The sequence below is a fragment of the Puma concolor genome, chromosome A1, assembly GCF_028749965.1.
Source record: "Puma concolor isolate L17-30 chromosome A1, mPumCon1.1.hap2, whole genome shotgun sequence".
Taxonomy (NCBI): domain Eukaryota; kingdom Metazoa; phylum Chordata; class Mammalia; order Carnivora; family Felidae; genus Puma; species Puma concolor.
Window position 1 is genome coordinate 41,205,608 of NC_141667.1, and position 288,358 is coordinate 41,493,965.

Sequence of the window (288,358 nt, forward strand, 5' to 3'; positions counted from 1 at the left end):
CATGTGCAGATCTTGGAGTCTGAATATGAAATGGCCCACTTACAAGCTGTCTTAGGTTGGGTTCCCTGGAAGCTGTGGCTCAGAGGAAGAGTTTTATAAAAGTGACTTATCAAAGATGTTCTCTTCGGTGGAATCTGGAGGAATGAAGGAAGCAGGCTAAGACAAGGGGGAGAATCTAGGCAAAGACAAGGTTTCAGGTGAAGCCTCACCTCAACTTGACTTTATGCGAAGATCTGGAGCAAACATACCACGGAATCTTCTGGCCTTAAAGCAAGCAGTCCGGGCCTTTGTATCTCCACTGCATCAGTTGGTCATTGTTTGCAGGCCATCCAGGCATTTGGGACAGGCTGAGGACAATTTTCCAGAGAAGGGTGCAACTCTGAATTGTTAGCCACCAAAGATCATGGCAGCCAAAAAATGAACGCACTAGGTGGGCAGGGGATTGAGGGATAGCATGAGTAGCATCTTGTAAAATAACTAAGTCATTCTGGTTAAGTTACTTAACTCTCTCATTAGAAACTCATTTATAATGAAAACATATCTTTGATGCCATAGGGACTGTAGAGATATGGTAAGGAATAGTATATGTCAGGAAATAGTCTAACAAAAACACTCAAACATTAGCATTCAGAGAGTTTTACAACTCTAAACATTCACTAATTGCAAAATAGGAAAATTACAAAGACTGTAATTTTGTCTGCAAAATGCAAGTACAATGAATAAGTGAAGAAATAGAATTGTCCAAAACATGGAAATATTTTCTCTCTCACTGTAACTATAGAAGTATGAGCTTAAAGCAAATTACTGTTTATTTCTTATCAAAGAGCCAAAATCAAAGATAATACTCAGTATTGGCAAGGTGTCTGTGTGGGAATAGAGGAAACTCTTGCATTCCTATTAAGAGTATAAAATGACTGATTGTGTTCTGGGGGGCATATGGGAAATCTATCTGAAGCTTTTAAATCATGTATACCTTCCATAATGGGCATTCTCATTTCCAAGAATTTATCTGCAGAAAATTTGGCCAAATACTTGAAAATACAAAGGTATATAATATTATTTTGGTATTGGAAAATTGGCATGAGCTAATAAAACAGAAAGGGATAATAATGACAAAGCAGTTACTATAATGAATAATGGTATAAAAATATACTTACTGAAAGGAAATTAAGTCCAAACTTTAGTCAAAAACACAAATTAAAAAACTGTTTTCAGACAAGATGATATAATTTTTAAAAACATTTGGAATTATATACACTAGTGGTGATTATTTTTGTGAGAGGAGGTATTTTTATCTTCTTTGTGCTCATTTGTATTGCTCTGATCTTTCTACAGTGAACAAGTAACACAACAATAACTCATAAGTCTCAGTTTTCTCCTTAGGAACTCAAGCCTGAGGTACAAGCCTGTAGGTACAAAACTTATTTGAGGATGGCCATTAACCACAATTTCTAGTTATTTTTGATTTCTTGCTATTTATGCCAAGCATAAATTTGTAAGCAAGTTCTTGGAACATATTTCAAGAAAGAATCAAGACCATCAGTTTCAAGCAAACAGATTTGTTAAACATATAGACACAAATCACTAGGAACAATGAATGCACATCTTTACCCAAAGAAGAGAAAGAGAATCTTTTTTTTTTTAAGTTTATTTATTTATTTTTAGAGAGAGAGAGAGGAGAGGAGCAGAGAGAGAGGGAGAAAGATAATTCCAAGCAGACATGGAGCCCGATATAGGGCTTGAACCCATGAACTGTGAGATCATGACCTGAACCAAAACCAAGAGCCAGACGCTCAACCAACTGAGCCACCCAGGTGCCCCCAAAGAGAATCTGTTGTGTAAGTGTGATTGGTGAGAAAACTATCGTAGACTATTGCTTTAAAACTTGATTTACACTCATTCAAGGGATTACTTCTTCAGGATACTCATTTTATCCTGTCTTTCTTTTTTTTAAATTTTTAATGTTTATTTTTGAAAGAGACAGAGACACAGAACATGAGTGGAGGTGGAGCAGAGAAAGAGGGAGACACAGAATCGGAAGCAGGCTGTCAGCACAGAGCCCGACTCGAGACTTAAACTCACGAGCTGTGAGATCATGACCTGAGCCAAAGCTGGATGCTTAACAGACTGAGTCACCCAGCTGCCCTTCATTTTATTCTGTCTTTAGGCTCATTTCACATTTGGTCAATATAGCAAACTGTATCAATCAGAATCACAACAGAAAACAGATGGCACAAATGGGGTAACTGAAGGGAGGTTCAAAAGGGGCAGTTTACAAAGAAGTAGGCAAGGCTCAGGGCTAGCAATATCAGAGAGGGGTTGAAAGAGTAGGGAGGAGGAGCTGTTATCGGAACCTTGAGAAGGTCGGTTGAGAGACGCAGGGACAGAGTGGAACAAAAGTCACCATACCTCTCATGTAGGACAGCTGTGCCCCCTCCAAGTGTTGGCTCAGCATTTCAGGCAGCTTCAACCTCTGGGCACCTCCATACCAGCACAAGTGTCCACAGTCCCCAGGCCAGGATAAGAGAGAGCGCAGAAAAGCCCACGCCAGCTCTTCAGTGCAGCTCACTGGAGGTGATGGGTCATGTCTGCTCGCATCTCGTTGGCCAAAGCAAGTCATGTGGCCTTGCCCAGCTACGAGGGGCTGGGGAAGAATCCTCATATGCACCTAAAAGGCAAGGAGAACTAGAAACATTGGTGAAACACACAGAGAGTAGTCCCTGCTCTTTTATATTATGCTTCATTCCTTTGTATGAGAGACAGGCTCTTACCCAACCTTGGGACATACTCTAAGCTGTGCGGTCTCACGGTAGCCACTAGTCACATGCCAGTGACTGAGCACGTGAATGTGACTTGAGATGTGCTGTACTTGTAAAATATACCTCAGATTTCAAAGATGCAGCACCAAAAGAAGAATGTAAGATAGCTTATTAATGACTTCTAATATTTATTATAGGTGGAAGGATAATACTTTTGAAATACTGGGTTAAATAAAAATACATTATTCTTTATTAATTTTATCTATTTTTACTTTAAAAAAAATTTTTTTAAGTTTATTTATTTCAAGAAAGAAAGTGTGAGTGGTGGGGTGGGGAAGAGGGAGAGGGAGAGACAGAGAATCCCAAGCAGGCTCCCCACTGCCAGCACAGAGCCCCACATGGGTTTCAAACTCACAAAACTGAGATCACGACCAGAGCCAAAAATCAAAAGTTGGACACTTAACCGACTGAGCCACAGAGGTGCCCCATCTATTTTTATTTTCTAAAATGTGGTTTCTAGATAACTTTGTATGCAGCTTCTGTTTGTGGTTTGCATTATTTTGCTATTGAACTGTGCTGTTCTAGAGAGTTCTCTTGGTTCCCAGGAGGGTTTCTAATAGAGAGAAAGAATTACCAGCTTCTGCTAGAATTCTCCATAGGATGAATCATTGCTTTAATTACTCCTGTAGCTAAGTAGCTACCCAAGTGATAAGGTTTTCTTCTTTTATTTTAATGTCTAATTTAAATTTCTTTATAAAAATTCAGGATCAGTTTTTTTTTCTCTCCTCCATAAAGGCAAAGCACAGGTGGTTCATAGAGACTATTATTCCATGTAGAGTCTTTTTTATAAAACATATTTAAATGTCACTCAGTTTCATTAAAACAAAGGAGCCATTCAGCAAATGTGCTGCTTTTTTAGTTTCTTACTTTTTCATGGAAACTCATTTTGAAGACTTTGTCTACTTTTTTATTTGGAAAGAGAGTACAGAGAAAGTTGTTACCTTTACCTTTTCCTACATATCGAGAGCTGAAGTTGTTAGTTCTCAAATTTTCTTGGAAATATGGTCACACAGTAACTATTCTACAACCTGTGCCAGAGATGCCCCCTCTGTCCCTTCGGTCCCCTCCCTTCCCCTAGACCCAGCTCTCTGCCCCGGAGGCTGACCTGCTGGTCTACACTAAGTGGTCTGCAAGGGAGAGTTCTGGTAGAGACTAGAAGGGAGTGGAGCAGGGTCAGGGTATTTACTCACCTGCGAGGTAGCCTCTGGCTGTATATTTAGGGTTGAGTCAGGCAAAGGGCATCACTCTAAATAGAAGAGTTTAATACAGAAATTAGAGTACTGACTGAGTGCCACTGCTCCCTTTCATGACTGCAGGTTCTACTGCTCACTCTGCTCAGCCTTGTGGGTCTAGGAGTGGTGACAGCTTTGCTGTTCCTACTCTCAGGTGACTGCCCTATCCCTTGTGACTCCCTAATAGTCCCCTGAGTGCCCTTGAAGTGAGCATGCCATCTGCATTCTACAGCAACCGCAACACCAGGTGCTCGGGCATCCTGTGGGAGGGCTACATCCAAACAAGAGGTCGTTGAGTGTCAGGACCCAGAGGGGCACCATTTTGAAGATATTTGCTCAAGTCTAGGAACATAAGATAGCTTTTCATATATTTCTGGCTGATATTTTTAAAAGCCTTTACAATGTCTTGTTGGAACAACAAACTCTAATATGACTAAGGTAAGAAAGAAAGTTATCAGGATGCATTTTTATATGTTGTAGTTTTTTTCTTTGGCAAAGAAATGTCAATATTTGAACCACACATTAAGTTCTATACTCATCAGTTCTTGGTCTTCCAAGTATATCCTGTACTTCTTAAAAAAAATTTTTTTAATGTTTATTTATTTTTGACAGAGAGAGAGAGAGACAGAGTGCGAGGCGGGGAGACACAGAATCTGAAGCAGGATCCAGGCTCTGAGCTGTCGGCACAGAGGCCGATGCAGGGCTCCAACTCACAAACCACGGGATCATGACCTGAGCCGAAGTCAGATGCTTAATTGACTAATCCACCCAGGCACCCCTACTTGAACTTATTTTAGATGGGAGGTTGAAAAATTTACTTTGTTTCCCCACCTGTACAATGAGGAGTTTAAGACTAGATGATCTTAAATATCCCTGTGCACTAACATTCTATAAGTCTATGATATTTCTGTCAAATTTGTGAAAGAGTTGTTTGGCTCAGGTGAGGTGAAGGTGCAACTGTTTTCAGTTGTCCTGCATCTGGGCTCACCCAACACCAGCCACCTCTACCATGCCTAAGTTTGACCCCAACGAGATCAAAGTTGTATACCGGAAGTGCACCAGTGGGGAAGTTGGTGCCATATCATTTGCCCTGGCCCAGTAGACTCGCTCCCAGGATCTGTCTCCAACAAACGTTGGTGATGACTTTGCCAAGGCACCAATGATTGAAAGGGTCTGAGGATTACAATGAAAATGACCGTTCAGAACGTACAGGCCCAGATTGAAGTGGTCCTTTCTGCCTCTGCCCTGATTATCAAAGCCCTCAAGGAACCGCCAAGAGACAGAAAGCAGCACAAAAACATTAAGCACAGTGAAAATACCTCTTTTGATGAGCTTGTCAACATTGCCCGACAGATGCAGCACCGATCTTTAGCCAGAGAACTCTCTAGAACCATGAAAGAGATTCTGGGAACTGCTCAATCAGTGGGCTGCAATGTTGATGGCTGCCACCCTTATGACATCATAGATGACATCAACAGTGGTGCAGTATAATACCCAGCTAGTTAAGAACTACAAAGGAAAACATTTCAATAAAGGATCATTTGACAACCAAAGAAAAAGTTGTGGGATATATTGGTGAGGTGAATGTGCAGACGTCTCTGGAGTATTGGGATGACTATTTTGTGAAACAATTTCACTTTCCCACTTGACCAAGAAAATCAGAGAGAATTATTTTTACCAATGCCCTTGAAAGCAGGACATAAAAGAATGCATGGTACTAAGAGCACCAAGCTTGGATCAGAGGTCAACAAATAATGGCCCATGAGCCAAAGGAAACATGCCACCTGTTTTTGTAAAGTTTTATTGAAACACAAGCCATGCTGAGTTGTTTATGTATGGTCTATGGCTGCTTTCTCACTACCATGCAGAATTGAACTGTTGTAACAGAAATTATATCAGCCCATAAATCTTAAAATGGTTATTATCTGGCCCTTTGCAGAAAAAGTTTGCCAATCCCTGTCTTAAAATATGTAAGCAGCTCTCTTTAAGCAAAATTCCCCACCTGGGTTTTTTAGAAGTGACGTACCCGAGACCCTAATAGTGGGTGATTAAAGGTACAAATAAATGTCTATTTTGAAAGCACCTAAATTTTAACACTTGGTATGACACTTGAGAGGCAGCCTGGTAATCCTAGGATCTGATCCCAATTACATTCTTTACAAGCTTAACAATCTAATGAGAGTTACCTAATTTTTCTTAATTCTAAAATCCCATGAGATAATACATGGAACACCTTAAATTTCTATCCGAAAGTCAAGAGTTATTAAATAGCAAGTTGACACTGCAGAAAAGGAAAATCTAGATCTATGAAGTCAGAAGGTTGGAAAATGCTTCATATGGGCACAGAGCTGAACATGCGATGTTCAGTAAATTATTGAATAACCATCTCCCTCCCAGTGGCCCTCATAAAGCCACTCTTCCAGCAAAAAAAAACTTGAATCTCTCAGGCAGGTGACATGCTAGGAACGATGCATGGGAATGAGAAGCCAACAGTAGAATTTGGAGTGACTGCTGCCCGGCAACTGTGCGGACTAGGACCCTGGCCAGGAAGATACGGGGGTATCACAGCTCTCAAGCTACAAATGCGTCTGTAGTTGGCTCCATGAAGTTGCTCTGCAATGGAAGCTTCCAACTATGCATTCACAGGGGATTGATTTCCAAATGAGGAACAGACAACCTGCCGAGGAATACCTGTGTTCCTCAAATGTCAAAGCTGGAACTAGAAGGATTTAGAGATACACTGAAGGGGAAATCTTCAGGAACAGACTGAGGGTTAAAAGGATCATCCTTATGTATTTGTTTTCAGAACAAAAGGGTTTTTGCTTTGTTTTGTTTTGTTTTGTTTTGTTTTAAAGATCATTACAAAGAAATCTAATTCTTCTCTTCTGGCTGGGCAGAGTTTAAAGTCCAACAACTCACTCCTATTTCTCTCCCTGAGCTGGAATTCAACAGATAAGAAGAGAGTCTTAATGATTAATCAGCTCAAGTGCAGCTCTAAAACAAGAAAGGGACTTTATTTTCATTTTAAAGATGAACAAACTGAGGCCCTGAGGTATCAAAACGCTTATTCGAGGTCATATAGTTCTTTTGTGCATAGTGAAAATGAATCCCTGGGGCTCTGATTTCTGCTGTACTCTTCTCCAAAGCATCCTGCTTCTCCAGAACTGAGAACTTAGGTAGACCACACTGGTCCCGCCACTGACCTACTGCATGATGTTGATATATTGGAGGATCTCTCTGTGGCTCTGTTTTCTCCTCCGTAAAATGGTCAGAACACCTACTTACCCCTCCTCATCAAGATGGTGAAGCTCAGCTGCGAACACAGACATGAAATTGTGATTCAGCGGACATGGCAGACACTTATTTTTCTGTATGAAACCCATTCCCTTCTTCCTCATTAACCTGATTTTACCCCAGCAGCCATATGTCCCAGAGAATAAATCATGCTTAAACCATGGCAGCCAATGGTGGTCCCATCTCCTTTCCAGTGACTGGACTACAGATTGTCATGTGACCCAGAACTAGTCAAGAAGATAGAGAGGAAAGCCTGGAGAGGGGTGTGGAAAACTTGAAGGAAGTTCTGTTCTACCTGGTAAAAGGCACAAATGGTGGGACACCTGGGTGACTCAGTCGGTTGAGAATCTGGCTCTTGGTTTTGGCTCAGGTCATGATCTCATGGTTTATGAATTCAAGCCCTGTGTCAGGCTTTGTGCTGACAGAGCCTGTTCAGAATTCTTTCTCTCTGCCCCTCCCCCCACTCTCTCTCAAAATAAATAAATAAAAACTTCTTTTAAAAAAGGCACAAGTGGTAACATGAAGAAAAGTTTAAGTGTCTGGAAAGGATGCTCTTATGTGTGATGGTGAACATCATGGGTGGAAAAAAGCAGGTATCAGTGACAAGCTTGTTCACTTTTTTGACAAATACTTATGGTGTGCTCACCATATGTGAGGCACTGGGAATACAGCAGAGAGCAAGCAGACCCAAATCCCTGGCCCCATGGAGATTACATTCTAGTGATGGGGAGACAAACAAGATAAATAAGCACAATATGTAGGATATTGGGGAGAAGTGTGGAAGAAAGAGATGAAGGCATGAATAGGAACATGAGTGATTGGGGGCTGAAGGTTTAGGCAGGATGGGAAGGATGTCTTCATGGAGAAGAAAAGCCTGAAGGAAGTGAGGGAGTAAGCCATGGTGGAATCTGCCATTAGAGTAACCTATCAGAGGGCACAGCAAGGTGGCTTGTGTGGCTAGAGTGGAGCAAGCAACATGGGGAGGGATAGAAAGTGTGGTCAGTGGTATCGACCGCAAGTCATGTGGAGCCTTGAAGCCAGTGTGGGTCTTTGTTTCTTACTCTGAGTCACACTGGAGTCCACTGGAAGGTTTTGAACAGAGAGATGGCTTGATCAGACCTTCATTTTAGCAGGGTCATTCTGGCAACTTTGTGCAAATAGGCTGAAGAGGTACAAGGGCAGACATGAACTACTCAGGGGGATATTTAATTAACTACTCCAGCCAGAGTGGTAGTGTGGAAATGTAAGAGGCAGTCCAGATTCTGCATATATTTTGAACACGGAGTTGGCAGTACTTGTTAAAGATCACATTGGGGGTTGAGGGAGTTGAGGACAACTGAGGTTTGGGGTTTCAGCACCTGGGATGGTGGAGTTGTCATTTACTAAGTGGGGAAGAGTGTGGGAAGGGTGTGCTTTGAGAGCAATGTCAGAAACTTGCTTTTCATCCTGTCTGAGATGCCAAAAATTAGTCATCAAGATGGATATGTCATGTAGGCAGTTGGATAACAAGTACAACAAATTAGGCATTAATCAAATGGAAGAAACACCAGGAATGAGTCATAGGGAAGCATCTGGCTTACTGCAGGATGATTTCTATTTACTAACACTGATTCTAAAAAGTGAACATTTCCCCTCCATGTTTAACAAATCATTTTGGGGAAGATGTTCTCAAGATGTTTTTAGAGAACACAGGTCTAGAGGGAGAAATTTTTACCTATGCTAGCAACCTTTGTAGCAAGTATGGATGTTTTATAATGAATGATGGTAACCCCCTGGGTCTACACCTACTGAATACATATCTACCTGAAAAATTCTTTAGTGATTATGTGACATTTCCAATCTTCAGTGGATCTATAGTGAGAGTAATACAGTTTTTAGCAAGTTGCTTGTTGACCAAAAAAATATACCAAACTGTGATTTAATCTTTTGGTGTCAGGATCCCAGCCCTAGGATAAATTTAATGGAAGGACAGTGTTACCACAATGTTTGGATTTCAGTTTAATCCTGAGTCAGTCCTGAGGTCCAGAGGACTCTTGGAGCTGACAGTCGTTACCTGGATTAGGAAGTGGTTGTTGAGCCATGAGGGCTAAATTGTGACAATGAAGATGACAGTTGTGATTGGGTCCATACGTGGATCTATTCACTTGGGCTGAATTACAAAGCAGGCACAGAATATGGTGTTCTCTCTTTCCCTCCACCCCTGCCCCTGTGTCCATCTCTGAATCTTCCACAAATCTGCTTTACAGAGTGACCTTTACTCTGTGAATGTTTAAAACTCCAATCCATTATTAGTAAAATCAAACAGAACTAAGGAATCTGGAAGACTTTAACAAAGGAGAGTTAACGTCCTCAGTGGGCTATTCATCCATGCCTACCAGGAACAACGAAATCCCAAAAGATGAACAGGCACAAAGGACATGAGCCAACAATTCACAGAAATAATGCAAGCCTCAGGAGGTGACTCACTAGTAACCAACCCCAGAGACTTCAACTGAAGAAACAATATCACTTTTCACCTATCAAATTAGCCAAGGTTTAAAAATAGTGTTCCATGTCCCTGTGGGATGAAATCAGGATTCCTTACGGTGTCAGTCACAGTATAAATGGCAAAAACTTTCTGAGAAGTGATTTGGCAACAAGCTACAGTAGCACTAACCATGTATCTGTGCTCAGATCCTGTGATTCTATTTATTTGTGGGGTTTCTTATAAGTTTTATTCAAATTCTGTTAGTTAACATACAGTGTAATGTTAGTTTCAGGTGTACAAGGTAGTGATTCAACACTTCATACAACTCTCTGTGCTCATCACAAAGTGCCCTCTTTAATCCCCGTCACCTATTTAACACATCCCCCCACCCATCTCCCCTCTGGCTACCATAAGTTTGTTCTCTATAGCTAAGAGTCTGTTTCTTTCTTGGTTTGCCTCTTTCTCTCTCTCTCTCTCTCTCTCTCTCTCTCTCTCTCTTTTCCACCTTTGCTCTTTTGTTTCTTAAATTCCACCTATAAGTGAAATCATATGGTATTTGTCTTTCTCTGACTTATTTCACTTAGTATTATATTCTCTAGCTTCATATCATTGCAAATGGCAAGATTTCATTCTTTTTATGGCTGAGTAATATTCCATTGTGTGTGTGTGTGTGTGTGTGTGTGTGTGTGTGTGTGTGTGTGTGTATGTGTGTGTGTGAATACATACCACATCTTCTTCACTCATTCATCCGTCAATGGACACTTAGGCTGTTTCCACAGTTTGGCTATTGTAGATAATGCCGCTATAAATGCCAGGGTGCATGTATCCCTTTGAATTTGTATTTTTGTATTCTCTGGGTAAATACCTAATAGTCCTATTTTTAACTTTTTGAGGGTCCTCCATACTATCTTCGACAGTGGCTGTACCGGTTTGCATTCCCACCAACCGTGCAAGAGAGTTCTTCTTTCTCCACATCCTCACCAACACCTGTTGTTTCCTGCTGTTGATTTTAGCCATTCTGACAAGTATGAGGTGATCTCTCATTGTAGTTTTGATTTGCATTTCCCTGATGATAAGTGATGTTGAGCATGTTTTCACGTGTCTGGTGGTCATCTGTATGCCTTCGTTGGAAAAATGTCTGCTCATATCTTCTGCCCATTTTTAATTGGATTATCACTTTGGGGTGTTGAGTTTTATAAATTATTTCTAGATTTTGGATATTTTCTTTATCAGATGTGTCATTTGCAAATATCTTCTCCCATTCTGTAGGTTCCCTTTTAGTTTTGTTGTCTCCTTCCCTATGGAAAAGCCTTTTTTTGATGAAGTCCCAATAGTTTATTTCTGCTTTTGTTTCTCTTGCCTCAGGCAACATTATTTAGAAAGAAGTTGCTAGGCTGATGTCAAAGAGGTTATTGCCTGTGTTCTCCTCTAGGATTTTTATGGCTTCAGGTCTCCATTTAGGTCTTTAATCTATTTTGAATTTATTTTTGTGTATGGTATGAGAAAGTGGTCCAGTTTCATTCTTTTGCATGTTGTTGTCCAGTTTTCCCAGCACCATTTGTTGAAGAGACTTTTTCCCATTGAATCTTCTTTCCTGCTGTGTGATTGACCATATAATTGTGGGTTCATTTCTGGGTTTTCTATTCTGTTCCATTGATCTATATGTCTATTTTTGTGCCAGTACCATACTGTTTTTGTCACTTCAGCTTTGTAATATAACTTGAAGTCCAAAATGTGATGCCTCCAGCTTTTTTTCTTTTTCATGGTTGCTTTGGCTAGTGGGGGTTTGTGGTTCTATACAAATTTTAGGATTGTCTGTTCTAGCTCTGTGAAAAATGCTGTTAGTATTTTGGTAGGGATTGCATTAAATGTGTAGATTGCTTTGGGTAGTATCGACATTTTAACAATATTTGTTCTTGTAATCCATGAGCATGGAATATCTTTCCATTTCTTTGTGACATCTTCAATTTCTTTCATCAGCGTTTTATAGTTTTCAGAGTACAGGTCTTTTACCTCTTTGGGTAGGTTTATTCCTAGGTATCTTGTTGCTTTTGGTACAATTATAAATGGGATTGATTTCTTAATTTCTCTTTCTGCTGCTTCATTATTGGTGTATAGAAATGCAATATTGCATTTGTATCCTGTGACTTTACTGAATTTATTACTTCTGTGAGTATGTTTAGAAATAAATAAAAAGATGGGGTGCCTGGGTGGGTCAGTCGGTTAAGTGTCTGACTTTGGCTCAGGTCATGATCTCGTGATTTGTGGGTTCGGCCCGACATCGGGCTCTGTGCTGACAGCTCAGAGCCTGGAGCCTGTTTTGAATTCTGTGTCTCCTTCTCTTGCTGCCCCTCCCCTGCTCGCACTCTGTTTCTCTCTCTCTTTCTCTCTCTCTCTCTTTCAAAAATAAATAAACATTAAAAGAAAGAATTAAAGAAAAAGAAATGCAAACTGGTATAGCCACTCTGGAAAACAGTATGGAGTTTCCTCAAAAATTAAAAATAGAACTACTCTATCACCCAGTAATTGCACTACTAGGTATTTATCCAAGGGATACAGATATGCTGTTTCGAAGGGACACATGCACCCCCATGTTTATAGCAGCACTATCAACAATAGCCAAAGTATGGAAAGAGCCCAAATGTCCATCAACAAATGAATGGATAAAAAAAGATATGGTTTATATATACAATGGAGTATTACTTGGCGATCAAAAAGAATGAAATCTTGCCATTTGCAACTACGTGGATGGAACTGGAGGGTATTATGCTAAGCAAAATTAGTCAGAGAAAGACAAATATCATATGACTTCACTCATATGTGGAATTTAAGATACAAAACATGAACATAAGGGAAGGGAAGCAAAAATAATATAAAAACAAGGAGGGGGACAAAACATAAGAGAATCTTAAATACAGAGAACTAAGGGTCACTGGAGGGGTTGTGGGTGGGGAGATGGGCTAAATGGGTGAGGGGCATTAAGGAAGATATTTGTGATGGGCCTTGGGTGTTATACATAGGGGATGAGTCACTGGAATCTACTCCTGAAATCATCATTGCACTATATGCTAACTAACTTGGATATGAATTTAAAAATAAATAAATAAATAAATAAATAAATAAATAAATAAATAAAATGGAAAGAAAAGAAAAAGATGTTCAACAAAGTTATTTACAAAGCAGGCTTTAAAAAACTAATATTCATCAGTAAATGTTTAAATTATGTTTAGCCATATGGTATACTCCAAGTCATCATGGGATGCCTAAGAAAAGCTAATAAATGGTGTCAAGACAAGAAATAGGACTCATACAAGACTGCCTGACTTACATGAAAAATACACTTTGGGGCACCTGGGTGGCTCAGTCAGCTAAGCATCTGTCCAACTCTTGATTTCGGCTCAGGTCTTGATCTCAGGGTTGGTTGTGAGATCCGGCCCTGCCTCGGGCTCTGTTCTGGGTGTGGAGCCTGCTTAAGATTCTCTCCCTCTCTCCCCCTCTGTCCCTCTCCTGCCTATGTGCGTGCATACTCTCTCTCTCAAAAAATAAATTAAAAAAAAAGAAAAATACATTTTATCATATTTCCTTTAACTGTTTACAGTTACTGATATTTAGCTGTTATAATACCAGGCAACTGCTCAAGTGTCTACATGTGCCAGACCCGGCACTGAGCGCTCTACAGATATCTTCTTTTAAACAGTAAACATAAGATGAGATTTTATCTTTCTTTCCCTAACCCTTACCACTCACGCTTTTACTTTTTAGTGCAGACTATTACAAGTGGGATGACTAGCTCCCATCCTTAAAAAAAAAGGCTTATTGAAGTACATTTTACACATCATAGAATTTATCCATTTCAAGTGCACAATTCAGTGATTTCTAGTAACTTTACTGAGTGGTGCAATCATCACCATAATCCAGTTTTAGAACATATTTATTCCCACAGTAAGATTCCTCATGCCCATTTATAGTTAGTCCCCATTTACATTTCTGGTCCCAGGCAACTACTAATCCCCTTTCTGTCTCTATAAATGTGCCTTTTCTGGACATTTCATATGAATGGAATCATATAACATGTAGTCCTTTGGCCTTTTGTATCTGACTTCTTTCACTTAGCATAACATTTTGGAGTTCCATCGATGCCATAACACGTCGATAGTTTTTGCTGAATAAATCTTCCATTGTATGGATACAGCACCTCTCGTCTATCCGTTCACCAGATAACGGACATTTAGTTTGTTTCCAGTTTGGGGATATTATGAATGTATACGCGTTTTTCAGATGAAGAAACTGACTCCTAGATGCTCTGAACGCCCCCGACATTGCATAGCCAATCAGTGTCAGAGCCAGAGTTCGCTTCCAAGCTTACCCAACTCCAAAGCCCAACCACTCTATTTATTGCTAGTTACCAGAATCAGGTGATTAATTTTTCGCTTCATACTTTTGTTTGTATACATTCTACAATGCATGTTTTGTAATTTAAAACTTTGAAAGAAGTCTTTAAATATCTTTAAATTGTGAGCAATAAAATGGTGATATGTTACCTCTTCCAGAGATAGGTACATTTTATAGACAAAACATTAGTCCTATTCCTTTAGTAATACTGTCCAATTTCAGTCCTCAACAAAGGATCAACTGAAGATGGAAACCATGGCAGCAGGCTACTCCAGAAATGCTTTGAAGGTTTATCTCCAGCGCCCACTGGAGCCTCCTGGATTCTGTGTGCTCACCACTGCTGTGGAATTGTTGTGGGACCTCCAGGATCATCAGATATCTGGGGCTTCTGCTTCAAGCTGAACACTGAAGACAGAGCAAAACCCAGCTAAGTGACGGTAGTAAAACGTCCCTCAACGAAAACATTTTCTAACCAGTCTGCCCTTTCTGAAGTCAGACAGTAGTTGAATAAATCCTGATATTTTTACCGGTCCTTTTGTCTTTTATTGCTTGGGCATGTTTTATAGGCTATAGGCATTTTCCTGTATGTCTTTTATGTCACAAAGATATGAATTTTAATTAAGGTTGAAAATACATGAAAAGGTTCTTGACATTACTAATCAGCCAGGAAATGCAAATCAAAACCACAATGAGATATCACCTCATACCTGTCAGAATGGCTATCATCAAAAAAAGACAAAAAGTGACAAGTGTTGGCGAGGATGTGGAGAAAAGGGAACACTGGAAATGCACATTGTTGGAGCCACTATGGAGGTTCCTCAAAATATTAAAACTAAACTATTATATGATCTAGCAATCTCATTTCTGGGTGATGAAGATCACTATTGTTGAAGAGATATTTGCACTCCCATGTTCGTTGCCGCATTATTCACGATAGCTAAGATAATGGACACAACCTAAGTGTCTGTAACAGATAAATGGATAAAGACGGTTTATTTATATTTAAGCACACAGTGGAATATTATTCAGCCATGAGAAAGAAGGAAATTCTGCCATTGACAGCAACTTGGATGAACCTTGAGGGCATTAGGTTAAGTGAAGTAAGAGAAAGACAAAAACTGTATGATATCACTCACACGTGGAAACTAAAAAGGCAGAACTCAGAGAAAGAAAGTAAATGGTTGTTATCAGGGACCAGGCAGGTAAAGGACAGGGGGAGATATTGGTCAAAGGGTAATAATTTCTAGTTAAAAGATTAAATAAATTCTGGGGATCTAATGTCCAACATGGTAATTTTAACTATAATACTGTTTCATATACTTAAATGTTGCTAAGAGAGGATCTTAAATGTCCTCACCACAATAAAAAATAGTAATTATGGGACAAGATGGACGTGTTAGTTCCTGCTTTGTATGGCATTTTTGCAATACGTAAATGTATCAAATCAACATGTTGTATACCGTAAGCCCATACAACATTATATGTCAACTATAATCTCAATAAAGTTGGGGTAGAGGAAGAAAATACAGATCATTGGGATATGGTGGCCAGCAAGAAGGCCGCACCTCCAGATATTCACACTCTTCTTTTTTTAATTTATTTATTTTAAGAGAAAGAGAGAGCACGTGCATGTGTGTGCGCGTTCACGTGCACAAGCAGGGGAGAGGCAGAGAGAGGGAGAGAGAATCCCAAGCAGGCTCCACACTGTCAGCACTGAGTCCAACGCAGGACTTGAACTCACAAACCACGAGATCATGACCTGAGCCAAAGTTGGATGCTCAACCTGCTGAGCTAACCAGGCACCTCTCTCATCACTGGTTCTGGGGGAAGCCATGTCACAATCAGTTTTATGGAGAAGCTTGTGTAGCGAAGAGCCAGAGCCTCTTGCCAACAGCCATAGGTAGGAGTGAGACTTGGAAGAGAATCCCCAAGCCCCAGTCCAGTTTTCAGAGACTGCAGCCCTCGCTGCCACCTTCACCATGACATCCCTGGAGATCCTGAGTGAGATCCAACCAGCTCAGCCCCTCCTGATTCCTGGCCTTCATAAATTGAAAAAGATAATCAATGTTTATAGTTTCTAGAGCTAAGTTTTAGGAAAATTTGTTATTTATCAATACATAAGTAATACTTAGGGGAAATTAATCCATAATTTCACAACCCAGAAATCACTGCTAACATTTTGGTATGTAATCTTTGTCTCTCTTTTTCTGTGATTTACAAATAGTTATACAACGTGAATATAGAAGTGGCTATGGAAAACAGTATGGCATTTCCTCAAAAAATTAAATAGAATTACCCTATGATCCAACAATTCCTCTTCTAGGGTTATAACCATAGGAATTAAAGGCAGGGACTCAAATGGATTTGTATAACCAAGTTCAAAGCTGCATTATTTACAATAGCTAAAAAGTGGAAACAACCCAAGTGTCCACTGATGTATGAATGGATGAGCAAAATGTGGACTATACATACAATGGAAAATTACTCGGACTTAAAAAGGAATTGAGATTCTGATAATGCAATAACACAGATGAAACTTGAAGACATTACACTAAGTGAAATAATCCAAATGCAAAAAAACAAATATTGTATGATTCCACTCATACAAGGTACCTATAATAGTCAAATTCATAGGGACAGAAAGTGGAATAATGGTAACCAGAGACTGGGGAAGGGGTGTCATTGTTTAAATGGGTATAGAATTTGGAATGACGAAAAATTTCTGGAGATGGATAATGGTGATGGTTGCACAAAAATATGAATTTATTTAATGTCACTGACTTGCACACTTAAAAATGGCTCAAATGACCCTCCCCCGTTCATGCTCTGTCTCTCTCTGTCCCAAAAATAAATAAACGTTGAAAAAAAAATTTTTTTTTAAATAAAAAAAATAAAAATAAAAATGGCTCAAATGTTAAATTTTATGCTATGGATATTTTACCACAATAAAATATATTAATATAGAATGATACCAATTTATAACCTACCTTTATGGAGTTTCCTCAAAAAGCTAAAAATAGAACTACCTGATGACCCAGCACTTGTGCTAGTAGGTATTTATCCAAAGAATACAAAAATACTAATTCAGGGGTGCCTGACAGGCTCAGCTGGTACAGTGTGCAACTGTTGACCTTGGGGTTGTGAGTTCGAGCCCCACATTCCAAGTAGAGATTACATAAAAATAAAATCTTATGGCGCCTGGGTGGCTCAGTCGGTTAAGCATCCAACTTCAGTTCAGGTCATGATCTCACAGCACATGAGTTCAAGCCCTGCATTGGGCTCTGTGCTCACAGCTCAGAGCCTGGAGCCTGCTTCAGATTCTGTGTCTCCCTCTCTGTCTCTGCCCCTCCCCCTCTCATGCTCTATCTCCCCTCTCTCTTTCAAAAATAAACACAATTTTTTTTAAATAATAAAATAAAATCTTTAAAAATGCTAATTTGGGGCACCTGGGTGGATCAGTCAGTTAGGCGTCAGACTCTTGATTTCAGTTCAGGTCATGATCTCATGGTGCGTGTGTCTGAGCCCCACATTGGGATTCTCTCTCTCTCTCCTTCTGTCTATGCCCTTCTCCTGTTTTCTCTCTCTCTCTCAAAATAAATAAATTTTAAAAAACTAATTCAAAAGGATACATGCACCCCAATGTGTATAAAAGCATTATCTGCAATAACCAAATTATGGAAGTGGCCAAAGTGTATGTGGACTGATGAATGGATAAAGAAGAAGTGATATTAGCCATAGAAAGGAATGAAATCTTTCCATTTGCAATGACATAGATGGAGCTAGAGACTATTATGCTAAATGAAATAAGTCAGTCAGGGAAAGACAAATACTACCTGATTTCAGTCATATGTGGAATTTAAGAAACACAGCAAATGAGCAAAGGGAGAGAGAGAGAGAGAGAGAGAGAGAGAGAAACCAAGAAACAAACTCTTAATTACAGAGAACAAACTGATGGTTACCAGAAGGGAGGTGGCTGGGGGATGGGTTAAATAGGTGATGGGGATGAAGGAGGGCACTTGTGATGAACACCGGGTGTTGTATGAAAGTGTTGAATTACCATATCGTACACCTGAAACTAATATAACGCTGTATGTTAACTGGAATTAAAATAAAAACTTAAAAAATGTATAACCACCCTTTTTACTCAATATCATGAACATCCTTCCATGTCAAATAGAATGTACGTTATTCTTAACGCCTGGGTAGTAATGTATTTGATAGACCTCTTCTGACGTGGGTTTGAGGAAGACATAGAACTTGGAGTTATAGACCTGCTGACGTCTCCAACCAGGTCTCTTAGTATGGTTGCGTGTCCCTGTTTCTTTCTCTGTCTCTGTCTCTCATGTTTTTGTTGTTGTTGTTGTTGTTTTGTCTTTTGTTTTGCTGCAGAATTTGAGTCTCCCTCTCTAAAAGGTCAGGTGTTACTAAACAAACAAACAAACAAACAAACAAAGTGGGGGATGGGAGGACTCATTTAAAACCCTCTTTCTGACAGATTTGTTCTTTCTTGCCTTGCTTCCTGCATCCCTAGTCCATCAAGTATTGTGGGACAGAAGTCCATAAACAATGAAAAGGCATTAAATAAATCTATCTGTTATCTGGTTGTTTCATTAGTCTTCCTTTTATTACAAGTCTGTTGCCTAAATTTATCCATATTTGCAATTTCCCTTATTGACTATTCTATCTCCTTCTCTGGCTAATTGAGAAGCTTTCGTTTATTTCTCTCCAATTAGCTTGGGATTTTCTTGCCAATAAAGTGCCACTTGGTGCTGCTCAGAATCTTAGCACACTTGTAGGCTCACTCTGAGCACATTCTTACCGTGCTGACATGCAATTATGGGTTAGAAGGAAGAAATGCTAATGGAGTCCTGAGAAACCTGCTCTCCGTTCCAGTTGTTACCTGGATGACAGATGTGCCCTGGCAGGATGACCCTCAGTGAACTCTGCTGAGAAGCAGGATAGGAATAAGTTCGGGACGGCCCTTCGAAAGCTGCTCCTATGAATAGAGAAGAGGTTTCAAAGAGATCTTTCTGAAGTTGCCTTTTGGGGTTTGTGAATGTGCTTACACAGGTACGGGTGACCATGTGTTTGGGGCTGTGCCACACAGGAAGGATGTGTCCTGGCAGGGTCATCACAGGGCAAGGTAATCATTCTTTCCTTCACACCTCATTTTGCAGGTTCAGAAATCTGATTTTATCAGAGGTTTGTAACATGATTTGCTCAGTTACCAACAAGAGCCTTATTTGTTGTAAGAGCCTTATTTGTGGGGGGTGGGGGGGAGGAAAGAAGAGAAAGAAAGAAAAAAGAAAGGGAAAAAAAAGAATAAAGGAAAGGAAAAAAAAAAGTGGTCAGCCTGAGAATTTCCACTGAGCAGCACTTATCAGGTAGGTCAGGTCAATACTTTTCCTTCTCAATAGGGAATTTTTTTTCCCTCTTGAGTTCAGATTTTGGGTTTTTGGGGTCAGACCACCAAAAGCACAATAGTTTGTGATGTTGGGGAAGCTACCTGAACCTCAATTTCCACCCTCATGAAATGGAAAAAAATAACTATATTGTAAGATTGTGAGGAATAGGTGTAAGTACATAAAACACCTTGCACCGTTACTAGTGATGCTCACAGTAAGCTCTTCTTCCTTTTTCCTCCTCCTAGGTGGCATTAAGAAGTTTATAATCAAGGGGCACCTGGGTGGCTCAGTCAGTTAAGCGTCGACTCTTCAGCTCAGGTCATGATCTCACAGTTCATGAATTTGAGCCCCACATCAGGCTCTGTACTGGCAGTGGGGAGCCTGCTTGGGATTGTCTCCCTCTCTCTCTGCCCCTCCCTTGCCTGGCTCTCTATCTCTCTCTCTCTGAAAATAAATAAAAATAAACTTCAACAAAAATAAAAGGAGTTTATAATCAAGTCAAAAATACCCAGGGCACCCACTCTCACAGGAATGCACTTGACAAGCCGGCATGGTGTCAGGTCCGGCTAGGCCTGGGACGCTGTGGCCTGGCCAGCTCAGCAGATGTGGGGGGCTTGTACCGTGCTAAGCACAGAGGAGGACACACGATGGCCCAGCATCATTCCTGCCTTCTGCAGACGCATGTGCATATGCATAAACTCACAGAATCTGTGTTCGGGGGGACTGAAGTCTCACCAAAGTGTGAATCCTGGGCCTCTGGCCATCTGACATGTGAATGCCCTTTCAGGGACCCTGTGCAGGCATTGTAGGTAGCTGGAAAAATCTCTCGCATATATGTGCAAGGTCTTATTTATTCATGTGTAAGTGTGAACATACAGCATCTAGTTTCAGGAAAAAAGAATAAAACTCAAATAGAAGCTTCTTAATTTGTACTTTTGGTCTTAATAAATGATGATGAAGAAGCTATCATGGTGGGAAATAAGTTTATTGATAAAAATGATGGGGGATCTCATCCTTGGGGTGCTTGGGGTGGGAACACTGGCCCCCTGCATATGATGCATAAGGGGTGTTTCATGATTACAAACAAGAGGTTTTCCTTTCTGGGATTCTATTTTTTTTTCTTAAGTTTTTATTTACTTATTTTAGTAATCTCTACACCCAATGTGCGGCTCGAACTCACAACTCCAAGATCAAGAACCACCTGCTCCCCCAACTGAGCCCGCCAGGTGCTGCACTTTATAAAATCTTAAAGTAGTTGAGCTTTTGGTCATCTAGCTGCCTCCCAGTTTCAGCATCAGCCATGTTTGCTGTCTAAATGACATCCACTATTCACGTGTGTTCTTGTTAGCTTAGAGATGGTATCTCTTACTGACTGATCTGTATCCTAAAAATGGGGTTTCCATTTCTCCTGAGGCCTGTACCCTCATGTGAACAGCCAAGGAAGCAAACTTTACTGTCTACCAAGGTACTTTGATTGAGTGGATTGGTGTGCTTAGATCTAAATTCATTGCTCTTAAGCAGTACTCATGTTTGCTATGTGTTATACAATATCACCACTTTATTTTCTGCCTGATTTGAAGGCATTTGAGTTGTTCCTCCTAATTGTAGAGCATTCAAAGCCTTTCCAGTTTAGCTGAATCTTACCTCTCTAGCCCAATCAATAACAAAATTCCTACCCTAGTAATAGCTTGATAGCTGATATTCCCTAAGGATATCCCAAAGGCTCCGTGACTCTGCCAGGTCTGTTCCTTTTGGGTAGAATGCCCTTATTTTCAACCTGGCCAATCTCTACTGTTCCTTCAGATCTCAGCTTGAATATTGTCTCTGTGAGGCTTTCCCCTGCCCCTTCCCCAGAGTTAGTCAAACCTCCCTCCTAAGAGCTAGTTGTCTTGGGGCGCCTGGGTGGCGCAGTCGGTTAAGCGTCCGACTTCAGCCAGGTCACGATCTCGCGCTCTGTGAGTTCGAGCCCCGCGTCGGGCTCTGGGCTGATGGTTCAGAGCCTGGAGCCTGTTTCCGATTCTGTGTCTCCCTCTCTCTCTGCCCCTCCCCCGTTCATGCTCTGTCTCTCTCTGTCCCCAAAATAAATAAACGTTGAAAAAAAAATTTTTTTTAAAAAAATAAAAAAAAAAAAAAAAAAAAGAGCTAGTTGTCTGTACTCCAAGCATGGTGTGTTGGTTGGAAGACAAATATGCCACAACCATTTTGGAAGCTTCTTAAAGGCAAAAACCAGGTTTTCTCTGTTCTTTCCCCGATGGAGGATCCTTCATGGCCCTGAATCCTTTCTCGAGCATCTATTGTGTATGGAATCTCAAAAGATAACAGATAACAAGATTCCTTATCTCAGACCAGGATGGGGGATGTGAGGCCAGTAAGCAGATCTCTCTGGGCACTTAACCTGTTCCAACACAGCCCTTTGTCGCTGCCAAGGGGGCACTTCTGATGATATTCCTCACAGTGCCAGGGCCCCTGACATCCTCTGCTAGGGGAAGGGAGGAAAAGCATAAATCTGCTCTGTAGTCTTTATGCTTTGCTTCCCTTTATACCAAAGGATTGGCAGGAGCAGGTCTGACCTCCCGATATGGATGTTAGACTTGGGGGAGCCTCTTGGATCTACTTAGTACCAAACACTCTTTTTTGACTGGCTGTTGCCCAAACTGTTCTTGCCCAGGTGCATATAACCACTTGGGTGGGTGGCCACCTCTAGTGATTTTTAAGTTACAGGAGAGTAGAAATACATGAATCTTGTTGTTTCAGGAAATCCAGTTATCCTTCCAGTTCTAAAATAAAATCTGGCGGATGTTTGTTAAAGACTACATAATTCGTTCTTCAAAGGAAGGAAGAAAGATTAAGTATTATTTACATACCTACAACTGGGATAGGCAGACATTTGGGCTTTGGAATAAGCAATGGTCTGGGGAATTTTGAAGGAAAGACAATTAAGGAAATTGCAACTCTTTGAGCTCAAACGGAAGCATCAATTAGAGAAGAAACCAGAAACGGAGAGAATGTCTATTGCCTAATTCAAGGCTGATGGACTTCCTAAGTGTTTTAGACTAGAACAAGCCCACATTTGGAAAGTGCTCTGAGCTCTTTAAATAGTAGTTCAGATATATTAGACATAATCAAATATGTAGTCACTTACAGTTATTAAACTTTTTTTCTCTTTCAAAATTCTCTGTGTTAGGGTCTAAAAATACAAGTGATGTCAGAGTCACTGCAAAGTGATTGCCACTGCTTTCTATCCGTAATGGTCTACAAAAGTTGCTGCATCTAAAATAAAGTTATGTGCAAGCCTGACTTTGCCCAGCTTATATTCTGGCTATGTTGGACTATTTGAACCTGATACCCAGTATGAGATGCGTGCAGGCCTCCTGTTCACTTCCTACTGTGGATATTTCCCCCTCTGTTTTGAAATCAGAAAAAGGAAATCCAATCCTGAGGGTTCCATTCCTGGCATATTTATGCCCCAGGCAGATTGAGAGTGTAAAATAGACTTTTCACAAATGAAGAGGCATCCCGCTTTTCAGCCCAGGACAGGAATCTTCAGCTGTTGCCAAGACAACTGCAGGATTCTGGCTCGTGGACTGGCTGCCTGAGGAGTACCTCAGAGCCCCAGCCTTCTCTGCTGTCACTCACTGTCAGACCAAATGCAAAAAGCCTTGGTAGTGAATTCACAGTGAGGATCGAGAATCACTCTACCAGCCTTCCAGAAACAATACGACCATCTCTGAATTATCAAAAAAAAGCAGGTTGGGCCCCTCAGGAACAAGGAAGATACATAATATACTTTAAAAATAAATAATAGAATGAGACTATTGCGGCAGATACATGTCATGGTACATTTGTCAAAACTCATCCAGGAATGTACCAAACCCAAGAGTGAACCCTAATGTAATCTAGGGCCTTTGGGTCATTATGATGTATCAGCTCAGGTTCATTCGTTGTAACAAATGCACCTCTCTGGTGGGGGACATGGGTAATGAGGCAGGCTGTGTGTGCTGTCGGGGCAGAGCGAGGGGTATATGCCAACTCTGTATTTTCTGCTCAGTTGTGTTCTGAACCTAAAACTATTCTACATAATAACATTATACATAAGCAAACAAACAAACAAATCAGTAAGTGGAATCATTTGAGGTGTGGGTGGGACAACTCGGAAGGGCTCAAAGCAAGGCTGTGCAGGAAAGCTGCACTAGCTGGGGTACAATGAGCACAGAAGCCTAGTGGGTATGAAAGACCCAAGGAACACTCTGCTGCCTGTAAGAACACCATGCTGCTCTCTGGGTGAGAAAACAATTTGGTTCACTCAGGCTGGGAGACTAGTCCCCCTGGGATTGACTTGTGTTTCTTGTTTATATTCATGGACGCAATGTGCAAACATGCTGGGATTTGTAAAGGTTACAAAGGAGAGAGTGTGGCCTTAAGAAAGGTGGTGTTTTATATAATGGTCTAATTAATGCTGCTATCTATCCATCTCGGCCCCCTGCCTTGAGCCAGGAAACCTTACTCCCCCGTGTCTATCCAGGGCCTAGACACTAGGGACTATTGTGTAACCTCTCAAGGTGAGGTGTGTCTGCAGCTACTGCTGTTGTTCTGGGCCCCTCCCTTCTCTTTCCTAGTCTCTGGTAATAGTTTTTGTTGCAGCCACTGCGGTTGCCCTTTGCAAAGCGAGTGGGGTGTGTAGTGCCAGGGAGTAGAGGAGATTGAGTGTCAAAGGGAGGGTGAGGGGTTCCCCCCCCCAAAGAAAACAATCTGGGGAAACTTGGGGTCAAGGTGCCATGTGCTCAACCCACACCTTGCCACCCTGGGGTCCTTTCCCCACTCAAGTGGACCCATCCAATCCAATGTCTGTGATCTTGACCTTGACAGGCCTAAAATATGACATTGGTATGAAGTATTTACATTGTTGAAAACAGAAGAGCAATTAAGAGACTGGGCTTTGGAGTCAGACTGCCAAGGGGTAGAAGTTCAATTCTATCACTTATAGCTATGTGGCCCTGGGCAAATTCCTTACCATCTCGTCTCTCAGGTTCTTCATCCGTAGAATGAGGATAATAATAGCACTCACCTCACTGTGAGTGGTTGTGAGAAATAGGTGACATCATCCATGTAAAACACTCAGAGCAGCACTAGCACCCCATAATCACCCAAGTCGTCTTATGGGTGTACTATTCCTTTTCTGGCTTCCTCTTGTTTAGAACCAGGCTTGACCATCCCACTGCTTGATATAATGCACTTGGGAACACAAAGCCTAAGCCCCAAGACAAGGAACAATGTATTCTGGTACAGTGGTATTAAGTTTCAGTTTCATAACACAACTGAAAAAATAAACTTCATAAAATGTTGATACTTTTCTAGATGCCGGCAGTGACTGAAGGACAACCAACACAAATTGATTTGAATCCCTTTAGCACCAAGGCCACTTGATGAGATCTATTTCACGGCATGTTTACTATAAGAGGCGAAGAAGTTTTAGGTGATAAAATCTGTCCTATAATTTAAAAAAAGACTGTGATCATAAGAAATACTATTCTAGAGGTTGGGAAAACCTACTTTAGCTTAATTCTTATACTAGGTCTTGTTTTGAATCCATAACGAGGAGGAGGGTGTCCTCTTGTCAACTTCCTTTCTGCTCTCTGTGGGCCAAGATTGTGTCTAAACATGCTTGTGAGTTGGCTCTGAGCCTGATGGACCAGACACCGGGCAAGTATAGTTCTTCTCTCCTTCTTCCTCCATGTGGTCTCCTCACCAGTCAAGAAAAAAACTGGCCTCCTGGATCACTATCCATTGAAGTGGGGGGTAGATACAGAGTGGGGGTGTCTCTTGGATTTGAGTCACAACTATATTTTGCCCAGGAGGCTACTGCTTTTATTGTAGTATTAGGTGTTTACAGACATACATGCTGAGTTGCCACTTGGTTAATTTTTTAAATTATATTAATCATTCTGTGATAATAATTTAAAATGCTTCTGAAGTTACCAAACAACTAGATAAAAATTAAATCCGACGCATAGCAAGATACAAGTTGGTCTTCTGCCATGTTTCAAAGAAAAATTTTTTAAAAATACATGTGGGATTTTTTTTTGTTACCGCAATGACCAAAAGAATTCCCTGTGATGGTGGGAATTTCTGTTTGCCATGCTGCCCAATATGGTAGCTACTAGCCATATGTGGGTATTGAGTCCTTGAAAAGTGACTAGTGCAATCAAGGAACTCAATTTTTAATTTTGTTTAATGCTAATAAGTTTAAATTTAAAGGTGGCCAAGCCTACCAATTGGACAATGTAAGTTTAGAACATGGATTTAACCACTCCAAATTTAATTTTATTAATGTGCTAAAGGTTTGAACTAAGCCAGTGGTTCTCACCATTGGCTGTAGAATGAAATCACTCAAACAGCTTTAAAAAATACTGATGTTTGGTCTCCCTTCCCAGTGCTACTTAGTGTGAAGCCTGGACATTGAGATTTTTAAAAGCCACTCTGGTAATTCTAAAGTATAATCAAGATTGGGAACCAGCACGGAAGTACATTTTCTTTAAGTTCCTTTCCAGTTCTAGATTTAGCTGCAAATTACACTGACTCCAGAATTCTATAAGGCAAATAGAGTACTTGTTACTTTAGTGTTTTGGTTGGAAATTACATATGGATATAAGCTTTTTGCAAAAGCTGTTTGTCCTAAAACTTATCTGAAACTTAATTATTTGAAAACATTAAGCCAGGCTGACCTGATGTACTCCTCTTTGGAGTTTTTCTTAATTGATACAGACCATGAGTTCAAGCTATAGATAGGAGGCTATGTGTATGTACTTGTTTGGGGATCTGACTGCAGCCTTGTGTCAAGGTTTGGCCATCTGCCTGTGAACCTGCAGGGGGTGACCTCACTGAGTTATCCAAGCTGCAAGTTCATGGAGATCTCAGTGGGAGGTCCTTGGGCAAATCACTTGGAGCAGGATACAACAACTGCTGAGTTTGTATCTTCCCTGGGATTAGAAAAACAAGGTTTTTGGCCAAGACATTCTCTCTAAAGCTACCATAGACATGGTTCCAGAAAGTGTCAGGACATTTGTTCCCAGGAATTTTAGGGCCTCAAACAAACGTACAATTCTTCTAGCTAATAAATGCCTCAAAAGTTAGTGAAATAGGTATGAGTATTTAGTTTTTTAAAAATCTCTTCAGTTTTAAAATACAGTTTGACTCATAACTGGGATTTTTTTTTTTTTTTGGAAGGCCTTGACTAATTGGTATTATATTTTCATTAAAGAGTAATGTACTACATCTAGCCAAATTTTAGAGATCACCCAGAAAGCAGGGAGGGAGGATCACTTTACTAGATTGCTTTATTTGCCATCATTTTAAAATAAGAGAACAGACAATGGACAATGGAACAGAACAGAGCCTGGTACCAGACTCCAAGTATCTCCACACATTTGGTGCAACAGACATGGAACTGCAGAACACTGAGGACAAGACTGTTGAATAAATCTCACTGGGAAAATGCAATGTATACATAAAAATAAAATAAAACTAGATCCATATCTCACACCAATAAACTAGTCGGTTCCAAGAAGATTAAAGATCTATGTGAAAAGTGAAACTTTTAGGAAAACTGTAAGATGTAAATTAGTCTCCACTCCTTCCATCATAAAGATAAGACAAAAATGCCAATGGAAACACTGAAATTTGCACAAAATTTATAACTTCTATATATTAAGATAGCAGAAAACAAAATAGAAAGAAAAAAGTCCGGACTGGGATGATATATTTGCAACACACAGTTGACAAAATTGAAGGTTCTTACAAGGCAAGAAGACCAAAAGAAAAATGGGCAAATAATCCCAACAAACTATTCACAGAAAAAGGCATCCTATTTTCCAATAAACGTGCCTCTCTACTAATTAGGTAAATCCAATTTTATTTTATTTTTATTTTTATTTCTAAATTTTATTGTAAGTAGCCTCCACATCCGATGTGGGGCTTGAACTCATGACCCCGAGACCAGGAGTCACATGCTCTACTGACTGAGCCAGTCAGATACCGCAAGGTACATCCAATGTTAAAGTAATATATCATTTCATACCCATCAAATTGGCAAAATGTATAAAGACTGACAATATCAGGGGCTGATAAGGAAGTGGAACAGGGAATCCTCAAACACTGTTATGAGGGTCAAATGGGCTTAACTGCTTTAGAAAGGAACTTGACAACACCTAGAAAAGAGAAGGGGGTACACATCCTCTAGCCCTGGAGCGTGTATCCCAGAGAAATGTTTGCACATGTGTGAAAGGAGACATTAAAGAAATATCCATTCAGTAGTTTTTATAAAAGCAAATAATTAAACAAAATTGCTACCAATCAGAAAAATGATAAGTTGTGGTACAGTTCTGTAAATGACTTACTTAGAATTGTGGTTGTCAATATGGAAATGTGTCAAATAATACTGAGTAAAAACTACTTGCAGAAGGATATTCAATATGCCAATATTGAAGGATATTCAATATAGAAAGCTTAAAACAAACAAAATAATTTATTATTTTTACATAAAATATCTACATATATGTGGTTAGTTGGCCTACATATGCAAATAGTTATAAAAAACATACATGGCTTCATTTACTTTATGGAAGTAGGAGGAGATCCAGGAGAAAAACACATAGGGTTTTAAATATATTTTTTAAATGTTTTTATTTTTCAAGCAGAATGGTGGATTTGCAGATGTTCATTATACATAGTTAGGATCCCGAAAATTCTTCATCTAGAAATAAAGGGCAGTAGGTTGATGATCTTCCAAAGAATACTTAATGATAAGATTTTTGTGATACGGAAAAAACAACAACCAGGTTGCAACTTAAGGAACTCTCTGCTATCCAACAACGTAACTGATGGTTATAAAGTTTGTATGTGTGATGGGTGTGTAGATGGATTCCAAACTCAGGAATGCAGGAAATAACTCTTAACTTTAATAAAGATCAACATCTTTTCTATTTCAAGCTACTATCTTGGGGTCTTATCATTTGTGAAAAAGAGGAAGATGTTTGGTTTGGGGTATAATCTATTCTGGAGTCCTTGTCTGGCTTCACTGCCCTGATTGGCCTTCTGTCACTGACTGTTGCAAAATGTGCCCCTCCCCCATCGCTCTCTATGCTCTTCCCCAGACAAACTCTGGGAGCAGAAATCCTTCCATGAGAATGTCTGTCCTGACCTTGACTGCATAGGCAGAGATGGAGTGGGAAGCATTATTTGCTATTTCAGAAATAATACTCTACTATATACTTACATTTTTTAAGGGAGCTTGCAGTCTAGAAAGTGAATGGGATTAGAATATGCCACCCCAAAATATGCCACTTCGCCATAAGGATTATTTTGAGTTGTAAGAAATTGAGAAACAGCAGACACAGGAAAAGCTACCTTCTCATTTCTGTATAAAGTAGAGCATAAATTCCCTTTTGTGAAGCTGCCCCCTTCCTCTTTCCTGTCCCAGGAAGAGAAGGTGATTCTTGCTACTGGAGACATCGCCAACTTGAATCTTCATATACAAACCTTACTGACATAATCCTTATCGTCTGTTGTTTTCTCCCATATATACACCTTCCCCAAATTTACTGCTCCTAGAAATCCAAACCCCTTTTCCTTTCTCTTGTTACATCTCCACAATTTATTCCTCTCTGTTATATAAGTTCTCAGGTCTGATTGTTTCTTGGGATTTGACTTCCTTTCTATGTAGCCCCCTACCCCATGCCACATAAAAGTATTGACATCAAATAAAACTTATATGACTTTTCTTCTGTCAATCTGTCTTTGTTTTTCATTTGTAGGGCCTCAGTTATTGAACCTAAGAGGGGAGAGGAAAAAAGATTTTCCTTTTCTACAAAAGGAAAATGACACATGGTGGGGGGGTGGGTGGGAGGGAAAAGGCAGCTGCTTAGGTAAATAGGGCAAGAGTTAAAGACTTATCTGATCAGGAATTTTTTTTTTTTTGATGTTTATTTTTTGAGAGAGAGAGAGAGAAAGAGAGACAGAGTGCGAGTGGGGGAGGGGCAGAGAGAGAGGGAGACAGAATCAATCTTAAGCAGGCTCCAGGCTCTGAGCTGTCCACGCAGAGCCCGACACAGGGCTCAAACCCACAAGCTGGGAGATCATGACCTGAGCCGAAGTCAGATGCTCCACTGGCTGAGCCACCTAGGTGCCCCTGATCAGTAATTTTAAAGAGCTACATTTCAACTCCACATCTTGTCAGAAACATTGTTCATACTAGGTAATAGGTAATAAATGCTAACAATTACATGCTTAGTATAAACTAAATAATAAATAATAAAAATAATAAATAAAAATAAATGTTTTGGAAAATAGATTTCCATAGACTGCTGTGTGTCCCACCCCACCAATTTCACATATTAAATCCTAACGCCCAGTATGATGGTATCAGGAATTGGGATCCTTGGGAGGGCTCTGCCCTCATGAATGGGATTAGTGCCTTTATGAAAGAAGTTCCAGAGAGCTCCCTTATCCCTTCTGTCATGTGAAGTTACAGAGAAAAGATGGCCATCTATGAACCAGGAAGCTGGCTCACCAGATCCCAAACCTGCTGACACCTTGATCTTGGACTCAGTGCTGGGAGAAATACATTTCTGTTGTTTATAAGCCACCCAGCCTATGGTACTGTGTTAGAACAGCTCAAACAGATTAAGATGCAGATACTTTAGAATACTTTCAGATTCAGCTAAGGCTGTTAGAATTGTGAGGTCCTCATTCAGTTCAAGCAGTTAAGAGGTCGGCGTGGTTGTGTGGGCAGACTTACAGAGAGATGACGGAGGCCTCAGATCCTAGAAAGTTTTACTGGAACACCGTCCTCTGCCTCGCCAGGTCTCAGCGTGGCTGCTTCAAGGGAAGTGGTCTCCAGATTCTCTTTTTCCTCCTTTCAGGCTTACCCCAAAGGTCAGAACCAGATTTATCTTAAGGAGTCTGGAATATATTCAGGAGCCTGTTGGTACCCTATATTCTCTCTACCTACTTCCTGATGTCTATATAACTCTTTTACAACTAAAGACACTTTTTTTAAAATTCAAAACTGGAGACATGTTTGAGATCTGTTGCTGGGAGAACAGTGGCTGAAACTTTTTGTTCAGCCAGTGATCCTCAAAGGATGGTCTCCAGATCTCAGCACCAGCAGCACCTAGGGACATGTTAGCAATGCCAATTCTTGCCCTCCATCTAGACCTCCTGGATTAGAAACTCTGAAGTGGCGGAGCATGCTGAACTGAACAAACAAATGACTAACAATGGAGTTTTCCACACCTCCTAGTTACAACTTAATTGGAAGTGAAGTTGAAAGACAACACAGAAGAGCCTTAGGGCCTGGAGGAGCAGGTGTAGAAAGTACAGACGCTGCATCAGTCGGTGGTCAATGGGAATGAGGCTTGAAGATTCATCCTGTTCTTGGCTGCCTAGTGCCCTGGTATAGAAGCCAACACTGACATTTGGCAGTTTGTTAAGTACTTAATTACCTTGTTGGATGACTGGCTAAGCACTGATGACCTACTATGTGTGGGGTGTGAGGGACAATAGTGGATAAGCTTCGATCACTGCCCACACAGAACTTGCAGTCTAGTGGGAAAAGCAAATAAGTGATCAGCAGTTGCCCTTGTTATGACCCCTGGGACAGTGTGGTAGATGCTATGGAAGCTGATGAAGGGTGCCTACGCCAGACTTGGGGTGTAAGGAAATGTGTTGAAACTTAGAGCATGAATGAATAGAAGTATGACAGGCAAAGGGAGTGGGGCCTAGGATACAGTGTTCATTGAGTTTTCTTTCTTAATAAAGGAGGCTCTGCTTCTAGATGATTGATCTCTACCATCTGACATAGGACATAAAAAAAAACTGCCCAAGATGTTTCCTGACTTGTTAAGAAGTAAAATATAATGTACATTCAGCATTTTCTCTTTTTTTAATGTTTATTTTTAAGAGAGAGAAAGAGAGTACAAGCAGGGGAGGGGCAGACAGAGAGAGAGAAAGAGAGAGAGAGAGACAGACAGACAGAATCTGAGGCAGGCTCCAGGCTCTGAGCTGTTAGTACAGAGCCCAATGTGGAGCTTGAACCCACGAACCATGAGATCATGACCTGAGCCAAAGGCATATCCTTAACCGACTGAGCTACCCAGGCACCCCTGAAATATAATGTGCATAATAAATAAGACAGCTTCTGATTTTTTTGGGCCCTTGAGTCCCCCAGTTTGGTCAGATAACCCTGCCACTAGGCTACTCACCCTACAAATTTAGATTTGAAGTTATTCAGAAAGTGATACCCATCAAAATTAGAAAATGTGATAAAAAAATATTACAGGATCTTTTTGCATGGAACTTACAAATCATCATTGCTTGTTTGATCAGTGTTTCAGAAATAAATGGTAGAATCCTTAATTTATCGAAGGAGATTTTTGTTGAGTGATTTTTTTTGACATTCACTGAGTATCGACTACATGCTAGGCAACAGAGGGAGATGAAAGAGGTTAAAAAGAGCATTATCAATAAGGCATAAAGCCCAGTGTGATCCTTCTAGTTTACTCCACCTAGCTCCTTTGAGGGCAATTTACTCCCAAGAGGGGTTTCCTTCAGTGTACATCCTCCACAGCAGGACCCTCAGTCATCAGAAGACCTTGCTCTAGTTCTGTCCAGATCTGTGGGTCTCAAATCTGTCAGACCCAACATCTATTTCTATAGTAAGTACTTTGCTATATACTTTGACTATCCCTAAAAGAAACATCTGCAATATAACTACTTTCTTTGTATCTATCTTTTATATTTCCACTAGTATATCACACTGTATTGATTTTTATAATTGCATGTAGGGAGATTTTTGATTTTTTAATAATTGCATGTAGGGAGATTTTCTCCATAAATGTCAGTATTGCAGTAGGGCTAAATTGCACTAGAAGACATAATGAAATCATCTGTAAGAATATTTTTGTAGAATCACCTCGAATGCTACAGATATGAATGCAGATTGGTAAGTTATGGTATTTTTTTCTAATTATGACCAACTTAGTGAAATCCAAACAAAACAATGCATACCAGTTCCTTGATTTATGTGGTAGTTGCATTCTTGGAAATTTTATCCATATTAAAACATACACAAATTCCCTTCCTTCCTTCCTTCCTTCCTTCCTTCCTTCCTTCCCTCCCTCCCTCCCTCCCTCCCTTTTTCTTTCATGTAAAAGAAAACCTAAGTCCTTTGCCTAGATAATTATAAACAGGTTTTTAAGCAAGGTGAATGTTCTTGGCACATTAAAGTTCCTGCAGATTTATTCTCTGTTGTGTGAGATCACCCCTTTCACTACAGGCAAGCTAGCATCCGTGGACGATGGCCCATAATCAAAGACTCCCCTCAATTTCCAAAATGCCTTCCAGGAGATAATATACACTTTCCTCCCCACACACTTTGGGAACCATTATTCTAGCATCCATGATCTAGATGAATTTCATCCATCCCTTACTCAAAGCAGGCTTGCAACTACCTGCCAAAATAGAAAACATCTGAAACTCAACACAAATGTCTTTGCCAACTTTACCTCTGTCTTTCTTCCAGGGATAATTTACATTTGGTTGGAATAAGTGCCTCATCTAAGGGAGAAAACTGGAGTTCTGAAATGTAGCAGCAGTTTTGGTGATAGGAATTTTGCCAGCAGATCCTTCCAAGTTGCCTCTTGCCATTTGGTATGCCCGCAGAGCAGGACATATGAGGGCCAGAAGGTGGTGTTTTGCACCTTTAAACCAAAGTAGAGGTGTGAGCCTGACCATCTGGACAGCAGCAAGAATTCCAAAAGGTTACTGGTTTTTAGGAGGATGATAGGAGCCTCAGGCAAAGTCACCTGGGCCAGCTCTGGGAAAGCAAACCTGTAAACTGTGCCTGAATACGTGTGTACTCGTGGTCCCAGCAGGAAGTGGTATGCTCATGTTGGGATAATTCAAGGAGGTAGGACTAAGGGATTGTTTACAAATGTGTGCACAGGGAGAAGGAAACCAAATGGATAGTGCAGGACTCTGAGGGCTGTTACTGCCCTTAGGCCTTGAAAGGACAAAGGAGGGAAGAATTCCTAAAAGCTGGAGGGAAAAATTTCCACAGAGCAGCTGCTTGGGAGGATCAGCACTTTTGGTGAAAGAATGCAGTCAGTCCAGGTGACCCTACTGGAAGGGAGGTGGGGAAATTGCCTTCCTCCTCTGCTTGCTGTGGGGGGAGGATGAACCCAGTGGGAAGCCCAAGGGCCAGGGAGCCTCTTGTAGTTCATGAAGGTCCACTTCCTGGACAGCGAGAGGGTGAGGGATGGACCTGAAGGGCCAACAGCCACATAGTTGTTGAGATGAATATTTTCTAACTTCTTAAATGGAATGCTTAGAATGCTAGTACATTACAATTTGACAGTCTTACTCTTTCTCCTTAAGGGTAAACATATTAATCTGTTTCTAAGATGCATGTACACGGACATGAGGCCAAGTTGAATATGGTACCTAGTGTGCAATTAAAAAATGGAGAAAATCATGCTTGAGACCACAGTTCAAGAAGATGAGTGTGGAGTGAGTGGAAAGCAATTCCAGGAAATTGCTGTTTAGTTTCAGGCTACACCCTGGGTCCTACCAATATTCAGTCCTTAGTAACTGATTGCAGTCTTGTGTAGAGGAAAGGCCGCAGGCTTTGGACTCGATCTGGGTTTAAACATTGGTTTTTGGGTGACTAGCAGGATGTGAGGTTGGCCAAACAATGTCACTTCTGAACCTTCGTCTCTTTGTCTAATGCAAGGAAAAGATTAATGAAATCGACCTTACACTGTCCTGATGACTAATAAAACTGTGAATGAAAAATGAGATACAGGGGCGCCCAGCGTCCGACTTCAGCTCAGCTCATGATCCCACAGCTCATGAGTTTGAGCCTTGCATCAGGCTCTGTGCTGACAGCTTGGAGCCTGAAGCCTGCTTTGGATTCTGTGTCTCCCTGTCTCTCTGCCCCTAACCCACTCACATTCTGTCTCTTTCTCTCTCAAAAATAAATAAACATTAAAAAAAATGAGATACATAGGGGTGGGCTCAGTCAGAAGAGCAGGTGATTCTTAATCTTGGAGTCATGAGTTTGAGCCCCAAGTTGGGGGTAGACTTTACCTAAAAAAAAAAATTTTTTTTTTTAATGAGATACATATAAAGCACCTGTACATCTTAGGTACTTGGCCAGTGTTAGGTCAATGATTCTCAAAGTGTGTTTTCAACTCAGCTGCATCAGCACTATCTAGGAACTTGTAAAGAGAAAAGCAAATTCTCCAGGGATGGGAGAATCTGCATGCTCGAGTTTGAGAGCAATTGTGTTAGACCCTCCTGTGCAGACGAATAAGAGGCAGCACAGATTTGGGGAGATGTGTTGCATAAGGGACACCTGAGAGTATTCCCTGAGCCCCCAGAGAAATCCATGGTGGGTACCCCATTTCCTGTTCTTGTCTGTGTGGAAGAACTACAGTTAGAGGAAGCTTGGTTGTCCTTTTCCCACACCTCTCTTGGATTAAGAGTGCTTCTCCCTGCACTTTTGTTTTGCTGTTTATGTGGTAAGCTGATCTGGGGAGGGTGAGATGTCCCGTTCTTTCTGTGATTGGGCGGGTTGGTCTAATTCTGAGGTCAAGTATCAAACCTCATTGTGGCCATATAGTTAAGCCACTTCCTCTGACTTAGCTTCTATCACTAATAAAGTTCATATTTTGAACTCTGCTTAATTCTTGCATAGCAAGAATTCAGAACTTTTCAATTAGTTCTGGGAAGGGTAAATAAAAGAGTGTGTTTTTCACATTATACCCTGTGATAGTTAGCCTCCAAAATCCTCCTCAGTGATCCCAACTTCAAGTATTCTCACCTTACCACACAGTTCCAGAGTTGGTCTCTGTGACCAATATAATATGGCAGAAGTGATGGTATTTTGCGTCCATGATTAGATTATAAGAGATTCTGTGACTTCCGTCTCTCTTTTTTTTCTCTCTTTCTCATCTCTCTTTCTCTCTCATAGATCATTTACTCTGGGGGTCACCAGTTGCCATGTAACAAGCAGTCCTATTGAGAAGCCTACATGACAAACCATGTGAGAGAGAGTGTAAGCGGAAACTTCAGCTCCAACCAAGTCTTCAAGGAGACTGCCACCCTGGCTGACACTTTGACCACAACATTGTGAGAGAAAAGAATTGAGCTACAATAACTCAGTTAGGCTGCTTCTGGATTCTAGTCCTCAGAAATTATGAGATGATGCATATTTGTTGCTTTAAGCTGCTAAATTCGGGGACTAATTTGTTACATGGTAATGGATAACTAGTATAGATTGTAGTACCTGGAAGTGGGGCACTACCACAAATAGCTAACATTTAAGGGTGGTTTGGGAACTGGGCAGTGGATGGTGGCCGGAAGGATTTTAAATAGTGCCTTAGTGAAAACCTAAACAGCTTTGAACAGACTGTTAGTTGAGTTTTGGACTTTGAGCAGGCTGCTGGTTGGGGTTTAAAAGAAAGTAAGAAAAATCTTATTGAAAAAGGAGGACAGAGAACCCTTCTTAATGTAGGGGCAGAAAGTTTAGCAACACTGTCATCTTCAGTAACGTGGAAGATGGAAAATGTACCTGAAGAACTGGGTGATCTAACTAAGGAGATTTCCAGCCAGAGTGTGGAGGGTGCCACTGGTTTCTTCTAGCTCTTTCTAACAACACACAAGAAGAGAGTGATATGCTTAAGGAGGAAATGGTAAGCTAAAAGAGCCAGGACTTATTAGTTATAAAGATGTCAACCCCTGCCGATGGCAAAACAATGCTGAAATTAAGAAATGTCTTTAGAGCAAAGGTTAAACCTAGGGCACCATCAGGGGAACATGGTCTAAAGGTGAAGCTAAGGGTGTGACTATAAAACCCTTTGCTATGATCTCAGAAAGATCAAAAGTGGTGCCTCTGAGTACCAATTTAGTCACATAAAAGGTCCTCCAAAAATTTTAAGGGTGTAGCTCACAGATCCTCTCAAGCAAACGATAGGGCTTCTGGGAAGCTTCATTGCACTGCTCCTCAGCAGAATCACTAGACAGAGAAGGGGTTACCTTAAAGAGATTTGTGGGTGTGACTTTTGTCTAATAGAATGGATCTGATGAAATTTATAAGAGACTCACAAGATTTTTTAAAAGAATTATATCAGCAGAAACATTACCTATTAGAACTGAAAGGGACAGAAAAAGTATAAAATGAAAGAAGCCTTCATACCTCCCTGCTCCCAATCTCCACCACACACATTCTGCAAGTTTGGAGAATTCTTCACCTGTTTACAGGTATTACTTTTCATGAAAAATAAAGGATGGCTCAGGAGGTGTAGCCAAGAGCCCTGGAGAACAACTCTTGGGTAGGAAGAGTGCTGAGTCCTCAAGAATTTCCAACATACACCTGGCTGGATTGTCAGAGCTGCTATGAGGACTCCTGTGCGCTTCCAATCTCCTCCCTTTTGGAATAGGGATGCCTGGGCTGTTTACACTGTGCCTGTTTCACTTCTGTGGAGGGCTGTGTGGAGGGCAGCAAAGGTATCTCTTTAGTTCACAGGTTTTTAGAGTAGAGAGGAACCGCACTCAAGGAACTGTACCCGAGGAGCCTTGTGTGAATCTGGACCTGACTTAGATGACATGATTCTGGATTTTGAGTTGATGCTGTAGTGGGATGAGAATTTTAGAAGCCTTGGGATGGGTTGAGTGTACTTCATAAGTGGAGGGGGACATGAATCACTGGGGCCCAGAAGGCAGACTGTGATAGCCAGTCTCCCAGGCAGTCTCCTCCTGGTATCCACATCTTTGCCGAGTGTCCTTCCGCACTGTGCCCGGATTCACCTGCAATATACCTCTACTTCCAAGATTAGGATATAAAAGACACCGCAGCGTCTCTTTGTCCCTCTCTCCTAATTATTCTGATGGAAGCCAGCCACTGTGTAGTGAACATTAGCCCATGTGATTAACATTCCAAGCGATGAGGAACCGAGGACTGTCAACAACCACATGAATAAGCCTGGAAGCAGATTCTCCAGCCCCAGTCAAGCCTTCAGAAGTCTTTAGCCCTCGCTGCCAGCTTGCCTATAATCTCATGACTCAGAACTATCCAACTAAGCCACTCCTGGATTCTTGACCCTAGAAACTGTGTAAGATAATAAACGTGAAGTTCTTACATTTGGGGGCAATTTAAAATACAACAATAGGGGCGCCTGGGTGGCTCAGTAGGTTAAGCGTCCGACTTCAGCTCAGGTCATGATCTCATGGTCCGTGAGTTCGAGCCCCGCGTCGGGCTCTGTGCTGACAGCTCAGAGCCTGGAGCCTGTTTCGGATTCTGTGTCTCCCTCTCTCTCTGACCCTCACCCATTCATGCTCTGTCTCTCTGTGTCTCAAAAATAAATAAACGTTTAAAAAAATGCGACAATACATAATTAATATGTACCTCCAATGCATTCATTATACTTATACCACATCCAATAAGATCTTACAGAAGAGCAATTTTTAAATTTGTTTGGATAGATGGTTTATATTTTGAGAACAAGTCTTTCAAGCATGAAGGAGCAAAGAGGGCTCTTCTGTTTCCTTCAGTATAATCCTTTTGATAGCAAAAACTTGAATCTGGCAGAAGTCTTAATAGGTATCGTTCACACTTCTTTATTTTAGGCGACTCTAAATAGATGAAATCAACCTGAGAATTTTCTTGGACTTAATTTAGAATCAATTCCAGTCAAGTTTTCATGCAACTTTTTAAAATTTTTAAAAATTATTTATTTATTTATTTTTTGAGAGAGAGAAAAAGAGTGTGAGCAGGGGAGGGGCAGAGAGAGAGGGAGACACAGAATCCAAAGCAGGCTCCAGGTTCTGAGCTGTCAGCACAGAGTCTGAAGCGGGGCCTGGAACCCACAGACCGTAAAATCATGACCTGAGCTGAAGATGCCTAACCGACTGAACCACCCAGTTGCCCCTTATGCAACTTTTAAATTGGACTGGTTTTATTGTTAGGAATATGGACATATTGTGGAATTCATCCAAATCTCTACCCAATAATCTTACTCAATTTCTTTTAGTTTCTTGAAAGAAGAGTCTAGTAAGTTGTTGGAAATTCTATTAGGTTTAGTTTTTGTGGAGGTATCTTTAAAATATCCAAATGGGCTCTAGACAGTCAGGATAGGGAAATGTCACTCATAACTTCTATTTGTCTATGTTTTGTCTATTTTTCTAAGTTATTGTGTGAATTTTGATATTGAATTTTGTTCCTTACTCTTGTAGGGTGTAGTGGTGAAAGCAGTGTTTAATTTTAGAGACAGAGAGAGAACACAAGTGGGGGAGAGGGGCAGAGGGAGAAAGAGAAAGAATCTTAAGTAGACTCCATGCTCAGCATGAAGTCTGACTCGGGGCTCGATCCCTTGACCCTGGGATCATGACCTGAGCTGAAATCAAGAGCTGGATGCTGGACTGAGCCACTCAGGCGCCCCGGCAATGAATTTTTAAATGACCTAGCTCTAACATTTGCATGCTCTTTCCACAAAGCCCATACACAGTGATCAAAACCCACCTTCCTCATGGCATGACTGATGTCACCCTCAAGTTCCTACACATTTCACATTCTTCTTCTACCTAGAACTAGTTTCTCTAATCAACTGGACATCTGCTTTTCTTCTCCCTTTTTGGAAAACAGGCTGCCCCCATGTTTTCAAATCCTCCTTTCTGGAACATGTGAAAGCTTGTTCTCAGACTCCTTGCAAGAAGACACTCTCTCTGAGGATCCAAGTCTGGAAGCGTTTTATGAGAAACAATTGGAGATCTGTCTGTTAGTGCATTCCATGGGAATGTTACACTGTCTGGAAAGAAAAGCTCTGTGCAGGGCATAGCTGCTACTACATGGGCAACATGAATGGTATTGAATGTCACTTCATTTATTGACATTAAATGCCCGATGACCACTGCACTTGGAAAAATGAGGACAGAGTGAGGAAGGTTGATTTAAAACCTAAATACTCCTAAGGATCTCTTAGTTGGTTAAAAACTTCCCTCCTTCATAGTTCATGCATTTTTATGGGAAACACAAGCCCCTAGAGGCTACACTTCTACAACAAAACTGTTAATCCTTTCAGGATATAATCCTGCAAATTCTTTTCTCTTAGCAACTTCCAAATATATAACATTGTCAGCTATCGTCACTATGCTGGACCTAACATCTCCAGGACTTACTTATCTTAGTAACAGGAAGTTTGTACCTTTTGACCTCCTTTACCCATTGCCCCTATTCCCTACTGCAAGAAATCCCTTGCAGTTCTTTATTATTTTTAGATTTCTTTAAAAATTAAAATATAAGAAATACATGATGCTAATGTCAATATGTGACACTCCCAGGCATGAATAAGTCCTCTTCCACTTCTTAGTATTTGAGTATCATTCCTGCCTTTCTTGTTCCTACTTTCTTCACTCTACTCTGCTTTTTCTCCTTTCTCTTCCAGACGAGGCCACCATCCTGGAAGGGACCCTCAGTGAGATCTGGTGCTGGGTGCAGTCTGGGGACGCCTGGAGTCAAAAGGGGCTGAGGCATCATTAAAGAGGCTGCTTAGTTCTCAGGCACCAGTGGGGACAGACAGGGTGTGAATCTGAGGCAGTCTCACAGAGGAAACCTTAGGGCCTTGTTCCCAGCAGCCTGCTCTTGAGTCTTAGGGGAGCTTCTGTGAGCTCCATGAGGGAAGATCCAGGACCTTACTGTCAGTTCAGCCCTGTGCTTTTTATTTTTAAAAAAAAAATTTTTTTTTCAACATTTATTTATTTTTGGGACAGAGAGAGACAGAGCATGAACGGGGGAGGGGCAGAGAGAGAGGGAGACACAGAATCGGAAACAGGCTCCAGGCTCTGAGCCATCAGCCCAGAGCCTGACGCGGGGCTCGAACTCACGGACCGCGAGATCGTGACCTGACTGAAGTCGGACGCTTAACCGACTGCGCCACCCAGGCGCCCCAGCCCTGTGCTTTTTAAAACCCTCCTCAAGTCTGACTAAATGCATATGAAATAGCCGCATTGACTATAGTTTCTGACCGGGTTCTCTCCATACCTGTTTCCTTTGACAGAAGAATTTGCTGTGTGAACCCCTTTGGGGTTCCCCTTGACCAAGCTTTGGCAACCAGAAGCAATGAGGAGGGCACGGGGTTGACGGCATGGAGACTGAGGCCCTGGCACTGGACTCTGAGAAGAGATGTCAGGCACTGGCTTATCACAGACTGGCAGTGGGATGCCTGGAAAGGCCACTGGTGGGCCCCAGGACTACTTCTCAACATACCAGATACTAACCCGAGTTACCATCACAAGAAGCAGGAACTTACAATCTCCTGAACTTAGCACGGTTTGTCTGTAACAGTCAAGACAATGGGACAGGGTGTGGCTTCATTTGGGGTTTGGAGCTGCAGACCAGAGGAAGGAACAATGAAAGACTGCTTGTGTTTCTGTGGTTTGGCTCAGCTGGAGATGAGACTGTGGGATAATCACTGAGTGTTCATGTCAGGATCTCTGCAACTGGCCTCGTTACTTCTAAAGCTGCCTGGCTGAGTGGTGGTAGGTAGACAATCAACCTGTCCTTGGACAATAATCGCCACTATTTATTCAGTGGCCCTCGTGTGCTAGACGACATTAGGCGCTTTATACACACAGTCTTAACAATCTGTAGAGTCGGCTGGTATTCCCATTTGTGACATAAAAAGTCAGGCGGTCCAGAGAAATTTAGTGGTTTGTTCAACATCAGGTTTCTACTAAATGGTCAACGTGGCAATTCTAGTATATAGTTATTTTTCCTATAATCTCATATGCATCCCTAAAAAACCTTGCAGTTGATAAAACAGTAAGCCAAAAATAACAGGGGTTATGGAAGAAATGGGGTTGGTGCTAGAAAACTTTATCATTAGAAACTAAAATCCTAATAACAAGACAGACGGAAATACGAGCACACCTGAATGCCCATCAGTGTTTGCAACTAGCATCACAGTGGTCCTTCTACAGCCTTACATCCTGGGGCTCAGACTTCTTCCTAGCGATGCTCGACCTCAGGGCATTCGCCACCAGTAGAGGATGTCTGAGTCAACATTAGAGATCTGATCCAGGGTTTGAATACAGAGGGGCGCATCTCGGACACATTTTCATCTGCACCTGCCATTCAACACGGCAGGTTTACTATGATGAAAATTTTAGTGGCGGGTTAGGGCTTCAAGAATCACTACTTCACCAAAGGTCTCACTGTGTAGACATACAAGTTTTTCCCTAAAGTCTTCATATATTTCTAAGACTTTCTCCCTAAATGTAAGAAAGCTTACCTTCATCACAAAAATCATGTATTCAGAAACATAACTACTGAATCACGTTTTTCATTCCCCCAAATTCCTGGTTACTTATGAGGTGCACTGCATCAAAGGGAACGAGAGCTGTTTGGGATCAGAAAATCCCATTTCAAAGCCCATGCAATCCCCCCCCCCCACCCCCGTCTCCTGTTCTAGAAAGGCCTCATTGGACTTGAGGAAAGTTTACCCTGGCTGGAGCATTTCTAACTGATAAGGGCTGTTTTTTCTTATATAATCACCACGTCATGATCAGACCTAACAAAATTAACAGTGGTTTCTTAATTTCACCTAATGTCCCACCCACATTAAAATTTTTTGATAGTCTCAAGTGCTATTTATAGCTGGTTTGTTCAAATTAGGATCCAGACAAGGCCCATTTATTGCATTTCATTGTTATATCTACTCTATCTTTTGTTCTATACCCTCCTGCTCCTCTTAAATATACTTCACGTGTTGGAGAAACCACTCCTTTGTATTATGGAGCATTCTACTATTTGAATTTGGTGGATTGCTTTCTTATGGTGTTTGGGTAATTCCTCTATTTTCCATTTTTATTACCTATAAACTGGTAGTTAGATCTGGAAGCATGATTTAGGTTTGGGTTCCATTTTATTGGTAAAAATATTTCAAAAATGGGGCTTTATAGTTCCTATTGCCCTGTATCTTGCAGGACAATGCTGAGGGCTAATCTTAGTGATGCTAAGCTAGACCAGTTTATTAGGAGGTGGCAGCTGGATCCCTCCATTATAAAGTTCCCAGCAACTTAGAACTTAATGATTTATCATCCATGGATCATTTCTCAGATCTGCTGTTTCACTAAGATTGAAAAATGACGATTTTCTAGGTCTTTATTCCTTCTGTATGAATTAGCTGGAATTCTTTTTGTGAAGAATTTGACCTCATCAGCTCTTTGGTAAACTAAAACAGCTCGTTCAGGGAAGGTGGAGCCTTGATTCTTTTTTTTTTTTTTTTTTTTTGTATCAATTTTGAGAATAAAGAGGTGGTACCCTGGAACACTCAGATGGTGACTGGTGTTTCCCTGAAAAAGTACTGAATTTTTATATATTGATGTTTTAAGCATTCCTTTTTAGCTCAAATTGCCCAAACTTTGCCAGAAGTCTTTTCAGTTTAGTTGTGTGCTCGTGATGTGACCTCCTCACAGTCTGATTGTTTCCTTGTTTTCTGGCACACAAACGTGTCTGACTCATTTTTTAAATGTCCTGATGTGGACCTGAAATCAACTTTTTCTCAAAAGGAGCAACTTTTAGCAGAAAATAGTATTTGAAGATATTAATTTGGTCGTCAAAGAGAATTTACTCTTGAACAGAGCTGGATGCAATCAGATAATAGGTTTTCTAGTTATGCACTAGCATTTATGAAACTTTGTATTGCAATTTCTTCAAGGGAAAATATCCTTCTCGCAAATTGAAACTTCGTAGTTTGACTCTGTTTGCATGGTGAAAAAATTGTGTTCTGCTCTTTAATAACATGAGTCTTAGGAATACGATTCAGTTTAGCCAAGTAGATAAAGAAGTGAACTGGTAGCAAGTACTAGGAAACTACCCCTAAGTATTTCAAAATGTCCCATTATGAAGTTTTGGACTCAGAAGTTATGCTTCAAAATTTAGTTTTCTTTTTGAATATTAAAACTCCCCCCCCCCAGTTTTTTTCATGCTCACTTATTTTCGAGAGACGGAGTGCAAGTGGGGGAGGGGCAGTGAGAGAGGGAGACATAGAATCCGAGGCAGGCTCCAGGCTCTGAGCTGTCAGCACAGAGCCCGACACGGGGCTCGAACCCACAAACTGTGAGATCATGACCTGACCCTCAGTCCAATGCTTAACCAGCTGAGCCACCCAGGCGCCCATTGAATATTAACACATTTAAAAGAATAAGCCTTAACACGCTTTGCTCATTTTTTTGGTTGGGACATTAATATATTTTCCGTTTTATAGATTATGATAGCTTTATGGATATTTTGTTTTTGTCCTTGGTTGAGAAATCTGTTCATTTTATTTGTGGTAGTCATTTGCAATTCTTCAAATTAGCACATGAAAAAAAAAATCCAACTCCAACTTTATTAGTAACCAAATGAGATGCAAATTAAAACAAAAGCATTTTTGTTACAACAAATTAACAAAGACTTAAAAAATGATATTCTGTTCCAGGGAGATTTATTTATTTATTTATTTAAAAAAAATTTTTTTTTCAATGTTTATTTATTTTTGGGACAGAGAGAGACAGAGCATGAACGGGGGAGGGGCAGAGAGAGAGGGAGACACAGAATCGGAAACAGGCTCCAGGCTCTGAGCCATCAGCCCAGAGCCCGACGCGGTGCTCGAACTCACGGACCGCGAGATCGTGACCTGACTGAAGTCAGGACGCTTAACCGACTGCGCCACCCAGGGGCCCCTGTTCCAGGGAGATTTAAATGACAGTCTCATTTTATAGGCCTGCTTTGCTATCATGATTCCAAGATTTTGTTCTTTTCTACTTGGGGTGTCTCCTATCTCCTCCCTTCCCCCAGTATCAGAGCTCTGTCCTCCCTGACACCTCTTCTTCTGACCAAGCCCTTTCTTCTAACCTGCCAGACTTGAAGAGACATCAAATATACTCTGCACAGAATTCATGCCTCCACTAATTCTTTTTGGCGAGATAGTAGGGCAAGATAGCAAATAGTTTAGCGTTTGTAGGCTAAGCAGCAAAGTAATCAGTATGTTATGAAGTTACTTACCTAATCATTTGAAATGTAACCATTAAAACTATAAAAAAAAAACATTTTTAGCTTGTAGGACTCTACAAAAAACAGGTGATAATCCCGGCTTGGCCTGTGGCCACATTGTGTCACCCCCTGGCTAGATCCTCCTGTAAGGAAGAACTCGCTGTCCAGCTGTGGGAGTATTCCTTAATGGCCTTGAGTGGTTAGCTTCACCACAGTCCACCTCAGCCCTGAGCCCAGGCTGTGCTATCCTTGGGTATCCCCCAGTCAATGACCGAGCAAGGTCTAGCCTCCCACTGGCAGCCAGCAAGGAAAAGGGACCTAGCTGGAAAGAATCAAAGTCTGACAGCACCCTGAATGGGTTGCAGAGTGGATCCTTCCTGAGGGCCTGCAAATTAAGAGCCCGGCTGCCACCGTGAGGGGGCCTTAAGAGATCCTAAGCAGAGAACCAGCTGAACTCACCCAGACTTCTGAATTACAGAACTATGCGATAATAATTGGGTGTTATTTTAAGCCACTTTGTTTGTTGTAATTTTGTTATCCAGCAACACAAAATGAATGCACTGGGAATTCTTGTTCTCAAGGGACAGCCTGTGTGACACAGAACAGATGAGAAAGAGAGAATGGATCTGAGAGCAAAGAAGCCAGTGACCAGATGAACCATATCACAGTTTTCTTGAGTACCTCCTCTACCTTAGATGCTTTTGGCTGGCAAATACAGATGATTCTGTTTTCTCAATGACTATAAAGATATCATCAACTATTGGATGAGGCTTTATTTGTGATAACAATAGGAGTGTTAGAAATTTCAGTTGATTATTGTTAGTTTTATTGGAGAAGGACTTAACTAATTGACGATGGCCATGTAAGCCTTTTTTCTACCCCCAGACTGGTTCTCTCCATTTGCTTTGATGTTTATAATTGAGGAACAGCTACTAAGAGGTAAGGGATGCAGAGAAAAGTCCAGGGCCATGCAGATGAATAGCACTGAGTATTCCCTACAGGAAGGTTGGTAACCAGCTGCTGCTACCCATAGCAAGTATCTGTGACAGCACACAGGGAGACTGAGACAACCAGAGATGCGTTTAAGTATAACAAAGGCCAGCCCCCAAATGATTGCTCATAAAAATCCAAACAGAACCTAGAAGTCTCACCCTAGCTTTTAAAAATCCATTATTTCTCCCAGACAGAAGCACTTAAAGGGGAAAAATGGCTTATTTCAGTATACATGTAGAGAAAGCAATGTAACAATAGAGCAAAGCTTCAAGATCTTCTGATCGAAGACTTGTGAAACTAATAGCTAACACAGAAAAGAGATAATAGCCCTTTTGAATGCATTTTGAGTGCTTCTATGAGACGTACAATCTAATTGGGGTATAATTGCCAGCTACTGATAATGTTTTTTTCCCTATGGCTTGTGCTACCTGAGGTCTGCATATAGGGCTAGGACTATATGGATGACCAGGGATAGCCAGGATACCTTTGTAGCAATAACTGGAGCTGAATGTAGCGTGTATCGGAAGGCGTAGTGCTCAGTTTCCCTGATAACCAATTCAAGCTTAACTATACAGAATTCTGAGGCCTCATTAATGAAGCACAATGTAGAGAATTTATACTAGCAATAGTATTACACTGATCGCCTGATTTCAGAATAAGGAATTGAAGGGCGGGGGAACTTACGGTGTATTCTGCTTTTATTGTAGCAACCACAGTCAGAAAAAAGAAATAGCCCTTGTCATCAAAGTAAAGCTTTTAAAGAAGAACATTAGCAATAAATGTAGAAGTAGAGATAGAAAAAGAAAATAAGTTTATGAGACATAATGAAATAATTAATCCAGACAAGGACCAATAATGAATGTTAAAGTTGCTGGCAGAATGGTGGACAGAGCCCTAGATACTTACTAGAATATCACCCCCACAGCTTACTTGCTAATAGTAAGTGGGGGAAAGAAAACGTTTTAAAATAGAGAAATAGAGCTATCATCACTTGGTAATCAAACTATCCAATTTTCTGGCTACTAATGATGCTATGCAACTCCTAAGATAATGCCTAATAAATTATACAGTGTTTACAATGGAAGTTGGATCTGAAGGCTTGATTAGATTCAAGTTAAAGAACATACAAGGCAGAGAAGAACAAATTAAGTAACACAATGAGGAAACAATTGGATACATTCAGAATGTGGGACTTCTATGGCAACTGGTCTCCTAAAAAAGTCAGTGGCAAGAAAAAAGAGGAGTCAATAGATTAAAAGACTAATGATGCAGAACCAAGTCTAACTCAGGATCGTTGATTGGATTTTAGTTAAAAAAAAAAAAAAAACACAAAACTTTTGGGGCACGTGGGGGGTTCAGTTGGTTAAGCATCCGACTTCGGCTTAGGTCATGATCTCACGGTTTGCGGGTTTGAGCCCCACGTCGGGCTCTGTGCTGACAGCTCAGAGCCTGGAGCCTGCTTCGGATCCTGTGCCTCCCTCTCTCTCTGCCCCTCCCCCACTTTCACTTTGTCTCACTCTGTCTCTCAAAAATAAATAAATGCAAAAAAAAAGTTAAAAAAAAAATAAATGAAACTTAAAAAAATACCTTGGGCCAATGGTGAACATTCAAATATGGGTCATTCAAATATCAGGCAGGATCTTCACAGGAAACAGATGAGAAACTCCAAAGAACTTAATCATGAAGTATTTAATGGTGATTAAATACTATTGGAAGATGTGGTCAGGGCCAGAGAAACCAACAAGGGATGCTTTTTTAAATGTTTATTTATTTATTTTGAGAGAGAGGGTAGGGGAGGGGCAGAGAAACAGGGAGAGAAAATCCCAAACAGGCTCTGCACTGACAGCACAGATGTGGGGCTTCAACCAGATGTGGGATCATGACCTGAGCCAAAATCGAGTCTCGGAAGCTTAATTCATTGAGCCACCCAGGTGCCCCTGTACCCGGGATTAATAGGGAAGCCTGATGTGATGCAGCCAATGCCAGACCAGCAACCTGGCAGGGAGGAGCAGAGTAAAAGTGTCCCAGCCACCTCCGCCCTTCTCATCTCTTCCTGGTGCTTCCTGTTGGCCTTTGGGCCTGTGGGTGCCTACTGTTGGCTGAACCCAACTGGGAGCCTGCTGTGACAGTCCCTCTCTGGGCTCAGAGCCCAGCAGAGAAGGTGGATCATACCTCTGCAGGTGGGGAGCAAACGGACAAGCACAGTTGGCTAGTAGATTAGATTAGAGAATTCTTGTTACTTGTTAGGTATGATAATGGTGCTGTGGTTATATAAGAGAATGTCCTCAGGATTCTTTTTTGTTTTTTGAAATGCATGTTAAAGTATTAAGGGATGGAATGTCATGTTTTTTTCCCCCATAATGTCTTATTTATTTTGAAATGGTTCAGCCACATAGATAGATAGAAGGAAAGAAAGGATAGATACCTGAAGCAAACACATGCTTGTAGGATTTTCTACTTTATTGCTACATGCTTTGTGCTCCCAGGCGCCAATTGTGTCACTCTTGAAGAAACAGTCTTTTTCCCTTTTCCTAAACGCAGAATCTGTCGCATGAGGTATGCCAAAAATTGAATTCTGACCCATACATCCCTTTCTCAGTGATAATTATATTTGCTGACTATCCTATACAAACCACTACAAATGAATTTATGACGTTGTTATAGTTTGTCTCTCTTGCAAACTTTGAATCCCCTGGTAGTAAGGGCTTTGTCTTATTTATCTTTAAGCACTACTGTGTGCCTCATACTACCTATAAATATATCATGACTCAGTTCTATTGCTCCCAAAAGAAATGCTGTAAGAGGTGACAAGATTGAGAGACTAGAAAAAGTAGGAACAAAAGTTATATCAGGTGGTAGCGCTTTTTTATGGACCCAATATTGTGTCCTCCCCAAATTCACATGTTAAAGCCCCAGTACCCAGTATGATCCTTTGTGAAGGTGGGGCCTTTTGGAGGTGATTAGACCATGAGGGTAGAGCCTCATGATGGGATTAGTGCCCTGATGGGGAGAAACATAAGAAATGACCTCTCTCTTGGCTATATAAGGAAACAGCAAGAAGACAGCCATCTGAAAAACATAAAAAGATACGAAATCGGCCAACACCTTGATCTTGGACTTCCCAGCCTCCAGAACAGTGAGAAGTACACGTCTGTTGTTTAAGTCTATGGCATTTTGTTACAGCAGCCTGAACTTAAGACAACCTCGTTGAAGGGTCATACATGACCTCAGAAAGGAGAAGGGAAGGTAAAGGACAGGGCTTTAGAGGAGGATGGAATGGCAGACCTCAGTCCAGGGTGAATGGAGGTTCTAGGGTATGGTGACACCAACAGCAGTAAGGGGCCTGGGAGAAGTGAAGGTCGTTGGGAGTTCTGGGATGACCACAAGTAAGGAGGAGCCAGGTGATGCTTAGTCATTCAGACCAGCTAGCTCATAGGCAGAAGTGAGGTCCAGATGTGGAAAGGCCTTGGGATCCAGGGATCAAAAAAGCAGACAGAAAAGCAGAGTATAAAATCCAGATAGGGAAGCTGACAACATGATCTGAAATTCTGTAGAGGCAGATTTGAGAGGGGGCAAACTATGGATTGATGTAGATGATTATTTCTGGAAGTTCTAGTCAGTGACTCACTCTGAACTTGCATAGCATGGTATCACTTGAAAGGCACATGTGCCATAATTATATGCACATACAGTTAGGGTTAATACTTATTGAGCACTTTGCATGCACTATTCTTTCATGTATACTGCATGTAACCCAAGTGAACCCACATCAACACCACCGAGGGTAGATACAATTATTATGCCTATGTTACAGATGAGGAAAGTGAGAGAAAGTCCACCTCTGTGCACCCCTCTTCTTATCAGGGAGGGACTGGTACATTCCCAGCCATCGATGTTAAGGTGATGGATTCTTCCACAGGCTTGTACCCCAGTTGCCTGATTTTGCAGACAGAAGGGCTGGTGTGACCTTCAACTACCACTGCTGAATTAGAAGAATAGGGCTAGAGGCAAGCCCTACCCCACCACATTGCTACTGCATTGCAGCCTCTCATGACACTAGAGAGAAGCCTGATCTTTCCTAATCATTCAGCTTAAAAGCTCCATAATCCAAGGGTAGAGGGCCCCTCTCCTGAAATCTGATGTCCAGATCTATCAGATTGCCGTGTGCTGTCCTAGAATGAGTAACTGGAGACTCGCACACCTAGTTGTTTTCCTATGTCCATTAGTGTTTCCCAGCGATGCTGCTTCAGATTTTGGCCATTTGCCTTTATTTGCATGATTACCTGAAGCATGAGGGATTTTCAAAGGTCACATAATCCGTAAGTGGTAGAACTGAGATTTTTAACCCAGGTAGCCCAGACCCTAGCATCTCTTGTGCATGATTTCTAGTGGGTAGGTGTGTCACTGCATTTCCCCATGATGTGTAGAATAGAGGCTTGCACATACATTCTAAGTATTTGAATGACTGTAACAAGTGATCTGAAATAACAAGGAAGACAACACTGAATCAGAAATCTTTTATAAACCCGGCCTAGTAAATTCTCTTACACACAGTATACAAATGCTTTGTATTTAATTGCTAAAGTGTGTTGAAGTTGAACTGAAATTAATGAATACTATTGCATCTGTAGTTAAGTGAAAGAGCCAATAAACAGCCAATGCTATTTTCCAATCAAGAGGGAATGGTCCTCTAAGGAATACAGAGAGCTTAAGAGAACATATGATCAGTGTTAACTTGTGCGACAGGCTTTAAGAGTCTAAGGGATGAAGCAAGAGATAAAGATGGAAATGGAGTAGTTGGCATAAGACTTCTCACAAATGGGTCTCTAAGTGGATTTAGGAGGAGGGACATGATCTGAAGAGCAAAAGAAGAGGAAAGTTGCCTACAGGTAGAATAAAAAGCACAGAGGCAGAAGCACACACAGACGATATTGCAGGTCATTGGAGAAGGTCATGATTTAGATTTGGGGAGCATATAATTTTTGGCAACAGTGAGGGAAGGCTGGAAAAATATGATAGGACATATTGTATGTTTTCAAACATTATCAGTGGACACTTGAGCTAGAAAGTAATACAGTGTTCACAGGTGGTAGCAAGGTGTAATGAAAGGAAGCTGTGCTTTGCAAAAATAATACTGATAGTGGGGCTTAGAGAGATTTGAAGGAAGACCCATTAGAAGGTTCTTTGCAGACTTTCAGCAGCATAATAAACTGAGCTGATGCAGACAGATGCTCCTTCCACTGCTCAGAAATGTGGGATCAAATATTAATGGGTGATGGACAATGATGGTAAAAAGGAACAATATGATAGAAGACATGAAGAATGGGAACTGAGAGGATCAGATTTAGGAGTCTAAGGACTTTAAATGTGATGTGTACCTGGGCTTGAAAATGTAGTACTAAAATAGTGAGAAGAAACATATCTTCCAATCTAGTAGCAGGAATAAAGAAAACAAAGAAGGAATAGTTCCCACTGGAGCACAACAATACATTATAATATAAACGGTGCATCTTTATATGTGATATAAGCATTAAACATATGGTGGAACAGCTCCTATCAATGATAGAATAGTGGTTCATTCCGGAATTGTTAAACACAGGGAGGGAAGCAAATGGAGCTGGGAGAGCATTCAAAATGGCTTCCACTCTATCTGTACTGCTTTTAGTTTCTTGAAAATATCTGAGGCAAGTACCTTTATCTCCTTACTAAACCTTGGGATGAGTACATAGCTGTGTATGTTCTTTCATTTGATGTTGTATAATAAAAAATTTGAAAAGTTATTGGAGTAAATAGAGCCTGAGGGGAAGGGTCAAACTAGACGTTAGACAAGAGGAACCTTGCAATATTACGTTAGGCACCTCTGCCCTGGCAGGAATCCCCTAAATAATAACCATGAAGTTGGTATGGCAATGAGACATGAGAGTGCAAATTCACCAAGTCTCAGAGAGATACACCTTCTCACTTTTATTACTAACAGTGTAAGATTCTGTAAGGCAAACAAATGCTGCGGTCAGCTCTGTAAGGGACGACAGGTGCTTGGGATTTGTTCCATACTCTGTTTTTAGTGCCCTCTAGTGGTGGCTCAGCACAATTCTCTAACACAGGGCCCGCTTTTTCATGTATAGGTTAACTTTGTATATATTTTCCCACATACTAATGAAAACACACATAGTGGTTCTTTATCTGATGTTGTAAGTCAACAGCACAATAGGGTTATCAGTCATAATTTCATTTATTATTTAAAACTTGGCCACAACCTGACTTTAAATTTGAACCTAGCATCTTCTTGGCCAGTGGTTTTTAGTTGGTGATGTATGTTAGACTTGCCTCTGAAATTTTATTAAAATGTAGTCTTTAAGGCTTGCTCCAGACTTACTGACTCTCTTATTCTATATTCTTGGTATATACCACAGCAATTTCTGATAAATATAGGAAATCTCATCAGAGCTATTTCATATTATTTCTGTGCTTTCCCCGTGCTTCACACGTTATTGAAAAATTAGCATATTGACATATCTTCTGGGGCTTCCCATGAAGTATGAAATTGCTAAAGTATTATATTGATAACGTTTTACCTATACAAATTTAACAGACTTAACCTACGGTTAAAAAGAAAAGCATGATCCTGTCACTATAGGGGACGATGAACAATACAAGTAAATACGTGAATATTCTGGAATTTCTCATATTTGCTTAATAGTAAAAACAATACCTGCCCCAGAACGCCATAGAAAGTAAAATTAAAGTACTTTCTAGGTACTTTAAACTAATGATACTTCAAAGAATAGACTCTTGGGTCCATGCTCCTCTGGGTTTTGCTTATGCAAATTTTAGTCTATCCCTAAAGACTGAATCAGGACCTTCAGAATTCTATAGTTGAGAAGCAGATGGCTTCTGAAAGCTGCGAACCCAAGATATGACAGAACGAGAATTGGTCACATTGTACTGAATCAACTGATGAGGCATGATTGTAGTTGTATGTTCAGAATATTGTTGATGTTGTTTTAATGCTGTATTTTCTGCATATACAAGGAAGACTCTTCCTCTTATGCTTATCTGTACCCCATAACAATTTAGTTGACTTTATAAACTGAAATAAAACATTTTTAAATGATATGTTTTTCTCATTGACCTCACTTCCTATCTCTCGAATTCAGAAACTATTGTTGAGTATTCTTACTTTTCACAACAATAGGGTTATTTGCAAAGGTTCAATAAAAACCTGTTCTTTTACCAAGCTATCACTGGGAAAATTGATTGAACAATCATAGCCTTGCCTAGAATGTCATCTTTGGGAAAGATGCCCATTTAATCAGATATGACCAGACGCTTTTGAGGGAATAGGTAGCTTCCCAGAAAAACTGTTCTGGTACCTGGCTTGCAGGGTCTAGTCGCACAAGGGAGCAAGGAAGATCACTTCTGGGCAGGCCAACAAGCTTGGGGTATTTGGGGGACCTCAAGAACAGAGAAACTGAGAATTTGTTCACATTTATAGGTACTGCCAGTAAAATCTGGAGGAGAGAAACTTTTCAGTTTGGCTAAGAGGTTAACCTCAGGATAGCAAATAATAAAGTCCATCTTAGATTGCTTACAATAACAGGCAACGAAACCTGAGAAGGTCCATATCATAAATTAATATCTTTGTTACTCCTATGTAAATAATCAGGCAAACCTATGTGGCTTTTCTTACTGGTCTAGATGTCCTCTATATTTGCTGGGTGTTAATGTTCTAATTAAGATTTATGGCTAGGGGTGCCTGGGTGACTCAGAGGGTTAAACTACTGGCTCTTGATTTCAGCTCACATCATGATCTCACGGTTCATGAGTTCGAGCCCCACATTGGGCTCTGCACTGACAGCACAGAGCCTGCTTGGGATTCTCTCTCTCCTTCTCCCTCTGCCCCTCCCCTGCTAACATTCTTTATCTCAAAATAACTGAACTTAAAAAAAAACTATAAAAAAGATTTATGGTTAAATATGCTATTAATGTGGCTCTAGTTATTTATTTAGGTTATAAACTGATGCTTTATTACATTGGGTCTGGTTCTTTCTTAATAAATCAGTTCCTTGGTTCACTATTTAACACAAATAGGGTGGAAAGAAGAATGCAATCTTTCAATGTTCATGAATTCATGGCTCCCTTCTGGTGGGGGGAAGGGTGTAGAAGGAAAGAGAGGATAGTTAGGGGGACGGAGTCCAGGAGATTACAGAATGAAGAGAAGTTAGGGTTAGGTTTCAGAAATAGGACGCAGGACTCTTGGCAGAAAGCCGCTCACCTTTTTCTCTTCTGTCACAATTGGGAGAAAGGAGTATTTCCAACTTTGCCCTTAATTCTGAGAAAACAGTACTGTTGCCCTAAAGGTGTGTTTGATTGCTAATAATGATTTGAGGTACATTCAGATGTTTATGTACACAAAATACCTGGTATTAATTTCTTACTCTTTTTACTATTTTCTTTCAAATTCAACAAAGGAGAATTGGAGAAAACCTGGCTTAAACTCAGCTTTTTTTTTTAATTTTTTTTTCAACGTTTATTTATTTTTGGGACAGAGAGAGACAGAGCATGAACGGGGGAGGGGCAGAGAGAGAAGGAGACACAGAATCGGAAACAGGCTCCAGGCTCCGAGCCATCAGCCCAGAGCCTGACGTGGGGCTCGAACTCATGGACCGCGAGATCGTGACCTGGCTGAAGTCGGACGCTTAACCGACTGCGCCATCCAGGCGCCCCAGCTCAGCTTTGATTTTGCTCACTATGCCTCACATCACGCTTCTGGCCACAGCACAGGTGGAAGTATTTTCTCGTGCTTTCGTGTGGCTCCCCACCACATACTTCATTGATCACCAGTGATTTCAATTACTCGTTTAGTAGTTCATATTGTGCACTAAACGGTGTAAATCCATTGTGTTCAAGACAAGACGAACAAAAGGACATTTAGAACGGAACTGAGAAATTCTAGATGGCGTTGGCTCTAGTGGGCTTTTCCTCCCCTGGGTTGCCTGTGCTATTGTGGAACTGTGAGTGCAGAGGTCATGATGAGGGTTCTTTCAGAAGATTTCAAACCAACCCTTACTAGATTAAAATTGGTTTGATGAGTGCATTTTCAACATACATTCTCCTTATTTTACTTCTGAAAGTTTCTACGAAATGCACATACCAGTTGCCAGCCATCCCTTCCCACTCCTTGTCCCCTTTATCAAAGACCTTTCTCATCTCATATGAAGTGTATAGGGTATAGAAAGCAAACAGCCGCCTCCAGGGTGTAGCCCAATGGTTAAGAACTTGGTCTTTAAGGTGCTGATCCTCACACCCCATCTCCCTACCTAAAGCAAGCTATTTCTATTCCCTCTTCTCAAATCTGGAAAATGGGCTTGGTCATAGTTCTTAGGTCATGGGGTTGTTGTGCAGATTAAAGACCAGAGCTGCATATAAAGAGCTTCATATATGGCTAGCACATATAAAGCTCTCTGAAGTTAGCGGCTACTATTATTACCACAGTGTTATTTTTAGCCACTCAGAAGACATCATTCTCCCACAGAGCTCCAACAAAAGTATAACCGCAACAGAAAACCACCACACAATAAAAAATGGCGGGTAAACTTCTGATTTGGAGGTCATTCTTTCTGTGTATTTGATAGAAGTTGGTGGTGACGTTTTAGAAAAATTAACTTTTGTTTACAGCAATTACCAGATGGCAAGTAATTGCATCACTTACTTGCTACTCTTCAGTATTAGCAGAGGCCCAGTGCCTGGAAGCTGGAGCCAGGATATCTGAGGCTCCTGAGGACTTCTCTTCATGAGAATCAGACTGAGGAAGTCTGATGCCTTCTGGGAAACCTGTTAAAGGGGCTTTCCCCTAGGCCTCCACTCACTTCAGACACCATTAGAAAAGACTGAGTTCTTAACTATGTATTTCTTTTCCATCATGCCTTTCTCCCTAGTTATTTTCTTCCACGCCAATGTGTTGGAGAAGCTAGAACCCCTTTCTCATATGGCACTTCTATGTAGCGTCAGCCAATGGGAACAGGTTTTGTTCAATATTTGTTGGCTCATTACTCTTAGTGATCATTTAGGGGGACACTTCAATCCCCCTACAGAGGATCTTCTCTACAAACCTTTCTAAGGAACCCTAGGCAGTGTCTCATTTGTACTCAGATCAGCCTGTGCCTGCTGGGCCTCCTTGGGTAGGTCATGTTTTTCCTGTTTGTCACGGTTCACCTCCTGGAGCCTGCTGCCCTGCCTGGGGTGCTGAGTCTTGGGCTGCAAGAGCTTCCAGATGCCGAGTGGAAAACCATGCCCATCAGTCTTTGTTGGACCAGAAGTGGTCCAATCCCTGCTCCGTCCGTGTTCAGAGCTCCTCTGTGAACCTGAGTTGGGCACCTGCTGCCAGACTGAGCCTGCCACTGTCCTGCCTCTCCCCCATGGCAACTCTCTCAGCACCTCCCTCCCCTCTGCCTCATTCATGCAAACTATCCTCCTGGGGAGGTGATCCACAGCCTCTTGGCCAGACTCAGCTTAGCCTTCCATCCCCTGCTGTGTTGTGTCACCAGTCAGTCCTTATTCTCCCTATGATATTTTCAGCCCTTTTGGGTCTCTTGTCTGACAAATAGATGAATAGCCCATAACCAGGGCATGGTGCTGCTTCTGGGCGAGAGATGGTCAGCAGCTGGTAGACTCTTGAAGATTCTAAAACTGACCCAAATGAGTTTGGCTTCTGAGGAGAGTTCAAACCTTGCCCAGTGAGAAGCTGACCCCCATGTAGCACCTCTTCCATTCCTGCACTGAGCCCTTCATAGGTGCTCCTGATCCTGGGGAAGCTCCTGGGCTGTGTGTGTGTGTGTGTGTGTGTAAGAGGTAGGTGTGGCAAGACAAGGATGAGTCTACTGTCTCAAATGCACAGCATATTGGAGCTGACTACTGGCCACATGGCTGGGTTCATTTCTTCTATTCTCATCTCCAGACTCACCCTGTTCATCCTCAGGTTTGGGCGTTACTCTCTTTGTTCCCAAGAGCAGCTGTAGAGACATACGAGAGCTTCTGCTTGGAACCTTGTTCCAGGGTCTTGCTTTGGACCTGACATGAATTGTCTGTCTGCTCTTTCTAAGGTCTATGAAGAGCCTGGTGTTGACAAGGTGACACTTCTCTCTACCCTGCTCCTCCTGCTGTTCATCCCCTCCCCGCCATTGCTGCCATGCGGCAGCCAGGGCCCCAACAGGAAACAGATGGTATATCGGAATTGGGCTAATTCAAACAGGGATTATTTACAAAAGGACCAGATATAAAGGAGTAGGTGGGATATAGAGGAGCCACAGCGGTGACACTGAAATGCAGGGCTGGCAGCAATAGAATTATTACGTGACAAGGTAAGGACTGGTAAGACAAGGAAGGGAGAGGTGATTCAAACTTGGAATGAGGGAGTCCTGTCGAGCAGGTGCCCTTGAGAGGAGTAGTAATCTCCAGTGAGATACACAGCCAGCCTGGGGGGACCTTGCAGAGAGAGAGTCAGGGACTCCCCCCTCCCCCAACCCAGCCTTCTTCTCTGCTCTCTCTCTGATCTCCTGCCAGGGACTCCCACAGGCTGAACCCAAATGGGCTCTCTGGAAGCCAGGTGATATAATCCCTATTGCTCATCCCCCAGGAGCAGGATGGAGGGGCTTGCTGAAGACACTTGGCACATTCAAGGGTCTCACAGCTCATGAGAAAGAAAAAAAACCCAGGTATCTATTTTAGAAACTTATTTAACATTTAGTTGGTGGCTGTGTATTGGCTCCACCTGGTATTCTTTACTCCTAAGAAGCCTTTAGCTTCTGAATCGCTGGTGGCATGGTCATTCATTTTCCCACTTAATAGTCTTTCTCCCCGTGATGTTAAAAAATAACTGTGGCCGGGTGTACTGCACCGAATCTTGGAGCTTTCCCCTTCTAGGACTGGATATGTCCCTTCTAGACTCTCAGGCCCCCAGGCCCAGAGCAGGGCCCATGCTGTGTCTTCTGACTCCCTTGCAAGTGCAGTTCACACTGTCCACTGGAGCTCTGGGCTCTTTTCCAGATGTGCCCCATTTCCACCCTGGTGCCTTGAACACCCGAAAGTGGTTCACCTAGAGGCTAGAGCTGACGTTCTTAGGCCCATCTTCACAGTTCTGGTGGCAGAATAGTGAACCTTAGGTCTCCTTCTAGAAGGACCTTTCTCTCTTGGTTCCACTGCATAGTGACAATTTGCAGTCTGATCTCCCAGGCAGAGTGAGATCCCACGGTGCCTGGAAGGAGCACCTTAAAGTTTGCTCCCGCATGGCCTGGTTTCTCAGACCCCATTCTATTGCTCCCTCCTGTGCTGCCTTCCACAACAGGCTTGTGAAACCTTGATCCCTCTCCTTTTCACGTGTGCTTCATATTTTCCCATGTCTTCCAGTGATGTGAAGCAATTGTCCATGAACTTTAAGACGTTAGCCCAGTTGGAGTCGTCCATAAGGACTAGGAGAAGGCCCAGTCTCCCGCCCTGGCCAGCCCCCTCCAGGATTCTGATGCCTAATAGAAGTGCATTCAACCTCATCCCTCTCTTCGAGGCAGTTTCTAAGCCTTACTATCTTGTTCTACTATCAACCCACTCTTTCTCCCAAGGGCAATGGAAATGACTCCTTTGAGTCTTTGGAAAGAAAAAAAGTTGGATTTTTCTTCCCATTGAAAAGAATTTTTTTTTTTAATAAAATAGAGGGGCACCTGGGTGGCTCAGTCGGTTGAGCATCTGACTTCGGCTCAGGTCACAATCTCACAGTTCATGAATTCGAGCCCCACATCAGGCTCTCTGCCGTCAGTGCAGAGCCTGCTTTTTGTCCCCTGTCCTCCCCTCTCTCTGCCCTTTCCCCACTCTCTCTCTCTCTCAAAAATAAGTAAACAGTAAAAATTGTATATATTTAAGGTGTACAGTGTGATGATTTGATATACATACATGTAATGAAATGGTTACACAGTCAAGCTAATTAACATGTCCCCTCACATAGTCACATGTGTGTGGTGAGAAGACCTAAAATCTATTCTTTTAGCACATTTCCGGTGTGTAATACCACATTATTAACTATAGTGACCATGCTTTACATCAGATCTGTGGTCTTACTCATCTTACATAATTGCAACTTCGTACCTTTTGACCAACATCTCCCCATTTCCCCCCATTCTCCAGCCTCTGGTACCCACCGTGCCACTCTCTGCTTCTACACACTTGACTTTTTTGTATTTCACGTGTCAGTGAGGTCAGGAAGGTTTTGTTTTTTTGTATGTGGTTTATTTAACTTAGCATATGCCCTCCAGGCTCATCCACGTTGCAAATGGCATGATCTCCTTCTTTTCTAAGACTGAGTAATACTCATAGACAAATCTATGCCACAATTTCTTTATCCATCCTTCGATCTATGTTTTCGTATTTTGGTTAATGTGGATAAAGCTGCGATGAACATGGGGACGCAGATGAGGTACTAACTACATTTCCTTTGGATATAGACCCAGAAGAGGGGGTGCTGGATCCTAGAAAAGCCCTTTGTGAACCACTTGAGCAGGGGTACAACCCCCCCAACTATGTTTCTGTTTGGGCTAATGCTTGTCCTCTAGCTTCAAATTATGACTGACTTGCATGAAGAAAAGAGAAGATGGCCAGATCTAGAGGGCCAAGTGTGACTTGGCTGGAGAAATCTTTTCTCTCTTTCTGTGCTGTGCTTTGTACAGTGTTTGGGAGAAATAAAGACAAAAGCTCCTTCAGCACATCTCCTGCAGCTTTGGGAACCCAGGGGTACTTTGGCAGCGGGGGCAGCCTCCCTGAAGTAGCCAGAAGCAACAAATACCAACAAGAAGGGTGGAAGATAACAGTAGGAGGAGACCTGCCCACCACCATGCCATACCTCCAAGATTATTTCTGGGAGAGCCCAAGGGGTATTGGGTTTGCTTTAAGACTCGAGTCTTATAGGGGTAGGTGGGGGCAATGGGCCAGCAAAGTGGGAAGAAAGGTCAGCTGGACAGCATAGGGATGAGGCTTGAATATAGGAGGTCTGGAACATTCAGGTTACGATCAGAAAACTAACATGTCTTTAGTAACTTCACTAAATGAAAGTCACGAAATCTGTTTCCTTTTCTGTTGACTCCTGTTCTTGGCTGCTTTTAGTTACTCTCCAAATATAGATCAGATGCACAAAGGAAATCAACTTCCAGCATGCTGAATAAATGATCTCCTAGTGATTAACTTCCCTCTAATCCTTAAGCTAAAATCAGTGGGTATCATGAGTGAATATGAATATCCTGTGTGAAATTGGCTCATTCGTGTGGGTTTAAGCAGCTCTACTGAGTATCCGGCTTATTTTCATGGGGCCTTTCTTTGTGAGCTCCAGGTTTTAGGCAGTAGCTATAATTATGATGATTAGTTATAGAAAGTGGTTGTTTCAACCAACTTGTTTTATTTTACTACCACTTTAAAGCAATTGAGATGGAAGAAAATAGAAGCCATATTTCTCTTTAGAGGTTTAGAGAACATATAAAACAAAGTTTTGACATTCTTCCCAACCAGGGACGTGTTTCCATGATCAGAAAGAATTGAGGTTTCTAACCAAAACATACCTGCTGAGTCCATGGTGCTCAACAGCATTTTTCTTTTAGTGTTTTAAGAAATGTCATTAGTTTTCCCAAAGTGTTCTAAGGTTAAATGAGTGAATCAATGAGTTAATGTCAAACAGGTTTGATTACTGCAAGATTACCTCTCAGAGACTTGTTTTGAATGTTTATTTTTGAGAGGGAGAGGGGAGGGGCAAAGAGAGAGAGGGAGACACAGAATCTAAAGCAGGCTCCAGGCTCTGAGCTTTCAGCACAGAGCCTGATGCAGGGCTCAAGCTCAAGAACTGCGAGATCATGACCTGAGCTGAAGTCGGAGGCTTAGCTGACTGAGCCACCCAGGTGGCCCTCAGAGACTTTAATATGCTCATGCATGTGGCCTGGCTCTCCTGATAGGGGGCTATGAATGGGAACCCCGCGGACAAAAAGCTTTGGGAGACTGTCAGTATACCTGGCAGAAGGCTGGTGCTCTAGAACATAATTTCGAAATGTCTTATATGAGAGACAATGGAGCAGCACCACCCAGATCCCTTTTCAAGGCAGGACTTGCTATCCAGCTGCAGGGATGTTAAAACAGACCATCTTGAGTTGTCTGCTTCTTTCACTTGACTTCTTTCTCTGCTTCATCTCTTTTCACAGGACCTGATCCCCAGGAAGCATCTTGTACACCAGACTCTATCTCAGCATCTGCTTCTATCAAGCCCAATCTGGGACAGTACTTAGATTTAACTAAGTGAGATTACTGTAGTTTATGAATGAAGACCTTAATGCAATGGACTGAATGTTTATACCTTCCCCCATTCATATATTGAAAACTAATCTCCAATCACATCCCCCCAAATTGGGATTATAGTAAAAGATCTTCATAGGATTTGAGTGAGGATTACATGAGGTGTTAATAAATTCCTAAGAACAGTGCCAGGGACATTTTGAGGGCTATAGGCCATTAGATGTTATTGTTGCCGAGGCAAAGTATATGAACCTGTTACATTTTAAATAGCTGATCCCGGAGAGACAGTCAGGGGCAGACCATGCAGGCTTTGTCCAGCTCTCTCACAACAAAGAAGTCCCTCCCATGATGCAGAGGATGTGAGAGGAGAGGTGGTGGATTTATTTTAATAGTAGTAATGGGATCCTATTCACTCTGCAGCCACCGTCATCCCACATGGGGAAGAACTGAGCCACTCAGCTCAGCCACTACTGAATTTCTGACCCACAGAAACTAGGATAATAAGTATTTATGGTTTTAGACCAGTAAGTGTTGAGCAACTTGTTTCATAGCAATTGACAATTACAGGAGTCTGGGTTGTTGACCTTTGTGTCATCCTCACTCCTCCTTTCTTTCTGTCTACCAACCAAGTATACTGTAATAAAACTATTCTTAGGAATCATTCTTCATATAACCCTGGAAAAATCTATTCCATCAGTTGTGAGATCACACCAAGTATTTTTCTAAAATTTTTAAAATGTCTATTTTTGAGAGAGACACAGAGATAGAGTGTGAGCGGGGGAGGGTCAGAGAGACACAGAATCTGAAGCAGGCTTCAGGCTCTGAGCTGTCAGAGCTCAAACCCATGAACCGTAAGATCATGACCTGAGCCGAAGTCAGACGCTTGACCGACTGAGCCACCCAGGCGCCCCTCACACCAAGTATCTTTCTATTCATGTTTGCCTCAAGAAGATTAGAGTGCCACAGTAGGTAAATAGCAACTCCACAGAGGGACTCTTAAATGACCAAAGAGGAATGACAGCCAGAGCCAAGTGGGAGTCACCCCAGCCACCTGGAGGAGCAGAAACTAACTACTTCAGTCAAGACCAATCTTCAGACAAAGTGAGATTCACTCTTTAAGAGAGTCATGTTTCCAGGTTACACTGCCCAGAAAGAAAGGGACTGCTGTGGCTTAGGTGGGTGGCTCTGTCTCGGGTTCTCCCATGAGGTTGCAGGTAAGATGCTGCCAGGGCCTCAGTCATCCGAAGACTTTACTGGGGCTGGAGGATCCACTTACAAAATGGTCCCCTCGCATGGTTCTGACTGTTGGAGGGAGTTCTCAGTTTTTCCCAGTGTGGGATGATGGGGGCTGGATTCCCTCACAGAGAGTAATTAGAGAGAGAGTAAGGTGAAAGCCTCAATATCTTTTGTAACAGCCTCAGAAATCACACACTGTCATTTCTGCAATATCCCATCAGTTACACAGGTCAGCTTTATTTAATGTGGCAGAACACAACCAAGGGTGCAATACCAAGGATCTTTGGGAGCTATCTTGGTTGTTGACTCCCACCAATCAAAATAAGTTGAGATGGAATTCAAACAGAGTGGAGGGAGGTAGACCATAGTGGCTAGACTGTGGGCTCTGTCTGTGAGGCTAGAGAAAACTTATATGGAAATGGCCATGGAGGGCCTAGCTTTTGGGGACTTCTCACCAGTGGCATAGCCCACATGAACTTCTCAGAAGGAATTTAGGCAGGCCAGGCTTGGAATTGGTGGTACTCTGAGGAGACATGGCTCAAGGTAATTACCTGTTGACATTAGTGTGGGATCTTTTTAGTCTTCTCTTGATAGATCTTGGTAATGACATTTAGTATGTCTTTTCTCTCACTCATTTCAAAATGTGCCTAATTTTCAAAGAATTAACCATTCTTCTTTTTAAAGAGTATGTTTTTTTTTAATTAACAAAAATTTTGTTAACATTTATTCATTTTTTGAGAGACAGAGTGAGACACAGAGGATGAGTGGGGGAGGGGCAGAGAGACAGGGAGACACAGAATCCAAAGCAGGCTCCAGGCTCTGAGCTGTCAGCACAGAGCCCGATATGGGGCCTGAAGTCACGAACTGTGAGATCATGACTGAGCCGAAGTCGGACGCTTAACCAACTGAGCCACCCAGGCGCCCCTAAAAATAGTATGTTTTATTATTGCTCCCACACTTCAGTGACTCTTTGGAAAACTTCTCTTGTCCCTGGCTACTGCCTTTCTTTACTAACGATAATACAACCTAAGTGAAGGAAATGTCATCCCTGAGTGTTTATCTCCAAGCTGCTTTTTCATTACTTGCTCCTGAATGTTTCTGAGATTTCAAGAGATGAGTCTTTCATCTTTGTGTAACCAATACTTTTTCCAGACCCGGAACATAGTAAGTACTGAATTAATGTATGCTGCTAAAATATATTTGAACATATTAGAGGTCACTGAACATACATAGAAATATATCCTGTATCTTCTCCCCTTTGCTGCCTGCAGAGCCAGTGCTGCACATTTCTTAAAATAGCTTTTTAAAAATTGCTTCATAGTTACATCTTTATACATATATATTTTCTTTGTTGATTAACTTAGCTGAAAATGACCCTTTCTTCCATAGTATAAGATGATTATCTCAATTAGTGTTAATGATCTCCTTCCCCATGTCCCTTCTTCCACTTTGTCTTGGAGAAATTTTCTTGGTGATTTTCCTTCCCTTTCAGATGTAATGGTGTGGATGGTGGATGGGCTGGAGGTGAATACTGATAGAGCTATATAAGGGGTATCCCTAGGGTGGTGGTTTGGTGGCCCTAACTCTCCCCTCTTTTTTGAAGAGCCTATCAAGAACATATTAATTATGTACTCTCATGACAAAAGAGTAAAAACCTAACTCAAGAAAATATAAGAAATGTAATAGTGTCCCATGGAACTCATGGATGAAAAAGCAGTCAAATCTCTGGAAGGAAGTGGAAACAGGTACTGAGAAGCTAACAGGACCCAAATTTCTCCTCTCCTCTCTTTTTATCTATAAACAGATTGGTTTCCTCTTCTCTTCCATCCCATGGCCAAGTATAGCCACTGAGTTCATTGGGTCCTCTGTGATGGAGACCTTGAGATGGAGTTAGCAACATCAGGAGTTTGTTGGGATGTAATGCCTGTGGAAGAGAAAAGGAAAAGGAAGCTAGATTGGACAGAAGAGGTCTTCACAGCATGATGCAGACCTGACCCTTGTTACAGGAAAGTGGGGAGGAAGCAGGATCAGGCAGGAGAAGCCTCAGACTATGATGTAGACACAGTAAGAGCTCCAGCATGAAGATTATCTGTTAGAGGTGCTCTGTATTGGCAGAAATGTCCAGACATTAGTACCCTGTAGTGCTTAGTCCTTAGGTAGGGGTTGTCTGAAATAAGGGTGGCCTGGGCTGGAAAGCAGAGGCAGATTCTGCAGTTGTCAACAGCTTGGAGGCTATCAGCTGACTCTACTCGCGCACTTCTTGACTCCATGCCTTTCTTGAACAGAGAAGTGAGTACTACACTTCTATGGCTGCAGTGGTCACCAAGAAATCAGTTTCCCTGTTGTGAGCATCTCTGTAGAGAACTTACCTGTGGGAGAGTGTGTGTATCTGCCCCCCAAATCACCAAGGAAGAAGCTGGGCCTAGAAGGGTGGGTTCATCTTTTACAAAACGGCCTCTGGGGCCCACTGCTATGGTTAAGAAGATGAGGGGCTGGGAATTTTCTCCACAAGATACTGTCAGTGTAAACCTGGATAAAATTTGAAGGTTGGAGGTCAACAAACAGAGGAACATGTTCACTACTTTATCCATTTGGTGCCAAAAGACATGATGAAGACTATTTTGAAAAAAAACCTTATTTTTCCTTTTTGTAACCTCATTAGAAGAAAGCATACTTCTGTTCAAATGTGTTACTCTGAGATAATAATCTTATGGAAAATTATCTTTGACTTTATGTTTAATTGCTTCAATCATAAATAGTCTGTTCTTCCTTCTGCTCCTGGCCCCACGTCTCCCTCTTAGAATTTTTCCATGATTCTTTTTACCCATTCTATTCAGATTTATATCATTCATCATGCAAAGGAGAGTGGAGGTAAATTAAATGTAGTATTGGCAGAAATACGTAAAGGGAAAGAAATACTGCATTCCTGGAGGAACTGCAGAGATTAGTGTCACCATCAAGAATTTGAAAGATGTAGGAGTAGGAATTCCCACCACATCCTCATCCAACTCTCCTGTTTGGCCTGTGCAGACGACAGTGGAATCTTGGAGAATGACAGTGGATTAGCTTAAACTTAACCATATGATGCTTGGAGTATCAGTTTTAGATAAAGATATTCTTTGGAGCCTTTGGCAAGCTTCTATAGGTGAATCATAGCACAGACCTCTAGGATTTTTGGAGCAAAGCCTGGCCATCATCTGCAGGTAACTACTCTCCTTTGGAGAAACAACTCTTGGCCTACTACTGGGCCTTAGTAGTGTAACCATGGGCCACTAAGTTACCATGTGACCTGAGCTGCCCATCATGAACCGGGTGTTATCTGACCCACCACATCATAAAGTTGGGCATGCACAGCAATACTCCATTGACAAATGGAAATGGGTATGTACATAATCAGGTATGAGAAGGTCCAGAAGGCACATGAAGAAGTGGCCCAAATGCCCATTGTCCCCACTCCTGCTGTACTTCCTTCTCTCATGGGGAAGTTCCCTTTGATAGTTGACAGAGGAAGAGAATAATGGTTTACAGATGGTTCTGCATGATACACAGACACCACCCAGAAGTGAACAGAGAAAGCACTACAGCTCCTCCCTGGCACATCCCTGAAGGATAGTAGTTAAGGGAGATCCTCCCAGTGGGAAGAACTTCAGGCAATATGCCTAGTTTTTCTCTTTGCCTAGAAGGAAAAATAGCCAGCTATGCAATTCTAGACTGATTCATGGGCTGGGGCTAATGGCTTGGTTGGATGGAAACGTGACTGGAAAATTAGTGGCAAAGAAATCTTGGGTAGAGTTATGTGAAAGACATTTCTGAATGGGCAAAAAGTATGAAAACATTTGTGTCCCATGTGAATGCTCACAGAGAGTGACCTCTGCAGAAGAGGATTTTAGTAATCAGGTGGATGGGATGACCCATCATGTGGATACCAGTCAGACTCTTTCCCACCCAATGGGCTTCCTTTACCCAAGGGGCTTATGGCAAAGGGGCCATAGTGGTGGATATGGATGTTATGCATGGGCTCAGCAACATGGACTTCCACTCACCAAGGCTGACCTGGCTCTGGCTACCACTGAGTGCTCAATCTGCCAGCAGCAGAGCTCAACACCAAAACCCTGATGTGGCACCATGTTCCACAGACAGGTTGATTATATTAGACCGTTTCCAAAATGGCAGCACTTTGTTCTCACTGGAATACATGCTTACTCTGAAGACAGATTTGTCTTCCCTGCATACAATATTTTTGCCAAACTACCATCCATGGATTAATAGAATGCCTTACCCACCGTTATGGTACTCCACACAGCATTACTTCTCATCAGAGAACTCACTTCACAGCACAAGAAGCACAGCAATGGGCCCATTCTCAGGGAATTCACTGGTTTTACCATGTTTTCCACCATACTGAAGCATGTGGCATAACAGAATGGGGGAATGGCCTTTTGAAGACCCCATTACAGTGCCAGCTAGGTAACAATACCTTGAGGGCTGAGGAAAGGTTTTTCATAAAGCTATGCTCTGAATCAGCATCCAATATATGGTGTTGTTTCACCAACAGCCAAGATTCACAAGTCCAGGGTTGGGGGTGGGGGGGAACTGGGAGTGGCACAACTTGCTATTACCACTACTGCCTCACTAGCACAATTTTGCTTCCTTTCCCACAACTTTATTGTGTGCTGGCCTAGAGGTCATAGTTCCAGAAGGAAGAATCCAGAGGCTCTCACCAGGCCACACACAATGATTCCACTGACCTGGAAGTTAACACTGCCACCTGGCCACTTTGGGCCCCTCATGCCTCTGAGTCAATAAGTAAAGAAGGCAGTAACTGACTGGGGTGACTGATTCTGACTGGAATCCTGCTCCATAATGGAGGTAGGAGAGCATGTCTGGAATACAGAAGATCCCTTATGGAAACTCTTAATGTTACCAAGCCCTGTGATTGAGATCAGTGGAAAACAAAATCCAATCCAGGTGAAACTACTGATGGTCCAGACCTTTTAGTAAAGATTGGGTTACCCTCCCAGGTAAAGAACATCAATCAGCTGAAGTGCTTGTTGAAGGCAAAAGGAATACAGAATGGGTAGTGGAAGAAGATAGTTATGTATACCAGTTACAGAAATAAGGCCTGTAATTGTCATGAATTATTTCCTCCTCATTTTACTATAGATACATTTGTGTGTGTATATGAATGTACATATGTACATGTGTGTGTATCTTTTTTTCTTTTCTCATCCCCTTTTGATATAACAAAAGATATCTTGATTTTACATATCAAATATTCAGTATCCAAGTATTGTTAATTTTACATCAGAGTAATTAAGCTATAGGAGATCAAGGAGAAGAATAAACATCATTCAAGGACTTTACCTGCTCTTCTGGGAAAGGGGTTAGTGCCTTTGTGGTTATATATAGGATAGTTGTATCATGTTAATTATGGAATTATGGAATTAATGGAATTGTGGAATTATTACTATCTTCATTTGGAGATTAAGTATGGTTTAAGGAGATGCATATGAAGGTCAAATTGACAAAGGGTGAATTTGTGATTGTTAATTTTATGTGTCAACTTGGCTGGCTATGGGGTGCCCAGATTAAACATTATTTCTGGACGTGTCTGTGAGAGTGATTCTGAATGAGATTAGCATTTGAATTGGTAGACTCAGTAAGGTAGATCACCCACCTCATTGTGGGTGGACATCACCCAATCCATGGAAGACATGAACAGAACAAAAGGCAGAGGAAGAAGGAATTCACTCCCTTTTTTTCCTGACTCATTGTGAGTTGGGACATCTTATCTCTTCTTCTGCCCTTTGGGATTGATACCAACAGCTTCCCTGATTCTCAGGCCTTTGGACTTGGACTGAATTATATCACTAGCTTTTCTGGGCCTCCATTTTACAGACAGTAGATGGGGGGACTTCATAATCATGTCAGCCAATTCCTCACAATAAATCTCGTTGCATACATACACACATATATGTATTCATACACAAATGTGTGTGTATATGTGTTATATAGATATTATACATATTTCATAGATAATCTGCTATTGGTTCTGTTTCTCTGGAGAACCCTAAGTTAGGAACTAGACCTATATAACGACTCTCTGGTTGAAAGAAAATAAACCATTGTTAACTATCTCAAGTAAAAAGTGAGTAATTTGTAAAAGTGTGCCAGGCTGGTTTTTTTTTGTTTGTTTGCTTGTTTTTAACGGAACAATGCAGTTAGGCGAGTAGACTGGTGTATTTAGTATCTGCTACTGTGTAACAAACTGCCACAAACTTGATAGCTTAAGCAACACAAGTTTACATTCCTGTGGCTCAGGAATCTGGGTGCAGATGAGTTGGAGCTCATGGGCTACAATCAGTGAGTCAGCGGGGGCCCTCACTTAAAGCATAGGACCCTTCTCCATCCTCCTGTTGTTGTTTATTGGCAGAATTCAGTTCCTTAAAGCTGTAGCACTGAGGTCGCAGCTCCTGGAGGACAGTCCTCTCCATGGGCAGTTCACAGCGTGATGTTTGCTTTCTTCCTTGAGCCAGCAGGTGCATCTCTGCTGTTTTTAAGGTTTTTTAGCCCAATTAAGCTGGGCCCACCAGAGATAATGTCCCTTTTAACTAAAAATAAACTGATTTAGGGGCCTTAATTACATCTATACAATCCCTTTCATCATATAACATAATAAATCATAGGAGAGATACCTCATAGTCATGGGTCCACCTTAAGAAGGAGGGTGTTACATAGGTACATGCCAGGGGCAGCAATCTTAGGGACCATTTAGAATTCTGTCCACCACAAACGGACTCAATGTGAGTGCTGGAAAACTGACAAAATATCCTTCCCTTCGACATTACCTCTTTCTCTCACAATGTACCCCCTTCAGATTCTCCAAATTATCAAGGAAGGGCTTTGGCCTAGCTGGGTTGGATGTCCAACTCTGGTTCAATTAACTGCGGCCAGGGGTATGGTTTCATGTATACAATGGCCCCCGGGGGCCTACGAGTGTGGTTGGAAAGCTAGGGGTGGTGGGCTTGGAAGATAACCCTAAGAGATTTACCTCCTGCTGTCTTTTATTCCACAAAAGGACCTTCTTCTGGAGGGTGGGGCAGAGTATAGAGTGAAAATGTCCCCTGGGCAGGAATGAGAGTACTTGTGATCTCTTTTGTGGCACTCTAGAACTTGCCCAAAGTGAAATGTATCGTAAACTAGGCTATGTTTTATGCATGCCACATTCAGCAAATCTAAACAATGCAAAATTGAAATAAAAACTTATCTAGAGTGATAGTGGAGGAATGGGGAGTGACTGTTAATGGGCACAGGGTTTTGTTTTGAGGATTATGAAAACGTTCTAAAATTGGTTTATGTATATTCCAGCATGGACTGTAGAAATGGCCGAGACACAATGAGCACCCTTAGCCTCCAGCCTGAAGTCTCTAAATACTGTTACCCCATTAAAGATGGGCTCTTTGTGGGGCACCTGGGTGGCTTAGTCGGTTCGATGTCCAACTTTGGCTCAGGTCATGATCTCGTCGTGGTTTGTTGGTCTGAGTCCTGTATCGGGCTCTGTGCTGACAGCTAAGAGCCTGCTTTGGATTCTGTGCCTGATTCTAGTTCTCTGCCCCTCTCCCACTCATGCTCTATTTCTCTCTCTCTGTCTCAAAAATAAATAAGCATGAAAAAAAATTAAAAAAAAAAAAAGATGGGCTCTTTGGGGTAATGGCTTATTTCAACATTAAAAAATCTTGTTTAATCTTGATTTATTTTTGAGAGGGGGGAGGGGCAGAGAGAGAGAGACAGAGGATCTGAAGTGGGCTCTTCACTGAAAGCAGAGAGCCCGATATGGGGCTCAAACTCATAAACCATGAGATCATGACCTGAGCCAAAGTCAGATGCTTAACCCACTGAGTCAGCCAGGCACCCTGGTAATGGCTTATTCCAGGTTTGGGTCACAGAAGGCATCAGATGAGTCTGATATGTCTTGCGTCACAAAGCAAGAGTTTATAAATTCATGGGATCATGCGACAGGTTTGGCTAGTTTTAGTTCCTTCACATTGGCTACAGAGTTGTGTGTTTTGGCTTGGCCACATATGCGCCTATCAGAGGGAGCAAAACAGTGGAAAGCTTTATTACTTAGGCACCCAGGAAGTCCTGCAGATGATGTTGGAGACTGGGCTTGGAGATGTTGCCTGTGCCTGCTGGGTCGCTGTGAGGGGCTGTGGAGTTATGCTTTACCTGTCTAGTGACGCTGTGCGCCTTTTTTCAATTCTGTTCCTCCCAGTCCCTACTTCTGTTCCTCCCATTCCGCACTTCATGGAATTTTACTCTCTCAGATACACTGTACATCTGTTTGTGTGTCCTTTGAAGGGCCACAGACCATAGTAATATCTAAGATTTTTCCACCTTCCCCCACATTTCCCGTCAAGAATCAATTTTTGCCTTCTAGGGGTTGATATCACACATGCTCTACATACTGTAGTGCATTTTTACTGGCAAGTATGGAGAATATGGGCATTCCTAAATTTGTAAGACATGGAAGCCCAGAAAGGGCCAAGGTCAGTATACTCCATTATTGGGAATCAAAGCCAAATCTTCTCTGGTAGAGACCTTGGGCCACTGTGACAAAGAAACAGCAAGATAGATTTCAGGCTCTTCTCTCCCACAGGTATTGATGCCCAGAGGTCTTGAACCATAGGTGTTGACCCTGAATATATCTCCTGCATGCTAATGCCTACCTCAGGGTCAGGCTGCCTGGGAATACACATGTCACAACTGAGTATGTTGTTGACTTATTACTTCTGAGCATCGTGGTAGTGGGCAAAACCTTATCACCATGAATACTTGCTGGGTCTCTTTCATTGCCCTCCAGAGCCCCTCTCCCTGTTCTGTGCTCAGGGAGACTGACCACATGGATTGCATCAATGAGCGCCTTGTCTCCGGCTTCCTGAGAGGCTTGGCCAATCAGAGGCACTGAGGTTGGAGGGGGATGAGGTTAGAGTAGTTTTTCTCCCAGCTCCTCCTCCCTCAGGTCACAGTAGTCTGCCTGTTTCTAGTAAGGGCCCACGCTCCTGTCAGCTGGGCCTCTCTACAGCCCTCACCCTCAGTTTTAGTAGCTATCTCCTCTCTTTGGCTTCTTCAGGCCTAAAGCTTATAAGAGCTTCCTGCTTTTGCTAGCCCCAAGGGCATCACATTATCTCTGTGCTTCTCCTCAATTCTGCCCACCTCTATCGTAGTCCATTTTTTGGACTCTCCTTAAATCACTCAGCTTGCAGATGACACATTTCCTGCTGGGAACCCGGCTGACACACCTAATGCAGTGACCTGAATAAGGAAAGGGGCTTTGAAATCTGGGGAAACATTTCAGTGGGTAAAGGTCAGTGGGATGTGTGTGTTTGCAGGAAGGGTAGGGAGGAGAAGGAGATGCAGGTGGTGAGTGTGTAAAGATGGGTTTTGCGCGTACAGTCTTCTTGAAGGTGGTAGGAATATAAAAGTCTGCACTCTTCAGGGGTTGGGAGAAGTAATGCACAGTGTTGTGAGAAGTGAATGTAACACATTTCATAAAAGCACATGCCATAACTACCAAGATGTTATCGCAAGGAGGTGCTTAAGAGATGGCTAGATTGTTGCAATGCTGCTTGGTGACACAGTAAAGTTAATGTTTTGTAGAAGAAATGAACACTTGAGTGTTTACTCTGAGCTAGTGTGCTGATACAACACTGTACTTGAGGAGACCATCTGCTGTCTTGGCATCCTTCCATCTATGAAGCCCATGAATTTGCCATGAGATGGTGCATTTTGCTGTGGGACTTAGAAAAAGATATCAGAATAGTCAGTCCACTGTGAGGGCTCTTGTCTGACACGTATAGAGGTAAATAAACCATTGGGTTGTGTTCTGTCCTTTGATTATTACTGACAAATTGTTGTAGGTGGTAAGTTTCTAATACAAATTTTCATTAATCGCCACTGGACATTACACATAAAGTACTAAGCATGGGTTCCACACATGTATACAACCCACACATCCAGTTTCTTAGTGGTCTCTCCAGTTCCCCCTGTGACCAATAAGCTAATGCTTTACATGCATACATGCTTTTATTTTTATGTAGAAGACACAGAACTGTGTCTGGTACCTACAAGATACTCTGCATATGAACCATTTTGGTGTTCTAAGAATCCAGTGGGGCGGATACTAAGGAACTTCTTCCGGTTAGGAGTGGAGTCAGGATTTGCACTTAGACAACCCGCTTGGCAGCTTGTGTCCTGACTGTCATGCAACACTTCCTCTCATGGGGTTTGAATAGATGGGCCATGAACATGGGAACAGAGAACAGTAGTTGTCTAAGCCTTCCTTCTTCCTCCAAGAGGCCCTTCAAAGAGAATTTTCTGAGTCTAGGCTATAGAAATACCATCTTGAGTTTTATTTTTTTTTCCATCTATGAGATATAAGATCTTGCTTACTCTCTGTTTTACAAATGACACAGCTTAGCCAAGCATGTCCCTCTAGAATTCCCAAGGCCAGGAAGATGGCCCAGGAAGTTGCTTGTGAATTTGATGGACCCCAGGAAGATCCTTCTGTCCCAAAATATGTCTCTAATAGCCTGTATTGTGTCTGAAATACTCTTTCTTAGAGTTAGTGCTTCAAGTCATGGACTCATTGGGGTCTTGAGCCCCACTATAAATAACCAAAGATCTTTTGCCAGTAGGTTTTTTCTTTTTAAAGGCTAACAGAAACCTATTCAGACTAGCTCTAGAAATAGAGATAATTGTATCCAAATGACACAAATATTGTTTCCCAGAGCACAAGATTACCAAGCAGCTTGGGAATTGGTTCTTAGCAATTTTTTGGTTTCTCCCAGCTCCTAACAGCAAGGAAAATATTCTCTCTGAGGTTGTGTGCATCCTTGTTTCTGCTATTCCTTACAGAGGAAAGAGAGTGAGGCAGAAATACAGACTGACCTTCTCTGCCTTGGCCCTCTCATGGAAGGAAATGACCACTTCAACCCTATGCACACTTCAGTCCAAGGGTTTATAAGGGCTTGTCTCAGAATCTTGATTCCATATCCCCTAGAGAACATGCTTGGCTCAGCTCTTGTCAGGGGTCCACCCTGGGTCCAGTCACCTGGACTGTGGATGAGGCCACATAGTAGTTGCCCAGCTATGGGTGCCATTGGATCAGACATTCAGAGAAGGGGACATACAAAGCAGGTCTTCCAAGAGTGTGGGGGAATAATGTAGAAACATGGGAATCTCTCCTACAGCATCATGAGGATGAATACCTATTAATTAACTCCTCCTATCTGATGGCCCTCAGATAAAAAATGTGCTTTTGAGGCACTGCTGAAGATAAGGTAATCCTGGATGGTACTGTGAAATGGATAGGAAGGGAGTTGCCGGGTTCAGAAGTGGTGCACAAGGAGGAAAATGATCACGTTTTGGAGAGCACTCTGGCAGGCGAGATATATATGTATATGTGTGTGTGTGTGTGTATATATATACGTATACACACACACACACACACACACACACACACACACACACATATATAAAATCAGCATACTCCCTAAGTCTTTTCTGTTTTTCTTTTTCTTTTCTCCTTCATATTTTTTTTTTTTTAATTTGAAGGAGACCTTATAAGTTTAGTGCAGTCCCTCGTTCTCTTTTCCAGTTGAAAATGAGGTTTATGAGTTTACAATGATCTTCCCGGGGTTACAAAGCTAATTAGGATCCTGGCTTCTATCTCTGCACCTCACTGCTGGTTCTTCATGCTACTCTCCACCCTACTATGTCCAATCCTGCATTTTCTTTAATGCGACATCCTTATCTGACCTCTCAGTTACACCATGTTGTGGCAGAAATATCTCACAACCCCCCAGGAACCATTTGTGAGCAAGCTGTAGAAATTCCAATTTCCTTGGAATTTCCCTCAGGTTAAAAAAGCAGGCTTGAGTTTCTCAAGCTTAGTTGCTCAGCTACTAAAAAGTAATGTTAATACCACCAAAGGGCTTAAAAGCAAATTGTGGAAAAGGGGAAAAAAATCATTTGATCTTAGCTGATAAAGACAGTCCTGGTGTGATAGTGCAGCTTTAGTACATTCCTCCCAGGGTCTGGTTTGGTCTGAACCTTATCTGCACAGAATTAGTGGCTTGTAGAGTTACCCAGTAACATCTTATATTTGCCAAGACCTTGATTAATGTTTAAAGAAATATGGGCAATGTTACGTGCTATTCTTTTAAAAATAGCCACTACTGACCGAAATGGGTCGGCTTTCCCCTCAAAGAGCTTCATTCCTCTTGTGTGTTACAAATAATAATACCTAACATTTGTTGAGCACTTCCTATGTGTTGGGTTCTATTCTAAGTGTTTGATATCCCTTCTAATCCTCAAAACAACCTTAGGAGGTATATGTATTTTTCCCATTTTCCTGGCATAGAAGAAATTAAGTCTTAGAAAGGTTCTGACTTGCCCTGGAGCAAATGGAGTGAGGAATCAATATAGGTTTTTATGTTCCTAAAAATAGTTCCTTTAATCACACTACTATTATGCCTCTTTAGGTATATTTATGTAGAATCAGCACAGTTTACGCTTGGCAGTTTTCAATCAGAAAGCAAGGGTTAAACATTTATTCTTTAAAAATTTCCCAATCTTCATCTTGCTCCCCCCTCCCAATAAGAATGAACTAAAACCTTCAAAGGTTAGACCAAAGAGTAAGACGGGTTTAGTGTATGAGGACTTTTATTTGGAATATGAAGTCAAAAGGCAAGATGAATAAGAATTGCTCGTTTAGAATTTCAGATAGTTTTCTCTTATCAGTGTAATTCTAGTCTTTCCCACCAGAGGGCAGTTATCACATAAAAATATGCAACCCCTCTTGGCTTCACTTTCCGACCACCAAGTCACATCACATCTGGATTTAGTTTTACAGCTCAGTACAGATCCTGAGAAGATCTCTGCTTATTTCAAGTCTGAAGCTAATATGTCATGCTTTGCTTTTTTTTTCTTGCCTAGCAACTGAAAGGAGCTTCTGATATCTTAGAAAACATCTCTTCAAATGGGAGTGCTAATGCGGGCCAAAGACAGATGCTTGTAGATGTCCTATTTTGGAAGTAAAAATCTTGTACCAAACACTCAATGACAGTCAAAAGCATTCTTCTGTGTCCACTATTTTATACTTTATTTCACTTAAATACCATTTGGTTTCAGTAAACTGTATTGCTCAAAAAAATTAGATTTATATGCTTTTTCATGAGGATTCTAAAGATTAGCAGAGAAAAATGATTGAAGTTTTTGATACAAAACAAATAACTTTTCAAGTTTCCAGCCTTGTGATCTAGAAAGGCAACTGCAAACACTTGTATTTATTGATAACTTAGCACAATGCCTTATGGAGAAAGTGTTTTATGGCCAGAATCAAATCCAATCTTCCCAACATCCTTGGGAGGTATGTTTTGTCACTACACCCCCATTGTAGAGACAAAGAAATTGCAATATACTCAGGTGAAGTAACACGCCAAAGGATTCCCCCCTATTCCATGTTCTTAACCACCATGAAGTAGTAGATTTGTTAGAGATTAGATGGGCCCAAGTGAACAGACACATGGTTCAAGATCAATGGTGCTCAGAAAATCAATAGTGCTTAGAATCTCCTGGTGCTCATAAAATCAATGTCCAGAAAAGGAGGATGAGGTGGGGTGGTTAGGCTACCTGGCTGTTCTCACTGGCTGCACTGCAGGCTCCACTATGTCCAAGGGCATAGCCACTTGGGCAATGGTTACAGACCATCATTCCATGGCAGGCAATGATCCCAGGTGGTGTCTGAACTCAGAAGACAGACAGTCTGGCAGGAGCCTGGCTAGCAGGTGGAGAGCACAGAAACTAGGATCCATGCCTACAGAAAGAACAGGTGGGCTCCAAAGAGGTACCCTAGCCCTAGCCATGGGTTAAGATTCAGGACAGGGTCCAGGCCCTAAGAAGGGCTGTGGAAGTTGGCAGGGGAGAAATCAAAGTGAGGAGAGAATCTTGGCCAATGTTCAGCCTTACACATTGGGCTAACTCCCAGAGTAAGAAGCACTCTGATTTGGAATTTGGCTGGAGACTCAAGAGGGCAGGCCAATACCTAGTTGTGTAGTTATGCCCCAGGGTCTGGGAAGGTTGGCTTCACTGCAACAGTGAACTGAGGCTATTGGTAAGTCATTTGCCTTGGCTACAGTGGATTCAGGAACATAAGCAGTGATGAGCCTGACAGTGGGTACATTGGTGAATCCAGCAAGAAGGACTCGGGGAAGGCAGGGTAAACATAGTTGGGGTTCATTCTGAATCTGCACTTCGTCTCCTAGTATGCCCATTCCTGAGCACTGCCAGATAAACCTGATTCCAGGATGATAACTCCCATCAGGAACCATAAGCTGTCTCTTCAGACTTGTGGACCTGAAGGGTCATGAGCACATAGAAACCAAATGAATGAGTAGAATCTTTCAAAGCATTTCTCATTCACTAGCTCTTGAACACCTGCTCTATGTCCCATGATTCTTAGCATAGTACCTAGCTTCATAATGTGTAAAATTAGACCCAGGAGTTTATAACAAAGGTGCAGGTTGAACCTCAAACCCAGCAAGTGCAGGACGATTATTTTCTGCTGAAATTATGTGGGCAGTCAACAGGGAGAGGGAGTGTTGTGCCTTAAAGGAAGGACATCAGAGCATCAGCAGTAAGATGAGGATGAGGACATCCATATAGTTTCCTGTGACTGTTGTAACAAATGACCAAAAACTGTGCAGCTTACCTACAGGTGTTTACCCTCTCCCAGTGCTGGAGACCAATGGTCCAACAGCAGGGCTGACTCCCTCTGGATGCTCCTGAGAAGAATCCATTCCTCACCTCTTCCAGTGTCTAGTGGCTGCTGGAATTCCTTGGCTTGCGGCCACATCACTCAAATCTTAATAAGATCAGCATCTGCAATCTCTCTCTGCTCCATGTTCTTTGTGCTCAGCTTTCTCCTCTGTGTATATGTGTATGGAATCTCCCTCTGCCTTTCTCTTATAAAGACACCTATGGTGGCATTTGGGGCCCAGGATAATCACCTCATGTCAACACCTTTAATTTAATCACATCTGCAATGTCTTCACCAAGTAAGGGAGCATTTACAAATTCCAGGGATTAGGATGTGGACATCTTTTGGAAGGCCATGATTCAGCATCCCATTATTATATTATTAAAGCATCTCAAATGAAAGAAATAGCATGAGGGGGGAAAAAGCAGGAGTGCTTGGAGGACAACAGAGCAGTTAGTCTAGAGGATAGGGACCATCCAGAGCAACCCTCCCCACCTATCTTTTTGGTCCTATTGGTGGGGGCCTTGAATCTCAGACCAAAGAGTTTGGAATATATGATGAAGGAAATCCTATAATGTAGCTTTAGATAGAATTGTCAAGATCAGATTGTATGACTGCAACAGTTTTCCCATAAGAGAGCTTTAAACCACTGCAAGTACTTGATCAGAGGAAGGATGATGCCATCTAAGCTGTGTCTTAGGAAGACTGCCTTCTCTGGCCTCTCAAACCCTGTTAAAATGTAATAGTGCTTCTTATGGCTCCTATATAAAGTATAAACTCCCTAATGGGAGTTTGGCTCCAAAGCTAACACTGCAGAGCTGACTCCAGCCTACAAGATTGTAAAGAGGTCCAGTCAAATATCCCTTCAAACATCCTGGGTGCATGTTCCAATGTGTCCATCCCTTTATCTCCTTCCAGACTGCTGCTACAGTCTGTTGTCATCTCATGACTGCTTCTCCAGGCAGCAGAGGTCCTTGGCTCTGGTTTACCCAAAGCATGCATACAGCCCCTTTTCTTAATTCCCCCAAAGCCTGGTTGATAGCAGGCTCCAATGTGGAACAAAACCTTGTTCATGAATTCTTCTAAAGAAATGTTTAAGACATGATATTGGCCATCTAGTTCTCAGCTCTATCAGCCATGCCCCCTCAGAAACCCTTGCCAACCAGCTCTCTCCTTTCCAGCAGACTATTGGTCAATTTTCTTAAAAGCATCTTATTGAAACAAAACAAGCCTTTCAGAGCTTATGTCAGCCTCAAGGAAATTATTTCCAACCCCTCCCACCTGGCTTCTTGAAATTGTAGTCTGTATGCAATATTCACCCCCCGACCCACTGGACTTTCACTTCTGCCCCTACCTTGCCTCTGACTCTCCCCTTAGTTACGTCAGAGACACCCTTGCTCCTAAATCTATGCTTCCATTCTTATCTTCCTTAACCTCTTTATCCTTTGACATGAGCCATGCTGTTTGACCTTGCCTTACTTCTCACTTCCCTACCTCCTCAATGTCTCACCACCGCTGTGGGAGAAAAACCAGTTCAGACCATCACAGTCTCTGCAGAGAAGTAATTCATCCCATAAAGATGGTAAACCACCTTGCTTAATAACATAAAAAGTTAACTGTTTTCCAAACTGTGGTTTATGACCAACTGGGGGTACTGAAATCAACTTAGTGAGTTGCAAGGCTCAGTGTTAAGCTAAATGGAATTGAATAGAGACCATCAGACTGTATCACATGTAGTAAAGCAAAGTGTTTTGTGCCAGTACGTGCACATGTGTGTTCATTGGGTGGAGGTGCTAACTATATTTCTTATTGTGGGTCCAGTCAGAAAAGTAGGAAGTAAAAAAAGCAAAAAAAAAAAAAAAAAGTAAAAAAGGCACTTATTTTGGTCTTAATGAAGGTAACTCCTATATTCTAGAATAGAACTTAAACTTTAATTTGGAAGTAAAACAAAACAAAACAAAAATCTTCAGCAGGACTTTTGATTTTAAAGAGACAAAAAATGTCCATCAACTGATGAATGGATAAAGATGTACACACACACACACACACACACACACACACACACACACTAGAATATTACTTAGTCATCAAAAGGAATGCAATCTTGCCATATGCAATGATATGGATGGAGCAGAGTGTATTATGCAAAGTGAAATAAGTCAGGCAGAGAAAGACAAATACATGATTTCATTCATATGTGGAATTTAAGAAACAGAAAAGATGAACTTGTGGGAAGGGGAAAAAAAAGAGAGGGAAACAAACAATAAGAAACTCTTATAATTGAGAACAAACAGAGGTGATGTAGGGAGGCGGGTGGGGGATGGGCTAGATGGGGGATGGGCTAGATGGGTGATGGGCACTAAGGAGGGCACTTGTCAGGATGAGCACTGGGTGTTGTCTGTAAGTGAGGAATCACTAAGTTCTACGCCTGAAGCCAATATAACACTGTCTGTTAACTAACTAGACTTTAAATAAAAAACTTGAAGAAAGCACCCCCAGAATTCTGGTTCACTCCTAGAGCAACTGGTAAAAATTCAAGCAGCTTTGAAAATGTTATTTTGTCCCAACAAAAATGACACACAAGTCCTTCCACGCTCACCTCTCCAGCCTCATGTTCCCACTTTGTCCCCTGGATTCTGCACTGAAGCCACACAGAGTCCTTTGTGTCCTGCAATCACAGAATTCTGGCTCCAGGTCCTGCAACATGCCACTCTGTTGCAGGGAACACTCCAACTCCCCCCTTACCTTCCCTGCCCAAAGCTTCATCTGCCCCACTCCATCATCCCTCTCATCCAGGTTGAGAGACCGCTCTTTCTAGGGAAACTTCTTAGACTCCAAGCCTAGCTGTTACTGGACTCCTCAAATGAGCCCCTATGCATGGGGGTCTGGATGAGCAATTCATGAAGCCGACTACGGCACTCTTTCCCACCTGTTTTATTATTGCAGCACCCCCCCCCCAGGGTATTTTAAAACATTTTTTTCATCCAATTCTCATCCTTCTCCCCCATGAAAATTTAATATCACAGATACACCATGTGTCTGTTTGTGTTCTGTGGGCCTTTGGAGGGCCAGGAACCATTATCTAATGGCTAAAATTTTACATAATCTTAAATTATATGCAATTTTTTCTCTATAAGGACCAATTTTTGTCCCCTTGTGGGTGACATTGCCCCCATAGAGAATGCATGGAATTGAATAAAACTCTGCTGGTCCTCTTGAAAGGGCTAAGAAAAAAAAACAACAGTGCACTCTTTCCTGATGAGAAGCTTATGTCAAATGCTGAATAGGTGAAGGAAGGTAAAGGTGAAGTACAGACTTAGCAATGAGGCTGACCGACCTAACCAAGGGCAGAGTCGGTGGTAGGGCAAAAGTCACTCTGCAGCAGTGTGGAGGGTGACAACTGAATACAGACCACAAATCCAAGGACATGGGCTGTGAAGGGATGAGAATAACCAGCTCAAAGGTGACAGAAGGTCTAGGAGGTCTTGTTTTAAAAAGATGGGGCACACTTGATTTCAGGCTGATGGAGCATGGATTCTGAGAGACTGGAGAATACCCAGGAAGGGGTAACTGGCTGGATGAAAGCCCAGAGGAGGGGGGAGGGGACAAGGGAATCATAAGCAAGGCAAAGAGGCTCCTCTCTTTCTGACATGTCTGGGTATCAACGTAGAAGGGCCTCAGGGGAAGTCATTTCATCTGGGAGAGTGAGACCAGTACCCAAGGGAAAGCCTGAGGAGTGGAAGACATTTGCAGTATCCACTTTGGAGAAATAGGAGAAGCTGGTCGAAGTACACAGAAGGATGGCCCAGTGGCATCAAGGGCCAACTGAAATAAGTACAAAGTCTGTAGCAGTTTGACGTTTTTTTCCCTATAGTTTTCCAGGCACTATCTTAGGTGCTGGGGATACAGTAGCGAACCCTAAGTTTCTTTTATTTTTTTTTAAGTTTATTTTTGAGAGTGAGAGAGAGAGAGACAGAGTGCAAGTTGGGGAGGGGCAGAGAGAGAGAAGGAGACACAGAATCCGAAGCAGGCTCCAGTCTCTGAGCTGTCAGAACAGTCTGATGTGTGATGCAGGGCTCCAACTCACAAACCAGGAGATCATGACCTGAGCCGAAGTCAGACACTTAACCGACTGAGCCACCCAGGTGCTCCATGAACCCTATGTTTCTGACCTCAAACTGCTATTGTCTGCCTTCCCCAACTGGAATATAAATTCATAAGTAGGATGGCTTTACATACTGGTAATGGTGATGAAGATAAAAATAGAGTACTGTAATGGAGTGACAGATGGAAGATCCTACTGGATGGTCAGGAAAGGCCTGTCTGAAGAGATGACCTTTGACCTGAAGCCTGAATGGTACAAAAAGGGCAACCTTGAGACATTCTGAGAGTGGAACTTTCAAAGAAAAAGGGACTCCAGCACAACAAGCCTGAGGAAGAAACAAACTGTAGTATTCAAGGACAGACAGTGTGGGCGAATCATAGGATCAAGGGAGAGAGGTGAGGAGGAGGTCAGCAGGGACCAAGTACTGCTGAGCCTTGAATAGCTGGGGTGTTAGGGGTGCCAATAACCTGCACAGTTGAAAATCCAAGTATAACTTTTGACTCCCCCAAAACTTAACTACTAATAGCCTTCTGTTGACTGGAAGCCTTACCCATAACATAAACAGCCGATTAACACATATTTTGCATGTTGTACCTATTATACTGTGTTGGTACAATAAAGTAAGCTAGAGAAAAGAAAATGTTATTAGGAAAATCACAAGGAAGAGAAAATAGTACTAGACTGTATTTATAGAAAAAACAAAAACAAAAAAACCCATGGCCGAGAGACAGTAGGGCAAGAGTTGGGGCAGAAAGACCAGTTTGGAAGCCTGGTAGATTCTCCAGAGGGAGAAAGGGCCAAGGTAGTTGATGAGGAGTGGGGGGCAATTCTGGGGTGGGCAGGGTCAAAGGGCAGTTTTTGGAAAATGCTGGGAGAAGTCTTGGATGTTGCATCAGATGCTCATGCCTAACCCAGGCAACTCACACAATCCCACATGGAAACACCACTCACATCCGGTCCTCCTTGCCTATTTTAGAGGTCCCTGGAGGCAAGAAACTGTAAGATTAATTGGATACATTTTCCTCTGACCACCCTAACAGAATTTTTTTAAGAGTTTATTTTTTAGGCAGTTTTAGTTTTAAGATTTTCAGTTTTAATTTTTTAAATAGGCTTTCTTTTTTACAGCAGTTTTTTAGAGCAGGGTTGGGGGAGGGAGGGATGAACAGATAGAGCACAGAAGATTTTTAGGGCAGTTGAAGCTCCTCTGTATGATACCATAAGAGTGGATACATGCCATTACACATTTTTCTAAATGCACATAATGTACCACACCAAGAGCAAACCCTAATGTCCACTGTGGACTTTGGGTGATCCTGATGTGTCAATGTGGATTCACCAGTTGTAACAAATGTACCTCTCTGGTGGGGGATGCTGACAATGGGGGAGGCTGTGCACGTATGCGGGCAGGGGTTATATGAAAAATCTCTGTATCTTTTTCTCAATTTTGCCATGACTATGTCTAGTATTTTAAAGCCAAATCCTTATTATCTTGTCTATTTCCTGCCACGGGCAATGAGCTCAATTCTTACCTCTCAGAGCAGCGCTGATGAAAACACCTCTCAATATTTTATGAGTCAGAGGATGTTGACATGTCTAAAAGAGTACATTTTTCCCTCCAGGGCCACCAACCTGTAAAGTGCAGGTGAAAAAAGCTGAATGTGCACAGCATTATTAGGGCATGTTCTTAAGTACCCACCAAAATGTCTGTGGAGGTTTTCAGAGTAATAAAAAGGAGCTAAGGGAGATCATTCCCTCCTGTTTTCTGAAGTTTCATTTTTTAAAAATCTTTCTTTCATTCTAAGAAAATGGATGTGATTTATTTTAACGTTATTTATTTTAGAGAGAGAGAGAGACAAGAGACAGAGACAAAAAGACAGAGAGACAGAGTGAGAGCAGGGAAGAGGCAGAGAGACAGGGGGACATAGACTCCGAGGCAGGCTCCAGGCTCCGAACTGTCAGCACGGAGCTCGAACCCACGAGCCATGAGATCATGACCTGAGCCGAAATCGGACATTTAACTGACTGAGTCACCCAGGCCCCCCAGAAAATGGATATGATTTTTAAGGAAAGTTATTCCTGAGTCTACCTGATCTAGAAAATACTAACCTCCGTGGAGTGGAAGTTTTCTATATTTTAAGCCTTCTTGTGCATTTGTACGTTAAACACACTGTTAGAATAAAAAGCACAAATGTGTTCATAGTGAAAAGCCAATCTCCCTCCAGCCCCTTCCTCCCAATCACTGTCACCATTGCATGAGGTAGCCCCGGCTTCAGCCACATATCTTTTAGAGAGATTCTATTTATATAAGCAAATACCTACTTATACAAAAAACAAAAACAAAAACAAAACCCCATAAATAGTAGCATATCATATGCTGTTTTTACTTAGCACATTTTGGAGATCCTTCTCCAGCAGTGGGTAAAAAGTTGCCTCATTCTTTTTCAATATAAGTTGAATATAAAGGGTGTGATCGTTAAGAAATTATGGGTCATTTATTTTTGCCACTTTAATAGCGGAGCTACAAGTAGACTCATCCTTAGCTTTCTGGGCCTAACTATCAAGTAGTTCAACGCTTTAACATTTTCCTCTCCCCTGTGGCTTTATTTTCATTACTAAGTTCCTCATTCTATGCCCCACTCAACCCCCATCTGAGGTTTGACATCATTATCTAACTTAGTCGACTGATCTCATTTTTGATGAGTCAAATATAATAAACCCAGATGACTTGGCTCAGATGTCCCTTCAGGACAAGTGATGAAAAAGATGAAAGGAAAGAAAATGTGTAGGACAGAGGGCTGAGAGTTTGGTGAATGTCTGAAATTTGAATATGTGTCTGTGTATCTTAATTCCTAGTCAACTATAGCTACATTCATCCCTCCCAGCTTTGCACTTGGAGACAAGGGAGACAGAAGTCTTAGCTCATATTATGAATACACATCTCTGGACTATGGTAAGAAGTCACAGTCCCTTAGATCACTGCAGTTCACAAGGACAGACAGTCAGAAATTCTGTAAATGCTGTTTCTGATTCTAATTCTCCTTTTCTCTTGAGGTAAGCAAAGCAGACACATTTGCCAAGGATAGCTGAGAATGTAAGGGCGATCCTTGCCTGGGCAGCTTCAGCCGGCCGTGTGCTAAATGCAACTTTGAACCATACCCTATAAATAGCCGTTCATTGTCAGCGCGTGTGAAAAGACAAGAGTGGGTGTGCGGCGGTAGGATGCAGGCCTAATTAAGTAGTTGCGTCTGCGCAGGGTTCCAAGCGAAGAGCCGTTGCGACTGATAATCCAGTCAGTAGGCAACTGCGAGGGTTTGCTCCTGACGGCACATAGACCGAAGCGAAGCGGTTCAATGCTGGCTTTGACTCCGACCATGGCAAAAATCATCTTGAGGCACCTCATAGAGACTCCGGTGCGCTACGAGGAGGAGTTTGAAGCTCGAGGTTTGGAAGACTGCAGGCTGGATCATGCTTTATACGCGCTGCCGGGGCCAACCACGGTGGACGTGAGCAAAGCCAGGGCGGCCCAGGCTCCTCGGGTGGACTCAGTGGTGGAGATGCCGACCCAAGAAGGCAAGTCCCGCTTCCAGATCCTGCTGGACGTGGTCCAGTTCCTCCCCGAGGATATCATCATTCAGACCTTCGAAGGCTGGCTGCTGATCAAGGCTCAGCACGGAACCAGAATGGATGAGCATGGTTTTATCTCAAGAAGCTTCACCCGTCAGTATAAGCTGCCAGATGGCATTGAGACCAAAGATTTGTCTGCCATCCTCTGTCACGATGGAATTCTGGTGGTGGAAGTAAAGGATCCAGTTGGGACTAATTGACATCAATTCCTGTTCTCACAGCTCCAGGAAGATTAGAATTCAGCCAATGGTACCACAGGGAATGTTTGTATTAACCACATTTGAAATGGGTTTTGTGAAGATTAAAAGTAGAGACATAGTTCCTGGTATGTTGTGGTTGTTTTTGTTGTTCTCCCTCAGAGAGGAAAATTGTTAAATGTTCCTACCGTTCAAAGCGATGTTATTCTTACACCCGAAACAGTGACAGTTTAGGAGGTGGGTTTCAGACTAGTGAAGACTCGGAATTATTTCCTTGTTACTCCAACAATGCCACAGAATCTGCTTCTGTAATAATTGATGGCAAAAGAACCATACTGATATCTTATCCATTTTATGAAGACTCTTTATATTGCTAAAAAAAAGCTGTGATTCCCTTCACTTGGACAAGCTCTTCTTCTCCATGAATTTTAATTGAAGTGGAACTTTGTAAATATAGAGTGTGAAGGTTAAAATACAGTACTTCGAAATTGGATCTGAAATATATTTATGATTCACTACAGCTGTCACTGCCTTAAACATAATATTGGAATGTTCAGATATGAATTTTATTTTTAAAAAGCTCTAAATATGTACCCCATTTTAAAAAAGATGAACTGAATCCTATTTGAATGTATTTTTGACAACAGCATATGTTCTGTGGATATTTATGCGATTGTACAAAGATATGTGTTGACTCCTACCCTTATAAGTTCGTATTGAGAAACCACTTTTAAAAGTACAATTACTGAATTAAAGAGTTTTAATCTGTGTTCTTTGATGCTGTTTAAAAGTTTAGATTTCAGAAGACGGCAAAATGTACTGCATCTGCTCTCTCTGCATAATCCTCGGCTTTAAATAGCCTGGCAGGTCGGGGAGGTTCCCAGGCCTGGGCTCCCACAGGGGGCTAAGTTTCTACAGTGCACTGCCGAGTGCTGCTTCAGCTGAAGGGAAGGGCTGAGACGTTGGAGTTCAGGATTTGCTTTAGTAGGAGTACTGCCATCAACAGCTGGTCTCTGGGTCATTCCAAACATTTGCTATCTCATTCTGCACACGCTAAATACTCCTCGGGAGGAAGTAGCCGCCTTTACCCTGCACCCACCATGTGCTGCCGGGGAGTCTGTGCACGGCTCTGGGAATAGAAGAGGCTGGGTGTGGAAAGAGCCAGGGCAGACTCAGGCCACTGACAGCACCCCTGTGCTACTCCATGGTGCATGGCGTGTAGTTCTGGTGAAAACAGGAGAGATACGGAGCAATAGAAAAATCAAACAGTTCTAAAAGTAGTTTTGACAACAAATGTGATCCGAGACATTTGTTTACAATATAATTAAACTGAAAGAATTATGAAGCTGTATGTTAATGTTTATCCACTGAGGTCTGTGCATCTAACTCTAAGAAATTTTGTTTGACCAAGTGACTATCACGGACCAGCTCCGCTACGTTACAAAGATAATCGTAGTTATTGGGATTACCTCTACTAATATGATTAGAGCTGGGATACCATTTGTCCCACACTAGATTATTCTTTCGCAATGTTTGGCAGGATGGTGTGAAAACCAACTAGTGCTTTGAGAAAAGAACCAACCAACCAACCAACAAAAAACCCCTCTCATTTGGCCTTAACCTTACTCTAGATGAGGTCCTACTTCTGGGAAAATTCGGGAAGTAAAATTCTTACCACGAGGAGCCACTGAGAGAAACTTTTCCTTTAAAAATGAATACTAAAATAATCACATCCTCCAATTAGTCTTTATTTGTTTCTAAGATAAATTTTAAAGTATTATGCAGCCAATTTTTTTGATTTGGAAAATATACGAAACACTATAACAAATAAAAAATATTTCTTACTCTTTTATTATCATGAAGTTGCTATGTGAAATTTCTAGTTCAGTCTTCCCCTACGCATAAATACATGTATTGCTTTTCACAAGATTATATTTCCATGGAGTTTGATATCCCAGTAGTCCTGTTTACTGTCTGTTGCCTGCCTCACTTTGTGCCAACCAAACCCATCCTTTGCCTTCGTCGGCCCCACTCTGAGCCCAAGCAGGCTGACCCCGATGGGCCACATCATTCTTGTTTCAACTAGGTTCAGCCAATGGGAGTGCTGACAGTGAGCCAGTGACAGAAGATCAGTGGGTAGGAGGGGAGAAAGGGGAGGGCATATCCTTCTGTCAACCTGCCACAGATGAGGTGTTGGCAGGCCTGTGTCCCTCGATGATTACACCTCTGGAGAGGTGGCCACTCCTCCAGGGCTCCCACTTGTGCTGGGCTCAGGCGTCTTAACAGTTTCTTCCTTCTGTCCCTTCGGCATTTGGGGTGGCAATGTTTTCTGCCTTTCTTGTCCTGGGTGCTTCACCATCCCCTACTGCTTCTCTTTACTTGTCCACTTTCCCATAAATGGTCTCTTCATTAAAGTCCTTTCAGGTGACGGAATTCTGATTCCTGCCAGAACTCTGACTGCTTGACTTCTTCCTTTTTTTTTAAAGTTTATTTTGAGAGAGAGAGAGAGAGAGAGAGAGAGACAATGAGCAAGCAGGTGCATGAGAGCTAGGGAAAGGCAGAGAGAGAGGGAGAAAGACAGAGAATCCCAAACCTACACTGAGGGATTGACTGAGCCACCCAGGTGTCCCATTACTGTTTGACTTCTTAAGTGATTTTTTTTTTTAAGTGCATCACTTGCTTTTACTACCAAATATTAACCGATTTGTAATGGCTATGCACTATTCCAACAAAGATAAACAGTATTCTAATTTAACCATTCCTTTTCACTACTGGTCCCAACAGGAAACAGGTAACAATGTCAAAACTGAAATCATTCAAATTGGAGTGACTTACTTATAAAGAGATACATTCCAAAGGAGTGGGCAGGGTGAAGAAGAGTTGCAAGGGATAGGGTATAATCTGAGGGTAGCAGGGTGGAGCTGTTATATCCCCTGGGTCCAAAGAAATGGCAGGAGGAAGCTTGTCTCAGAGATCAAGAAAGTCAGACGGAGAAGACCACCAGCTGTGACTTTCATATGAGGGACACAACCAGCCCCAGGTGACCTCTCTCAGGTGCTAGAAGAATAAATACTTTCTCCCTCTAATCTCCCACCAGGGCACCCTATTGGGACTTAAGTGATAACCAGAAGGTGCGGGCACCCTGTTGATACAGTTCAACAGGCCTCCCAGGGCAGAGGGCAGGGTGGGAAAAAGGTGGAGAGTGACTCCTGGGGGCAAGGAGAAAACTATCCAGCACTCCTGTAAAGTGAATACTCTTGTTATAGCTCTCTTAGAAAAACCTGTCCTACAAAATACAGCCTGAGACAAGGAATGAAGTGCTGGCATTCTATTTGGGAAGGGCACACCCAGACTGGTAAAAGTGAGAAGTTAGGGGGGAAAGAGGCAAGAAAAAAAAAAGGGAAGCAACGTGAGGTGATGTGTTGCCATGCTGGCCCCCACTTCACAATGAGCTATGAAGAGACTCAGCAGGCTCTTGGCAAGGATGTTGGTTTAGTACCTGGAACTTCTCCCGAAGATCTTTGGGAAGAAATAAAATCTTAAAGCAATCTACAGGAAAGAAAGAAGAGGGAATTTGCTTGCCCCAGCCCCTACTATTTCCTGTTTCCCCTTTAGCTCACAGGGTGTAGACTCTCCTGCACTTCTGGGGTACATCGCCCAACCTCTTAGCGGCTGCTCAGAAAACCAGACCCCATGCCCCACGGTGTGACATTTCATCCATGCCGGGAGCAGAAGGATGACCTAGCATGGTCGGGGCTCACTCCGGGTGAGAAACACAGGCTCGGGGTTTCAACTTGGCTTCCAGTCACCTTGGGAGACTTGGCAATGGCTCTGGTGGCAGCACCGTGGTCTGGGAGGCAGGTGACACCCTCAGAAAAGAGAAGGCAGATGGAAAGGCACACAGGGTTTGTATCCACCGGGACCCCAAATCTAGAACTGCAGGAAGGGGGAGCCAGGCAAATCACACAGGCCTACAGCATATTGCCTATGTACCCCAGACTGCTTTCAAAATTTAGGGATTCTAATATCATCTTATATTTTTATCTAATTTTTTACTTGCTTAAGTGTAAAAATCAGTTCTCTTAAACCTCTCCAGGATTTTTCTTTTCCTGTAGATTGTGGATCAAAGTTTTGTTTTTGTTTTAAGCTGTCATCTTGTATCCTGGGAGCCCAGAAGTCATTGAAGACTTTAGTTCCCATTGACCTCCCTGAGTCCGAACCGCACTGGAATCCTGAACGTGCCCTTGCCTTACTTCTCACCTACTGGTGATGATCTGAGAATTGCTGTCAGTGGTCATTGTGATTTTAAAAAACACAAATGGTGTGGTGCCTGGGTGGCTCAGTCGGTTAAACGTCCGACTTTGGCTCAGGTCATGACCTCTTGGTTCCTGGGCTCAAGCCCTGCGTGGGGCTCTGTGCTGACAGCTCAGAGCCTGGAACTTACTTCGGATTCTTTGTCTCCCTCTCTCTCTGCCCCTTCCCCACTCACGCTCTGTCTTTCTGTCTGTCTCTCTCAAAAATAAATAAACATTAAAAAAACCCCACAAATGGTATACAACATCAGTGGAAAAAAATCAAAACACCTCAAATCATTTCCTCAAGCTTAACAAAAATATTTGTGACTAGTTTACTACTGTTTCTTCAGAGATTCTCAAATAATTAGTTGGAAAAAAGAATAAAAATGTTGGTTTGGTATGCTAATTTACAGCTCACATATTACATGTTGAAAATAACTCTGTCTTAGCAACTGAGTTAGCCAGATGTCCTCCCCAAAATATGAGGCAGTATTTTAAATTTGAAAAATATATGCTGCTAAGTAATATATGCTGCTAAGTAAATGTTTTCTTCTACATATCCTCAGCATTGTTTAATACACAAGAGCATGCATGTATATATGCAATATACTTATAAAATCCTATGTATTAATGTCTTCTAACTTCAAGGACAAATACAAGGAAAATCTATTGCAGTAAGACAAAATGGTCTCTATGATCCCATTCTTTGTAATTTGTTGAGATTTTTTTCATGACCTGATGCATAATTATTTTAAAAAATGTACCATATATATGTGAAAATAATTTATAGAGTGTGTGTATATTTATATACAAATTCTCTATTTGGAGTGTGTAGATACACACACACACACACACACACACACATATATATGTATTTGCAATTTTGTTGGTTCACCTGTCCTTCCTTTTTTTGGCTGTTTGTGGCAAATAGAAACACACAGATTGGCGTTTAAAAATCCTTCAGTATGAAAGGACAGTTTAAAATTAAAAAAAATTTTGGTCCATTTTTTCTTTTGTATATTTCCAGGTTATGTTGTCATGTGATTATACATTTGTGATTTCTCTCAATTGGATTATATCCTATATTATTATGTAGGCCCACTCTATCTCCATGTAATGCTTTTACCATTAAATTGTTTTGCCGATAATATCATTTTTTGTTTCATGCTTTGCATGACATCTTTTTTATTACATATTCAATGTACCTTTGTTTTAAGTTTGTTTCTTAGAAGCAGTAGCATGTAGCTTGATTTTTAAAATATAATCTGATAATCTAATAAATGAATTGAGCTCAGTTCTTACTGCATGAAATATTTAGATGTATTTCTTACTGTGTGTATTTATCATGATTTCCCTTTGAGTTTTTTTTCCTTTTCTGTCTTTGGATTATCAAGTTTTCTAAGCTTATATCCTTGTTTTTTTCTCTTCACCTTTAAGGTGTTAAAATGTAAACGTTGTTAGAAAATTCATAGGTTAGTATACATGTTTGAAGGAAAATAATAAAAGCATAAAAACATAGACATTTTAAATTATTTAATATTTTTGGGGGTGCCTGGGTGCCTCAGTCGGTTAAGAGTCTGACTCTTGGTTTTGGCTCAGGTCATAATCTCACACTTCCTTTGGTTAGAGCCCCATGTCGGGCTCTGCAATAATAGGGTGGAGCTTGCTTGGGATTCCCTCTCTCCCTCTCTCTTTGCCTCTCCCCTGCTTGTGCTCTCTCTCTCTCTCTCTCTCTCTCTCTCTCTCTCTCTCTCTCAAAATAAATAAACACTTAAAAAATAATTTAATGTTTCTATCCTTCTCCTGGGTGTTTGAAGAATATTTGTGTCCTTACAACCCACTGAATCCCCTTCCCCATCTTGCTGCCATTGTTAATATTAGTTTTACCTTTAACTATCGATTGTTAAAATCTCAGTACTAAAAAATTTTTTTTATGAATTTGTGTGCTTCTCTTTATTGTTTTCCACAGTTTACCTTCTGGGTTTCTTTCTCTTCCCAAGGCACCTTGTTATTTTTGCAAGGGTCTGTACATGGAAAAATCTCAGTCTGTATCACACTGCTTCATTCTTGAATAATATTAGGAGGTATTAAAATTGTGGATGAACAGTTATTTCGCCTCAGCCCTGTTCTGTGCCCCAGGGGACTGCCCTCTGAGTTCAGGTTGGATTCACCCAATGGAAGGCACAAGCAAGACAGCAGCATGTAGAATGACAGAGAGATTGGGGCATTTTTTTCTCTGACTCTTTCCGCTTTGGTGCCAGGTTCTGGCAGAGGCTGCCTCCCTCTGATGTACAGCTGTGATGAGCAGCCCCCCCCTTCCCCCCCCCTCCCCTGCTCTAGCCCAAATTGACCAAGTAGTTCTGTCTCCCTTCCCTATATTCCTTCAGGCTCAATAGGGTAATGGCTTCCCACCATTACTGCTCTCTAGGTGCCTACAATTGTACACCAATTTTAATGTGTGGTTTTTGTTTTTTTTTTTTTCTGATACCACCAAGCCATTCTAGGACACCAGCTTGGTGTCCCATAATTCAACTCAATTCTAATACTATCTACCCAGAGAGAGCATCGGATCCCACAGGCCAAGTGTTCAGTCCCACAAGACTGCCCTCCTCCCCCCATTTCAGATACCAATCACAAACCCAAGTTCTCACCTATACTTTTGACTGACTGGCCATAGATTAGAGGGTCCAAAGACCCACTCCCTGGATTCGGTTAATTTGCTACAGTGGCTCACAGAACTCAGAGAAACATTTTGTTTAGTAGATTACCAGTTTATTATAAAAGAATGTAATCAGGAAGAGCCAGATGGAAGGGATGCACAGGGCTGGATACAGGGAAAGAGTGTGGAGCTTCCATGACCTCGCCAGGTGCACCACTTTCCCCAAATCTCCAGGTGTTCACCAACCCAGACACTCTGTGAACACATCCTTTTGGGTTTTTATGAGGCGTCATTACATAGGCATGCTCGATTAACTCATCGGTCATGGATGAACTGAATTCAATCTCTGGCCCCTCTACGCTACTTAGAGGTTCCTGGGTGGGATTGGAAGTTCCAGCCCACTAACCACAGAGTTGGCTCTCCTGGCAACAAGCCCCCATCCTTAGGTTACTTAAGGGCTTTCCAACAGTCACCATTAGCATAACAAAAGACACCTCTGAAGTACTCAACTTTAAGAAAATTCCAAGGGTTTTAGGGGCTAGAAACTGGGATGAAGACAAAATATGTATTTCTTATCAGAAATCATAACATCTTAGTGTCTCAGCGTTTTTGTTGTTTTCTCAGCCCTGCTCACATCTCTGTAAATCATCCCTTTATTATAGATTTTTTAAAAAATCCAAGCTGAGTATGCCTTTTGTTTCCCTCTAGAACTCTGAATGATGTCTTCACCTATAATATCTTTCTTGTGGCATGAGAAAGGCCCTGTTTAAACAAACAAACAAGAAGACAACAACAAAAAGCAGGAAAACATAGAAGGAGACTTTATGAATTAAAAAAGATTTGCGACGCTTTGAATTTAATTCTGTCTATGTTTGAGACCAAAAAGCATGACTTTCAATGTTGCTGAATATTGTAAACAATAACAACAACAACAACAAAAACCCTACTAGCTCCTGGTTTGTTTCTCTTTCTGTTGGTAGTATTAAGGTTCTTGATATAATTTTAGAGTGACAGAACAAGAATTAAAGAATCTATTCTAATAATACAATAAAACCTTGCACAAAAATGTGTCAGGCATTCTTTAATTTGAAGTATTGGAAATATAAGTAATTTGTTAAGCAAACTACAGTCTATCCATATTATAAAATTCTATTCTACCATTAAAAATCATCTAGAAAAATATTGAATGGAGTGGAAAAATGCTCACTAAAATTAAGGACAGAAGCAAGTTACAAAAGGTGCACAAAATTCCCACCTTTAATTTCAGTGGGCATATTTTCATGTCAATATGTTTTTTTTAGGACATGATTTTCATGGCAGTGTTGTACTCTGTCATATAGATATGCCGTAATTTATTATACACAGAGAAGAATCAAAGGGTAATCTAAAAATGTCAGAAGTGATTATATAGTTGGGATTTTAGAGTCTTTATATTTCACTGTAGAAATACAGAAAACAAATTGTTTAATAATTAGGAAAGAAACAGTAAATACAGTTTACATTTTTCTACAAATGTAGCATTTAGTAAATGATCGGCATAGTGTCTTGAAATAAAGTCCTGGCTGTACCTAGAAAGGATGTTACAATATCGGCAGAAAGCAAGTGTTCTTACTCATTTGATGTACATATCCCATCTCTACTGAGTTATTCCAAAGAAATCAGAACTTACAGGACCAACAATCTTAAGAAGTTATGATTCTATAAAATGCAATAAGCCCAAAAGATTTTCTGAAAAATTGCAATTTCAGTGCACTGCAAATTATTTTTCCAATTTGAACTGTAGATGCAGCCAGAACTTCAATTAAGCTCAGAGTTTCTTAGTGAGGAAAATCAAATGTGCTGTCTTGGCTGAACAGCAGGCCAGGAAAGCATATCACCTTTCTTCCCTACCCTGGTGGACTCCACTGGATGAGACAGCCACCATCACTTCCCTCTGTGAAATGCTACACTGGCGTTGCTATGCTCCTCAAAGCAGCTGTCAGGCACATACCATTCTCCTGAAACACTGCCCTTCAAGAGGGTGGAATTTCCCTGTGCCCTTGTTTTGTCTCCTCAAGCCCAGATCTCCAAGCACCATTCAAAGTCTTAGAAAACTCAGTGTGGCTTTAATTCTCTGTTGCTGTTGAATGGGATACAATTAATTTCTTGTGGAATAAAACTGATTTTTAATTTGCCACGAAATTCTAAATAAGCTCTTTTGGTGCTAAGTCCATAAATAAACTTTATCCCCGGGACAAGGAAGAAATAACTGAACCTCTAAGGATTGTAGCTTCCTGGCAAAAAAAAAAAAAAAAAAAAAACCAAACCAAACCAAAACAAAACAAAACCCAGAGTAATTAGCAAAGTAGACTCTGAAAGCAAATAAATGTAGCAAAAAACAGGGGTTTGAGTACCAATTCTGCAGCTTTCTAGGCTGGTAATTTGGGTTAGTTTGCAAAACACCCTAATGCCTCAGTTTCCTCGTCTGTGAAATGGGGATAATTCTAGTACCTACCACATAGGGTTGTTCTGAAGATTAAGTGAGATGAAGATGTAAGGGTGACCAGTAGGCCTGGTTTGCCCAGGCCTGAGGAGTTTCTTGGGATGCAAGATTTTGAGTGCTAAGTTTGGGACATTCTGAGCAGCTTGAGATGGTTGGTCACCCTATAAAATGTAAGGTACTTTCACAATGCCTGACATCAGTAAATGAGAGCCATTATTTCATGTATTGTAAGTATCTTTGAGAACATTCCCATGGACATGTTTTCTACGCAGGTTAATTGGACACATCCTGACTTTATCTTTCATAAAGAAACTAAAACATACAATTAAAACAATAAAAAGCTTCATCAGTGGCTCAGTATCACTGCCCATTTCTAAGGTCTGCTTGGTTATTCCTAAAATTCTACAAGTCTATTTTTTGCTTATGAAGCCAAATCTTAAAAAACTTCACATTGCACTATGAATTAGTATGCAAAAGTGTATTTTTCCAAAGGCACACCTATGGCAAGATAAAAAGCTTTGTCATGGGGCGCCTGGGTGGCGCAGTCGGTTAAGCGTCCGACTTCAGCCTGGTCACGATCTCGCGGTCCGTGAGTTCGAGCCCCGTGTCAGGCTCTGGGCTGATGGCTCAGAGCCTGGAGCCTGTTTCCGATTCTGTGTCTCCCTCTCTCTCTGCCCTCCCCCGTTCATGCTCTGTCTCTCTCTGTCCCAAAAATAAATAAACGTTGAAAAAAAAAATTAAAAAAAAAAAAAGCTTTGTCATTATAAGAAATGAATTGTAGAATAATCTTTTGAGTACAATGAATAAGAAGTCATTTAAGGCATATAAGTTTTTGGAGACAATATTCCCATCTGGAACATTTCTAGTTAAGATGGGAGACTGAGCTTAGTTCTTGTCTCTCTTACCTGTCAACCTTATTCAGTGACAAATTTCTTTTGTTCTTATTCACTGGCATTGCAGAGACTGGGGGGTGGGGTGAGGTGGGAGTGGGGGGCGCTTGTCAGGTGTCCCCAGACTGTAACCAAATTCTGGCTGACCAAAAGCAGTTGGGGTCACATTGACAAATTAAGGAAAAGGGATGCAGGGCCTAGTCACTGTTTTCTAAATTTGTCTGACTTTAAGAAATCACCCGACACTCTTATATGGATTTCCAGGTCTCTCCAATAGAGATTCTGAGTCAGGTGGAGGGTGAGGTGCCCTTGAATCTGTAATTGGTTGCTGTCCCCAGAGATGTTTATGATGGGGCAAATTGGAAATGGCTCTCCACCTATGCCTGGGTGCCTCTCAGCATTTAGTGCCCTGGAGCCAAGGACACTAAATATCACGCAGTGCTCGAGCCAACACACACAACACACAGAAGTAAAACACTGAAAACAGGATAACATTGCTTAGAATTTTAAATGGAACTCTACAGATCACTTCGACACTTGATTAATGTTTGTTAACTTAACAATATAGATATCCTAAGGAGCTAGACTGAATATAGGCTGATCTGGTCATTTTCCAGCAGATAACACCCTCTTTGAGGGGATAAGGGAGAACTGCTTCCATGCAGGTAATTATTTTAAGTGATTTAGTCCTGCTATTATTTTCTTCAAACGTTACACAATACTATGTTTTAAATATAACACTAGGGAAAGACGTACACTGTTCTTTCCAGAATGGACATGCTAAAAGAAAAGAAATAACTATGTATGGAAAGATATGTTTTAACAAGTCTTATTCTTCATTTCCTTTCTCTTCACTGCTCATCAACATGGCATGCACAGTGCTTGTCCTTAGTTTCTATCTCTACTCTCTCTATGGTGGTTCCCAGATGTTTTTAACCAGTTCCTATATCGGTGAGGTTTCATTTGCCTTGGGTTCTATCTTACTTTGTTTTTCTTCTTGTATTCTCCTCTTCCATAAATGCCTTAATTTCCCCCCTGTGTTTACTTTCTGCCCATCTGCTTCCCTTTCTTTCATTTTCTCTGTAGCATTTACTCCCTCCCAGTTTTTCACCTAGAGTCGCTGAATTACTCCTTGGCTCTTACAGGCCAGACGCCTGGTACAGGATGACCAACCGTCTCAGTTCTCTGTACAAAACCCACTCAGGCCCAGGATGACCAGGATAGTTGATCTCTCTACTTAACCAGTAACCTGGGGAAAGAATATATTGGTACTAAGTTTAGGGGAGGAGTAACTACACTAGGTAGTACTCAACTGTGTGGCTGCAGTTTTTAAATTATCAAGTGTTGGGAGAAAATGCAAATGCGAATAAAACATATAAAGGTGTTAACCAATTATTGGCGAGATTCAGATGACCCGAAGGACCAGAGACAAGTATGTGAGTCAAGGAGACTTTGGAGATCGTGTGAGAGACTCAGTTGGGTCTTTAGAGCTACAGGCTGTGAGGTTTGTATACAGCCCAGAGTAATCTATGCCCTACTCCTGGAGAAAATAGGACACTCTTTGCACTGAGGAGTTTGAATTGAATAAAAACTATGGTACTGATAATGAAGTGTATTCCAGAGTAACTGACAACTCAGGAGGAGAGGCTAAGAGGGCAACAGCATGGCTCTCCCTGCTCCTGGGAAGCATTGTCAAGGCTGAGTCCCACCAGTCTGGATTGCAGGGTCTGGGAATTCCCAGTGCAAGTTCCATCAGGGGCTTAGCAGAGCCTAAGATTTTCTGTGGCTCCTTCTAGTCCTCCTAATTACACAAGTAAGGGGCTACAACTCCTGACCAAAACAAGCTTCACCATATCTTTCTACTATTAAAAGTACTGTTCCTTTTTTATCTTCAGATTGTGTTCGATTGTGCCAGTATCCTGGTAGAAGGCCATACTAAAATGTAGCTAATCTCTGCTAAGATTTTAACTGATGACTTGAGGTATTATTTTATTTTTAGGAGCCATATGAAGAATAAGTTGGTCATCCCTTCACTTCCCCTGCGAGAGAGGATTCCTGCTTCCAGGCACACACAATGCCTGTTTGACAAATTAACTTAGACCATTCTGAATACATGATTAATTCTTTTAGAATTCATTCATTCTTGTGGAAAGCATAGAACTGTGAGATTATTAACGGATGAAGGAAGTGGAATTCAGGACTCTAACACAGTTATGTGGGAAGTCAGACTACACCATCCTTCCTGGCTTTCATTTGGGAAACTGCTGATTGAACATTTGCTACATACTGGGCACTATATTCGGTGTTGCAGATACAACAATGGAAGCACTATAATTATTGACCTCAAGGCACTTACACAAAGGCTTTTTAAAAGTTACATACATATGAACAAAGAGCTTTAATAAGGGTTACAGATATTAGTGTAGAAGCATATTCAGGTTACAAGGTAGGTACAAAGAAGGGCATGGTCAGTTCTACATGGGCTGAGGGCTGTGGCTGTGGTCACTTTATGATCTAGTCTACTAGCTCTGGAGGATAAGGATGAGGATTGTTTTATGACCTGTGTATCTCTAATGCCTTGCATATAGTAGGTGCTCAGTAAGTAGTTTTTAAATGAACAACAGATGGTGTTGCCATAGAGCATGGGGGGGTGTGAAGCAGTGTAAGTAGTTTAGCCCAAGGGTTCGAGGTCCTACATGATTGGGCTCCTGCCTGCCTCTCCTGCTGTGTCTCCCATGCGCTGCTCCCCTTCTGTCTTGCTGAGGAGTTTGAGCTTTAGCCTCAAGGCAGTGGGGGCCCACAGGGGAGTCTTAAGCAGGGCTGTGACATAATTAGCCTGGTGTTTTAGAAAGAGAACTCTGGCTGCAGTGTGAAGGACGGATGAGAAAAGGATGACTTAAGCTGGGAAGATCATCATCAGTGGTAGTAGTTCACGTGGGATAATAGACATGATAATCACCTGGTAAATTTTCAGGGCCAACCCTAAACCATTTGAATCAGAATCTCTGGAGATGGGATCCAGATGTCAGAGGTTTCTAAACTGTCCTGGTGATTCCAATGAGAAACCAAGGTTCAGAATCACTAGCAGAAGTTTAGATAGTTGCAGAATGAAAAACGGGGGCGCATAGATACACAGCTGTTAGATGTAGAGGAAGCATAATTAATTAACAGAGCAGAAGCAATGAAGATAGAGAAGGAATTGAATTACTCACAGGTTGTGGTTGGAGTCATGGAAATTAGGAGATCGAGTGATCAAACTTTCCCATTTGCCAAGGAGTATCATGGTTTTATACTGAAACAGGTCCCTTATCCCTGGGGAAGTGATCACCCTACAGGGAAACATCACCATCCAAGATAGGCAGTGAAGGATCAGAGTGCGGCTAGGGGGAAAGATGATTAATGTTAAACACGGGTAACAGCTGCTGAGTATTGGTGACTAACACAGACCTAAAGCTCACAGCTGAGGATCAAGTGGACTAAAGACCCCACATTCTAAATTGCTAAGAAGAGAGCTGTTGAGCCTTTTATCCCTCAACAGGGCCTAAGAGGAACCAGGAAGCAGAACCAGCACCACCATCTCATACCCTACTATGAGGTCGAAAGGGAGAAGGCTGTTGCCTTTTGTAGAAGTACACCACTCATGTAGAACTGTTTATTCCCCAAACGAGGGCAGGGGTGGGTCTGGGTTGCTTCTCCTCCTCGAAGTCAAGGGAGGGAGCTATCAACAGGACTGCTCATAGGTTTGGGGGTTTCAGTCTCTGTCTGGATAGTTATGGGGTGCTAGGCTCACTGTCCAGTTCCTGTGCTATCAGGGTAGAGGATAAGAGGATAAGGATATTGGAAGAGATGGCATAGAGGGGGGACTGCAGGGGCAAGACTGACCCCACTCAAAGCCCAAGAGATTTGGAAGATGGATCATACATAATCCTGAAGACCTAGGAGTTGGCTGGGGTGAGTAGATCATATTTAGAGCTCTGGTTTTATCTGGGAAAGCACAGTATTGGGTGAAAAGGGGTACATATCAGAGGAATAGGACACCGGGCTGCCAGCTCGAGAGCTGGGCCTGAAATTGAGAATGAATCCCTTTCATAAGGGGCCCCTAGTACCTTGAGCTGCTTCTGGGGAGCAAATCACTTGTCAGATGACATTGTCAGTCTCCATCTGTCCACACTGAGCACAAGGACAATGAGCTGGGTCCCACAGGGCACTACTCCCTTTCTTATCCCTCCTCCCTGGCCATTATCTGTAAGGTATGTGATGGAATAACACTGGTAGGTGTGTGTGAGCTGGACCACATCCACACCCCCATTTTGCTGTAGGGATTAGGACAGGAGGTGGGACAGAAGACAGCCATTAACTGCATATGAAAGTAGAGGTTTGAAACAAATCACTGGATCTTGAAGATAGAAAGTCATTGTTTTAACAGCCATCAGTAACTCTTCTAAAAACTGAGAGTGACTGGGGCGCCTGGGTGGCGCAATCGGTTAAGCGTCCGACTTCAGCCAGGTCACGATCTCGCGGTCCGTGAGTTCGAGCCCCGCGTCGGGCTCTGGGCTGATGGCTCGGAGCCTGGAGCCTGTTTCCGATTCTGTGTCTCCCTCTCTCTCTGCCCCTTCCCTGTTCATGCTCTGTGTCTCTCTGTCCCAAAAATAAATAAACTTGGGAAAAAAAAAAAAAAACTGAGAGTGACTGAAAAGTTATAGCATTGGGCTAAAATCATTAAGGAAGTCCACATTCTATGGAAGAGGGGATTTTGACACAGCAGTTATTGCCATGGCATGAATAACCTTATGGAACAGCTTAGGTAGTGAGAAACTGAAGCCTTCTACCAACAGCGAAGTGGATGCTCCAGGCACCTCAGAGGACCATGGCCCTAGTGGATAGCTTGCCTACGACCTCATGGGAAATCCTGACACAGATCCTGGAACTTCCAGTCACCTGATCTGCTATGACCTGGATCTTGCTTCTGTCAAACATGACAACTGTTGCTTTGAATAAGAAAGGATAAATCTCAGGCCCAAGAGAGAGGCCCAAGGCCTTGGAAAGTTGGGAAACAAAACAGACTATAGTTGGGTCTGTCTCCTGTGCGTGCCTGAGTCTACTTCTTCCACCAATACTGTGATAGACCTGCTCTGCATGGCAGGCTGTGCTTCTACAGACAGATTTAAAAATCCTTAGATGCTGTCACTCTCTTTCAGAGGCTTTTAGTTAATGGAATTAACTGGCTTATTTATCACTGGAATAGGGGGTAATTTAAAAAACAAACCTACATTAACTCATTTGGCTCATTTGGGGAGGACAGCTGCTCCAAGATTCCAGAGGAGAAGGGGAATTAAAAATCTGATGCAAGTCTAAGATATTTCTTTGCTGAAAGTTGCCCGATGTCTAACTCAATTGAAATGAGTGTTTGGAATATATGTGAAATTAATATAAAGCTTCCAAGTTTCCTTGTATTTTTTTTTCTAGATTTTTTTTAGCTCTATGACTTTCCATTGAACAAACTTAATATAGAAATGGCTTGGTAGGCTAAGGTTACAGAACAAACATAAGTCTTAGTCCTGTATCTCACAGATAGATAGTATGTGCTCTTTATTCATATCCTTGAAGATTAAGGTTTAAGTAGTTTCATCTTGGGGATGTGTTTCATACAGGATGAATCTGGATTCCTTTTTCTATATATAATTGGTACCATCAGGACTGAAATTTTCCGTTTCCTCATATGAAAATAATAGAAGCTGCTTATTAAACAGATCCTAGACCAGGAAATGTACGGGTATTATAATGAATAATTCTAAGCTCATTATGATCTTAATTAACAGGTGAAGATTCAGGACAATACTGGAACTGATATTAACTCTGATAGCATAAAGTGCAGGCCTGATCGATTTCTATGGAGTCATTATTTAGTATATGGGATAAATTTAATGCAAATCACTGCTAAATATAGCCATGTTTGTGGGAAAATGAATTATAGCACAATTTCATACCAGAAATAATACTATCAAGATCCATCGATGTTACATGTAAAAATGGCCCCTTTCCTAGGCATAAACACTTATGTCAGGATCACCCAAAAAAATTAGTTGATGACAGTCACCCACAGGCCTAAAGTATAAATATAGTTCCTTTATGAACTAAACCATCTTGTTATATCTGGCCCTTAAATTATTACATCACATTTAAGCAAACAGGGTGGGGACTAATCAGATTAAGTGGAATTTAAAAAAAGCAATCTAGCTAGCTGTTTTGTTGGACTCTATTTAGCTGTAAATGACATTCAGAGTTGTTGCTGGTATTTATCCTACACTCCTTATAATGTCCCATCATCAAACTGAACTGCCAAATGCTCTATTAGATGGAATAACTTCTTTGGGCCTCTGGTCAGGAAATCAGTTACTGGCATTATGGAAATTTTCTTTTTTTTATTCAATCCTAGTCTGGGTTCACAGCTTAAATTAAGTCCTTGTTGTGCAACTGTGTGACCATGGGGAAGGTATATGACTTTCCTGATCTCCAATTGCCTCACCTCACCTGTGAAATAAGGCTAATGCTGTGTAATTCACAGGTAATATACCTAAAGCACCTGGCACAGAATGGTGCCTGTAGTAGGCACTGAAGGAACAGTGGTCACCATCAAATAAAGCATATCAGCAGGTTTGATTTGAAATTTATGTCTACTTTAGATGACTTCACGATAATAAACCTGCAACAGAATGTTAGTTCCTTTCACGCCTCGCCTCCTTAAACACACAGGAAACAAAGCAAAACACTTAGGGATACAAGACTAGATAGTGTCCTCTAGTGGTACACAGGCAAAATACATGAAGGCTATTTTCTATTCTTTCTATTCTTTCTTTTCTTTCTTTCTTTCTTTCTTTCTTTCTTTCTTTCTTTCTTTCTTTCTTTCTTTCTTTCTTTCTTTCGATTCAGACTGCAATTGATCATGGAAATACAATGTAAAGCTATAAGGTGAAATATAATTAATATCTGGAAAGGATTTTAACTTTCACATCATCCTGTACCACAATAAAGAAAAACCTCCTTGTCTATTAAAATACAAATTATAGTTTAATCATATGAGCAATAAAGTCATAGAGCCAGAAACTATTTCTTTTTCAATCAAGTGTGAGCCTCTTTGATTCATTTTTGTGCTCCTGATTAAGTATTACATAAAGAAATTATGTCAGTAGTTCAGTGGAATGAATTCACAGAGTTCCTTCCAAGTTCATGTAGTAGTACATAATTTAGTTATTTCACAGGATTTCTGATAGTTTAGAAAAAAGTAAATGTGCCATAGACCCTTCTCCAGTGATTCTAAGTATTAGATGTCAGTCACCATCCCTTAACTTGCTATTATCGTTCCCTTAACTTGCTATTATCAGAGCTGTTCCCAACCAGCTCTGATCTCTCACAATCCCCATTTCTACCAACACTATTGCCCTTGAAATTCAATCACAGCAGTATCAGATAGTGATTAAAAGCATGAATTCTGAAGCCCAACTTGTCTAAATTCCAGATTTACCACTTATTGACACTGTGAACTCTATGCCTCAGTTTCTTCATCTATGAAACATGAGTGTTAATACCAGCTACTTTGTAGGGTTGTTATAAGGACTGATTAAGCTCATATATGGAAAGTGATTAGAACACAGCCTGAACTTATTATTAGTGAATAGCTGTTATGTGCACATCTTTCTCAGTAGTACAGAGACTGCATGAGAGGCTTAAGATATAGGTCCTGCCCTCAAAGAGTTTAACAGTTTGCATCAAAAGTCCTTGCGGGATTGGTGGTGGGGGTGTTTTATCCCACTTCTTGGTTTGTAGGAGGAGGACTTTTCCTTAAATATACCACTGGCACTCACATGCTTGTCGTCTGTGGTAGAGGTGGGCTGATTTCCCTGGAGTGGAGTAGCTTTGGGGGCAACTACATGAGGAAAAGATACATTTCCCCATGCAGTCAGAGGCCCACTGGACCATCACTCAATAGTATATCCTACAATTCAGCTCAGCCAAAAATAAAGGTGATAATGTGGGCTCTACCTGCAAACCTCTTGATATAGTTCTTCATTTATTGAGAACTCAGTTTGAAAAGCAGAGAGCTATTTATTGGGGGGACCCCTGGAAACCCCAACAGAACACACTGACTCACAAAAACAATTCACTGCTAATTTGTATGGTGTGGACCTACCATACAAATGTTTTCAGAAAGGAGAGTTTGGAGTAGGCTGGAGCAATGGGAGAGACTTTCACAGAAGTGGGACTCAGGCTGGTTCTCAGAGGATGGGACTGAATTTGGATGAGGGGAGGGAGGAAAAGGAATCCTGTAAACAGAGCAGTTCTTTTCTCAGACTTAACAGGAGTCTGTACTTCTGTGCAATTGGAATAAGACATAAAATATTGGGTAAAATCGGAAAGTCGTATTTCTGCTTGATAACTACATGGTGACACAGCCAAGCTATGGCAAAGAATAGGTGGCAAAGAAGTTCCTTGCCACCTAGTTTTCCAATCACATGTGACCTGTCAGGAATGTTCTAAGTACACGTGTTAGGACGCTTACTCCTTACAACAACCCTATGATAGAGATAGTATTATTTCTCCCAGCTGAGGATACCAAAGCATAGAGAGGGGCAATTTGTCCAAGGTCTGTAAGAGCTAGAACAGGGGTTTGAAACCAGGCAGTCTGATCCTGGACTTCATGCTGTCACATCATTCTGCTTTGTGATTTCTCAGTCCAAGAGACAGGGTTGTGGTGGTCCTTCCTTGTGAAGGGGCTCAGAGAAGAGACCAGCCTGATCAGAGTGAAGGTTGGGATTTTGGAGGCTGTAAGTTGAGTTTAGAGGTAGGTGGGGCTGGTAAATGGGGGTTTTGAAAAGCCAGGCACAGAGGTTTGGAGGTGGAGACTAAAGAAAAGATTAATCCTATCATGCTCCTGCTCGAGGACAATTCTATATTGCTCATTGTATGAAGTCCAAAGATTTCAAGGGTTTCAGTTTGGGGGAATGGACACTGTGTGAATATGAGGAGATGGGAGAATGAAAAAACAGCTTGATCCTTTATGCCTTGGCTAGGCCACGGATGGGCAGGTCACGGCAACACATGTTCTCATCCTTTCTTTCCAAGGGCCTGCCTAGAAAACATTCAAGGCTGGAGGTATGAATCTGAGATTTTATACATATACCTAAGAGCTGAAACCATGAGATGTGAAGCTTCCTGACAAAAAGATGACAAGTACGTAAAAGAAATATTGATGGAAGAGGGAACGTGGGCAACATAGTGCTGTGAATGGTAACACAATTAAAGAAGTTCTGGTCAGCTGGTTCAAAGAGGTGGTACAAAGCCAGGAAATTTAACAGTGAGCTTGAAAACAATGAATAGAGGAAATGAAGCTTGGCTTCTTCCCTTACAACACTGTTGCATCAGGTAAAGAGAAGGATGTCTGGTTAATGTTAGCCCATGTTATCATATGTGTATACTCTTTCCTATATGAAGGGCATGGTTATATTATTGAGAAGATATTTGACCAGTCCAGTCCTCCCCAGGAAAGCAGAAACCATGATGACCACTTGAAATAGGTGATTTAATGCGTGCAATATTTAATACAGATGATGGAGGAGAGGAGGACAAATAGGGGCCAGTGAGGCAACCCAGAGATTAGGCAGGCGAGAATTCTACCACTGAACCACCAAGGCTGCAACCCAGAGATTAGGAAGCCATTTCTATTCCAAGTCTAGAGGGTCAAGAGGAAGAGGCAGTGTTTCTAGAAGTCAGAGGCCAGTTTTACCCACAGACCTTGGTAATGGTGGGCTTGTAGGGGGGAGCAGCAGGTGAACAGAGATGGGGAGATACTCTGGTTTTTCTCTTCTTCCCACTTAACAGTCTCCCTCCGCCACATCCAGTGGCCAAGCCCCATTGGACATTAGCTGACTGGGGAGCCAGGAAAATGCAGCCATCAGAGGTCAGGCCCCAGGATAGAGAGCAAAGCAGGGAGCCTGGCAAGAGGGCACATGAGGACAAACATGTCCCGGACCTGCATGGTGCTCTTGTAATGTTTGGTCTGACGTGGGGATGATCTCCTCATACAGAGGAGCTAACGCCCACCTGGGTGAAGTCACTGTTCCTCTGGACAGTCACCAGAGTCCTGTCACCCGTCTTCCCCTGCCAGAATCCAATTAGACTCATTCTTCAGCCTCAGTTGCAGAACAGTCAAGTTGTGCAATGGTGGTTCTCATGGTAGGCACATAGTTTCTTCTGCACGTTAAGAGGCCTCTAGAGCTAGAGTGAAGGGTGATGGAGAAAAGCCCATGAGAACCTCCCATCCCCTGCCTTCAGAAGCTGTGAGGGAGTTGCTCTGCTCTGAGACAGGCAGGAGAATGGCACCCAACCTGGGGTGCTGGAGGCTTAAGAGTTATGGTAGGAACAGGGAACTGCACCTCGCAAGCTGAAGGGTTTGTTTCATTTGCCTTCTCTTGTGTTTTCTTTCAGTATTGTGGTAAAGTAAAAAGACACTTGGACCCCCTCATGTGGCGCTGGTGTTAAGGAAATTCATGATGAGTGGGGTGGGTGGTGGATTTCCGTCCAAACTTGTGCCATAGCTCTAGAGAGGCAGTAGGTGCCTGGGGCCAATGTTGGTGGGAAGACTGACATGACAGAAGCCCAAGAATAAAATGACATCCAGAAGAGAAGCTCCCTCTGGAAGTAGCTGGTTATGTGCCCTGACTATATAACCCTAACACTAAAGCTTAGTGGTTTGTGGGTTTCATAGCTAGTAGTTACTGAGCACTGTCCAATGCCATGTACCATTATAAACACTTTGCCTGTATTAATTACTTTAATCCTAATACCAACCCTCTGAGGTAGGTGCACATGACAGATGTGGAAAGGAGGCTTAAAGGTTCAGCAACTTACCCTAGAGAAACTATAGAGCCAGGATTTGAATTCAGACAGGGTTTCTCCAGAGCCTGCATAATTAACCAATACAGGGGAATCTGAGTACCTTAGAAAGCAGAAGAGAAGATGTCTGAGGGAAAAGAGACAGAGAAGCTTCTGGAAAGAGTAGAACGAAAGGGGGAAGTTTTAGGAGAAGATGGGAATGACTGGAGGGGAGAGAACAAGTGACTGATTAGGGGAAAGTTTATGTGCCATTCCAGATTACATCAGCCAAGCATGGAAATCTGTGCGAGGATATGGAAACCATCATCATACAGGCTGTGTCTAATGATTCCAACCCATAGATTCCTTGTCTACTGTTGTTTAGTGCTTCTGTTGGTTCTTATTCATGGTCTTGTCTCCTCATATTTCTGGCTATCATTGAATGTTGGGGTTGTACTTGAAAATAGTTCATAGAAATATTTTGAAGCTGAGACTTCTATGAATCATCCTCAGAAATGTTTGCTTCTGAGTGGTGCTGGCTATCTGGGATCAGCGTAACTTAAGTTCAAGCCTTGAGGTTTTGTGAACCACCAGATGATGATAAGCCAAGCCTTGTATGAGCTGGTTTATTTCTGATTTACACTTTCTCCTATGGCTGTGAGAGGCCTTTTGGGTCTCAGGCTAAAGCAAAGGATTACTTACCATGGAGAAAGTGTTATAAAAATAATGAGAGAGCAATTAACAGATTGCTATGAATTCCTGAGTTGATTCTGTGTTTCCTCTCTCAGATCTCTCTCTGCTCCTATCAGTAATGGTGATTCTGGGCTACTGATTGATGCCGGTGGCATGGCAAAAGGTCAGGGTGGGGAGCACAGTCAGTAAACTGGAGAGACAGGAGTATAGAAATGGTTGAATGGAGGGGCACCTGGGTGGCTCAGTCGGTTAAGCGTCTGACTTTGCCTCAAGTCATGATCTCATGGTTCGGTGTGTGAGTTCAAGCCCTGCGTTGGGCTCTGTGCTGACAGCTCAGAGTCTGGAGCCTGCTTCAGATTCTGTGTCTCCCCCCCCCCCCACACTTTCTGCCCCTCCTCTGCTTGCACTCTGTCTCTGTCTCTGTCAAAAATAAACAAACATTAAAAAAAGGGACGCCTGTGTGGCTCAGTTGGTTAAGTGTCCGACTTCAGCTCAGGTCATGATCTTGTAGTCCATGGGTTCGAGTCCCACATCGGGCTCTGTGCTGACAGCTCAGAGCCTGGAGCCTGCTTCAGATTCTGTGTCTCCCTCACTCTCTGCCCCTCCCCCACTCATGCTCTGTCTCTGTCTCTCAAAAATGAATAAATGTTAAAAAAAAAATGGTTGAGTGGAAATTCAGTGGTGAGCTTTTAGAAAGGCCCTGAACAGTCTAGCCTCACTCTCTCAGCTTACAAAAACAACATTCATAATGACAGTGCCATAAGCTATGATGTCCTCTCATATCATGAAGAAACAATGAAGATGAAGAGAGAAGGCTTCAGGGGGGCCCCACTAGGCACAAAAGGGCCTGGGCCAGTGGGCTCCCTGGCCTTGTTTTTCTTGATATATCTATCTCTTGGCTGCTAACGGGGCTCCCAGAAGCTGATAAGGGCAAACTGAATACCGTGACTCAACAGTGTCAGGGGCATAGATGTTCAGGATCTAGGATATGACTTCATCTTATTTCTAAGCTAATAAATTAGCCTGTTACTGTTTCATGAATGCTGGCAGAAGACATCTACTTATACTTCAGAGAGAAAAGACTTTAATACTCAGGGCACAGCAAACAGCATCACCACCAGCACATTTGCATTGGTTCCTCTTGTTCCCCACCTCCACCAAATCCCACAGGGGCAATCCAGCAGGGCCCAGATGGCCACCTGCACATGCAGCGAACTGCATTACAGCAGAGGACACTGAGCTTGGGTAACCCATTGTTTTATAGCCAGCAGTAAACAGCCTCCCCTTTGTCCCAGAGGGAGACCTTACCTCATGCCTCAAGGTTGCTCTCTGCAAACACATCCTGACAAATGGCCTAGATAAAGTGTGGCCAGGGCCTTAGGGCCTTGGTTTCTTGACATACCAAGCAAGTATGTGCAGGGATGTCCAGGGCTCATGGTAGATTACCTTTCCAACAGAGCTGGTGGAGACGGATTACCTAAAATGTGCATAATCTAAAAAAAACTATTATTTTCTGTTGTATTCTCTAAATTTGGGTCACCGGACTGGATCAAAGCTCCAACTGTTTGGATTCTGCTATGTGGTCCCAGTCTGTCTATCTAGCTCACTTACTCTACTATTCTCTCCTGAAGCTTTTCTCCTCATTTTAATCAGTTGTGCTTGTTTTCAATTATGTTCTTTCATACGCTCTGCTTATTTAGAAAGCAGCACACACAGTGGAATGATTGCTGATTTTAGCATTAACAAATCTGTGTTTAGGTCCAAAGTTTACCACTTGTCAAGAGACCAACACACCCATCAGGCCACTCAGGTAGTAAAGTTGGGATACCATAGTACCTCCCATTTGTTTAGTGAGTTACACTTCAAGATTGCCATTTTGAAAGTCAAATTTCTCCTTATCTCTCTGCTCTCTTTATCTCACTTATAGACACTGTCTATCCATCCAGATTCTCCATCTTCATGCCTCGGTGTCACCAAGGCTTGCCAGTTTTATCTACTAAGTATTATTCTCTTCATCCTTTTCTCTCCCTGCAGACATTGCTTACCTTAATCATGTTTCACGTGGTATCATTCAATAGTTCCCTCAGGCTTGCCACTTTCAATGGATCTGTCTTACATTGACTGATCCTTTCATGTCCCTCATTGCAAACGCCTCCCATCCTCATACAGCACGGTTTCCTTATAGCATGTGTTCCCCTTCACTCCTTCTACACCTCACCTTGTATTATTTTACACTACAACATTCCTGATTTCCTGTATTTCTCAGCACCCACCATGGTGTTTTGTATCTTTGTGCTTCTGATGCTTTCTCTGCCTCAAATACTAATCCTCTCTTTGACTAAGCCCTTTTCCTTTAAAAACTCAGGTCTTGTAATAGACAAGGACATGATACAAGAAAAGGAAATCAGAAGTATAATATTGGAAAGGATACTGTCATCCAGGAAAACCCAAAAGAAACAACAGAAAAATTTCTACCAGCAGTAAGACAGTTCCATAAGGTAGCATGATCAAGATTGTACCCAGGAACGTTTATCAAATGGGGAATGGGACATTTCAATAAATTACGGTTCATCCATATAATGTGATGTTATGGTGCTGTAAGAAAGAATGAGGATACTAAACTCCGACGCGGAAGTAGTTCTAAGATACATCATTAAATTTAAAAAACAAGGGGCAGAGCAATGTGTATAGTGTGCCTATCTGTGTAATGAAGGAGGAGGGATAAACATGTTTGTGTAAGGGAACTCTTGAATAACAGCAAGGTACTACAAAAGTTTTTGTTTTTGGATAGGGATAGTGAAGAGGGTTGGGAGTAGAGAGTATGGGAGAGTCGGTATGGGAGCAAGACTTACTTTACACTCTATGTTGTTCAGTTTTGAGTCCTGTGAATTTGATACCTATGCAAAAGACATACACCAAAAACAAAAGAAAAAACAAAACCTCAGCCATCACCTCTACTCTTCTGTCTCCTTCAGATGAGAGGAAGCTCAGAGTGGTGGCCAGAAACCGAGACTTGGCACCAGGCCGACCTGCACTTACCAGCTTTTTGATCTTGGGAAAATCATTCTCCTCCTTTATAATTTGGGAATGACAATTCTCAAAACAACCTTTCTGAGTGAATATTAAGTATGATAATGTTTGTAATATAATTAACACAGTGACTTACATAAAATTAGCACCTGGTATTTTATATGTACACACACACACACATACCCACATATAAGTATACACATATATATTTGTCTATATTAACATATGCACTTGCATATATATCTACACATATGTGCATTTGACTAACACACTGTACTGAAATGATCAAATGATCTGTTTGTGTCTATTTCTCTCCACATCAACTCTCCTTGTCCCCATCCCCATAGGATTCTGTGATTTCTTAATATTTTTATCTCTGGTACAGGCACATTTAAGTGATCAAAAAATATTTGTTAAATTGTTGGTGAACTAAGCGTGGCCAGTTCTTAAGACTCTCTGAACACAGGGAAAAAAATCAACAGAAATATCCTGAAATTTTTCAGTCAAGTCATACTAACTGCTAAGGTTGGTATTATTGCAACTTTCTTCTCTCCCTATACCTTGCCCCTCCATGAAGACCAGAAAAGTATTTATAGACCAGTCGGAGCCAGAGATGGAGATTCTTTTCTATCATCGGTTCTCATTAGAACCAGTTGAGGGTTGAATGGAGGACAAATGCTGTGCCTGAGTTGCCCTTCTCAGTGCTCCCCCCAGCAAGCAGCATCTCCAAGGACTTGCACTTAAAAAACTTCAGATCCAGACCACACTTCAATTTGCTGATCCCCTTGGCTTAAAATTTATAGAAGCCCAGATTCCAATAAACAGCACAAACAGGCAATGCACAAACAGGAATTCTTTGGATTCCTCTCAAAAGAAAAACTGCAGTTTAGTTAGGCAGGTCTGTGCCCCCCTTTTCCTCCCAGTAGGAGTTTGGCTTACCATTGAAGCTGGGTCCCCTGAGAGTCCGCTGGGGTACAGGAAAGCCTGACTTGCTCACTGGGGCTAGTCTCTTGCTCCTGAGAGTTCAGCTTTAACAGTCCACCTGGCAGTGCAAATATCCTTTCCTTCTAGACACAGAAATGACACGGTGTTATGTCTTCTGCCGGCTCCCAACCCGTCCTGCCTCGTTGCATCAAGGCATGAAGCTTAAGCCTCTTATGTGCTTCCCAGGATAACAATGCTGTTTAAAAAAATATTTCAGGTTGGTAATTTTTATGCATGCCTGATTTAGCCACCAGACTCATCTCCAGATATTTAATATAGAAACATGAATTTATAGAATTTGTATAAATTTATATATGAGTATAAATTTATTTGTATAAATTTATATGTGAATATAACTTTATAAAGACCCTCTACATATCCTACTTCATATATTAAAAGGACTCTTTCCTATAGAATTCATTCACAAGATTTCCTAAAAAGAAAACTGTCCTTGTTCACTTAAAATATTTTATCTACCTGAATCTTATTTTTTTTATTTATCCGCTATAAAATGAGTATCTTCGATGTAAGTGTACGTGTGTAGTACCCTAGATTAAATGAATCTAATATATGCTTTTTCCTTTTAAAATTCTTCTCTAGGTATAGTTCTGAGTCAGGTTCGACATAATGGCATTTAGTGGCTCTGTAGATCTTTAAGCAAATTTGTTGATGTCAGTATTGTCTCTGCCACTGAAAAGGCATCTGATCCATTCTGCTACACACCCCCCCCCAACTCTGATTTTTATAAACATGTTCTCCCAGCTGGGTCAATATGCATAGAATGGGATGGGGAAAATGTTTAGTGCTAAGCAGCCTGCCTTCTCTTATTATGACAGGGGACATTTAAATGACATTTGTCATTTTAAGGGAGCAGAGTTTTTCTCCAAAGGAGGAGCTGGTCCAAAGCTGCTCTGGGGAAAATCAATTATACTACCTTGAATGGAAATGGGCATTTCTCCTCCAGATGTCTGTTGTGCTGTGGTCTGACCTCCTTGAAGATCTTAAAGCATTTCCAGGAGAAATACAGTTCATGCAACGCAGCATCACTTCTCAGGGCTCAGTTGTTTTCTCCAGCAAGGATTAAGGCAGGTAAGAAGTAACTTGGACTTTCAAAATGAGTGTTGCAAACTGGAAGCCAATAGTGCAAATGTTGCCTTCAGACACATGTCATTTGACTCACACAATTTTTTAAAAATCAGGACATTTTTACATACAAATGAAGATTAGTTGCTTCTTAGAAAAATCAAGCCATATGGCAATATAGGGCCTGTATTCTGGCATGTCACCAAGGGGCAGGGGCTGAGTCTTTGTCCTCTTTAGATGAGGTGCACTCTCCTCAGGTCACCACAGGCCCCCGACTCCCCACCCCTCTGGACCCCTCCACTAGGCCTGTTTACATGACTTGCCTGTCCCATTCAGGCATTTGAATTGATGACTTCTTACTTAAAATGTTATCTATAGCTCATATTAAAGCATCAATCTCTTATGTTTACTTTTTTAATGTTTATTTATTTTTGAGACAGTGTGTGCAAGTGGGGTGGGGGTAGAGGGCAGAGAGAGAGAGAGAGAGAGAGAGAGAATCCCACGCAGGCTCCATGCTGTCAGCTCAGAGCCCCACACAGGTCTTGAGCTCACGAACCTAACAGTTAGATCATGACCTGATAGGAAATTAAGAGTTGGACATCTGGGGTGCCTGGGTGGCTTAGTCGGTTGGGCATCCAACTTCAGCTTGGGTCATGGTCTCACGGTTTGTGGGTTCGAGCCCTGCATCGGGCTCTGTGCTGACAGCTCAGAGCCTGGAGCCTGCTTCAGATTCTGTGCCACCCTCTCTCTCCGCTCCTCTCCCATATTCTCTCTCTCTCAAAAATAAATAAACATTAAAAAATTAAAATAAAGAAAAAAGAATTGGACACCTAACCCACTGAGTCACCCAGGTACCCCTCTCTCATGTTTAAATAATAGGTCTGATTTCTACCCAGCCCATGTAGATTAGATTGCTAAATTATCCTTACAGAAATCTAATTTGTAATTAGCAATACTCTCCTAAATTGCTATGTTAAGTTCTTAGTGTGATAAATGTTCTATTATGTACATATTATTTCTCTTCCAAGTCACTCCCTGTCTTAGACACTAGTATGTTTTGATAGGTGTCTTTGAGGAGTTGTCACTATACTGTGAAAATCAATATTTAGTAAAATTTCACTTAGGTTTTTTTTTTTGTAATTCTTTTAGGTTTGCTTGTTGATTTACTTCTTTGAATTTTATTTTATTTTTTAATGACTTATTTTTAAAATATTTTTATTCATTTTTGAGAGAGAGGGAAGGGGAGGGGCAGAGAGTGAGGGAAACACAGAATCAGAAACAGGCTCCAGGCTCCGAGAGCTTTCGGCACAGAGCCCAATGCGGGGCTTGAGAACCTTGAGATCATGACCGGAGCCTACGTTGGAGGCTTAACTGACCGAGCCACCCAGGTGCCCCCACTTCTTTGAATTTTAGATTCTGCTGTAATCTCTGACCTCCAGGCAAGGTGAATGAATGGAGTTCTGATATGTTAATGAGATAAAGGTCTCATTAGAATTAATCAGAGAAAGACAGGCGCAGTTGCTGCAGAGAGAGCCAGCCTTATCAGCAATAAGGGAAGTAAGGGTTCTCTCAGAGCACTAGCTTTTTTCCCTGGAGTAACAGAATGCTTCCCTTCCCACCCCTCTTCCTAATCTCCTACATTTTAATTTTACAAATGACTTTTTTTTTTCTCTTTAACTAAAGGAAAAAAACCCAGCAGATTCTTTCCACTGCCACATCTAGGAACTAAAAATTACCATGTTTATCTGGAAACACATCCTTCAATTCTTCTCCTAAAGTTGGCTACTGTTCATGTTTATATTTCCTACAGCTACTACATATCTTATTACTTCCAACATGAAATATTTGAGTATCTCCTGTATTCCTGCCATTAGGACAGCCACAGGGAAATAGTTATGAACCCAGGATAATGCCAGGCTGTGAAAACCACCACCTCAAACTCTTGGAGTGTTCACCCTGAAACTCATGTAAATGGGGCAGATGGACAGATTGGTAATGAATAAGTAACACACTGGTACAGATGCCACAAAACAGGTATGAATAGAATGCTCTGTGAACTCAAGGGAAGGGATAAGTTATTCTGCCAGGAGAAGCTTCTTGGGAGAAGAGGAACAGGAGTTTGAAGGATGACTAGTTTTGCCCACACAGGAAGAAAAGTGGATACTCCAGGCAGAGGAAAGAGCCTATGTGAAAGGCCCAAATCTCGATGCACATGTAACCTGTTGAGGAAATGATGGGAAAGCTAGTATGGCTAAAGTGAATAGTAATACCAGAGCATTTCAGAGGACGTTTGCAACAATCCATTACAGTAAGAAATGCAGCCAAAACTTGGGTGGTAGTAGAATGGATGAAGGGGGGCTAAATTCAGGGTACAGGTGGAAGATGAAGGAACGGTAGCAGTCAGGGGCAACTGAAGTTTCCTCTATGGGAGCGTCTCTGCACACTAACAATATCAGAGGGAAAAACACAAGAGGCAGCACATCTGGGGTCAGCCAGCAGGGCTGGGACACTGGGAGTCTGAAGAATGATCTCTTTGGTGAAATCCAAGTGGATGGTCTTCATTTTTTTTTTTTTTTTTTTTCTGATATGACTTTTTCCCTCTCTTCCTTGAAATGCTTTTCTCTTATTTTCTAATACATCGCCTTCCTACATTCCTTTTTACCTATGTGATCCTTCCTTCTCAGGCTTGCAGAGGAAAAGGAATGACTGAGGGAGGCTATCTGTTGTCGGTTCACTGTTCCTATCTCGTGTCTATGCTCTTTCACTCTATTTTCTATTTCACAGCCCCTCAGTTACCACCTATGGACTAACTTCTAACTCCATGTCTGCCTCAATCTTTCTCTGGGTTCCAGACTTTTGTGCCACTGCCTAGGACATTTCCATCAGGGCACAGGCACTTCAAACTCAACATCCAAAACTGCTCTCATCTTCCCTGGCTCTCATGGATGTCTCATCTCAGCCAATGGCCCTCCATCTACTTGGTTTCTGACTCCTCTCAAGTCTAAGTTCCATGCGACCATTTCAGTCTTGGTTACCACTAACACAGTGAGTGGCTCACACATAGCACTCAAATATTGGTACAGTAAATGAATGAGGCAGAATGGGCTCTTACGTGTCTGGTTTCTGTCAACCCTCCTGGGAAAAAATGTCATCCTCTACCTTTCTCCCATCCCACTTTAGCTTCAGTTAATCAAATTAGTTTCCATTTGCTTCAGAAAGCCTTCCCTGACTACTACCCCACCTCCCTGGTCTGCTAAGTTCCATAATTTCCTGCATACACCCTAACCATAGCACACAGCATGTAGTTTCCATGAGCGCCAATTTCACCAACCAGCTCCATGAGGGATAAAGCAGTATCTTCTTTATACCCTGGTGCCTATTTGCTTGATGGAAGGAAGCTAGCAAAGAAGGAAGAACAGACTGGCAGATATTCTGTAGGAAATGTCCAGAACATATTTGGAAATGAGTATGGAGCTTACAAGAGGGCTATGACAGACAGAGATCTGAATTATCCATGGTGATGCCACTGGGGTGATCATTCTCACCCTGGAAAATGTGTGAGGGACAAACTCTTCTAGGTGTATAGGGGCTGAGATGGGAGACAGTCCTGGGTATGAGACAGCAAAGAGAGTGGGGACTGTGGTGAATTAGCAATAACAGCCGTGTCGAAAGGGGATCAGCTATAACTGCTATGCAGAAGTACTGGCCCAGTGTAGCCAGATCTTCTGACTTCTTTCTCCAAAAGGAGCCAGAAATCCCGATTTTTTAATGAGTGAGAAGTCTCTCACATTTTAAACTAAACACTGGGCCATATTCAGGCAGTGGCTTGGCAATTTGTGACTCCTGGTATAAAACATTAAGAAAAGCAGACTTACAAACGATGACATTGCATATATATTGATGATGGGAAGAAAAACAGGCCACAATTCAAAAGGGGGGATAGAAAAGATCTACAAGAACTGCTCATTAGCCACTAGCTGAGTTAATCTAGGAAACATATTTGAGGAAAGAGGACAATTTATAAAGGGGGCTGTCAAGTAATGAATATTGGATCAGGTCCTTAGTCTGATTTTGGAGTAGGAATGAGCTCTGTGAAAGAGGTCCAGTATTGAAAAATGAGGGATTTCTTTAATAGTAGTAGATAAATTTTTAGAGACTTGGGGTACAGTCTCAGCTATACATATCACTATGTATGAACATCATAATGAACATCATAAAATCCAAATGTGAAAATATGTCCAAGTCACCTCAACAATGAATCACACCATTTAAAAAATTAATTTGAATCATTAGACAATACTTTAAATTATATTAAAATTAATTTTATACCATGAGCATTGTGTGAACTTATGAACATAATACGGACTTATTTCATTAAATCCAGTTAAGATCACATGAAGTGATTTTTTTTTTACTCCCATTTTTCAGACTAAGAAACTAAGGTTGAGAAAGGTTCATTTGTTCATTCATTTATTCATTCAGTTGACAAATATTTATTGGATTTAAAACATTTTTCAATGTTTACTTTGGGAGAGAGAGGGAGAGAGAGAGAGGGCACAAGCCTGAGTGGAGGAGGGGTAGAGAGCAAGGGAGAGAGAGAGAATTCCAACCAGGCTCTGTGCTGCCAGCACAGGACCCAACTCCGGGATCGATCTCATGGACCATTAGATCGTGACCTGAGCGAAAATCAAGAGTCAGACCCTTAACCAACTGAGCCACCCAGGTGCCCCTAACATTTATTTGATTTACTATGCTGGGCATACAGTACTGCACAAAGAAGACAAAATCCCTGTCCTCAAAGAGTTTTAATCCTTGTGAAACCAAGTAGACACAGAAGTACAGTAAGTAGCCTTCCTTTCAGACATGGCGCTTTCTTTGAATCCAGGCCTTCTATTAATTCTCAGCTACAAAGCTTCTAGCAAGCAGCCAATACTCTTTAATAATAACAGTTTTACAGAGCCAGCAGGGGGCAGACCTATGACTCAGACAATGAAAGTTCTCAGGACAGCTAAGTAGTCACTGGCCTGCTTCCCAGCCACGTGATCTCAGCTGAGCTCCCTCTGCAGTTGGATTTCCTGCCCTGTGGTCCTGCCCTGTGACACTAGAGATGATAATACCTGCTCTGTTCATGGAAGAGTTGCAGTGAAAATACAGCAGGAAATAAGATTTTAAGAGGTGAATGTTCTTATGAAATCCTATGTATATATTTGTATAATGTTTGGTATATTACACAAAAAACTTCCAAGTAAATATAAATACAGTGTAATTTGTAATACTATACAAATAGCCAAATGCAAATACAAATCAACCAATGGTGAAATTCCCAGAAATCTCAGAAAATCTGGAGTATTGTTCTGGATTGTTGAGCTAGCTTTAAGATTGCTAACGTAACGAGAAGTGTCATTTAATTGCTTTAGAAGCATTTCCTTACAGCTGGACACAGAGGGGCAGAGGCAAACAGACCCAGATACATGAAGAGTTACTGAGAAGAGCTGACCTCCAGGGAGGAAAGTCACTGAAGAAGTATTTGCTAATTGCCTACCATGTCTGTTTTATTCATTGCCATATCGTCAGTGCCTGGGACAAACTTCCTGCTCTGAAAAGGTTTGCATCCCAACAAGGGAGACAATTACTATATAGATGTGTTTACGGTAGGTAGTAAGTGCTACACAGAAAAGAAGCACGGAATGATGGCTGGGGGGTGGAAGGGAGAGAGCAAGTATTAGTTAGGATAATTAAAGCCAGCTGCATCAATAAACAAATCATGCAATCTCAGTGGCTGAACCAATAAAGGTTTCTCTTCTCAGAAAGTCTGATTGGTGTCGGTCACTCAGGGACCTAGGCCGTCTCCACCTTACTTCTGGGTTCTCCAAGGCAGAAGAAGAAAGGAGGGATAGAGGAGCTACAATGATTCTGAATAAAGTGAAAATGCAGCGTGGTAGATCTCAGGGGGAAGAGGATTCCAGACAGAAAAAGCAAGCAAACAAACAAAAAACATCAAGGACAAAACCTGAGGCAAGTTCTGGTGTCTGGTCTGACATGTAAGAAGCTTAGAAGTTGTTACTCCATTCTCAGGAGAAGTAAAAAGACGAACAAACTGAAAAAAATCAAATATTCTTAGATTCATAAGAGAAGCGAAGTTACAGCACAAACCACTACATCCATATTGGAGAGACCAACAGATGAATATAGAGAATCACACCTTGGCAGAGCAGAAGCCTCTGTAGGAAACAGTGTTGGGGTGGGAACATCTGAACTGTAATTGATGAATTGCTGGAGGACCCGTGGGGACAACTCAGAGTTAAAAACTCCGGGGAGACCCAGCCATTAGACAGTCCCCACATTTTTGTGAGTTTTACCTCCTGGATCTCTACCAGATCCTCACAGTGAATACTGGAGAAAAATCCTCTACTGCTTCTGGCAGGGGAAGGGGTAAAGACACCATTTTTAAACATGCTAGAGCATTGTGTTCTTCTAACAAGGTGCGACCTCAGGAGAAACTATGTAACCTGAGCCTAACCTGCTGGGATTTTATTAGGGCCTAATTGATCTAGAGGAAAGGAAATCTCCAACTCCAGCACACTCTAACCACCCTGTCCCACTTAACGGAAGAGGAAAAAAAAAAAAAGCCCTAAGAAGTACATGTGAAGTTCACAGTCCAGAGGCAGAGGCTCACTAAAGGCCCAACAATCACCATAAAATGCTTCCCTTCCCCACTGTACCTTACCACACATAATAAAAGGCCTATTTACAAAAGTTCCTCTTACCTAGCAAAATATGCCTGGCTATGAGGAAAATATTACAAGGCATACTAAAAGGCCAAAAAATAAAGTCAAACAAACAACAACAACAAACAAAACAAACAAACAAACCCCAAAGACACAGGTGGAAGAGAGAGCAAGTATCACAACCAGATTCATGTATGTCAGGGATGTTGGAATTACCAGATCAGGAATTTAAAGCAACTGTGATTAATATGCTAAGGGCTCTAATGAATAAAGTAGACAACATGCAAGAATAAATGCAATGTAAACAGAGAGGTGGAAATTCTAAGAAAGACCCAAAAAGAAATGCTAGAGATCACTGTAACAGAAATGAAGCATGTTTTGATGGGCTTGTAGTAGATGGACATGACTGAGGAAAGAATCTCTGAGCTTGAGGATATATCAATAGAAACCTCCAAAACTGAAAAGTATACAGAAAAAAAAAAAAAAAGGCTAAAAAAAGATAACCAGCATAGAATATCCAAGAACTTTGGGACAACTACAAAAAATGTAACATACATGTAATAGGAATAACAGGAGAGTAGAAAGAAGAAAACAGAATAATTATTTAAAACAACAAGTGAGAATTTCTTCAAATTAATGTCAGATACCAAACTATAGATCCAGGAAATTCAAAGAACACCAGAGAAGACAAATACCAAAAAAAAAACACCTACGCCTAGGCACATAATTTTAAACTACAGAAAATGAAAGAGTAAGAAAAAAAATCGTAAAAGAAATCAAAGGAAAAAATATCTTACCTATAGAGGAGCAAAAATCAGAACTATATCTCACTTCTCCTCAGAAACGATGCAAGCAAGAGGAGAGTGGAGTCAAATATGTAAAGTGTTGAGAAAAAGAGCTGCCAATTTAGAATTCTGTGCCATGAGAAATTAAGACTTTCTTAGACAAATAAAAATGGAAAGAATTTGTTGCCAGTAGGTTTGCTTTGCAAGAAATGTTAGAAGTTCTTCAGGGAGAGGGAAAATGGTTAATAGATTAGAAACTCAGATCTACTTAAAGAAAGGGAGAACACTGGAGAAGGAATAAGTAAAGGTAAAATAAAATCTCCTATTTTTCTTAATTGATCTAACAACTGCTCAAAATAGTAACAGCAGTGCTTTATTCAACTATGTATGTTTATGAGTGTGTATATATGTGTGTGTGTGTGTTTATGTATATATGTATATATATATATACACACACACACTTATGTGTGCTTATACATACATAAAATAAATGATATAAATAAATATGTATACACACACACACACTTATGTGTGCTTATACATATTTTATACATAAAATAAATGATATCAATGCTACAAGGGGCCAGAAGAATTTGTATTATTTTGTTATTAGAGGGTACTCACACTACCTGTGAAGCAGTATAGTGTTAACTGAAAGCAGACTTGGATTACTTGTAATGCGTATTGCAAACTCTAGGCCAACTACTAAAAAAGAAGTTTAACTGATATGTAAGAAAGCAGAGAAAATGGAATCAATGCTTTTCGACATTATATTGGAAGTCCTAGCTAATGCAATAAAGAAAACCAAGAAATAAAAGGCATACACATTGGGAAGAAATAAAACTCTCTTTGTGTGCAGATGACATGATTGGCTATGTAGAAATCCCCAAGAGAATCAACTAAACCCTCCTCCCACCCCTAGAGCTCAAAAGTGATTACAGCAAGGTTGCAGGATGCACAGTTAATATACAGAAGCCAATTGTTTTCCTACACATACTAGCAATGAACAAGTGGAATTAAAAGCACAATACCACTCACCTTAGCACCCTCTGAAAATGAAACACTTCGGTATAAATCTGACAAAATATGTAAAAGATCTATATGAGGAGAAACCAAAACTCTGATGAAAGAAATCAAAGCACTAAGTAAAAGGAGAGATATTCCATGTTCTTGGATAGGAAGATTCAAGATGTCATCTCCTTCCAACTTGATCTGTAGATTCAATGTGATCCCAATCAAAATCCCAGCATTATTTTGTAGCTATCAACAAACTGATTATAAAGCTTACCTGGAGAGGCAAGAGACCCAGAATGGCCAAGACAATACTGAAGTAGAAGAACAAAGAGGGCTGACACTACTCAATTTTAAGTCTTACTCTATAATTTTTTAAAAATTTATTCATTCTGAGACAGAGAGAGTGAGCAGGGGAGGGACAGAAAGAGAGGGAGAGAGAGAATCCCACGCAGGCTCCACACTGTCAGCTCGAGCCTGATATGGGGCTTGAACTTCCAAAATGTGAGATCACGATCTGAGCCAAAACCAAGAGTCGGACGCTTAACCGACTGAGCCACCCAGGCACCTGTAAGTCTTAACTCTAACGCTGAAGTAATCAAGACAGTGTGGTACCGGTGGAAAAATAGAGGGATCAATGGGACAGAATATAGAGCCCAGAAATAGATTCACACAAATATAGTCAACTGATCTTTGACAAAGGAGGAAAGGCAACACAAAGAGGCACAGATAGTCTTTTTGACAAATGGTGCTGGAGCAGCTGGGCATCTGCATGCAAAAATCAATCAGTCTAGACACAGACCTTATACCTTCCACAAAAATTAACTCAAAATGGATCAGAGACTTCAATATGAAATGCAAAACTATAAAACTCCTAGAAGATAACAAGAAAACCTAAATGATGTTGGGTATGGCAATGACTTTTTAGTTATAATTCCAAAGCACTATCCATGAAATAAATAATTGATAAGCTGGACTACATTAAAATTAAAAACTTCTGCTTTGTAAAAGACAACATCAAGAGAATGAGAAGACAAGTCACAGACTGACAGCAATATTTACAAAAGACATCTGATAAAGGATTATTTTCCAAAATGTACACAATTTCTTTTTTTTCCAAAATGTACAAAATATTCTTAAAAGTCAATAATAAGGAAGCAAACAACTCAATTTAAAAATGGGCCAAAAATCTTAACAGACTACCTCACTGAGGAAGACATACAGGGACACCTGGGTGGCTCAGTCAGTTTAGTGACTGACTCTTGATTTCAGCTCAGGTCGTGATCTCATGGTAGGGAGATCAAGCCCCGCATCTGGTTCCGTGCTGAACGTGGAACCTGTTTAAGATTCTCCCTCTCTCTCTCTCTCCCTCTCTCTCTCTCTCTCTCTTTCTTTCCCTCTGCTCCCCTCCCCCATTCACACACACACTCTCTCTAAAATTAAAAAAAATTAATGATAAAAAAGATATACGGATGGCAAATAAGATGTCCTACATCATATGTCATCAGGGAAATGCAAATTAAAATGAGGTGCCACTACCCGCTTATCAGAATAGCCAAAATCCAGAACACTGACAATACCAAATGCTGACAAGGCATTCTGATCCATTGCTGGTGGTAATGCAAAATGGTACAGTCACTTTGGAAGTTGGCAGTTTCTTACAAAACTAAACATACTCTTACCATGCAATCCAGTAATTGTATTCCTTGACATTTACCCGAAGGAGTTTAAAACTTATATCCACACAAAAACCTGCACTGGAGTGTTTATAGCAGCTTATTCATAATTGCCCCATTCTAGGAACAACCAAGATATTGTTCAGTTAGACAAATAATAAATAAACTGTGATACATACAGACAATGGAATATTATTAGGGCTAAGAATAAATGAGCTATCAAGCTATGAAAATACATGGAGGAGGCTTAAATGCATATTACCAAGTGAAAGAAGCCCATCTACAAAGGCTGCATACTGTATGATTCCAACTATATAACACCCTGGAAAAGGCAAAACTATGGAGACATTAAAAGGATCAGTGTTTGCCAGGGGTTAGGAGGGAAGCAGAGACGAACAGGCAGAGCACAGAGGATTTTTAGGGCAGTGAAACTACTCTGTACGCTACTACAATCATAGATGTAGATACATGTCATTATACATTTGTCCAAGCCCATAAAATATACAACACCGAGAGTGAATCCTAACGTAAACTATGCGCTTTGAGGGATAAAGGTGTGGTAGTGTGGGTTTATCGATGGAAACCAATGCACCTCTCTGATTGGAGATGTTGACAGTGAGGAGGGGCTATATGGAAAATCTCTTGCGCCTTCTGCTCAATTTTGCTATGAACCTAAAACTGCTCTAAAGAAATAAATCTGAGGCACAAATGTGCTTGGCTTGTTCCAGAAATAGCAAAGAAACCGCTGTGGTTTCACTCTAGTTGAAGAGAGGAATGGAAAGAGAAGCAAGGGCCAGGCCACCACATAAGGCCTCACAGGCCAAAGGAAGAAGTGTGAAGATACGGTCGTGTGGAGTTATTTAGTGTCCCGGAATGATGTGTTTTTACAAACGCACAAGGAAACAGAAATAGTTGATGGTTATAAAAATGATTGTGTAAACTAAATTATGAATAGTCTCCATTTTCCAGAGAACTCTTTTAAAAATGTGTTGCTGTATCTACTTCCCTGAGTGCAGAGTTATAATTTTCTAATACTTGAGCACATTTTCTAAATATCCAAGACCCTAAGGAACTTTTCCTGTCACCCAGGAGCCACAGAGCCAGGCACCATGGATAGCCCGTTTCTCTCCTTCACCAAGCCTGATGCCTGGCCTCCCATCGGACTCCTGCCAACTGAATGCTTGTTTGTTCTGGAACTGCAAACAACCTCTGACATCCAGTAGTTCCTCAACTACTGTTTCTAAGGAGCAGCCCAACCAGTCTTTAAAAGCCATCACCTCAAAGTCCTGGAATTTTCACACCTGAAATAGATTTTTAGTCTCTCTGTCTCAAAACCTGAAGCATTGCAAGTTTCGTGTTACTTTAGTGAACGCTTTAACCTAAAAAAGTAACTACCAGATGAATGGTAAGGGTGAAATTAAACGTACTTATCCTAAATATGGTAGGTTAGCTTCTCACAGTTAACAAACAAAATCAATTGTATTGTAGGTGTTCCGTGAATGTCGACTTCATGTTTCTGACCACATAAATTGTTGACGATGAAATTCAATGACCTCTCTTGCTTACTGTAAGAAGGATCCTAACTCAGAGTTTTCAACTAAAAATGTTGTAATTCAGAATTTGCTTACAGAATTGAATAAAGGTTTTTGCATTAGGGATAAACACTGTGGGAGTACTTCTGGTATACTGGGTTGGTGGTTTTGCGCAAGATGCTTAGAATACCACAGCCCTTCCTCACAATACTTGTAAACTCTTCTGGCCCGTTTCCCAGATTTGCTTGAAAAGGGTCAGAGGACAGGCTGAAATTAATGACATATGAATGCTGAATCCCAGTTAGAGGTGTCTTTATTTTTTTTTTTTTTCAACATTTTTTATTTATTTTTGGGACAGAGAGAGACAGAGCATGAACGGGGGAGGGGCAGAGAGAGAGGGAGACATAGAATCCGAAACAGGCTCCAGGCTGCGAGCCGTCAGCCCAGAGCCTGACGCGGGACTCGAACTCACGGACCGCGAGATCGTGACCTGGCTGAAGTCGGACGCTTAACCGACTGCGCCACCCAGGCGCCCCTAGAGGTGTCTTTAAAGGAATCATTAGGCTACACTTAATAAAAGGGGACTATGAGAAGAAAAAACTTGGGGCAAATTATACACTGAAGGAAAAGAAGATGGGAAACAAGGCAACTTCGGAGATGGGAGCTGATTAGTATCTCGGGAAGTGAGTTTTCTTTTTTGAATCTACGTATCTTAAAGATAATATAAATACAGTGAGACAGAGATGAATGGACACAGATGGTCACTGATCTCAGATTAGGAGTAGGGGTGTGAACATGAGGGTCCTTTCTGGTGCTACGCCCTGGGATTGTGGTTTTAGGACCCCATTCTCTTTATGAAGGAGAACGGGGTTTTTGCTTTCCCAAACAGCAGTAACATTAGCGACAGCAGCAACAAACACCTGACTGTGCTCCCCATGTATAGTACTCGCCATATATGAATCCCTCTGTTTCATGTTCCCCATCTGTAAAGTAGGGATTACATGATTATCGAATCCCCACAGCAACCCTAGGAGGGAGGGAGGTCCAGTGAGTGACTTGCTCAAGGTCATAAGCTAGGTAGTGTCAGAAAGCGAATTCGAACCCAGTAGCCTGACTCGGAAGTGTAAACTCTCATTCCCCGCACTACGCGAGGCTCAGGGAGCAGAAGGGACATATGCAAAATGCCAGCTCTCCCTGCAGACGTATTTTACTGGAAACTCTCCCGCCCTGATGCCTCTCTTCCCACACCACCCTTAGCCTCTTCATTTGTCAGGCACAACACCTTCCTTACTTTGCTCTTGTCATTCTTCTCCCCTTCTTGCCAGAAGGTTCCAGCGGGTGGAAGACGAAAGGGAGCGGACAGCCCCCGGCACAGGCATCTTGTCTTCTTCTTAGTGCCGTCGCTAATATTCACTGAAACTCCTTTATTAGATGTGTGGTTCAGTTATTCTAGAAGCATTCACTGAGCGCTCAGAGTGGGAACGTTCGTCCGGAACGCAAATATTAATTTACTTTCTAGGATACGTTTTTTTTTTTTTTTTTAACCTAAGAGCCTAAACATCTCAGACAATTCCCTTTCTGAGTGGAAATCTTCGCCCTGCGCCTCACGGCTCAGGGCCCGCCTGAAGGGGGCAGTGGCGGCAGCCGAGTGGGCTCCGCCGGCAGGCGCGGCGGCTCGGCCATCGCTTGCTCTCGCCTGGCGCGCGGCTCTCGGCCGTGGATTAGCGCAGCTGGGGACGTGGGAGGCCGCGGGCCCCGCCCCCGGCCGGCGGCGGCGGCGGCGGCGGCCCAGCGCGGCAGTCGGCGCTGCGAGCCGAGCGACGCGGAGGGCGCGACCGGCGGGCCGGGGCGCGGAGCTGCGCGCTATCTTTTGGCCTCCACTTCGCGCGCCGGGGCGCGGGCGACACCGCGGGTCCCTTCGGCCGGCCCCGGGCTCGCGGCGCCGGGAGTCGGCGGCCGCCCGCCGGGACGCCGGGACCATGGCGCTGCGCGCCCGGGCGCTGTATGACTTTAGGTCGGAGAACCCGGGCGAGATCTCGCTGCGGGAACACGAGGTGCTGAGCCTGTGCAGCGAACAGGACATCGAGGGCTGGCTCGAGGGGGTCAACAGCCGCGGCGACCGTGGCCTCTTCCCGGCCTCGTACGTGCAGGTGATCCGCGCCCCTGAGCCCGGCCCGGCGGGCGACGGGGGTCCGGGAGCTCCAGCTCGCTACGCCAACGTGCCGCCCGGCGGCTTCGAGCCCCTGCCCGCCGCGCCGCCCGCCTCCTTCAAGCCGCCGCCCGACGCCTTCCAGCCGCTGCTGCAACCGCAGCAGGCGCCACCGCCGAGCACCTTCCAGCCGCCGGCTGCGGGCTTCCCGTACGGCGGGGGCGCCCTGCAGCCGTCGCCTCAGCAGCTCTACGGCGGCGGCTACCAGGCCAGCCAGGGCAGCGACGATGACTGGGACGACGAGTGGGACGACAGCTCCACGGTGGCCGACGAGCCCGGCGCGCTGAGCAGCGGCGCGTACCCGGACCTCGACGGCTCGTCGTCCGCGGGCGGCGCGGCCGGCCGCTACCGCCTGTCTACGCGTTCCGACCTGTCGCTGGGCTCCCGCGGCGGCCCGGCACCTCCGCAGCACCACCCGTCGGGGGCCAAGAGCTCAGCTACTGTAAGCCGCAACCTCAACCGCTTTTCCACCTTCGTCAAGTCGGGCGGTGAGGCCTTCGTGCTGGGCGAAGCATCGGGCTTCGTGAAGGACGGGGACAAGCTGTGCGTGGTGCTGGGGCCCTACGGCCCAGAGTGGCAGGAGAACCCTTACCCCTTCCAATGCACCATCGACGACCCCACCAAACAGACCAAGTTCAAGGGCATGAAGAGCTACATCTCCTACAAGCTGGTGCCCACGCACACGCAGGTGCCGGTGCACCGGCGCTACAAGCACTTCGACTGGCTGTACGCGCGTCTGGCGGAGAAGTTCCCTGTCATCTCGGTGCCCCACCTGCCTGAGAAGCAGGCCACGGGCCGCTTCGAGGAGGACTTCATCTCCAAGCGCAGGAAGGGCCTGATCTGGTGGATGAACCACATGGCCAGCCACCCGGTGCTGGCGCAGTGCGACGTCTTCCAGCACTTCCTGACGTGCCCCAGCAGCACGGATGAGAAGGCCTGGAAACAGGGCAAGAGGAAGGCGGAGAAGGATGAGATGGTGGGCGCCAACTTCTTCCTGACCCTGAGCACGCCCCCCGCCGCCGCCCTCGACCTGCAGGAGGTGGAGAGCAAGATTGATGGCTTCAAGTGCTTCACCAAGAAGATGGACGACAGCGCGCTGCAGCTCAACCACACGGCCAACGAGTTCGCCCGCAAGCAGGTGACGGGCTTCAAGAAGGAGTATCAGAAGGTGGGCCAGTCCTTCCGCGGCCTCAGCCAGGCCTTTGAGCTGGACCAGCAGGCCTTCTCCGCCGGCCTGAACCAGGCCATCGCCTTCACCGGAGATGCCTACGACGCCATCGGCGAGCTCTTTGCCGAGCAGCCCAGGCAGGACCTGGACCCCGTCATGGACCTGTTAGCGCTGTATCAGGGGCACCTGGCCAACTTCCCCGACATCATCCACGTTCAGAAAGGTAAAGCCTGGCCGTTAGAGCAGATGGTCTGGAATGTGTTGTTGAGGCTGAAAGGGCGTCTGATTTGGACAGAAACACCAGTCTCTGTTTCAGACTGGTGTTCTATGGGTTGGGAATCAAGAAGAGATGTGGACAGCTGGCCTGTTTTTCTGAGTGTATGATGGATTGTGGGCAGGTAGCTGCCTCCTTAAAGCAATTCCAGACAGGGAGTGGGTACTCTTCAGAGAAAGTTCTGAGAGTACTTTTTATGACAGTGCTATCATTTTCGAGTTGAATGGTTGGGTAATGAGCTTCTGGGATCTGTAATCTTGTACCTAGGGTAGAATTAAAAGAGGACCCAAACCATGTTAGGCATCCATTTGAACACTGCAGGGTCACTTACTTAGTGATGGGTTTCAGGAAGCTTGGAGATAATGGGGGAAGAACGGATATCTGCAAATAAAGTAAGCCCTGTATCTTCCTTCCACACCTCTCAATCTCTAGTTGGGTAGAGGAATTATAATCAATTCTCTGAGGGTTCTAGCTGGGGCAGTTTAAGAATGTCTTGCCTAGGCTTCTTGCAACCTTTGTAGAATGAGGTTTAAAAAAAAAGGCTCACTCTAATTTCAGGAAGTTTTTTCCCTTTAACATTTAGTCATTTTTGAGAGCCAGAGTGTGAGTGGGGGAGGGGCAGAGAGAGCCCAGAGCCAGAGACACAGAATCCGAAGCAGGCTCCAGGCTCTGAGCTGTCAACACAGAGCCCGATGTGGGGCTCGAACCCACAAAACCATGAGATCATGACCTGAGCCAAGGTCGGACACTTAACCTACTGAGCCACCCAGGTGCCCCTAATTTCAGGAAGTTTTACGAAAATCTCTTTAAGCTCAGTCATTTTGAATTCGGAGTTTATTAACCGACTAAAGGTAAAAGAGTATTATCTAGGAAAACGATGTAGGGAAACTACAAAGAATGCACAGCATCTGAGTATCACGTCTGAGGGCGGTGTTCCTGGTTTCCCAGTGAGTTAGCTGCCCAACTCTCAGAGCTTGTTTCATTATTGTTAGTTGTTAGTGTCCCTAATTTTTGTTAAAGCACTAACCTTTGCAGATTATTTTCTTAGAAAATAAATTAGAACCGTCAAGCTTGGAGTGAGAGAATGGGGAGGTGTTGGAGTTAGGGAGGTGGTCTTGCCGGTAAATATCTTCTGTTCAGTGTGGCATTTGTGGCGGGGAGGGAGTTACCTAATCTGACTTCCTGTGATGTTGGAAACCTCCTTGGGTCGTGAGGTCTGGCCTTCAATAAGGAGGTCCTTACCGCCTTTCCAGGTGCACCAGTCCAATTATGAACAGCCCTGATCTTTGACATATTCTTCCTTACATTGAACTAAAATTTGCCTCTCTTGTTTGTCTTTGTGTTCCCTAGACCCACAGAAAGTTGTTCTATTCCTCAACATATTGGCCTTTTACACTTTTGGAGACAGAAGTCTTGCTTCCTTGCCTTCCCTGTGCTGTTCTTCCCCCCGCCGCCTTCCAAGTGTGTGACTAGTCTTCTCACCCACCAAGGAGGGGATCCTTCCAAATCCTTGAATTTGTCCTTGGTCCTGCTAAAATGCAGTATTCTGAAACATCTGTAGTACTGATTTTGGTAGAGAATAGTAACTTTCTTGGCAATTTACATTTTGTAAATGCAATCTAAGATTGAGGTAGCTATTTGAACAACCGTATTGAACCTGCATCTATATTCCTTATGCCTTTTTTTGTGTGTAAATTGCTGTGAATCCTTGACTTTCTGGCTGGTGCTGGTGGGACTGACTCTTTGAGCCTTTTGTGCAAGACCTTATATTTAAATACCATTGTGTTATATCAACTTGGACCCATGCTGCCTTTTTACATATTTTGTGAGTTTATGCAAATTGTTAGTAAATAGTTGAAAGGGTGGAGGCAGGTACAGTCATCTGCAGGCGGACGCAGGTGACTGGCTGCTACAGGGTGGCATAGGTTTACTCACTGGCTTTACTGTCCTTCAGACCACACACAGCCTTGTCAAATGCCCTGCTGTTGAAACTATTAGAAAAGGTATGGTATTTGTTCTGAGGTCTGTTATGAGTTTACAGCAGTAGTTTTTGTAGTTTATCAAACTATAGTTTACTTTTTTCAAATCCTAGAATTAAAATTGTAATCTACTTCTGGGGATTTGAGAAACTTTTTTCATTAAAACCAGTACCATTTTATGTTGTCTAAACAGATTCAAGGGCACTAAACATAATCCTTAGGAAGTTCAGAAAGAAAATCAGTTAATATTAGTAAGTATAGTTTGTTTCTGCTGTAGCCTTCGTGTGTAACGTACAGGGAATGTGTGTCCCTAGGTGGCAGGTCTTTAGAATGTACTGCTATTTAAAGCTATAGTGTGCGATGCAGGAGGCTAAAAAGCATTTGCTTACGACCAGTTTTTATCAAGGATGCTTGTGTATCAAGGATGCTAGTGTTGGCAATTTTTAGGAATACAGATGAGACAAATTTCTTAAGTCATGTTAAAGCTTTTTGAACATGTTCTGGATGTTCAGAACTTGTGGCTGTAAAAAGCAGCTTAACCCTCCCCTTCCCCCCCCTCCCCTAACTACACAGTTGCTGTTGGAATGAGTCTTTTTTAGTCTGAGCACTTGGGGACTTTGTTTACAGGTTGGTTTTCTTTTTTCCCCCTCTAAGGTCTCAGAGTATAATCACATCAAAGATTTTACTGTAACTTTTGAGAGGAGAACCAAAAGAAGAAAAAAAATGATAAAAATCTTTAAGCAGTTTAAACAGTCTTTTGTTTTAAGTATGTGGTTCAAAGTTCATAGTTCAACCTAGGGAGAAACTTAAAAATTCAAAATAATTATTTCAACACTTAAGCCCTCATTGTTTACAGGAAGAGAAAAGCAGTTTCAGTTCTTCTACGTTTTACACGTTCTAAACATATTAGGTCCACATTCAGATGAGACAGAAATGATTAGAAAGTGCTTTTTTAATTACTAACACAGTTAAGAAGGGGAGTTAAGTTTTTTTCCCCCTTAATTCCTGGGGGGAAAGGACAGGAACATTAGTCTCCTCTGGGCTTTTTTCTTATCCAGGAGACTGCTGTGGTCAGCTTTTCCAGTGTTCCAAACCTGTGGTATTCGATGCTGGGTCTGTGAGGCACATATGGCTATTTAAATTTAATTAAAATAAAATAAAATAGTATAATTCAGTTCCTTAATCACACTAGCTCTGGTTCATGTGCTTTGTAGCTAGTGGCCTGCACATTAGACAACAGATACAGAACAGGCCATTTTCATCACTGCTGAAGGTTCTTTTAGACAGTGTTGTGCTAAACAGTGGGCCGTGGTTTAACTGTGAGTCCTTTCAAATTTCTCCAGTAAGCTGATGATCTTTGCACATACTCTTCAGATAGTTTTCTTTTTACTTGGCATCCCGTCCTTTCCATGTTAAGTAATAAAAACTGGGAGGGGAAGCAGGCCCTACTAGACCCCTCTCTACAGAACTTCCCAGGCACTCAGTCAGTGAGTAATATTTCTGTGGTGTGAGGATGTTCATCTGCTCTGCATCCTGCCTTCATCTTCCATTCAGAAAATATAACTGGTATCAGAGTGGATGTCTGAGACTAGGGAGGAACCAGCTCCAGAACGAGGGTGGAAAACTCAGATACTCTTAAATGTGGTGGACTGGCATTTTTCTGACTATACTTAGTACTGAAACCATTGCTTAAACTTAATAATGGTTTTAGTGTAAGCACTTCCTGCAAAAGCGAAGAAAGCCATATGGTTTCTTTAGCTAAAAGAGAATTCTAGAATTCTAATGTTTTTTCATCAACTAACGGAGTCTTAGGTAAACAGACAATTTTGGTTAATGGAGTCAAGCATAGGAAGAAGGCAGTTTGCTATAGTCTGAAGTACAGTAGATGGGAATTCAGAATATGTTTGAATGTTGCTCATATTTTGCTCTGTCTTAACAGGAGTCCCTTAAATTCTTTGTTCATAGGCCGCTCATTGATTCCTGTCTAGTCACATGTCTGTCACTGCCCAGCTTTGTAACCCTGTGGTCTGATTTTCTTTTTTTGAAATGGTAGCATTTTATCTCCTCTTTATCCTCCCTGCCATAGTATGCTTTTATAATGCTGATGTTGGTGAGTTGGGTGGTACAGAGAATCTCTTCACTGTCAGTTTCTTAGCTTATTCTGTTCTGTTTCCAAAGATATGATTAATCCCTAATGTTTAATAAAGCTTACTCTGGATGGCAGTGAGTTGCTGTGGTTTAAAAGCTTTAGGCTTATCTCCTGGGGAATACTGTGAAAGGGAAAGTGTGGTGAAAAGTGTGGGCTTCATCTTTATTTATGAATATGGACTAGGTACTGGGAGGGAAGCACTTGAAGAGATATTTCTTGATTCCTGAGAAGAGATATGTCACGTAAAAGTGACTTGTTGGTAAAATGTCGTGTGAGTCTGCGAAGGAGGGTGGCTGAGCTAGGTAACAAACAGGCAGGCAGTCCTGTTTTCTGTACTCTCAAATTAAATATGCAGGGTCCACATTGCTCTCTGTAAACATTCCAGATGGCGCCTTCTTTTCAACAAAAAATAGCCCCAGGACCTCAGGAATGGTACACCAGTAGTGGGCCTTATCAGTGTTGTGGGGTAGAGTTTCACCATTGTGCTTCCTTTCACCACGCGTAGGGTCCGTCTTATGTCCCTCAGACATTAATTAAAGATAGCTAGAGTCCTGGCAGGGCACCCAAGGTAAGGCTGGGCCACAGTTAGCCCTTCCCTGTCTGCTCCCCATTCTCCTGTGGCTAAAAATAGAACTGAGAGGGTGGTGCCAGGAATATAGAGAAAAGGTCTAATAAGCGGGCTGTTTACAAATGCATCCTTGTTTTGAAACTTCTGGGCTGGAAATTGAGGTCATTCATTTTTTTTGTTTGTTTGTTTTGTTTTAGCCCCGTCTTAATTGAACCCATTTCTCCTCTCCCCTACTTACACCTCCAGCTATTTTTTAAGGAGACTTTACTTCTAGCCATAACCTTTGTCCCTGTCTGTATTTTCTTAATAAAAATGAGGTTGGTTACCTTTGGGGCTTTTGAAATAGATGCCTGAGTTCTTTGGTTAAAATGACAATGTGACTGGCCACAGATGGTCTTGGTCATGAAGCTAGGTAGGGATACTGCTCAGATCACCCTGTCATTGGTTTCTCAGACTTCTTTTTGAGGCATGAATCCTTGAAATTACACTGGGGAATCCCAGTCTGTTAGGCTGATGACGGCAGAATCAAAAGGAGGCAGGAACCTGCACTCCCACTCATGTTCCTCGGATAACTCTTGGAGTTCGTTGGACTTCCCTCTTAATTAGGAAATGTCATCCGCACAGTTTCCTGTCTGGTCATCTTAGGATTTCCAAACATGAAGATCAGAACCCAAACTAGGAAGAAGTTCTGGGAGAAGGTGTCAATTCCCTTATGAACATGACACTTCTTTTAAATGATGATCTTTTTCTTCAGGCTGAATAAAAATTTCCTGCCATATTGTCCCAAAGCATTTTAAAACCAAAGTTTAATACCAAGTTAGATTTAATTTGCCATCTATTTCTGAAACTTTGTGATACCACCAACTAAATGATTGTCACAAATAAAATGGCACAGTAATGCTTAGCTCTTGTTTAGAGAGACTGTACTCCAAGGACCTGTACCATTTGTCACTATTTATAGAGCACAGACTAGAGTCACATCTGCAGGAAGGACAGATGGGACTTAGATCCTCACTGCGTTCTTTGACTGGTGGCAGAGAGGTAATGTGCCAGGTTACTGAGAGCCCTCCAAGGCAATGCAGAAGAGACGGGGCTGGCCCGAGTCTGTCAGGGGAGCTTAGTTAGCCCCACAAACAAAGGGTGCCCATGTCAAGGCAAGAGCCCATGTTCGGAGTCTCCTCACTGTGGGCCAGTATGGAATCTGGGGGGCTAGTGTGTGGATGTGAGGGGAGCTTTGGACAATGATTTTAACCTCTATGTCTCAGTTTTCTCATTGGTAAACTGGGAACGCTCCCTCCTAAGGTCATAAGGATTAAATGTTACGGTTCTCAGTACTTATTACTAAATGCTTAATTTGAAAAATAGAAAGGACTTTTCAAATGGGAAACACTCTTCTTTAAAAGATAGTTCCAGGGGCGCCTGGGTGGCGCAGTCGGTTAAGCGTCCGACTTCAGCCAGGTCACGATCTCGCGGTCTGTGAGTTCGAGCCCTGCGTCAGGCTCTGGGCTGATGGCTCAGAGCCTGGAGCCTGTTTCCGATTCTGTGTCTCCCTCTCTCTCTGCCCTTCCCCCGTTCATGCTCTGTCTCTCTATGTCCCAAAAATAAATAAACGTTGAAAAAGAAAATTAAAAGATAGTTCCAGTAATCTTCTCTTCCCTCTGGTAGCCTCCTGCCCCCAGAATTGCAGGCAAAAATATAAAAACTATAAAAAGTCATTGGTATAGCAGTTAAGTATTGCATTTTAACATGGCTGTCCTGCATTGCACACTAGAAGAAATGGTAACAGAAATAAAGGCCAGTGTTACTTGGAGTCAGTGGTTTGTGGTTCACGTTAAAGAGTTTGTGTAAATCGTTTCCTATCAGTAGCCACTCCCTTCTTCTAAATTACTTGTGTCCTTGCACAAATCACTTTGACGTTTCTGAGCTTCTGTTCCCTCACCTGTCAATATGAGATTCATGATCTCCTAGGTGTTGCTTGTTAATTGACTTAAAAAAAAAAAGTAACATCCGTACACTGAAAAGAAAATATTTAGAAAATATATGATGAGCATGTAGGCATTGTTTCAGACGAGTTTCAATAGCATTCTATCTGCTTATGTTACTTTGTAACCTGCGAGCATGAAAATTCTTTATCAGCTGATGTGAAAGAAAATTTGTGCACTTCTAGTTCAGATCAACAAGCATAGATTGAGAGGGCTTAGCCTACCAGGTGCTGGGAATGTGAAAGTGATAAATACCTGGTCTCCTACCTGCTGGTGAGAGCTCCCAGGTGTTTGGAGGCTGAGGTGTGGTGGACAGCTGGAGAACAAGGGATGTAATTAGTAGGGCCACCAGAGAGAGAAATTGTGGTGGGTTTTTCCTCCTGTAAAGTGTACTTCACTTTGAGTTCAAAATACTATCTCCTCTCCAAAGGTGGAAACAGTCTTGTATTGTTGGTCTTGTCTTTGTAGCGTGATTAAACTTTAGCGTGAGTGTTAGTTCATTTGTCATTTCTACTCCTTTCCGTAGAAGTTTTTATCTGTCACTGTGATTGGACTTTCCTCTCCTGACAAGGAAATTTTATGTGTTATTTGCCAGGTAGCGAGACAGCAGTTAGGGAGGGGAGCCAAGATCTTAGATTTATTCAGAGTATCCTCTCAGAGATAAACCTGATTGTATTCAACAAATGTGCAAGTGCCCATCATAGTTCAGGCACTCTTAAAGATGCTAGAATTGCATCACTGGCCAAAACAAAGATCACCACCCTTGTGGAGCTTACATTCTGATTCTGGCAGGGTGGAGACACCGTGAAAAACCAGCACAGTAAGTACATTATAATGTATGTGGTAGGGGAAAACATAAAAGTGGAGCAGAGCAAGTATGCATGGGGAGGCAGAAGGAAGTATAAATGAAAAAGGATGAATGAATGAAGAAGGATGATCAAAGTAGGCCTCACTGAGAAGGTGAGGTTTATTTTTTTTTATTTTTTATTTTTTTGCTTGCATTTATTTATTTATTTATTTATTTATTTATTTATTTATTTAAAATATGAAATTTATTGTCAGATTGGTTTCCATACAACACCCAGTGCTCATCCCAAGAGAAGGTGAGGTCTAAATGGAAGCCTGGAGGAGGTGGGGGAGTTAGCCAAATGGGTATCTGGGGGGAGAGCCTTTCAGGCAAAGGGTACAGCTAGAGCAAAGGGTACAGCTAGAGCAGAGGTGTTGGGGTGGGTATGTGCCATCAGGCAGTAGGAGGCCAGGTGATGGAGTTAAGAGGATCTGAGTAGGAAATGAAGTCTTGCAAGGTTCAATTAGTAGGGCTTTGTACGTCACTGTCAGGGCTTGGAGTAAAAGCCCTAGTGAGATAGGAGCCATTGCAGGACTCTGAGCCAAGGAATGACATCCACCTGGACCTGTTAACAGACTTATTCCAGTTGCTGGTTGACAGTAGAATGGAGAGAAGGTAGGGTGTCAAAGGTAGGAGCAGAGAGCCAGTAGGAAACCACTCCAGTAATCCAGGTGAGAGACAATGGACGTGGGGACCAGGGTGCAGACAACGGAGATGGCGAGGAGATATATCCCATGTTGGATATAATTTGAAATTAGAATCAACAGGTTTTCCTAAGGGATCCGAAGGGGCATGTGAGAGCGAAAGGAATCATCAATGGTAACTGCAGTTTTTGGTCTGACCAACAATAGAATGGAGTTTCCAGCCACTGAAATGAGGAAGGCTATGAGTGGAACAGGGGTGAGGATGGGAATCAGGACTAGAATTTAACCCTTTTAGGTTGATGGGCTCCTACATTCTGTTGACATCTCCCCACTCCAATACATGCATGGACAGGCAAGCCTTAAATCTAGTTCCCTCCTTGGAGTTTCCTACTTGGAGCCCAGTCCTTTCTGAGGCGTGGCTGGGAGAATGCTAACTGGTATGCCAAAGACTATACATTACTTAGTTGTGGGGTAGTGTGTTGGGGTCATGTTTTTATGTTCCTCTAGTATGTAGCTCCACTATTTTTTACATGCATAATTATAAGTGCTTATTAAATGCTTGTTTAATTAAAAAAGTAGGCACCCAGGGTGCCTGAGGTGCTCAGTTGGTTGGGCATCCAACTCGATTTTGGCTCAGGTCATGAACTCACAGTCCTGAGATCGAGCTCTGTGTCAGCGCAGAGCCTGCTTGGGATTCTCTCTCCCTCTCTCTCAGCCCCTCCCACATGCTCACTCTTTCTCTCTCTCTCTCTCTCTCTCTGAAAAATAAATAAATGAAGAAGACAAAAAGTCTTCAACTTTAGTATCTATGAAGTAACTTTCCTAAACTTATTGAGAAGAGAGGAAGTTTTAAAATGCTTTATTTTATGTGCCAGAAAAATTAATATTATGTACCTCATGATTTCACTTTGTATTGATTCTTGATGTTTAAACTTGTATGTATACACTTTTTCCTCTTTGGTAAGCTTTCATTTTAACACATTTGTCGGGGTCCCTTTTTTGCATAGTTCCAAGCACAAGATCTAGAGCACACATTCATCTTGTTGAATGACTTGGATTCACAAAGCACTGAGCTTAGATGTTGAGCAGTAGGTGCCTGCCCTCATGGAAGGTGCAGTTCCATAACGGAAATAGGATGTGTGTGCAGAGAACTGGGAGACAGGAGGTCGACTTAACTTAGTGCCTATCGTAAGAGTGCACAGGAGTCCCGAGGATGAATCATTGTCAACTGTGTTAGGAGCTTAGGTGGGTAGCATTTGGTTTCTTCCTCTGAAAGATGGAAGGTGGGATATATATATGTATGTATGTAATAAATATACATGTATTTTTAAAATATAATTTATTGTCAAATTGGCTAACATACAGTGTGTAAAGTATGCTCTTGGTTTTGGGGGTAGATTACCATGGTTCATCGCTTACATACAACACCCAGTGCTCATCCCAACAAGGGCCCTCCTCAGTGCCCATAAAGGTGATATATATTTTTTAACGTTTGTTTATTTTTGAGAGAGAACGCATGTGAGTGGGGGAGGGGCGGAGAGAAAGAATCCCAAGCAGGCTCCACACTGTCAGCACAGAGCCCAACTTGAGGCTTGATCTCATGACCATGAGATAATGACCTAAGTGGAAATCAAAAAGAGTCAGAAAGTTAACTGACTGAGCCAGCCATACGCTTCAGTAGATGGTCATATTTTGACTTTCAGAGGAAAATAGTCAGAAAGTGCATTCTTGATCTTGGACATGCTTTAGGATAAGCATATAATAGCTGATACGCTGCATGCCCAGTGCTCAGGTCAGTGAGGCCAGCTGACAGGTTGAGTAGCTGTCACCATACAGTATGACGCATGTGCAGTCGTGGGCATGTGCCATGGTGTGAAATAGGACAGAGGATGGAGTAATCCACTATGGGGAGAGGATAGAGTTCACGGGTGGCTTTTTCCAGTCTCACTGTAAGAAGTTTTTTGAAAATAAATTGGAAGTTTGCCTAGCAGTCAGAGGCAGGAAGGCATTCTGGGCAGAGGGAATCAATCATGTACAAAAATCAGGGACTAGATCCTGGCTGCCTCTCAGATTCTGCCCTGAGTGATTACAGCTGCCCCACCCTGGATCTAATGAATCAGAATGTTAGGGACCTGTGGCCTAGACAGTGGTGGTGTTCTTTAAAGAGCTCCCCGTGGGATTTTAATGTGCCACTCGGTTTACAGCTCGTGCTGGAGGGGATAGAGGGGAGAGTCATGGAAAGATCAAATAGGGTATTGACACGCTCAGGCCTGCACTTTAGATGGACAGGTCCTAGTGACAGGTGTAAAGGGTGGCATGTGGGTGAGGTGAGATGGGAGGCTCTTAGTGATTTAGGCAAAACATGATGAAATCCTCAACTGGGGCCGTGTGTGTGGGGTTGGGGAGGAGGAGAGAGAAGGGGCTGTGTGCCTGCAGGAGTGAGGGTAAGGGACAGGGAGGGGTATAAAATGACCTGCAGACAAGGGACTGGGGAGCTACCAACAGAGATACTTGGAGCAGGGGTCTGCACTACAGCCTGTGGGCAAACCTACCCATGTACCCTGTTTACAGCACTTCAGCTAAGGGTGGTGTTTACATTTCTAAATGATTCCATTTTTAATGGGTATAAAAGCCTCGGTTTTGCCTTGACATACAAAACTTCAAATATTTACTATCTGACCCTTAAGGAAAATGTTTATTTACCCTTAACTGGGAGGTCAGGCAGGGTAGGGAGCTGGGGTATGAGTAGTAATAGTAGTTGCTACCATCTTTTGAGTACTTACTGTGTGAGTAGCAGTATTCTGGGCAGTTACATACACTGTGTCTAATTCCATGTAGGAGCGGGTCTGACTGCATGCATCCTGCAAACAGGTGGAGTGGAGTTCCCACCAGCTTCACTGTGTAACTGGTTGCAGTTTCCTCGTGTATAACATGGAGTCATCATTTTGCATGCCAAATACTTCTATGCGTGAATTCCTGGCTATTGTATTAGATTCCTAGGGCTGCTGTAACATGGCTAAAAAGACAACCTTCCAAACGAAGGTGTTGGCATGGCCACGTGCCCTGTAAAGGCTCTGGGGGAAATCCTACACCATCGTTGCTGTTCTTTGGCCTTTGTACCCACCACTCCACTTTCCACCTCCATCTTTACCTGATGTTCTCCCTGTGTGCCTGTCTCTTTGTCTCCTCTCCTTTTAAGGACACTAGGCACATTGGATTTAGGGCCTACCCTAATCCAGGATGACCTCACCTAAACTAATTATATGTGCAAAGGCGATTTCCAGGTAAGGTCACAGGCAGTAGGTGGATGTGCATTTGGGTGGTGGTGATGGGATACTGTTCAACCCAGTACAGCTATTATCTTCCCCAAAGGGGTGTTATCCCCATGTGAGACCTTTGAAAACTAAGGCTCCGGGAAGTTAAGTGAATTTCAGGATTGCACAGCTAATAGCAGGGCCAGAATTTGAGTTCATTTTTTGCCTTGATTGAAAACTAGTGTTCTTTATGCTGCAGTAACTAGCATGCCTGCTAGAACATTTTGTATTCTGTAGACAGGCAACGGCCACTAAAGGTTTGAAACTAAAAAGTGAAGTCTGAATCATGATAAAAAATTAAAAAAAAAAAAAAAAGAAAACATATTTTGAGGGCTTATCATGTGCCAGGCATTATGCTTCATGTTTACGTTCATTGTATCCATATAAACCTCATAGGAGATCTTGAGGTAAATACCCTCATTATCCCCATTTTGCAGACAGGAGATGAGGCACAAAATTTAACTGTGAGCTCTTAGAAGTGTCCCTCACCGCTGTGCAGCCTGGCCCCAGGGCAGGCCGTCCGGAAGATCCTCCTGTTGGCTGAGTGCGTAGATGAGAGGGCTGTTGGAGTAGTCGAGGCAGACCAGGCATGCGGGTGGTTTTGGAAAGTAGCAGGTGAGCTTGAGATACCTGCCAAGTAGAGTGGCCAGACTTGGTGAGGAGTGGCTTTCCTGAGGAATGTACTCTTACCTTCCACGTTTTAAGTTTGGTGACAGAAAGGAGTGATGCCAGGAAGAGAAATAGGCAGGTGAAGAAGATGAGCAGGATTACAAGGAAAGAGAAGGAACAGGGCTGAAGGGAGTCTTAAATCCTATTTTCTGGGCCTTTATTGTATTTAGGTATATTGACATTTGTGAAAATCACAAAAGCTACCTGTTGTCTGCAGTGAGATATCTTTAAATACATGGGTGTCAGGGGCGCCTGGGTGGCGCAGTCGGTTAAGCGTCCGACTTCAGCCAGGTCACGATCTCGCGGTCCGTGAGTTCGAGCCCCGCGTCGGGCTCTGGGCTGATGGCTCAGAGCCTGGAGCCTGTTTCGGATTCTGTGTCTCCCTCTCTCTCTGCCCCTCCCCCGTTCATGCTCTGTCTCTCTCTGTCCCAAAAATAAATAAACGTTGAAAAAAAAAAAAATAAAAAAAAAATAAATACATGGGTGTCAGCATGGGTCCTCTGTAAGTTTTCATGTTTTATGACTTGTGTTTCAGGTCTTTTTAAAAATGATGTATTTCTGAGTGCTTTGTTTTGTCTTCAGATGGTTATTTATGGTCTAGTTCAAGGGAGCCCAGATACAGACCAAGTGAAGACTTGTCACCCCTGGAAACCTGATCCCTGCCAGCATGAGGAAGCAGGAAAACTCCAGGGTCAGAGGTGTTTTTAAGTTTGAAACAGCTGATTTAGGAATTGTCCCCAAAGCTCAGTGATCGTAAAGCGATGTGAACTGCTAGATGTCAGCTGAGCTGAAAATAAAAACAAAAGTATTTGTTTGGGGTCCCAGAATTACAGTTCCATGAACACAGATTTGGGCAGCAACCCAAACAATGCCTCCCAGAGAACAAAATCAAGGGTTTTTAAATCAAAAAGGAATGCTTATAAATGTGGCTTACAAATAATTTCTATTGGTGTTGGTGGCAGAAAACTAAATCTGGGTTGAATATAATTGGTTGCTAAGGCTGTCACCCAGCAGAGCCTCACTGGAGCATGCCACAGGTGTTTGGGCTGAGTCCTTGGAACGCAGGCCCTTTGGCCCAGTTCGCAAGTTCATGGCTCCACCCAGTGAGGGCGGGAGGACGTGCAGAAGGCCCTTCTCCTTAATGGCTTCCTGGCTCCACCTTAAAACCCCTTGACATAAGTGACCCCATTTCACACATAGTGGCCACAGTGGATGGCACTAAGGACGGTGATGAATGCTGTGCTGCTTGCTCACCAGTTAGTGCCACCATAGCTAAGTGGCAGTTTGTAACACTGTGGCTTACAATTAGAATTCTAAAGTTAAAAACGAGACGTTATTTGGGAAGAATACTTGAAAGCAAGAAATCAGTTCTTTAAAATTACTCTTCCAAGTACAGTGTTAACTGTGGCACTCTCAGAGGCACTCATCCGGTCGAGGACCTGGCTTTGGGTTTGGGGCTCACGCTTCCTCAGTGTCTGTAAAGAGCTGATGCCATTTCACCGCCGTTCTGCCCTGTGCGGAGCAGCTTGTCTGTTTAGCAGCTTCTCTTAGATATTTTAGCTTATGTCTCCCTTTATCTTCCTAGAAAAAAAACACAACTATTAAAGGTAGCTTCCAGAGTTCACTCTCCCTGGTTCAGGTATGTTTTATCATAGGTCAAAGGCCATCTAAACCCAAAGTGCTGGCAGCTTGCAAACATACCTAATGCTGCCCTATTTGTACATCCATGTGTGTGTATCAGGTAACAAAAGAATTAGGAAATTAGGGATTATGAGCTGCAGCCCGTAGGCATCGATTGTGTTCTCTGAATTTAAACCATCATATGGATTTTGTTTTACAAAATTGGTTGTTTTAAAAAGTTTTATTGTATGCTCATAATTATCAAGCCTGCCCTTTCTATCTGTGAGGATTCTATGGGTATAAAATCTTTAAAAAAAAAGAAACGATACATGCTTTTCTTTTCCTATTCTCACATTTTAAAGTGTATATTTGCATGGCTAGAGGCAAGTCAGCATTTTCACTGTTGTATGCAGATTCTTCTGAAGTAAAAACATACCATGTTTACAGAGTTCTCTTGAATCTACAACCCTGGTAACTTTGTCATATATTTGATATTCTATATAAGCTGAAACACAAGAAGCTTTATATAAAATTTTCTCGCAAAGAGCCATCTGTCCTGCCAAGTAAGCCACAAGAGGTATAATCGTGTGGTTCCCCCTTCAGTTTTGGAGCAGGGTGCACGGCAGGGGTATGTGCTTAGTAGCAGTCCTCGGATGTAAGGTACACTCAAGTGAGTGCTCCCATTGCTCCTGCCATATTCCTTCCCTCCCACGTTTGCTGACTGCTGCATGGAGCTGAGCTGAAAGGGCCTCTTCGTCGGCATGACACAAGGCTTTTCCCTCGAACAAACTATCAGGAACAGACCAAACTCAGAGGCCTAGATTCTTTAAATGATTGATTCTTACATCATCTGGCAGCCAGTTTTTTTTTTTTTTGCAGTTCATTACCCTTGTGTCTCTCTTCGAAGCCTCATTTTAAAAATTACTCAAAAGTTCTTTTTGCCATTTATTATATTTATGAATTGAAAGTGAATTTTATATTAATTTTACCTTTGGATTTTGATAGTTCTCAGCTGTAGGGACCTTTAGTCCCTTCAGAAAATTGCTTTCACTGAATTAAGTTCAGTGTTACTATTGGCACCCCCTGGAGGTAATTATTGTCCTCTAAACCAGGAGCCCACTGGGGATGATTTGACTCAGGAATCGAGTTTTGAGAACCCGGAGACGGTTCGTGGGTTGCTTATCCCTGAGATGTGGCTTCTGAGGGGCCTGTCGCTGAGCTACCCTTGTGCATTGTGTTGGGGCTCCTCTGAGGGTCTTTGAGGTCATGGGTGGGGCAGTCTCAGTTGGGAACTAACTACTTGAGTTGAGAAGCTGGGCAGACCCAGGTCACATGCAGCCCAATACTTTCAGTAAAGTTATTTACTTTTCCTGAATTTCACTTTCCACCTCTGAAAATGGGAGTGATAATTGCTTTTCTTTCGGGGTTAAATAGAAGGAAAAGAGATATGCAAAGTGCAGAGCACAGATTTGCACAGTGGTATGATTCACAGACTATTTTGCCTGGATGGACAGCCATTCTGCCTCTCTCTGTTAAGTGCATATTGGCCTTTATTTTTTGAGATGTTTTATTAAAAAAAATACCAAAAAGTAAATATTGGAGCAGAAAGGGGTGAGAGTAATCAACCAGCGGGTGGGTGGAGACCTAAAGGGAGGAAGGAAGGGGGTGGGGCAGAAGCTAATGGGGAGTTAGCAGGGATGAGAGGGTGTGGGGACCAGTGATGAGAGAATAAGAGCAAATTGGCCACGTTGACCAAATTAGCATTTTCTTTCAAAGTTTTATGTGTTGGAGGGAATGAAGAAAAACAGGCCTAGTCCAGTCTTGGGCAACTTCTACTTTGCTGTGTTGCCTTTCAGCCCGCCTCCTGTTCTGTCCCCCATACCGTGGCTTTGGTTTTCTGGGGCAAGGCCCTGGGAAGACAGAAAATCTAGTTAATGTTTTTGCCACATTCATGATTTCAAAATTAAATAAAGTGCTGGCTTCTTTTTTCCTCCTCCTCTTGTTTTTTTTAAAAGGGAGAAAATGTAGCCTTTGGATCCCTGTTGCTTAGTGACTAGGCCTTTTGTATAATTGGTCTTAGGAGGGACAAAACATCCTGAGTGTAAGAGATTTGGTTGAGGAAAGGAAGGCAAAGTTCAGGTGCTGACACTGGCCCCAGCTGGAGGTGGGGGGCAGCTGGGGCAGCCAGCAAGCTCCTAAGGGCCCAGGAGGTGGAAGAGAGGGACACAGAGAGGGAAGCTGAAAGGAGGCCACACAACTTCTACCACTGAGTTGAGGGCTCTCCCAGGTTAAAATGCCTGAAGCAGGGAAGTGTTTTAGAGGCTCCCCACCCCACATGCCCATCTCACTTTGCTGGGTCAGAAGTTGCCAGGAAAGTGATGTCTCTCTGGAAATCAGAAGGAGATAATACAGTGTAGTGTACTATGACTGACTACATTTGCTGGTGGCTTAGTTCAGCCTGCAGTGGGCCCTTGATTCGTGCTCATTGGCTGGATGACACCAGACCTTCACTGCTCTTTTACAAACACCAAAATGACACAGAAATGCTCCTTAAGCAGTTTTTGCTGATGGAAATAATTTAATGCTATGTAAATAGTATGATGCTTTTGAAAATAGTGCTGACTTCCTGGATCATAATTAATCTATAAAATGAAATTTGTTTGAGTTGGAGTCCTTTAGAGTTATAATATTAATGAGCTCTGTCATATGATTAAGTTCTTTAGTTGTAATTATTTTGTATTCTTTAGAAACATGCATAATGTAATCCCTTGGAAATTGAGTACATATGGATTATGAACCAGGATGTAGTTATTTCATGCTTCGCTCTTTCCAGCCTGAGCGTGCTTTAAAACTGTGCAAGATGGCTCACACTGGTAAGATTCAAAGAAAATGGTCAGAGAGGGGTGGGATTGAATTTAGGACCTGAGTTCTGCAGAACTTTGGCGATGGGGAAGGGGACAGAGTGCCTCTCTTTGAGCCTGGGCAATTGCAGTAAGTATAAGCATGAATCTGTTGGGAATTTTGCACGTGCAGAGGCAGATAACAATGCCAAAGAAGTCCAGGAGATTTTGTTAATAACAGGTCCCGAAGCAAAGTGAAAAAATACTGGTTTAGTTTTCCTTTTATCACTCCCAGTGTGGAAAGGGACGGACCCTCTTCACTGGAGTGCAGCAGAGGCCCTGCAGGGAATGTTAAATGCAAAGTGGCAGGACTGGCTGGCAGGTAGGGGTTGGGGATTCTTTGTCATGAGCTAGCTGTGGTACTTTGGACAAACCACTTAGCCACTTACTGGTAAGATTGAGAGAAATTGTACCAAAGACTCTTCTAAGGTCCTTTCAGCTCTTCAACAACAACGATAAAAACAAAGCCAGCTCCCCCCCCCCCCAACACACACTCACAAACTCTGGGGACCGCCTCTGCCCTTGTCACCTCAGACTCAGCCCTACTGACTTCTCCATTGGGTATCTTGTCAGGGGTGGAGTGAGGAGAAGGAAGTCCTCAGGGTTCCTGCTCCCCCTTTTGCAATCAAGTCTTAGGGTTATTGGTTCCTCAGTGAACTTTCTGTTTTGTGGAGAAATTCTAATACTTCACCCAGCTAATTTAATAATTGAGTGCTCAATTGAAAGTTCATTCTTAACCTGTAAGCCTTTTGGGGAGGAGGCTTCTCTGTGTTCCTTCCTGCCTCCTTCCATAGCACTCCCTGAGGGAGAGAAACAACTGTGTTAGACTCAGCCCCTGTCCTGGAGCGCAGCTGGCTTACCCTTGCCTGTTTGGGAGCATAGTAATGAGGAATGGTTGAAATATGTTGCCTTGCTTTCAATAATAACTTTTTCCTATCCTAAAAATACGTTTGAAGAACATACACTGTTTCATGTGTTACCTTCTCACAAGTTTATTTCCTTCTATGATACCATTCTACTGGCTATTTATTTTCTGGGAAGAATGTACTCACATTGCTCCGTATGGTCAGCCCCTTCTTATTTAATCTCAGAATTTAATACTTGCCTATGTTCTCTTTTCACAATAAAATCTTACTCAGTTCATAGCGTATTCCAGATGCAACTACCTATGTCTGTTAGCCCAAGAAACAATTTCATAATGATGTACTTCTATTCCCCAGTTTAAAATGTTTTTCCCTCTGATCACTCCTATTTAAATTTTCTTTTGTTTTAAAACTGTTGTCCTGACCATGAATATTACCAGGGCTCTTGTTTAATCCAGCAGTGACCACTTTGTACCTTAGACTTGATTGTGTAATGTCTCTGCTGTATTCTTTCATTTCCTTTTTCTGTTTTGAAAGCCGTGTGGCGGTGTGATGTTTATGAGGGAGGGGGCTGGCAGGAGGCAGATTCCTCCTAAATCAGCCACTTAAAAGGTAGAGATTTTGAAAACCTTTGCCTGTTTTTATATTTATTCTATGATAAAAATGTGTGTTCGCTTTGTTCTTTAGATTCTGGGCAACGCTTTTGGCTTTTATTTATGCTCCTCTTGGGTTTGGTAAAAACCAGTACAGCTGAGAGAATGCTTACATGATGCAGTAATGCCTCGTTACAGCTCGCAGCTGGTTACAGCGAACCTCTGCTGTTGCTTCTTAAGCAGCTACAAACCAATTTTTAAAGTGATCCTAAAAGTAGCAAGTGTATACTGATCTAACTCTGTCCCAATATTTTTTTTCTCCAAACTTTCACTCCTTAGGGGCTACACCTGATTCAAAATTTGTCTATTTCTGCCTTTCTTGTGATATTTAAAATTCTCAATATGAAAATATGTGAAGTGTAGAAATACGTACAGATAATTCCCAGTTTGAGAATTGTCAAATCAGCTGTGGGAACATAGCTACTTATGACAAAACCCAAATTCTAGTTCTAATAATACTATTTCATTCACCTCCAACCAGTATTTGTAATATCAGTTCTATTGGAAAAATATGTTCCTGTGTTCATCTTGACAGGACCCAGGGTTTACAAGCACAGTGGGTAGAGATAGGGTAGAGGGAAGCTTCTGGGGTCTTCAGAAAGCAGTTCTGTTTGTCAGTCCCCAAGAATTTAAACACCCTTGCAATTTGTTCACATCGACAGCTTGAACTGTTTAAAAGATGTCACTTTTTTTTTTTCTCCCGCTTATTCTCAGGCAGTAAACTGGTCAGTTAACTTATACAATTAGTTTACTGAGTAATTTGACTTTATCTTTCTTGTAAGAAAGAAATCACACTAAACCCTTCCTGTGTGTTAAATGTCTATGGAAAAACTAGCTGTAGCTGGAGGGTTGTGAGATGAATATTTAAGACCAAAATGGTTTTCTTCTTAAACGAAATAATATTTTTTTAAACTTTGCAAAATATTTTACAAAAGGTAACTTTATTATTATTTTTAAAATTGGTTTAGGATGTTGTTTTCATCCTGAACTTTAACAGTCAGCTGCTGTATACTCAGAGGAGGAACTAGGCTGCTGTCACTTCAACTCAGGATATATTCAGGAACTCTTAATGATTTTTTAAAAAGTATATTGCTGTCAACCTGTTTTACTGTTAATCTTCTTTCTTCTGAAGGCAGATCTGGGAGTATGTTCTAGAGGTGCCTGGTCAGTGAGTTAAGTGGCTGACTTGGGCTCAGGTCATGATCTCGCTGCTCAGTGAGTTCAAGCCCCGCAAGCCCGCGTCTGTTGGGCTCTATGCTGAAGGCTCAGAACTTGAAGCTGCTTTGGATTCTGTGTCTCCCTCCCTCCCTCTCTGCCCCTCCCCAGCTTGTGCTCACTCTCTCTCAAAAATAAATAAACATTAAAAATATTTTTTAAAATAAATTTGCTGTAAATTTATGGTACAGTTTTGTGGAGACTAATCTTCCTTGCTTAAACATGGCACTCACTATGTATAGTGAGTGTACAAACCAGTTCCTGTTTGTACTTCTGTGAAGTTAATATATGCCACTTTGTATAGGTCCTTCATTGTTTTAGGCACATAAGTCACCTTAAAAAATAATTTGAGCTCCCTAAAACAGGAACTAGGTCTCTTTTTTTAAAAAAGTCACTTATATCTCCTGTCATCTTGCTGCTGTAATCCTGATACATTATGCTAATGGATTTGAATTGCATTAAGTGGGTTAAACCAGAATTCCAAGTGGAATTGGCCTTTGGGTACTTACTCTCCTCAGTGATTTGTTCTGTCTTTCCTAGTTTGCCAAATAAATATTTTTTTCTGGGATGACTAACTACATCAGAGCAAAGAAGCAAAGCCTATATATCCTTAAAGGGATTGTATGTTACTATTTTTGGTTGTAGTTCTTAATTTATGTAATCTTTCTATACGATCTAGGCAGATAGTGAGAACAAGAGAGAGAAAGAGATGCCTTCCCCCCCACCCCCGCCCGTGTATATTTGGGCTTAGATTTTTCAAAATCATGAAATATGTGCTGCTTTTTCAATGTTTTGTGGCACCTAAGTGTTGTTACCAAGACAAGAAGATCAGACATCTTATAAATATTAAATTGCTTTACAGGCACAATTAGTGAATTGAATGTGGTTAAATAAGATTCCAGAAGGAAATTTTCAGAACCTATATAGTTCTTTTACATATTCACAAGGCCTTCTGAATTGTATATCAAAACAGAAGCCAGGGACTTCATAAGGGAGGTGGCTTATGGTGCAGGAACCTCAGCCACGGGTGGGGGGATGGGGAGTGGGTGGAGAGAAGAAGGAGAAATACCTGATCCTCACCTGCCCAGCTTTTATCCCCCAGCACCCTGCTCACCTAGGTCCACCTGGCTTTTTTGCCCATTCAGGCTTTAATTTCTTTTCTAAATATTTCTAAATAGTGTTTACTTTGAAGTCAATCGTGCATTCACATCCCATCTCCATATCTTACCTGGTTACCTGGCAAATTTGATGCTCAAAGAGGTGGAATAGCTTCTTCAGTTTCCTTGTGAAAATAAGAGTAATGTCTGTTGTAAAATTGCAGTAGGGTTAGTGATAGTATATGAAAAGTGCCTAGGGGAAGAGGGGCAGAGGGAGAGAGAATCCCAAGCAGGCTTCATGCTCAGTGCAGAGCCCTACACGGAGCTCGATCCCATGACCTGAGATTATGACCTGAGCCGAAATTAATAGTTGCTCAACCAGTTGAGCCACTCAGATGCCCTATGTATATTTTTTATACAAATATAATTAATATACAGTGTCAGGTGTACAACGTAGAGATTCAGAATTCCGTACGTTACTGAGTGCTCATCAAGATAAGTGTACTCTTGATCCCCTTCACCTGTTCCACCATCCTCACCACCCACCTCCCCTCTGGTAACCACCAGTTTGTTCTTTGTAGTTGAGAGGCTGTTTTGTTTGTCTCTTTTTTCCCTTTGTTTTGTTTCTTAAATTCCATGTATGAGTGAAGGCGTACGGTATTTGTGTCTCTCTGACTTATTTCACTTAGCATTATACCTTCTTCATCCATATTATTGCAGATGGCAAGATTTCATTATTTTTTTTTATGGCTGAGTAATATTCCTGTGTGTGTGTGTGTGTGTGTGTGTGTGTGTGTGTGTGTGTGTGAGACACATCTTTTTAATCCATTCTCTCGAGGGCACTTGGGTTGCTTCCATATCTTGGCCATTGTAAATAATACTGCAATAAACATAAGGGTGCATATGTCTTTTCAAATTAGTGTATTCATTTGCTTTGGGCAAATACCCAGTAGTAGAATTACTGGCTCATATGGTAATTCTATTTTTAATTTTTTGAGGGACCTCCATACTATTTTCAACAGTAGCTACACCAATTTGCATTCCACCAAGGTTCCTACCTTGCATTCCTTCCAAGAAAAGGGTTCCCTTTTCATCACATCCTTACCAATACTTGTTATTTCTTGTGTTTTTGGTTTTAGCCATTCTGACAGATGAAGTGATATTTCATTGTGATTTTAATTTGCATTTCCCCTGATGATTAGTGATGTTGAGCATCTTTTCATGTGTCTGTTGGACATCTACATGTCTTCTTTGGGAAAATGTTTAGGTCCTCTGCCCATTTTTAATTGGATTATTTAATTTTTTGGTGTTAAGTTGTAGAAGTTCTTTATATATTTTGGATATTAACCCCTTATCAGATATATCATTTGCAAGTATTTTATCTCATTCAGGAGGTTGTTTTTTTGTGTTGATGGTTTCCTTTGCTGTGCAAAAACTTTTTATTTTGGTATAGTCACAGTTTAATTTTGCTTTTGTTTCCCTTGCTAGAGAAGACATATCTAGAAAATTTTTTGACAGATGTCAAAGAAATTACTGCCTGTGTTTTTTTTTTTTTTTTTTTTTCCCTAGGAATTTTATGGTTTCATGTCTCACATTTAGGTCTTTAGTCCATTTTGAGTTTATTTTTGTTTATGCTGTAAGAAAGTGGTCCAGTCTCATTGTTTTGGTGTCTAGTTTTCCCAACACTATTGTCTTTTTCCCATTGTAAATTCTTGCCTCCTTTGTGATAGATTAATTGACCATAAAAATGTGAGTTTATTTCTGGACTCTATTCTGTTCTTTTGACCTATGTGAATATTTTTATGCCAGTACCAGACTCTCTTGATTACTACAGCTTTAGTATGTCTTGAAATCTGGGATTGTGATATATCCAGCTTTGTTCTTCTTTTTCAAGATTGCTTTGGCTATTTGGGGTCTTTTGTGGTTCCATACAAATTTTAGAATAATGCTTAGCATATATTATTTGCTGGTTTGGGAAGCTACTATTTATTGTTTTTATAAATCTGTTTTCCTGCCAACTTCCCACGCCCAACCTTGTCCTCAGCACAGTGCCTGGCACGTAGTAGGCCCTCTGAGCATTTTCCCTCATGACACGATTTCACATGTTATCTTGAGAAAGACATATTTAATTCCCATGCGGAATTACATACTTTGTGGTCCTGTTTCACTTCATGTCCTGGTTGTGTGCCTGTCCTCCGTGGGCTTTGCCAGGTGGCTTCCTTGAGAAGGAAGGGAGGGAGGGCAGGGACTTGATGCTGAAATGTTTGAATCTCTCTGTTTTAGCAATGTGCTCTGTAGACATCAGGTCCTTCATAAACATTTGTTAAATCAAATCCTTGCCCCAGAGCTGAGCCTTTTGGAACTTGAAGGTAGGAACATTTGTGTGACTTACTAAATTGATAATTGGGAGAAAAACGAGTCTTAAATTCCCGTTGGCTCTTTCGGGATGTACACTTAAAACACTTAAAGGTGTTAAATGGCAAAAGGTCCTTAGGCCTCAGCAAGATTTAATACTTGCTGTTGGGTCCAGGAGTTTTGAAAATGTATGCCCATGTGATAAATTGCAAACACCTGAGACTCATTCTCTTTTAAGTTGGTTTTTAGAGATGCGCGATGTGCAATGCCGTATCATGGGGGTAGTTTCTAAGAATATGGTTGTCACTTAGAGTTGGACATTCACCCAGCTCTGGGCCAGGCTTCGGAGCCCCCGTATGCAGGGCTCTACTCTGCAGGCTCTGATGACTAGAACGAGTGATCCTTGGAGCATATTACCAGTGTGGCAGCGTGTGCACAGACATGTCATGGAGGCACAGGGTAGGATGCTGCATGTCCTTGGTGTGTGCCCCGTGGGCTTGGGCACCTGCAAGTGGAATCATCATAAAATAGTCAAATTACCTGAGACTTTTCTCTTAACTTCCTGTTTTCTCTCTCTCTCTCTCTTTGCCATTTTAAACATGCATTTCATAATTTCATATTCTCAGTCGTCTTGTTAAAAAATGTTTCCTTTAATTCTGTCTCATTATGCTTTCCTGGTCTTTTCCACTTCAGTTTTTGTATGTAACTTGTGAGAGATGGACACATACAAGAAAGATAAATTTGCTATGAAAAATGATTTCTTTCTCTTTTATGGGGAGGAGTTCTTTCTCTTTGATATAAATGGCAAGCAGGCGGATTTTATGGCTTTGCTCCCCTGCCAGGGGGCAACAGCAGAAGAGTGAAAAGTGCCACACTTTAAAGGGACGGCTTCCTGGTGGAATTGGTCAGGTGGAATTGAAGCCGTGTTAATGCCCATGACTTCTCTCTACAGAGGAGACCCCTCGTCTCTGCCATGGGGTTAAGTGGGGTCTCTACTGCTTTTCACTTAAAGACCTCGTGTAGAATAAATAAATGAAAATGTATACACATACCTGCATATGTATGTGTGACGCTTGTCGTTGGGTTTTAATTTCTCAGGTCTTTGAGCTGTGTCAAAAAATTCCCCCCAAAACAAACATACTGTTTACCCTCCAAGGGTTTTATGTAATGCTAGGTTTAACTCTGTATTATTTAGGAGATTTGAAGAAGTTTAGAAACAGGGCTTTTCCCCTTGTGTATTTCATCATTAGCTAAAACTGAATATTTCTGAAACAGAATTCCTCAGCTTTCCCACCTCCTCCTAAACAGGCTCCCTTCTTTTGTCCCCCTTGGTGTCATCATGGTGAAGACTGCCCAGCCAGGTGTGGTAGAGGTTTCTCTCTCATCCTTCGTCATGGTTTAGCAGAATAAGTGCTAGATGGAGCCAGGAAGGCCGAATTCCTGAGGTGGCCATGAGCAAATGATCTGAACTTAATCATCATTCTTTTCCAAGAACCTATGAAGGTCCTTTGTTTCCTACCCCTAAATATCCTTGGCTTTTTGTGTCTTCACGTGGCACCTGCCAGAGTGATCGTCCCCTTCCTTCTCCCTTGTACATACTCTGGTGACATTTCCTTTTTTTTTTTTTTAATTTTAATTTTTTTAATGTTTGTTTATTTTTGAGAGAGAGAGCACAAGTGGCAGAGGGACAGAGAGAGAGGGAGACATAGAATCCGAAGCAGGCTCCAGGCTCTGAGCTGTCAGCACAGAGCCCAGTACGGGGCTTGAACTCACTAACGGTGAGATCATGACCTGAGCCAAAGTCAGATGCTCAACTGACTGAGCCACCCAGGTGCTCCTCTGGTGACATTTCTTGACAAGAGGCTATGACACCTCTGGCTTCATTCCCAGATCATCATTAGGGCAGACTCAAAACTCATTGGTCCTTACAGCCCTGAAGAAAAGGTGGCAAATTCTTACTTCACAGGCCTCATGCTCCAGGTGTGGGTCTCCTGATAGAACACGGAATGGCCCCCTCATTGCCAATAAGACACAGGTTTGGCCAGCCCCAGTGAGGGTGGCCTCCAGTTGTACACTGTCTGCATTTCCAAGTCCCCTTCATGACATGAATAATTTCTAAAATACAACCCAAGTTGGCACTAACAAGTTTCAGAGTGTGGTTCTAGGGTCTTATACGGTATCTCTTCAGTGAGACTTTCTGAGGAAGTAGATTTGCATCTTCTGTGGGGCATTGTGTTTATAGATAGCTTTCTTAATATATTTGTGTGCAATGGTGTCACACCCTTTCTCTTAAATGAAAATCGCAGTTTCTTGGTTTGTATTTTTAGAGACCATTACTTGCAGTTTATTATCTGTTCCGTATAGTATCTCTCCCTGGAAGAGATGAAACCTGTTATAGGTACTTGGTCAATGGCAGGTGCTAGTTTTGAGAAGTGAAATTGCAGCAACGGTGGTGTTTTCAGTAACCCTATCAGGTTCCTTTGTTTTTAATAAGTAATAACACTCATCCCTTTAATTTCCAAAAGGCTTGAAATAGTGTAGGCAAGTATTTATAATGCAGGAGTCTGTTTGCTATGTAGCTATGTTGTTAGGATACGTGTGTGTGTGTGTGTGTGTGTGTGTGTGTGTGTGTGTATTTAATTTTTTTTTTTTTTTTTTTAACTACAGGAGCTCTTACCAAAGTAAAGGAGAGTAGGCGACACGTGGAAGAAGGGAAGATGGAGGTCCAAAAGGCTGATGGCATTCAAGATCGCTGTAACACTATTTCTTTTGCCACTTTGGCTGAAATTCACCACTTCCATCAAATTCGAGTAAGAGACTTTAAATCACAGATGCAGCATTTCTTACAACAGCAAATAATATTTTTCCAAAAAGTGACACAGAAGTTGGAAGAAGCTCTTCACAAATATGATAGTGTTTAATGACTGGACATTGGGTTGTGGACTTTTTTCAGTTCAAGGATATTTCTACAGCAGAATAAAAACTGCTATCAAAGAGCTATTGCCAACTATCAGTGGTGGTACAAGGATGGTTTTGTGTTCAACTGAAGCTCTGCTGAATATATAATTACGTAGGAAAGAAACAGTTAATATGGTTATATAATAGAAACAGTACCACACATTGTAACTAAATTATACTATGTATGCCTACACTACCATTGTAACTTTTGGAATAATGATTATACTATTTGCCTTATTGCTTTTTGAAGTATGGGTATTTTAGTGCATACTTTGTAGACCTCAAAACCCATGAAGGGTCTCAAAGAAGCTGGCTGGATAAAAGCCTGCTGCGGATGCCTTTTTACTCTCATAGATTGGGATTACCTAAATTCAACCTATTCTCTGTTTACAAACTCCAACTAGAGCAGCTATGCGACTTTGTGCCTTTAAACTCTTGGTTTTTCATTTCTCCACCCCCTCCCTTTTTTTTTTTTTTTTTTTTTTTTGTAAGTAACCACAACTTTTCTTGATTGAAAGAGTGAAAGGCCAGCAGTGCATACAATGACAAACCTGTTGGTAACCTCATATTGGCGCTGGGGGCGGGGTGGGCGGTCAGCTGTCATCAGTTTGCCTGGCAAGTTTTGTCTCCCGACACACTCTGGTGAGGGCAACCGAGGGAGACCTGATGCTCATCTTGGAATATGAAGTCTATTAGGGAATAAAATGGTGCCACTCTGTTCCTTAGATGCTGTAGTAGCATAGCCTCTTCACGCAAGTGTCCTAGAAACTTGGCGTGGAGATCGAAACCAACATGTCTTATAACACAGAGAAGGAGGAGTCTAATCAGTTGGGGACACAAGCACAGAATCAGTGATGACACATACCTGGTTTAATTCTTAAGAGGGTTTTCTTTTCTTTTTCTTTCTTTTTTTTTTTATCTTGAAGATTTTAATATTCAGTGTGTGTGTGTGTGTGTGTGTTATTATTTTTTTTTAATGATCTACACTGTTAACTGATTGAGACTCCACTGTGATTCACTCGTTTACTTAATCAAAAACTTTCAGGGATGTCTGTAAAATTCAGTGTTATACGTGATTGAAAGTAGCGTTGGTTGATCTAAGGAGGGACCAGAAATAATTACTATTCCAAATGCTGAAGGAAAAAAAAAATTGTTTTTTTTTTCATATTGTAAGCCCCCAGGACATTTAACCTTAAAAATTATTTTAAATATATTCTATTATTATAAGGGAAATATGAATGGCTGATAAATACCAAAAAGATTCAAAAGCAGCTTAATTTAAAAAGCACAAAGAGATTCTGGTTTCAAATGCCAAAATCTCCATGTTTTTATAGTTGCTGAGCTATAAATAATGTGATTCTTGAGTTTACAGATTGAAAAAGTGTCACTGAAAGGTCAAAGTATCTACTGTTTTTATGAAGTCAAACTTATGCTGCCTCACAAATCCCTGGATATTGAAATGCTAACACAGAAGTAAAGAGGTCAATTTGAAATATTGGTGAGTCACACTGATTAAAAAAGACAGGGTCAGTTTTCAGACACTCAAAAAAGAAACGGTTATTGAAATAATTACTCAACAGCACATTTATTCTAAAAAAATAATCTCATATGGGTTGAATTTTTAAGATCAGAGTGTTGTAATTTTGATGAAATTTTTATACCTTAGGTAACTTAGAGCCAGATTTAACATCATGTGGCTTTGTTTCTATTACAGATATGTGGAATTGTAACCAAATATATTGTTCTCTAAAAAGTAACTTTATCTTGTTGATTGCAAAATATAGTTCTATAAAAAAAAAAACCCATATATCTATGTTAATTTTATTGCAGAAGTTTGGAGATTATAATTATAGCATTTAATTTAAATCTGAGTCTGTATTGGACAGATAAGCACTATGCTTTTCAAATGATTTGAAAATCAGTTTTATTTGCCTCTTTATTTTGATGGTGGTTTGATTCTTTTTTTTTTTTTTTTTTTTTTTTTTTAAGTAAAATCACTAAAGATGTGCAGTGGTAGCATGGAAATTATCTGAGGTGTCTTGTTATGATTGTGCTTTAGCCAGGGTGGACATAGCTTAAATTATAAAAACTAAAAATTAAAGTACAAGGAGGTATAAGTTCATGCTGCCTACTTAGAAGAGAACTTTTGTTCTTCATAACTACATAACATTATAATGCCACTGATTCATAAGGGGTTTAAATGAATTCTGTGGGGTAGGACACCAGAATTATTAGTGTTCATTTTCATCTAAGATCTTTATTTCTCTAACGTTCTTGGTCCTATTGAAACATTTCAGTATACAAAAATACTGCAATGTTAATACCCAAGAGAAAAGCCATCATAATGTGTATGCTGGTCATTATGATCAGTGTGGTACAATTTTTTAAAAAATAAACTATCATGCCCTTCATGCCATTATTTGTCTTTATTTCTATAATTTATAATTTCGATACGTGATGTATTTATGACATGAGGGTGTCCGCCTGAGCTGGTTTTGCTATTCTAATTACAGACGGACTTGTTGATGTGCTGTAATTGTCATGCAGTGAGACTGGTTTTGCAGCCGTGCATTATATACAACCCCCATTATTCGCCCAGTCTGTTGTACCTAAAGGCACAGTGTAAACCCAGAACGAGGGAACACGTTTGAAAGTGAAACAAGAGTCCGTGCACTTTGGCTTAAATAGAGCAGTACAGTTAAACCTTGGTTTACGAGCAGGATTCATTCCAGAAATATGCTTGTAATCCAGAGCACTTGTATATCAAAGCAAATTTCAAGAACCATTGACTCAGTGGTGAGCATGTGTCGTTCAGCATCACGGACTAATATTGCAAGACATCACTCGTTTATCAAGTTAAAGTTTATTAGGAATGTTTGCTTGTCTTGTGAAACACTCGCAAAATGAATTACTCGTAATCTGAAGTTTTCCTGTCATTGAGAATAGATTCGTTTTTTGGGCTTCACTGACACAGATGTCCTATGTGTATTTGTAACAACACAGCAGATTCTTCAGTGCTGGTTTTTAATTGTCTTAAGTTTTGCTGCTGTTCTCATAATTAAGGACTTGAAAAATATAGTCTGTCAAGTCAAGCATGTAAAATTTATGTGTCAACCTTTAAATGTCATTTTTACCAAGCTCGTTGCTATAGGTATTTTTTTTTTCCCCACTTAGGTTTTCAGTTCCTCAGAAACAAATAACCATGTCTGGTACTTTTAAATCAATAAGCATTATCCAGTTTTCTCGTTTGCAGCCTTCTCTTTGGCTAACAGAAGAAGTAAAAATTAGGGTATTAGTTATTTATAGACTAAAAGTGTCGAACATTTTTTTCCTTCAAAATGTTATGATTAGTACAGATCAGTCCTTATCTTTTAAAGAAATAAACAAAGTTTGCTTTATTTCTCAGCTTCAGTGGAATATTATAATTATCTTTTCTCCAGTAGTTAAGGAGGCATTTACTTAATGTGAAAGACTTATACAGAAAAATAGAAGAGTGTGTTCATGGTCTTAAGCTTCCATCTGTGCCCGTCATAGAAAATGTTTGTGAAACTAGCTAGTTTGACTAGTTTAAAACCATAAGCCATCCCTGTCGTCCCACTGGGTCTGCTTCTGTTAGTATCTTATGTAACTATTAAGCACATAGCAGTAAACGGTGAGTGAATCATTTTGAAATAATAGCGACTATGAGTCTGACACATACCTAATAAGTGCGTGAGTAAAGTAATTCACACAGTCTCTCTTGGGGTCTGTTGTGTTGGTTTCCAGAAAGAGGCCAGCTCAAACCATCCTAATTCAAGATATAAAGGATCATGGATGGATGAGTACAGGGACCTGGTGAATCCCACATGAGGCCAAAGTCCCCTCTGGAACTAAGCTTGCATTCTATGCGGGGTTTGTAATCTGTCAACTTCTTTTCTTTATGAATCTGTTTTATTCTTTTTTTTCCCTTCCCGTGGCTTGGCTTTCTCAGTATCTTCCAGTATGTCTAAAATGGCCCAGACATCTATTTGGGTTCCTTAGGCTAGTGGGGGACACCTGACCCAAGCTGGACAAATCACCTGTGGGATTGGTGATGGGATGGGTTCTCTGCAAGTGTGTGTGAGGGAAGAAAGGAAATGGTTGGGACCTCTCAATATGGACTTCATCTGGTAGTCCTCACAATAAACCTGGAGATTCCATCTCCTGTTCATAGATTAATGAAAAGGATCAGAGATACCTCGTATCTTTTGCCCAAGATTACATCAACTGAGTGATGGAGCCAAGAGTCAGATGGGGATCTGGTTTAAGCCAATGCTAATTTAAACTGGATTACATTGGATGCCATTACATTGGATGCTTTTCAGGAACCCCAACACTTTCCCAGGTCCCCACCCACTGCTGGACTGACAGGGATTCTGCTCTTTGTGCCCTGGGCTCGAAGGCGCAAAGGGAGGCTTAGAAAGTCTCCTTTTTGGAGTCATTTCTGTTGGGAAAGATGAGAGTCTGTGGTCCTGTCACCGCGTCCCTGGCTGTCGATGCGCCGCTCTGCTCTGTCTCAATGGGGGAAGCAGGCAAGGTATTAATGTTTCCCTAGTGATATTAAGGGAGAGAAGAAAAGGAGCCAAAACCCAATGGTTTCCCCTCTCTCTAACTCCACCTCTGTGCAAACATAAACAGGTTTCAGTTGCCATAAAAATGGCCTTGGCAGAACCATAGGAACTAATGTCAAATGTTTAATTCCAGTTGGCCAGGGTCACAGTTAGCTGTGGCAAGTTCCGCTTGGTCACAAGTAGCAGCAACAGAATGCTGCATGCAGGAAGGCCTGGGAAGTAATGGAATAGACTTCTGGGCAGAGTACAGAAGGATGCTATGCTAGGGACCTAGGAGCAGGAAACCTGGAGAAACCAGCCAAATGTCTACCTCTGTCCCAGGCATCTGAGCTTGGGGGGGCAGTGAATCTGGGATTGGGTCATGTCTACAGCCTTTCTGGGGATCACAAGTTCCCCGCTTGGCTCTATTCCCAGAATGTCTCAATCCCATCATGCCTGTGGCAGAGATGGAGCTTCCAAAACTGCTATAGGGGCCTACATGGGTTGAGAACAGTTTAACTGCCTCGGGTGAATTTGTACCAGAAGTCTGCCTAGGACAAGGCCAATTGTCCCGAGCTCCAATTGTGAAGCTACCTTCAAAAGGACTTAGAAAACATGGTGTTCTGTTTCTGTGAGCCCCATAAGCCTATCTGGAAATGCTCTCTAACTTTGAGGGCCCAGATGCATCAGACCTTATTTGAATAGAGGTTTAACTTTTCAGTTGCTCCAGGAAATGTCTCTTAGGGCTTCATAACTGCTGAGTCAGTGGACTTATCTGCAAGCACAGTGGGGAAGTTGACCCAGCATTACAGCAAGAGAGGCAATGCCAGGGGTCACAGCCTAGCTTCTCCACTCCGAAAGACCTCAGCTTACCCAACTCGCCTCTGAGCCTCCGTTTCCTCAAGGGTAGGATAGGCCTACTTAGACTTTATCAAATTATTGAGAGTATTAGATTAATAAGTATGTAAAGTCCTCAACCACTTCTCAGTACTCCCTTTTTTAAATAACAAACATGGGAAGTGACAAAAATTCTGCAAGTAGGTACTTAATGATGATAGCTACGTTCCCAGACACTGTGTGACCTTGAGCTAGTCAATCTCTCTGTGACCGTTTTCTATCTGCAGTGGGATATAGTATCCCCTTCACAGAAATCTTGTGAGAATTGAGTGACAGAAATCCCTGAGCCCAAGGCGTGCCAAGTGTAAGAACAATAAAGATCCTCCGTGAGGATGTGAGAAGGGGTAAGGTGGATTTTGGCCATTAGAATTTTAGCCATCAGCCATATCAGCTCTGCTGTGGAGAACTGAGGAATCCACACATGGCTCTCAGGTAGGAGATCCTGCCTTCGGCACAGCTCTTCCACCTTCTACCTGCTTTGGCTCGCTCTGCCCCCATGCAGCCCAGCCCCAGGTCCAGACCCCTCTCCGGGATCCTGCTCCCAGAACCCTCGTACAGCGTCCTGGCGTATTCCGCCTAGAAGCCTACTTCACCACTTTCCAGACTCCTCAAATTCCTCCTGTTAGGGTGGTGAGGAGCTCAGCTCTCCAGAGGGAACCTCTTTTCAATACCGCTCTCCACTTGGTCCCAAAGAGCTAACTACCAGTAGGTTTAGAAAGTTGTCCTGGAGCTCTTACCAGAAATATCTGCCGGGGACAGCTCAGAATTCTGTTTTTGTTCACCAGATGAATCACGATTATACTGACCCCTGCTGCTTTCACACCTTAAAAATACGCCTAGGACTCTGAGGGCAGCATGCTCAGTGTTTAGTATCTCAGCCCTGACCTCATGCCCCTGACAGACATTTCTTTTTTTTTTTTTTTTTTTTCAATTTTTTTTTTTCAACGTTTATTTATTTTTGGGACAGAGAGAGACAGAGCATGAACTGGCGAGGGGCAGAGAGAGAGGGAGACACAGAATCGGAAACAGGCTCCAGGCTCTGAGCCATCAGCCCAGAGCCCGACGCGGGGCTCGAACTCACGGACCGTGAGATCGTGACCTGGTTGAAGTCGGACGCTTAACCGACTGCGCCACCCAGGCGCCCCCCCTGACAGACATTTCTAACTGATGGTCAATGCATTCAGTCTGGGAAGTTGAATTTAATGCCTCTGGGTGGCTGTTGAAGTAACCATGCCCTGAATCAATTAAAATACTGGCCTAGACCAAGTTTGATCAGGCCACTTGGTTCTGCTTTTGTTCAACCTAGCAGTTTTAGAAAATACAATTTTTGTTTTTGATTCAGAATGGTTCCCTTGGGGAGAAAAATCTTGAAAAAAAAGAACAGGTTAGGATGTAGCAAATTAGATTCAGCCTAAAACCGATGGTGTTTCAGTGTAATGTGTTGGCATCTCGAGTCTAGTTTTGATCATTCTTTATCACCTGGTCCCTTTGTGAACTGCTTTGTGAGCCAACTGGAGTTAGCAGGGGCCAGCCACATCTTCCCCCGGCTGCACCTGGGGGACGCTGTCAAGTCCACGGGCTTATGTTCTTCATCTGAACCAAAGTATTTACAGGGAGAGTGAAATCTGTAATCCCAGAAATAGGGCTTTCTTGAAAAATGTTGCTTTTTAATGGCTCCTATTCTGAGATCCACGAAAAAGAAAATTTGGCCTTTTAGGTACTCATGCTGACAGGTGATTTCATGATAAATTGCATAGTTATCTGAAGGATTAAAAGCTGTAGGTGTCAGTTGTTTAAAAAAAAAGACAAGAAGGCTCTTTATATACCAATATGGAATTTTTTCAAGAAAAAAAAGAGCAGAACAATATTTTATAGGCTATACCTTGAGTAAAAGAGAAAATAGGGGCTCCTGGATGGCTCAGTTGGTTGTGTCCGACTCTTGATTTGGGCTCAGGTCATGATCTCACAGTTTGTGAGTTTGAGCCCGGCTCTGTGCTGATGGTATGGAGCCTGCTTGGGATTCCCTCGTTCCCTCTCTCTCTGCCCCTCCCCTGCATGCACTCTTTCTCTCTCAAATAAATAAACTTAAAGAGAAAATAAATATATTTGTTTATGTACTCATAGATTGTTTCTGTCAGTAGATGGAAACAGTTGGTAACAAGGTAATGTTGTTTGCTTTGGGATCTGGGAACTACATGGCTTGGGGGACAAGGGTAGGCAGAAGATTTTTCTTGTATACCTTCGTATCTTTTGAATTTGAATGAATGTATTTTCCATTTAAAAAATAAAAATTGGATTAAAAATAACTAAAGATAAATTTTAAAATTGACAGAGGCATTAGCAAAAAAAAAAAAAAGTTGTAAACACCTCCAGACCTGGAAGCAAGTTGTACAAGCATAGAAGGATCAGTCTCGTACGGGCAGTGGACCCACAGTTACGGCCAAGTCAGTCTTCATTGTGTTATTCCCTGTTGAAATGCCGCAGCGTTAGGATGTGTGCTGTTCAGGAGAACGTGTAGACTGTACAGGGAGAGATAGTCTGGGAAACCATAGTCTGTTGTTGTCTGTGGCGCGGGCTGTTCTTTTCTAGATCAGAGCCCCTCATCTCACCCCCTGTCCTGCGAAGCCTTCCACCATGCTCCAACCCCAGTGTCTGATCCCCTGTCTACACCCCTGTCACTTTGGTGCTGGCATGTAGCAGCTAAGTACCCACAGGTCCTGGGCTGAGATCTACTTCTTCTTCCTACCGCTTAGACATTAAGTGTTCATCATGTGCCAGGTTTGGTTCTGTTACCTGCCATTACCTGCATTATTTGATCTAGGGAACTCTCTTGCAAAACCACTTTACCCACAAGGAGACAGGCTTATAGACATTACAGAGTGGTCACACAGCCAGAGAGGGGCACAGCTGGGATTTGGACCCAGGCCTCCGGACTCCAGGGGCACCTGACTCCGCGACATGTGTTATTAACCACTCTACAACCTACTTGAGAATACAGGGTGACGTGCTGGAGCACCAAGGAGGCGGTGTGGTAGTCCCCTTGAGGACAAGCCCTGTTTCTGACTTCCTCCTTCCTGGGAGGGGCTAGGCACAGGCCGCGAAGACCGAAAAACTGTGGTCTGGAGAACAGACGATCTTCGTGACTCACCAGGTTTTTGAACAACACGGACCACATCTTAAGAAGGAAACGAAATGCCAAAATGCTAGCCCTCCACGTTTGCACCATCAGCACCGGCAGTGGGCTGCTCATGAGGGCAGTTTTCCACAGACAGACCTCTGTTACACTTCCAGCGGCCAGAGGAGTCGGCCACAGGAGGAGACAACAGCCGGGCCACAGTGCAGGCTTTGTTCAGCTGTGGGCCTGCTTCGGTGCCCCAGCCTGCCGGACTCAAATCTGTGCCTCGGCGACGTGGCACATGACCGCACATCACGCCCTGCCCAGCCAGTTGTGAAGGACTGTCGTTTTGAGTGTCAAATCCCTGTATGCCAGGTTACTGCTGATTGCTCTCCCTCAACACAACTGGGCGAGTTGAAAGAAAAGTGCAAGCTGAGCTCCACGAATCATGAGGAAGGCTGGCCTCTGAGCAGACGGCTGGGGCGTCTCACAGGTCAAGACCGGGGATTCACCACCATCAAAGCTGTTTGTGGAGCCTGAAGCCCTGAGTAAGACAAAAAACTAATAAATTGTCATGCTGGTTCTCTTACTCCTTCAGTGCAGAACCTTTGAGTGGGACCAGACCCCATGTCTTCTGACCAGCATATTTTCTCCTGCTTTACCTCATGGGAAAGTATCATCATCGAGTGGTTGCTGTGGAAAAGGTAGTTGCCCAACATCAACTCACATTTGAGTCATTTTGCTTCAAAAGCTTGATGAAGCCACCGGCACAGCAGAGATACCCCAGACACTTGGCTCGATTAACTTGTTCATTTGTCAACAAATATCGATTGAATTCCTAATTTCCAGGCATTGGTCTAGACACTAGGAATACAGCAGTGAACAAAACCAACCCAGATCCCTGCCTTCATGTATATACATTCAAGGAAAGGAGATCCAATAATCAAAGTAATGAAATATGTAATATATAGGTAGTGATAAGTGACATGGGAAAAAATAAAGTGGGGAGGGGAGGTATGGGTAGTGAGCAGTGGGAGAATTTATTATTTTAAGTGGCCAGGATAGGCTTCTAACCTGAGGTAAAGACCAGAAGGACTCAAGAGTTGAGCCATATGGATACCTAGGGGAAGAACATTCTGGAACACCAGCAGCAAGTGCAAAGGACTTGAGGCAGGAGAGCATACCTGGCATGTTAGAAGCCCATCAGGGAGGTACTGTGGAATGGGGGTAGAGGGGAGAGGAGGTGGTGGGTACAGGGCTGAGCAGGAAGAGATGAATCCCAGAGGTGGGGAGGATCCAGGTCATAGAAGGTTATATATGGAGGCTGTTGTGAGGACTTTGGCTTCTTTTCTGAGATGGCGAGCTCCTGGGGGGTTTTAGCAGAAAAAAACCATGATTTACTCATGTGTGACAGGGTCACTTTGGATGATCTATGGAGGCAGCTAAGGCAGAAACAGGAAGACCAGTTAGGAGACTTCATGATAATCCAGACATGATGGGGGCCCATACTAAAGTGGAAGCAGTGGAGACTGAGGACAGTCAAATTGAGTGCCTTGACCAGGGAACCATGTGCCCAGTGTAGAGCTTAGCAAGCCTAAGAACAGTGTCTTCTTTTGTTTTCTGCGCCTCCATGGCTGATGACTGCCCTTTTGGTGGAAAACTTCCTACTTAATAGTTTAATGATCTATCTTGCTCTGATTTAAGAGCCATTTGTTCTCCTTAGAGTGATTCTTTCGATTATTAAATATTAATTTTATAACTCGGCTCTAAGAATACTCTTAAGTTCTTAGGGGCCACCTCATCACTGCCTCCGAGGTATGGTAGCCTGACTAGAGAAGTCTGACACAGAAAATTGACTTCTACGGTTCTAGGGCCACATTACCCATATTTCAGCTGTAGATTGGCCATCCTGGTCAGGGTCTGAGGATCTTTTCTTCTCTCAGTGCAGTTATGTCTGCCTGGTTGCCATAGTGGCTCCTTCTGCCCAGCGCTGGTACCTCCAACACGGGTTGAGGGCCCAGTGGTTGCCTCTCTATCCACCCTGGGGACCTCATCACAGCCTGGTCACGATGCTGCCACATGACATCTGCAGACTGAATGGGCAAACTTTAACAGACTTCCCAGTTCTTCTGGATTCCTTCTCACTCTCTTAATGTGCAAACATCTGGTCTATTGCTCTTTGTGGTTGGGCCTCCATTGTGCCTTGTGTTCTGCCTGCTGGCCAGGGTTCCTCTGCCTGTACCATTGTCTGTCCTCCATGAGACTTTTTATTGAAACTTCCTTTTGCTCATCTATTTTTTTCCCATTGTTTATGTCTTAACAAATACCTGCAAATGAGTTGATAAAACTTTAAAGGATTCCTTTGTCAGTCTCTTTGTCAGTCATTCCTACATTCAGCTATGGTATTTTTCCACCCTGGCTTCACATGAGCATCACCTGGGGAACTTCCAAAACTATTAAAGGTGTCTGGGCCACACTCTAAACCAACTGAATCAGAATCTAGAGAGTGGGGCACAGGCTTTAGTATATTTTAAAAGCCCTCCACTCTGCCACCCCCTATCTTGCACTCCCCCCCCCCCCCCCCCATTAATTCTGATGCACAATTTTGCTTTCTTTCTTAAAGGCAGTATAAACAGGGCCTAGCACTGGCAGGCTGCTTAGGCTTCTCATTCTCCAAGGCGCTCAAAGATTCTCTCTAAATGAGGTTTTATGGAGAGTCAGAGACAATCAGTGAAAGGATTGAAAGAAGAAAACATTCATTATATAAATTTAAATGTTCCATTACCAGAACACATGGCCTGCAATGAACTATGAATTAGTATAATTTTAGTCTGTCATCCATTTGAATAACACAATTTTATTTCATTGTATTTTGTATGTGTTAAGAGCAGTGATCTGTTAAATATAAATGATTAAAGTATACCACAAAATGTCTTTCATTTTTTTATCCATTGAGGCTTTAGAGAACCGGAAATGGTTCCAGCCTGCCTGGGCAGAGGGACTTGTCCTGGGAGCAGCCGTGGCCTGGAGGAAAGAGTGTGGGGCAGGGACCCCCACGAGCCAGCTCTTCCTATTCTGGCCCCGAGACTCTGGGCAGATCCCTGAATCCTTTCCTGCAAGGAAGGTTTTATGATTCCATTATGAAGTCGTGGAAACTGAGGTTCAGAGAATGCAAAACAGCTAATTCTGTAAACGTCTTTGTGTAGCGTTTTCGAGTTTACTGGTTTTCTCATGTGCCACCCCACCCACACACCACACGGGACATCATGCCAGCTAGCCTTTTGTAAGCTGTTTCCTCTGCCAGCAAGGCCTTCCAAGTCTTCTTTGTCTGGCTGACTCCCGCTCCCCCAGTGGGACTGGGTTCAGGCATTTCCTCCTCCTGGCAGCTCTCCCTGTCCCACCTACGACCCTGACTTAGTTAGGTACGCCTCCCTGTGCTCCCGAGGTGCCCATACTTTCCTCTGCCTTGGCATTTCTTGCATCTAATAGAATTCTCTTGCCTGCTTCTCCCCCTTCTCTACTCAGTCAGCTTCTTTTCTCCGTACTTTCCCATGGTTAGCACAGTGCTTGGCATATTTATAGATTTATTGTAAGGATGAGATAAGACTGGGTGACCCAAAGGTACTATCATCTCAGTGTTGTGTTATATTTGCTGTGCATTTACAAGCAGGGCCATTTATTAACTGAATTCTTTGCTCTATTTCCCCTCTCTTTTATTTTAAACTGATTAGCAAGCACTTGCCAAAACCAGGGAGAGAGGTTACCTCAAGTAGTTGTCTCTTTGCTAAAAGGCATCCACAGTAATGACACAATATTTTATTTGGATTTTATTGATGGGCTTTGGGTTGCTTACAAATTTTGTCACAATGATGTTACTCGGAAGATCTATAGTCATTGTGTTGGTCATTGTTGCTGTAACAAATTATCGCAAACCTGGTGACTTAAAGCGACACAAATTTATAGCCTTCCAGTTCTGGAGGTCAGAAATCCAAAACTGATCTCACTGAGCTAAGATCAAGGTGTTAGCTGGGCTGCCTTTGTCTTTGGAGGCTCTTGGGGATAATCCTTTCTCTTGCCTTTTTTAGCTTCTAAAAGCTGCTACATCCCCTCTGGCCTCTGGCTCCCTTCCGTCTTAAAGACCAGCAAATGTTGGCTGAGTCTTTTCACACGAACATTGAATCACTCCTACGTGGACTCTTCTGCCTTCTTCATCCACATTTAAATACACATTTAAGTACTAGGACCGCCTGGTATAGTCCAGCAGGGCCTTATATTAAGGTCGGCTGATTAGCAACCTTAATTCTGTCTGCAGTGTTTATTACCCCCTGTCATGAACATGACATATTCACAATTTCTCAGGTTCTGGGGATTAGGATGTAGCCCTTTCTCGGGGACCATTATTCAGTTTACCGCAGTCATATATCTGTGAACATTTGTACGACCATCTCTGTGGAATAAACTAACTAGAAATTAACTTGCAGAGTTAAGGGGAGGGGAGGGAGTTACAAAAAGTTTTGAATTGCCCTCTTAAAGGCTTACATTTCTACTAGCACTGTATTTGAGCCCCTATTTCTTTTCACCCTGGCCAGTTCTGAATAGTTTAATGTTTTAAATCTTTGCGAGTCCTGCTGTTAAAAATCAATTAGTACTACAGAATTTGAAAACTAAACAAATCTGACATGTGTTGACATTAAGAAGCTGATGGGACACAGAAGTGCCCATGATCCAAAAGTTGATCTCTTTTGGATTCTGTAAGTAACATCAGTTGTTGAGTAAAGATGTGGTACAGAATCAGTAGTAAAGGAAATACCCTATGACAGACATTTTCTTGCTAACAGTTCATAAAACTGGACCTGAATCCATTGATTTATTAATTTATTAGTCCATTATTACTCTTTTTTAAAATATTTATTTATTTTGAGAGACAGAGTACATGCTCATGCACTTGGGGGAGGGGCAGAGAGAGAGGGAGAGAGAGAGAGAATCTCAGGCTCCACACTGTCAGCAAAGAGTCCTAATGCGGGGCTCAAACTCACAAACCGTGAGTTCATGACCTGAGCTGAAATCAAGAGCCGGTCGCTCAACCAACTGAGCCTCCCCGGAGCCCCTACCATACTCTTAATACATGCCAGGCACCACATGACCTCCAGAAATTTACAAAGCAGTTAAAGGGATAAGGCACAAGTGGTAGCAGGTGATTTGGGAATTGACCACACTAGTGTAAAATCCATCCATGCAACTTACACGGTCTAACTCATAATGGATCACCTTTATTTTTGAAAAGTCACGTGTTGCCTAAATAGTTGGATAATCGTGCAATATTGCAATATAACATGCAGCTGCCAAAACTTTTGTCTGAGCGTCAGTATTTGTCAGGTCAAAACAAGTGATCCAAAAAACTGATTATCTGAAATAAGCTGGTCACAAAAAGGCAAATTCCACTCATATGTGGTACCTAGAGTAGTCAAATTCACAAAGGAAATAGAATGGCGGTTGCCAGGGGCTGGGGAGAGGGGGAAATGGGAGATGTTTAATGGGTATAACGTTTGGGTTTTGCAAGATGAAAAGAGTTCTGGAGGTCAGTTGCGCAAGAGTGGGAACGTACTTAATACTACTAAACTGCACACTTAGAAAGGAGCGAGATGGCAGATTTTATGTCATGTATATTTTTTTACCACAATTTAAAGAAAAAATCTAAAAAACCCTCACAAAAACCAATTGGTTATCTACTAAGCAGTCATGGGAGAAACTGCAAACATTATAGAGGTCCAGGTGTGCTGGGCATTTCCCAGCATCGTCTCATTTAATTCTCCCAACAACCCTGGCGGGGGGGGGGGGGGGGTAGGTGTTAATTGACCTATGTTGCAGGTGGAGAAACTAAGTAACTTGCCCAGAGTCATGTAAACTGGGATTTGAGTCCGCTTGTCTTTCTCCTGCGTCCTCATGCCTGATAATTAATGGTGCAGGTGTGAGATGAATGTGATTTCCATCGAGCACCATCTCAAGTATTCTCTAAGGTTGAAATGCTCTTATTAAAAATGACACAAGGACACAGTTACTTAACTAGAATATAAAATTTCTAGGAACATTCACTGGCTTCTCCAGCTAAGGTTTATCTTACTAAACAATCAGGGCTTTAACTTCTTCCCCCCACCTTTCCTCTTTTCTCATTCTTGGTTTCTTTCATTATCAATGTCTACATTACAGTCCCACAGAGCAGTACAATCCATGTTGAGGTAACTTAATTAAATTTGGCTCTGCCTGTACCATTTCATTCAGAAAAGGCTGGGAAAGATCTGTAAGGGCCAAAGGATAGGCCCCGCCCATCACTGCTCTGACACGGGCCCTGGATGATGTCATATGAGAAGTCATTTCCTGCTTGGTCCTTATCTGTAATGCTGACCAAATTAATAGCTTTACTTCCTTTACTTGTGTGTAATGGAATTTGGAAATAAAAGTAAAAATCACTTCCTATTGGGGTTTATACTTAAGTCCTTTAAAGTTCATGTACTTGGATGCTTCTTCGTCTCTGGAGACCATGAGGTTGTTTGAGGTAGGAAAAGGACAAGCCATAAAATATGCCATGCTGAAATTCAGTGAGAGTCATGGTTTACCTACTGTCTATGTTCTGCTGAATGTATTTCCAACTCACAAACGTGCTGAGGATTTGGAAGGAGTAAAACCTGACTCATACGAGCATGGAAGTTTTAACATTAATTAAAAGGCATGGCTGTTATAGACTAAATCATCTCCTGTGGCTCTTTGATGATATCCTCTGCAGCAGAGGACAATGCTAAGAGCACCGGATTTATATTCTCATTTTGGCAGGAGAATGTGGAGCTGATTAACCCAAGGGAGACAGACCATGGCACCAAGTGACAAAGGATGTATGTGAAAATGTAAACTGTCAAACATATTCCTTCAGGATCCCTGTCCCATAAGGAGAGATAGTGGTGCCTGAATCTGGGGACCAGACTGGGTGGCCTCTGAGTTTACATTTAATCAGTTATAAATGTCCATATTTAGATGGCTGTATAACCAATGGTCAAAGTAGCAAATCAATCTTAACCGAAAACCATTTATCTTCTTTATCCCTTTTTATTATCACAAATTCTTCCCTTTGTCCCCCAAAACGTATTCACTCATTGTCAAATGACAAAATAGGGTTCTTTTTATGCAAAAGATTGAGAGTGACATTTGCCATCCAGAATGAATAGCCTTGAGAATGAAAATAGTCTATGGACTCTCTACTTTTAAATAGAACCTGTGTCTTTATTATTTCCCTTATCAACAGGAAGCAGATATACAGTGGACAGAAACTGATGCAAGGCAACAAGTTTTAAAATTTCTATTTTAAAAAATAAAATAAAATTTCTATTTTTTTCTTCAGACCATGATTATTTTTGGAAGTTTAACATCCAGCTCGGATTTTCCCAAAATGGGGTTTTTGTTTCTATGATGATAAAATTAATACATGATAAATAATACCTGATAAGTATAGGAAAGTATTATAAAAATGATGGCTACCATTTATTGAGCAGTTCCACCTTACTCTCTGCTGAGTGCTTGGCTCCCCAGTATGGTTGGACCCTCAGGAAACCCTGTGGGGAAGGCACTGAAATCTTTCCTCTTACTGACAATGGTGCTCAGGCACCAAGAGTGAGGGTCATGTAGGCAGAGATCAAGCTGGATTTAAATCTGGGTCATCTAACTCCAGAGCATGCATTCTTTTTTTTTTTCTTTTATTTTTTAATATAATTTATTGTCAAATTGGCATCCATACAGTACCTAGTGCTCATCCCAACAAGTGCCCTCTTCAATGGCCATCACCCATTTTCCCCTCTCCCCCCCTCCCATCAACCCTCAGTTTGTTCTCAGTATTTAAGAGTCTCTTGTGGTTTGCCTCCCTGTCTCTCTGTTTGTAACTTTTTTCCCCCTTCCCCTCCCCCCAAGGTCTTCTGTTAAGTTTCTCCAGATCCACATATGAGTGAAAAGAGATGGTATCTGTCTTTCTCTGCCTGACTTATTTCACTTTACCATAATACCCTCCAGTTCCATCCACATTGCTGCAAATGGCCAGATTTCATTCTTTCTCATTGCTGAGTAGTATTCCATCATATATATAAACCGCATCATCTTTATCCATTCATCAGTCAGAGCATGCATTCTTAACAACAATAGATTCTTTGGTATTTGTTTCTCGTTTATAAATATGGAGGCAGAAAAATGTGGGATTACACTTAAATATTCTTTGTACCATATGAGTAGAATGCAGTGGTTATGAGAAAAGGAAGGGAAGAAAAGGGGCCATCTCTCCACTGCCTTTGAATGTGTGACCCCAGGCTAGGGCTCCATCTGGCACTCCCCTTGGTGATCTGGGTGGACCCCCGTAGCTTGGCCGACCTCTCAAGAGGCCTCATGAGCCCCTCTTCTACGGTTTCCCCCATGATTTTGTATGGATCTGATTTTTTTTATGTCTCTTTCTCTTCAAAATGCCTTGAGTAATTTCTCTTTTCTGCAGCTGAACCCTGACTGAAGTGATGTATATATGAGTATATAATTTCTATAACTGGAATCAGATACAGGTTTATAAACTGCTTTTTCAACTTAATATGCTCTCATAAACATTTGAAAATTTTCAAAATCTCTTTTGTATAAATATGGCACCATTTACTTTCTATTTCTTTGTTAGTGGACATTTAGATTCTCTCCAGATTTTTATTCTTATAAATGAGTATTTCTTTGACACAGTGTATTAGTTTTCCATTGCTGCTGTCACCGATTAGCATAGACTTGATGGCTTAAACCACAAACAGCATAGTTCTGGACTGCAGAAGTCCAAAATGAGTCTCACTGGGCTAAAATCAAGGTATTTCCAGGGCTGCATGCATTCTGGAGGCTCCAGGGAAAGATTCATTTCCTTGCCTTTTCCAGCTCCTTGAAACTGCCCACATTCTTTAACTCATGGCCCCTTCCATCTTTAAAGCCAGCAATGGCTGATTGACTTCTTATACTGCATTACTTTGACTCTTCTGTCCCCCTCCTTCACTTAATAAAGATCCTGGTGATTACATTGAAACTACCTGGATAGTCCAGGATAGCCTCTCCATCTCAAAACAGTCTGATTAGCAGCCTCTGTTCCCTCTGCAACCTGATTCCCTCCTGCCGTGTAACATAACATATTCATGGGTTCCAGGAATTTGGACATGTGGGACCATTTGAGGAAACCATTGTTATGCCTACCACAGGCAGTAATTCTGCTTCTAGGAGTCTATCCTACATAAAGAATCAGAAATGCAGAGAAAGGAACTTTTTGAGGCTTCTGACATGTCAAATGCAGTCATACCAACTTATGTCCCATTTGCAAATTTAAGAAATTCCCATCTCATTCTCACCATACCATTGTTACCCATAAAATATTACTGTTCCTCAGTATCTTCTTGACACAGAAGCTTATTAGTAGTACAATACCTGTGTGTGATAGAAAATTCAGAGAGTGCAAGAGAGTTCACCATGGAAAGTCAGTCTCCTGTTTGCCTATATCTTCCAGTCTCCCCCCCAGAGGCTACCACTGATGACAGTTTTTTGTATATCATTGTAGAGCTATTCTATACGTATGGATGTGTCACTTACTCCTTTGTACACAGATGGTGATATACTTCTCTTGCCCATTGTTCTCTTCATAGGTTTTTGAAACAGGGTTGGTATGAGTAAATAACTATACTATCTCTGATCTAGAGATTCTATATGTGCTAAAATAGCCACAATTAATTATGATTTATTTTATTTTGGTGAGTGATGAACCACATAGAGGCCTTCTCATCTTCTGCTTAAAAACATGAATGCATTAGGATTTTACGTTTCATAGATGCAGAGTTTCAGTGGACAAAGGCATATTGAAACAAGTTCAATCTTTGAACAGACATATGTGACTCCATTACTAAAGCTGAACGTTGTGTTTGCACTATGAAAATAGATAGTGTGTCCTGTAATGAGAAAACAGGAGCTATTTCTATTGGAGAGAAACTTGTAGTATAATATATCAAAATGCAGAATAAAGCAGATTTCACTACTATGAATTCATATTTTCATAAAGAATTACACTGTCACCACATATAACATTCTGACCCCCTGTAGCATTCCCCAACTGTGTTCTGGAAGGTAATAGTTGTAGATAGAAAACAAATCTTATTTATCAAGGAAATTCAATCAAGCTTCCTTATATTCAAATAATAATCAGTTATAAAACATAGAGGAAAAAACCATCACACTAATAGCAAAAAATGAACACATGGGAATAAACATTAAATATATATAAAATAAGCTATGAAATTTCATAAGGATATTAAAGAAAGAGAATACACCCACATATGCACTAAAATGGGGTGGGGTAAGGGTGTGCTGTGATCCTCAGGACTTGTGAGTGAGAACAAAGGTCACTGGGAAATGAGTTAGAGTGAGATTTTTCTGGCCCCGGAAAGCTTAGTGAGGGTGGAGTGTGAAACTGTCAGAGATGTATAAATAACTGAAGGCCAATCAGAGGGGCCTCAGAACCGGCAGAGTATCATATCATATAAATTATAAAGTTGGTAGGTTTGGGGCTTTCCCTACACCCACTGCCTTGCCTGTGAGTTGAAGAGGTTTCATTTCATCAAGACAATGCGATGGGAAGAACAAAAGGAAGGAGCTGGGAGTACTTGCATTGCTTTCCACTGTGTGTCTTTCTCTCTAGAAACCAGAGCCACGTAAGTAGTTAACTTTAGTTAACTTTAGTTAGTAGTTAACCAGACTACCTGCTGATGGGCAAATGGGCACACGTAAGGTTACAAATTTAGCAGAAGTGGCTATTGGCTGTTAATAGAGTTAATAGAGTGATAGCATCTTGGGGGCTACACAGAAAGTGTCTCATGTTGGCCCAGCAGAGCGCAAAGCACCTTGGCACCCACTTCTTTCCTGGTCTCTTGAGATTCCCTCTACCACGATGGAGGCCCCTGGGTGTCTTTGTGCCTGGGAACCTTGCCATGGAGTGTTCTATAGAAGCTGGAAGGGAGGGCTGGTCCCTGGGATTGGGAACTTATCTGTGTAATGAGTGCCTTCCTCCCTGATGCACTATTTGCTTTCCAAGTTTCCGTAGAAACTGTGCATATAATACTTAACTCACCCTTGGCTCCATTCTGACATTTTTTTGTGGAAGTCACAAGGACTGTTCTTTTCAATTGTGGCCTTTTGCTTCTCTCTGCTTTCCCTCGGTTTCTAAAGCGTGGCCATTCAAGAGGGCCAAGGCCTCATTTGTCATGCCAAGAGTGGGGTTTGTGCTCTTGGCAGGACGTGTTGTTAACCTTTGAATACTACGTCTCTGAAGGAAAAGGATGTGCTCCAGTGACACACTTTATGTTAGAAACGTCGTCAGCAGTGGCAGACATAACGTCAGCAGCACACAGCCCCAGTTCTGTGGCGTGTGGGGGCACCCCCTATGCCAAGCCATTGGAAATGCGTACACTGTCCCTTTCCCTAACAGGAGACGGAAGCCACAGCATCCCGTCTCCATCTTCTAGGCCCTTTGTTCACACCCACTTCTCTTGTGCTTTCCACCTGCTCCCCTCCCTAAACCGCTGCATAACCACTGCCTTCCCCCATTACCAAAGAATAAGGTGGTTGTCTGAGCTCTGGGCCCTGAAGAAGGAGAGTGCCAGAGGAGTGCCTGAACCTCCTTTTCAGTCACTGCTACTTCCATGAGGCACAGCTCTGAAGAGACTAGACTCAGCCCTGTGATTAGTAGTTTACTTAGCTAAAACAAGCTTTGATTGCAAAATAATTGGTGTGTCGATTATGGTTACAGTACAGAGATGCCCCAGCCTTCACCAGGAGTCTTTCATTGCTTGTGGCTGAAAACACAACCACCATATTTCAGTGGTATCTTTTTTTCTACATGAAAATCATTTTCTTTTTTCCTGATTAAGTAATATGACCTCATTTTAAAGAATTTAAAAAATATACAAAAGTATAGGGGCACTTGGCTGGCTCAGTCTGTGGAGCATGTGACCCTTGGTCTTGGGAGTTGTGAGTTGGAGTTCCACATTGGGGGTAGAGATTACTTAAAAATAAAATCTTTAAAAATAGAGAAAAGTATAAATAAGAGTATACCCCTCCCCCCCAAATAATCTCTGTTAACAGTTTGGGGTCAAACGTCCTAGGTATTTCCTGTGCATGCACATACATCCATACTTTTTAAAAAATATGACTATACTGTACATAATGTTTATTCATGATTTATTGCCACACAAGACATAAAATGTGCAAAATAGCAACCATCTCGTTATGGCTCATGAATTCTCTGGGCGAGGAGTTTGGACAGGAGATATCAGGATGGCTTGCCTCAGCTCTATGAAGCCTGGGACCTCAGCTGGGAAAACTCAAATGGCTGAGGATAATTGGAATGTCTGGGGTCTGGAAACAACTGCAGGCTTCTTTCTTCATTCACAGAGCTAGCACCTGGGTTGAGTTCATTGGAGTTTTGAGCCCAGTTGGGATTGTTGACTACCTGTGGCTTTTCCACATGACTTGGGCTTCCTTACAACATGGTGGCCTCAGGGTAGTCAGACTTCTTATATGGTGCCTTGAGGTTCTATGAGTAAACAGGGTAGAAGTTGTGTGGCCTTTTGTGATCTAGCCATGGAAGTCATATAACATCATTTCTGCCATACTGTATTGGTCAAACAAGTCACAAGCTCACTGAGATTCAAGGGGAGGGGACAAAGATCCCACTGTTTTGGGGGGAGTGTCAGAGAATGTATTCATTCTGTAACTGGGAGCCTGTATCTCCCACTCCCCTTCACCCATTTTGCCCCTCCCCTTTTCCCCCTTCCCTCTAGCAACCATCAGTTTATTCTCTGTATTTTGGGGTCCCTTTTTGCTTTCTTTTGATTTTGATTTTTGTGTTCTAGATTCCACATATGAGTTTAATCATATGGTATTTGTCTTTCTGTATCTGACTTAGTTCACTCAGCATAATACCCTCTAGGTCTATCCATATTGTCACAAACAGCAAGATGTCATTCTTTTTTATGGCTGACTAATATTCCATGATATATATACTATATATTCTTTATCTTTTCATCTATCGATGGACACTTGGATTACTTCCATATTTTGACTATTGTAAGCAATACTGCAATAAACGTAGGGGTGCGTATATCTTTTTGAATTACTGTTTTCATTTTCTTTCTGACACTTCAATTTTGGACTTCTGTCCTCCATAACTGTGAGAATAAACGTCTGTTGCTTTAAGCCACCAAAATTTGTGACAAGTACTTTGTTATAGCAGTCCCCGGATATAAACACAGTTATCCATATCTCTATAGATCTGCAGTATCATTTCATAGTTGTACGAAGTACCCATTGAATGCTTAATCATCATTTATTTAATCAATCTTAAATAGGTCTAAGAAATTCAGCCTAATAATTAGCATGAAATTATATTCTATGCAATTAGGTGGGTGACTCATAGACTCCCTTTCTTTTCTCCACAGGGCCAGCACCGTTAGCACAAAGTTAGTATTCAAAAAATACCAATGAACTTGCTACCACCACCAAGAGAGCATCAGAAAATACAGAGTCTGGGGGTGCCTGGGTGGCTCAGTCGGTTGAGTGTTTGACTCCAGCTCAGGTCATGATCTCACAGCTCATAAATTCGAACCCTGCATCGGGCTCTGTGCTGACAGCTCAGAGTCTGGAGCCTGCTTCAGAGGCCCTCTCTCTCTGTCCCTACCCTGCTTGTGCTCTGTTTCTCTCCCTCTCTCTCTCTCTCTCTCTCTTTCTCTCTCTCAAAAAAAAAATTAAAAAAAAAAAGAAAATACAGAGTCTGATCACCTACAAGCATCATATTAAGGGAGTCCAAATATTAAGGATTTAAAGAAAGTCCCGTTACTTCTGGAAACCTGCTTGGTCAGGTGACTTGAGGAATAGGTAAAAACTTCAACCTAAGAGAGTGTTCCTGTTAAAACATCGACTAATTTAAAGTGAAAGTTACTATAATACAAAAAAGTTAAAACCCATTGTTGTTTACAGATATGATCCTTCCAGCTCTCTGGCCAAAAAGGGAGTTTTCAACATCTAAGCCTCTTTGCCAAGTGTTAAGAGATGATTCAGAAATGTAGGCCTGGCAGACGACTACGGAAACCCACCCCGTACATTAGAGACCTTTTCTGCTGTTCCTTTATGACTTCTGGGTTGGATGAGGGCTCCTGCGTTTTCCTTCTCAAGTTCAATGATCTGTGTCTTGGCCCCATGTGCGCCTTCCTGTATGCAGAGGGAAGGCATGGGGAAAACCTGGAAAGGAACCACGGGGCCCCTCCCTCTCTCTCGTGGTGCCAAGTCAAAGCAACAGGCCGAGTAGCCAGCTCTGGAGGTGACAAACTACAAGCCCTTCCGGTCTCACTTCTTTCTTCCACAGACCGTGGAGTCGTCTCAAAAAGCACCTATAGAAAAAATAAAGCCCGTCTTACTTCTAAGGCAGCACCTCTGCCATTTCCAAGGAGTCTTCAGCCGCTCTGAACACAACAGACTGGGTAATTGAAGTACAGCTCAAACTGCTCTGAGTCCTTAGTTCTGATTTCAGTCTGCAAATGCAAAGAAAACTGTGCTGCACGAGTAGGGTGTTCATTGGGCTGGGTCGAAATCTCTACTTTTGCTGAATATTTGAGAGGTGGTGTCCTCGAGAAATGCCCTCACAGACACTTCCCCTTTTCTCTGGGGGTGAGTGGAAATGGATCTGCGACCTGGACAGAGAGTTCTTTCGGTCGCTCCCAGATGCTGGGTTCTGTGTCTGGAGGGACATAGCTTTCCCTTCGGCTCACAATAATACTGGGTTCCAGTGGGCAAGGGGCCCTCCACCTGAGACTAAGGGTGCGTTTGGGAGAGGGGAGACCATGTGTGCTGTACATTTGCCATTTCTGCTCCCCCAAATGATAGTGGCTTGTTTCTTTGTCCCCTATTATGTGTCAGGCTCTAGGATCAACCAGAAAGCCAATTTGGCTGGAGAGAAGGGTACTGTGACAGTTGCTAAGTGCCTCCCCCACATCTAGTCCCCTTTCCTCTTTGCTGATAGAACACTAATTGAAGGGAGGGAAATTGATGGGAGTGACAGGAATGACACAAGCTGCCCAGCCCCAGCTGATTGGTTGACTCATGTTGCTAGCCTCTTTTTCATCCAGAAGTGACTTTGTAACTGTTCTGACCAGTGAGAATTAAGTAAAGATCTCATAGGGGCTTGCAGAAGGATTTTGCTTGGCCTAATAGGAATGGAATATGAGACTAGCAACCCTCTATCCTCTTGTCTTTTAACTGCCTTGAACATGGATTTGCTGTCTGGAGCTACAGCAACCATTTTGTGACAGCAGAAAGGAAAGGCCCAGGAAATGACCTGTGGACAAGTATGAAGGAAGGGGTGAGGGAATCCCACAGTCCCCGGCTCCAAGGTTAATGAGCGCCTGAATCAGGGACAGTCAACTGCCAACTCCTCAGTTACTACTGCGTAAGCTAACTTTAAGTCTTAATCGCCCCACAGTTGAATGCATTTCTAAGTGACAAAAGCATGCTTCTCAAACTTTATAGCAAAGTACCCCTATTGGTAGAGGTAGAATGACCTGGAGCATTGCAGTATAGCTCAAATTAGCCTTCCATCAGCAAGAAATGGCTTCAGATTTTACCTGAAACACACACACACACACACACACACACACACACACATGCACACACATGCACACACACACACAATATTCTTAATATATGGACAGTTATATTAATTTATAAAAATATTGAAATTGTTATCAAGAAAAGAATTAAAAGTCCTTTTTCCTCCACATTGTAAAATTGATTCTGGAAAGTAGTTTTTGTTGTGACAAGAACTTTTTAGATCTATTAGAAATTTTCATATATTCAGTACAGTATTATTAACTATAGTCCCCATACTGTACATTATCCTGGGGCTTTGAGTAGCCCCTGGCACCCTGCCCATACCCCCAGAGGTACAAATACCATGGCTTGAAAAATACAAATAAAAGAAGTAGCAGGAGATACAGAGGTCAGGAGAGCTAGAATAACAATGGCCGTGGAGTGCTAGGCAAAGAAATTTGGACTGAGTTCCCTTGGAAATGGGACACAGTACAGAAGATAGAGCATTAGCCAAATGTTAGAGTAGTGTGGTAGCCGGATTGGAAGTGTGTGGACACAAGGATAGCAGGTAAAAGACTGCTGTGGTATATCCTGTAGGAGGAAGTTTCGCTATGAGTGGCAGATAACATAACAGCCTAAACAAAGTAGATTTTCATTCCGTCCTCAAGACACAAGAAGTAGCTCAGAGATCAGTAGTCCCGTGCAGGGAGGGTGGCACATATCTGTTTAATGCTGTTCCAGTGATCAATGGCTACGTGACAAACCACCCTAATTTCGTGGCCTAAAACAGAGCAATCCTTTATTTTCCTCATGAATCTGCAATGTAGGCAGGATGCTGTGGGACAGCCTGTCTCTGCCCGTGACAGCAGCAGTGTGGGTGGCCCGAAGGCTGTAGGGTACTCAACAGGTGAGATCTGGAACCATCAGCAGGCTTGGTCACTTGCACACCTGAGGGCAAATGCTGTCACCTGATTCCTCACGACGCTATGGTTGGAAATGTCTGTGTGGACGTCCGGTGAGGCTGCCTGGCTTCCTCCCAGCTTGGTATCTGAGTTCTGAGGGCAGTGTCTCACGAGCAGAAGTGGAAGCTGCCCATTTCTTTCTTTGTTTTTAATTTAAAAAAATGTTTTATTTATTTCTGAGAAAGAGAGTGAGAGAGAGAGAGAATGAATGTGGGGAGGTGCAGAGAGAAGGAGACACAGAATCTGAAGCAGGCTCCAGGCTCTGAGCTGTCAGCACAGAGCCTGATGTGAGGTCATGGCTCAAACTGCGAGATCATGACCTGAGCCGAAGTTGGATGCTTAACCGACTGAGCCACCCAGGTCGCCCCCAAACTGCCCATTTCTTAAGACTTAGATCCAGAGATGGGCATAGAATCACATTTGGTCAAGTAATCACAGTGCCTACATTCAGGGGATGGGACCTAGACCTCACCTCCCAAAGAGAGGACCACCAAAGAATTCTGGGGTCATGATTTAAAACCACCAAAGATGTCAGTAGGTAGAGCCTAACCTCAGAAACCTTGCTACTGGCAAGGGAGGCTGGGAAATGTAATCTTTATTTGGGGTCCTATGTCCAGCTAAAAATGAGAGATGTGTTCAAAAGGAGAAAGAGAAAATGGATATTAGGGACGATTAGCAGACTTTGCCACTGGCAACAAATCAAAGGACTGGGATTAGGGTGGCAGGAATGGGAAAGGAAAGGAAAGGTGGTGTGAGAGATGTCAGGGAACAAGAATCAGTGGCAGTTGAGATGATCTGGACTGGTGTGTGTGTCTGTGCCTGCACAAAGGGCTGGAACCACTGAGACTGCCTAGAGACATCCAGCCAGGTGCAGAGTCAAAAACGGTTGCTTTCACTTAATTCCCAAGGCCCCACTGGTACCAACTGACTTTGGTCAAAACCCGTATGACCAGGGCTTACTCTCCCAGAGATCAGGGCCAGGCTCAGAGAATCCTGAAGTTTAACAGAATATAGTTTTCAAAAATGGATCCTATCTGCTCCTCTGCCACCTTGCCTGCCCCCTTCAACCTTGTGACTGCTCGATGAATAGAATGTGGTAGAAATGCTGCTGTGTGACTTCTGGAGCTGCTTCATAGATGGTGCCAAAGCCTCCACCCGGCCTGGCTCTGATGGGACACATGCCTTTGGAGCCCTGAGGTGTCCTATGGGGAGTCCAGCCACACTGAATCCACCATGCTGGAGGGAAAGAGAGAGATGCTCAAAGAGCTTGGCTGTTGGAGTCTTCCTAGTCCTGGTGCTGGAGTTCTCAGTGGGCAAGCCTTCAGGTGATTCCAGTCCCCAGCCTTTGAGTCTCGCCAGTTGAAGCTTTAGACAAGGTGCATCAGAGACAAGCCACCTTCCCATCCCCTGTGTATATTCCAGCCCAGAGAATCCATGAACGCAGCAAGTGGTTGTTCTATGCCATTAAGTTTTGGTGTGACGTGTCATGAAACCATAGTGACTAGACCCTCAAGGAATGTGAGGCAGCTGTTGGTGGCAGGCATCCCTGAGGCTTGGAGTCCTTCAGATGCAGCGGTTTGGACCCACGTCAGCAGGGTGATCAGTGGGAATGAAGCCCTTGGGGAATTTTTCAGCCTCTGGATTCCAATCTGAACTAAATGCTTGGGTTTGATCACAGTAGACCTCAGTCCTCTGGGAGCAACAGCCTTTACCCAAATGGCAATGGTGTGGTTCTGAATCTTCATGGTGATGATGTTTGGCTCCTTCAAACCCCATCCAGTTCATTAGAGTGGCAGGTGAACTTGAAATAATGGCTGAAAGACACGTGGATTGTTCTTCTTCCCCCTAACAGGGCCGTGGCAGTTTTACTTGGTATGGAGCAAGTAGCTGTGTGTTTCTAAATGAGGACTGGATTCTGGGCTTCATTCAAACCCCAGCCCTCTAACTCCATCAGTTCCTAGCCATGACACCTTGGCGAATCATTTATCCTCTCAGACAGCATTAACTAGGACTAGGATGAGGGTGAGAAAGACATGGATGTTTCATGAATGCATATCAAAATATCACATGCACACACCCCTGCCCCTCTGCCCACCTGCTCCAGCAATTGGCAGGAGAAAGCATTAGAAGTGAGGATTCTGGAAAGTACAAATTGAGGCCAACTCAAGGGAGACGGAGCAGAGTCCTAGGACTAGGACTTTTGCTTTTGATAGGATTCGTCTTTATCTAGGACAACAGTGGAGCCCAGAGAGATTAAGCAACTTATCTACAGTCACACAGCTGGTTTGTGACAGTGCTAGAATTGGTACTGACGTCTCTGTTCTTTCAGCGACATCAGGCTGAACAAAGTAACTCAGGAGGAAGGGGAGAATTCACGAGATGAAAGCAGATGTAGGGATGGAGTGGGATCCAGTAAGAGCTGAGGGCATGGCTGTCCTGAAGGCTTGTGAAAACCTGAGAAAGGGTGGCTGAAGGTGTGGAAAAGCCAGGGGAGGAGTTACAGTTGTTTCCTTCCATCCAGTTCTGGGTTGTAAGTGCAGGACCTGAGCAAGTCCCCACGTGTGGTTGTTGGCACTCCCACAAACTTCTAGAGCCCACAGTGTGAAAAAGTAACTAGGTCATATCCAAACCTGATACAAAGCAAGAAGAATGCCACAGATTTGCAAGTTAGGTTGCTCATTATTACACAAAAATGCTATTTTCTCCCAGGCGGGTTGGGCCCCACCTCCTACCCATCTGTAATCATAGTTCTTTAGGAAGGCGCTCTGTCTGTAGCTGTGGAAATTTCTGGACAAATCCTTGTGCTATTTCTGGATGTCAGGTGAGCTCCATGACTCTCAAGTCTTCAACCCAAGCCCATTAATCAAGTCTGATGACTTAATTTACTGTTGAAACAAACATGTCAATTGCAATGTGATACATCACAAACATCTCTATGCCCCAAATGGCAGGGGAGTTACCTGCCAGAGAAGAAAGGAAAATTAAGCCCTTCTCTCAACAAAGTCATTCTCCGTTTGTATAACCAGAGACAGGAGATAGGATCTGAGTGTGTGTCCACTGGCTTCTGTGCTGGAGATGCCAATCATTTCCTTCCTGGTCCCCAGAGCTTGCCTCAGAGGCCCCAGTGCCTGCTCCCTTGCCTCCAAATATAGCGGCTGGCCAGCCCTTGCCTTGTCCTTCTTATTCTCCAGCTGCGTACTTGCAAATAGGAAGCCACGGTCAGTTAGCTGAAGGCTAAGCTTTAGCTAACGGATTGTGCCTTAGCTGGGCCTTTAGCTATAGGCCGAAGCTGCTGCTGGGAGGAGCCATTTTTGGCCTGATCCCCGGAGAACCCAAAGTAAATCAGATGTATAGCAGCAGTGAGAAGCCCCAGTACTCCAGGGAGAGGGACAGTGATGGAGAGAATAGGTGACCTGGTTCCAGATGCTTGCCTGTTGTCTGCGTGAGCGCAGCCTCCTGCACTTCCTCTGTCGATTTAAAAGAAAATTAATCAAAGATGGGGAACTGGGGCACCTGGGTGGCTCAGTCGGTTAAGCGTCCGACTTCAACTCAGGTCACGATCTCGTGGTCCGTGAGTTCGAGCCCCGCGTCGGGCTCTGGGCTGATGGCTCAGAGCCTGGAGCCCGTTTCCGATTCTGTGTCTCCCTCTCTCTCTGCCCCTCCCCCATTCATGCTCTGTCTCTCACTGTCTCAAAAAAAAAAAAAAAAATTAAAAAAAAAAAACGTTAAAAAAAAAAAAAGATGGGGAAGAATCTTAGTATGTGCCCAGGACGACTTGCATGGCAAGGTCCTGGGGAAGGTGTGGCTGGCCTTAGAAATATTGTAATGTGCATTTTCCTCACTTTCAAGGAATTAAAAAACAAACAAAGAGTAGTGGGGTGCCTGGGTGGCTCAGTCAGTTAAGCGTCCTGCCTTGGCTTAGGTCATGATCTCAAGGTTCATGGGTTTGAGACTCACACTAGGCTCTGCACTGACAGTGTGAAGCCTGCTTGGGGATTCTCTCTCTACCCCTCCTGCACTTGCTCTCTCTCTCTCTCTCTCTCTCTCTCTCTCAAAAATAAATAAATAAAACTTAAAGAAAAAACCCAGTAGTTTCTAAATATATAAGTTGAATAAAAGAAATATATTTTCCTTAGGAGCAAGATGTTTTTTGCATTTGCCAGATGGACCCAAAAGTCATCTATCAGTAATGCATTTGTTTTCCTCGGGTAGACATTTAATCATTTAATGAGTTCATACAGTCTGGCTCAGGTAACCACTGGCTGGAACACACACACACATATGCACACACACATGAGTAATTCCAGGGTAGGCATGTGCCTGATGGGGGTTATAAAACTGGTCCATAAAATAAAAAGCATTTACAGAACAGCTTTGCAAAGTCTAGCCTTCACAGACACTATCCTTCTGTCATTTCCTCTCATAAAACCTAGATTTACAACCGTGTTTTACATACACTTTTGAAGGGTTGCCTCATTTAGCAGGTCCTGAAAGGTTTGTTTTGATGGTGCTTTAAAAAAGAGTCTAGAACGTATGGATTCGGAAAGAGATGGACTAATTGGTATCTCAGGGGGACTGTTCTCTCTCCCCCTTCTCTCTCTCTCTCTTTCTCTCTCTCTCTCTCTCTCATTTTTTTAGATGCTTACTCTTACAATTCATGATTCATGTTCATGATTTTAAAGATCCTAAGAGCCAAGCAGTTCTAGCCTTTAATTATTTAATTCATTCAATAGCTAGGTCAAACACATACCTTCTGTTTGGCTCCAGACTGGGAATAGATGTTTTGAAGTGCACTAATGGGGCACCTGGGTGGCTCAGTCAGTGAAGTGTCCGACTCATGGTTTGTGAGATCAAGCCCCGAGTCGGGCTCCAGGCTGGGCATAAAGCAGGCTTAGGATTCTCTCCCTCTCCCCCTCCCTCTCTGCCCCTCCCCTGCTCGTGCATGATCTCTCTCTCTCAGAATAAATAAACTTAAAAAGATGTATTAAGATTTCAAGCCAATTTATGTTTTATCTTTAAGGCTCCTTGCAAGTATAGATTTGTCTACAAATTACAAGCTCAGAAAAAATGGCCACTTCCCCCCCCCCCCCCCCACCGCCAATATTGATTGAGCTCATTCTAAGTATCATCTGTCTCAACAGTGTTGAAAAGAATGAGGCCCGATCTCTGAATGCAAGGAGCTCACAGCAGAGGCATTCTGTTTGCTAGAAATAGGATGTGCTCCTTGGGGAAATTCACACAATAAGGCATAACTCAGGACGTTTGCCCTTTGCTTTAGGGAAAACTTTGCTCAAAAGTAAGCACTGTCATTCTGTTATTCTATGTCATGTGAAGCAGGGGCCAAGGGTTCTCCAGGGGGCTTAATGTAGGGGCTGGGACTCCAAAGGATACCGAGGAAGCTAGAAAACTGGAGGGAAGAGATAAAGGCCCATCAAAAGAGCTGAGCCCGAGCCCCAGGGGGGCTGTGGGCCACTTAAAGAACATCATGAGAGATGAGATCAGAGCAGCCTGTGTGGATAGGTTGTGGTGTACCTGTGAATCCCACGGCCGAGGGTCCACTTCGGTTCTCTTGTATATCCTCCCTAGGCTACAGGGTAACATGAACAAACCCTGAATAAACAGAGTTGCAGACAAAGTTATACGTGGGAAGACTAATCTGGTTCCACTGTGTGGGAAAGGTCAGACTGAGGGAAACACCAGAGGTAGGAGGCAGGGACCAGTTAGGAGCAATTGTCTAGGAAAGTAATGAGTGTTTTAGGAATTTAGCTTGGGATTGCTGTTTCGATCTGGGGTTATAAATTCCAGAACAACACAATGCTGAAAGGGAGAGTTAAAGAATATGACCCAGGTTCATTCGGGAGTGAATGAGGACAGTGTCATCCAGCTTCTTTCTAGGCTCTCCTCTGTCCTGTGGGTTTACCCCCATCCCTGCTCCCAGGGCTCCCTTCTCCTTCCTTTGTTCTGGAGATTGGGGTGCACGAGGAGCTTCTTGCTTACCATCAATCAACAGTCAGCAAAGCTGGTTGGCAGCTGACCATGTTTGGGATCTCTGGCACAGGTAGAACCTCATCCAAACCATCCTCCCTGTCAAAGTCCTCCACGTGGGTGATGGTGGTTTTATTTAGCCCAGTCTCTGTTCAGTTACCATTGCAATGTAGCAAGAGATCCAACTGTCAATGCTCCTTCAGATCCAAAGATGCAAAGCACGCTGTGTTAGGGGACAAACCCAGAGGCATGGCCACGATCATTGAGCCTGCCCCAGCAGACATGAGACTGAACTCAGGACCACTGCCAAGGAGGTGGCATCTCTAGCCCTTTGAAGAGCATCATTCAGGATGTGAGAGCCAAGAAAGCCAACAAGTTCAGGTTGCATATGAGTTTGTCTCTACCCTGGGATGGGCGTGGGGACAGGCCTTCCTACAAATGCGAAATGGGGAGCTTTGGAGTAAGACTCAGCTCATGGGTAAAACTCTGCTTTCCTTTAAAGGCTCTGGTCAACTTGTTAACAATTAGGAAAGAGAATAGGCCCTTGGAAGTAGACATCTTAATTCCATATGTTTTATTATAGTTCTAAAAATCTCTCAGATGGTGGCAGATGCCTTTGTCCTACATTGATGTTATTTGTGACCAGGTCAGAAGAGTCAGTTTTAGGAAATCACAAGACATTCCATGAGCATTGACCAGAAGTTAGATACTTTTAATAGCAACATGTTTCTGAAATTTTGTGTTTATATCATTTTGTACTAAATGTAGAATCTAATGGAATTTGAAAAAAAAAAAAAGAAGAAAAATATACAACTTACTAACACTGGCTTTAAAAGAAATTATCCCCCCCCCCAAAAAAAAAATTTTTTAAAAACCCAGAAAAGAAAAGAAAGAATCCAACGCTGGTATTTGGTTGTAGGGGAGAGGATTAGTAAGGGCATCTGAGACTGTTTCCTTATCCAAATCCCACCCACCCTGGAGTGTTTGGTTCAAGTTCCTTCTTTACAAAGCCTTTCCTGAGTCAGAACAGTCCATATTCACCTCTTTTTTTTCTGAATTGCTATAAAAATTATAGTCAGTACCATACAATTTAGTTCACTGTAAACTGCCTTATATTATACATGCTGTAATATGTGCTGATCGTCTTTCCTGAAACAGATGGCAAGGTATTTTAGGAAGCATGGATCCTGTTAGACTTCTTCTTAGCTCCTAAACACCAACCATACATCATAGGTACCTGATCAGCACTTGCTGAATGGAACGTTGAGTGTCTCAGGGGGCTCATTTCAGGAGCCAGATCTGGCTCTGGGTCTGCCCTTTGCTGCAGGAGGAGTTCAGGCTCAGCGTGGTCCAGGGCTGGACATCTGGAGAAGGTATGTCATGATGAGGTGGATCACCCCTTGTTGCCAGCCACAAGTAGCAGTCAGACATACTGGTTAGGGACAGTCAGCAAATCCGGGCTCGGATCTAAATGTTCCCACTTGTTAGACAAGTTACTTTACTAAACTGTAGTTTCCTTATGTATAAAATGGGAACAAAAATAGTACCACCTACTAAGAGTTTTTTGAGGACTAAAGTAAGTTATGTAGAACCATATGTCCCACTTTGTCCACTGGGTATGCACGTGATATAATTCCACCTACATCCTCGGAACATGTCGCTTGAGGGCCTACATTTCCAGATTAGCAAAGTTCATAATCCTATTCCTTCCCCGTGGCCCATTTCCGATGTCAAGCTGGATACCCAGAGACGTCTGCTTAGCATCAAGGGTCCTGGATCTTCTTTCCTTGTGTTTGGGGCGGGGGTGGGGAGATGGTATGGAGAAAAACAAAGAAAAAAGAAAAGGCTGCATATGTATTCCTTTATACTATGTCACTGGACTAAGACTTAGCCTAAAGTAGTGAGCTTAGAGTACCAACTATATGCTGAGTCCTGTGAGTCCTTCTAGCTTATCTCTGCACGGGGGTGTGTATGATCTTGCCCCTCCCCCCCACCTTAAAATGGGGGAATTTTGTTATATATAAAGTTTATATTAAGAAAATTGATGGGGCACCTGGGTGGCTCAGTCGGTTAAGCGGCCGACTTTGGTTCAGGTCACATGATCTCACGGTCAGTGAGTTCAAGCCCCGTGTCGGGCTCTGTGCTGACAGCTCAGAGCCTGGAGCCTGTTTCAGATTCTCTGTCTCCCTCTCTCTGACCCTCCCCCGTTCATGCTCTGTCTCTCTCTGTCTCAAAAATAAATAAACGTTTAAAAAAATTAAAAAAAAAAAGAAAATTGAAAAAAAAAGAATGAGTGGGGTAAGGAGACCATGTGCTGGCCCCACATAATGCTTGCATTTAACACAATTGTGGCTAAACTCTTCACCCTTTGTTCTGAACTATAGAATTCCTAATCGCCACCCCTTACTGCACCAACCAACTGCCACCAACTATTGTGTAGACAACAGACCACCTCCAAACATTGTATTTTGCGCTTGGAATTGCATATAATGCCTAAAAGGCATTACTCCTCTAGGATTTATTTGCCAAGAACTTAAAAAAAGAAAATGAACGAAACAGTGCTCTGTGCCACTGTTTTGGATACAGAGCTATTGGGAAAGAAACCCTAAAGTTGGTTCACAGATTGTGAGCCAGATTGGCCAGACCTTCCTGGGTTTTCCTTTTGAAGGAAGGGCTGGGGGCGTAACTGGGCGCTCAGGGGTGCCTCTGAGGACTGCGGCTTCTTATCTTCTGAACATAGGTTCAACTTCAGCTTGGCAAATTGACTGGCTTTGGGACTTAAACTTGCTTAATAAAACCCCTGGTTGAAAGTCAATGACACGGACTGAGCTGTTGGCCAACTTTATGCCAGTGAAATATTTATTCCTGTCTCATGCTTGCTGGCAGCAGGTGGTACTAAAATCATGGAAAAATGAATAACAAATTTCGTGAGGCAAGTTGAAAAAAGCAAAAAAACCGGGCCACGGAGCAGACGCAAGGGACCGTCAGGCTAGCCTCTGGCACACAGTGCTTGCACTGCCATCTCAGGCTGGGGGTGGGTCGGGGGTGGTGGGGGGAGAGAAGAACCCACCCCCAGGGCAGGCATCCATGTGGCAGGGCATTGTCCTCAGCTCCAAGAGAGGACCTTTCTCAGCAGTGTGCATTCCATCCAGTTTGGTCAGGAGCCAAGCGTCGTGACAAGCTGCCACATCTCTAGATGTGGAGAGAAGACATGACATAAGCAAACCGTCTCCATCCAGAAAGCTGGAGGAGAGGAGGGGTAAGAGAGAATCCTGTCACTGATCCTGAAGAAATCAGTTACTCAGGGCATGGCCACGTTTCATTTTTTTCTCTCGTAATTGACTGGACGTTGACAGCTTGGCTTTTGATTTCCGAAACCAAGATAGACCCTCCAAGTTCTCTTGAAGTGGTTTTCCTCCGCTTTACCTGTCCCCCCTCCCCCAACCAGGATCCATGTCAGAGAAACTAAGTTGGGGTGACAGTCCCCAGTGTGGTACTTCTGCAAGTGGAGGCCTTTTTCACGTTCTCCTTCCCCAATCTCTTCTTGGCTGCTAGACTGGCCTTACAGAAAGAGTAGGTGAAAACCACCAGCTGGAAAGCTCCCTGACCTTCTGTATCTCTTCTCTCTCTCTGGTAATGCCAACAGCACTGCTATTGAAAAAGACCATTCCAGAATCTTGGTCTTCCCCTTTTAAATTGCAAAGGCCTGTGGAGAGGAGAATAAAATCACTTACACCACATAAGACTTCTCTTAGGATGTAATCCTACTTTAAGAAGGAACACAATGGCAACATGGTTGAGGTTATCAGTGGCATCCTTCTGAGGGCCTGTGCTCAAGCTCTCTGCCCCCACTATATCTGCTAAAAAGACTCTTCAGGAATAAAGAGAGCATTCCCGCTGGAGGAAAAGGGTTCTGGGAGAGGCTGAAAGCACAAAAACAAAGACCTCCAAGGTTGGGACTTTGTTCAGGGCTGGTCTGCTTGGCTAATTTGGTTGTCATTTGCCTACTTGGGGACGATAAGCAGGAGGGAGCTCTCCTCCAACTCATCAGAGAGAGACAGTGGAGCCTGGATGATTGATAAGTGAGGAAGCGAAGTTCATATTCACTGCTAGCGCTGGTCCCATGGCAGTGAAGCCTGGCTGTAGGAGAATGTTCCAGTGTAGGGGTCAGGTGACCTGGGTTCTAAGGCCTTCCAGAGCCACCAATTACCACTTCTTTGGCCTTAGCAAGTCACAATCTACTTGCTCTGTCTCAGCTTTCTTATCTGTCAATGGGATAGATAACAGCTACTCTATCCCCTGTACGGAGTCTTGTGGGACTGCAAGCATCACAGCTTGCGGTGGGAATGGCTGAGCTTCTTTCTCCCTCTGACTCCTAGAAGGAGTGGCTCCTAGTGGCTCCCTGGGCAACGTGTGCTTGAGTATGAATGAACAGCTTGGACTGGTGACCAGAACGGGCCCCAGATGAGTACTGTCAAAAAGGGATGAGCTACGGAAACCCCCTGCTATCTCCGTCTCTCTGCCTCTCTGTCTATCCATTTACGCAACACAGAGGAATTGAGTATCCAGGGTGTGCCAGACGACTGGACACCCTTTGCGTTTCTCCTCTGGGCCCGAGTGTCTGCTAGATTCTAACTGTCAGGAAGCTTGAGGACAATCTTTGTTTTACCCCTTGCTTTGGGACATCCCGGGAGGCCTTTCTGTCCTAACCATCAGCCCCAGAACGATCCTACATGTGGCCTGGGGGCAGGGAGCAGCCTGGCCTGATAGGAGAGCTCTGACCGCCAGTTCTGTCCCATTCACATTAGACAGCCTTTGTGCCAGGACACTCAGTAACTGTCGGCAACACCAGAGGCGAAGGGGTATTTAGGACTGACGAGGAAGGAGAGGTGGCAGGTGAAGCCTCACCTGGGGTCCGCCCACCAGAACTTTCGACTCTGCCTTCCGCTAGTCTTGACCTTTCCCTTACTCTTCTCCCTTCCTTCTGACTGATCTGTCCTTTGAAACATGGTCAACTTTCCTCTTTCCTCATTTCTCATCTGCTCCAAGTCCATGAGGTCACAAGAATGACACGTGATTGGGAAAAAAGTTGCAAACTATTTTTTAAAGAAAAAAGAGCACACTGGAAAGCAGGGATTTGGAGACAGATTTGGGGTGTGGTTTTAAGGCCTGTCTGGGGCTTTACACAAGTCCCCATTCTCTCTGTTGCACTGTTTGCCGGTTTTCTGAAAGCAGTGTTTGCTTTTGATAGACAGTAATCTCACATACACTTGTCACACCCAAGAGTCAGATAGGGCTGTTCAAGTGAGCATATTTCCTCCAAGAATTAATTGGCCCTCCAAGAATGGCAACACCCAGGGCAGAGCCCTGGTGGTAATAACGCTTTACGAGATTTTCAGTTTTGGGAAGAGGTAGAATTAGAGGGATGACGGAAGCCTCATAATCCAAGGATGAAGACCTGAGGTTTCCTGTCTGGGAGTCATGCAGTCAGCAGACACTATAGAGGCAGGACCTGTGTAAAGGCCAGTAGCTCCAGTACAAAGGGCAGGAGGTAGCTGGGAGGGTTGATGGGGACACTGGGAAAATGGTCAGAGTCCGGTGGGCCTTTGTAGCCTGCTGATGTTGCGATTCTACGAGGTTTCTTTTTCGTTCCACTTTGCCTCAAACGCTGTTGGCTGAAACGAAGACTGTTCTTTTTTTTTTTTTAATTTTTTTTTCAACGTTTTTATTTATTTTTGGGACAGAGAGAGACAGAGCATGAACGGGGGAGGGGCAGAGAGAGAGGGAGACACAGAATCGGAAACAGGCTCCAGGCTCCGAGCCATCAGCCCAGAGCCTGACGCGGGGCTCGAACTCACGGACCGCGAGATCGTGACCTGGCTGAAGCCGGACGCTTAACCGACTGCGCCACCCAGGCGCCCCACGAAGACTGTTCTTAACAGCAAAAGAAGCTGGCAGGATTGGGGGAGAAAATTCATGGAAATGGTTCCAGGAGCCTGTTGAGTGTTTCTTGCTTGGGTTTTGCTATCCCCATTTAGCAACCCATTATTACATGCAATATACGTCAATTGCAATACGTAATGTGTGTGTGTAATTTATTATATAGAATATGGAGTGGTAAAATATATTCTTTACCTGTATATGGCATGTATAATCAGAATTACCAGGCTCAGAGCTCTTTGAAAATCATTTAAATTTCTAATCCAAGGGACATTACTTAAAATTTTAAGAAGTCTTGGGATATCAGGACTTGTGTTTTATCTGAACCCAAGACTCAAATTTTAGGATTTTTTTTTTTAAGTGAAACCTAGCCAGCATGCCTTAATTCCCAGAGACAGATGATGTAATGTAACAGATTTTTCAGCTGTTTGTGCTTCCTTCAGTCCTGGCTCTGGCAGATACCAGAATCCAGAAACCAAAGGGAAAGGATAAGAGAAAAAGAGTCAGAGATGCCTAGGAGCCAACTGTCCTTGTGGGCCTCTTTCGGCATTTTGGGTTTTTTTTTTTTCTTACTGAAAAACCAGAGGAAAGTCTTCCTTTTTTACGACTCCATTATCATCAGTTGAGATCTACAGAGCTAAACTGAGAAAACCAAACTAAAAGCAAAGAAAGGGAATTTATTTCAACTTAACAAGGGCTTATTGAGTGCCTTCAATGTGCTAAGTGCTGAGGTTACACAGATGAGTGAGATCTAGCACTGCCCTCAAGGAGCTTGTGATCTGTTTATGGACAATAGTGTGTAAAGGAGAAAGAACACTGACAATTCCTGAGGACCTATTTCATTCATTCATCTCACAAACACTTTTGAGTGTCCATCATGCGGCAGAAATTGTTCTAGGTGCTGGGGATACAGGGATGAGAAAGACAGATGCAGATGCTGCCCGCATGAAGGTTTCACTCCAGTGAAACAGGTAAGCAAACACTTTTTAAAAAAAATGCCATGCTGATTGTATGGTGGTTTTGCAAAGAATTAGACATAGAATCATCATATGGCCCAGCTATTCCACGTCTAGGTAGATACCTCCAATAATTGAAAGCAGAGATTCAAACAGGCATTAGTGCCCCCATGTTCATGGCAGCATTGATCACAACAGCCCAAAGTGGAAACAACATAGGCGTCTTTTAATGCATGAATGGATACACAAAATGTGGTATACCCACACAATAGAATATTCAGTCTTAAAAAGGAATGAAGTTCTGACCCCTGCTACAACATGGATGAACCTTGAAAGCATTAGGCTAAGTGAAAAAAAGCCAGACACAAAAGGATAAATTATCTCATAACTCCACTTGCACGAGGTACCTAGAATGGGCAAATTTCTAGGACCAGAATGTATAATAGAAGCAATCAGGGGCTGGTGGTGGGTGGGTGAGTAACTGGGAGTTACTGTTTAATGGGGACAGACTTTCAGTTTGGGAAATTGAAAAAGCCCTGGAATTGGATAGTGGTGATGGTTGTGCCACACAGTGAATGTACTCAATGCCACTGAACTGGATACTTAAAAATGGTTCAATTTTATGTTACCTATATTTTAGCACAATGAACAAAAAATCAAAGACACAAAAAAATGTCGTGCTAATAAATTAGGGAGGGAAAGAGCATGACTAGGTATTGACATTAGATTGCATGGCCAGGGATGGACTTTGAGGAGGTGCCATCTAAGTCAAGATCTTAACATTAGGAATAAGAAGCATACGATGGGCAATCAGAAGGAAAACATACCTAGAAGATGGAACTGGTTGGAGCAAAGACCAGAAGGTAGAAATAGGCTTGGAATATTTGAGGAACAGAAAGGTTAGAAGGGTGGATAAAGTATAAGGGGAGTGGTCAAGGTGGGGACTTTTTGAAGTCAGGGTAAAGAGCTTTATTCCACTGTAACAGGCATTTGTTGGAGGGTTTTAAGCATGGAATAATGTGATTTGATTCACAAGATCATTGGCTGCTATGCAGCTATTGTGGAAAACAGATTGATAAGAGGTGAAATGGAAGTTGGAAACTAGTCTGGAAGCTATTACCACAGCGTGGGTGTCCAGAGTTAATTTGGGATGGGTTAGGAGGCAGAATTGACAGGTCTTACTGATGAATTGAATATGGGGGTATCATGAAGGGAAAAAGAATCTAGGGAGGCTTCTTGATGTTTCTGTCTGAGGCAACTGGTGCCTCATGGCCCGGCCCCTTTGGTGAGATGGGAAGTCTTGAGGAAGGGCAGGTTTGATGTATGTGGAGGAATCTAGTTTGAAATGTCTATTAGTCAAGAAAGTGGATGTGTTGAGAAAGCAGTTGGATATGGAAGTCTAAAGTTCAAGGAGAGGAAGGGATGAAGATATAACTTGGAAAGTCCTCAGCATTTGGACTGCATTTATTTAAAATGGTGAGCGTGACCAAGATCTCCTATGGGAAGAAGTGTAGATGGACCTAGCCACGGGACGTACCACCCTGTTTTTAAGCTATTAGGCATGTAAACACATTTCATTTTAGAGTTACTTACATACTGAAGGTGGAGGGGGGGCAAATGGCTAAAATAGAGGTAGGTTTAGGAATACAGAGAAGGAATACAAATACATTCTAACAGAAAGTTTGAGAGGAGTTCATGGATGGAGCATTTTATGGCTCCTTGAGCCACAAGCAGAGAAAGATTCATGGGGAGAAAGCCTTGGGAAAGCGTTCCAGATGGAAGAAGTATGAGCAAAGACTCAAAGTTGAAGTTTAGCCATTTTTTTAAAGAAAGGTTTAATTTGAAAGTCTTAGAAAAATGTAGAGGTATGCTTCTTACAGTAGGGTGCTATGTACCACAGATGGATGGATGGATGCCTGGGCCATAGAGCAGTCACTGCCCTGCAGGTCAATTTTGCTCAAACTAAATTTTTTTCACACGATTTTAACTAAAAATTTTAAATTGAAAACAATATTGTTATGTCACAATAAAAATGTATGTATTATGGAACATAATGCAACATTTATATGAATTTCACAGGTATTTCAGATTCTCAATGGCTGCCTCTAGGTGCATACCAGACTCTCACGCATGCATGCATGCATGCACGCACCCATGAGCAAACACACCCACCCATGTGTACACACATACACACACATTTTCCCTCTATGGTTAGGGAATATTTTACTGAAAAACATTTCAGAATGACTGAATTGTAGCTGATATCTTTACATAGATAGTTATCAGGAAATTCCTATATGAATCTTTTTCTATTTATCTATATATTGCAAATATCAGTCTTTAAATTATTAAAAGGCCTCCCTTCAGTTTTATCCTGCCTTTCTCTGTCCTAAGTTAGTCTTTGCCCAGCTTTTCGTCCTAATGATAATTATGATGTCTGACCCATGGTTAGCTATTACATTGTTGAAAATGACTTTATAAGGACCTGCTGGTAACAATGGGTTAGTGGGCTCAATTCAGAGGCATTCACTCAGTCTTGCTCTTTCTCCCATCCCAGAATGTCCTATAATCCAAATAGACTCTTCATTCCTAATTTAAGCATTTTCTAAATTAAAACGTTTATTGAGATAATTACAGATTCACATGAGTTTGAAGATTTAATACAGAAAGATCGTACACACCCGTTAGCCAGTTTCTCCTAGTAGTAACATTTTGCAAAACTGTAGTATAACATCACAACCAGGATATGGACCCGGATTCAATCCATGTATATTTTTCAGATTTTCTCAGTTTTATTTTTATTTGTACTCATGTGTGTGTGTGTGTATTAAGTTCGACAGGGTTTTATTACCTGTGTAAGTTTGTGGATTCTCCACCATAGTCAGGATATGAATGTTCCAACACCACAAGGGTCCTTCATATTGCCCGTTTGTAATCACTCTATCTCCTTCATCCCTATCTCCAACCCTACCCCTTGGCAACCACTAACAAATGTGTCCTCCATTTCTAAAATTGTGTGATTTCAAAATGTTATATAAATGGAATCAGACAGTATGCATCGTTTTGAGATTGGCTGACTCCATTTTTTTGATGTCTATTGACAGCTTTTCAGCCTCTGTCCCACATCTGGACAAGCTGAAAAGAAAGCCTGAATTCTTCCTTGGGCTCTGGGGGGAGTTTCAAACCATGTGAGCCCATGCCACGTGCAGGAGTCCTTACCCCTGCCTCAGCCCCTAACCTCAATAAAAACCCCAAGCCAGTCTCTTCCCACACCCCTCAAGCCATTTTTGGGTCTGCTTGGGAAGATTGCTTGCCTGGCCTCTGAAAACTATATTATGTGAGTAATAAACTTTTTCATAACCTCTTGATGTGTATATAGTGTCATCAATATTAATATTTGAACCATATTTTGGGTGGGAGTCTATCCTCTTTCTACAGGATGGCTGCCACAGCATAATTTCCTATGCATTCATTCAGGTTGTTGCATGTATCAATAGTTTGTTCCTTTCTGTGACTGACTAGTATGGACGTACCATGGTTTTTTTGTTTTTTTTTTTTAACCATTTACATGCTGGAGGGTATTTTTTGTTTTTTACAGTTTTTAGCTCTTACAGATAAAGGAGCTGTTGTAAACAAGAAGTCTACTTGTACTTATGTTAGTTATTACTTACTATCGTGATTATTATCATTTTGTCAATAATGAGCCATTTCTAATAAGGACCATTCAGGTTATGATCTTGGTGGAAAGGTAATTGGTGAGAGGATCCTTTTCCAGTTTCTCTTTGAAGTAAGTGTTTTAAATTTGAGCCTTATTGGCAAAATGCACTGGGGTTTACACTTGTCATAAATATCAGAACACAGAACAATGGTTGCAAGAAATGGTGAAGTCTGTCTCTGCCCAGAGCCTTGCAACCATGTCCCTCTTCCTTCTCCACTTTCCCTGAAGTTCAAAGGCTGTCTTTGTTACAGTTTTCACCAGATGAGCACTGACTGGGGAAGGTAATGGAAAGCAATCTGCGGTCATCTTGCTCAGTGAATGACACCCTTTCTGCTGGCATCATTCGGGCTCCCCATCCCCTGGTTTCCCAATTCCAGGGCTTCTAATCCAGGCCTACGAGCAGAAAAAAAATCGCTATTCCCCCTTATTATCTCACCCCACAACAAAACTTCCATCATGGGTTGAACATCCCTGACCTTGCCAATCAAGTAACTGGCTAATGGGATAAACTGCCTGTTTAGTTACCCAAGTAACTGGCTAATGGGATAAACTGCCTGCCCATAAACTGCAATGATGGTAATGACAGAAGCCTGGGTTGGGGGTTACCCAGATGTCTTCTAGGGCAGGCCGGTAACTAACTGTGTGATGCAGGGGCTGTGCCAGAATGGCGAGGGCTTGGGCCAATGCAAATTGGGGAGTAGCAAAGGTTCCACCTGCAGAAATTCAAATGATTCAAAATGCTGGTGGGGGTTGCAGCTTGCTGCCTTGGCATGAAGTGTTAATCTCTTTAAGGAAAACAGGAAGGTGGTTGCTTATTTATTTACTTTTTAAAGTTTATTTATGTATTTTGAGAGAGAGTGAGAAGGGGAGGGGCAGAAAGAGAGGGAGAGCGAGGATCCCAAGCAGGTTCCACACTGCCAGTGCAGGACACTCAACCTACTGAGCCACCCAGGTGCCCCAGGAAAGTGGTTGTTTAAAACCCATGTACAGAATCAGATCAGCAAGAGAGAAGGGAATGCTCTCTTGTAAGAACCCATGTTTGGGTTTTTGAGGGGACTGGCAACTTGAGATGAGAATATGGGTGGGGAAACTTTCTGGGAGGGGTCTTCATTGAAAATCCTGGTAGGGCTGATGAGTTAAGTATCCTTTTTTTTTTTTTTTTTTTTTTTTTACATTTATTTGTTGTTGAGAGACAGAGTGAGAGCAGGGGAGGGGCAGAGAGAAAGGGAGACACAGAACCCAAAGCAAGTTACAGGCTCTGTGCTGACAGCCCAGAGCCTGATGTGGGGCTTGAACTCACGCACTGTGAGATCATGAACTGAGCTGAAGTCAGATGCTTAACCGACTGAGCCACCTGGGTGCCCCATGATGAGGTAAGTATCCTTGAAAAAAAAAGAGGCGCTTCTCCTATAAGAAAAGTTGCTAAGAGCATGAAGTTAAACTTGGTTTGGATTAAGATAGTTGAAGGCAGCCTTGCCAGTCCACTGACCATCAGGATTCTCAAAGCTTAGGGCCATAATACACACACACACACACACACACACACACACACACACACAGATAGACACAAAACAGAAAGGAAAGAGCGTTAGAGCTGGAATCTGTGATTATCTTGTTGGGACCAGAAATAGAAAAAGATGGCTTTCTGGAAACAAAAAGAGAGCCTCACCCTAATATGACCAGTGGACAGATAAGAGAGGCTGTGGAATTTTAGGAGAGTCAGAAGCCTCAGGGCTAACCTTCTGGATTTTAAAATATTTTGAGTAAGATTTAAGGCCAAGGTCGGTGACTAGTAATCTCTAGTGATAGTGACATAAAGTACTGCTTGTATAACATAGATCTTATTCTTCCTTTGAATTCATAAACAAGAAAAAATGACAAAGATTTAAAAGATACAGCTACTAAAAATAAAATTAGTTGAGCATCTCCTCTGTACCAGGTACTGTCTTGATCTTTGTAACAATCCTAAGGAGGATGTATAATTACCTCCTTTTGATAGATGAAGACACTGGTCCTCAGACCAGAGATGAAGAAACTTGTCCAAGTCACCTAATGGTAAATGACTCTAGGGACCATAGTCTTTCTACTTTGATTTTCTTTTTTTTTTTTTTAATTTTTTTTAACGTTTATTTATTTTTGAGACAGAGAGAGACAGAGCATGAACGGGGGAGGGTCAGAGAGAGAGGGAGACACAGAATCTGAAACAGGCTCCAGGCTCTGAGCTGTCAGAACAGAGCCCGACATGGGGCTCGAACTCACGGACCGCGAGATCATGACCTGAGCCGAAGTCGGCTGCTTAACCGACTGAGCCACCCAGGCGCCCCTCTACTTTGATTTTCATGGAGAAAACTGTATGGATAGAATGGATGTTTAAGGCCCTGGGACTTCAATTCGAAAGGTTTGAGAAGAAACTCGATCCTTGTTGGAGCTATGTAGTTCTCACAGTATGGTGATTCATGTTCTGAACCAAAATCGGAGCAAGTAGAGGACTGTTGTGTCATTTCTGGATAACCACCAGATAAAAAGCAACCCCTTGAGCAGGAATTCGAAGATATCACAATGCGTATGTGAGTCTCATGCGGTCTTAAGAGAGATCTGTTATTCATCTTTAAATGTTTCTCAATATACACTGCTACATTATACGTGTGCCACATAGTTTGGGCTCTAACCCAATGTTTTTGGACTTCAACCAAGAATGCACAATCCAAAGGCAAAGCACTTCTGTGATTTATAGCTCCATCAATATCGGGTGCTTTGCCAATTAGCATAGTTTATGTCACCAATAAAAATTGGTGAAATTAGTGGAATTTGATTAACATGATGAAAATTAGAAACGGGATCTCTTGGTAAATATAGAGATATTCAAGATAAGTGGGCTAGTTAAATAATTTAGAAACCCTCCACTCTTGCATGAGTAGGATATACATATTCAGCTAAAATTATAAGCTACACCCTTAGAACGATGCCTTAGGTAAGCCTTTACCTGGTCTTGGGTCTATCCACGAACTCTGGAAAATTCTGGTTGCCTCATGCTAGCAATACTGGGAATAGAACCCTGACCCTGGAATCCTGGCAATTGTCTTGAGAGAAACTAGTGTGCAAGGGTGTATGAACTGCTTTTTTTCCTCCTGTTTACCAATAAATATTTAGTGAACGAGTGTCTGTAGGTGCAGCAGAATTTGGTTGGTGGCTTGCTTTTACCATAACCAGGTAATACGGTTGTAGAGAAGAGTAGCTAACATTCCCAATTTAACAATTCCTCAGTGGCTCCCATTTTAGCAGTGAGTTTGCAAGATCCACTCATTAGGGTGTGAGTTTCTGGAGGGGTGAACCGTACCTCATTTACATAAGTATCTAGGAAATGGTTGAAAGTGTAAGGCATTTGAAAGATGGAGTTTAAATGTCAAAATAGCACCATTTCAGAGAAAAATGGCACAGCATAATTGAATTCTGAAAATGCAGGACCCAAGATTGCCTCTCTCCCCAGGATCTGGTTCTGAAATGCTAACCCAGTGACTGAGGACCTGAGCAGCCCCCATATGACATACCTTACAAACTCACTCTACTAGCTACTAAGATCCGTTAACTACCATATTCCCAGAACCCAGGAAAATACTGATTTGGGGCCTCTTGAAGCAGGGCTACCTGCTCAGAATCACCCAGGTGCTTGCTGCAAATGCAAATTCCTTGTCACCTTCCAGACGTCCTGAATTGGCACCTATTCTTACTGGGCCCAGGTGTCTAGATTTTTAACAAGTACTTTAAACATAGATTTTTAACAAGTATTTTTAACATAGTACTTTATGGCCAGTACTATGGCCATAAAGATTCTAAGATATGAATATAATTCGTAAACTGTAAACAAAGATGGGGGTAAACGTGAGGTTGCTTTTTATGTCCTGGAGCAAGCCAGTGCGAGATGTTTGGGGGCTAGGAAGTCTCTCCTGGGTCTCTTAAATCACATTAAGCTGGTTTTATCTTTGAGTCACAGACTTAGCTCACTTGCCTTGTTCCCCATGTCCTTAGATATGAAGGAGTTCTCTTCATTCTGAGATTGAAACAACTCCAAACAAACGACCCCACCTAAGTCACCTTCTAGGAAAGTCAGCGCTAAGGCAAAACATGCAAACAGTGTTCTGACTTTGTTAACTTCACCTAGAGGTCACAAGCCTCTCCTTCCTGGAGGCTCTCGCCTGGAGCCTTGCAACAGATGAATTCCTGACCCAAAGAGTTCCTTCCCTTTGAAATTCATAAAGGCGTGACAGAACAGAATGGAGCACTGAATGCAAGTAAATCTATTTTAGTACTTATATCTCCTATTTGGTTCCTTAGGAAATAAAAAGGGAAAATATACTTTTTATTATTCTCCAGAATACATTTCTTTAAAAAGCAAGGTAGGAATGGGACACTTCTTCTTCACAAGCAAAAGCTTTCCAACTTTCCAGTTTTTTAATTCTCCTGGTTAGTCAATGGCATTTGTAAATGAGATTATTATATCTCTGCATGAAATTCTGGAAAGCGTTTGTTCATATCTCTGTTGATTTATCTGTCAATAGCCACATCCCACAGCTGGGTACAGTCAGCCATGGAGGAAATGCTGGAGATGAGGTCTGAGTCAGGAAGACCATGGTGGGAGCAGCATCCCAGGTTGAGTGTTCTAGATGCAGGTGAAGGTACTTAGTAGGAGAAGCGAGCAGGAAGCAGCAGAATCCCAGGTGGTGTGGATCACACTCTTTATTTTTTTTTTTTAATTTTTTTTCAACGTTTTATTTATTTTTGGGACAGAGAGAGACAGAGCATGAACGGGGGAGGGGCAGAGAGAGAGGGAGACACAGAATCGGAAACAGGCTCCAGGCTCTGAGCCATCAGCCCAGAGCCCGACGCGGGGCTCGAACTCACGGACCGCGAGATCGTGACCTGGCTGAAGTCGGACGCTTAACCGACTGCGCCACCCGGGCGCCCCGGATCACACTCTTTAGAGTCATTTCGACCTGGTGCCTTCCCGTCCTTCACCACCTACCATTTGTGTCCAGTTAGATCACCTTCCTGAGTCTGTCTTCTTGGTTATAAAAATGGGATGCTTAGATCTGCCTCAGAAGCTTGCTTTGAGAATAAAAATAATGTGCAATGCTTGGTAAGTAGTAGACGTTAAATAGATGGGCAGTTTGCCTTTGGAGTAGTCAATGACTAAATGCAAAACTGGTGAAATGAGAGAAGAGGTTGAGGTCACTGCCAAAATGAAAGGAAACCCCAAATGTTCAAACCTTGTATTGATTCTCCAGGAGATAAAATCCACACTGTGGTGTAGAAGCTTTTTTTCACTTTTCAGATATCGAACTCTGAAAAACCAAAACCAAAACCAAAAACATGCCACATTGCTCTCCATGGCACGGGTGGAAATCTTGAATGGTCAAAATTATCAGACACAGAAGGTTTCAATCAATAAACTGATCCCAGTACTATGGCCATAAAGATTTTAAGATATGAATATAATTCAAAAGCAAAGATGAAAGAAAGTCCCCAAAGGAAATAAACATTTAAGAAAGGGATTTCTGATAACAGATGGCACATTAAAAAATATCTCATCTGACAGGGACTTTGTGTGTTAGAGTCCAACGTACTTTGGATATTATCTGTGATCCTTTTTCCAGGTGGAAGGGAGAAGGAGGATTTGTGCTTCAGTTTTTCCACCTTTGTTTTATTTTATTTTTAAAAATTTTTTAACATTTTATTTATTTTTGAGACAGTGAGAGACAGAGCATGAACAGGGGAGGGTCAGAGAGAGGGAGACACAGAATCTGAAACAGGCTCCAGACTCTGAGCTGTCAGCACAGAGCCCGACGCGGGGCTTGAAGTCAGGGACCGAGAGATCATGACCTGAGCCGAAGTCGGCCGCTTAACCGACTGAGCCACCCAGGCGCCCCTCCACCTCTGTTTTATAGAGAATTCTATCAGTTGGGGAAGCAGATGTCACTCTCAAAGTGGAATGATTTGGAAAGGGTGTATTTACAGAGTGATTATTTGCAGAAGTGTGTGCACAGAAGAAACAGAAGAGATAGTAAAGTGGCCCAGGGCTGGTATCAGCAGAGCTGTGACTATCCCTAGGTCTGAGGCTTTGAGAGAAGGAGAGAGTCATGTAGGGCAATGCCTTGAGAGAAGATGTAATCTTTGATTGAGGGACACAGTCAGCCAGAGATGACCTTGCAGGAAAAGAGCCAGAGGAATAAAGATTGAAGAGTACCAAAGTACCCAGAATATGCCTCTTTGGCATAAGGATTATTTTGAGCTGGTTGTGTTGAGAAACAGCAGACATAGTAGAAGTTCTGAAAACAGAGTAGAAGTTAATTGTTTGTAAGGGACATTTGCACATATAAAGGAAAGCTGTATTGTAAAGGTGTCTTCCTCTCTGTACCAGGAAGAAAAGGATGACTCTAAATCACGAGAGAACTTTATTGTCGGAGAAGGTACCTACTTAAATTGGTATAGCAAGACTTACCCTTGTTCATCTTACTTTTCTTGGTAACTTCTCAGGAGGTGTTGGCCTCCTCCTACACCTTTCTTTTGTCTTTAGCTGAAGATGCAATTTAAGCTGGAGTTCTAAGCCACCTAAGAGAGTAATTTTTCACAGGGTATCTCCCATGTATACATGACATATTACATGTATACATAACATATTTACATGTTAATAAACCTGTTTTTTTCTCTTGCTAATCTCTTTTATTACAGGGGTTTCAACCATGAATTAAGAGTAGAGAGGGGCGCCTGGGTGGCGCATTCGGTTAAGCGTCCGACTTCAGCCAGGTCACGATCTCGCGGTCCGTGAGTTTGAGCCCCGCGTCGGGCTCTGGGCTGATGGCTCAGAGCCTGGAGCCTGTTTCTGATTCTGTGTCTCCCTCTCTCTCTGCCCCTCCCCCGTTCATGCTCTGTCTCTCTCTGTCCCAAAAAAATAAATAAACGTTAAAAAAAAAAAAAAAAGAGTAGAGAGAGTTAGGGGCACCTGGGTGGCTCAGTTGTTGAGCACCTGACTTTGGCTCAGGTCATGATCTCACGGTTCGTGGGTTCGAGCCCCGTGTTGGGCTCTGTGTTAACAGCTCAGAGCCTGGAGCCTGCTTCAGATTCTGTGTCTCCCTCTCTTTCTGCCCCTCCCCCATTCACATATTGTCTCTCTCTCTCTTAAAAATAAATAAAAATATTAAAAAAAAAAGAAGAGTAGAGGGAGTTAAAGTTTCAACATATGAATTTGGTGGTGGGGGGTGGGAGACACAATTCAATCTGTAACAGTTGGACATAGGGTTTATACCATTAAACTCTTTTAATAATTGCTATATACCGATGTCAACTTCTACCACATAAGGCCCTTGAGACACTGAGACTCTGACCTGGGTCACTGATTTCTAGGCATTAGATCCGGTGAACTCCATTCTGATCTTGAGCTTCATTCAATCCTGTGAGTAGCTTTGCATTCTTACCAGCAGCATTAGTCAACAAACTCCCTTTTTACTGAATCTAAGTTGAGGTGGGTTTCTGCCATTTGTGCCCCCAACTCCTGACTGGTCCTGATTAGGGATAGAGGGTATTGATTTATGAATTTTTTCTAATTACATAGGAGCAGTAAAGAATTGGAAAAGTCACTCAATAGAGATTTGAGGCCAGTTTTCTAAAGAGCAACCAGCTTATCCCTAGCCCCAGCAGAGGGGTCTCCCTCTTAAAGGGATCTACGGAGCTGGGAGGGGACCGAGTGCCCTTGTTTAATGACTCCTGTGGCTAGTCATGTTTCTCAACACTGACTTTTAGAAAGATGTCACGTACAATGTCACTGTTTACATTTGGCATTCACAGGATCAGTCAGGTATCCGAGAAGGGTTAATCCTAGATCCCCCAGTCGCTCATTTTGTTCTTCTCCTTGTTCTTGATGAAATAGGTGGGTGGCAGCCAGGATGCTCTGGAGACAGCAGTGGCTCTTCAACCCTCTAATAAAATGCTTTGAATATGTTGCTTCAGAAGCTGCAGACAGCTACTGTGCTAAATTATTCACCCTGACTTTACTGGGTACCTTCCTCCCATTTCAATTACTTGGGATTTTTATAGAAAATTGGCTGTGGGAATTTGACTGCTCCAACTGCCTGGTACTAATCTGGTCTGAATAGTAAACTCAGCACGAGTTGATTCTGGGACAAGCCAGAGCATTCTCAAAAGAATTTGTGAGAAGCTGCCCTCCACTGCAAAGAAAGCTAGGAATCTGTTTATACAGAATGATGCTATTTATTTGTGAGACTTTTGTGCTATTTACATAGTAGCAGGAAAAACTTAGAAATGTCACTCTTAATCAAGTTTTGAGGCTGGTTTTCTAAAATAGCAACCGGCCTTTTCATAAATACTTTGGCCATTGTCTAGAGAGGGTTTGAAAATGCTTTTAACATCTGTATTTTAGTATAAAGAGATGTTGACATACACACACAGTCGTACATATATCGGCTAGACACTTGGCTGGGTGCTTACTCTGTGCCAGGTACTGTGCTCTGCTTATGTTCATTAACTAGCTTCTTTAATGCTAACAACAATCCAATGGGATAATGGCATTGTCAGTCCCCTTTTGCAAGTGAGGGAACTGAGGTTCTGAGAGATTAAGTGACATGGTGAATTTAACAGAGCTTCTAAGTGGTGGTTTGATTTCAGCCTGGTTCTTCATGGCCAGCTAAAGTATTTTAAAATTAGGCCATGTTTGAAGCAGAGAAAAATATGTATTAAATTCGTTAATTAGTTTGTTTATACACCATAGTCAATGCTAATTGTTTCTTGAGTTTTCTTTCATTAAGATCAATAGTGCCCGTAAGCCAGGAAAATTGTTTTGGGTCCCCCCAGACACACTGAATTATGTTTCCTATGTATGCTCAGTCTCACTTGACTCACGTCTACAACGATTATCTCCCAGTGTATGAACTGGGGAGTATCTAAGCTTGATAAACTATACGCTAGGTTTTCAGACACTCTGGATGGCAAGACCCACCCTTGAGGGCAGAGAGAGTCCTTTACATACAGTTGGCTCAAGAATGAGACGCCGGCATCAGGAGAGAGTTCAGCTAGAACATTGGGCATTTGGTCTTTTTCCAGATCCCCCAGAACGTGTGCCACAGTCCCAGGGAGATGAAGTAATAAAACTAAAAGATCCAGGAGCTTCTCCGCTGGTCTCTGTAGGAGCTTGAAAGCAGGATGCAGTGTAGCCCCGCACTACGTCACTTCAGCCAGAGGGCCGCCAGTGCACAAGACTCGGAGGCCAGCATGTCTCGGAAACAGGGCAGGTGGGGGGTGTCCTAGATCTGGCAGCAGTCTCCAAAGCAGGAGAGAAGGAACTAGCACGTTCCACACTGCAGCTCCAAGAACTTGAAGGAGGGAACAGTGTTCCCACATCATCATCAGTGCAGTCATCTCTGTTCCTGCACTCATTGAATAAATATATCAGGGAGCCTCTTCAACCGGTTGGGAGAAGTTTAAAGCAGCTAGACTCCCCCAAAATTTGTGAGTGGATTGGAGCTATAGAAATACTGTCCTGTTGCCCTTAGTGAGATTCTGATGGTCTCAGGAAATGTGGATCAACTCAAATTAAGAAAAACAAAACAAAACTTTTTTTTTTAGCCTTTGAAGTTCCCTCTTCCTCCTTTTTCTCTTCTCTTCCTTCCTTCCTTCCTTTCTTTCTTTCTTTCTTTCTTTCTTTCTTTCTTTCTTTCTTTCTTTCCTTTCTTTCTTTTTTGAGAGTTATTCAAAAAATACAGATAAAGGTCTTTATGTGTCCTAGACCTTGGGTGGAACCTTTGGCTTTTTAAAGATCTTATTTGATATATCACGTTCTTCCCCACTCCTTCAGCATCTGAAACTTTCACTAACTTTAGGTTGGAGAAACACAATAGAATTTTTTTTAAATAAGTAGATCTCTAAAAGTGTGCTCAGTCCATTGTAAAGAAATGTAAACAGATCTCAATGTTAATGGAAGGATCCTAGATATCCAACAGCCCATTCAGCCACTATTAATCTGAAAACACACACCGATTAAATCTAACAATGTCGCATGCAGCATTTTACTAGATCAAACTACCCTGAAAATAAATTAATCAACTATCAAATACCCCACTATGTAGAAGTTGCATAAAATAATATAGTAAGAATAGTCCTAAGTAATAGTACTCATGAGTACTACTGGTGAATTCTCTTGGTACAAAAGTCACTTCCTAAATTCTCCCCACTTTGTGACTTTTTATCATGGGTAACGTGGACAGATTTGGGCTCCAGTGGGTTATGGTCAGCAAGTCTTAGTCTCCTCAGCAGTTAATTTACCTTCTGCTCCTTCTAGTGATCAAATGCTTGATGGAGGCTTTATTTATCACAATGTATTTACCATGGTCTGGACAAGGTAATTGAGGGACATAGAAATGAGAAAACAAGGTGAATTCAGTCCCACACATCACATGTTCTAGAGCACCTGAAGTAATTCAGAGCCTCCAACTACCTTATTTTAGTGCTTCAGGGACATTTTAGAAGAAAAATTTCAATCAAGACCTCAATGCCACTATTTCAAAATTGAACTACAAATTCATAATACCATGGCAAAGACTCGTTGATATTTCAGCTTCTTCTTAGGCTGTTCAATTTCCTGTTTAATAGGAAGAGAAAATAAACTGTCTCTGTCAACAAGGGGGACTTCACGGCTTATGTAATAGTAGAATCCAAAAACCCAGAGCAGGCAGGCCTAAAGGAACAGAAAAGTTTCATTCAAACTTGGTGTTCAGCAGTTTCCATCTCCCGGGGTGAATGAAGAAAAAAATATCTTGTCAACACTGTGCTCCCAGCCCTCACCCTCAGGGTATGTGACTTTGAAAAGTCTCTTGTAAGCCAGGTCAGTACAAATCTATTCCTGATGCAGCCACATGAAAGTCTACAGTTTTTCTTCCTATGGTGAGAGTGTCAGGAGAGTGCTTTCCTTATTTTTTTTTTGAAACTTAGATGTTCAGTCAAAACAACCTGAACTGGATGTTATAATGAATATGTGTTTTTGAACACCAGAATGCTTTGGGGCTATGCTTCCCCCAAAGTCAGGTCATGATGTTTGGTGAAATGGTCCCCCGCTGTATCCCTGGGTGTGTGTATGCGTGTGTGTGTATGGGGTGGTGGTGGTGCATTGTATTAGTTATCTATTGCTGTATAACGAATAGCCCCAAAATGTATTGGCTTACAACAACAAACACTATCTCATGACTTCTATGCATCAGGAATCTGGGTGCAGGTTCTCTGCACCTTTGTCTCAAGATCTCTCACAAGACTACAGTCAAGGTGTCATCCAGGGCTGGAATCAACCTCAAGGCTTGACTCAGAGATCTGCTTCTGAGCTCACTCACATGACTATTGGGAGGCCTTTAGGCCTTGCTAGCTCTTGGATAGAACCATCGTTTTCTTGCCATATAGGCCTCTTCACAGGGCAATTTGCAATATCACAGGGTGAGGAAGACAGAAGTCACAGTCTTTTTGTAACATAATCTCAGAAGTAACATCCCATCACTTTTGGCTGTATTCTGTTCATCATAAATGAGTCCAGCCTACACTGAAGAACAGAATACACAAGGGCATGAAAACCAGGAGATAGGAACCAATGAAGACTATCTTAGAGGCTTTCTATCACAGTATGTGCTGACAAGCCTGGGAAATCATCTGGAGTGTTCTGTTTCTTTGGCTACAATGATTGGCTACAAAAATTTAGTTTTTGCATGATCAGATGCTCAGGCCAATGAGACTTAACCTTGGGACTTTGGCTGGAACGCTTGGGAAAGAGACCTTCTCTTTCCACCGGAGTTTCTAGGATGTCATCCTGGATCCTCAGCGGCCCTCTCTGTCATCATCTCAGGAAAGCACCTTGACAACAAGGCTAACACGGAGGAAAATATGACCCAAAAGTGTAAGTGAAATATTTCTGGTATCACTGTTTGAATATCTCCATCCAGGTGGAACTAGAGCCAATTCTACCCCTGGATATTCTATTTTGTGACCTATAAAAAGCTTGTCATTTTTTGCAGAGGCCACCTTGAATTGATTTTCTGTCACTTGCTACTAAAAGATCACTGATATACAGATATAGTATAATAAAGGTACTATAATTATTTGAAACTTTTTGTGTTTGTAAAAATAAATCAGCAAAATCTTAGGGTTGAGCAGTGATGATAGACCAAATCACTTCTCACATTTGTGGTAAACTATTTACTCAGTATCTTAAACCTATTGGGCCTGATCCAATGAGAGAGATTCAACTCACTTGTCCTAGGTTCTTTTCATCACAACAGCAGACAAAGTAGCTCTCTGTTGCCCTTCAGATGCTCAGCTGACTCCTTGTGTCTGGCTGAACTTGGCTTTGAGAGGTAGTGCTACTCCAGATCAGTGTTTCTCAACCAGGGGTGATTTGGCAATATCTAGAGAACATTTTCTGGTTGTGATATCAGAGGGGGGAGATGTACTACTGCCATGTAATGGGTCAGGGATGCTGCTAAACTTTCTACGATGTAGGCTGTCTGCTCCCCCAGGCCCCCACAAAGAATTATCCAGCTCCAAATTCCGTAGTGCTGAGGCTGAGCAATCCTGCTTTGTACCATCTGTGGTTACTTAGCAAATTACAGTGTGGGACTGCATTTGCTTGTTTCTGGATAAATAATAATACAGGAAGGTTCAAGCTTGAACATGTCAGAACATGTTGTCTTGGAGGAGAGTCTCTCTTCGTCTTATCTCCCATTGTGGACCCTACAGCTTGTAAAGTGACACAACAGGAAATGGGTTCTTAGTGTTTTTCAGTATCTATTCAAAAATCGATTCCTCAGACATATATTTGCAACCCCTGTTCAGTTCTCACAGAAGAACTTCCGATTCAGGATGACCTGGGGTGCTGAGCAAAGGGAAAAAAAAACAATTTCGTGTCTCCTGATGGGATTTGGTTCCATGGCATCCTTACCAACACAAATCCACATTCTTACTTTAAACATTAAGGGTTTTTTTCCTGCAGTCGGAAAACAGGGTAACTAGTATTTTAATCTGTGATATTAAGATCTGAGTGAAAAATCAGGAATAAAGGAAAGCATAATCGTACTTTTCCAATTACTAAGAAATTTAGTTTTTGCATGATCACATGGTATTTAGCTTCTCTGCTTCCGTCTCTTCCTGAGTGTGTGTTTTGGGCCCAATCTAGTATTGCTGTTAATGGAGACTCGTTCTTTCATTCGTTTGTTTCTTTGTTCAGTAAGTGCTTGCATCTTCCCTCAAGTGCCTAGCACCTAGTGAGTATTCAGCCTCTTTCCACTGTGCTTTGTTGTAAGAGATTCTCCAATCCGATGGTAACTTCAGGCCTCTGCTCTTCTGAAGGTTGGGGGCTGTGTGTGAAGAGCTATTATCCAAGGTCCTGGGGCTGCCTCACATAGTGGCTGCAGTTGTATCAAGCAGGAGGGAGCACAGAAGGGGACCAGTGGGGCCTAGAATCCAGGCCAAGCTCCCCTTCTCAAGCTTTGTGCTTGACTAAGAGGCGTGTTCTCCAAAGACACTGCCTATAGGCCTCGCCATGTTCTCTGTGGTGATATGTCCCTCTAGAAGGGATGCCCCTGCTTTCAGAAGAGGTTAGTGGAGATAACATGAGGACCTGTACCTAAAATTCCCACAGGCTGTTCAGAAGAGACTTTTCATCCTACATGCAGATGTCCTTGAGCTCCTGGAGCTCAGGCCTTACCGCAGACTTCCATTATCCACACCTATGGTCTGGCTTCATAGGCAGTGTAATTATCATTCCAGCAAGGTCCTATTAAGTCCTAGTACCCAGCTATAAAAATATGGCAGGTGCTTATTAGGCCCTGACACAAACCTGAAGACAAATTGCATGGGCATTATGCTTCGAGCATGCACCTGTGTCTTTCACTTGACGTCCATGTTGCCTTTGTGTTTTACTGCAGGGTAATCATTTGGAAAATAGAGCTGGGATGTTATGTTTCCTGTCTTGCAGTTAATTGTTAACTAAGACACCAGGAAGGTGAATGAAAGAAAACTTTCCTAAATTGAAAGATGAAGTCATCTGTAATGACTCACATCCAAGAAAAGTACCTGAGAGGACGTGATCAAGCTCAGTATATTATTATCTTCTTCTCCTGGGTTTCCCTTCCCAGTGAATGACACCTCTGTTCCCCCAGTACTCATACTGGAAACCTGGATGTCAGCCTTGACCTCCACCATTCTCTTTCCTCCAAGAAAGAGTGACCAAATTCTATTAACTCTATATCTCTAGCAGCTCTTACATCATCTCTGCCTCTTTGCCTTCAGGACTTCACTGCCTCAGTCCAGTGGAAGCCATCTGTTGCCTATTAGAGTGGAGTATCCCTCTTTCCAATCCCTTCTCCCAGCAGGTGCCCCAGAGAACAGGAAAACCTAAGTCTGATCATGCTGTTCCCCAGCCCGGGCTGTACCTTTGCCCTGACCTTCTCCTCCCACAACTGCTGTTCTTCTGATGAACATCTAGCTACCTACTTTTGTGAGTCAGCTCATGTGTCTCTTCCTGGAGAAAACCCTCTGCTTTCACCTTTCTGCACCTTTCACCCTTCTTTGTCCCCTGCCGTGTCCTGTACATACTTCTTCAGTACACTTGTTTCCCCTAGACTGGAAACTCCTTCAAGGCTGGGCTATCTTCAACCTACAGTGTCCCACATGGGCACTGGGGCAGACTAGCTGTTTAAATGCCTATGGTTCACAAGAATGTTGTTTCCTACTTTGCTGCTGACAAAGAGCTTTCAAAAGCACGAGCTCACTTAAAGGTTTTCGTTTGTTTGTTTGTTTGTTTGTTTTCTGAAACTTGCATCCTGGCTCTTCATAAAGTCCCTTAAAACCTGTGAACCTCACTGTCCCTACATATCAGGGTATAATCATACCTATTTGTGGACTAAGATCCAGGCTTTTCTCCCTGTCTTGCAGGTGCTTCTCTAACAGAGACAGAGGAAAATGACCATTTACATATGTAACCAGGGCAAATGCTGCCTGGCAAAAATGAAAACTTTACACCAACATTAATTAAATTCAAATTTCAGTTTCCACTCTTCCACTGGCTCAGACTGTCTATGCAGAGTATAAATCACTGTAAAGATGTTTAAAATGGATTTGAAATTATCACATACAGTTTAATAAATGTGAAGGACAATTGGATTCCTGTCACTGTGTTTGAATCTTTCACATACATCAGGCCAATTATGATGTGATTATTATAACCATTGTACCCAGTGTGCTGCATTTACCTTTGGGTGAACCTCCTTCCTGATGAATCCTGGGAACCATTTGATTAAAACATTGATTAAGTGCTCATTGTGTATTTTCCACAGCAACTAACACAATGGTTTGTACAAAGCTGTGATCTGAGTTATTAGGACATGGCTCTCAGAAGAGCTCGTGAACATCTAATCCCCTTCATATACTAGAACTAAAATACTAGTTCAGATTCGTAAAAGACAGGAAACTTGAAACCAGGAGCATAGCAAGGCAAAATCACCCTCCTCTGAGAGATCAATCCATCCTTACATTACGGAAGAAAATTAGAATTTCCTTTAAGACCTAGTAGCAAATAATATTAGCTGAAATTTATTAAGCTGTTACCATGGTAAACACCTTGCAAGAAATAGTTCATTTAATCCTTTAGAGAGTGTCATGGGGTTATGTTTGTAATTACATTTTATAGAGGAAGAGCTGAAACACAAGGAAGCAGAGTCAAAGGAGTGGCAGCAGCAGGATTTGAATCAGAGAGTTGGTTTCAGCTTCTACTCAGTTAACCCATTCTGTATGATAGCCAGGCAGTGTGTGGTGATGACATTAGGTTTCACCTCTGCAGATGAATGATTTGACAAATCTTTCCCAATTCTGCTAGGCTTGGAGACTGACAGCCCCTGTTTTGTGAACATGGGTGGGAGAATGGATCTGGTGTCTAGATAGTTGGAAGTTCCCAGATTGCTTCCACAAGATGGCTTTGAGTTTTGGAGAGAAATGGAGTAGAACTCTGTGTGTGTGTGTGTGTGTGTGTGTGTGTGTGTGTGTGTGTGTGTGTGTTGGAGAGTAGTGGGTGGGTAGGGAGGCACTTTGGGGACTCTGCTCCCTCACTGCTCTTCTTGGAGCATCTTCTTGTTTTAAAGTCTGACCCACCATTTCTTTAGCCAGTAGGAGTACTGAGTGCTCTGGTCTGGATCCAGTGACTCTACCACGAGCCAAGTTCATCACACTTGAATCTAGGACCTCAAGGCCTTTTTAAAGACATGGCTGTCTACCTCTGGTTCAGAAAACAGGGCTCAAGTTGTAAATCTATTGCTATACCATCACTGCTGAGTGCTCTTTCCAGGCACCCAGAGGAGCACAGTTTTCCAAGTGTCTCTCCATGGGACTTGGAGTCCATTGGAAAACTCCATCACCTACAGAGGCAAAAATGAATTTTAGAAAGCTGTAGTAATTCAAAGCAAAACAAAATAAATCCATTTCCCTGAGGGTATTTGAATTTAGCTTCTGATGAAAATAAGACTATTTCAGTGACATCATACAGTCATGTTTATCTCATCCTGCCATCTCTGATTGGAGCCAGCTCAGTGCTTGTCCCCAGCCAAAACTAACAGCCGGGCCTCTTTTGCAACATTGAGAAGTCACTCTTTATTTAGTGCTGAGAAATGTCTCTAAAGGAACGCTTTACAGAACTGTGCTCAGCATCCTGCCCTTTTGTAGGAAAACAAATCCAGGATGGTTTTAAGGATGATCAGTTATCACAGAGTCAAAAGTTCATACCATTAAACCAGGTTATTGTTTCGCTGGATGTTGCACTCAGTATGTGCTTAGAAGGGCTCCAAATAAAACAATCTGGCCAATTCCTTTGTCACTTCTCTGTCTGCCAATAAATAAATGCTGAATATTATAGTTAACATGACTGAGTTTATTCTCCTGGACACAGGCTGTTATTAATGTAACTTCTATTTTGTTACATGCTTACTGTTTGTAAGTCTCCATTCTGGGTGCCATGATGAATGTGAAGATGAAAAAGACACCCTTTCTTCTCTCTAGAAGAGATGGGGGAGATGTCATCACAAACCAAACATCTGAATAAGCCATGTGATAGTCACCAGTAGCTGAAGGACCCTCTAGGAGTCAGAGGAGGAATCTGAGTGAAGACGAATTTGAACTGGACTTAAAATGATGTGCAGGGCTTTCCTGAGTAAATGTGATATCAGCAGAGGACACATGATTATGTTGCATAGGCATTTGGGGGAATAGCCACATTCATCATAGCCACTGATCATCATTCGATGCTGTGGTCTGTGAGTTTCAGTTCCCACTAAAAAACCCACCAGGGTCAATGCAGACCGCACTGTATACTGACCGTCGTTAACAGAGATAAGAACCTCCCCCTCACCCCAACCGCACCCCCAACTGCACAGAGAGGAGTTAATCAGGGATCCTAAGAAAGTTGGCCTTTTTTTTTTGCTCTGGCCAGCAATCCAATCTCTGAAAAGGTTGAGGGGCTCACGGTGGTCTCAGGACGATGCCGGTCACCGGTCCAATGAGCACATAGTCCCTGGTGTACATTTCCCTGGTAAGGCCCTGCATTCAAGCAGACAAAAACTCCAGCTCCCCTCCTACCTCCTGGGCCACGTTTCTCTTAGCTCAATTTCCCAGAGATGTGCAGAGGCCAGGGTAGTAGATCCAGCCAAAACATGTCCTTGGCAGAGATGCCAAAACAGAGCCCTGAAGAACAAAGGAAGTCTAGCAGATAACTGGCTTCCTCGGAAGGAATCTGGAGGCCTGTGACCAGAGTGAGCTATTGGCACCAGCGGGGGGTGGAAACTGGGCCTCGCAAACTGAGTCCCAGCCTGTCTGTGCATCTTGGTGGCCTGAATGCAGTCAAACCACACCCCCTTCCTGGCACACGTGCAGGTCGAATGAGGGCTGGGTGCAGGATACTGTAAGGCTCCCTCTTAGTTGTGTGGCCTTTTCTAGGAGCCCAGCCAAGCCAGGGAGGGGGAAGCTGAGCCATGCAGAGAAGCTGTGTGCTCCGACTACCAGAGGGGCCTGCTCTTCATTTCCCTCACCAACGAGACCCAGTCAGAGAAGGATGAGGGGATTTGTCACGGTTTCTTTAAAAAAGAAAATACCCTTGGGGTGCCTGGGTGGCTCAGTCGGTTGAGCGTCCGACTTTAGCTCGGGTCATGATCTCCCGGTCCGTGAGTTCGAGCCCCGTGTCGGGCTCTGGGCTGATGGCTCAGAGCCCAGAGCCTGCTTCCGATTCTGTGTCTCCCTCTGTCTCTGCCCCTCCCCCATTCATGCTCTGTCTCTCTCTGTCTCAAAAATAAATAAATGTTAAAAAAAATTTTTTAAATAAAAAGAAAATACCCACAGTCTTAATATTCAGCCAAGCCTCAGGCAGATAAGAAGTATTCCTTCCAAGTACAGGACAGGGTCTTTCTGATACTGGAGTCATTTGTTTTGCTGGCTAAACGGGCAAAAACCTTCAGGCTTAGAGAACCCGAATCTGAAGATGGAACCTGGGAATTTGCAAAGTTTTAACACATGCCCCCAGTGAGTCCTTTACCTTGGACCAGTACAATCCTGCTTCTGATCGCAAGGGAAGGACTGAGAAGCTTGTATTTTGCATACTAAGCAGAGGTAGCCGTTTCACAAAAACCTTCATGGAATTCAAGATGTTCACTCATTCCCCAAAACATACTTAGATCCTGAAGTTGAGGCCTGATAATTTAGATACCGAATGGTTCCGTATCTGTGATGGTACCGCACCCGTGGGCAAGGCAATTTATATACCTAAGCCTTTGTTTCTGCATTTTCAAAAGGGCAGAGTTAGCTGGTTGACTAGCGTTGGGACCAAGAGTTCACCTGGTTTTGTCTGGGTTGAGCCCAGGACCCCCACAAGGGACATGGGTTCCAGTGACCAGAATCTGCTTTGATTCTTTTAAGGTTTAGTGATTGAGAGACTGGACTGGTGCAAGATGTCCTGTTTGAAACCCAGCTCCAACACTCAGTAGCTGTATGACTTTGGGCAAGTTGCTTAACAACTCTATGCCTCAGTTTCCCCATCTGAAAAGAAGTACAATAATAGTATATTTCTCCTGGATATTATAAGCATGTGAAGCACTATGCCTGCCTGGTAGAGACTCAGTAAATGTTGGCTGTCATCATGTGTTCTGCATTTTACAACTAATCCGTTGGAGGACCTTCCAGCTTCATTGCCGAGAGCTTCTCTGGGTCTTGAACAGAAATTTACTATGTGTGCTTGGGATAGTAGGCTATGTTCTTCCAGAGAATCTTTCACAAAGATTCACTGAGACCCTACCTTGTGCAAAGGTGCAGAGAGAAAAAGCAGACACTTTGGCTTCGTGCAGCTACTCATCGTGTTGGGAGGTACTCCTTTTATTATTCATTTACTTGTCTGAAATGTAAAAAGTATCATGAACAAGAGAGGCATCTGGAGGTATTTGGAATCCTTTTTCTTTGCTCTCATGGCTAGAATTTCATTTTGATCCTGACAACAGCACAGTGCAAAGCAGACAGTATTGGAAAGAGTGGTTTTCAATTCTCAGTGGCCCAATGGATTCTTTGACGGCCCTTAGAAGACAACGGGGGTGGGAGGTGAAATGGACCACCTCCAAGTACACACACACCTCCTCCAATCACGATATCTCTATTCACACATATTTGACTTATTGAAGTTCTTCGTGAGGCTGTCATTAAATGCTGAATGTAGACAGTGGTGGTGGAGGAAGACCTCCCAGATCTGGCTCATTCTTGCAAATTAGGGCTTCTGAGGGGTGGTCTGTAGGACTGAGACCTAAGAAGGGGAGCCAGTGTCTCAGGGGAAGCTTCTTCTTCTTATTATTATTAAATGTTTATTTTTGAGAGAAAAAGAGAGAGAGATTGGCAGAAAGAGAGGAAGACACAGAATCCAAAGCAGGCTCCAGGCTCTGAGCTGTCAGCACAGAGCCTGATGTAGGACTTGAACTCATGAGCCATGAGATCCTGACCTGAGCCAAAGTCTGAAGTTTAACTGACTGAGCCACCCAGGTGCCCCTCAGGGCAGCTTCTTTTTTTTTTTTTTTTCAACGTTTATTTATTTTTGGGACAGAGAGAGACAGAGCATGAACGGGGGAGGGGCAGAGAGAGAGGGAGACACAGAATCGGAAACAGGCTCCAGGCTCTGAGCCATCAGCCCAGAGCCCGACGCGGGGCTCGAACTCACGGACCGCGAGATCGTGACCTGGCTGAAGTCGGACGCTTAACCGACTGCGCCACCCAACGCTTAACCGACTGCGCCACCCAGGCGCCCCCCTCAGGGCAGCTTCTAATGGAGGTATTTGCTCCCTTTGGGGTTTTCTTAATAGACTGGAGCCTGGAAACAATTTCGCCCACCATTGCATAAGATGAAACTGTTTCTGAGCACATCCTTCACTCAAAGTTATACATTGTAAAACCTGCAAACGCTGTAATTGAAAGGAAGGAATCAAACCCCAGATTAAAATACAAAGCACTGTGGGGCATCTGGGTGGCTCAGTCAGTTGAGCATCTGACTCTTGATTTCAGCTGAGGTCATGATCCCAGCATCCTGGGATTGAGAGATTCTCTCTCTCTCTCTCTCTCTCTCTCTCTCTCTCTCTCCCTCCGCCCCTCTCCCCTGCTTGCTCTCTCTTTAAAATACATAAATTAAACACACACACACACACACACACACACACACACACACACACAGCACTGCAAATCTGAAAGATATAGAATATATTTTAACTGTTTTATAAACATACTCCATTTAGGAATATTAAAAATTATTGACCTCTTATTCATAAAATAAATATTTTCACACTAATTCGTGCTTATCAATCTATTTATTTCAGTGTGCTGGAAATTTATTAATTGAATTTACTTTAAAACTTTAAGTTTTTGCTACAAACAGAACCATAAGCTATTGAATTTTAATTTTTTCAATTTTAAAGCAGCCAGAAAATAATTCCATAGTGATTAAATTCTAAACTTCGTGTCCTTATTGGTAGTTATAAACACATTTTGTGTTTTTGAGTCTCAAAAAAAACTTGTGTTGATATGGGACATTTGGTGGAGAATATTCTTAAAGGCGTAATAATCAGAAGCTTTAATTCTTGATATATATTCATTATATATGATAATAACATTTAACATGTTAATATAATTAATATAACCCTCATTGTGTACAAAACTTTTATATATATTATCTCAGGGGTCTTGGCACTGGAATTTAAAGGTTTGCGGAGGCTCCTTTATTTAAAAAAGGCATAGGGGCACCTGGGTCGCCCAGTCGGTTAAGTGTCTGACTTCAGCTCAGGTCATGACCTCGTGCTTCTTGAGTTCGAGCCTCATATCGGGCTCGCTGCTGTCAGCCTGTCACAACACAGAGACTGCTTTGGATCCCCTGTCCCCCTCTACCTGCCTCTCCCCCACCTGCGCTCTCTCAAAAAGAAAAAAAAGAAAAAAAAAATAAAGAAAAACAAGGAAGGTACAGAAGCCTCTGCGGTGTGATTAGGTGAAGCCTCCAGGCCTGAGGGCCAAGGATCCTGGCTCCTTTCTGTACGTTCGCTTGGTCCTGGGGCCTCTCCCATTTCCAGTCTGTCTTCACTTCCTCGCTCAGCCTGGAAGATAAGCCACCCTCATCTTCTGAGCCAGATAAGGACAAAAACTGGCCCCTTGTTTTTCCCTTTTGTTCTTTAGCAGAGTTCATTTTAAAATGCCAGTGTCTCTTCATTGTGAAAAGGGAAAATATAACAAAATAAATACAGATAATAAGAACAACAGAGGGGCGCCTGGGTGGCGCAGTCGGTTAAGCGTCCGACTTCAGCCAGGTCACGATCTCGCGGTCCGTGAGTTCGAGCCCCGCGTCAGGCTCTGGGCTGATGGCTCAGAGCCTGGAGCCTGTTTCTGATTCTGTGTCTCCCTCTCTCTCTGCCCCTCCCCCGTTCATGCTCTGTCTCTCTCTGTCCCAAAAATAAATAAAAACGTTGAAAAAAAAATTAAAAAAAAAAAAGAACAACAGAAAAGCTGCCAAGTTTCTAAAGCACCTGCCTCAGCTCCCGAGGCTCCCGAACAATCACCACTTCCCATCTTCTGCTCCGGGGTAGAGGAGTGGCACACATCTCCCGAGCTTTTCCTGCTATTCTTTTTTCTTGCTGTTTGCCTTGTTCTATTTTATGGAAGTGACCTTGTCACACGGGTCCTAGAAGGTCATCAACTGCAACATCTATTTCAGGAATGGAAAATATCCGCCATCAATCGATGGGCTGGCATGTGCCCTGCTGCTCAGCCCAGATCGCCTTTCAGAGCATGGCCCTCCTGTCTCCCCGCACCCCCCACCCCCCACCCAGTGTTGGTGCAGTTTCTCTGGGAATTAGTTTCTGCCAAAGAGAGCCACGTTGCCCAAGGCCATGCCCCTTCCCTGGGGCGTCCTGCATCCAGTGAGTGTTGGATATTCCTTGTGTGGGGCCAAAAGGTCCAGACCTCTTGCCTCTATAGGGGCAATTTCAGCTCTAGGGCTCCTTAGGAACTCCCCTGAGGGCTCTGTCTCAACTGCTTCTCAGTTCAGACTCTCCCTTTGCCTGTTCTGCTTCCTTGACCCCTTTATAGATGTGCATTTAAGAGCACTCCTGGCTAAGTCCCCCTACATGCAAATCTCAGGCTTTTGGTTTCTGCTTCCCAGGGAAATGACCTATGGCAGATGGGTCTGTGGGCACAAGACCAGAGCCTTACGCTCAGAAGGGTCTTGCACTTGGTTTAATTCTCTGCTTTGGTCATCTTGAAATTCTTAATTTTTGAACATTGGGCCCCATATTTTCATTTTGCACTGGGCCCTACAAGTTAGGCAACTTGTCCCAGCGACCAGCACTGAAGGGGAAACTGACCTGGAGCATGATGTAGAGAGGGAATCTGTGACATCCCCTAGGCTTGGCAGGGTAAGTGCTCTGTCTGGGGGGAGGGGGAGCGGAGGGGCAGGCTGAGCATTAAATGCCCCCTGTCCCTGGTTTACTGAGCGGACGCTGGGCTTAGCTGGGCCTTTCGATTCTCTTGGATATCTCACTTATTTCCCTTTCCTGGTATAAGGGATGCCTGGTTTTAATCCTTCTGAGTTTTATAGCCTTAGGGATGCCTCAGGGCCATGGTCTCCCCTCCACCCCCACCCTCTGCACTGGTGCCCTTGCCCCTGGGCCTGCCCTGGGAGGGGGGTTTCCCAGTCTACCCATTTCCCCTTTGCACTTTTGCAGTATGACATGCCTTACCCGTTAAGAAACTGGGCACGTGCTGTTCCGAAGAGGTCTTCTTGGTGCGGCCATTTTGACCCTGGAACATTTTGGCCTGGGGAACAAATCAAGTAATCACATTCATGTGAAAAAAAAATTCAGAGTAATACTCATGACAGAAACATCAGCTCATCTCTCATTTTTCTCCTTTAGTAGCACTTTTATAAAACCATGTGAATGTGTGTGGTGTTCATACCTGAGCCATACACAAGCTCTCCCCAGTCCTACTCTGCTCCTTGTCCCAAACCTGTTTCCCTGCCTCCCCCCAATCCCTACTGCTAGGGGTGCATCAAAAAGAAAGAGAAAAGAAAACGTGGCTTATTATTATTAAGTGAAATGTCCATTTAAACAGACAATGTACCCAACTTAAAATTAAAAATAATGGCAATGAGGGGCGCCTGGGTGGCTCAGTCGGTTAAGTATCTGGCTTCGGCTCAGGTCATGGTCTCGTGGTTCATAAGTTCGAGCCCCATGTGGGGCTCTGTGCTGACAGCTCCGAGCCTGGAGCCTGCTTTGGATTCTGTGTCTCCCTCTCTCTCTGTCCCTTCCCTGCTTACACTCTGTGTCTCTGTCTCTCAAAAATAAAAACATCAGAAAAATTTTAAAAATAATGGCAATGGTAAAAATAATTATATATATTATATATATAATATATATAAATATATATCTGAGAATATCTGATACATGTAATAAGCATGTGTAATATACGCAAATACATTATACAAATATATTTACATGTATTAATTCACTTAATCCTCACAACATATCGAGGCACAAAGAGGTTAAACAATTTACCCAATATTAGTTTACAATGCAGGGGGCTAGGGTACAAAACCAGGGAGTCCGTGTTTTTAATCACTATGCCACCTACATACATGTCCTCAAATCAGATGGTGGGACTGTCCCCAAATACATCATTTTTTACTTTAAATATTAAGTTTAAACTATATTAATGAAGGGGTACGTGGGTGGCTCAGTCGGTTAAGCGTTCGACTTCAGCTCAGGTCATGATCTCGCAGTTTTGTGGGTTTGAGCCCCGGGTTGGGCTCTGTGCTCTCAGCTCGGATTCTGTGTCTCCCTCTCTCCCTGCCCCTCCCCCACTCGTGCTCTGTCTCTCAAAAAAATAAACATTAAAAGAAAAAGAATTCTTTAAAAAAATAAATGAAAAATAAAATATATTAATGAAAATTGTGTTCAAATATACAACTGGATCCAAGCTACCCTTTGGCAGATGCCAATGGAATTCATCATGAAACAGGCAGCGTGTGGCAATTGAGAGATGATCTTCATCTGTCCTATCTGAAGAAGACGAAGAGTATGGGCAGAACATGTGTAGAGAGGAAACACCATAGAAATTCCTGAACGTGAGAGAAGTGAGAGACGAGTTTTGAGACTTCAGAACATGGACCCAGAATACAAAGGCAGAACTCCTTTCAAGTATTTGAGAAGAATCTCTCATTACTTTATGAATGAATCATGGATTAAATATTAGGTATTAATTTTTCACCCATTTAAAATAAGGGTTAAGGGGCGCCTGGGTGGCTCAGTCGGTTGAGCCTCTGACTTCAGCTCAGGTCACGATCTCGCGGTCCGTGAGTTCGAGCCCTGCGTCAGGCTCTGGGCTGATGGCTCAGAGCCTGGAGCCTGCTTCCGATTCTGTGTCTCCCTCTCTCTCTGCCCCTCCCCCGTTCATGCTCTGTCTCTCTCTGTCTCAAAAATAAATAAATGTTAAAAAAAATTAAAAAAAAAAATAAAATAAGGGTTAATATCAGAATTCATTTTAATCCAATGTCCCTTGGGGTCAGAGGAATGGATTTAAAGCTACTGTATTGAAAGAAATTTCCTAGTAAATGTAGATTTTGCTGGTTCCTATCAACAATGAGGAATGGAGCAAAGTGGGGTGAGGCGGGCTATGTTCAGGGATGGGGAGTGAAGAAAGGGTAGATGGAAAATACAATATAAAGAGCACAGAGTAGGCAAGAGGTTTCAACACAACTGGTAAATGAAGGGATACATAGGGGTGGAGTGAGATCATGGGGAAGGCAGTTAACATTACCTGGTAATCTTTTTAAAAAAGTGACATTGTGTCAAAACAGCCTCTTGGAAGCACCCTCCTTTTTTTTCTTAAAAATTTTTTTTTCTTTGTTTTTTTTTTTTTTTTTTCAACGTTTATTTATTTTTGGGACAGAGAGAGACAGAGCATGAACGGGGGAGGGGCAGAGAGAGAGGGAGACACAGAATCGGAAACAGGCTCCAGGCTCTGAGCCATCAGCCCAGAGCCCGACGCGGGGCTCGAACTCACGGACCGCGAGATCGTGACCTGGCTGAAGTCGGACGCTTAACCGACTGCGCCACCCAGGCGCCCCTCTTAAAAATTTTTAAACGTTTATTTGTTTTATTTTGAGAGACAGAGACAGTGCAAGTGGGTGAGGGACAGGGACAGTGGGAGAGAGAGAATCCCAAGCGGCCTCCACACTGCCAGTGCAGAGCCTGATGTGGGGCTCGAACTCATGAAACTGTGAGATCACGACCTGAGCTGAAACCAAGAGTTGGATGCTTCACCAACCGAGCCACCTAGGCACCCCTGGAAGCACCCTCCCGTGACTATGGGCCACTAATATACAGAATTCTGTGCGGGTACCATGTAAAATGCCTAGTACGGGGCCTGGCTTTCAGGACAGTCTCCATATTCTACACAACCTTTTTCATATCTTTGCTTCTACAGCTCCCTAGCAGAGCTAGCCCAAGCAGAGGCCAGGGAGACCCGTTCTGACTGGTCTGCTGCTTTCACCCTCAGCTGTCTGGAAATCTGGACTATTCTCCAGTTTCTGCAAGATTTCACAGTTTTCAGACTGCTAGATTGGAGAGGCACAGCATATTTTCCCCTATTTCAAAACCTGTGTGTAAAAATGGCTTTATTATTCTCATACCTAATGTGATTGCTCATTTGTCAGCAAGACAGGGGCTCCCTTTATAATTTTTGGAATTCAGTACCTATTGGTATTCCAGCTTTCTTGAAGAATGGCTGCTGGAAAGATAATATGTTGACTTTAATGGCTTAAAAATATCCTGTTAGGGTGCATTTGCAGGTAGAGGCAATGGTGCTTTCTGAAGAGTTTATGGTTTTTGCAATAACTTGGTCATTTGTTTTACCCCTTGGCCCACTGGTAACAGGAAGATTTAAAAAAAGGGGGTGGGGGGGCTCCTGGGTGGCTCAGTCAGTTAAGCGTCCAACTTCAGTTCAGGTCATGATCTCGTGGTCTGTGAGTTCAAGCCCCGCGTCAGGCTCTGTGCTGACAGCTCAGAGCCTGGAGCCTGTTTTGGATTCTGTGTCTCCCTCTCTCTCTGTCCCTGCCCTGCTTGTACTCTGTCTCTTTTGCTCTCAAAATAAATAAATAAATAAAACATAAAAAAAAAAAAACTAAAAAAAAAAAGAGTCTTGGAAATGGAGTCACATGATCTGAGTTTGTGTTATTTTTGTGACCCCTGAGTTTTATAAACTTAGAGAACTACTCTTGAATCCTCAATTTTTACCTCTACAAATGGGTGTAATTTTACCTCATATTTAATGAGACATGGGACAACTGAATAGTAGTATATGAAATTTTATCTTTTTCTTTTTCTTTAAAGTTTATTTGAGAGAGAGAGAGCAGGGGAGGGGCAGAGAGAGAGAGGGAGAGAGAATCCTAAGCAGACTCCCCGCTGTTAGCTAGAACCCAACGCGTAGCTCAAACTCACGAACCATGAGTTCCTGACCTGAGCTGAGATTAAGAGTCCTGCGCCTAACTGTCCAAACCACCCTGGCACCCCACTATATGACATTTGGAAAGTTTGGTGAAGAATTTTCCTTTTAGCGGAGTATCTGTGTCTAAAAGACTGGCTCATGCAAAAAAGCTATTGATCAGTGACTGACACCGACAGCTAATACTTATTATGTACTCACTGATTGTATGTATCACTTCATTTAGCCCCATAACAATCTTACAGCGTAGGTATTTGTTGTTGTTGTTGTTGTTGTTTTCCTCACCTTTATAGAGAAGGAAAACAGAAGCATAGAGAGAGTCAACAACTGGCCTAAGGACACCCAGGAGAGATGTGGAAGCTAGGATTTGAACCCCTGGTCACATCCCTCTAAGGGCCTGACTTTGTAACCGTGAGGGTTCCTTGGAGGCCTCAAGTGGGGACCGGCTAGCCGAGCAGTAATTCTGTGCAGGCATAATGTCTTTCTTTAAATATCTTTTTACCTTTTATTTATTTTATGTGTCTCACTGTAGATAGTATTTATTGCAATAGAGAGAAATATAAATGTGGAGAAAACTCACGTTTACGTTGTGAAAACCTAATTAGAGATGAAAATTTTAAAAACCTGCCATGAATTTCTACCCTGAGGCTGACAGTGGAAATTTGCCCTCAGAGGTCATGGTGAGTTGACAACTGGAAACTTTCTTAAGCAGGAAACTGGAAGTTTAAAACTAAGAATATGAGATGATGAACATTTTAAAATTCCAGGGTTTTAGGTGCTATCATCTTAAAATACCTTCTGAAAAACTAATATGTTAGAATCAACTTATTTATTTATTTTTAAGTTTTCATTCATTTTGAGAGAGACAGAGACAGTGCGAGTGGGGAGGGGCAGAGAGAGTGGGAGACAGAATCCCAAGCAGGCTCCCCTCTGCCAGTGCAGAACCCACATGGGGCTTGAACTCACGAACCATGAGAGATCATGTCCTGAGTTGAAGTTGGAAGCTTAACCGACTGAACCACCCAGGTGCCCCTCAGTCAATACATTTTAAATGAGCAGATTAATGAATGAGTTTGGCAAAGCCAATGTCAATTCTAGCACTTACCAAAATAACAATAGCTAATATTTATTAATGGCTTATTATGTGTCAGGTATGCTCTAAATACATAGCACATTCTAGCTCTTTTAACCTTTAAACAATCCTAGGAAGCAAAGACTATTTTGAAGATGAGAATAATAAGGATCAGCAGTATTTTTACTACCCAAAGTAGTAGATTTAAACTTGGGCCCTATGGTCCCAGGTCTATCCTGGAGACTGTAGGGACAAACATTCTCTCCAAGAAATGAAGTTCATTTGGATCTGATTAAGCTCTGCTTAGTCAACTCCCAGAGGAGAAGTGGTCTGCAGGCTTTCTGGAGGGGCCTCTTGGAGTTGAGTGCTGGGGCTGACTAAAGAGGTTATATGAGGGCAAAACTGAGTTGGGCAATCAGTGAGGGTGGGTTGAGGGAGTCATCACTTCCTGTGGCTAATGGAGATGTTGCTCCTTTGGCAGAGTCCTGTAGGGGATCCAGTTGGAAATATGCTCTCAAAAGTGAATGGAACTGACATGCTCAGTTGGTTGAACATCCAACTTCGGGTCAGGCCATGATCTCACGGTATGTGAGTTCGAGCCCCGTGTTGGGCTCTACACTGTTGTGGAGTCTGCTTGGGATTTTGCCTCCCTTCTCTCTCTCTCTGCCCCTCCCCCACTCATGCTTTCTCTCTCTCTCTCTCTCTCTCTCTCTCTCTCTCTCAGAATAAAGAAAAAAAAAAGTGAATGGGACTGGGACTAGGGTGATTATGGGCCTCATAATTTTTAGCACCTAAGTTTAAGATGGCATCCAGTATGTTGTCCCCTGGCAGGATGAGCAAAAGTCAGAGAAGCCTAACCTCAAATACCTCTTTGGCCTTGGTAGAAGAAGGATCACCACTGTCAGCAGATATAGGGTCTCCTGTCTTGGGACTGGCCCTGTAGGAGGTCCAGTATTTCCCTGAACATCCCTGATAAGGGAAGACAAAACAAAAAGCCTCTCGGCAGAGTGACGTCTGGATGAACTTGAAAAAGGACTCATAGAGTCTCCCGGCTTCTCCTCGACTGTCATAATGACAGAAAGGAACTTGTGGTGGCAACCCAAAAGAGAGTTCTCCCACAGTCCTCCAAGATGGTGTGGGGTGGAAATCTGTCCATTAAAATCAGGCTGATAAAAAAAAAAATCAGGCAGGAATAAAAAGCAGTTCCATGAGTACAATGTGCACCTACTGCTCTGCCTCTTGTCGTGGGATTTCTCCCCGGAGTTCAACACCACCTTGCTCCTCATCAACATCAGGCCAGGGCCATGCAGGTGGGTCCTCCCACAGGTGTGGATTGCATACTATCTACTGTGGCTCAGAATTACTATTGTATTCTGATATATTACTATATATAATAATGTCTCATTACATATCAAAAACCTGATGGTTGAACAGATAGAGCATATTATATTTATGTTTAAAAATATATTTTTGGTTCATTTATATAAATTGTTTTCGACAAATGAAGTCCCAGGAGTAGTAGGTGCACACACTATAGTTATTTACCATCCTGAAATGTTTTTATTATTTCAAATTCTAATTTTGGAGAGGTAAACTCCTTGAGACAGTAGGGGAAGGGAAGGAAAACAAGTGATGGCCTTTCTCTAGCCTGTTTCTGATTTGAGCTTTTCACTGTCTTTTTCACATTGTGACTCGGGGCACAGGGCAGGCACCCCAACTGTGTCCTCTATTATTGCCTTATGAGCCACTGACAGGTGTCATCACTTTAATTACTCAAGAAGCCTCCCTTTCAGGAATGTATATTGCTTCTTGGTCTCTGCCTGCTCCCTGGAAGTTTTGGGCAAAGAGCCAGGAAAAGAATGTGATTGCTCGGGCAGAAATCAATGGGCTGCGGTTGTTTCTTCACCTTGGGTGACTCCATCGGCACTCAAGAAATAAACAGAATTGGTACCAAGCAGGGAAAACAGCACATCCCCTTTGGACTCTCTCTCTTATTTATAAGCCATATCCTCAAGGACAATAAGCTGGAGGACCTGCCGGCATCCTTTAAGCAGGATCTGGGCTAATGTCACAATAACAGTGTTTCCCTGACATCTGAGAACCCACGGATGCAAATAAAGCCTGAATCAAACTGAGCGTTAATCAGCAATGTTAACCCAAAGAGGAAGTAGCAAGAGTGTGTTGAGTTGGTTCCCCTCAAGTTTTGGAGCCACATGTGATGATGGTTTCAGTCAAGAAGGAAGGTCAGGGAACTTGTAAGTCTCAAGAAACAACAAAGATAGTTGACTTTTTATGTGTGCTTGAACAGGGTAACAGCATGGTCACTTCAGGAACTGGACACAGTCCAGAGGTTAAGGCCAAGGGTAACTAACAGGGGATCCAAGATAATCTCGTTTGTCTCATAGTGAAGACCTCTGGGGTCTACCTGGCATCCATTGTCCCCTTCTTCCTGACTGAGAGAACCCCAATTCAATGTTGTCAGCAATGTACCCAACTGTAAAACTCCATTTTCAAGCCTTCCTTTAGATAGGTGAATAAGTTTTGCCCAATGAGGTAGAAGTGAATGATATTGTGATTTATAATAGGAAATATGTGTTTGGTTTTCATCCTCATTTCTGGCTCCCTTGACATCTCCTAAGTGATGAGGGTGATTAAACTGTCTTGATATTCATAACTAACCCCTTTCAACCACACCTGAGTTTATGCTAGCAGGTGACTTTGGGACCACACCTAAGGATGGAGGCTGGTTTCCAGAGACTCAAGCATGTGATTGGAGGGTTGGAACTTTCAGTCCCACCACTTGGCCTCTAGGGAAGGAAGAGGGGCAGGGAGGTTGAATTGATCAACAACGGGCAATGATTTAATCAATCGTGCCTATGTAACGAGGCCACTATAAAAACCTGAAAGGATGAAGTTTGGAGAATTCCTGGTTGGTGAGCACATGGAGTTTCTAGCAGAGTGGCAAGCTCAGAGAGGTATGGAAGCTCCAAGCCCCATTCCCCATGTCTTGGCCTGTGCGTGTCTTCTATCTGACTGTTTCTGAGTGATATCCTTTGTAGTAAACCAGTTATCTAATAAGTAAACTGTTTTTTCTGAGTTCTGTGAGCCACTCTAGCAAATTATTCAAACCCAAGGAAGGGGCTATCAGAAACCCTGGTTTATAGCTAGTCAGTCAGAAGCACAGGTGACAACCTAGACTCGAGATTGGTGTCTGAAGTTGGGGGGAGGGGTAGTCTTGCGGGACTCAGCCCTCAGCCTGTGTGATCTGATGCTGTCTCCAGGTATAATGTCAGAATTGAGTTGAACTGTAGGACACCCAGCTGGTGTCTCATAGAACTGCTTGGTGTGGGGGGAACAAACAAAACACAACAACAAACGCAAAAACCGAAAACAACCTAACACAGCCTGTGTCAGAAGTGTTGTGGTAGTTGTGTAAGAGAAAAAAAGAAACACAGGGAGGAGAAGTAAATTTTTCCCACACAGTGAAAGTTATTAAGTGGGGCTCTTCCTGAAAGCGTTCTCAGAAGGGGCCGGCCCAGCCTTGGACCCATTTGTCCTTGGTGCTTCCTCTTCTCTCCTGACTGTAGTATTGGCAGCTGCCGTCTTGGGACAAGAAGGAGACCTTGAGGTTGTAAAACATACCTAGGAAAGTAGAGCAGAAAGATAGAAGAAACCTGGGCCCCCGATGAGGTGGCAGAACTTTCAAAGCAGCCCTAAACTGCTCATCTCTGAACTTTACTGTCAGGAGAGGACGTTGAACTCCACCTGGCTCAAGTCACTGTTCCTTGGAAGATCAAGACGGTTGGCATCACCTCGGAGCTTGTTAGAAACGAAGACTCCAGGGCCCTCTCCAGGTCGACTGAATCAGAATCTCCATTTTAACAAGATCCCCCACACGCTTTTCCTGTACAAAAAAGTTGGGGAGGCACTGGCCTAGATGTAACGAGTAACGGTACCTGTTTCTGTGTTTATAAAATTGTTAATTGAAATGTCCTAAAGAATAATGCATCCTATATGTTGATGCTAAAAAAATGATAGAAATCATACAGCCAGAGGGTAGAGCCACTAAAGGGATCTGAGTTCTTCAGATATAAAGAAAGAAAGCTTTCATGTAAATTACTTAATCCATATTTCAGCCACTATACTTGGTACCAGAGGTGTAAAAATACCAGGCTTTCAAGTTCATGGTCTAACGAGGGGGACCATAAAGGCACTGTATTACAATAACCGGTTTACAAGCAGCAAGAGATACGCCCAGGTGTTTGGGGGAAAACACATGAGGAATCTAAGCCTTCCCTCCTGGGCTATGGAGCAAGTTAGAGAAAAATTCTTGAGGAGATGTCACCTGTGTCGTTTCAAATTATTTGGCATCTTTCTCCAGCTTCAGGGGTGCAGAAGATGATCATTTTGAACTTAAGTCAGCCTAAGGGCCTCCCCGAAGGAAGAGTCGGTACTTAGAAAAGACAGGTTCTAGCACTAATGTCTTCACCCTATGCCATCGTTAGTCTCTTGGTTTATAATGTGTGCTCCTTGGCTCATCTTAGAATGAGGAAAATGAAGGTACTCAACGGCGAGAGAATTTCAAGGGACTCAGAGTAGGTGACCGACTGAGCCTCTGGGAGGGGCTAGAGTTCATTAATCACTAATATCTTCTCAATTTTGTTAACACCGCGTTTTTAATTCCATCATTGATTAGCTGTTTCTCTTCATCGGTCCTCTCTAATCTGAAGTTGGAAATCATTTTGATAGATGTTTAGAATGCGTTTTTCTGGGGGCGCCTGGGTGGCTCAGTCGGTTGAACATCCGACTTCGGCTCAGGCCATGATCTCGCTGTCCGTGAGTTTGAGCCCCGAGTCGGGCTCTGTGCTGACAGCTCAGAGCCTGGAGCCTGCTTCAGATTCTGTGTCTCCCTCTCTCTGCCCCTCCCACCCCTCATGCTCTCTCTCCCTCTGTTTTTCTCTCTCTCTCTCTCTCTCTCTTTCTCTCCCCCTCCCTCTCTCTCTCTCTCTCTCTGCAAAAATAAACCAAAAAAAAAAAAAAAAAGAATACGTTTTTCTCTTTCTCTTTATATTCTATTTGATATTCTTCAGTTCATTATATTATTAAAAATGAAATCACATTTTTGGATATTTGTGGTTTGGCTGGCTGGCTGGGAAACTGTTTTCTGGCATTCATTAATAATTTCTTCTTTCCACTTAAAGAACATTTACCGGCTTTGGTACTTGAAGAAAGAAAATGCCAAATTAAGAAATGGGTAGAGGATAAATGCCCTCTGCATGCAAAAACCCCAGAAAGATTTTGTTTCCTTCTAATTTGTATGGGTTTGAAAGTATTGGGAATAGGAACATTGTTTCTAACAAAACCCAAGTTTTAATTTCTCTCCTCAAGAGCTATGGCTTTAATCTCCATCCCCCCACCCCCAACTCTCACCCTCCAGCTGCTTTTCTGACATGGTCTTCTAGGGTCTGATTTTCTTCTTCCTTAAAATAGACCAAAATAGCCCTGTTGGTGAAAACCATCATGGAAGTGAAACACACAAAAACTCAGCTTGCCTCAAACTCGTGTTCTGTCTACTTCTCTAGACAGTGCCCGGGTCCACGGCTCACTGTTTCCCACTGCCCTAAGTTAACTGCAATGAGAGGAAGTCAAGAGAGGCTTGGAATCTTTTTATATTCTCTCTTCTGAAGAATTCACAAGTTAGCAAGTATCCAAACAGTGCTAACCAGAGGGTATTGCCAAGCATAATAGACTCTACACAAATCAACAAAGGCTCCCTCATATTGCAAGCCCAGCAAAAAACGAGGCAGCCAAAGCAAACCCCAATCCCTGGTGGCCTGCCACATAAGTTCATGCTCCAAGCTATGTGTTCAGCCAGCTCTAGGACGCTGACACCTTTTCATGGATCCAACACGAGCTTTACAGCCACAATCCTCTCCATCAGAATGTGTTATTTGGCTCTCACAAATACAAGAGGAAGTGCCCTTCCCTGCACAGAAATCCAAACACAGGATGAAACCACAACTTGTTTTCAACAGGCCTCCTGTTGTGAGCCCTCCCAGCTATGCTGCTATGAACAGGGGACTGGTGGTTCCAAGCAGTGGCCTCTGCCTCTTCCTGAGGATGCCTTTAATGAGCATCTTAAGATCATTAGTCATGGGCAGGAGATTTACCAATGTGGCTCCACTGAACCAGATCGTGCTCTGTCAGATGTGAAATTCTGATGTTCCCAACACATGGCTTGTTTGCAAACCATGCCTTAAATAGATATACTCGTAATATATAACAATACAGTGCCGGGAACTAGTCTATGCTTTGCGACTTCATCTACTCAATAATTTATTAAGTGCCTGATATGTGCCAGGTTCTGTGCTAGGTGCGACCGTTACAAGGCAGAAAAAAGATGACAGTGCTCTGAGAGGGTTATGGGTTCAAATCTCTGTCTCATCTCCCGTCAGCAAACTACAAGTTTGATAAGTGGCTGCCGACATGTACGGGGTACGGTGGAGATACAAAAGAGGTAGACAAATGAGCAAGGGGCAGACAGAAAGAGAGAATCCCAGGAGTGGGAGTGGGAGAGAGAGAGAGAGAGAGAGAGAGAGAGAGAGAAGAGGGGCTCACCCGAAGCAGGGCTTGAGCTCACCCAATGTGAGACTCGAATTCATGAGAACTGTAAGATCATGACCTGAGCCAAAGTCAGATGCTTAACAACTGAGCCTTCCAGGCACCCAGGACAGTTTTATTTAAAGGGTGATGTTTAAACTCAGTCTTGAAAAACATGAAGGTGTTCGCTGAGAGACATGCTGGGGGGAAGGGACCACCACCACCTGGCACATTCCAGAAACCACCAACAGTTCAACTTGGGAGGAATGTGGCCTAGAAAGAAAGAGAGGTAGGCAGAGGTCTGACTATAGACGACCCTGTGTTCCCAACTTATAAGCAAACTTTTCATCCTGAAGCCTGTGGGGCAATATTGACAGGGTTCCCAGGAAATGAGCGAGGTAATCACATTCCTTCTCTTTGTGACAGCTCTGAAGTGGATGGCGGGGGTTGCAAACGGGGTGGGCTATGTGAGAGAACATTGAAATCATCCAGATGGTGGAGAACAAGGGTTTGAACTTTCAGTGGGCAGCAGGGATGGAGAACAGCCTCGAGAGAAAGGAAGATGGTAGACTGTGCAGAACTCGGAGGCTGACTGGACTCTAGAAGTTTAAGGAGCTGGAGGTGTCAGGGAGGAATCGCTCCCAGGCCTCTCACTTGGGAACCTGGATGGATGCAGGTACCATTCACTTAAGAGGAATGCTGGAGGAAGAGGAGCTTCGTGGGTTGCTCTCAGAAGAAGAATGCTAGGTGCTCTCTTACTAATGGCCACCATCTGTTTCGGCCCTGTGCCAGCAGGAGGGAGGGGTGTGGTAGGCAAAGTGCAGGGGAGCATATCAGACTTCATGTTACAGATGACTTAGAAGGCTTTAGTCAGCTCGAACCCAGAGCTTGAGCTGCCTGCTTTAACATCACTCAGAGAAAAACGTTCTTTCAAAGCTTCCAAAGGCTCTGACCCATCGGGAGAGACCAGTGTCTGCCATTGATCGTAGGGGATGGTGGGGGTGGTGGATTAGCCTAACATAATGCTGGAAGGAAAGCCACTGAAGCACGTGCTTTGACACATGTCAATACCACCGGCTTGCCCTATGCAATGGGAAGCCTACACTTTTAACACCAGTAAAACCTGCTACTCTTCAGCTGCAAAGTATGCCTTAGACTCAAGATCTTTTTACTGGTTGCTGATAAAGATAAATCTCTTGCAAGCACTATTTTAATTATAGATAGATAAATAGATATTCTCTTCTTAGTTCTCAACTTAACGATGGCATATATTTTTGAACTTTTTACCATGGAGAATTGCAAACATGTAAGAAAGTCTAAGAGGTAATATATCCAACCATGTATCCACCTCCAACATAGTTCTGACAATTATTGAGTCATAACCAATCTTGTTTCCTCTATATTCCCACCAATAACCCCCATGTCCCTTAGATTATTTTGAAGCAAATCTAGGGAATATATATATATATATATATATACACACAAACACATACAAGCAAATCTAGTGGATATATATATATATATATATATACACACACACACACACACAAACACATAAAATGCTATAATGCATATATTGTATAAAGCATATGTAATATTATATATATATATATTTTAATAAGCTTTTTATTTTGGGAGAGTTTGAAATGTAAAGACGATCGGGAAGACAGTACAGAGAGTTTCTGTATTCCTAACACAAATTCCTCTGTTACTAACATTTTCCATGAGTAAGTTACATTTGTGACAATTAATGAACCAACACAAATGCATTATTCTTACCTAAAGTCCATACTTTATTCAGATTTCCTTAGTTTTTCCCTAATGCCCTTTTTTGGTTCCACGAGCCGATCTGAGGTATGTTTTACTCTGCGTTTACAAATCTTTAATGGACTTGTAGGGATGTAGTGCGTCATTTCCCCCATTATCCGTAAGGTTTCCAGGTCTAAGAAGCCTGCGTCAAATCAAGGGTCTATTTCAGCCCTCCATCCTCCCTTCCCTTCCCCACTTCCTCTCTCATGCTTTAACTTGGGAAAGGGAGGTCACGGCACGCGTGTGCACTCCGTGTAGGAGCACTGATCCTTTCGCTACCCTTAGGGGCCCTTTGTTTGAAACTGCCACTGTGGAGCTCAGGCTAGGACTCTGAATGTCATTTGGGACAACGATGAGGCAGCGAATTCAGAAAAAGGCGATGTATCTTTAAAAATATATTTGTGAACCCACCACATTAATACGCGCAATAAAACAAAAGCCTCCCAGACTGTTTGGGTTAATTTTCCTTTTGGCTGTTCCCAGCACGGGGTTGGGGGGGGGGGGTGGTTCTGTGACTTGGAGGCTGGGGCGGGGGCCCTGGGCAGTGATGCTGGTTGGTGTCCTCGCCAGGAGGCCACCTGGACACAGGCCATCTGCTCTCTGCTGGCGTCACAGGAAGTCCGTGCTGTTTGGAGGTGCTTAGCTTAAATCAGTGCCTTGTGTGCCCTGCCACGTGTCCGATGCAACGCCTGCCTCCAGCCGGCCTGTGGGACAAACCTAAGTGCATTGAGTGGCTGGCTCAGGGCCAGGGTGGCGTCACTGCCACTAATAGGAGTGGAGGGCGCTCAGAAAAACGCTTTGGGTCTGGCAATGTTTCCAGGTACTTTCGCCGCAAGGATCTTTGCCATGGCCATGTCTGCCGCGAGCATTTTCGACGCGTAACTTCCCTGAAACATTTCTTCCTAGTAGGTACCCATTAAAGGTTTGTTGCACGGCCGCTTCCTTACTCTGACGGTGAACGCCAAACCAAAGACCTAATACCGAGGAAAATACGGTGTGTTGTCTCCACTCAGAAATGTCCATATTATCTCTATTTCTGTGGTGGAAACACATGACCTTTAGGGACCTGATGAGTTTGGATACCGTCATCGCCACTTGAAGAGTAGGTCATTGGGCTCTGGAGCCTTAGTTTTTCCCATCGTAGAATGGGAATCAAAATTCCTACTTGGCAGTAGGATGGTGGTGATGGAGCCAATGACATATGTAAATGACCATCACAAGTATCTGGCATGTTCTGGGTATTCAAGAATTGTCTTATTATCCAATTCACTACATAAGTACTTTGCCTAATTTTCACTTGTCTTCTGTGCTTACTGGTTATCGTTTCTTTAATGATTTTCTTTTTATCATTGGATATCCATGATTGCTGTGCTTTTGGTGACACAAACCTGCTACTATAGCATTTTTTTGGCTTTCAGAAAGAAGCACAGGTGAGAATATTAATGTCAATTCTACACTGAATAGTTCATTTATTCACAGAAAGTAGCCAGTATCAAATAGTCCACACCACTGGAAGGGCATGCGGCTTTCAAAGCAAATTATGTATGCCAATGCCTTTCAGCTAAAGATAAGCAGGGACGCATCTGTTGGGTTTATTACTTGTCACAGGGAAGCAAACTGCACACCAGTAAGAGGGAGTGAGAAAGAGCCTGAGGGATTTGGACTTGTGTTAGGTGATGGGGGGAGGGGTAAAGGAAGCAGGACTTGTGTCTGCATTGGATGCTGTCAGGAAGAGGGGCAAGTCTACGAGCATCTTAGTAAATCTGATCTAGAAAGAGGGAAGGCAAAGGTTATCATTAGTAAAGAAGCAGTTGTCACTCAGATAAGCAAGACGGGGGCGGGGGGAGGTGTGTTTTGTCATTTTTGTGATTTGGACAACGCTCGTAGTTTTGTTCCTGTTCAGACATGATACAGAGCGATCTTGTTTATGTCTGAACCTGCCTCAGTCAACAGAGTGATCTTGTCTGAAGCCGATGTTCTGAGAAATTGTTCACATTCAACGGGAGGATGTGATGGCCTATCTGTTAAGTACCAGCCTATTTCCTAACAACCGTGAGACCCACCTATAGGCATCAGGACAGTATGCATACGTGAGGCTGCTTTTCTCCTTCTTATGCATGAACATGCTCTGAAATAGAATTTAGGTGCAGTTAAGAGGCACTGCTCTATTTTACGCAAACTGGATTTAATACAGGGAATTAGGTATTTACAAAATCGTTGGAAGGACTGAAATAATGGCCCGGGGCTCGGAACCCAGGAACAGCTCCAAGAACCACCCAGAGAACCAATCTTCCGGGAGAGCTGCTAACCACTTCATTTCCCACCTTCCTGACCGTGGCAACCACCACAGACATTGCTCACTCCAGGAATATGTTAGCTTATTTGCTCTTTAGAGATCAGGAAGCCATTGCCGCAAGCTGTAAAGCCGTGTCACATCTGCCTGCTGCAAGCCAAAACCTGTGAGTGAGGCAGGCCTCTCGGCTCTCGCCGCGCTGGTGACCAGGACGTCTGTCGCCTCTGCCACAGAGCACCGAAACTCCTCAGCTGCCGCCTTTGCCAACAGGAGGAAGCCAAGTTGCAGCAGCCCATTCCCTCCATCACTTCTGATTTCCACATCTCAGCTCAGCACTCGGACTGCCTGAGCCTAAATCCCGTCCAGAACCCTCGCTGCAAGTGGGTTTGGGAATCGCATGTTTAGGTGTTCCAGCCTCTGCGGGAGCAAAGCACACAATAGAAGGAGGCCGGAGTGGAGGTTGGTTTCTAGGCCAGGGTCTTCACCGCAAGCCCCAGCTAGGAGTAAAGAGGCCTGGATCTAATCCTATTTCAGTCACTGATTTGCTACATTAGGTTAGAAAAGTATTCTAACTTTTCTCCGTCTCCATAATCAAGTTAGACTGGATGATATCCAAGTTTCTTTCTTTTTCTTTCTTCAGTTTTTTTTAATGTGTATTCAGTTTTGAGAGAGAGAGAGAGAGAGAGAGAGAGAGAGAGACAGAGCACGAGTGGGGGAGGGGCAGAGAGAGGGGGAGACACAAAATCTGAAGCAGGCTCCAGGCTCTGAGCATGTGGGCTTGAACCCACCAACCATGAGATCATGACCCGAGCCGAAGTCGGATGCCTAACCAACTAAGCCATCCAGGAGCCCTCCAAGTTTCTTTCTGATTCTAGAATTCTCTGATTGTATAATTCTCTGATTAATTTTTTACAATATTTTCTTAACTATATTCATTTTGTAAAATATTTTCTGTACTCTTTTACATAGAATTCTCTTTTCCCATATAATTGAACGGGAAGCCTCCTAGATGGTTGAAGTCTCCAAATGATTTTTTGCCTCCCCATATTCTTACCCTCCCATTTTGAATGGGGCCAACTCATGTAATCACTAGGATATTGTCGAAATGACAGAGCATGGCACCTCAGGTGTGGTCATCAAAAAATTATAGCTTCTTAACTTTGCTCTCTCTTGGATTACTGACTCTGGGTGAAGCCGGCTGTGTTGTCATCAAGATGCTTAAGTAGCACTGTGAGAGGGACCCTCGAGGATCGAGGCCCCCCGCCCACAGCCAATGTCAATTTACCAGCCATAGGAGTAAGCCCCCTTGCGAGGGATTGTTCCAGTACCAGCCAAATCTTCGAATGGTCATAACCCTGGCCAATACCTTGAGAGCAACCTCAGGCAAACCTTGCAGCCAGAACTACCCACGGAAGCCACTCTCCAAGCCCTGACTCCAGAAACTGGGTGAGATAAATATTTGGTGCCATTTTTAGCCATTAAGTTCTGGAGTTCACTTTTACGCAGTAACAGAAAACTAATACATTCCCCGATTAGTATGCAAAATCGCATAAAAACAGCTGAATTTTTTTCCTAATCTCCAGCATCAAATTTCACTTGCTTCATCTTTTCTGACATACAGTTAGTAGATTTTTAGATTACATCTCTAGATATATTAGAAGCCATTAAGACGTGTGTAAATCAAAATGAAAACTAAGTAATTATTTTCTTAGATTTTACAAAATGTGGTAATGGGCAGACAGGAAAAGTCCTCATTGTTAATATACTAAATAGCAAACATTTTCTCAGGCAAAATGCCAGGCATTTGAAACTTATCACAGGGCTAGTAAATTCTTCGAAAATAAAGCTAACAAAAACATAATAAATAGTTGAAATGACTCCAACTTTTCACAGACATCCCAATCAGCTCTGCAAAATGACTTTTAATTAATGACAGGACTAGGCTGTGTCTATAAGTTAACAAAGATTCCAATATGTTAATGAAAGATAAAAGTTGCCTGTTACTGAATTATTTTTGGTTTTCATTTAAAAGGTAAAGAAATTAATCATTTCTTGCTCTTTCTGGTGACTTAAAGTTTCAACAAAGAAAGAATGTTTCAACTAAACTTGTAATATGTTTTTCACCAAGTTTCATTTCCATTAAGGCTCTTTTCTGGATCCTGCATCCATGCTGATGAGAACATAGTCACTTACTTAGAGCAGCAGTGTTCCACTTACTATTAAAATAAGAGTGCATGCGTTTTGGAGATTATATTAACTAGAAGGCTGAGATGCACGTGCCACAAACCTTGTATACAGCTTGAGCAAAACAGGAATTTACTGGCTGGTCACACCAGTCTCGTGGACCTCAAGTCACAGCCAGGTCCTGATAGAGCTGGGGTTTGGGAGCCAAGGCTGGAAATCTGCCAGCCTCTCCCAGCCTCACCTCTGCTTCCCTGAGTGCCAGCTTTGTTTTGTGGTAGACTGGCTTTTTGCTGTTGTTGTGGAAAACAAGGTTGTTGGCGGCTGTCTAGTTTTATTTTCTTCAGCTTCCATTGCTGGAGACTTAACTTTCTGGCCTCCAGTGCAAGTTCCCAATGAACTCGAGCCAAGGTCAGAGTCATGTTGTTCAACATGGCTGCTCCTGTGGTAGGTGGGGAGGGAAGCAGATTTTCCAGAACAATGGTGGGCTGGAAAGGCAACACAATATGTCCTGTGTATTAAGTTCTTTGGGCTGCTGTAACAAAGTACCAAAAACTGGGGGGCTTAAACATCAGAAATTTATTGTCTGACAGTTCTGGACTTCTAGAAGTCCAAGATCATGGTGTTGGCAGAGTTGATTCCTTCTGAGGCCTCTGAGGAAGAATCTGTTCCAGGCCTCTTTCCTAGCTTTTGGTAGTTTTCTGACAATCTTTGGTGTTCCTTGGCTTGTAGCATCATCATCCTGATCTTGCCTTTATCTCCCTGTGTGTGTTTTGTGTCCAAATTTCCCCTTTTAAAAGGATGCTAGTTATACTGGACTAGGGATCCACCCTAATGATATGACCTCATCTCAACTGATTACGTCTGCAAAGACCCTATTCTCTAATAAGGTTACACTCTGAGGTACTGGGGGCTAGGACTCCAACTTGTACATTTTGGAAGGGATGTATTATTTAACCCGTAACATCCCATGCAGGGGAACACTTTAGATACAGGGTATCACGGAGCAAAGAAGGGAAGCAAGAAGGGAGGACATAGAGTTGTAATCTAAAATTATGAAACCCTTCAGATTTCATCATCCAAGAGAGAAAAATAAGTAAGAATCTGCACCCAGAGAAAGAAACAAACGGTGTGTGTGTGTGTGTGTGTGTGCACACGTGCGGGTGTGTGTGTGTGTGGGGGGGTGATGAGGTAAGATTAGATTCCCAGGGAAATAAATAGATTAATGTGGAATACCACATGGCTCCAGTGACCCATTAGACACACCTGCCTGCATAGACTGTTCCATTTTTCCTTCTCAGGCCTGGGCCTCTTGAGAGCTGAAGGCCTACGCCTGCCCCTGCTCCATCAAACATGTGGAGGCCAGCAGAGGTAACAGAAAGTGGTTTCTGGGGCCCCAGATGGCAGAGGAGTCCACCAAGATTCATGAAACCCCATCTCCTTGCACCGCTCAGTCCACGAGAAGGGAGATGTCTCCACAGTGACAGCACCAGTGGGTGCAAACTAGTCACGATGTCACAAGGGCCCCCAGGGAACCCAGCTCTATCCTTTGGTGGGGGAGAGGCCATTTCTTTCACGGAGTCAGTTTTTAATCAGGAGAAGTGATAAGGTACTGAACTGAGCTAAATCTGGTACCTAAGATTACCAAAAATCAACAACATTAAGATTTCCACTGTCTGTGGAAATACATTTAATTTGCAGAACATATCAGTGGGGTCTTACTATTATTATTCCCATATTACAGATAAAAAGACTAGGGCCTAGTAAAGCTGAGAAACTGGAACTAAAACCCAAGTACGGGTGAATTGTATGATATATGAATTATATCTCAATAAAGCTGTAACAAAATGAAATATAACAAAACAAGCCTGCTGAATAATAAAGCCTACATATCATATATCTTAGAAAATGGCTTGCTTGGGCGGGGCTAGCAAGAAAAAGAGGTGGCTGGGGGTTACATTTTTCTTGTTTAAGAGGGCATGACATATCCCAAGACGGTGATTTATTTATTTTGTTTTTAAAAAGTTCCAAGGCCAGGGTCAGACAAACCAAACTGATGTAAGCTCCGTCATTCTGGATTCTTGGGGATGTGTCTTCATGGAGAGTTAGGTTGTCCCCTTGGATCACAAAGGGCAGACAGAAGGCTGCTTTGCTTATGAGAGAAAAGAGAAAATTCACCATCTTTTTTTTTTTTTGACATTAACTTAGATCCATCACTTTTCAAAACCACATTTTTGTGACTTTGATGATATCTTAATTTAATCCCTATGGGAAAGCACTGTACCTCTTTGAAGAGGGAATCATCAAATGCACTAAGAATTCATTCTGTTTTCATGTGGCCCTAAAAGCAAATCATTACTTTATAAGATTTATTAAAAGATATTCATACCATTTTTTTCCCAAGTCTCTTGTAAATTCACAAACACGATGACTCCTTTGTTTCATAATTTATGGTAATGGATCCAAGTTGGATCTCATTTTATAACCTATCCTCTTAGAGAAATTACTTGACCAAGGCTGTCAATATGGATATTTGTTGAGATGACACATTTGAAAGCCTTGTGGGTTCTGTTCCCAAGCCATGGGAGGAACGAAGGCGACATTTGAAAGACTTTTAATTATCTCAGATGATGTGATAAGGAAAATAATCTACTAACTGCCAAAGCCAAGTCATACATTGGGATGAAGTCAGTGACATACACAATGGATTCCTTTCTCTTGAAAACCACGATCTGGACACATTTCAGTAACTTTCTTCTTCAGACACAAGCAGTGAACCACAGAGAAACCATGAGGTCTGCGATTCGGCACGGGGCGCTTTAAAAATGCCAACTCGCTGCCATGGAAGGTTGCCCAGGGTACTGAGCAACAGGAAAAATGCAAAATGTCTGACAATGCGGATAGTGTAAACAGGGAAAACAGATAAGATACGATATAATATGATCTGATACGATACTCTACTTTATTAGAAACATATCAAGCAGCAGATAAGAGTTGCTGTCTTTGGAGAGAATAAATTGGGAATGATGGAACCCCAGCAGCCCATCACTTGCTGACCTACCAGTAATTAATTGCTTGGCCTATGTCTGAATGTCCTCGGGTGCTGATTGATCCCTATTGATCCTTGGTGTCATCCACTGAGCCGCCAGGAGATGACAGCACATTGCAGGCTATGGCTGAGGCTTCTGGGGCCCCCACAATATCTGTTCTACCTTTCGGACATGGTAATAACAGCACAGATAAAGCAACCTCATGACGACAGCTGTGGCTACGTGCTCCATAGCATTTCAGTAGATGTTTAGGTTCGCTAAAACTGGAGAGATGCCCAGATTAAGAAAGATGTTGCATTTGAGAGAAAGAATATTGCAGCCCTCGTTGTCAGGATGAGCAACAAAAAGCAAATTTTGGAGAGGTTAAGTTTTGACCTTCTCCTGAACTGTCCTGCTGGGCTGGAATATTAAAAGCATGTATTCTGTGAGACTTGTAGAATGCAGTGTGATTTATTTTTCTTCACTATTTAAACTGTATGCTTTTACTGTTTTAAAAACTGCATATTCGTGTGGAAAAAGAAACATCTGTTTTCTGGACATTCTAAACCTTCTTGCAACTGCCATTTCATTCTTGATATTCCACCTTCCTCCAGCTGTAGATTTTATCTGCCGGTAAATCTGCTGGTAAATACACTTAATCTGTGGGTTTTTTCTTTTCTTTTTTTTCTTTTTAACAATTTTTTAAATGTTTATTAATTTTTGAAGGAGAGAGAGATACAGTGCAAATGGGGGAAGGGCAGAGGGAGAGGGAGACACAGAATTGGAAGCAGGCTCCAGGCTCTGAGCTGTCAGCACAGAGCCCGATGCTGGGCTCAAACTCACAAACTGTGAGATCATGACCCAAGTTGAAATCGGACGCTTAACTGACTGAGCCACCCAGGTTCCCCGGGTTTTTTCTTTTAAATTGAACATAAGATTTTGAAAAACTTGGCAAAGTGTCAGGAATGGGCTGCAAAGAGTGTATCTGCATGTAAATATCTGCTGGCTGTATTTTCAGACTCAAGATGCTTTGCTCTGCTCTGTCTGATTTCTCAAATGTGACAGGTCCATGGGACAACCCTCCTTTCCAAAGTACAACAGAGAAAACTAGACCCTGGAGATGTGGCCTTAGAGATATGGCTTTGTGTCCATATGTCTGTCCCTTAAAAGTGCTATATTTATTCCCATCCCAGGGCCTTTGCACGTGTACTTCCTTCTGCTTGGAATATCTTTCCTAAGATCTGCACTTTGCTCCTAAGCCTTCCCTTGTATCACCACTTAGGTCTATGATAGGCTGAAAAATGGCCTCCAGCGATGCCCACACCCTACTCTTTGGAACCTGTGAATATGTTACCTTACATGGCATGAGGGACTTGGCAGATGAGGTTAAGGATCTTGAGATGAGAAAATTATCCTGGATTATTTAGGTGGGTCCGATGTAATCATTAGAGTCTTTATAGGTGTAGGAAAGAAATAGGAGAGTGAGTATCAGAATCAGAGACTTGAAGGTGCTGGCTTGGAGTCAGAGAGAGAGGGCCACAGCTAAAGAATGCAGGCAGCCTCTAAAAGTTGGAAAAGACCGGGAAATGGATTCTTCCTAGAGCCCTGCTGATAGCTCGATTTTAGCCCAATGACACCCGTGTTGGACTTCTAACCTCCAGAACTGGGAGATAATAAATTTGTGTTTTAATTCACTAAGTTTCTGGTAATTTGTTACAGCGGCAATAGGAAACCAATACAAGGTCTTAACTCAAAAGTCACTCCTTAGAAAGTACTTCATACCCTAACTAGTCTTCGATCACTCTACCACATTATCTTCTTTTGTACGCTTCGTGAAATTTATCAGTACTTGTACACTTCGTGAAATTTATCAGTACTTGAAACTACATTAGATAATAAGCATATTAAAGAGCCCTTTCCCTCTGTTAGTGTATGAATTCTTGAAGGGCAGCAGGGATTCTGTGTTGCTTTTTTTTTAGAACTATAGTTCTAACACCTAGAACAGTGTCTGGCACATAGTAGCTCCTCACATAAATGTGCAATGTTTCCTTTACAGTCATTCTTCCTCCTTCTCTTCTTTCTCAGGATATATCTGACGGAATGGAGAGAACATACTATTTTCCATTTTAAATGCTTATTGTTATTGCAAAACAAACCATTTGGAGCCATTCTAAACTCTGAGTGGGAGAAAGAGTCCTCTGATCCCCTCCTGTCTCCTGCTTACCTTTCCAACCAATCTTGGGAATAAATCAGCCCAAGCAAGTTTTTTTTCTCAAATTCCATCGGATTGTTCAAGCCAAGAAGGAGGATGAAATTCCAAGATTCAGATCTCTGGTAAATTTCCTGAGGGTTGAAACTTGGGCCTGAGCTTGATGTACTCCCTGATAGGATATTAGCATTAGCATTCACTTACTGGAAGCCCTCTGTGGCATGTAAAGTGGAAGAGATTGGCGGGTGGGGTAAGTGGAGGGATTCATCAAACGCCTGTGCCTGGCACGCAGGGTCCTGACTTGCTGGGCTACTGTGAACTCATCCAGCCTCTCTCTTTACCCACTCTCTTCCATGTAGGTTATGCTCTTAGGCTCCCAAGAATCTCTGCTGCTCCCTTAAAACACTGTACTTTCATACCCTGTGTCTTTCTCATGCTGCTTCTGAGTCTAGAAGGTCTCTGTCTCTTCCTCATCTACTTGGTGAACTTGTGTCTTCCCTCAGAGAACAGTTCTTTTCTTCTACTCCCCACCACATCTCCCCTGGGTAACCTGAATTGACTAAGAGGTACATCTTCACGGTCATCTGTCTGAAGGCAAGGACATTGGTCTTGTGCACTCTTGGATCCCTAATGCCTAGCATGGGGACCAACAGGGTTATTTTTTGGAGGAAGGTATCTCCCCTGCGTTGGACTCAATTAGGGCCATGCATTATTCATCTCTGTATCTCAGAACAGTGAGTGGTCCAGAGTGACACTGCATGCATGTTTAATGACTAGACTTCAATTAAATGGCATGGGTGGTAGAAACTGCTTGCTATCCTCTAGTGATATTCTTAGCTTATAAGAGTTTTAGCTTGGCATTTGGTTATCTAGAACATTTCTCAGCCTTACAGCTTGCTGTGGCCAAGTGAGCAAGTTCTGGCCAATGAGCAGAAGTGTCACATGGTAGTTTCTAGAAACCTCCATTGAACCTCCATTGGGTTTTATCTCCCATTTTTCTGTCTGGAACATGGATGCCTCTAGTAATGCAGTGTCAGAATCCCCATGTGCTTTCCTGAGTCTAGTAACAGTGGGATACTGTTGACACCCCATGCCTGGCACAAAAGCAGTTAAGTGGTCATTGGTATCTGGAAGAAGAGGGCTGTGTGGAGAAAGCCACCCATCAGAAGCCATCACTTTTTGTGGAGAGAATCAGGTAGCTCACAAGGAGATTGCTAAGGGAGTAAATATCTGATCTCACTTTCTTCCATCCTCAAGTCAATGTTCCTATAAGCTGAACCGTGTGGAAATCAGAAGATAAGAGAACCTGCTGATGTGGGGGTCTCCAGGGGCTGAGCAGGTGAAGAAGGATGGAGACTGGGTGTGGCTGGGTAAAGAGACGGTACTTGGGTATACCAAGCACACTTGGGTAGACCTCTTTTCTCATTTTAAAAACAAGGGAATTGGATTAAATAATATCCACTATTCTTTCTGGTTGTAATATTCAGACTGGATTTTCTTCATTAGCTGGTTTCACTATCTCAGAACTTTATGCCAAGGCTACCAGGCAACCTAGAGTCAGACATTCCAGAATATCAGATGTTACAGACCAATGTTCCAATTTAAAATCATATTTGTTGGTGAATGGAATACACATAGAACAATGAATCATATTACAAATCACGAAATGGATCACAGAAACGGATCCACGCACATACAAACGATATTATGACGCAAGTAACGCTGTAGCACAGGATAGTCTATAATAAATTGTGCCGGTTCAACTGTATGTAGACATGGAAAAAATAAATCTTAACCTGCACCTCATACACAGTTCCACATGGACTGTCAACCTAAGTGTAAAAATAAGTAAGTAAGTAAGTAAGTAAGGCTTCTAAAGAAACCATAGGAGAGTATCTTCATGATGTTGTTGTAGGCTAGAAGAATGGACAAAAGACTTTAACAGACCTTCATAAGAGAAGCATATCCAAATGACCAATGAACATAAGACAAGAGTTCAACTTCATTACTTAGCACTAGAATGGTGATAACAAGTGTTAGCAAGGATGTGGAGCACCTGGAACTCTCATATACTGCTAATGAGGGTGTAAATTGGTAGAATCACTTCCTAGTATCTACTAAAGTTGATCACACACAAAATATATGACCCAGAACAAGTAGGTATATCCATACATATGTTCACTAAAAGACACGTAAGAATATTCATAGCAGTATTTTATAGAAGGGCCAGAAACTTTAAACAACCCAAGTGGGAATCTCTAGTGGAATGGATACACGATTTGTGGTATTTTACATAAGCAAATACTGGCACAGACCATTAAAAATAAATAATTGCTGTGGCGCCTGGGTGGCTCAGTCGGTTAAGCGTCCGACTTCGGCTCAGGTCATGATCTCACGGTCCGTGAGTTCAAGCCCCGCATCGGGCTCTGTGCTGACAGCTCAGAGCCTGGAGCCTGTTTCAGATTCTGTGTCTCCCTCTCTCTCTGACTCTCCCCCGTTCATGCTCTGTCTCTCTCTGTCTCAAAAATAAATAAACGTTTAAAAAAAAATTAAAAATAAATAAATAAATAATTGCTGTATGTGGTAAAAGGGCTGTGGTAACAATGCTTACTTTCTGGGTGGGGGAACAGGTGGGGTACAGGGGTGGGGGAGGGGCAAGAGGTCAGCGACTGGGGTAAATTTTATTTCTTACCGTTGGTTGTGGTTCTCTGGGTGTGTTCACTTAACAAAAGCTCTTTGTATACCTATTTGTGTGTCTCTGTAAATACAAATGTACTGACTGCAATAAGTAAGTGTTATCATTTAATACAGCTTTTTTTTTTTTTTTTTTAAATAAAAGCAGGGTCAGGAACCTAAGGACCAGCCCTTCATTACTCAACACTAACATAAAGATCAAGGCAAGAGCATGTCTGCACTGTCACTAAGGAATTAACAACAGTGGACACTTTCAAACAGGGCTTCTTCGCAAAGGTGTTCAAAACCAAAAATGTTTCTTAAGTCATTTGTAAAACCAAATTTTATTACAGTCTGGAGCCCTGGGTATTGTGTCAGGAATCATATGCAATGAGGTCATTTTCTTTTGCTCATGTTTCTGTCTGATAAAGAAAATAAATCTATTTGACAGAACAAAGAATTGCCTCAGATGAAAATATATTGAAAAAAAAAGGCAGCATTATTCTCAGCTCTGAGAGCCTAAGGGGAAAATGATAGGAGGTTCAAAAGAAAGAGTTCTCTGCCCTGGGAAAGATTAAATTTTTACATACTTTCTCAACACTTATGCATTTTGGTTAAGTTAATTCCAATTACTTCCAACAAATACTTTAGGTGACTGACCAGAAAGACATATCAACATAGAATTATAGGGGCGCCTGGGTGGCGCAGTCGGTTAAGCGTCCGACTTCAGCCAGGTCACGATCTCGCGGTCCGGGAGTTCGAGCCCCGCGTCAGGCTCTGGGCTGATGGCTCAGAGCCTGGAGCCTGTTTCCGATTCTGTGTCTCCCTCTCTCTCTGCCCCTCCCCCATTCATGCTCTGTCTCTCTCTGTCCCAAAAATAAATAAACGTTGAAAAAAAAAATTAAAAAAAAAAAAAAAACAAAAACAAAAACAAAAAAAAAAACATAGAATTATAATAAAAATAACAGTGATAACTGAAACACCCAGAACATGCGCCATATTGAAGATGAGAGGGTTGGGAGGAGTTTTACCATAAAATCTATCCACGCAAATGGTCCTCCAATTGTGTGCCACATTTTGCTCTTACTGTCCCAGTGGCCAAGGAAAAAGAAAACTTCAATAGATTCTCTAGCTCTCATTTAAAACAAAGAAAAAAAGAGAAAAGAACAGAAAAGGAAGGAAGGACGTGTGCCAGTCCAACACGACGGACAAACATTCCTTGCCTAGTAGGAGAAAGTCATTAGCAGGATTGTTTACATAAGGTTGGAAAGCTTAATAAAAGTTGCCATTATGGTAGGTTTTTTTGTATATATGAAAACATTCTAGGTTATCTCCGGCAAAAGGCGAAGCTGTAACAACATGAAATCACGGTTTCTTGAAGGCACAATATGACGTACGTGCTCCTGTCAGTTTGAGTTGGCACGAAAGTGATTGTGTAGTGCTCAGGGAATGGTGGATTCGTGGCACCCAGCTTTCCTTGGCCACGCCAGTCTGCAGCAGTAGAGTAACGTGGCACGGTCTGTCTGGCCCTGCCTTTGGTCAGCACTGCAGAATCCCTGCCCCTAGCTGTTCATGGGCGTCCCCAGGGCCGGCCACGTGTGCTCTCCAGCGTGGCACTCTCAGCGGCCACGTGACGCTTGCACTCAGCTGATGCCCTGTGGCGATGTCTGTGTTGGGGCATGACGTATTCATTTCCACTGAGGACACCAGTGCCACTGAGCTGTTGTAGCTGTGCTTCAAAGCCATGTCATGTGTCCCCTGCTGCTAAAGCACAGATCTCTGTCTTTCTCTCCTGTCCACTTACTGGGATGCCTCCCTCCCATTCTTCTGTCCGGATTGGGCTGAGGTGGCCCTGCCACAAACTCTTATCCGTTTTGGGCTCCCACTCATTTTAATCCCAGCCCCACCTGGAAGTTACCATCACTCCCTCTTATGCCCTCCTTTGGGCCATCCCAACGCTGTCCACTGGGGCTCCCACCATGGTTATGTTCTTGTTTCCCACTGTCTCTTGTCCCTTAGGACCCAGCCACTGGGAGCAAGACCAGAAATGTCCTGATTTCAGGTAACATGTGGGTTTTATCACCTTTCCTCTCTAACGTGAGTCTATTACTTGGAACTGAGCTTGTGTGCCAGACTTGATTTCCCTAGACTAAAGCCTTTCCCAGGAGGGGGATCTTCTGCCAGGAATGCCCAGGTATGTGAATCCAGGGGGAACGTTGCTGGAATCTGAGTGGGGACCCCAGTGGCATCAGCATGTCCCTTACACCATTCCCTTTAAGTGCTTAGGTCTGTGCTTAGGTCTTGTCTAAAGCCAGTCTCTTCCAGAAAGTGCACATTCCTCTTCTGACCTTCAAAGTCATCCCAGACAGGCAGCTCCTTTTGAGTAACAATAGAAATGGTTACTTAAAAGGTGCTTCACGCTGGGCACTTTGAGGTATTATTTCTGCTTTAAAAATAGTTTTAATGTTTGTTTATTTTGAGAGAGAGAGAGCGAGAGAGAGAGAGAGAGAGAGAGAGAGAGAGGGAGAGAGACAGCAGACAGGTTTAGGGCACAGGGAAAGGGAGAGAATCCTAAGCAGGCTGCGCACTCAGCACAGAGCCGGAAGAAGGACTCGATTCCAGCACCGTGAGATCATGACCTGAGCTGAAATCAAAAGTCAGATGCTTAACCAACTGAGTCACCCACGCACCCCTAATCCTGCTTTTTATAATCACTCAGGAAAGGAAGTCCTGCTATCCAAATTTTATTAAAAAAAAATTTTTTTTTAATGTTTATTCATCTTTGAGAGACAGAGAGAGACAGAGCATGAGCGGGGTAGGGGCAGAGAGAGGGAGACACAGAAGCCGAAACAGGCTCCAGGCTCCGAGCCGTCAGCACAGAGCCCGACGCGGGGCTTGAACTCACGAACTGCGAGATCATGACCCGAGCTGAAGTCGGACGCTCAACCGACTGAGCCACCCAGGAGCCATGCTATCCAAATTTTAAAGATGAAGGGGTTAAGTGGTGAGGTTAAGTGACCCTCCCATGGCCACACTGAGTGACTGGTGGAGCTGAGACTCAAGGCCAGATTTGTGGGATTCGAGCCTGGCCTTGTCTTGTTGAAACGGTAGAGTATATACACTGTCCCTGGAACCAGAACCTTCTTATGAACAGCTCTCTTCAGACACATTCAAATATTTTCGCCTTCTTTTCTGAGAATTTAAGACACAGACACAAGTTCCCAACACACAGCGTCTTGAGTCCTGGCATGAAGTCTGCTCCTGGACTTTTTATCTTTGGACATTAATTTCATGCCTTCATCCTTTTTTAACTAAGGGAAGCTTCCAGCTTTAGTACCCGGGTAATGTCTTCTAGGGGTCGATCAATTTAAACTCCTTCCTTCTGCATGCTTCACTCCTGTAGAAATCCCCCAGGGCTTGCCCAGGCTGAGGAAGATCTCTCTTGTGCTTCCGTGTGCCCTGTTAGCACCCTGCCTAAGGCCTTTCTCTGAATTGCACATTTCTCGGTATATCTTCCTTCCTTTTCCCCACTTTCAGTTCCATTTAGGGATTCCCGTGCTGCCCATACCTGCCTCCTTAGTGCAGCACGTGACCATCTTCGGATCATGCGATTGATTCACTCAGCATAAGGCCCCGGGTGCCACTCTTGAACCAGACTGACTGCCAGGACACTCTCTGGGAGTGCTGGGGCAAAGGCACTATCTCTTTCTGGCTGGATCTGAACAAGGAAGCCTGTAGCACTGGTCATCTTGAGACTGTGAAGGAATGCAGCCAATACCCCAGAAGACAGAGAATAGGGGCAGGGATGGACAAGAAACCCGGGGACTGAGCCACGGAGAGGGAGCTGGCTGAGGCAAACCCCTTGGGGAGTTTTCAATCATGTGAGCCAATAGATTTCCTTCCCTGTTTGGGCCTGATGGAGCCATACTTTCTGTTGTTTGCATTAAGAGCATTCTAAATGTACATTGTGCAATAATGAATCATGTTTCTGATATCTTTCCTGTAGAGGGTGACCTTCTTGATCCCTGAGAGAATACCGTTTGAATGAATAAATGGACGAGTGACAGAAACGAGGGAAGAGAACCCAGTAGTTCCTGTGTGTCAAGGGTTTGTTTACGACCACTTCACTAGCTCCTCATTTCTCCTCCTGATTCATGGCCATTTACCAGTTCAAGAGCAGAGTCCCTTGAGGAATCTTCAGGAATGATATCCACGGCCAGAAACCCAGCTCCTCTTGGTGGCGAGAAGCACGACTCCACCAGTACTCGTGGAATCTTGCAACATGAGAAACTAACTCAGAGAGAACCTTACAAATGCACCTGCATCTCTTATCAGGCAGTAAGCGGAAGAAACTTTGACTCATCCATTTTTTAAATCAGGGTCTTGGCAGCAAAACACTATGCAGAAGTGTTACCACTTGGCTCCAAGCCGGGAGAGGTTGATATTTGGAGGCCTCAACGGCCTCCTGCTCCACAAATGAAGGAATAGGGTGAGGTGGTGAAGGAGGTTTAAGTAGCAGTGGGCCTTTCATTCTTTACTGTATGGCTCAAATGAATATCTCTTGTTTTTATGTGCATTTATGTTCACACCTCCCCCCACCCCCATTCCAGGCCACATTTTCCACTGGGTCTCAAAATAAAAAAGTGAAGTTGTCACTGAAGCCCTGGCAGAAAAAGAACATGTGTGGGGATAGATTTCTTGCAGTTTCCCCTGGTTTGGCTCGCCCTGGCTTTTGCCCCTTCCTCCCCTCACCCCCCCCCCCCCATCCTCCCTCCCCTGCTAGGACAGCTCTGCTCTTTGGCAAATGTTGGTCAGGAGGAAATGCCCTGGCCTTGGCCTCTTGCTTTCACAGCATCAAAGGTCAGGGGCCAGGAACACTGTGGAGGAAGCATTGCATACACAACTTCAAGTTAGCAAATCGGAACTAAAGGCTTTCAGACAGCAGCTGGGAGGAAATAACAGGTGACAGAAAGTGTTGCTTCAAGAATCAGGTTCTAGGCCTGGCTGTGCCACTATTTTTTTTTTTTTTTTTTTTTTTTTTTTTTTTTAGACAGAGGGAGAGCACCAGTGGGAGAGAGGGAGAGAGAGAGAGAGAGAGGGAGAATCTTAAGAGAATCTTAAGCAGGCCTCATACTCAGTGCAGAGTCTGATGCTGGGCTGGATCTACTGTGGGGTCATGACCTGAGCCAAAATCAAGAGTCGATGGCCAACCAACTGAGCCACCCAGGCGCCCCTCTGTCACTATTTTTGAGAACCATGGCAAGCTCTTATGCTCCCCTGAACCTTGATTTCTTCAATAGCAAAAAACAGAGAGTCTCTGGGTAATAAGATAAGGCAAAATAGCTGCTGCTACTACTTGAGTACATCCCACTGGCAATAAGAAAGAGGACAAAAGCTATTTTTCCAGTTCCTCAAGAGTTTGTCTCACCAAGATCAATAGCTGTCTGGGAGCTTGTCTCCTGGATTCCTTTTCTCGTCCCCACAGACAGCCAACAGCCTAGCCTACCCTTCTTCACTCAATGGGTCTCATTTCCCAAAGGCTCATGTTTCCTGTCATGCATTCCTATTTAGGAATAGATAAAAGGAATATTCACTTGATAGGTACTATGGTTGGAACATTTGTATCCTCTCAATATTCATCTGCTGAAATCTCAACCCCTGAAGATGATGGGATTAGGAGATGGGAACTTCAGGAGGTGCGTAGGTCACGAGAGATTATGAGTGGGCTTGGTGCTTTATAAAAGAGGCTCCAGAGAGTTCCCTGGCCCCTTCCACCAAGTGAAGATAAATGAGAAGTCTGTGATCCAGAAGAGGGCCCTCATCTGACCATGCTGGTACCCTGATCTCAGGCTGCCAGGCTCCAAGACTGTGAGAAATACATTTCTGTTGTTTATAAATGACCCAATCTGTGTGTTTTGTTACAGCAGCCCAAATAGACTACAAAAGACCCCCAAATTGTGGGGATCACAACTGAAAGACCACCTGAAGGGGTGCCACAAAGGACCATGCATCTGTACAAAAGCACTATCCATCGGTTATTCTATCAACAACCATTTATTCATTTTTGTAAGCTACTCATGCAACAAATATTTATGTTGAATTCAATCACTCACTCAGCAAACCTTATACTTCCAGGAATTGGGGGGCACAAGAGTAACTAAGGTGTAGACATTGTTTTCTTGTTGTTTAGTTTAGTAAGAGATACAGATTAATAAGTAGCCCTAAAGCATTATAATTAAATTGCTTTTGATAGAGAAGTCATAGAGTGCTGTGGAAGTACATCTGAGGGTCCCTATGTCCCTAGACTTTCCAAAGGAAATGGTGCATAAGGATGAGCTCCAAGCATTAGCCAAAGAAGAAGGGATGAGGGAGGGTCTACAGAGAGTGTTCCAGGCAGTAACAGCCTGTGCGAAGGCTGGAAGGTGAGAGAAGACACACTGTGTTGCCACAGAGATTCCATGATGATGAGGGTGTGGGGTGGGTGGAAGTCTGAATGAGGTAGTTGCAGTTAGGTACCACTGTAGATTGTCGAGCAAGATAATGGACAAAAATGCTTTGGGAAAACAATTAGTCTTTTCCTATATTCAGTGCATACCGGAGGTGACCGAGACCAGAGCTGGGGAGAGGTGAAGACAAGGACTGGAGTACTGTCCCTGGAAACAGAAACTACAGAACTGGTAGCCACTGACTGTCTTTCAGATTAGCCTATGCTATACCAGGAGAGCCTAGAAGAGAACTCTGCTAAGTAGTAAATGAACCCAAGAAACTGTCATCCCCTGGGTGGAATTTGCCTTATATTCATCTGGACTTACTTATCGTCATGGTTTTCAAATTGTGTCCAAAGATCCCGAGGGTTTCCCAGAGGTGCTCTGGAGACTCCATTCAATGAAAATGGTTCTGTTGATCTATTTTGGACAAATGGACACTTGAAAACCACTAGTCTGCTTTTTCACAATACACATGCTCTGTCCAAAGCCCAGTGTCCTTGGTAATTATAAAATTTGGATGTGTGTGTGTGTGTGTGTGTGTGTGTGTGTGTGTGTAGACTGTCATTTTCTCTCTCAGAAGGTTCCTAGCAGCAACCCATCCAAGCCCCTCCTAAAGACGTGATTGCTCTTTTTTCCTTCTCTTCTGCGCTGGCTAGGCGGTATTTCTGTTCTGGGCAGCCTACTTTGAAGAATAGGCTGTTCTATTCTTCTGTTCTGTTCTGTTCTGTTGCCCTGCCCTCCCTGCCCGATCCCAGACCCAGTTCAACAAAGAAAAACCTTCCGCAACAACCCTCCCCATTTTAATTCTCTTGCAGCTCTTCTCTGGAGGGTGGAAAAAATTAATCTATATTACTGTCAACACCAATCATAATAAAGCATGAACTCTGACTGGTGAGTTTTAGTTCAGTCAAACTTTTTGAAGAGAAATGGAAAACAAAAACAGTATGTTTTTCTTGACAAGAATGAATATTTCCCAAAGGAAATAACAGAAGTTCTGCATTTTGTGGGAAGGGAAGAAAGGTACAGATGGGAGGGAGGTAGAGGATGTTCCAGCATGGTCCCTGGCTCAGAGAAGTTGTTCAACAAGTGTTAGGTTCATAGATTCCTTCATTCCTTCTACAAACACAAGCTCTAATCTCTAGGAGACTATTTTCTTTGCCTCCCAAGTTATCTCTTGGCAAAGCCAAGAAAGTCACCACATAAAGGACATGCAGTGTCTGTCCCCTGGCTTGCATGTTTCCCAAGTTCCCCAAATACAGCACAGTGAGCAAGAACTAAAGGCTCTCAGACCTGGGAAGGACCTTGAAGAATGACCGGAAGTCAATTGCCCAGGAAGACCCTTATCTGTCTGCACAGGCCCAACATTTCTCTCTTTGGACAGCTCTGGTAGAAAGCCCTTCCTGATACCGAGTTGAAATTAATCACCTGTAGCGTGGGGGATGGGAGGCTGCACAGAATTGTTCTAACTCCTCTCCCTCTCGGCAATCCTCAGAATACTGGAAGGCAGAGACCAAGTTCTCTGAGTCTTCTTGCCTCCAGAACCCCCATCTCCTAGTCTTTCAAAGCTTTCTGTGAAATGGGGTTTTCAGATCCAAAATTATCCTGGTCCATCTCCCCTAAGAAGCTTCACTTTCCTATTCTTCAAAGTAGGCTGCCCAGAACAGAAATACCGCCTAGCCAGTGCAGAAGAGAAGGGACTCTGTTCTGTCTGATTCCAGAGCCTCCTGCTTACTATCAGTTTGGCAAGTTGCTTAAACTACAGGGACCACGGTTTAATATGCAGCTTCATGTAAAGGGCCAACTACAGGGTCTGACATAAAAGGAGCATCTGATAGTTGATATTCACCTTTCCATCATCCTTCGTCAGTTAACACCATTCTTCATTCTATACCATCATCACATACGATGTGATAGCATCCGACTGTTGGCTTAGAGGTTTTATCCAAGAGTAAATTCAGCATAAGCAGTTCTGATCCATGGCTTCCTTATTCTTTAGTCACATATTGTGTGTGTGTGTGCGTGTGCATGTGCATTTGTCCATGTGTCAGAATTTTAATTTATCTTATAAACTTGTGTCTGTTAGATGCAAGCTGCTGTTTTTTCCCTAGCTTTATTGAGGTATAATTAGCAAAATTGCAATATATTTAAAGTGTACAATGTGACAATGTGATGTGTGTATACATTCCCAAACAAGCCCAGACCCTCTATAGCTTTATCTAAATAACTAATAAAAATGTTTGCATGGTTTTAATAAAGATTTAAGCCTGGCTATCACTAGAAAACCTCCTTTAGGTTGGTTCTAATTACTAACCAGAATCTTTTGAGTAAGTTCACCCAACCTGTAAATAACCCATTTAATTTCATTTTAATTTTGTGAATAATTTTGCCTATTAAGCAAAAGAATATGTGGAAGTTTGTCAAAGGACTTGGACAAGTCCAGAAACATCGGGGCTCTCGTGTTTTCTTTCTTTACCAACCCAGGAAACTATCCCAGCTGGAAATGTGTTCTCCGAACTCCTTCAGGCTCCTACTCCTAGCGATCACGGCTCTGTGGTTTAGTGTTTATGACTTACCTTAATGATTCACTTGGGAATCTCACTGAGGAATAGAATTTTTTTTTATTTTCTAAAAGAATTATATTTAATGAAAGTAAGACTAGTCATTGAAGCAGGTAACTCCCTGCATCTCAGGGGTCTAATCCAGTAGCACGTATTTCTCATTCGTGTATGCAAAGTCTGTCAGGGGCATTCCTGACAGGTGAGCGATTCTATCTCCAAGCAGTAATGCCAGCCTCTTGGCTTCGGCCATCTCCGGGTTCTGCGATCCTCCTGACGGATATACCTGATACAAAGGATGATGCTGGATTCAGTGAAAACGATTGCAAAAGAGATAATGGAGAGAAGTTCAGACGAACAGGGAAAGAAAGGAAAAAACCAAAGCAGGGATCAAAGAAGTATAGAGGATGTGGCACACTCAAACTCAGGTATATGGGGAAGGCTTCTAGATAGATAAGAGTACGCCTCCAGTTAAGGGATGTGGCCACCTTACATCAACGCACAAGGAGGGAGCCAGGAAATACATACCCTGACCTCACGCTCCTCCTCCAGGACTTCGCATTTTCAAAACAGATCCATTAGCCAAAGGGGCGGGGAGTTCACTGATGCTGTCCATAGAGGTTGGCCTTGGGACACAACGCGGAGAGATAGAACGGGAATCACATTTTTGAGGTGAGAGTAACACAATCCAACTTGAGATTAGTGTGGTGGTAGTGGAAACAGGGGCTGGAGAGGGGATATACCAGAGGCAGGGAGACCTGTAGGGAGGCAAGAGCCAGGCAGGAGGGGGCAAGGACAGGACAAGGCAAGACCTAAACACTGGGACCCATGAGTTGCCGGAGATGAGGCAAGAAAAGAGCTGAAGAGGACTATAAAACCATGGTTTTAAAAGGAAGATGATGAGTTCACTGGAGGACAAATTACCTTGGGACATCCATTTAGAGATGTCCTGAGTCAGCCTCGCCCCAGGGGAACAGATTTTGTCATCTGGTTCTGTTGCTTTCTGCAAAGTGCTTAGAAACTCACAGATAATCAGGCCTGGCCCAAAGCAAAATCATAGATGCTTGTCTAAATCATGTCCCTTTTAACAAAAAAAAATCTTCGAGGAGCAAAATATATTTTATGTGAATTCCATATCATCAGGAATTCTTTATTTCATGTTATATTGCATTGATTTCTAGAAGGTGCATGCTGTAGATGATATTTGCTACCTGAAATTTAACTTGAACTTGCAAGTGCATGTTGGATGACCTCCCAGAAGGGTGGAATTGAATCAGAGTTTGTCAATGTTGGCATTAGTCTCAAATGCATGTTTTAAAATACAGATTGACTCTGAATTCGTTGCTTAAAAACAGCTCACCAGCCTCAGACTGTTGCTTGCCAAATATTTGTCCATAATTAAGGGCACTTTGATATCATAACAAATTCAATATTCAAACTTATTCTTAAATGAATATTGGAAATAGTCTTTCAGAAATAGAAAATTAATTCGAAATTGAACTTAAGTAGACAAATCTGGAATTTAATGCGGGTGTCATTAATCTTAAGTTGTAGAGCCAAATTTCCATTCATATTTTTACTATCTTCATACTCCACTATTTACAGTAATTATCTTTCTAAAGAGATTTGGTTAATTTTAGGTTGAACTATTTTAAATAAAAATATACAGCCATTTTTATATTTTCATATTTATAGATTAAAGTACAAGAGGTTACTCTTGTATTAAGGCAATAGTATCGATTACAAAAGATCAGAAAAGCATTTTGAAAAGAAAATGACTGAAAATTGTGGTTAAGATTCAGGATAAATTAGGCATGTGATGTTTAATCATGCGTATGAGATCTCACAAGACTAGCTGGTGTCATAAACATTTACTCTGACATTTGTAGTACGTGAGTCACATTTCAAGGATGGTTGACTTTTCAGAGCTCTCAGTAAATTGGAAAATGTCCATTTCTTCTAAAAAGAAGCCTCCCTGAAAACACAGAAGTATGAAACATTTTTGGATCTTCGTTATGGCAGTCTGAATTATCAGCTATTCTAAACAACAGAGGCTGGGCTATGCTACAGAAGCAAACAACCCTAAATTCTCAGTGGCTTAAAACAAAGTTCATTTCTCACTCAAGCACTATATCCCTCACCTTTCAGTGGGGTCTCTGTTCCACATGTGCACTCAGTGAGCAAGGCTGGTGGTGCCTCCACTAATTGGAACACTGCCAAAGACATTGAGATGGGGAATAATCACTGGTAAACCCTTAAAGACTCCCATATCTGAAAGACGTACATATCATTTCCATTTACATGTCATTGGTGGAAGCAGACCATATGGCTATGTCTAACATCAGGAGAGTAGAGAAGGGAAATCTTAATCATTCCCAGGGGAGAAGAATTGGAAATATTAGTGAAAAGCACCACCTTTCTGTGGATTTTGTTTTTAGTTTCAAAAGTGAGTTGCCACATCAAGTGAAAACAGAGAAGAATTGAACTTGGCTTTTGGGGTCCCTGGATTTCAAGGACAAAAACAGTACTGGAATCAACATGAACTTGGTCATCTGGATATAGATTAGCTTGTCCTGAAATTGGCCTGATGAGGACATTTGCAGAGTTGGTAGGAACATAATCCTAGTGAGCAAAGGGTGTATGGCCATAGGACAAGTCAGAATGAGGGAACATTCCTTTTCGGAAGAGTGATCTCCCTTCTGATCTCTCTGCCCCCAAAGCTTCTCATTCTTGAACAGCTCTAGCATTTTTAGTTTAGGAACGCCTCATCTTTTGTTGCTTAGGGAAATACTTCCTGCCAAATGGTTTTAATTTTCTTTTTTAGCTCCTTTTTTTCTTGGTATCATCTGTATTTAGTTGAGAAGAATAGTTTGGGAAGACATTAATCTGAACCATTCTAGTTGCTTATTTTCCAATTCATTACTTTTTATTTTGGATCGACTGACTTTTACCCCTTCATTTTAATTTTTTTTCTCCCTTAAATGGCTCACAATGTTGATTCCTGGGATTTTTGAAGACTATGATAATTTGGCATTAATCATCTTGTCCCACACTGGACCCAAACACATACCGGTTTCACTGCCACTCCAACTTTTTGTTTAAATATTTTCTGAAATCAGGTGGTGCACAATCACAGTTGTTCTTTTTATTTAAAAGAAACAATCTCCATTATGGAATAGCTTCTTCCAAATTTTGAACAATCAAGAAATTCCTTTAAACCACTCCATAATCAGGATGCATCAGAGTTGGAGTGACTTTAAGCCCAAGTTTGCTTTGATGATAGACAAGATGAAAGCTCACGTTGGCAAAAAGAAAGAGTTGGCTCTAGGACAGAGCCCAAGCCAAGTCTTTACGGAGGGTTCCATCAACCAGTGGGCCATGGAATTGCTGTGATTGCTGGCTCTCAGAGATTTCTGGATGAGAGAAGAGGGAGAAGAAGGAGCTAGCCAAGTCCTCATCTTGAAGAACTCTCATTTCCATGCCTATGGACAAATTATTTAACAAGTTAGCATTTCTTTTGTGCAAACTTTCTTTCTTCAGCCTTTTTTCTCTTTGCTTTTCAGTTTTGGAAGTTTTTATTGTCCGATCTTCCAACTTAGAGTTTCTTTCCTCAGCCACCTCCAGGCTACTGACAAGCCCCTCAAAGGTATGCTTCATCTCTGTTTCAGTGTTTTTTATCTCAGGCATTTCTTTTGATTTTTTCTCTTAGAATTTCCGTCTCTCTTCTTACATTACCCTTCTGTTCTTACCTGTTGTCTACTTTATCCATTACAGCCCTTAGCCTACTAATCATAGTTTAAAAAAAATTCCTGGTCTGAGTAATTCCAACATAGTTGCCATCTCTAATGGTTTGTTTGTTTGTCTATTTGTTTGTCTCTCTATTGTTTGTTCAGTCTCTTCAAACTGTGTTTTCTGCCTTTTTGTCTGCCTTGTAACTTTTTGTTGGCAGGTGAACATGATGTACCAGATAAAAGGAACTGTGGTAAGCAGGCTTTGCGTAAGGTAGTGGTAAGTGTGAGGAGGAAAAGCATTCTGTGGTCCTATGACTAAGTCTTAGTGTGCCTGCACCCCAGACTGTGAACTTCATCGGTGCTCCTAAGGTTTTCACCCCACTTTGGGTGGGGCAGGGAGGCTAGAGTGGGGAGGAAAAGCATCTGTCGTCGTATGACTAAGTCTCGATCTTTCGTGTGCCTGCACCCCAGACCGTGAACCTCACTGGTGCTCCTAAGGTTTTCACCCCACTTTGGGTGGCACAGGGGGGCTAGAGTGGGCTGGAGTTGGGTGTTTTCCTTGCTGCAGGTAGGTAAGGCCCTGATAAAACCCTGGCAGGCTAGGCTCTGGTTAAATAGTTTCTCCCAAGGGCATGTCTTGTTAGAAGAACAAAATGCTCTAGAGTATTTCAAAATGAGGCCCTTTTCCTGGCATCCTGATTCCTGCTGGAAGCATGAGGGGATTTATCCCCCTATCATCACCGTGAGAACCTGGTAGAACTCGTTATAAGTAAAACTCACCGGAAGCCTGGGTGGCTCAGTCAGCTGAACATCTGACTCTTGATTTCAGCTCAGGTCATGATCACACGGTTGTGGGATCGAGCCCTGTGTTGGGCTCCGTGTGAGTGTGAAGACTGCTTAAGATTCTCTCTCTCTCTCTCTCTCTCTCTCTCTCTCCTTCTGCCCCTCTCCCCTGCTCATTCTCTCACTCTCTTTCTAAAATACAAAAAACTCACAAAAGTGTGGGGGATTCCCCAATAGCTAGGTCCCCCTGGAGTTTTTAGCTCTCAGACTGATCCAACTGCTAGCTCCACAATCGTCAACCACAGCCCAGGTTTTCCCCCACAGAGGTTTCTGCTCATGGACCTCTGCTCTGGTATTTGTAATTCTTTGTAGCTGCCTCTCTGCACCTCTTCATTTTGGAGAGCAGCGGTTTGCCCCATGACCTCATTTTTTCAACAAATCTAAGAAAAGCTGTTGATTTTTCAGTTTGTTTAACTTTCTACTTGTTGTTAGGATGGAATGACAACTTCTAAGCTTCTTATATGCCAGACCAGAACCAGAAGTCCCTCTCATTTGTTATGAGACTTTAAAAGTATTGAATGAGGATCTGCCTGGGTGGCTCGGTCAGTTGAGTGTTGACTTTGGCCCCAGTCATGATCTCATGGTTTGTGGGTTCGAGCCCTGTGTCGGGCTCTGTGCTGACAGCTTGAGCCTGGAGTCTGCTTCAGCTTCTGTGCCTCCCTCGCTCTCTGCCACTCCCCTGCGTGCGTGCACTCTCTCTCTCTCTCAAAAATAAATAAACATTAAAAAAAGTATTGAACGAATAAATAAACATTAAAAAAGTATTGAATGAATGAATTATAAAATGAGTCAGAATTCAACTATAGTGGTGTTAAAAAGATTCACACACACGTACACACACACACACACACACACACACACGCAGGTATGTAATTTATTTCTAAATCAAGTTTTCCCCAGCTAGGTATAGGTGTTTTCTCTCTTCCTCTTTGTGCCATCTCTTCCCTCTTTGCATGGGAAAGGCAAGAATTTGAGTCCTGGGATGGATATAGCAGCTGGTGAGGACCTCCTTCCCCTCAAGCTTCCCACTTCCCAGAGCCTGGAATCACTCAACTGGGATTGGGTTTGGCTTCTTCTTTGGGAGCTCTTGACCGAGCTGGGGAAGCAGTGACTGTTGGGTGAACACGCACTCGGGGCAGGAGGGGGTCTCCACTGCAGCTGTCATGCGGTCTGTCGGGACTCCCTTGAGAACTAGGTAAGGAGAACAGTACGTGGAGCACGGAGCGAGGCGTGGAAGGTAAGAGTGATGGCGGAGCACAGCTTGGGCCACGTGAGGTCTGAACTCTAGTCCCAGTTCTGCCGCAAACTCATTGCTCAACACCAGGCCATTCATTCATGTTCATAGGCCTCATTTGGGGTTGGATGAGGTGCTCCCTAGTGGTCCTCTCAGCTCTGACTGTCTACGGATATGATCCTCGCAAGCAGGATCTCTCAGTCAGCGAGGCTGCGCTCTGGTAGATAGGCCTAGAAAAGGCCCCCAAAGCACATAATTCTTAGCACCCAAAGGTGCGCTGCCCGTCTGGGGTCTCAGGAGGGCTCTCCAAAGCCCAGAGCACATTCTGGGGCCCTTCACCTGGCTCTCTCTTTCTATAAGTCAACCTGCTCAAAGGTACCAGCTCGACTGGGCAGGAGGGGGCCGCCAGCAGGCCACGAGCTGGCACGGGGCTCAGAGCGTGAGCTCAGAAAGTGAGCCGGGCATGGGCTTGTGCTGGCTCCATGGAAAGTCTGAGGCTAGGTGGTTGTGCTGGGAGCCAGAGAGCACTTTAGGAAAAGCTGCCAGAATTGTTCAGACAAGCACTTGGGGGAATTTCAGTTGTCCCCAAAGTACCTTTTAATTTGAAAACAATCAGGAGGCAGGTCAGAGGGTTTTTCCATCCTTTGGCAGTGAGTGGCAATGCCTGGTCTTGGAGAACCCGGGCTGCGTTGTTACAGGCTCCAATTAGGTGTGAGAAGTGGTTCCTGGGGCCTGCCAGCTGGGGAGGAGCCAGGCAGCTCATCATCCCTTGTCTCACAAACACAAGGGGCTCTAGCACCAAGCCCAGAAAGACCCATGATACCTTCATCGCGCAAAACTTTCCAAACACTGGAGGAAGCTCCCAGGCTCTGCAGCAGATCTATTCATCCGAGAGCCTGAGATGACAGCACTCAGAGATATTTCTGAAACTAGAGATGCTGGTGACATAGCAAATGTAAGTGGGAAGATGGCGCTGAGCAACTTCCAGCGGTCTCTCCAGGCCGGAGGGCACCAGGTCTATGCCAGGAGGAGGCGGGGAGGAGAGTTTCAGCGGGAGACCCGCGACAGGACCGAGTGACTATTTTTCAAAGAAAGCTCCACGGTATGGGCTCTGGGTCAAGCTGCTGGGGCTCCTAGCCGGTGATCTTAATCTCAAGCCTCAGTGTTTCCAGTTGTAAAATGGGGTGATGATATTGCCCAGCTCACAGGGTAGTGGTGAGAATAAGTGGGACAACAGACTCACGCGATGAATACGGTGCACTCAGTAGAGAAAGGGTTCGAAAAGTCAGAATTGTAGTAAGTGTGAGCAATATGAGAAGTGTCATAAGTGTAAGTGATAAGCTACGAACAACCGCCCCAAGTTTCTGAGAGGCTTGATTTAAAGACTGACAACTGCACAGCACTTTGGGCTGGGCCTGAGGAAGACTTTTTAAAATGTTAGATGTTATCAGCGGCCTACTTTATAGATGAAGAAACTGACATTCGCAAAGTGGTGGTTTGCTTGTGTTCGTGTAGCTAGTTAGTGACAAAGTCAAGATTCAAATCTGGGACTTTCGACTCCAAATCCTGTCTTGTCATTATAGCACACAATAAGCCGTTACAAAAATTATGTCAGACGTCTTCTAAAGCAAAAGCATGCACACATAGATGTTAGAAGAATAGAAAGAAACGGGGGACCTGGGTGGCTCATTCGGTTAAGTGTCCGACTTCGGCTCAGGTGTTCTGTGTCTCCCTCTGTCTCTGCCCCTCCCCCGCTCACACTCTGTGTCTTTCTGTCTCAAAAATAAATAAACATTAAAAAAAGAAAAAAGAAAATAAAGAACAAACCGTACAAATGCCTGTGTTTCCTAACTCAGAATTTCCCTTAATGGTGAGATGTTTGGGTCACATGGCCTGACCATCACTGTGGACCCACCTGACCAGGAAGAAATCCTTTTCTGATTCCTCTAGAAGTCCCAAACCCAGAGCCAAGGGGACATTTACAATTCCTTGCTATGCAATAGTTTCTTTGTTTTCCCCTTCCTGTGGCAACCAGAGGGTCACTCAACATCTTTCTTTATTATTATGGTTTTTCTTAAGAAATCACTTCCACAGAAATAATAGGAAATTTTTCACAGGGCATAAATTCCTTGAAGGAAACGCTCAGAAGGTTGCAGGACCCTAGAAAGGAGACTTCCAAACCCAAACTCTTAGCAAAATCTATTCTAAGGAGAGTTGACCCCTCAAGGAGAAAGTCTCTAGGCAGATGACAGTGCAGTGATTTCTTTTTTTATTTTTTTTATTTTTTTTTAATGTTTATTTATCTTTGAGACAGAGACAGACAGACCATGAACGGGGGAGGGTCAGAGAGACAGGGAGACACAGAATCGGAAGCAGGCCCCAGGCTCTGAGCTGTCAGCACAGAGCCCGACGCGGGGCTCGAACTCACGAATCATGAGATCATGACCTGAGCCGAAGTCGGAGGCTCAACCGACTGAGCCACCCAGGCGCCCCAATGCAGTGATTTCTTTACACCTAACAGAGCTATGACCTGCATTCCTCAAAGTTCCTCCTTCCCACCCACTAACACTGCCTTGGCCTCAGCACTATTAAAGTATTTATCTTCTTGTATCGTACCCATCTATTTACATGCCTGACCTACCTGAGCGGAGGGTCAGTAACCCTTCCATGTTTGTAGCATGCAAGGCCCAGCCCTGATGGGGCTGCAAAACAAAATATATTGAAAGAGAGAGTGAGTGTTCTTTTATATTCTAGATCCTACTTTCGATTTTACCAAATGGTATTTTATTTTCTTTCATCTATATGACCCAGAAGTTATCTGGTAGGTGCCCGCCTCCTAGAGATCTAGCTCAATGGAACTCAACCCTACTCTCTTGAATCCATAGCTGGTGGAAGCCTAGAGTCCCCCTAAGAATTCCTCCTCTGCCTGTTCGCTCGATGTTGTACCCTGCCATGAAGCAACTGTCCCTTTTTTGAGTTCCACTGAAAAAGACACATGAGCCGAAAAGTCTTTATTGATGATTTTGGAGCAGAAATGGAGCCATGACACTACAAGGCCGAGAACTTCCTGCTGAGAGCAGCCCCAGCCCTCTTCATGGCCTGTGCGGCCCAAGGCTGGGCTTTTTCACCCTGTTGTCATCTCTCTCCATTTTGCTCTTTGTTCCAGCTCCCTTCTCCTCCCACTTCTTTCCTTGTCTTCTTATCTCCCCGCTTCATCTCTGAAACAAGAAGGGAATCTCAGTGCAGGCCAGTTTTACTCTCTTCTTTGAAGTTTTATGGTCAACAAGCACCCAAGCCCTTCAGGTCCCAAGAGCATTTCCAAATAATAACTATCAAGATAATAAAATTTCTTTCATCTTCGAATACAAGGAAATCAAGTAATTTGTAATCATGGCCTGATGGAAAGTCTTCTCAACCCTGTCTTACATCAAGAAAAAGCGAATGTTTTGTTATTCTGAGGCGAAGTCAAAATAGAAACTAGGTTTCAGCTTATCAGACTGATTCTCTTCTATGTAATGTGTTGGCCAAAGCCCTGCTCAGGTTACAGACATCTGGGTCAGAATATCCCCTCAGACACATGTTCCCATGGTCAGAGATGTTTCTTTCCACCTCTGCCGGCCCCTTCTCTTGTTTTCTTTGCCTTCTCATGAAAGAGAAACCCTATAGTGAAGGGCTAAATGGTGCATGCCTCAAACTCTGCAGCTACCTCCCCGCCCAGCCTTGGAGTGGCAGTCAGGACAGGGCCCCCCTGGGGACCCGGCCCTGTGGGCAGACAACTACTCGGGACATCCATGATAAAGGACCTACTGAGACTGCTTTGCAAACAGCCTCTGAGCCTGAATTTGAGGAAACAGTGTTGCTATTTTGGGGTCTGTCAAGAGAGTGCATTAAGCACTTTGATAATTTAAAACCCTAATTGACTTTTGTCCCTCACATCCCTTGCAGGAAAGTGCTAAGCCTTCCTGGGGGTTTCTACTTCCTGTGATTGGCAGCCTGGGGCAAGCCTCTTTTCCCAGGACTCTGGGTTCCAAGTAACCAATTTGCAGGGGAATTTTCAGAATCCTGTTCAATTTTAATGCAGGACTAACTGCTTTTCATTGTTAGTTGCCCTCACCCAAAACCTTTAATCTCCCGGTTCCCTGTTCTCCTTTAACCTCATCTCTCCCCAGACCCATACAAGCATTTGAGGGTAAATAAATCCTTCAAAGTAGTCATAACCCTAAACACCTACATTTCATTAAAGCCAATAAAATAGGTCAAAGGCAGTTACATTTTCCCAGTGTTCTCTCTCCACACACAAACCCCCCCAAATATCCCAGCTTTGTTTGTTTTTAATGTGCCTATTTTTCTTGCTAAAAATAGATGTTCCTGGATCTCATATGTGTTACAAAAATAAAACTCATTTGCAAAACTGAAAAAGAACCCAATGCCAAGAAATTGTATTTAGATTGATCCGGAGGCACAAGCACAAACGGATTAAGAGTTAAAATGGCAACCACCACTGAGGTATCCCCTTGACGATACGGAGTCAGGGAAACTAAAGGGACCCCATGAAAAACTGCCTTTAGCTCCTTTTCCTGCTTCTGTTTTTGCTAGGACCTACACACCCGCATTACACACGCCTTATAGACCAGACAAAGCATGTCCTCCTTGTGAATGTCAAGGGTTTAATGATTTCTTTGGAGTCTTTCAGCACAGCGCAGGACATCGAAGGAGTGACTGGGCAGGGTCACCAGAAACGTTTTCCAAGACCCCTGACTCATCAAGAACCCTTACTCCAGGGCATAAGTGATTTATGGAGAACATCTGAACACTCATCTTTGTTCCTGGATTACTGAGAAAACATACGCACCAGACTACTGTCCTCAAGAAAAACCCCAGGCCCCAAGCGGAGATCGAGACTCACTCTTTTTTCCTTTGAGGGTCTCCTGGATATTCTGTCCATATCTGCACTCTCACTATGTCGTCAATAGGCTCTGCTCTTACTTCCTCTCAGCTAGAGTTTGATTTCTATCCTTCTTGAAGCCAAGGATCCTCTTGGCTGGTTTGGCAAGAACCCCTTTCTGGGTTCTCAGACCCAGCTAGGCTGCATCAATATTAACCTCAAAGTGCTACAGTCCTGCCAAAGTCATAAGACGAATAAGGTCTGAGAATCTAATGCCTAACACGGTGACTGCAGTTGATAAGAACCCTATTGTATAATTGAAATGTGCTGAGAGAACAGAACTTAAATGTTCGCACGTGCACATACATAAAGCTAAATGGGTGAAGTGATGGATGAGTTAATGAGCTTGATGGGGGTATCCTCTCGCAATATACACATATATCAGATCATTGGGATATAACCTTTAGGATCTTATACTTTTATTTGTCAATTACACCTCAATCAAGCTGGGAAAAAAATGCTACGGGTGTGTGCTTGTCTTCAAATACAGAATAACTTAATGACATTTTATTTTTGGTTATTTGGAGGATAGAGTGGGTGGAGTAAGATGAAATGAAACTTTGTTTCTACCAACTCCCATAGTCAGTGATTTTGATCAAAACAACCGGATCAGACAGCAGTTCCCCCAGGGGTCACCAGAGCCAGGCGTCTCCACAAGATGACTGACAGCTTGCCTGCCATGTGCCTATTTTAGAGCCCTTTCTACAGTTTCCAACCAGCTGCAGATACTACTGGCAAAGAGAGGCTCACTCACTAAGAGTGAAAGCCTGGTTTCTTTAGAAAACTAAAAATGCAAATATCTTGAATCAATTCCATGTTCTTAGCTAGGAATGGGCACTAGCTGCTTAGCTTAGGAACAGGCACTAGCTTCTGCTTCTAAGAATCAGGACTTTGCGGTTTCCCTGAAGTCATCGTCAAATATGAGAAGAACTGAGACATGAGTTTGGTAGGACACATACTAAACCACGATGCTTCTTGCAAAGTGATTTCCAAGAAATTTCCTGAACATTGCCCAGATTGGCAGAAAGAGTAGAAGATACTTCCTGTCGCTTAGATAAAGTTCTTACAATGACAGCTCCTCTGAAGAAGAAATGTTTGAACCCCAAATAAGGTACAAGGTTCAAATCAATGAGCATTCAGTGCCACAGGCTGGGTCCCCTGGGTACCAAACTTGAACACAGAGATTAATGTGTAGGAGGTTTCTGAAGAAATAATCTTAGAATTGACACCTGTAGAAGAAAAGGGAAGACACCAGGATTGGGCGCAGGGAGCAGTTGAACTTCGACGCTGGGTATCTCAATGGATGCCACAATCATCCCTGTAGTGAGTTCTGAAGATGGGATCGTCTTCAGAAGGGCCCCACTGCAGGAGAGAAGAGAACACACTCAATACCCTCGTTGACGAGTTACTGGATATGGGCTTCCCAGGAAGAAGACAAGGCCTTTGGCATGGGGGATTCTCTTTAGTTGAGGCAATCCCTGCGGGGGCGGACAGCCAAAGGCAGTTTGTCTGAAGTACTTCCTGTAAGAATAACTCTTTTGTTCTTGAAGAGAGATCTGAGAGGTGTATCACAGTGCCTACCCTTTTGAGTGTTTTGGAACGGAAGGAGTTAAGGTAAAGGATTATTGCCATGAAAGCTAGTAGGATTTGTTTCTCATTTTTTGCAGCACATACAGGAAGAAGAAGGCACTCAGATAAGTTTCTTTTTTCCCCTTCACACTTGGCAAGATATTTCTTCACAAAGACCAATCTGCTGCTTATCTAGCGCTGCTAGTGGATATTCTTGGAGTACCTGAATTGTGATCAAAAACATATTAATATTCTGGGGCGCCTGGGTGGCTCAGTCGGTTAAGCGTCCGACTTTGGCTCAGGTCACGATCTCACGGTCTGTGAGTTCGAGCCGCGCGTCGGGCTCTGTGCTGACCGCTCAGAGCCTGGAGCCTGTTTCAGATTCTGTGTCTCCCTCTCTCTCTGACCCTCCCCCGTTCATGCTTTGTCTCTCTCTGTCTCAAAAATAAATAAACATTAAAAAAATATATTAATATTCTTATCCAAGTCCACATTTTTTTTTTTAAAGGAGGGGTAGATAACCTATTCCTAGGGGACAACTTAAGACCCAAGGCAGAGGGGGGAGGTGCTCATCTTTCACAGACCATGTCCTGTCACTTTTCAGCTGGGCTCTCCAGGCTCGTAAGTGGGACAATTTGTGCACCCTTCTCACTCTGAAGGTACAGCACTGCCAGAATGTGTTCAGAGCTGTTTGAAGGCATTTTGTGTGTTGTTTGTATGTTTTGACAAAAAATCTGGCAGTGCTCTTGACCTTTTTGTAGTTTCTCATTCCCTAGAGATCTGTGTATATTTTTTCTAAACATAAGAAACAGAGATATTTTATAGTATGAGTTTTATAATTGTAATATTTCAAGTCTTTGTGGCCTGGTTCTATTGTCTGTTATTTCCGCTTGTTCTCATTCATGTTGCCTTGTTTATACGACTGGTCATTTTTGTTGGGTGCTGGTCATTGACTTGGAAAATAATTTAGAAATGAGTGATGTCTGAGATGATGGAATTTTTCTCCAGGGAACATTATTTCAATCTATTCCTGGGACGTTAAGGACCTGCTTAGTCCAAATTCAACACTGTGGTTCCTTTGACCATCCAGGTGAGGCAAACCTGGGCTGCAAATCTACACGAGAGCTGGTTTACTTTTGGCTTTCCATTTGCCTGAGGATATAGGCCTTTGGATCCCATTATAATATATTGGGAGAGGAAGTGGGCCTCCCTACCATGGGTGGGCTCCATACTTTGACTTTTTCCTTTTGCTTCCTTTTCACCAAAACAAAACCTCAGTTTTGCATGTTTCTTCAGGTTGATAATTGCTGTTCTAGTCAAACTAGGTTTGTATGCTCAAGTTTACCTCCCTGAGATTTTGCCTTCTAGAGTTTTACAGATTTAGTCCTCAATATCTTGTTCACTCCTAGGTATTTTAATTAAAATGAGGTTAAAAAATTAATTTCACTCAGGTTTTTGTGGGGTGGTTGTTTGTTTGTTGGGTTTTTAAAAGGTTATTCTTATTGGAAGGGGAAAAAAAATCTCTGGTGTTTCTTACCTATGGTTAAACCCTGTGGTATTCTTTATAAGGATTCAAGAGAGATAAGGAGGCACGTTATTCAGCATCTCAAACTTGCAAATTCATTTTGTTAGTTGAAACTGAGTCAAATAGAGTCATGCATTAGCTCTGCATGGTTCTAAGAACTTAAATAAAATGTAAAACTCTCACTAAGCCTGGATATGATTTTCCATCTAGAATGTAACCACATAAATATAAGGTTTTGTATTTCTCTAAAACTAACAGGATATGATACCCAAACCTTTTGAAATAAAGCTATAGACATGCCCACATCAATGACATTTTCATCTTTACATTCCTTTTGATTTATGAAATGGGGGTTAGCTTTTGATAACTTATTTGGGGATGGGAAATTAAAAAAAAAGAGAAGTATTTTCTTTCCAATATACAGAAGCAGTAGTTATTCAGCAATAGGGAGAAAATTCAGGTCCTCCTGGTAATTATAGAGCTAGCACCTAATAATTATATGAGAAAAGCCTCTCACAGATAACAATGTAATCTAACCCATCCAGTTGAGGGTAATTTTCCTTATTTAAGAAGTGCCAAGCACAATTAGTGTTGAATAATTTTCAAAAGAATAAACGAACTTTCATCTCTCCCATTCAAGATGACTGCAACCTGGACAGATAAGTTCCTTATTTCAGGAACTAGTCACCCACACATGAACCCTGATGACATAAATGAAACCCGAAACTCTTTAAGTGCCAGATTTACTTCCATGAGGTCAATTTAAACCAAAAAGAGTTTGTTCTCTCAAAGAAATTACCCTGTCTTCCTTGCAATGCTGTGGTTTATAAGAGAGTTATTATTAGCTTTGACCACAATTATGCCACTGTTACAGCTTCCCCACCTGCCCAGACCAAGAGTGATGTCCCTGTCTCCGGGATAACTCAACTGACACTTAGCATTGCATAATGTTACTTCACCTTTTATGTGCATGGCTGTCTCTTTGAGGAGACTGAACATTTGGAGGACAAGGACCCTGCCATGCTAATGCCTTATTATATGTCCCTGAAGTGCCCACCTCATTCCAGCACCTCTGACGTGATACATGTTTGTTGTGGGTAACGATCATTCCTATTTGATTTGAGTGAGCAATGGATCTTATTCGTTGTTTCCTCAGCTCCTAGCACATTGGCTGGATGGCAATAGGTGATCAAGAAAAGTTTATTGAATGAATGAACAAATGAATGGAGGGATGAATCAGTAGATGGAATCCTGGTTAGAAACATATACACAGAGAATGGGGAATCTTGTGATCAGATTGTTCTTCCTTTCCTTTTAAAAATGCAAAAGTTATCATACTTTCTTCTTTTTTCTTTCAGTTGACCATGAAATGATAGATGGACTATGACGTAATCTCTTGAAGCAAATACCATTAAATCTCAAACCCCTTTAACTTGCCTCAGGGATAGAGGATGTAAAGTTCAAGTACCCTCACTCTCTCCCCAATGCTAAATGCATTGTTTTGTGAACAAACTGAGAAGTGTGGTGTCTGTGACATTCAGTTCCTGATCTACTCTACTGTAGAAACAGAATGTGACCCATTCCCTGGGATTTAGAGAAAATAGAATATTGGAAATCTCTATTTGACCATAATAAGAGACAAGTGTTAAAATGATATAAAGAAACAGCTTTAAAAGTCACACCAATTAGCTAAAAGTTAGTTCAAGCAAGAAGTCATTCAGTAAGGGTGTATGAAATGGATGTTGGAGAACAACCTCAGGTTGCGCTTTCAAGAATGAGTCCTAAAACTGTACCCTGGAATAAGGCCTCTGAGGGAGCACACATCTACTTTTGTTAAGACTGGGAGAATACTGGCTCCCAAACCACATCACCACTGATCAGGAAGCTGCTCCAAGGGCTGCAGGTGCTTAGCTTATGTCACACCTGCTCTCATCAGCACTAGCAAAATGGGTACCCTTTGCCTTGCCCTTCGGCACCAAAATACCAGCCTTGCCTACACAGTGGCATAAAAGCCAAATGCCTTCAGGACCCAGCTTGCCAACAGAAAGGGCAGAGGCCTCCCCCAAACTCCTGCTGCCATATCTTGTGTTATGTGTACCTAAGACTGAGCCTACATCATAGGTGAAATGGGAGAACAGAACCGTCACTTCTAGATTTACAGAGGCTATAGTACACCAAGGTTCTGGAACAGAGTTCCTCAGGTGGGATCCTCCAACAACCGGCGGCGGGATCTCTTGGAGAATTTGTGAAAATGCAGATTCCCTGTCCCCATGCCAGCCCGCTGAGGTTAAGGCCCAGGAATCGGCATTGCAAGTGCACTTACTGTGGTTGAAGTGGTTTTTACATTTGGCACTGGGTAGTTCAAAGTGTAGTTCAAAAAAAAAAAAAAATCAAAGTGTAGTTCATCACCCATTTATGGACGGTGAGATCACTTTAGTGGGCTGTGGTTAGTATTTTTAAAACAAGAAATAGAGTGTAATAAAATAGAAGATACCCGAAGACATCACGTTGTAGTAAAGGTAAAATAGTATTTCATACAACTTTTGTTTTAGCTATGTAGATATAGATGTGAACAGATCACAAGGCCAGACATATTCTTAGTGAGCCTTGCAATCAACAAGTTGGAAAAGCTCTTCTCCAGAAGGAGGTGAAACGGCTGTTGGTGCCATCATCCTCCAAGGCACGGCTGCCTGTTAACGAACCAAAAGACATTCAAGAAAGAAGTTCCAAAAACGTTCAGTGGTGACAGATCATTATTATACGTGTTTAATCATATAAAGGCCACAGCGAGAAGCGCACTTAGAGAAGACGTGGGCACTGAAACGTCTACTGGAGGCCCAGTGGTCTGCCAAGTATTTTCTGTCTTGCCCGGGATGAATCTAACACCACCCATGTGAAGTAGGTGTTATCCTCAGCATCTCACAGGTAGGAAATGTGGCTCAGAAATTCAGTAGCTTCTCCAAAGCTACTTCCTGTTCACAGGCCGGAAGTGATGGGCCTAAGTGATGGAGAGGCGGTAGTCTGAGTGGAAAAGAAAAGTCCTATTGGCACATTATTGACATTTATTGGAAAAAAATAAATTAGTGCCTCTTGAGAAATGGGGTTCCTGGTTTCTCACTAATGAAATGATAGCATCTTTGCTGAGCTGCACCTGCCACAATGCCCCGCAGAAGGCACTGAATAAATATTTTGTTTTTGTTGTTTGATCCATAGCAATTTTGTTGCAGATTGTAAAAATAATATAATTTATTAAAGAAAACTTAGAACTTAAGAAAAAAGCATAAGGAAGGGTATAAAAACCCCAATAATCTCGCTACTTAAAGTTAATCACTTTCACACACAAATACAAACACACACATGAGCACAGATTGCAACTTTATATTTATATTAATATATGCAGAGATATGCATATGTAAGTATATATAGTATCCTGATTTTGCTTAATGACATTTACCCATGCCACTAAATACTCATTTAAAACATAAATTTTGAACACTGAGACTTTAATTTCTTCTATTTTTAAAATATAATTTATTATCACATTGGCTTCCATACAACACCCAGTGCTCATTCCAACAATTGCCCTCCTCAATGCCCATCACCCATTTCCCCCTCCCCCCCCCACCATTAACTCTCCGTTTGTTCTCTGTATTTGAGAGTCTGAGACTTTAATAAGTGCGCTATTATTCATTTAAATGAGATCCTACTTTTAGACATTTAGGTTATTGTGAACTTTTGGCTCTTAAATAATTCTAGGGTGAAAATCCTGAATCCTGAATCTTTGTGTGAACTTTTGATCTCCTTAAGAATGAACTATTGGATGGGGCGCCTGGGTGGCGCAGTCGGTTAAGCATCCGACTTCAACCAGGTCACGATCTCGCGGTCCGTGAGTTCGAGCCCCGCGTCAGGCTCTGGGCTGATGGCTCAGAGCCTGGAGCCTGTTTCTGATTCTGTGTCTCCCTCTCTCTCTGCTCCTCCCCCGTTCATGCTCTGTCTCTCTCTGTCCCAAAAATAAATAAACGTTGAAAAAAAAAATTTAAAAAAAAAAAAAAAAAAGAATGAACTATTGGTTGTAGAGTCACCGGTCCTGAGTTAAGAAACTTTTGAAGGCCATTGGCACACAATGCCAACTGCCCTTCAGAAAAGTTGCATCTATTTCCAAGTCATCAGCAGGCAAGAAGCTGACTCTTCCTCAAGAGCAGATTTGGTAAAATCCTGCAATATGGCAATTTGGGATTGGTCCTCTGCAGCAGAATCCTGGGAGTATTTTCATTACCCTCATAATCACGTGACCCTTGTATTTTACACAGTTAAATTTTGGGGGACACACTGACAGCATTATGATGGGGTTTTACTACAGCAAGATATTTTTAATGTGTGCCAATTTGATAGGGGAAAAGTAAAAAAAAATTTGTTTCAATTTTGCATTTCTTTGAATACCAGTGAGGCCAAACTTTCCTTCACAGATGTTTTGGCCGTTGTTTATTCCTCCTTCCTAAATTGCTTACACTATCCTTTGCTTATTTTCTCTACCAGAATATTGATGTGCTTCTTATGATTTTAAAGAATTCTTAAAAAAACAGTAAAGGCTAACACCAAGAAAGCACTTAAGAGCTAGGCACTCTTTTAAAAGCTTTACACGTTTTCTCTTTTAACCCTCACACCAAACCTCGGAGGTATTATTCGACCTAGTTTGCAGGTGCAAAAACTAAGGCTTAGAGAGGTTGAGCGACTTGCCTAAGGTCACAGAGCTAGAGAATGGCAAGGTCACAGAGCTAGAGAATGGCAGATCTGGGATCTAATCTCAGGTCATTTAGTTCCCAAAGATCATTAATTCACCAGATTAATCATGCTGCAAACACTTTCCCCCTTCTGCTACCTTTTCATTTGTTTGAGTTGGTTTGGGATGGAAAACAATATTGGTTAAATGAATGTAATAGGGGAGTTTCTGGATCCATCTTGTGCCGTTCTGGGGAGGAAGTACCTTTCAAACAAAAAGAACTAATGGAAAGTTCATCGGGCTCTGACGCTCTACAAATTCAAGCTGGTGCTTGCACCTAGGGCAGGGGTTACCCGCCTGATGGCAGCACGCTCTCCTCTCTGGAGCCAACCTACACCATAAAAGGCTTGAGCATTCCTAGTCATGGGATTCAGGAAAGGTACTCATGCTCCAGTTCCTACAAGCATTCTGTGTCACTTACTCTCTGGGCCCTGCACAGGTGCCCACAGGTAGAATTAACTCTCTCTGTTGGAGATGGGGTGATGAGCTCAACCAAAGAGGCAAGGGACCATTTTTTTTTAAATTTTTTTTCAACGTTTTTATTTATTTTTGGGACAGAGAGAGACAGAGCATGAACGGGGGAGGGGCAGAGAGAGAGGGAGACACAGAATCGGAAACAGGCTCCAGGCTCTGAGCCATCAGCCCAGAGCCTGAAGCGGGGCTCGAACTCACGGACCGCGAGATCGTGACCTGGCTGAAGTCGGACGCTTAACGACTGCGCCACCCAGGCGCCCCAAGGGGCCATTTTTTAACTCCAGATCCACAATCTTTTATACAATATCCTGGAAGTCACATGTATTTTGGAATTGAGAATAGCACATTTTTTTTTCTGGAGAAAATGAATAGATATTCACCCAAAATGGGGTAAAAAGGGAAGACTATGAACTTACAGCAAGGTCAGATTTTGATACTAAATGAGTTTGTCACAAATTTATGAAAGCAAATCAGGTTTTAGAATTTTAGGGTTTCTGAATTGTGGAAAGGGGGTTTTGGACCTGCAGTTCATCAGAGGTCCCTGAGTTTATTGTCTGTTGGGAGGTGACGTGATAAGGTCAAATACCCCCATGGAGATCCTGTCCCCCTCCAAGTCTATTCGTTATTCTATCCCTGATATTTACAGAGGTGTCCCTGTAAATATCATCTCCTGTGTTCCCCTCTTACAGGTCCACAACTTGGGGGAAATGTATGATTGCAGGGCAAATGGAGACAGCCCTTCCATGATCTGGTGCCTGCCCCTTGCTGCCTCTTCCTTGGTCTTGGCAGTTCAGGGAGGCTGGCCCATGCCAGCGATCCAGTCTCTGTCTCCGGGCAAGCATTACCTCTATGCACCCTCAGACCAGGGGTCAAGGGCAGGTGGAAACCTGCTGATATTCAGCAGCTGTCCTTCATGAACAATGAGGTAGTTTTAAATGTTCTGTGGCAATGTCAGTCTTTGACTTTTCCCCGCATACTCGCAAGAAATGGAGCACTTCTTGACTCAGATTGATAAACATTTTCTGAACAGAAGAGTTGGAGCTCTGCTTCTGCACTCGATCCCAGACTTTCCCAGCAGGATTCAGTTTTATTACCTTCAATAGCAACTTGTTTAATAATGAACACTTCACTAGTTCTCTCTCCTTCCCTGTCTCATGTCCCCATTCCGTTATCAAAATTTCCTGGAATTAGTTTTGCCCAGTCTGACGTGGGGGAAACCCAGAACTATTTCCTGAATAGGCTTGTACTTTCTTATATCTACTTAGGAAGTATCACAGAATGGTGGGGAAAGCACAGGTTTTGCATCAGACAGACCTGGGCTTGAAACTTGGCTTTGCCATAGACTGACCTGTGACCCTGGGCATATTTACGGAAGGGGGAAGTAGTCCTTAGTACCATGGGAGGCTGATATAGACAAGGGCACAGAATTGGCACTCGAGTTGAATTTTGTCTTTCCAAATTCCAGTACCTTTTTCGAGCTTTTTCTTCTGGCTGGAATGGCATTTTCCCACCATTTTTTGCCTGTAGAAACCTTGCATTTGCCTCTAAGTCCACCTCAGCCATGCCACAAGGGATGAGGTTTTGCTCCTCAGTGCCAATAGTGTTATTAGGAGCGCATTATTAGGAGCACATTATTAGGAGCGCCTACATGGCCCTGATCTTAAGCCAACTGGCTTTGTGATGATTTGTCTCCCTCTTCCCTCCCCGTTCCGTTGTAAACTGATGGTAACAGAAGCTACATCAGGATCTAGGACAAAGCATTCTGTTTGCTAAGCATCTGGTGGGACTTCTCCCTGAGATAACCACTCACATGCTGGGGAACAAAGCCAAGGTCCCATAGCACCAATTATTTATACCCACACAACTTCGTTTCCATTCATGATTATAAACACCCGTGTCTTAGTCTGTTCAGGCTTCTGTAACAAAAATACCTGAAGCTGAGTGACTTACAAACAACACTCATTTATTTCTCACAGTTCTGGAGGCCTCAAAGTCCAAGATCTAGATGCCAGTGCATTTGATGCCTGGTGAAAGCCTGCTTCCTAGATGGCTGTTTTTGTTTTTGTTTTTTGGGGGGTATTTTTGGCTGTAACCTCACACAGCAGAAGGGGAAAGGGAAACCTTATGGGTTTCTTTTATAAGGGCACTAATCCTATTAATGAAGGCTCTGCTCTCATGACCTCATCACCTCCCATGGTTCCATCTCCTAACATCATCACCCTGGGGCTTAAGTTTCAACATATAAATTTGGGGGAGGGGCACTAAAATTCCAATCATAGCACCCTGGCATTTAAAAGTTGAGAAGAGAAAGTAGGTTGACCTTTTCTTTCCCAGGATCTTGGGACCTAGGGCAACGAGGAGTCAATCTCAGGGCAATTCCTGCCAGTGAACTGTTCCCTTTACTCAAACAAAGCCCTTCCTTGTGTTCCTCCCTCAGCCATCCTTGTGGGACCCTCCTGGAAGGTGAATGTCCTGAATGCTTTATTCATAGCCACGGTGCCACTTTGACGAGACTCCTTTGCCGGGCTATTGCTGCTGCTGCCCTGAGGTTGTTGGGGAAGCTTCCATAAACCCATTAGGCTCCCTGTAGATGCTCACCCTTTTTATGCCCTCTGCGTATCAGCCCTGGGAGCAGAAAGGAGGCAATACACAATTTAAGATCACATTGCAACTTCTTTTTGTTGTTATCGTTGTTTAGTATTTATTCTATGGAAGCCATACAGGCACATAGTATTAGTTAAATAGTCCACAAGGCTAATTATCAAAACTGCATCTCCATGCCCAGGCCATTCTAGCTCCCCAGGGGCAATGATGTGCAACAATTTTGACTCTTTCTTTTGATATTTACTCTCGTATCTCTGAGTAGTGTATCATTACTTCTTCACAATGGCTAAAACTAAAAAAGAATCACGATTTAACATTTCTTCATATCATTACCCCACTGCCCCAAGCACAATTCCTATCCTTTTATTCTCTAAAAATAGAGATTCCTGTAGAATCTATCAGTAATCAGTATTTACATGATTACAACTATGTAAACACTGTTTTTATCACTGAAACAGGTTGTATTCTCTTACTTTTCCTGCCCATTTATTTTTTAAACTTTCCTTGAAGTTAGTGATTGCCTAGTTTTATCATTTGCTTAGTTTTCCATATTCTAATCATTAATTTAGTCCCCAAACCTCCCCCGAATAGTTGAAATGTTCTCTAAATATTTTCAAATATATCAGATATTCCATCAATTGCAACCATTTGAAGACACCTTCTCTGCGTGAAACATGCTGACATGTTCTCTCTACCCCAAGTACATAACTGTCATCTTGAGAATCTCTCTTCCCCATGGTCCTGGGATTTATTTACTCCTCTCTTTTTGAGACTTCACATGTTTGAAAATATTTTTATTCTACCCTCACACTAAATTGAGAGCTTGGCTGAATAGAGATCTCTTGCAATTTTAAAGGGAATGCTCTGTTGTCCTTTAACTTACACTGAAACAACCATGACTGAGTATCAACATTCACACCAGTTCCCTGAGTGTAATTTCCCACAGGGCAACACAAAGAAGGCCCGGTGACGCCTGCATGCATGGTAGGTTGTGTTATGGGAGAGGAACCGCAAGCTTAGGGAGCCCTTGTCCTTTATTCCGAATAGTAAGTCTTTGTGACTTTTGCTTGGGAATAAGATGGGACACTGGACAACGACAACAAAAAAACATGACCTCTGCCTGGGAGGGAGACATTATCTCTATCTTTCAAGGCTGTTTGCCACACACACATCTTTGAAAAGACAGCCTGTAACAAAACCCACAGGGCCTGTGCTTGAGAAACATCCAGAAATGTGACAGACTCATGCAGAATTCTCTCTCAACATCGTTTGTTCTCTATCTTTCACGTTCAACACTTTCCTCAAATGTCTGGTGATTCTTGGGTATCTGCTCATGTTTAGGAACTGCCTTCTAGCTATGTGCTTACTTGCCTGAGTTTTGAAAGCCAAGTGGAAGAAAGAAGGCTGGAGGGGATAGCATGATAGGGAAATGGGTTTCAAATTTTAGGATTCGAGCTTCTATTTACCCCCCATTTTTCAGTAAAGTTCCTTTACTTTCAGCTATACCTGGGGTCCCTCGGTCCAGAGGCCCTGTGTTTTATATGTTTTGTAGGCTTCGCTGTTCAATACAGTAGCCACCAGTGACATGTGGCTATTGAACACATGAAATGTGGGTAGTCCAAATTGAGGTAAGCATTAAGTGTAAAATACTCATGAGTTTCAAAGACTTAATACAGAAAAAGGTAAAATACCTTATTAGTAATTCTTATACTGATCATGTATTAAAATGATAAAATTTTGGGGGTGCTGGGGTGGCCCAGTTGGTTGAGCAACTGACTTCAGCTCAGGTTATGATCTTCTAGTTCATGGGTTCGAGCCCGGCGTCGGGCTCTGCGCTGACAGCTCAAAGCCTAGAGCCTGCTTCCGATTCTGTGTCTCCCTCTCTCTGCCCCTCCCCTGTTTATGTGCTCCCTCTCTCAAAAATAAACAAATATTAAAAGCCATTTTTAAAAAATGATAAAAATTTGAATATATGGGGTTAAACATATTACTAAAGTTATGTCTTTTTCTCTTTACATTTTAAAAAATGTGGCTACTAGAAAATTCTGAGGTTTGTGAAGTTCTTTCTCAGCATCTTTTGGTGACATCTAGTCAGATTCGTCTTCTAATGAGAAAAAGCCAATTTTCAAAGGTCTTTGAGTTCTTTTCCATAACTGCCCAGCAAGTCCTTCTTCTATCATAGAGACTTTCTCTTTGACCACCCCTGGGAAAGGTTCTTTGAGTTTTAGGAACTGAAATGATTGATAAGGTCTGTAACCTCCATCACAAAGTCCATTTTCCAAGTAAGGGAGCGTATTCTTAGGTTCTGGGTATTAAGGTGTGGACATCCTTGGGGATCATTATTCAGCTTGCCACACTATCACTGTGCCCACTGTACAATAATGAAACTGAGGTACAGACAGGTTAAGTTCCCTGTTCATGGTTGCACAACCAATGAGTGTTAGAGCCAAGTTGTGAACCCACACTGCTTAGAACCACACCTATGCTACATCAGGGCTTGGATGACTGGGAGGTAAGAACAAAACAGGAAAAGATAGGAGGTTAAAGAGTGGCAGAGGTGAAGTCACCTTTTGGCAGAGGCCTGAAGTATATGAACAGCATTCCTGTTGAAGCTTATCTCCATTATGGCTAACGGCCTAGATAAGGACACCAGAGGAAACATCTTTTCGTTGTTTGTGTTAAGTGGCTTAAATCACATAGGGCCCATTCACGGTGACAAGTATATAGGCTCCAGGAAAACCGATCAACTGTGGGTCTGTGTGAAATTGATAAAAATTCCTGACTCCTATTGAACTGGGGACAGAGGGATATGTCCTTTGCAGCTTTTCTGACTCATCTGTTTGATGAAGCCTTTGTTTCGGAGCTGAGAAAATGCAAGGAAGGATGTTCTGGATGTGATGGAAAACAAAACTCAACCTGGGTCTGAACAGCTAGGTTCTCACCACCCCTGACTGGCTGGATTGCAGCTCCCTTTATTTCTCTGAGGCCCAGTTTTCTGTTTGGAAATAAATAGATACTCAAACATTTAGAAACTTTTATGATGACCACTTTGAAACATATATACCAATGGAAAGGATCATACAACAAGCACATGTATACTACTGCCTATATTTAATAGCTGTTAGCATTTTTCTCTATTTATATATATGTAACACACATATGTGTGTGTGTGTGTATAATTAACATAAAAATTCATTTTTGCTGAGCCACTTAAAAGTACGTTACGAATATCTTGACACTTCACCTCTAAATACTTTAACGTTCATCTCCTAAAATTGAGGACATAATCCAACGTAACCGTACTTTGTTACCATACCTATGGAAATTAACAATTCCCTTAGGATTATTAATAACCAGTACATATTCAAAATTTCCCCATTGTCTCTAAAGTGTTCTGATAGCTCTTTTTTCCCCCAAACCAGGATTCAACCAAAGTTTACCTTAGTGAGTCTCCTTTAATTTATAACATGCTTTATTATTATTATCATTATTATTATCATTGTTATTATTATTTTCCTGGCATACACATTCTGACCTCTAATAGTGCTTCTAAGCGGGGAAGGACAAGGCCACCCTTAGGTTGTACAGGGGACTGTCTTTGGAGGTAGGGGAGGATTGAGACTCGGGGCTGCGTGGGACGCTGTCTAGGATTGGGGCAACCTGCCAGGGGCACTGTTGGCCAGGCCAGTCCCAGGTCCCAGAAGGGACAAATTGAGGAAGACACTCCAAGACAAGATGCTCCTTGAAATGTGGAGGCTGAACAGGGGCCCTGCTTGCCCAGGTCAAGGGGAGCACTGGAGATGTAGGTGGGATATGGAGAGAAGTGTCACCATAGTGGAGAAGCGTATGTAGCTTGTGTAGTTAACATATCCAGGGCTTACTTTTTCAGATACTCTCCCCCCTCTAGGTATGCTCCATTGCATTTCCTCTTTCTTTACCCTTCATTCATTCAACAAGTATTTTAGGGCACCAATTATGTGCCAAGCACTGTTTTAGGCAAAGTTCAAGCCAAAAATACCAGCCCCCATAAAACTCACATTTTAATGGGGGAGACAAGCAACAATATATATATAAGTAAGTATATGTAACATACACACATATTTTATAGTGAAAAATGGTAAGGAGGAAAAAAAATGTGTGGTGGGGGTGAAAGATAGTGTCAAGGTCAGAGTGACATGTTACAATTTCTGATAATGAATTGGTTATCTATGGCTGAATAACAAATTATCCCAAACATTAGTGGCTTAAAACAGTAAACACATATTGTCAAACAGTTTCCATGGCTTAGCTATGTTCTCTGGCTCAGGGTCTCAAGGCTATAATCAAGGTATTGGTAAGGCTGCAACTGTCGCAGGGCTTAAATAGGGAGGATCCACTTCCAAGATCACTCCTGTGGTTTTTTAGCAAAGATTTCGTTTCTTTTTTTTAATAATGTTTTAAGTATTTATTTGGGGGAGATAGAGAGACAGAGTGGGGGAGGGGCAGAGAGAGAGGGAGACACAGAATCTGAAGCAGGCTCCAGGCTCTAAGCCTGTCAGCACAGAGCCCGATGTGGGGCTAGAACCCATGAAGCGTGGGATCACAACCTGGGCTGAAGTCAGACACTCAACCGACTGAGCCACCCAGGTGCCCCTAAGATTTCATTTCTTGTTGAATGGTTTGGTTTCTTATTCAGTTTCAGTAAGACCCTTAGACCCTTCTTGACTCATGGCCAGAAGCTTTCCCCCAATCCTCGCCACATCAACCTCTCCATAGGCAACTCGAAACATGGCGGACAGCTTCCATCAGGGTTAGCAAGTGAGACATCAGGGAGGGCAAGCAAGGAAGCCACAGACCATTCATGAGCCAATCTCAGAAGTGACATCCCATCCTTCTTGTTGAATTCTGTTCGTTGGAAGTGAGTCATTAGGGGGGCACCTGGGCCGCTCAGTCAGCTAAGCGTCCACCTTTGACTCAGGTCATGGTCTTGTGGTTCGTGAGTTCAAGCCCCACACTGGGCTCGCTGCTGTCGGTGCGGAGCTCACTTCGGATCCTCTGTCCCCCTCTCTCTGCCCCTCCCCTGTTTGTGCTCTCTCAATAATAAATCAACATTGAAAATAAAAGTGAGTCATTACGTCCAGCCCACACTTAAGGGGAGGGGATTATACAAGGGTACAAAGACCAGAGAATGGATATCACTGGGGACCCTTGGGAAGCTGCCTAGCACAGGTAGAGCAGCCAAGAGAGGCTCCACTGACAAAGTGACATATGAATAAAGACATGTGAAATATAAGAGGGGAAGCCATGTCTGGAGGAAGAGCATGCCAGGCAAAAGGAACAGAGCATGCAAAGGTCTCCAGGCAGGAGCAAGACTGGTATATTCTCCCTGGAAAAATCATCAGCTAGATGGTCTCCAAGGCTCTTCCTGTCTTTAATGCATTTGGAATCAAAATGTGTTAATCAATAAGATCCTTTTATCCAGTGACCGTATACCATTTCCCGTATGTCAGGCTGTGTGCAAGGCCAAGAGTGCCAGCAACCCTGAGCTCAACCAGTGAAAAGAAAGTCAATCAGGCCTGCACGTAGACCCCAGAGCTTTGTTTTTAACAGGGTAGTGTGTGTTTTTGAGGATCTCACAGTACTTGTCTTTGGACTCCAAAAATATCTAGCAACACGGGTTGTTAACCTGGAGTCTGTGCCCCAAACTCAGGGTCCGGGAACTTGGATGAGAAAATTTTACATCTCTGGTTTTACTGACTTCAACTGAAAGTTAGCATGATCTTTCATTATGCGTGCCTGTGTCGTAGCCCCCTCCCTGATAACCCCGATGGCCCTACGCTTGAAGTTGACACCCTTATGCAGTGTGCCCCCTGCCATATTACCAGGGATGGTCTGTGTGACCCATAGGATGTGGAAGTGATGGTATGCCCCTTCTGAGATGAGATTATAAAAGACTGCAGCTTCTGTCTCGGGCTCTTGTTCTTTTTCTCCATCACTCATACTGAGGGAAGCCAGCTACCATGTCTTGAGGACATCTGACAAGGAGCTGAGGCACTCAGCCACGAGCCAGCCAGAAGTCCAGACCTGCCCACAGCCTAAGGAGTGAGGTTAGAAATGGATTCTCCAGATTTCATAGATTCAGCCCCAGCCCATAGCTTGACTATGGCCTGGTGACTCAGAGCAGAGGCCCTAAGAACTGTTTCCTGGATGCCCAACCCTCAGAAACTGAGTGTGATGGTGTTTGTTGATTTTAAGTTGCTACACTGTTTATGCAGCAATAGATAACTAATAGAGTGGGTAGATGACACAGTAGCATTAATAGTGCCTGGAACTTTGTCATCAATAGAAATTGCGGTGTTTGTTGTTGTTGTTTGTTGTTTGTTTGTTTTTAGAGAGAGAGAGCACAAGCCAGAGGACAGGGGCAGAGGGAGAGACAGAGAGAGAGAGAGAGAGAGAGAGAGATTCTTAAGCAGACCCCACACTCAGCATGGAGCCCAGTGCAGGGCTCAATCCCACGACCCTGGGATCATGATCTGAGTTGAAATCAAGACTTGAACCCTCAACTGACTGAGCCACACCCACAGTTACTTTCATATTATATTATCATTATTATAGACAGAGTCAATATGCCATCATTATTCTGAAAGTACAGAACTTGTTTTTCGTATATATTTCTATACAGAGAATATAAAGAAGCTTGTATATTATTTAATCACATTTTAAAATATCATGATAATTGAATTTCAATATAACTGGGGTCTTTTATAATTTTATGTATGCATCTTAGTTCTTTGAATTTAAAAACATTCTCCTGAGAAAGGGTCCATAGGCTTCACCCGACTGCCAAAGCACACAAAAAAGGTGACGGATCCTGAATTTGGAAGCATGGTTTCTCCCTGCTGATGTGCAAGGAGTCTGAGAACACTTCCTACAGGCACAAGTAAGTTCTGCACAGCCAAGACGGCAGGATCTTCCAGGTTCTGGGCCAACTGTCTGCGTGAGGACAGGAGATGAGCATGACTGGTCAGGCTAGCCTGTGGGACCCTTAGTAGGAAGGAGGCTGGAGCAGCTTTTGGAGCAAGCCTGGACTCCTCCGGCACTGGGAGTGCCTCCTGCCCACGATTTGCATCAAACACTGCCCTTCCTTTTCATCCAGTCTCAGAACTGCTCTTTTCATTGGCTGCCAACCCTGAGGCATGCAGAGCACAGCGGAATGCAGCCACTGTGCTGACAACCCTGTGAAAGTCAGCACAAAGCACCCATGCGTTGAGAGGCAGGAGGCCAGCTCGTGGCTGGAGACAGCCCAGAGGGAGTGAGCCGACAGGGGACTCCTGTTGGAAGACCATTGTCTCTCCCCTTGATGCTCAGGAGGACACTGGCCTCCAGGGGGCAGCTTCCTGGCCCTTCATGGAGGGGTAGGGATCATCAGGAACTCCTTTTCCATGAAGAGAGTTTGCCCTTGTTAGACGTCCGAGGTGGAAAAGCGAGAAGAAAGCTGGAAAATGCCCATCACCCTCTGGCGTCAGTTGCATTTTAGAGATGAGACATGGAGAGGTGAAATGTCTTTCCAGGACCACGAGAGACTCATTTGCCAAGGGGCAGTTCAAGGTTTCAGTGCCCTAATAGACTGTCTTGTCGACTCTTGCATTTCTAAGGCCTGGCAGGGGGACAGACACATAAAAATGTGTTGAAGGAATGAATGAGTATAGCCCAATTTTCTTTGTCACAACAGATGATAAATTGTTTCCCTGCCTCTTCGTCCTCCTTTGTTCACTCCAATGTCTAAAATATACCCACATTTTGTCAAGTTCCTAGGTCACAAGAGTGCGTTTTGTTGTGAATTTGATAATCCTAGGGTCGTTATTACTTTAGCTTTAAAATGAATCTGTACTCCAGGCTGATCCGACACCACGTGGTGGGGGTGAGCAGGAGGGAAGAGGAAATGAAAGTGCTAGGAACTCTCCGTGACCTGGGAAGGGTTGGGAGACAGGGACACCCCTGCCCAGAGGCCAGGGTGGACCTTAGCGCCGTGTATCTCCACTGCCTACAACAGAACCATATATACGAACATACAGCAGGTGCTCAGTAGAGACTTGTTGGTTTGCTGATTGGCTGACAGATGAGTGAAAGCACCCTAGAAGTTGACCCCTGGTGGCTTCCACAACCTTCTCTATGTAGTTGCAAACGAGATGTGTTGCCAAGAACTCAGATCCCACCTAATGGATGCAAGCCAGAGCCAGATCTCAAACGTGCCTTTCTGGGCTTCGGTAATGAGGATATGAAGAGTTCAGGTGAAGTTCTGTATTGCACATATGTGCATGTATGTATTTTGCCAACTCTCTACACAGCTCACAGGAGCCGGTGAACATCTATCAAGGGCAGACAGCCAGACCCAAAGTTGTGACATCATGATTCCAAAGCTGAAAGAACTTATCTTCCCCATTTCCATTATAGACAGCAGGCACTAGGTCTTAAAGAGTCACACTGTGACTTTCAAACACTGTCCCTATCATAAGGTTTTATAGATGTATTATGTAACATACACACACACACGTGTGTTATATATTATATAACATATATTTATATATATAACATATATTTATATATAATGTATATACAACATGTGTGTATGTACATATGGTATACCCTTTTTATCTAGAAGTATTCCCATAGAGATCAAATTTAAAAAGTCAAATAGAAAAAAATGTATATTCTATTTCAGCTTGCTTCTTTAATCTTCTCCAAATACTTTGATGCGTGCTTACTTGATGAGTTCATGAAATGGATACTGTCTGTGTTTTGCATTTTTATAAAATCCTTAGAAAAGTATACCAAATAAAGGATTTTTTCCCCTTCTGTGACATATTTGAGAGGGAAGGAGTAAAGGAGGCATATTCCCCTAAATAGTTAAAGGTAATGTGGTTTAGCAATTCAGATTGGTAAATGTTTATTGATACCCTACTCTATGCAAGGCAGAGAGTAGTGCCTTGGAGAGTGAGAAATCCCCAGAGATAACAATCTGTGCCTTGGGACACCCTAAATCTATTATATACACAATAGACTAAAGTGTATATGTATATGTATATGTATATGTATATGTATATGTATATGCATATGTATGCAGAAAGTACAAGATGCAATAAAAGACTGCAAGCAAAATACTTTGGAATGACAAAATATAGTCAGTTTTGGTGGAAGAAGTGAATAAGAAGTGAAATGAGGAGATAGTGAATGTAGGGATGTAGGGCTAAGGTGAAGGGAGGAATGAGAGGAAAGGCAGGGGACAGGAAAGAATTCCTTGTCTCCAAGTGGGGAGTATGGAGGCCAAATCTACCCTTCAGACATTCGATCTTTTTCTCTCTTTCTCTCAATGGACTCCAGAGACACAGGAAGTTGTTGGATCGGGTGCACAGAGTAGGAAGCGAGGAGAGGGTTAACCTTGCCAAACACCAGCTTTACTCCCAGACCTGCCTGAGAAAGGAAGGTTGAAGGGTCCTGTGACCTAATTCCTTTCTACTCAAGAATCTCTATCTTTACTTTGCCTAAGTGGTTTTCCATGTTCGGGCCTCCTTAATGATAATAATAGATGTCAAGATGAAATAAGGCAAGAGAATGTACCTGAGTACTGTCTTTTGTCTTTCAACCGGGCACCTAAGTACACCCACAAATCAAACTCTACTCAGAAGAATGGTGATGTGGAAGGTATCGTCATTGTCCTTGATCTTTTAACCTCTGTCTTTAAAATGACTCTCTGACCTGCAGTTAGCACTTTTTCTTGGCAGCTTTTCTTCAATATTATCCTTCCTGTTTTCCTTCGAACCATTATGTTATCTATTTCCCTGCTGAATATGATTTCCTCCCCATCCACTCATTAGCTTATTTTAGCTACTTATTCTTTCCCGACTATTGCTTTCTTACAAACTTCCCACATATGTCCTCTTTGGCACGTTTCCAGCCATTTTCCTTCTTAACTCCTATTTTGTGCAGAGTTCATAAAAATGTATGTGATTATATATATATATATAAAACCTATTCCCAAGGGTATGCTTCCAGGAAGCAGCTCACAGGCTCCATTCATCAAATCCCGCACTGTAACCAGGCCCCAAAAGCTTGTTCAAGTACTGCCCTTCTGATAGCAGATTCTGTTTGGGGCCTTTGGAGCAGAGTCCTGAGAATGTAACCTAACACCCTCTTTCCCCTTTCTGCTTGCTTGTCAAGTGAGGTAAGCTGTGTGAAAGACATTGAAAGCTGTGGTATTTGTCATTGTTGTTACTGTTTATTTGCTCATGCCTTCATTAAACAAGCACTTATTGAGCACCTACTATGTGTTAGTAGAGATAAAATGTGAACAAGATAGCATGGTCCAGGATGCAAATGGTGAGAACAATGACAACCACAACAAAAAACAAAAGAAAGAAAACGACACGGCTTCATGATTCACACATCTTACGGTCTAGACCGGAGTAAGGGTGTCAATCAAATAGTTTCATGACTGGGTATAAAATTACCACTGGGCTCAATGCAATGAAGGAAAAGTTTCTCATACCATATAGTAGGGGGTAGGCACCTAATCTAGCCTTGGGAGGAGTCAGCCACCCTGCTATATGTGAGAGCTGGAGTGTTAGTGGGAGCTGACTATGCCAGCACAGATGCCAGGGAGGATGGTTAGAGTAGCATCCCAAGCACAACGTACCTCAAGGTGGGAAGCCACAGGGTTAGTGGTTTCGGGACTTGCAAGAAGGTCAGTGTAACTACGTGGGAGAGCAGGGAGGCTGAGATCAAGGAGGGATGTGGTCTGTGATGAGGCTGGAGAGAAATGGTTGGGCCAGACCATAAGAGGCCAAGTTTCAGGAGGTACACTAAGGGCTTTTAGTTTATTTCAGAGGGCACAGAAAGACAGCAAAGCATTTAAACAGAAAAGAGTTTCATTCTGAAACCTCACTGTCTGGATACAAGGAACTCATGCAGGTCTAATCCTAAATGCTTTCTAGGACAAGGGATCTTGATCGCCTCTCTGCTAGGACAAGGGATCTTGATTGCCTCTCTGCTGGGGCAAAATACAAAAATACCTGTCTATAGGCTGTTGCTGGGTGAATAATGGGTCCCAATACAAACCTGAAAGCTTCTGTTTTTGGATTCCTAAACTCTAGAAGGTTATTCTTGCATTCTTCTTGTACAGTAAGATGTGATTACCTTCAGTGAGGTTCTTGCCAACAAGTCTATTTAGAACCCAGTCTTTATGGTTAAAAATGGAAGAAAATCATACATTGGGTCACCCCTAAATGCTGCCAAAGATCCTCTGAGCCTCACTTTTTACAGTTCAGAACAGATCAGAAGTTTAATGTTTACCAAGCCATTCTGTTATACCTGCTACATTGTCAAAGAAGCTTACACCTGTGGAGAAGGCCTCCAGGCGTCCTCCAAAATCCAGTCTTCCCCTCTACTTGGACAGATGACCATACTAAATTCCCAGCCTCCCTTGTAGTTACGTGAGTCCCTAGGAGGCCCAAGGACTGAGTTCTCTCCAATGAATGTGAGTCACAGTGATTTGTTCCATTTCCAGGTCGGGTCCATAAAAGCCTCCCACTGTTGGCTGCTGGGGCAATTGATGTTCAAGGTGACTTTGGAATCCACATGTAGAAGATGGCAGCACAGCTATTAGCCTGAGTTCCTGAATGATTATAGAGGATAATGGCTCTGCCTACCAGAGCACCTGTCATGACTATTACATGAGAAAGAAGCAAGTATCCTTTCATTAAGTTAGTAAACTTCTGAAATGTAACAAGTAACAGACCTTTTTGATAACGTGAGGAGGCTCATCCTACAAACTAAAGGCTTCTTTTTTTTTTTTAATGTTTACTTAATTATTTTAAAAGAGAGGAAAGAGAGAGAGAGCATGAGAATGTGAATAGGGGAGGGTCAAAGAGGGAAGGAGAGAGGGAATCAATGCTGTTAGTGTGGAACCCAATGTGGGGCTTCATCCAAGGAACTGTGAGATCACGACCTGAGTGGAAATTAAGAGTTGGATGCTTAACCGATTGAGCCACCCAGAGCCCCTAAACTATGGGCTCTCTAAAGACAAGGACTACACTACCACTGATTTTTCCTCGGGCCTACAGTCCCTATCATAGTGCTTGGCATATAGGAATCTTTCAGTAGATATAGTTCAACGACTGGTATTGCTTAGGAAACATTATGTGATGGGCTTGCAAATTTGCTCATGCAACAACTCAGATATGCAGAGAGATATACTTCTGAACCTGGTCTTTCTCATGATGTGCTCTTAGCTTGGTGGTTAGGGTAGGTGGAAGGGATAACCAAATGTCCAAGTTAAACCTTTACTGCCATGTTTAAATGGCCTCATTGGGTAATGTTTAGTCTTTGGGGATAACTGCTCATGTTTGTACTCACTTGGCTTTCTCCAAAACGGTGTCTAGGAAAAACACTTGAGTAAAATGTTCTCAGAGCCACCTGATATTCTCCCACCTCCTAGGTGGCCTTGGCTGTGGAAAACCTGAGGGGTGCTGCCCAATTCTTTCTCAGCTTAGTTTGGGTCCTGTGGCCGCTTCTTGTTTATTCAAATCTCCTCAGTTTTTTTTTGCAGGGCGGCCTTCTCTTGATTTCTGTCATGCCATTCTAGGGCCCTCACTCAGATTTCCCCCAGCCTTTACCACGATATTTCCTTACTTTGACTGTGGTGGTCCCAAGGATCACTCCCTGGCTCCGTCTTTGGGGTTCATGCCATAGAGGGGTCAAGAGAGAAGAAAAGTACAGTCTAGATCCTTATCTGAATGCTGTTCTCTTAACTCAGCTGCACTGTCCCTTGTTGGTATGGGGTCTACTGCACAGACATGTCTTACAGATTCATAACAGGAAGTAAAATAAAAGCCCAGTGAAGGAAATTCAGGATCCATATGCCTGACAGATTTTCTCTCTTAACTTTCTTTTCCTTCTTCCTACATTCACCTGGAGCCAAAAGGGATAAATTTTCCTCCTTCCCACAGATCCTCCTTCTACCCAGCAAATAAGCCCCATGGGCTGGGAGTTGTCTGACCCCTAACTGTGCTGTAGGTGTGGTTCTTGCTACCTTAAATGGGAGATAAAGGACTTGGGAAAGCCTTTCTCTGTCACATGTATCTGACTCTAAAGTTTTAAGAAACTCTTACTTTTAAATTTTTTTTTTTTAACGTTTATTTATTTTTGGGACAGAGAGAGACAGAGCATGAACGGGGGAGGGGCAGAGAGAGAGGGAGACACAGAATCGGAAACAGGCTCCAGGCTCCGAGCCATCAGCCCAGAGCCCGACGCAGGGCTCGAACTCACGGACCGCGAGATCGTGACCTGGCTGAAGTCGGACGCTTAACCGACTGCGCCACCCAGGCGCCCCAAGAAACTCTTACTTTTAATGTCAGATGCTAACACATCCAAAAATGTTGATGAAACTCAAAGAAGTAAGTCTTGCAAAAGATGATTGCAAATCTTGTTCCTGTTCCTCCATTTCTTTCAGAACAGGTGTTCCACAATAATTAAATGGATCTCTGGGTCCCAGGTAACTTGGTCTGACCAGAAAGTCACACACTAGGAAATGAAAAAAAGGAAACTTCTATTAAAATTATATTTTATTCTGAGTCTGTTTGGGGCTTAGGACATCCTGAGATGTTGTCTTATAAAACCAGATATGTAGACGGTGAGAGGGCCAT

The 288,358-nt window shown here is 42.7% G+C and overlaps 2 protein-coding genes, 1 long non-coding RNA gene and 1 pseudogene across 3 annotated transcripts; 3 read left to right on the forward strand and 1 right to left on the reverse strand.

The window, feature by feature from the left end:
* Nucleotides 1-979: 979 nt before the first annotated feature.
* LOC147584120 (uncharacterized) lies at nucleotides 980-125,358 on the reverse strand. Its single transcript, XR_015241237.1, has 3 exons — nucleotides 124,990-125,358; nucleotides 110,839-111,079; nucleotides 980-2,668 (listed from the first exon to the last, which is right to left on the reverse strand). It is a non-coding gene; the product is annotated as an uncharacterized LOC147584120 (long non-coding RNA).
* Nucleotides 4,712-5,814, forward strand: LOC112860477 (large ribosomal subunit protein uL11 pseudogene; annotated as a pseudogene).
* On the forward strand, nucleotides 84,319-85,750 carry HSPB3 (heat shock protein family B (small) member 3). Its single transcript, XM_086678771.1, has one exon. The coding sequence runs from the start codon at nucleotides 84,511-84,513 to the stop codon at nucleotides 84,982-84,984; it is 474 nt and encodes a 157-aa protein (XP_086534897.1). The 5' UTR covers nucleotides 84,319-84,510; the 3' UTR covers nucleotides 84,985-85,750.
* A 98-nt stretch (nucleotides 125,359-125,456) lies between the features above and the next one.
* On the forward strand, nucleotides 125,457-155,573 carry SNX18 (sorting nexin 18). Its single transcript, XM_025923780.2, has 2 exons — nucleotides 125,457-127,298; nucleotides 152,872-155,573. The coding sequence occupies exons 1-2, from the start codon at nucleotides 125,678-125,680 to the stop codon at nucleotides 153,123-153,125; spliced, it is 1,875 nt and encodes a 624-aa protein (XP_025779565.2). The 5' UTR covers nucleotides 125,457-125,677; the 3' UTR covers nucleotides 153,126-155,573.
* The last annotated feature ends 132,785 nt before the right edge of the window (nucleotides 155,574-288,358 follow it).

Excerpts from the sequence above, each read along its gene's own strand:
- HSPB3 (XM_086678771.1), top strand. The coding sequence starts at position 84,511 with ATGCTGGCTTTGACTCCGACCATGGCAAAAATCATCTTGAGGCACCTC.
- SNX18 (XM_025923780.2), top strand. The coding sequence starts at position 125,678 with ATGGCGCTGCGCGCCCGGGCGCTGTATGACTTTAGGTCGGAGAACCCG. Across the intron at positions 127,299-152,871 it reads CATCATCCACGTTCAGAAAG|GAGCTCTTACCAAAGTAAAG; the intron begins GTAAAGCCTGGC and ends TTTTAACTACAG.